The sequence below is a fragment of the Oreochromis aureus genome, linkage group 15, assembly GCF_013358895.1.
Source record: "Oreochromis aureus strain Israel breed Guangdong linkage group 15, ZZ_aureus, whole genome shotgun sequence".
In the NCBI taxonomy this organism is placed as follows: domain Eukaryota; kingdom Metazoa; phylum Chordata; class Actinopteri; order Cichliformes; family Cichlidae; genus Oreochromis; species Oreochromis aureus.
In genome coordinates, this window is record NC_052956.1 from 39,612,771 (window position 1) to 39,901,128 (window position 288,358).

Consider the following 288,358-nt stretch of genomic DNA (forward strand, 5'->3'; position numbering starts at 1 on the left):
AATCATATGGGAACAAAATGTTCTACCGATTATAAATATTTAGAAAGTCTTTATTACTATTGATCTAACTAACAGTGAAAATTTTCGTACTGCATGCAGTGATTTGCCATACAATATTTTGGAGGTGACTCATATCTGCATTCATGTTAAATAAAAGGAGGAGTGTCAGCGCTCTGTGTGAAAGTGATACACTGATGAAGCACGGCACTGAGATGATGTTTGGTCACATCTGACGCTCCGAAACAGGTGCGTGATTCCTCTGAAACAATAACATCTTAAGGATGTTTCTGTATAACTATAGCTGTTATTTTGTGCCATATTCTCTTAGATTACAGGATATAAATAATATGTTTTTAAGTGTATGAATAAGCTGTTTAGTCATGCACAAACAGTAAGAGCTTGGTGTGCACTGCTGACAATAACATAAACTAGAATCATGTTTCTGAGTCTCACAGAAGATATTTTCCTGTTGGCTTTATTAAACAGTGATCACTGTTTGTCAACCTGAAGGGTTTTTATTGAGAATGCTCTGAATTCACTAGAAATTCCCACCCTAGGAGGATGCCAAAGTATAAATAACACATCAGCAGCTAAAGCACCATTATCAGCTGCTGTCAGAGGTGCAATAATATTGGTTTTTGCATGCATTAGCCTTAGTCAGCAGGACTGTCTGCTCAGAGATAATGAATGAAGGATACCTGTAAAGGTAAGCGGGAAGCCTAAAACAGGTCAGGCCTCTGATGACAGCCAAATATGGCTGCACTGAATAGCAGGCTCAGCAGATCTAGCACCAAGATAAGTCCTTTAAAATTAAACCAAAGGCTTTGTTTGGTCAGCCCTTCGGAAATGGCACAGGGTGGTGTTTTTCACTAGGATGATATATTCTGTGTCCCAATGCCATTTTTCATTTGTCTTATTTTTTGGTTTAAGAATCTATTTTACAAGTTTGGTAAGTTTCAGAAAAGCAGCATTAAGCCAATAAAATCCTTTTTCATCTTTATAAAAAATCTTGATATGAACATCTCAAATGGACCAGATTTTTGGTTCTAAGAGCGTTTCTGGTTTCTGCTTTTGCTCTAATAACACATCACATTTGACTGCATGCAGATAAGACCTAGAAAGGGTCTCAGGGTCATTTCTCAGCTGTAAAAGGGTAATGGGGTGTTGTTGTCAACCTGCCAGATGGGCAGGCAGCATGGACACGTTTAAGTTGGGATAAGAATGAGGTGACGTAGGATTTTCAAATTGATACTATAGGTGCATCTATATACAGGGGTACACAGTGGTGTGAAAAAGTGTTTGTCCCCTTCCCAATTTCCTAGTTTTTTGCATTTGTCACACTTACATGTTTCAGGTCATCAAACAAATTTGAATATTACACAAAGATAACACAAGTAAACACAAAATGCAGTTTTTGAATCAAGAAATGTCTTAAGTGGTACCTGTCTGACAAAGTGAAGCAGACTAAAAGGTCTCAAAAAGCAACACATCATACCACAATCTAAAGAAACTTCTGAGGAACAAAGTCACTGACATCTATCAGCCTGGAAAGGGTTACGAAGCCATTTTAAGGCTTTGGGACTCCAGTTAATCATGGTGAGAGCCATTATCCACAAATGCCGAAAACACTGAACAGGGGTGAACCTTCCCAGGAGTGACCGGCCGACCACAATTACTCCAAATTTAGTCCAGAAGGTGACTCATTCAGATGGTCACAAAAGAACCCAGAGCAACATTAAAGAACCACGGGCTTTACATGTCTTAGTTACGGTCAGAGTTTATAATTTACCAATAAACTCTGCCTGCATGGCAGAGTTCAAGGAGAAAATCACTGCTGACCAAAAAGGACATAAAGCCTCATCTCACATTTGCCAAAAAACATCTGGATGATCCCCAAAACTTTTAGGACTGACAAGACAAAAGTTGTATTTTTTGGAAGGTGTGTGGCCCATTACATCTGGCGTAAAATGAACACAACATTTCACAAAAGGAATATCATAACAACAGTCAAATATGGTGGTGGTAGTGTGATGGTCTGCAGCTGTTTTGCTGCCTCAGGACCTGGAAGACTTACTGTGCTAAATTGAACCATGATATTCTGCTGACTGTCCGGCAATTTGTTTGTGACCTCAAGCTGAAGCGCACTTGGATTCTGCAGCAGGACAATGATCCAAAACACACCAACAAGTCTACCTCTGAATGGCTTAACAAAAAAATGTATGTCACTTGTATGTGGAGTGATCTAGTCAAAGTCTTGACCTGAATCTGACTGAGATGCTGGGGCATGGCCTTGAAAATGCAGTCCATGTTTGAACTGCACTCCAGTGTTACTCAATTACAACAATGAGTTAAGCAAAGATGAGTTAGACAAAATTCCTCCATGGTGCTGTAAAAGAACCATTGCCAGGGAAACATCACACGATGTTTCAAAGCAGTGACAGCACTGCACAGGTGAAAAAAGGCACTAATATTATGTTCAACTTAAAGGACCAGTTCTAGTCAAAACACTATATACATAAGGTTATTATCTGTATCCAGTTATTTACAACTGAGATATCAGATCATGATTGTTTCTGTGTCTTTACAGTCTATTAATATGTTTTTAATGAGAAAGTAAGCTACTGTGAATTCAAGTTAAGATAACCCTGGTTTGTGCCTTTCAGTAGGTGACAGGCCACAGATAAGCACCAATTCCTCTAAAAGATACAGATCTGCAATGTTTGGAAAACCCAGAAGGTTGATATTGTTGCTGGATATCTGGATTAAGAAAAAAAAACATTCAGCTCAGAGCACAACAAAAACTATATTTGTAACCCAAAGGTGTACCTCTGCTTCAGAATCAAACCACGGATAGCAGCCTGCTGGAATCCTGGATGGGAAACACAGATGTAAGCTGAGAACTTACTAAAAGTCTTTTCACAATGGAAAAATTTCACATATGGATAATATGAATAGCTGTTGTTAGCTAGAAGCCTATGTAAGAGCACAAACTGGGAATAAACTGAGCTGCCAAATCTCACAATCTGAAGGTCTCCATTGATAAACATGACAGATGTTTTATAACAAAAGGAGGACCAAAACTGCTAAATGTAAAGAAAAAAAGACTGAAATAAGTCAAATAATAAAGAATCAAATAAACCAGAGCAATAGTGTATGCTATCTGTTTTTTTGAGTGTGTGATAAGTAAATTAATGTACAGTTCAGTAATAGAGTTTTATTTCAAAAACATTCTCCTGAAATACGTTTTTTTGGATTTGTGATTTGTCTTTAAATAAAACAAAAGAACAAACAAACAAAGAAAGAAAAGAAAACAACAAGGAAAACCTAAACATTGAGATGCTGGAGTTAAACATATTACATAAACACAGTTTTTAACTAATTATTGTTTTGGAGACAGTATATTGTAAAACACTAAAAACGTTGGGAAAACAGTATTTTCCTACCTGAGATTACATTTATCCGCATACTTAAAATCTTATTCAAAAGTCATTCTCTGCTGTACTTTTTCTTTAGTTTTTTATATTACATTTTTATCACCATTTTTGTATTATTTATACTTTAAAGTATAATTTTACAGTAAAATAAAGTAGAATAAAATGAACAAAGTAAAATAAAATAAGATTAAATAAAATTATAATCACATTGGATTTAGAAAAACAAGAAAGGACACGCTGCCAATCACGTGACGATAACACCAGTCTCCTCTGACGTTCTAAGATTAACGTTTCCGGTTTATTTTTCACAATAAAGGGCTTTTAGTTATTTTATGCATTTTGTTCGGCCCCGAAAGGTTTTATGTGGTGTAAAACAATTGAATATCAACGATGGTTTATTGAAATTATATTTTAACTTTACGTCAGAACATTGTAAAAGGACTGTTTTCTATATAAATAAAAATTCAAATAACACTTTTTTATTTTGAAAGGTTTGCTTTCCGTTTCCGGTCCAAACCGATGGAAATGTAGCTAGCTTAGCGTAGGTCTTCCCTGTCTGTTAGCACGAAGAAAGTTCAGCTGGGCGACTGAACTCGGTCGTTGGCTTCGGAAGTTTAACAGGATGGCTCCATTGAAGTTTTGTGCGAATATTTCGTGGCTGTTCACAGAGCTTCCGGACTTCAGCCAGAGAATATTAGCAGCAGCCGCGGCTGGATTTCAGGCTGTGGAGGCAGCGTGGCTGTACGATTCGGATTTACAGGAGCTTCAGAGAGTCAGAAAGGCCACAGGGGTGGAGGTCGTCCTTATCAACACCCCGCCAGGTAGACACCAGAGGGGGTCGCACCGTTGGTTTACACACAGCTGTTCATGTTAACTACCAATGCTGAAGCATGGCGTGGAGAGCAACTTACTCCCGGGTGGTTTTTCAAAGGCGTGCACAACAATATAAAAAAAACCCCACAACCCTCTTAAAACGATATATATTAATTGTTTTTCTTTTAATGACAAATATTCTTAAATAAGCCAATTTGGAATGTAAAAATACAAATTAAATCCAACACAATAAAGCCAGTGAAGCATGGTGAAACTGCCTGTGTCAGGTAGTGCTACTGCTCCAATACTACTGCTATGTTTTATAAAGCAAAAAATACTAAATTTGAGCTATTCTAATGTAACTCTGATACAATTTCAGTACAGGGTTATCGGTAATAGTGAGTACAGGACGATAGAGCTGTTATGCATTGCGTTTCTGTCACAGTTTCAGTCTGTTTGAGGATTGTTCCACACCTAGTTATCCTTGCCTTATGGCATCCATGCATCCATTCACCCTTTCATTCATCATCTTCTGCTTATCCAATTCAGGGTCACAGTTGGGCTGGAGCCTGTCCCACATGTCACTGAGCGGGAGGCAGGATGGGTTTATAGCTGTAGCTCCCAAATGGCCTGGTGAACTGTGTTAATGTTTCCTCTCATCTGATGGAGAGGTGGTTAATAAAGGGAGAAACTGATCATTTAAAAAAATACATAAAATCTGATTGAAGTGTAGACTTTAAGCTATAATTCAAGGGGTTAACAAAAGTATTGCATTTATTGTCTTCTTTCAATATGCTGGAGCAGCGGCTCTACTCCAGACATCTGAGCTCCTTACCCTTTCTCTAAGAATGAGCCCAGCCACCATACTGTCATTTCGACTGCATGTGTTTGCGACCTTTTGGTCATTACCCAAATTTCATCAGGGTTGGGACATAGATGGATTAGTATGTCTCAGTCTTTCAGCTTGGTGCGCTCGTCACCTTGACAACTCAGTACAATACCTGCAATACTGCTGATGTTGCACCAATCTGCTGGTCCAATAAGATTTCAAAATGCTTGAACTCGCTTGCTTGAGGCAGCCTCTCTTCTCCAACACAGTGGGAGAATTCCACTGTTTTTGTGGCCTCAGACTTGTAGGACTCAGACTTTGACTCCGAGGCGCTGACTCTCCTGCATGTTGTAAGGAGCTAGTTGAGGTGGCTTGGGCACTGGTTAAGATGTCTCCCAGGCACCTCCATTTGGAGGTGCTCCTGGCACTTCCAATTTTGAAGAGACCCCCAGGGTAGACCCATAACCTGCTGGAGAGATTATATTTCTCGTCTGGTCTGGGAACGCCTCAGGATCCCCCCCTGGAGGAAAAATGTGACTGGGGAGAAGGATGCATGGAATACCCTGCTGCCACAATTAGCCTGCTGTCAGAGGTATCCAAATTTGGATAAGGGGAACATAATGGACTGATGCAATTGAATTAACTTGTTTTGTTTTTTTATGCATAGTCCCATTTCAGTCAAAAGAGCTAATCTGAGATATGAACATGTGTGCATTTCAATTCTGAGTTGTCCTTTGCTGTCTCTTGAAAATCAATCATGTTTAGGACAGCATTAAATACATGCTGTAGCCTGATAACTACACATCACAGCTACAAAGACCCCAACAACTGTGAAAGGTCTGTTTGCTAGTAATATATGGTGTAAACACAGTATATTGATTAGAAGAAGGATATATTGGGTAGTAATCTGCCAGTATAGACATAGGCAGTTTTTCCTTATTTTCATGGCTCTGACAGTTTGTGAATAGACTCAATTTTGGGTTTTGAAGTCCTCATTTCTTCCCCAGTGTTTTATTAAAAGTAGCCGTCGTTCAAGATTAATTATCACTCAGACCAACAAGATCAGCTCAGTTTCACTTACGAAGGCAGAGCAATGAAGACGCATCATAAACGCTAACAATGATGTCACCCACTACAGCAGGGATTCAACACACAGAAATTAAGCTTAAGAGTGATTGTGATGTAGGAGTGTGTGTGTGTGTGTGTGTGTGTGTGTGTGTGTTGCAGGAGATATAAAGGCAGGTGATCTTGGTCTTGGAGCAGTTCCTGGGAGAGAAGCAGAGTTCAGAGAGGGACTGGATCTAAGTTTGAAGTATGCCAGAGCTTTGGACTGTAAGAGGTAACTTTAAATCCATTTATCCCTTAACCTCCAACCTGAGAAACAAAGAAATTACATATATTATTAATAAGTGTGTAGTCATACTAAAGCTTGCATTTGTCTTATGCAATGTAATAGAGCTGCAGCTGTTGATTACTTTAGTAATCAAATAATCTATCGATTATTCCATTGATTAACCCTCATAATGTCCTCCCGATTTCCATACAGCTGTTGTCCTCAGGGGTCAAAAATGTCCCCACTTCATTTGAGTGTTTTTTAAAGTATAAAGTATAAATTGTCAATCAATTCAGTGTTACATCTTAGTTTTACTTAAGACCAACACATTAACACAAAATTTACCCAACATTACACATTTTAGGGCCACCAGACCTTGTTTACAAAAAATACACCCTGTTTTTAAAGCGGAAATAAAACAAGAAAATAAAATATTTAATTGTTTAGATAATTTTGACTATCTGACTAACTACAGAGTGCTGTATGTTGAACTTTAGTGAGAAAGTTCTTTTGAAGTGTTTATAATTTTAAATGGCAGCACATAATCACACTGTTGTCCTCAGGGGTCAAAAATGTCCCCACTTCATTTGAGTGTTTTTAAAATATAAATTATAAATTGTCAATCAATTCAGTGTTACACCTTAGTTTTACTTAAGACCAACATATTAACACAAAATTTACCCAACATTTTATTTTAGGGCCACCAGACCTTGTTTACATAAAGTACACTGTGTTTTTGAGCAAAAATAAAATGAGACAATGAAATATTTAATTTTTTAGATAATTTTGACTATCTGACTAACTACAGAGTGCTGTATGTTGAACTTTAGTGAGAAAGTTTTTTTTGAAGTGTTTATAATTTTTAAATGGCAGCACATAATCACACCTGTTGTCCTCAGGGGTCAAAAATGTCCCCACTTCATTTGAGTGTTTTTAAAGTATAAATTATAAATTGTCAATCAATTCAGTGTTACACCTTAGTTTTACTTAAGACCAACACATTAACACAAAATTTACCCAACATTACACATTTAAGGGCCACCAGACCTTGTTTACATAAAGTACACTGTGTTTTTGAGCGAAAATAAAATCAGACAATGAAATATTTAATTGTTTAGATAATTTTGACTATCTGACTAACTAAAGAATGCTGTATGTTGAACTTTAGTGAAAAAATTTTTTGAACCATTTACATTTTTTAATGGCAGCACATAATCACACCTGTGGTCCTCAGGGGTCAAAAATGTCCCCACTTCATTTGAGTGTTTTTAAAATATAAAGTATACTTTGTCAATCAATTCAATGTTACGTCTTAGTTTTACTTAAGACCAACACATTAACACAAAATTTACCCAACATTTTACATTTTAGGGCCACCAGACCTTGTTTACATAAAATACACTGTGTTTTTGAGCGAAAATAAAACAAGAAAATAAAATATTTAAATGTTCAGATAATTTTGACTATCTGACTAACTACAGAGTGCTCTATGTTGAACTTTAGTGAAAAAGTTTTTTTTGAACCATTTATAATTTTTAAATGGCAGCACATAATCACACCTGTGGTCCTCAGGGGTCAAAAATGTCCCCATCTGGTTTGATTGATACTTAATTACTTTGAAGTGGATTTTTCCCCACTTTTAATTAAAACTTAATTCAAACATTCTGACACATTTTTTTATTCCATTTCAAATTTAAATCTGTTAAAAACCTCATAAAATGAATTTTTTCTTTGTTTTCGGGTAAAAATAAATCAAATCATCAGTTATTGTGATTATCGTTTCACAACCAGAGTCAGTTGCTTTAGCAGATGATCACAGACGGTATATGTCAAAGTTAATTTAGAAAGCTGTTTTAAACTACTTCAAGTTTTTACTGGCAGCAAATAATCACATCTGTTGTCCTCTGCGCTCAAAAATGACCCTGTTTGCTTTGACTGTTTATAAAGCCATAAGTATAAAATATCATCCATCTCTGTGTTTCAAGGTTTTATTCAACTTTATTCCAACTCATTACCTGACAGTTTTCTATATTTTGGCATGGTAGGAACACCAGGCATGGGTCTGAGTGAAGGCAAACTTTCATGTCCATATTTGACACAAGTGCAGGAGGAAGCTCAGGTTTATTCCTCTGCACTGGTCCCATCATGGACAGCTTTCTTTCTGCAGTTGCAGGCAAGGGTCATATACAGTAAACAAGTTGTTACAGATGATTGTTTTCTTTTGAAACCTGCAATGTTAGGGACAACTCGCGTGTCCTGACTGCAGGCCAGACGATTTGCCATCGTGACACTAGCATGTTCCATGTACAGCTGGACCTGGCATGACATACTGCCATGTTTTTATCTCATAGGTTTACTTGGGATGTTCTGTTGGAATGGACAGAGTCCTCTGAACGGGACTTGGTGCTCATACAGTCACATCAGTATCAGGATCTTACATCACAGCAGGAGAAACACCCACTTGTTCCATACACCTCAAATGGGAGCGTTGCGTTTGTGTCATGAACGACAGGGCTCGCAAAATCGCTAGCCCAACGTCGCGGAGCTAGTGTGATATCTCCAGTCGGGCGATCATATAGCCCGACGGGCGGGGCCCTGCACGATGATCATCTATTGTGTCTTTATCAAGAAATTATATCCTTTTGCGCTTCTATGATTAATCTTGTGTCACCTTTAAAACTGCTCTACCAGACTCAGGATGTCATAAACTGTCCGTAGCGACTCCACTGGATGTAGAATCAACATACCCACATAAGACTACAGCTGCATTCGATCCATTTTTTTCCCCTCTTGTTGTCCCTCCTTGTTCATCATTGAGTTGGCTGTAGAGCAGCTCATCTGCTAATTGGATGGTTGTTGGTTCAGTCTCTGTGTGCTCTAGTCTGGAGTTCTTACCAAGGTGTCCTTGGGCAAGTTACTGAACCCCAACTTGGTCTCTGATGCATCCATTGGCATGTGAACGTTAAAAGCAGAATACAAGCAGAACACTGTGTATAATGCATTCAGTGCTCGAGTAGAAAAGCCAATGAAGGAGTATGGGACCTGGCATGTGCTTGGACTGTGATAGATTATCTTTCTCTGTGGCACATGAGAGAGTCATGCATCGTCTGTCATTGGGATGTTAGAAGACCAGATCAATGTTTCCTCACATTACTGCAAATATTCCTCTGTCTCAGCTGACCTCTTTCCTGCTTGATTCTTTGTCTTCATCATAATTGAAATGGATGATGTGCAGTCCTCTGACACATCTTCTATTCCAGTTTCACATTCTGAAAACTCAAGAAACTTCAAGAAGCCCAGTCACTTTCTTTCCAAGTTCCTCAGACTACAATGCCCTGGATGCCCAAGAACCTACTTGAACATAGTTCAGATTCTTCATCACTTTTCTTCACTTCATAGCCTTCTTCCACTTCTGCAGGTGGGTGATGTGCTTTTTCAGAGAAAGGGTAGCATGTGCTCTAAATATTGACAATATTTTCTATATCTTCTAACCCTGGATCTTCCTGAACATTGATTCTTCCTCCTCATTATACTAGAGGACAATATGTGCTTTGTCCTACTGGTCATTGCTTTGCACAACATGGTAAAAAAGTATGCTCATCAAAGTATGCAAATCTCTAGTGCAATGGAGGCTTGTGAGCATACTTTCTGTGTATGTATTATTGTAGGGTCGACCTTACAATAAAGCACTTTGATGCGACTGTTGTTGTGATTTGGCGCAGTATAAATAACATTTCATTGAATATAGAGCATCATTGTGCTGCCTGTTGTTGTTGTTGTTGTGGTTGTTATGACCAGTGTTGACCCCAAACATCAGTGATCCAAGATCAAAGATGTTTGATAGCAGTATGTTGTGAAAATATGGCCTTTTGCAACACACTTTGTACTTTTTTTTGTCCACGAGGACAACAGATGTTATAAAATCGAATAAAACCCCATAAATAAATCAAATTACTTAAAACTTATTCCAATCATGCATAGTATAGTAATGAATAACTTCTGTTATTTTCAGACCATTTGATGAATAAAAACATATTTTTGATAGCAAAAGATTTCTGTAGAGGACAAAAATGACCCGTGGACAACACAAGGGTTAATCAAGTAATCAGAATAATTGCAAAAGCGAAACCAAGAAGCAGTGCAGTCTTATATGAAAGAAATTTCATATCCGCATACTCAAGGGGTTCAAAAGAGGGGCCACAGAGGGGCTCCAGCACTAAAGACAAGTCCCATACGGGACGCTGACTAGGGCTGTTCGATATAACGATATATATCGGATGACGATAGAAAAACGTCTATCGTTTCATTTTACGCTATCGTTTGTTTCGTGGTGTCGCAAAATAAACTGTTTACGGCAATATTTTTTCATTATTTTGATGGTCACTGTAGTGGCTATATTAATTTCCTAAAGTTCTCTCTTTCTCTTATATTTAATATAACCACACTACAGACGGACAAGCGCTTGTTTTTATGCGTTGTCATTAGCAACAACGACAGTAAAACCACCTCGTGTCCGCTTGTTTATTTTCCACATAAACCTTTCACAATAAAGCTCAAGATCCTGTTGAGACTTTTCAAAATAAACTGAATTACGTGAAAGATGCAGAGTATTTACGGATGAGAAGCAAAAAAAAAGAGACGCTAATCAGGTGCTGAAGCAAAAATAAACCTTAGACTCAAACAAAAAAATTTTTCGGATAGAACAGGCTAAAAATTTTCAAACCAGGCTTTTTCCCGCAGCTGTGTAATAAATACTCACAAAGAAAACGGCAGCCGTTACAACCTATGTCTAAAAATGTATCATTTCATGCATCAGTTAAAACACTCGACTCCAGGTACGCGACGCCCAGCTGGAAACACTTCACGCAAGTCGAGCTGCCCGACATTCACAGAATTTACAGAAAATGTTACATTTTTGTGATTTATATCGTTATCGGACGATAGATGTCTTAATATCGGGATATGAGATTTTGGTCATATCGCACAGCCCTAACGCTGACCCTAACCACGGGTCTCAGCCAGCGAAGCCCTTTCAAAAAAATGCATGGCAAGGGGGGGTGCACTTGATCTCAGCGTGTCTGCTGCTAAATAAACCTTAATTGTAGAAAAAAATGCATTTATCCAGAAGCTCCTGCAATTTCAATATGGATAGCTGGGATGGGAGAGTGTGCTGGTCCTGGCACCATTCCTCAAAGGCTGCCCATTTGTAAGCATATGAAGCCCAGCACTCCTGATTGTTGCTACCACGATTGGGGGCAGACCCTTAGCTGTCAAACTGAACCTGTCATCGTGGTGAACTGAGGACATGCGGTGCCGATGCGCTCTCTCTAGAACTGGAGATATCCCTCCCTGCCTGTTTATGGAAGAGACCTCTGTTGAATTGTCCATCCTGACTTGGATATTCTGGCTCCTCAGAATTGGACAAAAATGTTTGAGAGCTGAGAACTCTGCTAGTAAGTGATTGATGTGCAGCCTGTGCTGTGGTCCAGATCCCTCTCACTGATGTGCTTTCACACAGAGCTTCCCACCCCGTCAGAGAAGCATTTGTGGAAACCACCTTGTGAAACAACACTGCCAGTCGGAGAGCCCTGGTGCAGCAGCCAGGGGACGAAGAGCTAACATGCAAGCTGCAGTTACCGTCAGCATCCTCCAGCAACAGCTATGTCGCCACCTGTTCTCTTTAGCAAGTTACGAGAGCCCAGTTGTCCAGATAAGCTAAGATACGAACAGCCGTCTCTCTGAGGGGTGCTAATGCTGCCTCGGCACATTTTGCAAAAGTGCGCCCAGCAAGAGACAACCTAAATGCAGCACCAGGTTCAAAGGCTATAGGTGTGTAGCCACATGAAAATAAGCGTCTGTTAGATCAGTTGTTGCCAACCAGTCTCCTGGGCCAGCTGCATTCTTGTACATTCTTAGATATTTGTTCTCGCATGTCAAGTATGGGACAAAGCCCCCTTTTTTCCAAACAATAAAATAATGGCTTTACCAACCTTTCTCTGTCTCCGAAGCAGGGACCCATTCGTTTTGTTCTTTTTTGCAGTAATGCACTTCCTCCCTCAGTATCACTGCTTCGTCCTTGCAAACAGTGGTTGTGTACAATTCTGCAGAAACAAGGAGGCGGAGAAGGGATGCAGCCATGCCACTGAGGGAGGTGAGCACTCAGCCGGCTGACCTGTAGGCCGTTGCCCCCCCCCCCAGTGTGTTCATGGGGAAATGCATCACCTGCCTGGTCTGGCTCATTTGCTTGTAGGCTGAGGATTTGCAATTGTTTGAGAATAAGCATTTTTTATTGATTGTAACATAGGACCATGTACATTAATACAGTTTGTTGGAGACACCTTGTTGGGGCACAGCAATGAAACACAGCAGGAACACTTGATTTGGTCACCTGAAAATTCAACATACCCAAACTGGGAGTTACAACCTGAGAAATTTCCTGTGCAGGGGGTTTGTGCTTCGTAGACGGTGGTAGAAAAGTGCAGTGTCGTCTAGGGACGACAACCTAAACACAACTTAAGCGGTGCCTCTTGGACAGCAACAGAGAGGGAAAAGCAGCATTTCCCTGCCACTGGACCCATTCTCCACTCGATCCCAGAGCTAGGAGGGCTGAGGCTTCTTCCTCCCGGGTGTTGGGCGCAAAGGTGGGGCTTTGCTCAAAGCTTACTGGTGTGGAACTCGATACGGAGGCTGTGCACTCGCTGGAAGGTCACCCACAGCAGCAGTGGGCTCTGCTCTTTCGCAGGTCGGCAGAGCAGTGGCAGGACTCTGAGAGCTAGTTGTGGGCGCTGCTTCTTCCTCAGATCAAATCTAGCCTGCATTGCTTCAAGTGATCTGGGTGCGAATAACCCAGCAGCAGACACTGGTTCGTCAAATACACAGCCTTGTCCCTGTCTGGGAAATCAAAGAGTGTCAGCCACAGGTATCTGTGTGTCACTACCATCGACACCATCCCTCTGCCAAGGGAGAGTGCTGCATAGGGTGCAGCACTCCATACCACTACTGCATGGCGGGGCGCACGAAGGATCTAATCAGTGGTGACTATGACTGCCTGCAGGAACCAGCAACCCGAGCACCACCAGGGACATCGCCTGGTACGTCTGGAGCACTGTGACGAAGCGGCAGTGCCTGAGCCCGATAGATCTTGTCCAGCTGCGATTTGCTGAAGCGACACTGCTTGGACGGCAGAGTTGTGGGGTCACCGACACCATGCTTGTGAGACGGGGGCAGATAAGCAGCCAGGGACAGCTCCATAGGAGGTGGGCCAGCTAAGCCAGCCTCCTCGGCACCATTCAGGTCCAGTCGGGCACAGTGACACTGGTAGACAGTAGTTTGCTCCATGATGCGGTTAGCTCAGAGACCAAGTCTGGGAACATGGAACGCCAGTTTTTGGCCATCATGGGCTCCGGTGGGAGGATAAGAATTACGTGTTCTGAGCTGGCAGAGGAGAAGGTCAGTCCACAGGGAAAAAAAGAGACATGTCATTGTGGCCGGCCGACGCAGCAGTAGCAGCACACTGTGCAGACGACAGGCTCTCCTGCTCATCCCTCAACAAACCACACATGTCCAGCACGTCACCGTCTCCCTGGGGAGTGCCGGCCAGCTGCATGGTTCCGGCTCATCTTTGGTTAACCCATCGACATATTCCATGTGGTCAGCTCGGCTAATTTGCGGGGACATTGACCACATACTCCTGGTCTTTGGACTCAGATCAGGCCGGGGCCCAAGACTTGGATATGACAGGGTCATGCCTTGCAACATCCAAGCTGTCCATCCCAGCACCTTCTCTATAAACATCACCTGTCTGTCCATGATCGAGCGCCGGCCCTGACAACAAAACGCACAGGCTTCAGGCTCGGTTGATGCTTTCCTACCCCAGGCAGACAGGGCACGTATTGTGCTGGTCGTTGCCATGCAAAGAGAAAAAAGAGAAACCACTGGGCATAGCGAACAGAAGATTTCTGCTTTGCCATCTTCGATTTGGTGTAAAGAGGTGTTCTTGGCGAGGTGACGAGGGTAAGAACCGAGGGATGACTGTGATGACGGGTATTATGCAGGTCATCTGCCTTAAAGGCTTGGTTTCTTCAACCAGGACACACAGGCGTTGATCCCCCATACTTACATGTTGTACCGAGTGAATCGACTGAAAGGTAACACGTTTTCTTTCGCCCAACATGAGCTCACCGCCTCGGCAACGGCTCCGCCTCTTTTCTCTTCGCAGTGTGTAAACTCTGGCTTCATGTTAAACTGGACCACCATCATCACTCAGCTGCTGTTGTGTTGTCAGTATTTGTGGGCTTAATTAACTTAATTAACTTAACTAATTTAAGCTTTTATTCACTCCTAAATTGTAGGACCTGTATTGCAGGTCTGTTCTTAGTGGCTCACATTTCCAGAGCGTGGAAATGTGTGTTAAATGAAGCTTCGACGCAAAGAATTTGTGTCGAGAATTTTTTACGATGGAATTATTCAAATTACTCGATGAATGGTTGCAGCCCTACTCTGTAACTGTATATGTTACTGTGTCACTGCTGTTAGACTGTAATGCTTCTGCTGGCAGCTCGTGACATTAAAGTCACACTTCTAACAGGTCGTCTGTCATCAGTGACAGTAGTCATCGAAACCAAGGTTGGAGTTTAAATTTTAGTTTGCACTAATAATTCTGCTGTTCATAGCTTTTTTTTTTTTATAAACAATATTTTAAAATATTGTAATTCTAAATATGAGACACTATCACCCGCCCCTCCTCTCCGTGGTCAGCTGTCTCTCTGTCTTAGTGAGCTAGTGAGGTGTACTGAGTGATGCTGGTTGTTCCAGCAGTGGGTCCAGGCTCAGGACCAAAGCAGACTGCTTTACATAAATTGCTGAACTCGTTCCCATTGGACCTAAGATTTGTGTACAAGCTTGCTTTTATTTAGCTGGATCCATTTACATGGTTTAAATTGTTGTATCTATGCATTTTCTTTATAACACCTTGTGAAGCACTTTGTGTGTTTTGTTCTTGAAAAGTGCGGTATAAATAAAATTAACTTACTTACAGTTGCAAGTCAACCAGGCTCAGACATTTCTCAGGCCATTATAGTAGAGCAGCTAGAAGAAAGGCACTTCAGTAAGAGGCATGGCTGCCCACGCAAGACTCCAAACACTGTGTCTGGTGAACACCAGGCAATGTTTATGGCCTAGTAATACCACTCTGTGGAAATGTAAGTGCTCCTTCCCTTCACAAAGTAAAACATTGTGCTCTCAGCAGCTGAAACGTATTTACTTTAAAACACAAAGACTGCTTTCTCCACACAGTGTCCACTCGTTCTGCCAAATATTATAAAAAGTATAAGAAAATCAAAGGTCATTTTCATTGTGCTGGTAGTGACACAACCACAGCATTACTGGTACATGTTGTAGTTACTTTGGCAGTTTTAGCTTATACTTTTGCCACCAGGTGATGTGTTGAATTATTTGTGGATGTGTGCTGCTTTGCTAGCATTTTATTCCACAGCCCTCATTATTGACGAGTTGTTATCATCTGATTAAGTAAAGGTTACGTTGACTTGCTGCACCATCTCACCACACCAGTTGGTACTTAATGAAAGTAAAACTCCGATGATCTGATATCCTCGTGTTGGTGTTGTTCCCACGTCATCATAATAAATGTTGTTCCAGGTTCAACACTGCAAGTGACGTAATACTTTTGCAAGCCAAGCGATTCATTCATTTATGAAATTCCAGTGTTGCAAGGACGATATGTATAATGCTTACCGTTTATTAAAGAACAGTATCCTGAAGTGCAACGAATTCAAATTGCTGGATCGGCGGACAGAGGCGCTTTCTCGCAAGTTAAGTTTTTTGTTTTTTTTTTTTTTTTTTTTTACTGCGGTTTTTTCTGAAGTCACAAAAGTATGACATCACAACAGTGTGATTGGTCACTTGCAGTGTTGAACCTGGAACAACATTTCCTATGATGATGTGGGAACAACACCGACACGAGGATATCAGATCGTGCGTAAACCTCAACAATAGTTGAACTTAATTTGATATCTCTTCAGCACCGTACACAGATGTTTTGGACAAAGTCAAAACATCTGTAAACATCGGTTTGTAACTTCCTGTTGATTTCTGGTTCATTTTAGCACAAAATTTGCATTGAAGGTTTGAAGTTACTCGGAGCCTTTCAGTCACAGCTTAACCTTTGCTGGTTTTTATAACTTTTTCATAAAATGCATTTTAAATGCTGAATCGGCTCGTGCAGATTAACTGGCTGATATCTTTTGTATGTGTTATAATGAAGGTAAACACACTTTTGGCATCTGAGGCTACAGATTTACCAACATATGCTGTCTTCAGAGGCTGCAGAGACTTGGCGAACAGAAGGAGAAGCTTGTCATTCAGTGTAAAGCAGCTGTGTGCAGCAGGGACAAAGTCCACTGTGTCCTCTGTGGTTGGGACCAAAATATCACCAGGAAAAGTGAATTCAGTTCATGTAAATACGAGTGACGTCACAGCAATCAATAACTCGGCCTGTTAGCTTTGTCCCCTGATACAATCGGAGTAATTTACAGGAAATTTCAGCATAACATTTTTGATGTCCATTCTGGGGCAGGCTAAGCCTCTTAATGGTGCGAGATTTTAGAGAGGTCCGCCGAGGTTAGCTGATGCTCTGTATATGTAACTCAGAAAAGGAAGGTTTTTATTTCATGTTGCAATGCTTTCAGTTCAGTTTCCAAAGTTTTGTTTTTACTAGTTTTAGTGTTTTACATGTTTGTAATGGTGGATTTTGTGTCAGTGCTTCAGCTGCTAACTTGGAAAACATTTACTTGTAAACACAATGACAGCGTATGTTAAATGAACTATCAGTTGAATTTGTGGATCTGTGGATGAATGACTGTGGCTCCACAGGTGGGCGCTTCCTTTTTTGTTATCCAGTTAATGTCTTTACACTACAGGAGTTTCACGTTTCCACTAAAGCTTAAGTGCAGACATTGTAAGTGTGTTGATCTGGATTTAAAGCGTACATTATCCACACTGGTTTGTTCATGTAGAGAATGCTAGTTGACCTATTAAATGGCATTATGTCATTGCTTGTTAGACTGACCACAGCCAGTTAGAAACAATTCAACATGTTGCCAAATCCGAGTCATAAAACAGCCACTTGTATCCGAGCGCCCGGGCTGTTCCCTGGAACGTGCTGGAAAAGTGTCTCCAGGTTCTGCAGTTTCACTGAGCTCTGTGGAGCTTTTCAACATCTGTCGGCTCATTTTTCTGTTTTCATAACTTTGTGTTTCACTCTCACTGATGTTTTGTTTCAGAGCAGCTGGCAACATAAATTTGAAAAGCTTGTTTGTCTCTTAATTCTTGTAATTGCCGCTGTGTTATCTCATAATTTGAGCTAGTTTGATTAGATGGTTGATAAACCAAACAAATGCACCTTTTGGAGATCTTTGTGTCACTTTTGTTCTCGGATGTGTAATCCATCCCCATAAAACTGTCCTGCAGGTACAGAGTTGAACAAAACCATGTTGATTTGGCACAGTGTGTGAAAAATAAAAATCCATTTAGCTGCTGGAGTTTGAGGCTCCTGGTGTTGTTCATGCAGACTCATTGTCACGTTTCAGCAGAACGCAGGTATTGTTAATGACACTTACTTTAACCAGACAATATGTCTGCTGCGAAAAAAGGTCGATTCAGACCAATTTAGGACAAGGTCAGTTCCCTTAATATGTCTGGCACAAAGCAATCTTTATAAATGTGTTTTAAAAGCTAGAATAGGAGAGTAATAGATGTTTGTGTGTGCCAGCGTGTCATCTTTTCTACATTTCCTTTTCAGGATTCACCTGATGGCTGGGAGAGTTCCCGTGGACTCTGACAGAGCGACGGTTGCCAAGGAAATGGAGGCCGTCTTTGTGCAGAACCTAAAATATGCTGCTGATATCCTTTCAAAGGTAAGTGACCTTCTCTGTCCAACATACCACTGCTCTCACGTCAGTGCAGTTCATAAATCTTTTATAAATGCATTCCCCTTTGGGTATGAAAAAAGGATTTAACCCCTCCACTCGAGTATAGGCCAGTTTTGGAGTGCACATGATGAGCACAATGACAGTAAATATATGTTTAATTGAGTCGGTTGAGCCTACGTGGAGGTGGTTTGGTGTCCTGGCTGAGAATGAGGAGCAAAGGATCTCCATGCTAACAACTGGACCTGTTCCAGTGCTAAAAGCTGTCGTACAGAGATGAGCTAACGTGAGTGTCACTCAGTCCTCTGTAGCCGTTTGCTTCTCCACAAACTTCTGCTTGAGAGCCACGCCGGCTGCGGCATCAATCAGTGACTTTCCAATTCAGCTGGCGTCCCTGCCCCGCCTCCCAGCCCTCCACTCTCCTGTGTCAGACACAGCTGCTTTTCAGCAAAATACTCTGAAAACTGCATGTGCATCCACTTGGATGAGCCCTGACACCGACCTGCGACTCAGCTTCTGACACATTGTGCTCCAATAATGAAGCATGAAAGGGTTTGAAGCACTTCTGTATAGTTTCGAGCTGCAGTGTGGGTTGCCAGATATGAACAGAGATGGAGCTGGGTGTAATGGCCTGTGGACAATGTTTTTAGGCTATACCACAATAGACAGTTTATATCTTGATATTTCAAAATTTTCATGCTCAGTTTATCCCTTTAATACATACAGTTGCACTAGTGTGAAGCTTCGAGTAGTCAGTGCAACATAGACCTACAATAAAACATAATTTAATCCATTTTTGGGCTGGCACTGGCTTTTAACAACTGTTTGCTGAAAATAAGGCCATGATGTAAGGCTGTATACTGTATATGTGCTCATATACTATAATTTAATAGAGGCACACACTAAAACTCCAGTTTTATTATTGCTGTTTCTCTGCTGAAATCTGGATTTTAATAGTTGCAGCATTGTCTGATAAAATCAGCATACATGTAAAAGCCAACAGCTGTGATTTTATTTGTTCTTTTGGGGGGGGGGGTGTCAGCTGCTATAGTTTAGTGTAAAATGACTCAAAATTATATGTTTTTGTTCGATTGTCATTCATGTCTTTTTCAGCTGCTGTGCAGTCAGCTGAATCAGCTGCTTCTTTTCCACTCTGCCACTTACTGAGTGGAGTAAAAGCAAAAATAGAAGTGCCTCTGACAGGAAAGCAAGGGCTTATGCTCGTGGGCCGATATTTTCAGCTCTTCTGTGGACTGTATGCAGGGTTTTCCCCAAAAGTTTGGATTGCTTGGTAACTATTTTTGTCAAGAGTCACTAATTTGGACACTTGTAGTACGTTCTGGTAAGCCAGGTGTGGGATGTTAGCTGTGCGCAGCAAAGTATGAGAAGCCCAGAGTTTGAAACTGCCAACTAGTAACCTGAAGGTTGCTGGTTTGAGTCCCTGTTAAGATACAAAAATGTGTGTAATGAATGAAAAATATCACAATATCGCTCTTAGGAAGGAATCACTGGACTGATTGAACCGATCAACACCAGGATTACAGACCCCAAGTATTTTCTGGACTCTCCTCATCAGGGTAAGACCGCCCACTCTAAACACCATTGAACTGACATCAAGAAACACATTATACTTATATTTGCATATAAATGATCAAAAACGCTGACCTGACCAAAATGTGAGTTCAGCTGGAGCTTCAAATAAGAGTTGACTGGTTGATAACATCCAGGACTCAGTCCAGGTGTCACACTCATGACTTTTGACCCTCTGGATATCATGTTAGATGCGAGTGTATTACATGTCCTTCATGCAGACATGCTAACACTATTTTCCTCCAGCTTGTCTCATTTTTTTAAAGACAGTCTCCTGGTGCCTTCTGTTTTGCCGTGTCTCCCTGATTGGTCAGATCTGTTTATTCAGAGCCGAAAAATCGAGCTTGGTTAAAAAGTGAAATTACATGGCTGCATTAAAAATCAGTCCAAAAAATGTGCAGTTTTTATGCATCTGGTGTGTAGAGGCCTTCAGACTGTGTCATTAAAATTAGCCAACAGCTAAACTGGGAAACTCTAAACCTAAATGTGAGCTGGTGTGTTTATATTCATTGGTCAGTGATCCTAAATCAAACCATGAATGGCATGATGCTGTAATGATGATGTACAGCGTATCAGCTTATCTCCAGCACGTGTAAATGCTTCCTGTCTGCAGAGAATGTTTCTTTTTTTCTGTCCGCAGCATCTGCAATCCTGGAGAAGGTTGGAAAGCCAAATATGAAACTGCAGATGGTGCGTTCTTTCAAAATGTGTCTAAAGTGAAGAGAAAGAAAAAATAACTTAACAGCCGTTTCAACTGTTTCAGGACATCTTTCACTGGCAAATAATGGATGGAAACCTTACACAAAACATTCAAAAGTATATTCCTATCATTGGTGAGTATGCAAATATTCATCTAATAATACTAAAAACTCAAATCAGGCATACCAGTCGAGCCTCAAATCTAATCCTTCTGGGTTAATATCTGCAGAGGCTGCCTGTCTTTTCTTCTCTTCTTTATTAATTTCTGCCTGTCACTCACACTTCATGTCTCTTCTATTGAACTCGTGGGGATGACGGCGTGATGGCTTACGTTAGAGCCAGTAAATGGCCATAATGCACAAAAACTGGATATGCAGAGGGAACTGACTTACCCTCCTGATGATATAAATCTGCTGTGGATTGTGCTTTGCCTTTAAACAGCAGCTACAGAGGAAATGAGGTCCCATCAGGTCGTTTGCTTCATCAGCATCAGATACTGACTGTAGGCTGCCATAAATGACATTTTAAAACTTGAACCTTGTTATCTAGCAGCATGCTTTTTTTCTTTCTTAGAGGCAGACTAAAGGTATCTGTGTCTTATCACACAAGTGGCATTAAGAATGTTAATTAAAATCACCTTGTAGACCTCATAATATTGATGTGATATGGACACTGACCTCTGCCAGCTTCACTCAGAGAGGCTGCGTCTGCACTGGGCAGAAGGCAACTGGCTATTTTTGTGCTCTGTCTTTCTGTCTAGTTCAGTTCTCTTTGCAGCATTTTGGATCAACTGAAGTGTAGAAGTAACAAATGCACGGGCTGATTTTCAGCATCACTGTGACACAGGGGGTTTCTGTTTGTGGCAGCGTTGCACAGATGAAAGAAGGCAGTCCTACGAGTTTCCTTAGTGTCTGTATTGAAGGACAAAAGTACTCCCAGTTCCTCCGTGTTACTGGAGGTAATCCTATCAACAGTAGGTATCTGGTTAGGCGCTTCTGCTCTTCATGTTCCCCAACACAAATTTGGGCAGTTTCACACCTAAAATTTGTTTTTATGAACCCGTCACAAGATGATAGGTTGTCACGTTTCTCAGGTCACGTCCAGATTGCTCAGGTTCCCGGCAGAAATGAGCCCGACAGCGCCGGAGAGCTCAGTTACAGCTACCTGTTCGACACACTGGAAAACATCGGCTACCAGGGTTATATCGGGTGTGAATACAAGCCGCAAGGTGAGTGTTCATGTGATTTAAGGAATCATTATGAAAAAGATTTAGAAAACAGCCATAATTAACTCTTTTTGCACTGCAGGCTCCACAGACGAGGGTCTGGGCTGGATCAGAGAATACTGGACTCACAGAAAGTGCTGAGACGAGGTGACGGAGCATAAAGCTGTCAGTGTTGAGCCCGACAGCACTCTACCTGCAGCACCCACCTTTTCCATTTAACTTGGGCTTTGCACAGACTCCTGTGGCCTTATATTGTTTTATAAATGTGTCATCCTCTCTGAATCTGTTTCCACACTGTAGAAAGAAGTGAATACACGTTTTCCTCCTCATCATTGGCGGGTTTGTGCCAATCGTGTGGATTTGTGCTTCTTTCTTCATCAGTGCACTCACTTCATTAACAGCAGTGATTCAGGATAGCAATGTTGTTCTTTAAAATCAAGTTCAAATCGTTTTTTTCCATAAGTTTCTTCGTAGCATCAGGTGGAAGGAACGTAGGATGCAGCAGGCAGAGCCGCCCGAAGGCTAACATGATAAAATAGTGGATGATTGTGACAGGCAGGCTGTATCGACATCAAAATGTAAAAAATATATATTTAGAGTAGCAGACTGATGGAGCAAACAATTAAGAATTCATTTTTGTGAATGAAAAATTTTGAGTCCTGGTACGGCATTTTAAATATGAATAACTGCAACATAATCACAATTAATAATGAACTAATGAATGCTATATTTAAAGTTTTGGCATGTGAGAAAATGACCTTCAGGGCTGAAAAATTAAAGTGCTGAAGTGGGTTTTCTTTCTGAGACGTGTAACTGAGATATTAGAAAAATAAACTTTCCTTCGATGTAAAATATTATTTTCCGAATTTAATGAATAAACGTTCCAGTTTCCCCCAAACTGCATGAAGGTCCTCTCTTATTTACAGCTGAGAAGATAAAGTGCTCTGCTCATAGAGAGAGTCCAAATAATGAAGTGTAAACGATTTCCTGAACATTTAGCTGACAAATGTGACCATGCCAAACTCAAAGAGTTGGGACAGATTTATATATTAAAACAAATTTCTGGTACTTGCATTATGTTTATATTATATGTTTACTGCTTAATGTAACAGAACCAGATCTTTCTCTGTTTAACTGCTTTGATGCGTTGCTCATACCGAGGCTGCTGGCTTGTAGCTAGCTTTAGCTTTAGCCACTTTGCATTGTTAGCTCCTTTACAGTTTTTTTCTGATGGCTTAAGCACAGTTTTTGTAACTATTGGCTATTTTTGCAAAACTCTACACACAAATAAGAAAACTCTTCACTCAATCAGCAAAACATTGTAGTTTTCTTGTAAAAACGAATAACCTTTGCTTAACTTTCCACACCTTTGTAAAAATGGTATTTTCGTATCCGACAGTTAACACAAGCCATCATATTAATAAGCACACAATGCACCAACTACACACTGATGGTATGAATAAAAAACACACCTGGCTTTTGCTTTCTCTGTGCACAAGGTAGGCTATGTCAGTTTGAGCTCATACTTTTGTCATAGATCCGTAAGCATAGAGGGATCCAAACTTCAAGTACTGGTGTTTATTCACACACATCAAAACAAACACAAGTGTTTATTTCCAAGTATAGGATTATTTGCAATCGCCATATTGACTATATGGGTTTCTTTGTCTGCAGTGAACATGCTTCCTCTGCTCCCAGCATCTGGACGTCTAGCAATTCAGTAAAGTAACAATTTCAGTATTTTTACATCTATGGTATTGTTGTTTCTCATTAGCATGGCAGTGCTACAGATCTTAGTGCAGAGTGACTGTACTAACCGACTCTCATTTCAAAATGTCCTTATGATGCTTGCTACAGTGTAGCGGCTCGAGTTAGGCTGAACCCGTTGGCCAGCTTCCCTCAGGGTCACTCCATGGTTGATTCCATGGTCCACTATTGTAGCTCTGATGTCATCAGCAATTCTATACCTGTATTATAGTGCTTTGCTCCTGATTGCAAAGTCGAACTCAATCGGCCTATCTACTTCTCAAAAGCTTAGTCACATGTGACACCTGTATTATGTGCTGATTGCAAAGTGAACAGTTATCTAAAAAATTCACATGTGACAGTGTGCCAGACAGTTGGCAAAATAGTGTAAATAATGGCCTTAAATATGTATAGTTTTGCTAGGAGTGTGTTGATCATTTGGAAATTGAGTGTAAAGCAGTGAGTTGTGTTCACAGTTCTGCAAAAAGAGTGCTGTGCAGTGGATTGTAGCTACAGGTTTGCAAAGTGTGTGTTACAAAATGGCAAACTGAGTGCAAAGCAGTGTTTGTGCTTTTAGTTTGGCAAACTCAGTGAGTGGTTTTGCTATAAGTTTTAATAGTTTTAGAAATTGTGCTATAAGAATCACAGTTAGGGTTTAAGCATTCAGAAAAAACTGTAAAATGTGCAGCTGCAGAATTATTGTTCTGGCTTCCTTCACAGTTTATTTCGGCGAACTTCTTGTTTACATTGAAGAGATCGTAAGAGCTTGAAAAGAAAAGGCAACTGATCGTCTGCTGTGTTTGTCGTACTGTGAGGTTTAATCAGTGAACAGACTGTCAGTCTCTGGTGTTTGCTGATAACACTCCTCTCTCTAGTATAGAAACATACAAATACAATCATTCCTGTGGCTTCAGGCTGTCAGCAGTGGTGGTTGTCTCTGATCTGCAGTATGTGGATCTGACTCCACGAGTTTCATGTTTCGTGGTTTCTGCTGCACGAACACTTTCAGCTCAGAGTCCAAATTACAAACGACACCAAATCATTTTCCCTTCTGTCTTCTGGTTTGCTTCAGCGCGCAGCTCATTAGTGTTCATCTTCCTGACCCTCGTGGCCCGTAGACTTTACACTGAGATGATTTCATCCACAGCAGCTTTGGTACACTTAAGTATTTCCACACACGGAGCCACTGGACTTGCATTTTAAACTACTGGTGCACATACTGATGAACACTCACGTAAATTAATTGCACTGTTTAAAAACACATTTATCGATTATTAACACATGTTAAGAATCAATATGCCTTCAACTCTGTAATATGAGTTATTCTCCTCCTGTGCTGAGGGAGGATTCACACGGACGCATTTCAGCCTTAAAGCTTTCGCCTCTTAAATTACACGACGTATTTATGGCGACGGCGTCGTGTAGATGAACTGTGAACCTGCTGCTTTGCTTTTGTGCACTGAAAGTTGAGAAAAGGTTTTGTGTGTTTTTCATGCGTCAGCCAGTCAAATGATGCTATGACTGGCTGCTTGTGCAGTTCAGCATCAGAATGAAGGAAAAGTTGATAATTGCAGTGTGCAATCAGTTGTGTACATGAACAGAATCGTAAGAGGCAGCTACCTCGGCTCATGCCAAGTGCTAATTGAAGCTCAGCCAGGACCGTGTGAGTGATTTGTGTTGCTATGACAATTGCATCACCAGAGACACCCAACAGTCTTTATTTACTGGCATTACTATGGTGCTCTTCCTCTTCCTATACGTCAGGTGTTAGTGTGAAACAATCCATGAGCTTGTTTCTCTTTTTTCACCTTTGAGGATTTTCTGGAGATTTTTCTCTGTTGTTCTGGCGCACGAGTAGATTTGAGAGCTTGAAGAGAAGGTTCTTGAAGATGATCTGCATCTTATCCAAGCGGTTCCCATAGAGTTATTCTGTTTATCTGGACGTGTTGTTTTCAGTAGGAGAAATATTTCATCACTCATCTTCAGTCCCAGCTGACTGCAGGTTTCCCCAATCATTAAACAGTACATTTGCATACTGGTACTGTTGCATCAGGATGGGCATCCAGCATAAACTCTTGGCCAGATGAAACATGCTGGTCATTGTGCAGAGAGCAAACATCATCTTTAAAACGGTTCCACATTTCATCATCACAACCAAAAGTCTCTCTAGCTACAGCTGGATACTCTTCCACGGTTTTCAGTGGACTGGTTATTTTTTGGTTGGATGCTGGACGGTGGGGACTGAGACCAGGACTGTGCTCATAACTGTGCGTGACATTCACGGGACTGTGACCGAGGTCATTCCCAGGGCGAAACTGTTCACGAATGTCCTGAGACATCCGAGGGATAATACTTTTGAGCTTTTCTGGTTGCACTGACACAGTCGTTGATAAATGAGGTGGGTGCGAGCAGACTTTCCTCAGCGTGACTTCATCCATTTCTTGAAAATGGAAATGAAGTCAGAGGATCATCAATTTGACGCACTGGAGGAGATCAAGTATGTACTGCAGAGTCTCGAGTCCGAGAGGACACAACAGACGGTCCGGGTTTGCACAAGAAATTAATTTTTTTAAATCTAAGGTTTTTTTCCCCTTCATTGCAGCCTCTAAACAAAAACACAGATTTGTTTTTCACCACTATCAATTTGATCCAGTTCTAAAGGTTGCGGGTTCAACTGCAGCCAGAGATGCAGCCAGAGATGCAGCCAGAGATGCAGCCAGAGATGCAGCCAGAGATGCAGCCAGAGATGCAGCCAGAGATGCAGCCTCCCCTTTGGAGTTCTGTCAGGACGGCAGCCGCTGTGAAACCTGAAAGAAGCTTTTTCTATTTCATTCCAGCTGTTGCATTTTAACCCAATGATCTCTAATAGCTTAATCATCTGACAGCATTAACCAACACATCTAAAAATAACACACAGACATGAAAATGTGACATGGATGGCATGAGCGGCAAAACCATTCTGGATTCATTTAATAATGAGACCACACATCAGTACGTTTTCTAGACATGAACCAGAATTTGAATCGTTTTCACAAACTGGTAAATGGCCTGTATTTGTATAGCGCCTTACTGGTGTTGTGTTGTCACACCTGACTGACTCAAGCTGACTTTAGTTTTAGCAGCTTCATTAAATCTTTTACTTGCAGTGTTCCCAACTAGCTGGGCCTTTTTAAAATTGCAGTTATTTCCATATTTCCACTGACTGAACACCTAAATTATAATAAAAGCTCTGGTATATAACCTAACACACGGTAATAACAAAGGTTTTGTGCTTTATGCTGATGATTCTGGCATCTGCAGGTTTGAAGACACTAAAGCAGGGGTAGGCAACTCCAGGCCTCGAGGGCCGGTGTCCTGCAGGTTTTAGATCTCACCCTGGGTCAGCACACCTGAACCAAATGACCAGTTCATTTCCAGGCCTCTGGAGAACTTCAAGACATGCTGAGGAGGTCATTTAGCATTTTAAATCAGCTGTGTTGGATCAAGGACACGTCTAAAACCTGCAGGACTCCGGCCCTCGAGGCCTGGAGTTGGACGATCCTGCGCTAAAGTTTTGTCCGGAGTTTCTGTCACGACACGAAGCTGCACAGTGAAGAACAGCTCAGCACACTCTTACTCTGTAACTTGTTTATTTAACTTTACATACTGTATAAAGTGTTCTGTATATACACAATATACATGACACAGGTAGTGCAGGTTTTATCTTACAGGGCTGTCTGGTTACAGTTCACATTTTGCATGATCAATAATCCAGTGTTTAACATTCAGTTCTCTTCAGTTTGTGAACCTCCCAAAGCTCAGACCTGTTTGGTTTCCTCCAAGAACGGGTTCAACTCCAGGACCTGTGAATCTGTAACTGGGAGGAGCCACGAAGCCTTCCTGTTGTGATGTAACAGTCCAGTGAGAGGCTGGCTTCGTGCCCTATTTTTCTAAGCGGAGGTATGATTACCAGCCACACTGTTTGAGAGTACACACCACCACCCCAACATGCTTTGGAAACACTCAGCGCTGATGACATGTGGCATGCTATTATGCAAATCACCAAAGTTAATATGACCAATTTTCCTGCTTATGAAAGGCAATTTTTGTCACATTTCTCCAAACTGACTCAGGCACTTTCGCTGCATAACACCGGCAGTGTGTTTCCACACATCTCCTGACAGAACGACAACAGCGTCACTTCACAGGTTTGGGAATGAAAAAAGGGAGAAAATAATACACAGAAAGGCACTTCAGGGCAACAGATATGGCAGTGGGGTTCAAGTGGAAACAGGTTTGACGCATCTGAAAATTTGACATAAAAGCCTTCCCACTCTGCGCACCGACATCTGGGCTGTCTCTTCTTGTTTTAACACTGATGTGGCGTGAAGCTAAATACTATCAGAAGGCACAAGATCCAAGCCGACGCATTAATGAAGATGTGGAGCTTTAAATGTGTGCAGAATGCAGGTAAGTGCTGCATTATGACCAGTGAAGCATCAGTCTCAATAATGTCCCACTGAAGATGTTTCTCTCCGTACATCAATGGTGCCCTCACTGTTTCACATCCATCAGAATGTGTTAAAGAACACGGGAGCTTCTTCCAGGTCGTCAACCATCAGCCTGGCAGCAGATTGAGGAGATTGGAGCAGCTTGGAATTATGAGTCGGTAAAATCCTGGAAGTCATCACAAACCTCTGTACCACTAATTCGTCGAAGCCCGTTCTACCTTTGTGCCTTTTGAGCACCGAATGCTCTGCGTTTTTTCCTTGAGTAAGAAAACTACTGAGATTGACAGATGGCTGTGGAGCTGTAGCAGTCGTGGTGGTGAAGGTATGTCCTTACTCTCAACTATGACACTAGCTTTGGTTGGTGACCAAAAGAATCACATCACTGATGCAAGCAGCAGAGTCCTTACGCCTGTGATGACGTGGTTCAGGCCGTCTGCTCTTAGGTGATGTTTTCTGGGCAACCAGGAGGAGACCCCGTGGCAGACCCAGCACACAGCGGAGCTGTTTGGGAACGTCTCATTATCCTCACTTCCTGGAAGAACTGGAGGCAGCAAGGGATCCTCAGTTTGTGGTGCCATGCTTACTAGTAGCAGTACATTTTGGGGGAGGTGGAAATACGTGAAACTGGTTCTGGATTTGGCACTATGTTGGTGGAGGTTAAAGGTTAAAGATATGAGCCCTGAAAAGCTGCAGCTCATCTCACCCACTCAGATCAGACTGCCAAAAGTATTTGGACAGAGTAGGACTCAGTAAGACGTTTCATATATGCTACATATTAAATTAGCCGGTCAAGCACTGCAAATGACTGCAAGTTCCTCAAGGAACTGGTTAATGAACAGCCAGTGATGCTGCTCAGCGTCTGCGAATTTGGCCAAATCTTTACCCTCGGCCCATTTTTAAATTTGGATGAGAATTTTAGAGATGTTGGTGACGTATCTCCCACCTGCTACAATCAAAGGTCTAAAACATCACTTTTTAAACATTATTTTGTATGTTTTGATTTAAAGGGATTGTTCCACATAGCCTGCAGTTCTCTTTATCAATCTGAATTATTGGGATGTTGATCGCCCGTCTGACTCTTGAGAATAATGGTAAGAAAGGTGCTTTCGTTGTGGCGTGGTCACGGTGCTGTTTGAAGGCTGTAACTGTCACGTAGAACCTGATGACAAAGTGCTGCGAGGGAACACGTTGTAGTGTCTGCTCAACTTTATGATCCTTAACATTTAAAACTGCTTCTTAAATGCACACGAGTCCAGTATGTTGCTGTTCCCAGTCAGTGAGCTCATCATTACATAGAAAGGTTTCCTTCTGCTGTCGTTTCCATGTTTCTTGTGTTCAGCACGGACACGAGTCGGGTTTGAGTGCTATAGCAGTCCGGTCCACAGATTGTAGCACGCGGTGTTAATTACAGACTCCAGGTGATGATACATGGACACGAGCTGAGGAGGAGGGCTGCTGCCGGCCTGCGGCTGCAATGGCAGCGGCTCCCGAAACACAACCTTTAAACTCTGTGGGAGGAAGATGAAACCTGAGAACTTTGCATGACTTTATTATAAGAAAAAATAAGTCAGACGTGTATAAGAACTCACAGTTTTTCCAGCTTGGTTGTCCAGAAATACCAGAACGAAGCAGTCTGTAAACTTTTGGTTCAGAACAGCCTGAAGCAAGTAGAAAGACATGAGTGGACGTTAGCTGGAAGGAGCTGAACAGGTGTGTGCAACACAAATGTCACCGATTTTAAAGTCCGTCTCCACAGATACAGAAGAAATATGTGTTACTGCAGTTCATGTGTTCAGCTGAAGCTCTCGGTGCTCCATCTCCTCGCCTGTACAATCACTCGACGTCTCTTTTATGCTCTGACACGAGTCTGAACGGTGCAACATGAGTGAGATTAATCAGTGTGTTGCATTACGTGTTGCCAGTGTTTCTAGGTGAACCGAGTCTGCTAAACGATCCAATCTGTGTCCACAGATTGTAAAACAATCCTGAACATTAAAGGGAACGCCTTCATTTTGTTGTTAGCTGGTAACGTCTTGCTGCCGTTTGTGAAGCCACAGCGGAGATAAACTGATGGATACAGTGTCCACAGGGGTTTGCCACTTTGAACTCTCTAATAAATATAACATTTAAAATAAAAAGCCTTTTCTCACCAGATACTGGATGCCGTTGTCGTCGAAGTGTCTGCAGCTCTGAGGGAAGCGACTGAGCAGGACTTTGATGAGACTCTGGTACCAGGCTGGACCCATGGTCAGGAAACAGTCCTGCAGCAACACATTCACACTACAGTTACAACACTGTTCATCAGAAACTTTCATTGGGTTTCACCTGCACATTAAAGTCAAATATTCAAGCTGCAGATGTATTATTTAAAAGCTCCTCCTCCTATTTAACTAACAAAATCCCCTCCTGATGTATTCCCACCTGTTTTCATGTTTCCAGAAGAACATTTAGCTCCCCACTCACACCTCCTGCTAACATGTAATCTGTATGTGTGAGCTGATGTTTGATCTGCAGGTCATTTGCACCTGGCTGAGATCACAGTGAGAGCCTGATCACCTCCAAATGTTCCTCATAATGTGGGAGCATAGCTGTGTGTTTCAAATGACAGGGCGTCGAGCTGCTGGCGATTCATTTGTGTAGAGTTGTGGTTCTTAGTAATCAAGGTGTTTTTTGATTGCTGATGTTTGATAGTCAGGGTCATATTTTAATCTTGATTTTAAGGCTAAAATTAGAGTCTCACCAGCTGCGGGTCGATTTCCCCCACTGACCGGCTCTGCACGGCCTCCAGCAGCTCCTCCAGCTCACTGAATGACAACTTGGCCAGCTTCAGTTTATCCAGGGCCACATGCTCGCCATGGAACAGCCTCCTCCACAGGTTGTCCCTGCGGCAGTGACCCATGGCCTGCTCCACGCTGATCTGGATCTGTCTGCGGGCAGACGCCACCTCGTTGTTGAGAAGAGGGAACAGTGGGGAGGCGTAGAGGAGCCCCTGAGCCTCTGGTCCACCGCCTGTCAGAGGGTAAAACTCGTTGCCATCACTCGGAGCCAAGGGTGCTGAGGCTTCAGACGAACCCTCCTCCCAGAGGTCCTGCTCTGAACCACGTGACCCAGAAGCCTCTGCTCGATCCTGGGAGAGCCGTCCCCCCAGCTCTCCGGGATCACGGTGGATCTGAGGAAGCTTCTTAAAGCGGCGCATGTCTGCAGTGAGGCGGGGGAATAGCTCCCGCTGACTGGTCATGATCACGTAGAAGCGTAGCCTATGAAAAGGGGGCGGGATGAACAGAAACTCAGCAAAAAAAAGTCTTTTAAATTGTACCTTTAGACAGTTTATCAAGTGCCTTCAGTGATGTACTGGTAACACATTTGTTTGGCAAGTGAAACGTCCACCAGGCCTCTTTAGGTTGTGTCAGGACATGTCAGATAAACAATGAAAAATCAAACATGGTGTCAGCCCAGATATGAGTAACTGATACAACCTCTGTAAAACAGTCTCACCAGTGACTGCTATACATCCTTACCTGAGCAGATGCCTCTCCCCGTCGGACTGCTCCTCAAACGGAGCAGCGTTGTGACACACCACCAGGGAAACGTCAAAGTCATCGTGGTGGGGCAGACCGTCCAGATCCTTGTAAGAGCCCGAACTAAAGCAGGAGAAGCCAACAAAGGTAAAGTTAAGCAGCAAACATGAGGAGAGAAGGTTTATTGTGAGGTTAAAGCTGTTTCTCCACCTGTTCCACAGAGCCACCAGGGCATACTCGTGAAGGTCAGGCATCGCCTTCTTGTTGTCAGTGGCCACCGCAGCCTTCGACATGCGGAGCGGCTTCATGCCATACGTGCTGGCGTGGTCGGTGATGTAGTTGTAGAGCTGGTGAGCCGTTATCATCCCCGTGGAGATGGAGAAGCTCCCTGATTTACACAAGGATCACAGACGCTCAGAAAGACAAACACAGTTGTTCCTGTCCACACAGAGCCTGAGAAGCTCTGATGGAAAAACAAGGCAAATATCCGTCATCTCCAGAACGACTGAGAGAGAGCGCTCCTGCTGACGCCCAAACGGAGGTGGGACACAGAGCTTACAGAGGAATTGAAGCCGCCCGGGAACTGAACTCGTCCTTGCTTCAGTGAAACAATTTCAAATATTTACTCTGAATATAATTTCATTTGGTTCGTTTGGTTTGCACTGAGCACCAGAGGGAGCTGGAGAAGATGCTCAACATGAACACAAATTCACCTCAGTAGACTTCCACTACTCGTGCTAGGAAAAAAAAAGTTCATTAACCATCTCTGTGGATGATTCAGATTTACCTGCAAGGTGGGAGTTTGTTTAAACCAAAAGGTCTCGGTGCACTTATTGTTTTCTGCACGTCTGCATAGTTTAAGCTTAGACAGCAGAGTTGCTTTGTTTTTTTAAAATGACCACAACATACATAAACACTGTGCTGTGAGTATCTTCAGTGAAGTCACAGCACAAAGGGACATTTTCAGATGCAAGTCTTTGTTAAATGAAGCTGGTGGAAAGACTTCATCTCATGACAGCGTATCAGGGACCATTAGGTAAAAGGGGGAAACGTTGAAAGCCAGAGGGAAAAAATACAAATTAAAGTTATAACCTTGCACTTTTTAAGGTTGGATAAACCTAATCGCACCATAAAAATGGGGACTGTGAGGAGGTGCAGCTATATGGTGGATATTACTGCATCCTTAGTTTGTATTTCCCATCCAAACCAGTGTGTGTTTGCTTTTTGTGTGGGACCTGACCCGTTCCACAGTCGGACACGTCCAAATGCTTCTGATCACATGATGATTTTTGTGCCTAGTTTTCATTTATTTGTCAGTTTGTTTTTTTCTGGTCTTTGTTTTTGGTGAATTCTAGTTTTAAATTGTTCCCTTCAGTAAATGCTCTGTACACCGTTCACTGTGTCTTTTATTTACTTTCACTGTAAGTCCTGGCGGCTGCTGTCAATTTTGAAAAGCTATAAATCGTGGCAGAATTAAAAAAACATGATCAAGTGAATATCATTATCATCACATGGGATTCGGATGTAGTCAGCAACACCGCCCATTTCATGGTGCAACACCAGAATCACCTTGAAAGACGTGGTTGCGGCCGAACTTGGGGATGTCCGGGTGATGGGAGATGAAGTCGTCCAGGAAGTCAGTGAGCTGGTAGCCTTGCCGTAGCGTCATGTGGCAGCCGACCAGGTACTGGTGAACCACTCGCAGGTGGAAGTCGTAGCTGAAGGAGTGAACGTGCATGGTGTCCCTCACTTTATCACACTCCTCAGTGAAGAGCATGGAGAGCTGCAACAGAAGGTGGGGAGACGGTCATCACCAGCACAGCGTGACTCGCTGACACAGACGGGAAAAAGAAGGCGCACCAAGACGATGCAGGAGGTACTCTAACTCCAAACTCACGTCAGTCTGAATACCTCTGGAAAACTGATCTGGCAGACAGCACTAACTCTGAACGTCTATCTGTGCGATCATCCATGTATGAAACTGTTTTGCATTTGAAGGGAAGGACCTGCTGTTCCAGCCACTCCAACAGAGACTGCTTTGTACAGCACACCTTAAGGCCCTGCTGCACTGTGACTCCCATTGCTCCTTAGTGAGAAGCTTTTGTAAGCAACTTTGATATCAATCAGATTCATAATAATATCCTTTTTAATTAAATCCAGCTTCAAAAGGGAGCTGACAAAAGCAATAATTGCAAATGCAAATGGCTGCAGTGAGAGGCTGTGCTGTGCAGTTAATTACAGCACAATAAGAGTTTACAAGGAGCTGTAATTGCTACTCCTGCTTTTACTTTGATCTGGACCATTTGCCTGGAACGTGCACAAAAGAAGCTTCATTATATCAAAGAGCCAAGAAAAGACTGCACAGCGTTCTGTAGCTCCAGACTTTCCTCTCGTCGCTGTCTGGAACCTTTTCCTGCCTCGACACTTGTCCAGAAACTGGCAAAAGGGCAGAAGACTTTCATCAGCACCCTCACCGCAGAGATAAGAATGAGGAAGAATATTCTTTTGCACACAGGAATGAAAAGATGAATATTAACTTTTCTCTCCCCAGCGGTGTTCCTGCAGTCTGGCAGACAAATTAAGTGTGACCTCCTGGCCTGTTATCTATGGAGCCCGGAAGCCAATGGGACTGCACGGCTCTCTTCAGTTCAGAGGTAGTATAGTTCCTGTGTGTGTCCTCCTTGCTATCACGCTAACATTTATTATTTCCTAACCTGTAATCCCAAATGGTTCATGTTCTAGTTAATTAAACACTCCGTGTAACTTTGACAAGAACAAATTGCCAGTTTGAGTCGTGGGGCTGCAGCTCGTCTCCTGTCAGCGGCACTCGGTGGAAGTGAAATTAATGACAGCGGCTGCATTGACGGGAGAAGCTGTAATCACCGAGGTCATACAAGAAGAAGAAAAAGAAGAGAATACAAAGCAAGCTGATTGAAAGAAAGACAAGCGGAGTCACGAGAGGAGAGCTTTCAGACTGTGACATCCATCGATACGTCCTGTGAGGCTCTGCATTTTCACTCCTGGAAAAAAAGACAGAGTACTCACATTTTTGTAGTAGTACTATCACAATGCAGTGATCTGAAACCCAACAGGAGTAACAACAGTTATCCAACTGTGATGTGTGTATTACAACTGCAAACATGCACTCACAGCCACTTTACCAGCTACACCCTTCACCTTCAGCACTGCCTTAGTGCTTTGTGGCACAGATTCAACAAGGTGCTGGCACCATTCCTCATGGTTCACATGATAGTGTCAAACACATGCTGTAGATTTGAAGTGAGTCTCCTGTTACACCACATCCTGAAGGTGCTGTGTGGGATCAGCACTTTGAACCTTTGATTACAGCAGAATCCTTTTCATGTTCAAGAAACCAGTTTCAGATCCTTTGAGTTTCCTGACATGGCGTGTTCTCCAGCTGGAAGACGGGTACATGGTGGATTCATCAGAGCAGATAATCTTCCAGACTGTCCAGTATCGGCGAGGCTGTGGAAACTGTAAGCCTTGGTTTCCTGGTTTTAACTGGACGCAGCAGCACTCAGCGTGGTCTTCTGCTGCTGTAGAGCTTCTGACTCGAGGTTAGATGTTTTCAGGGATGCTGTTCTGCATACACTGGTTGTAATGAGCAGTTGACCGAGTTATTGTTGGCTTCCTATCAGCCAGAAGCAGCTTGGCCAATCTCCTCTGACCACTGGCACCTACTGGACCGTTCTCTGTAAGCCCTACAGGTGTCTGTGGTGAAGAATCGCACATTCATGGTCACCTAAATAACATTTGCTGCTGCTCGGATTGAACTTCAGGTCTTCTTGACTATGCCTACATGTCTACATGCAGTTGCTGCCATGTGATTGGCTCATTAGATATTTGCAGTGTTGGTGTCTCTAATAAAGTGGCTGGTGAGTGTATAATTCTCTGCCTATACATGTATTTAGTACCTGATTTTCTTAACAGTAAAATGATGTAGTGCTATTTAACCATGAGGATATGTTAGTGTGAGTGTTGCAGTACGTTTGCTTTCTCTGGCTGCTTGGTCAGGTCTAGGCACAGAATAATTACATACATCACTAATAATTATCAAATACTCAAACTTAAGACTGCCACATCTAAAAAATCTTCGGCTCACGGTAACCTAATAATCACAAACTGGAGACCACACAAGCTTGTAAAGCTTCTCCTTTTTTGTGCGCTTTCAGTGATTTATTGTCATCTTTTGACCTTTTTCTTCTATATTTTTTTTTAATGATTATTTTAAAATCTAGACATTTAAACAAACTCCTTGTGGCCCCACCCTCACAGCCTGCACTTTGCCACCTACCATTATACTGTTAAATAACACTTACATTTAGCTTTACATTACAAAGAAAATATATCAAAACAGTCAGAAAATATTAGAAGAAAAATTGATGAAATGACTCAGTGATGGCATGTTTCAGTTGTAGACTGTAGCTACCATCACGCTGTGGCCCAATAACTGAGCCTTGGGGAACAACATATACTTACTCAGATATACAGTTATTAATACCAAGTGGTCACTAACAATTTAAAAGGATTTAAATGAATTAATAGTTCTGTATAAATTCTGTATAATAGAAATTATACAGAATTTTCCAGTATCATTGTCTGTAGCAGCGGAGCAGCAGAAGCAGCAGTTTACATTCTGTGTAATTCAAAGACTGAACCTTCACACCTGAACACAGGCCCTAGCTGCAAACACCACCTGGCTGCTAAAGAAGAAGAGGAAGAAGAGGAAGAAGAGGAAGAAGAGAAAAAGGGCAAAAGAATAAAAAAAATTAGCTCCAACACCCAAAACACCCAAACCAACAACCACAGAGAAGACAGCCTGTTGAAAACAGAAAAGGAAAAGAAAATCATAGAGGTGCTTGGCTCTGACCTGATCCTCAACAAAATCAGGTATAACTGCATCATTTTTATTGCATAACTTAAGTCTGAGTCCCTGCCTTAAGCTAAAGATGCGTTTTTACAGTCAAGCCGTAAGTTGCAGCAACAGCAGCTCCCACAGTGCACTTGATTTAACATGAAACCCAATCATTCCCACAGAGACAGACAGGTAAACTTGAAAGGAAAGAGACCAGGACTGATGAGAGCAAGCATAGAGTGGCGAAGAGGGGTGGAGCCTGATTGTAGTGAGACACCCCTCCCTTGAGAATGGCTGGGACATACCGCACAGTCAGATACTGGTGTGGCATCTGGAAACGGCTTGCAACGAGGTTTGGTGAGGAGGCTGCCCTGATGGAGAGATGACATGAGGTGGGACTAGGCAGACACAGAGACACACAGACAGATGGATGGAAAGGAAGACTGAAGATGTACTAAGAGATCAAATAAAACCATTTCACACTGCAAATATCCACATTACATACACACTTTACAACTGTGGACTTTTCCCAAGGTGCTGTAGAATGGATGTTTATTATTTTTAGTGTGACACTAACCAGCTAAACATAGCTTCACTTAACAGTAACAGGCATCTTGGTTAGTAGGCAACTACTTGTGGATAACCCGACTTCAGTAAAGCATCATAAGACTGATATATCCATCGACCAGCCCCAACATTAAAACCACCACCCTGTGGTTAAGCTGCATTGGAACAGGGACGTTCAGTGAGAGGATCAGGCTCCTTCCCACAGATGCACCGTCAGACTGGGATAGGAGTGTTAGGAGGCCAGCTCAATGATTGGGCTCATTGTTGTGTACTTCAAGCTGTTCCTGATAATAATCACATGATATGTGGTTTTAATGTTGGGGCTGATCCATATCTATTAGCAAACTTTACGCTTCATTCGTTAAGTTGGCGTCACTTCCCTAACAAGCTGTCTGCTATGGCTACGATTCCCTTATTTCTCAGTATTTACCAGAACACTGTCAAAGCAGTAACCCATTAACTTTAATGCACGCTGCTGTAAACCCAAAATACTAATGCAACACTTCTAATTTGTGTTTATTTATAAATACATTTTATACTGACAGCACTAACAAGTGCTAACGAATGAATTACCACAGTCCTGAACACCGTCTGAAACTTTGCATGTGTGCTGGCTAATTAAATTCACTGAGTGATCAGAGGAACACGAGAAAGAATATTTGAACAAATTAAAGTAGAAAAAAATCTGCATCTTAATATGGAAAAGATTCCACAGTATTTTCACATTTAGGTTATCATGTTAGGAAAAACATGGAAGTGTTACTATTAAAGGGGAATTAGTTATTGTCTGTATGCAGCCTATTGTGATGGCTTATTGAAACACTGCTCCAGATGGTTTTTTTCACCTCTTAGATCTGAATAAAAAGACTGAAACTATTTACTCTGATATTCTTGTCTCAGGCACAGATCAAGCCCACTTTCCAATCAAATCCTTTTGCTTATGAGGGGCATCCAATGAGGAGAAAGACGGCTTAAAAGGGAGGTTTTTTCAGACGGATGATGAACTGAGGGGTTGCACTGATATTATTGATATTAACAAGGATTGTTTTGCAAACAGTGCAAAGCTACTGTAACAGAGCCAAAGGACAAAGGCATGAACTGGAGATCAATGGGTCCCCTTTAATGTTCCAAATGGTCAGCATGAACAGAGTTCTCATTCTTTTATATCTGTGTGTTTCCTTTCTCACATGTCAACAAGTCTCCTGTTTAAAGTGTTTCAGCAACATCGTCATTTAAATGCAAATTATTTTCTAAATTGTTTAAAATTAGCTGTTAATTAAGAAGTAATTCATTGCTTTTGTGGTGTATAATGTTTGTGCCAATGTGAAGAGCCACTTCAGAAAGCGCTCTCACCTGTAAATACTAACTGCAATTATAACTCCCTCTCTAACACAGGGAATCAATCTCTGGGTTTTACAGAGAGAATTCATTTTAAACATAAAACACATTGTTTACGCTTAATTTACTCAATGTCAAGCTTTTTTTGAGGATTTATGGACATCTTTAATTCACAATAGCTGCAGCGAATGCAGCCTTTCTTCCTTTCTCAACACTTAAACCCTTTTGCCTCCCCACTGTGCTTAGAGGCACAGGCTCTTTCATCACAGTCAACCTCTCACATCACTTTGTAGACATCCTGACAACACCACCGGGAGGGAAACAAACAGCATGACATCTTTCAAAACATCTTTCTCTGCCTTCGTCACATCAAAGTGCACCGACCCCCAAATCTGAAAATGGATCAGTCACAAGTGGGAGAGATGTTCACCTAATATAGAAGCAGAACAAGGACCGAAGCCGCTGGCACTCGGGATAAGAGCTGAATCTTCAAGGTCTGAAATTCTTCAAAAATCCACAAACAGATGTGAAAAAGTGCACCTCTGCTCATGCACAGAACAAACAATCACAGCTTTATGCACAAGGGAACACGCATAAAGTTGTACTTTGGCTGACACTACTGTGAGCCATCCTAAAGTAGAAATGTCATTTATACAAGATAGAGGACATTTCATTTAAGAAAAACCCTTCTTCCTAGTCTATATAAAGAAAAGTCAGACAAAGTTTAATGGCAATTAGCTTATGTTGTCTTTTTTTTTTTACTGGATATTGCTGAGTCATTGTAACTTGACTTTAAAATTCATGCCTAACCTACGAGGCAGATTAATGCAGGGTCTTATTCTTCCTTCATATTTACACTTCCTGTTACTCGATATAAAAACTGATGGTCCTGTTTCAGTTTTTTATGGTTTGATTAATGAACTCCCCCAGAAGTGTTATTGTGGGATTTTCATTCATATATTTATTTTTTTAATCTCTGGTTGCCATTGGTTACCTTTTCTTCGTGCTTCCTGTTCATGGCTCCTTGACAGTTACCTTTCCACTCAGACCATTTCTGATCATGTAGTCTTGAATCCTCCATTTATCTAATTTCCTCAGTGTTTTTAAGGACACACTGCACACCATGCCAGACACAGTGCTTAACAAAGGTATCAGACCAGCACCCAGTGTGAGGTTTATGCCGCAGCTGCTCTGAAACAGCAGTACTGGTCATTAAAATCCTCTTTTATATATTTCTGTAATGGTTAGTCCACCAGTATGTGCACGTCTTTCATCTAAATGATGTTTCATGTTAGAATATAGTTACTGTTATTATCCATTAACTTTTCAGATGTATTTTTTACCAAAAAGCAGAAGAAAAAAAAAGTGAAGTATATTATTATCTTTATAAGATGCCAAATTACAGATAATGACTTAATTAACCCTTTCATGCATAGTGGTGCCTACAGTGGACACAGCTATTCAGAGGCTGTTTCCTGTGTTGGTGGTAAACTTGCACATAAAGCAGTATATTGCACACTGATGTGTCGCCCCATACACACCAGTGAGAGTGAACATGTAAAAGACTTTGAAAAGCTCATGTTTAAAAAAATGAAGTTCAAAGATCTTTTTTTCGTGCCTAACGATGAATAAAAATCCAGATTGAGGTCGTCATAATTCATGCATGAAAGGGTTAAATAACCATAAAGAAGCCCAGTGTGCCAGTTGCTATCTGCCTTAAAAAATAATAACATCATTTTTTCGTTTCAAACTTTGACAGTTTTCTAAAATATCTGTGTTTTTGATTTTATCACAGTGTTTATTATTGTGTAATAAATTCATTCATTCATTCATATACAGCTAACAGCTCTTTGGAAATCCATTTTTGGAACAAAACCCACATATTTCACAGATTCAGCTAAAAAAATGGAAACAACTGTTTTGTTTCTATGACAGGCTGCAGAAACACAGCTGTACAAATGTGACACAAACAACGCTGATTCATCCTTTGACTTTAGTAACTTCTGTATGCTTGAATGATTTATAGTGAAGTGTTAACTGGCCAAAAACTAAAAGATGTTCCTCTGACACTGGTCCAGTACAAGAACTAATGATGAGAGCATCAAATGGCTGTTTAATCGTCCTTTTGTTTCTAAAACTTGGAAAAGGTTCCAAAGTACTTTTGTTGTTACTTTGACTCTGGTTTCTTCTGGCTACAGGAGTGTTGTAAGCATATTATTTTATGCATCAGACAATAATACATTTGATAAATAATGAATCTTTAAATGAAGCCATGTGGTGCATGCTCTAACAGACGAGGTGAAATGAGATGGAAAGTGCAACATGGCTGATAGGCAACAGAAAGTTTCTGAGTTTAGGACTCCACAGGTTTCATTTTTGTCAAGTAAAATACTGTCAGGGGACCGAGCTGCAGGCTAAAGCCACAAAGTCTCAGCAACAGTCCACCAGTGTTGAATTTTACATAAAATATTTGGCGTCCAGATTGATGGCAGCAACTGTTACTCGTGCATGATCGGAGGAGACCTCCTCCCTTCAGCTAAACACCGGGTCTGAAACTGGAGGCAAATTTAAATATTCACCTGAAAAACAACATGAGGCCAAATAAAAATCAGCTGACTTTTCGCAGAACTAAACAGCTCTGCAAAAAGCTGAATTAACACCCATTTAGATTGAAATGGGCTTTTAAAACGTTCCACTTTACTTTGTCACTAAAAGCAGGCAGCTTTGCATGTGTGCCTGTTATAAAAGACTTTTTCTCCTTGCAGTAATACATGGGTTGGGATGCACAGCATGAAACAGTACAGAGCAGTAGACCCAATGAAGTCTGAAAAGTGACACAGTGTGAATAACAGCCTGGATGGTGAAAGTACTGGAGCAAAGTTATTTTCTTTCCAGATGAACAGTCACTGCTGGACAGCATCAGGATTTCATCTTCACAGACAGTTTGAACTCAAAACAGAAAAATATATACACCTATGTCTGGAATGGATGGAAACAACAAACAAATGTTAGCTTTTATGTGGAGATCAAGAAAACGCGAATATATTTTTAAAAATCCATTTGTGATTGAATCTATTTCCATAATTCCTGAACCTGCTTTTCGTGCCATTCTGTCAGCTTCATATTCATAAATATAACACATTTAAAATGAAGTTAAGACTAAAACTCGGGGTGAGACTTGTAAGACATGAATGCTGTTATTAGGTCTGATTCTTTAGCGATTGCCTCGCTATTTCCAGATTCTTGTTTCATTATCTGAGTCTCAGCAGAAAGAAAAAAAAGCCTTTATTGTTGCTGCTCCTCTGACACCAGTTTGATGCCATTTTATGCAAATATCAGAAAATAACATGCCAGCATTGATAAAAGGAGTTGATAAGCTTGGAGGTACACGAGTTTGCAGACCTGGAACATTTGGAGCAGGTTCTTGTTTCCTCCCTCTATGACTGAGAAGTTCTTAGTTTAGTTTCACAATCTAGTGTTTCCGAGCCTAAAGGCAGGTTAGGTGAGAAGTGAGTCCAAGAACATGTTTCTCATTTCATTTTTCCCCAAAATCACGGCTCTGCTCCACGATACTGGCCCTGCAGGTGAGACTGAGGTATCTGGGGTTTAACAATGTCCTGTGACAGTGTGAATGTGAGCTCCAGCACACACAGCAGCATAAATGCAGGACAGCGGCACCATTTTTGTTCAACACTACAAACACAAATTTGTCCACTTAATTAACATTAAAGTTGAGAGACTGCTGATTACACAGGAAATAGTGGGACTTCCACAGAGAGTCTAAAACAGCCAGACCGATTGGTCAGAAGTGCTCGACAGGATGATCTCGAACAGAAACCAGCAAATTTAAATTCAGTGAGAGTTTTGATTGGATAGGATCACTTCCAGAACCAGCTGATGCCCTTGCTACTGTACTGTGTTTTGAATAAATGTCACTTTCACTGACCTGATGCTCTTTTTATTGACATTCAACTTTGGTTGTTGTGTCCACACATCCTCTGGAGGAAGCTCACGTGTCATGCTTTTTCACATAATCGTATTATTTTGCTCGTGGCCGTAAGCAAAGGTGTGAAGTTGAGTGCCATACAAACTCTCACCATACCACAGGGGTATGGTGCTACTCTACTCTACTCTACTCTACTCTACTCTACTCTACTCTACTCTACTCTACTCTACTCTACTCTACTCTACTCTACTCTACTCTGTGAAGACCTTGAAATACTATATCTCCTTCACTAGGCACAGCAGCCTTCCCGGCCCTGAGTGGGCACTCTACCTGCTTCCAGCTGATGGCTGAATGATGCAGCGGTCCTACACCCAGCCTACAGACAGCCTTGAAGATTACGGCCTACATGTTGTAGCTGTTTACTGTCACCAAGAGAAACGTGCCCCCTGCAGTCTCCCATGTGTGCTGCTGTAGTTTTGGGTTTTTTGCACTGCTCCACTGTCGCTCATTTTTTTGTTCCAGCACATTCTCCATGAAACCAGCATTGAATCTACACATATCATCATCCACATCAGGCTACTTACTGTTGGGTCACTGGAAGACTGCAAGCTAGCATGCTTGTATTTGTTGCTTACCCCATTGATTAAGCTCTGCATATGCAAATACCCACTCAAACTGCCACAAATCCTGTACCATAAAAACACACTAAGAACCAAGTCTGAGGACTTGAAAGTGCTAAATCTCAAATCCTAGATCCTTCCACTTAAGAGGTCAATGAAACCAAGATAAGCAGGTCATCTGCTAAAAGCTAAGATAGATAGATGCTCTTCAACCTTGAACTTCTGAATGCTACGAAGAGAACAGCTTTGGGTCCATCGAGGAGTGTTTGGATAGCTGTAGCCTGTTTGATCACTGCAGTGTCTCATAGATGGTTATGGCAGGCACTGTTAAGTTGCACCACCTTATGATGACAAATTTACCCTAGCTGGACCTGACATGACCAGTAGATGCAAAAAACAACAGTGGAGGTTATTCTGTCTTAGCCAGAGGATTATTTTAAAATCTGTATCTGCTTCTTATTTATTAATAACTGTGTTTCTGCTCACGGTGGATAGACAAAGAAAAGGGTGGAAATTACATCGAAAGACAAGTAAAGAAATGGGAGAGAACACATTGTAAACCAGACTAACTGAACAGCTGTTATTGACCATAGCAATGAACACATGGCTCTTAAACTGCAGCCATATAAAAAACTTCACAGAGCAATAATAATATTCAACTGTAGCACGAACAGAAGAGGCAAAATAAAACTAAACTACAGTAAAGACAAGCTAGCATAAAAAAAACTGTGTGGTTCATCTCTTCACATCACACAGCAAATACCATAGCAAGCTTCTGTCAGGGACTAGCTTTATTTAAATGATTATTTTATCTTATCTTTTATTTTGCTTTACTGCTAACAGCTGGGAAGATCTAATCAGAGTGATAAAATCAACATGTCTGCTCACCTGAGGCACTAATGGTGTTTTTTAAACACCAGAAACCCTGAAGGAAACACTCAGACTACAGGAATTTATTCACCATTTATACTGAAAGAGTTTAGATGTATCTTGTTTTAAAAAAAATCTACATTTTGAAGGTAAACAGAGTTTTAAAAACTGCTTTAATTTCCAGTATATCAGTTCCTACAAAAACTGATTTAAAAATATAAATTTGACCTGGCCAAAATCTCGTATAAGAGCCTCAGCAGACCAGTGATCAGCCCAGGATGAAGCCCAAACCTTCACTGGCGTCACAGAGTACCTGAACTTACATGATAGACACAGATCGGCACTCCTGCCCTCCCACTGTGGTCATTTGTGTTCTGGGTTGTGTTTCCTTTTCTGTCTTTTATGTTCTTGTTCAGGACACAGAGCTCAGTGTTGTGTGTCCACACAGCAGTGCAGATCAGTGTCAAGCATTTACCTGCGAGTTGACGGTCTGGCCCATGGGAATACGGGAACACTCCAGTGCATACTGCTTCACACAAAAGTAACAGCCCTGGTGGAACGACACAAAAGACACAAGCCTACTCAAAAACAGAGTTTTACTTAATAAAATAATCCATAAGACTGCTCACTGCATACTGGGAGTAGAGTCAATGTGCTGTTTTTCAGGAGAGCTGAAGGCTTGTAAAAAATAAAAAAATCTATCCTCACCATCACAACAAACAATATGTCGAAAGGTCAAAATGTTTCACTTCTAACTAAGGATGAGGAAACAGCAAAAACAAACACATAATGCCAGGATATCAGACCACACACACAGCATGGGGTCAAATACACAGCACTGTCACAACAACACTAATTGCACATTACTCCCACTCTCATTAACAGGTTTTGGCAAACACTGGCTTATTTCACTTGTCTCAGACCAGCTGTGTTATGTCTCATATGTTAAGTCTCAGAAACTACACAGTAAACAAAAAGGTTGCCATTACAATCTGCGAAGAAGACCTTAGATAGTTGAACACGACTGAAGGCCTAAAGAAAGATGCTGAGTGGAAAGTGTGGGAAACATGAGTTACTCAGTTTGACCCACGATGCAGGCTGACACTGATTCACTCTGAGTGTTTGCAGTGGGAGCACTGCTGACACTCAGATACTGACCACAGCTGAGCACTGACCATTAGATTTGTCCACTGTTTAAAAAAAGCTCATCTTCAGGTACAAATGCTTTACTAGGAATGCTCGAGAGCACTCTGGCAGCACAGCGTTTCATCGAGACACTTTGGATCCCATGATACAGAATATCCAGAGAAGTAGTGTAATGCAAGTACCTGACACCAACTGCCTGCTGTTTAACTGGTCGACCCACTGCAAACAACATGTTCCTCCAAGCATTAGTTTCCTATCACTCTTGTAATAGTTTGGGCTTTAAGCAGGCCGGTACTGTTGAGAGCTACCAGTAGGATGCGGCTGTTGGTCAGTGCAGTGTGTCGCGCTCTCCTTCGCAGTAATTTGACAGCAAGGTGAAAAGTGACACCAAGCTCAGCGTTTTTATCTGAAGTTGAACACTTTTCAACTTGCTCAGCACCTCTTCTCTTCTCACTGCTGCCTTTTTTAGCATCTTGCAACACTGCAGCTGAGGGAACAAACACGACTAGAAACAAAGTGTTAGAAATGCTGAGAATGGCGTTCAGTCGCTCTGCTCCTTTAATCCAACTATGAACCGATTTCTCCAGGATCAGCGGAATAACTGCGGTGAACTTTGGAAACGATCCCCATGATCCATCATCCCTTTAAATATTTAACATTTAACCATCACATTAGATTTTTCATCATTATCTAAATATTCTGCTTTCATACAACGCCTGTGTCAAAGAACTGAAAGAATCATCCTACTATGATGTTAGCAAATATAGTGTATTAGTGAGGACAGTGCTTCTCACCTGGAAAGCCAGTTCCATCAACACGATGCCTCCTGGCAGCGCCCTCTGCAGGTGATACGCGGTGGTACCAGACGCTGCAGCCTGAAGGTCACATCAGTCACAGAACAGTTTGTAATTGTAACATTTTTTCATTATTTAATGTCTACATTAAGATTTTAAATGCACACCACCTTTATGAGTAGTATAGTACTACTACAGCACCCTCATCAATACTAATCTAATAATGTATATATTCTTTATTGTAACAAAATACTGTTTCTAAAGCAACGACAGTACAGTCGCACAAACTGTTGTTCCTGCTGTGTGGACTGAATGCTGTGCAGGTTTGGAAAGGAAAGGACTGGTATAAAAGTGAGGACTGTCATCTCAGCCTAATGGGATTTAGGTCTTATTTATGCACATATGCGCCACTGTGGTGTGGCCCTCCATGCTGTGCAGAGGCTTTCATGGTCTCTGAAACACCAGGGAGCATACAAACAAAGCATTGAGTGGAGGGGGGGCAGCACCAAACGTAGCTGTGCTACAGAGCTCCTCGACCCTGACGAACATTATTATTGTGTTTATGGCTTTTAAGCGAGCGGCCGCTCTTGCTTCCTGCAGGTTTGAAGCCATCTGCTCGTCTCTCCGGTGTTTCACAGAAGGCTCATCCAAACTTGTACAGATGTCCACGAGGTTCATGCTGCGCCAGTGGAGCCAACGTGCTTGTTGCAAGAAGCATGCGATGTCACAGTAGGCACGCCTTCACTTGCTTTTGACGTAAGACAAGCATTGTGTTTTTGTTTAATAAAACACACCAGTGTGGGATTAGATCATCATACAGGCAGAAGTTCCTGCTGTAGATTAGCTCAGACATGCCAGATTACACGCTAAAGCATGCCAACTTTCATGACCTGACGCTGTGATATCACTCAGAAGGAGACATTTAAAGGTCTTAATTTCTAATCTAAAAGCAAAGTTTTCTTTTAGCATCTCTGTAAATCTCCAGACATGGAGGGAGGCAACGTCGGTCATTTACCGACTCATTTACATACGAGTCAATAAATATGCAAGAGTCCAAAGCTCTGTGATGTGTCGGACAGCATCAAGGCACAAATTTTAAACTTCTGACTGATGCAGTGAGCGATGGTCAGGCTGATGTTTTCACAGACGAGTGTGGCTGCAAAGCCAACAAACGACGCAGGTCACATTTCTTCAGAGGCCCATTTATTAACAAGGCTTTCTACCTGCAGCATGTGTCCAGTGCATAAGTGCAATTCAGACCTCAGCTTCGTACGAGACAGATGATCAGGCACGCGGCTTATATTTATATTGTAAAGTCTGTCACTGTGAATCTTTTTCCTTAGCTGGCTGTAGTTTTCATGTTCAAACAGCAATGACATAAAAGGTGACATCATTAACAGCTGGGACAGAACGGGATCCGGATTTTCCTCCTACTGTCGCAGGACCACAAGTGATGAAACTGAATTTTGTGATTTCGCTATTCTTCTCACTGTATCCTGTTTCAGGATGCAGCACCTTTGTACAGGTGTGTGAGCATGTTAGTAAAAGAGGCGCTTTATGTCACTTTTGGCACACGTCCTCTCACCCAGCAGGTAAACGTTATGTTTGCCCAATAAGACGTGACTGTGTCTGAGTAGGTGCAGCTGCTGGTGCTTGAAGAGTGTGATTAATTACAATAAATACACACAATGAAAGTTTCCTACTTTAAAACCACAGAATCAGACTGATGTTCCTGTTTATCCGACATTCATATTTGTTAGGTGCTGAAGTTGTGCCACAGAGGAACTTTTTACACGCCATAACTTATTAAAGTTAGCAGCAATGAAAAGGTTACCACTGCCTGAATAACAAACAAAACAGTTTCTTGACCCCCCTGAAGCAGCGCTGCAGTCTTTTTCCATTATTGCATCATTACACACATTTTTAACACCGTCTTTGGGAACTCATAACTGTTTTTTAAAAATACAGAAAATTGTAAAACGTCTCATTGTGCATGAGGTCTGACCACAAAAACTAACTCTTCCTCAGTAAGTTTCCTCACCACAGCTCAAACCGTGACTGTGGCAGCTCTTCAGTCAAATCTGATATAAAAAAAAAAATGCTTTAAGAGTTTAAATCAGACGTAGCAGAAAATACACGTCTCTGGAGATGCTGGAGACTTTGGTTTGTTTTAATGAGACATTAGAAATTCATGGGCCCATTTCCCATAGCACAGCCTGACTTTATCCCCAAGTTTTGTGTTTGGAGAATAAAAGAGCATTTTGGAGGTGAACACTAACCTTAGGGCTGTCCTCGCTCTTCTGCTTCACATAAGAAAAAGACATCCTGCCTTCTGATGACATGGAGTTCAACATGGCAGCACGAGCACGGGCGATGCTGCAGGACATGGGGGTGGGGGTGGGGGTGGAGTGGGGGACAGGGGTCAGTAAAGATCTGGTTAAACTAAAAACCCAACAAAGGCTTCTAGAGTGCCAGCAGCAAATATCCAAGCAGTAAGACACAATTCAGTGCGAGTCACACACAGACTGAGAAAGTGACAGCAGGCAGGACGCTCAGGCTTCTTCCCTCAGTACATCAGACACGAGGCAGCACTGATGGAGGTCAAAGGTCAGAGGAGAATCAAAACATATGAGATTAGATGACTAATAGACAAATATGACACACGACTGAGTGCGAGAGAAAACTAGAGGACGGGTGGATGAAAATAAATGATTCCTGATTTTCTTACATTTTACACACTAAAGGGAGACAAACACCCGTTTACTAATCACATAGTTGATGAAACTTGTTTTTTCTTATCTATTAAACATAAATATATACTTACACATGAGAGAAAACATTTATTTTAACTGCTACCATTAGACATGCCCCAGTTTAAATGGGGGCATTAAAGAGATAAGCAGCCCAGATTCAATGTAAAGTTCTGATTAAGACGTCTGAACTGATCCAGGGTGATAAACAGCTGCTGAAAGGGTTGTTGAGGGTCATTAGAAGGTTGGAAACAACAGTTGAAAAGCACACATTCACATTCAACACACCTGCGAGCTGGAGACTGAGGCCGGACCTGCACCAAAATGAAGCCCATGCTCTGCAGGTATTGGACATACTGCTGAAGGAAGGTGCTGGAAATTTCAAGCAGCCAGGGTTCTTCCTTCAGTCGGCCGGGCAGCATGTCAGCCGAGTCTGTGCTGTAGCTCCGGTCCCGACCTGATGCCGTGGAATCACTGGAGCGATGCCTTTTCTGACACACACAATTTCAGAAGAATTTATAGCACATCGCCTGAATACATACCAAAGAAATGACAGTAACCATGTTTGAATACAAAACTCTAAAAGATGACTGAAAATCACAATTTTCATTTGGAGCCTCATGAAAAAAAGCAGCCATACGTCTTAGCCTGCTGTGGAAGAATAATCCAGATCAATCCACCATTAATGGAAAAAAGCATTTGAACTTTGATGAAGGCCTTTTTGAAAAGACCGACATGTGCAGAGTTGGAACACATGGCAGAAGGACAGGCTTCACAGGGGGCTGCTGTCAGCTCTGACAGCAAGCAGGACCACAGCACTGAGGCTCAGATGTGGAGATGCATGTCACAAGTCACAAAAGCAAACTCATCCACATCGAAACAATCTTTCTGGAGCCTGTTGACCACAAAAAAGGTGCTCCATACATACAATATGTTACTGTACTGAAACTGACCAAAGTTACTCAGATTGTGATATTTTTCAGATGAAAGAAGCTGAAATCCTACAAAACTTCCTCCTGACGTTTGAAAAGAATTTCCAGGGAATAAATTTATGACACTAACTTAAAACCCGCTGGAGTGCTGTGTGAAATCTAAATACAAACAGGATGCAATTCAATTCATCCATCCATCCATCCTCATCCGCTTTATCCGAAGTCGGGTCGCGGGGGCAGCAGCCTAAGCAGAGAAGCCCAGACCTCCCTCTCCCCAGCCACCTCCTCCAGCTCATCCGGGGGAACACCAAGGCGTTCCCAGGCCAGCCGAGAGATATAATCTCTCCAGCGTCCTGGGTCTGCCCTGGGCCTCCTCCCGGTGGGACATGCCCGAACACCTCACCCAGGAGGCGCCCAGGGGCATCCTTGTCAGATGCCCGAACCACCTCAACTGGCTCCTTTCGATGTGGAGGAGCAGCGGCTCTACTCTGAGCCCCTCCCGGATGGCCGAACTTCTCACCCTATCTCTAAGGGAGAGGCCAGCCACCCTTCGGAGGAAGCTCATTTCTGCCGCTTGTATCCGCGATCTCGTTCTTTTCGGTCACTACCCACAGCTCGTGGCCATAGGTGAGGGTCGGGACGTAGATCGACCGGTAAATTGAGAGCTTCGCTTACACTCAGCTCCCTCTTCACCACGACGGACCGGTGCAGCGTCCGCATCACTGCAGCCGCAGCACCAATCCGCCTGTCGATCTCCGGCTCCCTTCTCCCATCACTCGCGAACAAGACCCCGAGATACTTGAACTCCTCCACTTGGGGCAGGAACTCATCCCCGACCCGGAGTGGGCACTCCACCCTTTTCCGGCTGAGAACCATGGCCTCAGATTTGGAGGTGCTGATCCTCATTCCTGCTGCTTCACACTCGGCTGCGAACCGTTCCAGTGCGAGCTGGAGGCCCCCACCGATGAAGCCATCAGAACCACATCATCCGCAAAAAGCAGAGATGAGATTCTGAGGCCACCAAGTGGAAGCCCTCCGCCACTTGGCTGCGCCTAGAAATCCTGTCCATAAAAATTATGAACAGAATCGGTGATAAAGGGCAGCCCTGGCGGAGCCCATCACCCACCGGAAACAAGTCCGACTTATTGCCGGCAATGCGAACCAAACTCTTACAACGGTTGTATAGGGATCGAATGGCCCGTAGCAGTGGGCCAGACACCCCATACTCCCCGCAACACCTCCCACAGGACACCCGAGGGACACGGTCGAATGCCTTCTCCAAGTCCACAAAACACATGTAGACTGGTTGGGCAAACTCCCATGCACCCTCAAGTATCCTCGAGAGGATAAAGAGCTGGTCCAGTGTTCCGCGACCAGGACGAAAACCGCATTGTTCCTCCTGTATCCGAGGTTCGACTAACGGACGAACTCTCCTTTCCAGCACCCTGGCATAGACTTTCCCAGGGAGGCTGAGGAGTGTGATCCCCCTGTAGTTGGAACACACCCTCCGGTCTCCGGTCTCCGCAATTCAATTCAATTCAATTCAATTTTATTTATATAGCGCCAAATCACAACAAAAGTCGCCTCAAGGCGCTTTATATTGTACAGTAGATCGCACAATAATAAATACAGAGAAAAACCCAACAATCATATGACCCCCTGTGAGCAAGCACTTTGGCGACAGTGGGAAGGAAAAACTCCCTTTTAACAGGAAGAAACCTCCGGCAGAACCAGGCTCAGGGAGGGGCGGGGCCATCTGCTGCGACCGGTTGGGGTGAGAGAAGGAAGACAGGATAAAGACAGTAATGACTTACTCAAACCAATACTTCTTTCACAACATAACATAGAAAACATATCAAATGTTGCGACATTTTACTCTTTCATGAAAAACGATTTCTCATTTTGCAGTACCGCTGAGGTCATGTTGAGGAAGTCATGACCTCAGCATGCTCATCTGTCAGGATGACAACAATACGAGGCTGATGGGGTAAACCAACCGGAGGAACGTTTTGCAGGTAATTAGGTTAATTTTAAGCAGGTGAGTAAGATGTAGAGAGGCACAGAAGATGGGCCAAAGGTGATCTTCGACTAAGCAAAAGCTCATTTAAAATGAACTGAAGCAAAAATGGAAAACTGTTTTGTGATCAGATGAAGCAAAATTTGAAATTCTTGTTCCTCTGGACTAACGAGGAGACAGATCATCTGGTTAGTTATCAGTGATCAGTTCAGAAGCCTGCTGAAACTGGCAGCTTGCACTTCTGCAAAGGCACCATCAATGCTGAAAAGTATTGATGGCCTTAGAGCAACACATGCGCCCAAGCAAACACTTAGTATGCTGAAGTGAAGTGTCTGCAGACCTTTCATCAACTGAAAACATTTGGTGGATAATGAAACAGGATGTCCAACAAAGTAGGACTGCTCAGCAGCTAGTACACTATATCGAACAAAAATAAGACTACATACAAGAACACTGCACAGTGTCATATGCAGATGATACTGTTGGTTTTTAAAGGAAATCTATTCGTGCACTTTGGGGCCAGACTGAGATATTTTGGGAAACATCAGGCTCTGAATAAATTCATCTAAAACCTTCATTGTGCTGTTAAAAGTTTTTAAATACTTACAATTAACTAACTTCATCAGTCACCATCTATTCCCTCTTTGACCATAATAGAAAAACTACTCTTCTGGAAAGGGGCTGATATCTAAACTATATCACTCATTAGCAGACGAGTCCTCTGAGTCTTCTGTACAAAGACTGGAGACGACTTACATGACAATATTCCCAGGAAGAGAGGAGGAAGGCATCCAAGGTTCAAAAACACATTTAACGCCTGTTTTAGACTATTGCAAAAATAATTGGTTGACATGAACCTATGGAGTTTAATAAATACAAAAGAGCTTCGTTTATGCATTAAAGGTGGAAATAATTGGCAGTGTGTTCGAATAAATGCATTCTGGGAAGAAGTACGAGTTTGCATTCAGGACCTCGTCTCAGTAAAAATATCTTCTGGCCCTTAAAAGTTTATATCCAACTAAATGACAAATGACTAATAGGACTAATATAAAAGCATGTTTTCCTCCTTAGCTACCACGAAAGGGTTAACCGCTCACTCTTTTAGAGTATTCGGAGCCTTTTCATAGGTTATATAGAAAGAACAAATTGGATCTCAATGTTGGAGATACTTGACGATATGAATAGCGTTTTGTGATATCCAAATGATGCTCTCAAATGTCTTAAGTAACTGTGCACAATAAACGGATTAAATGGAGAATTGCCCATCCTCAGTCAGCCCTTTCCTTGTTTCTACAGATGTATAATGTTGTGCGTAGGGAAAGTAAGAAAAAGGACCAACATAAACGACAGCATTCGTTTCCAAAAGTCCAGCAACTGGTCTCCTCAGCTCCAAGTCTATTTATGGACTGTTGGTAAAAGAAGAGATGATGCTACACAGTTTAAACGTCGCCCTGCTCCAATTTTTTAAACGTTTTTCTTGCCATCAAATTGAAAATGACCCACTGTTTAGGACCAAAATGATACATTTTCTCAGTATAAATATTTGATATGTTTTCTGTGTCGTCGTTAAAGCAAATCCTTTGATATTTGTATATTATAATTTGTAAAAGAACATTTCAAATCAAATTCAGCATGAATGTAAAACAGAGGTATCCTAACCAGGAGTCACTGTGTTTACCATGGAATAAGAGAGGAACATTAAACACAGGATCAGATATTAAAGACTGTATTTTACATTATATTTGGTCTTTATACGAATGAATTCTCTAAAGTGAAATCTCCCAGTAACTTTCCCTTTAGTTGGATGGAAAACAAACCTTTTCTAGAGGCTGAATAATCTGCTCCTCTTGGATCTGCTTGCGGAAGACGGGGTCAAAGAGCAGAGGGGTGGCACAGTAGTGGACCAGTCGGGATGACTGCTTCAGAGTCTCCAAATCTGTCCCCTGCAGAGACAACCAAGGTAACTCTTACTGAAATGGTAAAAGTATGAAACTGCAAGTGGGATGACAGTGATATAAAAGACCACAGCAACATCAAAGATTACACCAGACTGAACTTTTAGTACAGGAGATCAGCATTCAAATTCCAGCCGACAGGTAATTTAGCTTGTTTATTGGAGGGAAAATGCTAAAAGCCACAGGAAACTGCTCCTGACAGACTCAGGCCAGGCTGAAGACCTCCTGCTGGATGTGCTTGAGTAAGAGTACCATGTGGGTGACTGCTGAAATATCAAATTTGTAAATTTAATGCCACCATGTAACCTCTCTTGAGATGTCACTGTGTCAGATAGAAACCTTTTTAATTAGCTCGGATATTCCCCACTTTGAAACAGGGCGATACAAAATGATTTCCCCGAGGAGTGAGCTGTAATTGAAGCTCCTCAAAGACATAAAGCAGTGAGACGCACTGTTCCCTCAGGTTTAGTCACGTGCAATTAGCTTTATCTGAGATTATGCTGCTTGCACAGTGGAAGCATTTACTGGTCAAATCCAATTTGTTGTTTATGTTTTTAATATCCAACATCATTATGAAATTAAAGGTATGTTTTGTAATTACCCTGTATGAACTTTAACTAAAACTATCACCACCAGGGGGCAGGCTTTTGACAAAGTATGACAATATGTGTGCTGCTATTCTTTTAACTTATCGTATTTCTTTTGTTTTGCATTGCTCACACTCCACAGGCTCCATTATAAGTACAACTGTCTGCCTAATAACTTGCCTGGAAACCTAAAGGTTACATTTACTTACGTTGACCCTGCTGAGCCGCTGCTTTCAGGAAGCGTGGGAATTCTTTCAATTGAGCAACTGGTTCAGGAGTTATGGGAATTACAGATGTTTAAAAAAAACACTGCAAGTGCCTGTCTGACTCCAGTGACCGGCTCTAAAGGGTTAAACCGTTTTGAAGCAACAGTGTTGAAAATACTTACTGAAATGGGCATGTTGGACTGTGCTGACCTCTGCTGCCAGGTCACAAACAGGTTCTCTATCTTCATCTGCTTCTCTAATTCTGTTAGAATAAAAACAAAGCCATTAATTTTTCAAACTGACATCATGTTTAATGTACAAGTCAAACTATTCACCTCTCCGCTCAGCAGCTTTGATCTCCAAGAGCTGGCTGCCATGTCGAGCCACCACATCTCCGTCCATCAAAGGTCGAATGGTGCAGACGTCCCTCAGAGCTTCATCAAAGGGAAGCAACTCAGAGGGAAAGTGGAGGGGAGCAAGAATTCGACCAGAGTTTCCCAGTCTGCCCTGCTCTTTACTGGGCAGAGGAGGGACTGCGCTCCGCAGCAATGCATCAGGCTCCATGGAGGGACCGAGGAATGGGTTGGGATCCTGATCAAGATAGAGAAGAAGTCAAATACCTCCACAATTAATAACACCATCACCTCACTTATCACCTAAATACCTCCTGAGTAACCTCAGAAAACCACTCTTATTACATAGTTGTCGAGTGAATCGCAATTTCCTGTCTGGGCAGGCAGGCTATCACCTGGCTACTGTTAGCAAATGCTAGCTGATATCTGAGCCAAACACAACACAGCAGCTTTTAAAGTCGCCACTGAAATACTGTCTGAAGTCACAGGTTGGGGTTTCCTTATGAGAAGCTTGTGTTGGAGGACTTATGTGGTGGTGACTGGTGGGTGCCATTACCAGACAGTGTTGCTCAGAGTAGTAGAGAGGTCTGGACCCAAGTCCTTCACAAAGAAGTCATTTCACAAGCAGCAAGAGGGAACTCGATAATCTGGAAAGGTCTTGTTTTTAAATGGTACATTAAAGCTCATTTTAAAAGCATTTAATACATGAAATTTTTACTTAGTCTGTGTTAATCAGGCGATTAATTACGCCTTAAACTGAGGATGCTCGAGCCATGGATACAACAGTCTCCATGTTGCGTCAGTGTGAGAATGACCACAGACAGGAAGTGGCACATCAGAAACACAGCAGTGGACACATTTGCATTTTTCTAATCACATTACGCAGCGATGTGCTACAGTCACCGCGCTGTATATTAGTTTTGTCTGTTCTTCTTTTTTTGCTGTTGACAGGAACTTTTGGGTGAGTTTGCTCAGCGGAGCAGCTCAGGGCCCAGATGCCCCTCGTGTGGCAGTGCTGGCTGCACCATGCCCACAGGCTGGGGGGTCAAACCGTGCACTGGTGCTCCCTCTGCTTCTCATCAGGACCTTGACAGATGAAGTTCTGTTCAGGCAAATTTTCTGCTGCTCTGACTCTGCCTTCTGTCCGCACTCATTAGTAATGCCGTGATGAAGAGCGAGGCCATCGGAGGGAAAGGAAAAGTTTGCTTCTTTCTATTCTTTGAGCTTGTTTTGTTATTGGCCACAGGGAGAAGACTGAAAGGGCATTTGGTGTCATTCTCGGTTGCAAAACGGGGGTCTAATAAGTCCCTTCTTCAGTCTGTTTTGCTCACACTGTGCATGACATTTTGCTGGATTTTACTGAACTTTTATTCAAACTAAAACAGCATTACATGATTTATTTAAACAGCACCATGGTCAGCTTGACATGGTGGGGGAAGGGTGGCACTCTGTATACTACTCCATACTAAGCTGGCCAACGGGCTAAGTACTGTATGCTAATTATCCAGCCAGTTATCTCTTGATCATACTTGAGCCAGAAGAGCAGAACATACACAGTCCAGTCACCAAAGACCCCGCCCCTTATTGGGGTCTACAGATGCATGTTACTCCAGGAGTTTTCCTTTAATCCACTGATCACAAAACACTTGATCCCCACTGTACCTGGGCCTTTCTCGGCTAGTCTGCGTGGACAGCGGTTTGGCTCCGATTAATACTCTTCCTCACATTTATCCCCACCAGCAGAGGGCCTGTTCACAGAGGTGTTTGTTTTTACAACTACGGTTTACAGATGTCCCCTAAACGAGTCACACAATTCAAAAGCTCTTGTTTTGAAAAGTAGACAGTCTGAATGTGCCGACTAAAAACATGGCTGTGCAACATGAGGTGGCAGCTTTCTATATAATCACTGCTTCAGATAATATGAGCAGGTTTCTGAATTCATTTGTCACGAGGTTTTGTTTAGACCAGCGGTCCCCAACCCCCGGGTCGTGGACCGGTCCCTGAGTCATTTGGTACCGGCCGTGAGAGTTGAGGCTCGGGTGTGAAGTTTATGGTTTTTATCATTAACTCGGTTTCCCTGGGTCTTTCCCTTGTTGTAGTTGTGTGTCTTATTTTGAAAGAAATATTTACACGTTACCATAGCGACCAGAGAGCATTAAGGGGCAGAGAGGAGGATGTTGCTCTCAATGTTGTTGGTGCATTTCAAGAGGACGCTGCTAATAAAGTTACACAATTACACAGTGAATTCATGTTTATTGTTATATTTACAGAATACCACCAATTTTATTTTGTTGTGTTTATCCGCCCGACCTTAAAGGCCGCTCCGTGATTGTCTGACATTAAACCAGTTGGGGACGGCTGGATTAGACCATATTTAAATAAAAATTTTTGACTGTTCCTCATTTTTCATGTCTTTTCAAATGCCTTTTTCATTTTTATATAGCAGTCTTGCACATCTTTCATGTTCCTGAAGTCTGCTCCATAAACAAACTAAACTTGACAAACTGCAGTGTCCTCATATCACAGATTACATATCCCCAAATCAATGTTCTATCTACGCTCATGCTGCAATATGCAAGTTAGTTTCAACTGATTTTTGAAAACCTCGACTTCCTAATGATTAGGAGAAACCTGTGGCTTGATGGCTTTATAATTTGTCACTTGTATTTTAGCAGCAGTCGCTGATGCCGTTACTCTGGTTTCTCTGCCTACATTTTCCCAGATGTTCCATCACAGAAGCCTTTTTAGCCCAATTCTCCAGCCATCTGTAGTATACCATCACATATGACACCCCCTTCATCCCACCAGGAAAAACAAGATTGTAAAATCAATCAGTAGCTGTAGAAGTGGAGCCTTTTTGCACCGCTGTCCTCAGAGCAGCAAGGCTGATATGACAGCTGATGTGTGATGTGAGAGTGGGAGGGAAGATGAGATGTAAAAAATGCTTTGCAAACAGTTATTTAACAGGCGGCACAGCAGACTATAGAAACCTACAATCCAAAGCCCTCTATGTGAGAGATGATCATAAATAATCGAGGAGGATAAATGGAAACTGACAGAGGCTAAATTGCACTGAGGTGGTTAAGTCTTCCATTTTGGAAAACAAGGCCGCTGATGTGACAGGGTTATATTTCCAGGATATGATCCGGACAACATAAGAAGACAGCAAATAGAGAAGGGTAATAATCAAGAAGAATAAAAATGCTTAGTCGTGTGGCTGAAAAATCTTGTTTTGGTTTCTGCTGCCAACACCATCAACTGCATATTGATCCAAAACTCCATATTTAATAAAGGGTGTCCAGCAGTTTTTGCTGAGACACTCAAAACAAAAACAAAGCTGAATGGAGCCACAGCGAGCTTTGATGAAGCTGCAAGTGGCATAAATATGGAAGAGGATTCAGCGACAGGCTTTGCCTGCCAATATTTATGCAGGATGTCAATCGGAAATCTTTTTGGACTGAACTGAAAATTTATCAGTTTGCACACTGCAGCATCTCCCAAATATTGAATATTTTACAAGAGATAAGTGTTGTAGGGCCTAGTCGTTGCAGACCAATGTAAGGTAATATACACCTCGTGTCTGAAAAGCCAAGCTTTACAGCGATCATACAGAAAATGTAGCAGCAGGAGGACAAACTGCAACTGATCCAAAAGCAGGAAATGCTCGTTTAAAAATGACACTGACAGAATAATCAAATCCCAAACCTCTCGGCTAATAACGTACATGCTAAGAGGTGGTTATACTCCCACGACTACGACTGTCATAGCCTAACATTAGCATTTTATGTGCTTACTGTAAAAATGATAAATGATGCTTATTTACTGTAATAAGCCACGACTCGATTTTCAAATTCCATCAGCTTTTTGTAAGAGGAACCACAGAGATGCTAACTTCCTGGTTAGCTGAAGAAAAAAGGTCAGCCCTGCAGCTCTCTATACAACTATTGTATCATAGTACAAGATGAAAACACATTACTGTACCTGCCTTACTGTGACACATCGTCACGGAAACTCATAAATAGCACGAGAACCACTAACAGGCTGGTAGAGGATCAAGTAATGACATCACCATCCATGTGTGAGTCACACAAATTCCTCCTCGGGATACAACAGCTGCATGAAGTCTGCTCCGGGAGCTGCTGCCTTCTGTGGCAGTGTGAGTGCAGATGCTACCCTCCCAGGCTGATTCCACCTGAACTAGCATCCTGTTCTCCTCACCAGCTCCCACCAGATGCAGCCGAGCAGCAGAAACAGAAGGTGCAGCCACGCTTTTTAGGGGCAAGTCTGAGGTGTTTCAGCACACTAAAATCAAGAGGTCTAAGGGGGAGCCTGAAAATGCTGCCAAGGTTTTTCTGACGTCAGTTTTTATATTGCTGTTATAAAAAGAAAGAAAGGCTGTGATTAATACTCCCAGAACAATCGTTGTGGCAGGGCCATGTCTGACATGTTAAGCAGCGTTAATCTTCCTGGTTTTATATGAAAAACACCCCTGTGCAGATCATATTCCACAGTTGCACACAATAACTGAGCGGCACAGGCCCATCTGTCATTTGAGAACTCCGTTAACACACCATGTCATCACAGGAAGCACGCGGTGACTGCCACAGCGCTGATGCCACATAACAACCTTTTGCAGTGAGTTTGACGCTGGTCATTTGCTGCCACCATATGTGAACAAATGAGGGCTGATAGCTGCCTCCTTTCTTTCTCTAATGCAGGACCAGCACAGCGCTGAGTGTGAGAGCTGCTGGTGACTCAGCAGGTGCTGAAATACCATGAATAAAAAATACGCCCTGGGTTCCAAATCAAATACTCAAATACTACTTTCAGTTCATACTGCAGCTTCTCTTATGAAGTCAGGATTACTGGAGTTGGAACTGATTCCTTTGTCAGAACACTTTCACTGCCTTGCATATATGTAGAGTCAACCTTCATTCGTGGGCATGACTACATGACTGCCAAATCTGATTACCTGATTACTTACAAGACGACAACTTGCTCATAACTTAAACAATAAGACAGTAACGCTATCTTGTTTTTTTAAAACGTGTATCCAGCAACCAGTTAAGGCCATCTTTGAGGTACAGTTTCTCTACTAAGTGATGCTTCACTGCTTAAATCCTCTGTGTGCTCTCTCTGACTTTCACTTTGTGTACAGACATCACAAAACGTCCCTCACAAATAACTAACAATTAAGCGATCCCATGATGCTTTTCTTCCTGTACTGCAGTTGGCCTGCTTACAATACACCACATTACAAACTGTGTCAGAGTGTTTTTACCTGCTTGGAGTCTATTTCATGGATGGGTGCATCGGAAAAGCAGTAGTGATGGAAGAGACCCATCTTCTGGTTGAACAGGCAGTGGACAACATGAGCCCTCGCATTCTGCCACTTCACCAGACGCACCAGCTCGCGATTCAGAGAGGCGCCCAAATCCACGGACCAGTTGTAGCTGTACAGCGTCACCTGAAGAACAAATGGTGAAGTATCACAATTATGTTTTAAAACAGCACACTTGTACTTAGAAACATAATTCCAAAGCTTAATCATGAAGCACAATTAGGATACGTCTGCTACTTTTTTGACTTCGATATCTAAAAAGATATCAGAGATATTTAGATATCAGAAATAAACAGCTGAACGCTGAATTTCCAAGAGGTATAAAATCTAGAGGAGTAAAAAACGATCTTCGGGCTAATAACTTGGCTACCATGTGTGTTTATATGTCACCATTCCTAACATTTTCATTACTGTAGGCAGTTTATACACATGCACTGTCAGAGGTAAACAAGACCATCTTTATATGGTAAAGCACCCACTGACAAAAATCCATCTAAGGACAGGTTCATGTATTTCAAACCCATTACAAACAGGACCCTTTGGGATCTTGCTCTGTGCCCGGCCTGAGGGATATTCACAATACAGAGGCCTCCTTATCCCAAATCACCTTTTTGTCCAGGATGCTGATAAAGAGGAACCTCTGGCGAGGAGCCATTCCCAGCCCAGCCTGGCTCGGACTGATCGAATCGCTCTGCTCCAGAGCATCGAAGCGCTGGAAGCCTTTATGAGCTGGACAGAAAAGACAGAAACTCAGTGAAACGCCAAAGCAATATGAGTCAAGGCTGCCCAGCATGCTGTGTTATGTCCTTTAACAAAGAGTCCCAACTGACTCTAATGACACTCTCTCTGTACTGAACTGTCAGATGAACACGACTGCACTGTGACTGAGATTTTAAATACAAATGCACTGGGCAGCTGCTTCGCAGGTTTTTCACTTCCTCATGTTTTGAGGTTTCTGAGGTTTGACTGACGAGAGTGGAAGCTTTACTGTAATGCTGCTTCTGAAATCACAGCGTTTGACGGACCACAAAAAAAAGTGTTGGCTTGATTAGTAGGAATGAAGAAAGATGGAAAGTGGTTATTTTTAAAAACGATTTAGAGCCTGTTTGCAAGCAGGGGTCGTGATGTCCCCGCAGAAAGGAAGGAGAGAATGATGAAGTAATATCATTACCACAGAAAGGTCAAATAGCATTTCAGCTTCAAGATGATTTAAGGTCTGCTTAAACTCTAAACAAAAACTTATTCGTGCTGCAGCCTTATAAAAGCTTCTGAGTGCAAACACTACTCGTACGCTATTCTCTCAATGTGTGCGTTTTATCCTCCTCGTCAGTGTCAGACACAAAGTCACTGGGCTGTGTTTTTACTTAACTTTGGTTTGTGGCTTAAATGCTTTCAGAGGTTTACTTATTTATTTGTTACCTCAAAGTATAAGTGAGTCAAGCTCGTAATTCAGTTTCAGCTTCAAAGTTTCCAACTCTAATTTGGGACGGCACAATCAGCTGATCCTCTCATAACTGCAGGTGTTATTACTACACCTGGGAGCTATATTATATGAACACCTAAGCATTAGGCCGTATGTGCCTCTGCCACTGTGTGGTCGAGCTGGTGGACTTCATAAAGACGTCCACTCAGCAATAATGTCACTTAGAGTTGTAGTGGAGTATCTGGGAGGGAAGACGTTTGACACATTGACTTGTTGCAATGGTGCCATCTTATTACAGAGTCATACCTCAGAATCACCCACTCCCACAAAAACCAGCCTGAATGGCTGTGCTGTATAATTTTATTCAGCTGTGGCACAAGCTGAATAAAATAAAATAAAAGTGTGGTCCAACACGTGCTGCATGTAGTGTAATAAGAACCGGACATGGGTTCCAGTCCAGGGGGAACTCCTCTAACTGCAAAAATAAGTCTGATCGTAAAGACGTCAAGAATAAAAGTACTTTTGGGTATTTTCTAAATTATGATCGAGCTGTTAGCCAATGAGCAGTGAGTATCCCTCGGCTTTCACATTGCTTAGCTCGAGGATGAACAAGAAGACGTCACATGAATAGATCCATGTTTTATATACAGTCCACATTAAAAACCCAAGTTAATGCAACTTCAGTTGTGTTTGTTATATTTATATAAAATAATAAATTTATGTAAATTTCATAAATCCAAATAATTTTTAAGACCTGTTAAAATGAATTTAAGACATTTTAATGCCTTAAATTCAGATCATTGGATTTAAAAAGATTGCAGGTCTTAAAGAACCAGTAAAAATTCAGTTTAACTGAAGAGGCGAACACACTAACATGTTTTTATCAAACTGATTCACTAAAACTTTCATGTCTTATGTTTAATGGCTAATGTCAACATGTAAAGTATTCTGCACTGTCTCGTTGTTTGAAAGCTCGTTGGTTTTACATATATTTCAGCTGGACTGTTGATAATATAGCAAAAACAAACAAACAAACAAACAAACAAACAATATATTGACAAAACGCAGCCATTAAAAAAAAAGTCCCATTAGCATGAAAGTTGTTGGTAAGCTGAGGAGCAAACTTACGTGTGAACCTATTTAGCACTGGGCTGTTTTCCTCATCTGAACTGTCTTCTGTGGGTAAACAGAGGCGGTACAAACAGCAAGGCAGCGTGGACAGTGAAACACAGCTCGACACAAACCGATGAAAGCAAAGAAAATAAGACAGGTATGTTAGAGAGCTGCGAGCATGGACAGAAACACAGACTCAAAGAGCAGCAGCAGCAGCAGCAGCGAGGACAGAGCATGTTCAAAGCTTCAACATGAAACACACGGAGCGTCTCCTCCACACTCATGATGTTAAAACAAGTGTTAGCAACATGCTGCAGACAGGTCTACGCCAGTCCTTCCAGCTAATATACAGAAAACTTTTACCTTAAGAATATTCTCAGTACACTAGCAGTGTGTTATTAGGTCTGGGACACAAAAGCAACAGAAATGAGGCCGAACTTTATTTTACATTAAATGAGAAGAAAACTAGAAACAGAAGATCTGCATGAGACTTCACTCACTGGACACCTTTCTTTTAAAGTACTCATATATTGTGCTGTAAGATATAAACTATACTACATGTAGACATTAATATATCAAATTAAACTGTATTTGTGTTTTATAGCCATTATTTTTGGTTGCTTACTTTATTATATGCAAATTATAGTTTTATTCTTTTGATTGTTTTGTCTTTTCAGTTTTTGGTAATTATTTACTATAGTTTATAATGTATCAGCATTTTATTCAACTATATGATGTTTAATCAACTTTTTCCAGGATTGAAGATTTTTTAAAGGTTTGTTTTTTGTTTGTTTGTTTAATTTTGTTGTGTTTCCATCATCCATCCAGCCTCTGCTGCCTATAGTGGAGATGTTTGACCATAATGTTCGGTGCAAACCAAACACAGCACACCGTACAGCTTTCATTTAATGAGTCAACCATAAACTCCTTCGATATGGGAGGGAGTCCAACCTAACACCTCACCCAGCAGGCATAAAGATCAGATGCCTAAACAACCTCAGTTGGCTCGATATCAAACAGCTGCTTTTCTCTACCCGATGGCCAAGTTACTCACCCCATCTCTAAGGGTGAGGCGGGGCGATGCCCTCACAGACACCCTTCATTTCCACTACTTGTATTTTCTATGGTGGTCTCACCCATGAGTGAGGGTAGGACTGTGGACAGACCAGGAAACTGAGCTCACTGATTTCACACTCAGCTCTTTCTCACCAGGATGGACTGTCTGACTATACCTTTGTCTCCCACTCCACTCATGAACAAGGCCTTAACATGAACTCATCCACTAGAGACAACAATTCCTCCCCAACTCGGAGCGCACGCTCCTTCCTGTTCCACCTTAGAACCACAACACTGGACTTTTAATTCTCATTGATTTTTCAATCATTCAAACTGCAGTGACACACTCTTAGTGTACTTATATTTAAAATGTCATTTTATTCCACTTTTTGTTTTGTTTCAATTTGCTTTGTGTCATTATCGGCTCTTCAGTCATCTGTGAAGCACTTTGAACTGCACTTACTTGCATGAGACGAACTACAGACTGAACTTTGATTGATTACAATAATGAGAAAACACAAAAGAACATCAGATGTTTATTGGACTTTTATTTGACATGGTTTTACTTTATTATGGGGTCATTTGTTGCTCATTAGAAGCAACAAATGACTCGAGTCAAAGCACATTATAGGCTCACAGAACCAGCAACAACACATTATATGGACTTGATTTTATGTGATGTTTTTTCTGTTTCTCATTGTCTTTATTTGCCTGTTTATTGTTTTTCAATTATTGTTGATCATTTCTCATTAACTGCTTTTATTCTGTTATTGACATGTATACTGTGTTTTGCATTGTGCAGTCTTGTAGCTCTTTCTCACTGTTACCTTCATCTTGTGTTGTTTGGCTTTGATTCTGCGATCTGCTCATCTGTCAAAGCACTTTGTAAACTGACTGTTTGCTAACTAAGCAGGAAGGAGATGAAGTCATTAACATTTATTCTAAAAATTCTGTTACTTTGTATTTGTAGATGATAAAATATAAAACTAACAATGTGTCATTTTAATATATCGTGATCCAATAATATAATGTGTACACGATTCTGCAGCAGGCTGATGAAGCAGTCACTGTCGCTTCACTATCGATACTGGGTTTAAATCTTGTGGCCAGCTGGGGTCAGTCTGAGTTTGCCTGTTCTCCGTGTGCCTGTGCGGGCTCTCTCCGGGTCCAAAGACACGCATGTTAGGTTAGCTGGTGATTCTAAATTGTTGTAGGTGTGAATGAATGTGTGAACGTCTCTCTATGCAAGTATGGCGACCAGGTCAGCTGGGACAGGCTTTGGAAAATGGATGGATGACACCAATATACTCGAACTTCCAAAACAGCTGTTCAATGCAAAACACGAACTCTTACAGAAAGACTCATCACTTACTACATCTGTATCAGGGCTGCACAAATCTATGAACGGCATTTATTTCTAATCAAATATTCTGATTTCCTGTTATTGATGAATTGGAGAAATAGAAACAAGCATAACAGGTTGTTTAAAACACAATGGAGTTGAGGTACTGATGCATAGCCTGTGCAGTACAGAGGGTAAGGTAGTAATTACCAGTATTACAGCGGTTACCTTGCTCTGTGCTGTAGTGCCACTGATGGAAGTTGCGGCCGATGAGAATGAAGCTCCTCACAGCATCTGGTGGTTGGCTGAGGTTCTGAGCAAGAGGGAGCGGCACAAAATGGTCTCCAGATGTGGGGCAGCTGCAAAAAGTATAATACAGTTGCAATATTATAGTGCTGAAAGACTTTAATGGCAGTGTGCAGTCAGAGGGCACCACCAGGCAACCACTTAAGTGGACTTATTACAATTTTCTTTATTGTGTATCGTAAATATGTTTCCAAAAATATGGTAGGGGTTCTTAGACAATGCCTTTCTACTCTACCTGAGCACTCAAAGTGCTTTATACAACATGTCTTAATGATTCATAGAAGCACTTTTTTCTAGGCTTAAGTCCATTGGATGTGTTTCAGTGGATGAAGCTGGGAGAAACCTGGGGTCAGTATCTTGTGCACAGATATTTGGCAAGTAGACTGGAGCAGCCAGGCATCGAGTCACCAACCTTCTGATTAGTATATGACCTGCTCGGCCTCCTGAGCTACAGCCTGCCCGGTCAGTGTATGTACAAGTGTTTCTGTGTGACCCAAAGCTGCAGCTGTTTGCTCAAAATCCTCAGTTTAAGATTTTTTTTTCCACTTTTGAAACGTCACCAACACGACCTGCTCTTCAAACCTTTAGTTTGTGAGGGGCAACCAATCACAATAAACGCTGCTGTAAAGCGAGAGAAATAAAAGAACAAACCAAAAACAGTGCCTAACTTCACATCTATAAGGTAAAACTGTGTGTCTATAGTCGTGTTCATTGATTATATGTCTGAAATGCCTGAAATGTCAAAACGAGCACTGATTTTCGAGTGCAATCAAAAGAGTTACTTGGTATCTGTCTGGCAACAATCAGGAACAAAAAGTTGTCTGGCTCCAGAGAGCGCAGGCTTCTTATTCACAGTGTTTCCTAATGAGCAGGCTGCTAAGAAGTCTGTGAGGACAATGTGGTCGCTTTCAGGGGGTCTGCACTGCAAGAGATGAACGCAAGTTGCAGTTTGAGTCAAAATGATTGGAAGCATGAGATGGCTGAAAGTAGCTGGAATGCCATTTGATAAGTAAGTTCAGAAAGCAGTTGGAACATCAGCTGCAGAGTGAGAGATGGAAGTGAATGAAAGCTGTTGAAATGTCATTTGCATTGGAAGCAACAATCGACATTTGAGCTGAAGCTGAAGAGCCTCAGCTGAGGTGTTTTTGAATGTCAGAGCAGCAACAACAGCTTTTACGCACCTCTGCAAAAAAATAAAACCTGGGAACTATGCAACATCACAACTCAGTGTCACTTTTTTATTACTCTCAACAATAGAAAGGTAGGAGTGATGATCAATTAAGAAAAACTTGATGTTAAAACTCACCTCGTCTTTCGAAATGTCTTCACTGTTGTATCGGCGGCCAGCGAGCTGACCAAACTGACAATCTCTGCCAAGATGGAGGGCAGCAGGAAGTGTGAAGCAGTTTTAGTTGTACACTGCTGAATGGAGGGGCAACCTGAGAGTAACACAGAGTGTGAGAGCTCACAGAATATAAACCCCCAACTTCTCAAATAAGTTTTCAGATTCTGGACGAACACAGAGATAAAACTTACCAAGTTTGGCCATGAAAGTTATCCATGGCTGGCAGATATCTTGGTAAATGGGGTGCAGAGTGCCCACATCTCCCTCCTCAAACTGAGACAGCTGCCTCCTGCACAGCCACAACCCCCCCCCCCACATCATTAAACCACATTTTTATAGGACTCACAGCAGAGAGACAACCTGTTTTGGTGGTTTAAAGGCTTGTTGCCTGCCATCACTGATGCAGTGGTCAGGTAAGATTTCTGCTTTCTCAGCTCCATATTTACGACAGAAATGACAATACTACAATAGATGGCACTGCTGTAAAGAGCTTTTCACTGAATTAAAAATATTTAATCTTTAAATATGAAATGGACAGTACTGGCACTGTGACTCCACCCACTGGTCAGTGAACTCCAAGCATCACGCTATCTTAGCCTTTTCATAAACCAGGCATCGTGATCGTGTTGGAAGACTGACTGTGAAAACATAATTCTTTGTTTTTACATTGATCAGGTCCCAATCAGCTAAACAGCACAGAGAAATTAAAAATGCATGCCATGAAGGAGTTCGGGTCTTAGGAGGTTACATTTGACACCAAAGACTGTGACCATCTTCTAAACCATACCGGAATAATTTAGGCTCTTCATGCTTTCCTCTTTATATAAAGTTTTAATGCACACGCTTTAGACAAGCGGCTCTCAAAGCATTAATGTCCAAGTATCAACCCAAGGGGCCAACACATGACTGAGACCCACACAGGAAAAATGCTGCATATATAATGTGTCATGTAGCTTTCATTACTAATAATAATTGGTCTTTTCCTGCTATATCACACTATTACATAAAGTAGAAGAAGGAACTGCACAGCAGTAGCCTACGCTGTGTCAGTATTATCTCCAAGGACTGCATAAGGGTTAAACTTTTTATGATTTCTATCTTACTGATGCAGTTAGTGTTCAGTAGTAATAAGTGAAAGTGGTTTCATGAGTCCCACCTCTGGGTCTGCTCTAGCTCCACAGCCACCGTCTTGTCCTGGCTCCACTGCTGCTTTACGTTCTCCGTCTTGTGTCTGCGGCGCGCCGCTCGGCCCTCCTCTCCTTTCTCCTGCACAATGTCGTCTGTCGTCTTGGGGCTCCCGAGCTCAGCCGAGTCTGGCTTACTCTGATGGAGGGAAAGAAGCATGCTTACTTTCATACGTCTCTGTGATGACTTCAGATTGTTTAACACATCTGATCTGTCCCAACTAGGCGAACAGTCGATAAGTACGGGGCAAAGTACAAAAAAAAGTAAAGATTGTATTTTAAAGGATTAAAAAATGCTGACGTAGACAGCCAGTGACTGACCAGTATGTCCCAGAAGCTGCGGCGAGTGCTTTTGCCAGTAGGCGTGGTGGACTCGGGTGTGCTACTTCCTGTCATGGGGGCGCCTCCTACAGCTTGGATTAAGCTGATCGGAGATGGACTGGTTTTAAAAACCCTTGAGCCGCTGCGCTGCCTGGGGCTGTCCTTCACTTCTTTCACCTCAGGCAAAGGAATCAGCAGTCCTGAAGGACATTTCACAATCACACTTCAATTAAAGTCTTACACTTTTCCCAAGGCTGGCTGTGGTGAGATCCACCACACTGTTCTGTTTTCTGCCACTGGGTGTCACGAACGCCCGCATCCAAATATCCCACACGCTTGTAAATTATTTATTTACTCTGTTAGGCAAATAAGCCTGATAAAGGTATATAGCAACTGTGATGTGAGTGAGTTCATGACCAATTACATGAGAGTCAAACATAACATGGGAGGGAGCTTTACTACATTCAAACAGGAAAAGAAAATCAGTCTGTCGTATCAACATGTTAAAATTTTACCTTTCCATAAAAGCCCTGCAGCACCAGTTTCAGTATGTGCTGCTGCTTCTCCTCCATGTCATCCTCTGATGTTGGGTTAACCAAAAACAGTGATTAAATGCCTGTGGGTTATCTGAAAAATTCCAAAGTGTGGGCTAATTTGGAGTCCTTTGTGACCCATCTGTCTAAGTCTGCTTGTGCTGATATTATCAGCTCAGTAGAGGATAACTTGCCAATTTTCTCTCATCACCATCATTAAACCTCTGATCTGTGTCATGATATCAGTGTGGAAGGCCACAAACAGATGAAGCAGCATGAATATTGGATTAATCCGGCCAAATGGGCCATTATGCAGCAGCAGGTAAACCATCTCACTGAATATGTACAAAGGCCAACAGTACACTCCATGTTGGTAATAGTTACAGAAATACAGCAAACCGAATTCTTCGCCTCGCTCAGAGGATGGCACTGATAACGTAGGCTCAGCTAAATTTGTGGTTTTGTAGTTAAAAGGTTAGCAGGAAGTCCCTTTGATACCACAAAGCAGTCCTGGAGGGACAGTTGCATCCATCTTTGAGACCTACTCAAGCACCATTTGGGTTGTGTAATGCATCCGCTGAATTGTACCAGCTCAAGATTAAAGCATTAAAATAAAAAACTGAAAAAACAAATGATGGAAAAAAAACCATGACATAGTCCCCTACTACTCCGAAAGAGACTCGTGTTTAGGAACAGGACCGTCTGCGGGTCAGGAAACCACAAATATAGACTGAACCTACACCTGGCTGTAGCACATCTGTCACCATCTTACAATGCTGTGACTGCAGCCAGTCCCCAACTCTCTGTGAACGCTACTCATGGCCACTGATCAATGCTCATGACAATTTAATGATAATGAAACTGACCTCACGACCTGCGACTTTCAGTCATTGTGCAAATGTAATGTTTACACGTTTGTGGAAACCTGCAGTCAGCTGAGACTGAAGGATGAGTGAGAACGCTCCATCCAGATGAACAGAATCAACCTTTTGGTACATCTGCTTGTAGTTTTGAAACAACTCAATATTTTTAGTCTTGCAGTGAAAGTTTGTTATTTGATTTGCCAAAAACAAACATTTTAAAAACATGAAACTGCTGCTGACTACAGCTTTTATGTATCACTGTGTACCAAATAGAAAAAGGCCATCACACGGCAACAATGTGTCAAAATCATTTTAGAAAAATAAACGTCTTTGGCTGTTTTGGCTACATTTGCATATTTGAAGTAAACAGTGACAGTTTCAGCCCCATTATCAAACTTTTAGGAGCCAGTTGTCTCTCTCGTTCCTCTTTGACAAAATCGAACAGAAGCCATTACATCAGTGTTTTTGTTGACACAGTGTCAGAAGTGTGGTGAATTATATTACACTGTAAAGCATTGTTTTTATTGGACTGCTTGGTACAATCTGATTGCAAATAGGTGCAGACACAAAGGCACAGCATACAGATGCAGTAACGAGCTCACCTTTTGCCTCTTCTTTCTGAGCTTTCGTTGCCGGGCAGAGGACCCCAACACAGAGAGGGTTTGGCAATACTCTCAGCTCCATGACAACGTCACACAGAGCATGGCGCAGTGCCCCCTGCAGTTTGTCACTCAGCTGTAAGGGGCTAATGTTGCCTTGTTCCCAGATGTCGAAGCGGACATACAGCTGCGGCTCTGTTAGAAGCAAAACAGACGATTAAGTGAAAAAAGCAATAAAAAGGAACACCTTGTTGACTCACACCACAACACCCACATCCCACAGAGCCAGAAAGATATCTGAAATCAATCTGTCATATTCTGTTGAGCATAACATCTCATCCCATTTCCTTTTACAATTTTTGGATTGGATGGATGGATGGATGGATGGATGGATGGATGGATGGATGGATGGATGGATGGATGGATGGATGGATGGATGGATGGATGGATGGATGGATGGATGGATGGATGGATGGATGGATGGATGGATGGATGGATGGATGGATGGATGGATGGATGGATGGATGGATGGATGCTTACAGCAATAAGTAAAGTGGTGCTTGGCTTGTGGTGAATGGCAAAACTGAAATATCATTATTTTCCCTTTAAGGACCACAGCCTCATGTCAGCATTTAACGCTGTCATCAGCGGGCGTTGTGTTAAAAGTATGTAAAACAACTGATAATGAGGCTACTCTTGGTGCTTGTGCTGTGTGTCCTTTAGCTTAACCCCTGTATAAAAGGTGGCTGTACCCACTGTGATATCGCCCACAGGGTTTGCAAAGCCTAAAACTGAGCTCTTTCACTGGCTTGGCCTCATGTCACCCATGCATGAAAAGCACAGGGCAGGTCTGACTGTGACACTGAGGGACACTGCACACTCAAACCAAAGCATCAACCACAGGAAAGGCCTGCCATAAATCACACCTTTCCTTCTAAAGGTTAATGAGGACCAATATTTTTTTAATAAATATAAACATTTTTTTTGAATAGATCCTAAAATAATCAGGAAAGTATTTACTGAGGTCGAGTTAGCAATAAGGTTGTTTTTTGTTACATTTCTAATCATGTGCAGTCAGACTTTTTATCCCCCAATTCTGCACTGGCTTCAACCTCCAGACTCAGCAGCTGTAGGATGTAAATGGTAAATGGACTGGTTCTTATACAGCACTTTCTACTCTATTGAAGCCCTCAAAGCACTCTATACATCATTCACCCATTCACATCCATTTATTCAAGCACTAAGTGCTTTCCATCTAACATTCACACACATTCATACTCTGATATCAAAGAGCATTTTGGGGTTATTGTTAGTAAACTGTAAATTTATTACAGCCAGGGATCGAACATCAACCTTTGAATGAGTGGATGACCTGCTCTACCTCATGCTGCACAGAAATCATTATGTACAACAAACATCTTTGTTGTTAAGTGAAATCAAATGTTAAGGCCAATAAGAAGGAAGCACTGCAGACACCGACTGTCCCATCATCAGTGATCACCTGTGATGTGGACAAATACCAGTATGGGTCAAACATCCTAAACTTTGAGTTTTCCTCCAGCACACAGTTTTGGGGTTAGTCTCATAATGATTACCAAAAATAACAAAAAGAAAACATTTTAGTCACTATCCAGATATCTAAATACTTCATTTACATGTGCATGCTACTTACTTATATGGATAGACTTCAGTTTGAATGATAACACCATTCACCTCCTGCATCTCATGCATAAGGTGTTTACTGGAGTGACAAAACTGTAAAGCCTGTTTAGATGTTTTCCTCCATGCGGTACCACAACTTAGACACTAAGTCCCTCGTCTCAGTAATTTCCACGAAGCTTCTGTCATTTTAAATCTTAGGGGTTCCAGTGTGCCTACACTGAAAGGGTTGCTCCTTATGATCCAGGTAGAGATAAAAGAACCAACACTTAAGTTTTCAGAAGTAATCAGCACACGTTTCTTAGAGATGTGGTCTTAATATCAGGTCAGCTGTCGCACCATGTCAGACTTGGATAAGGGCCATTAATCATCTGCACCATGGTGTCATTTCTCTCACAAGGATCATGATTAAACCGACTGTGATATATCGATGTTAAAAACAGCTCATGGTAGCGCACAGTTTAAATTACATTGCATTAGCGATTAGCTAACATATCCCTCTCTGTCACTCCTACACATCTATTCAACCTAATTGCAGAAGGTGATGAAGAATAAAAAGCACCTGCTCAGAGGGATGATGGACAGTTATATTCAGATGCTTGTTAGGTACACATCATATGAACCCTGTGCCCTCTGTTCTGCTGCTTCACACACTCATACTTCATATTTCATGCAGAATTTACTGAACATGTCATCAAACAATATAAAAACCATGTAATGTGAGGGTTATACTACACAGTTAACTAGTTAAACCTACAGCACTGACGATGACTATTTTTAATGCCTAAAACCAAACAGCTTGATTGTTATTTTCCCCATATTTCACCAGAGTGTGACTAACACTTTATATAATAACAAGCCCCAAATATGAGATTTCGTTTTGATTTATGGCCGTGTGCTGCAGTGTCACATTGACAAATTTAGCTTCCAGGAACAGAAATGGCTCCATAATAGAGTCGTATTCATTAACCGGGGAGATTTACTTGTTCCGTTTTAGGGGCATTTCATATTTGGACACTAAATTTAACGGCTGGACTGTTAACCCCAGCACAGCTTGATGTTTATGTATGCAATTAATCCATTTTAAAATTAGTGGCGTTTACACAATGAAATGCCTCCTGGGACGCGCTGTAACCTTGTTACATAAACAAATCCAGCAGTGAGACGATTCTCAAGAGGGTAAAGAATAATGTGAAAACCAATGAGCCCAGTCTCTGCTGCAAACATTAGTTTGGCATTGTAAAAGTGAGCTGCACTGATTTTCACATGCTAAATTCAAGTCGTGCTTAATCTACGAAGACTATGAAAACATCTGGAGACCAGGTCATTATCCCAGTTTGGGCTTGGACATCTGGATCCCATTGCTACCTAATATTAAATATGCTGTGGAGCAGATGAAGAGAAAGATCACTCAGTGCCACATCTTCTGTCTCAAGGTGTAAAGCAAAGTGGAGCTCACATGTGCACCAACATAAACTCAGCACACCTGTAAGAGAGTTCTGCATTGCTACAAACTTCTCATTACCTCCTTTAATAATGTCAGACTGACCAGGCCACCAAAACGTACCCCTGAAAGAGGCCTCCAGTCTACATCTTCCACATCAAAGTGGCTCCCTGTCAATATCGAGCTTCACTTCCCTTCACCTGAGATACAAATTTGTTTACAGTCTGCAGCTCTAATTGGCTGCTGGGTTATCAATAAAATATCGGCAAAGTTCAGATAACAGAGACGCTTATTAAACTGTAGCAACACAAAGGCCTGTGATCACCACTCACTGTGTGTGGACAGTTTCTGTAAAGACACGGTTCGGGTTTACCAGAAAGGCAGCTTTACAATGTGGAGATGGACGTTTTTAGAACTGCAGCAAATGAAAAATAAAAGTGCAGATATGACCGTGACAGCTGCATCAGCTGTTTACAGGCTGCAAATCTGCAGCTTGTGAGTCGTCACACACATGCGTGGCTGCAGGTTAGATTCAACAGACAATTTACATCACTGAAAGTTTCAAAAAGGAGCAAAGTAACTGAATATTTATACATTTCTTTTTTCTCTGTCCTCGGGGTATTTCACTCTGTGGTCAATTTAAGCTTTTATAGGAGCAATAAAATTCATTTCTGAGGAACACAAGCAGGCATTTTTTCATTTTCATTGTAAATCAGTTCGTCTTCCTCAGAGGCCCAAACCAGCACTGTGTTGTTGATGAATTCTTGTTTCCAGCATCTCTTCAATAAAGCTTATTTATGGACCCACCGAGCACCAAACACCACTCAGAGCTGTTTCCTGCTGCCTGAATCTTGTTGACCTGTCATCAACATTGCTGCTAATACTTTTATTAAAATGGCAAATTCTTTCATTCTGATAAACATTTGTTTCCTTTGTTCTCCTGTGGCTAAAATATCGATACAACATTTACAAACGACTGTGATTTCTTTTTAATTACCTGAGCCGCTAATGATGGACTCCACTTTGACGACAGCGGTCAGCTCATTAAAGTGATCTGGGTGAAGGGGGACGGTGCAGTTCTCGGACCTCTGCAGGGCGGCACAGTCCTGAGCTGGAACTTGAAGGGGCCGACCGTGGGCATCGACAAAGGAGAGGGCGATGCAGGCGATACCTGAAACAGCAGGGAACGTGTTCAAACGACCATCTTCAAATAAGATAACCTTTATTAGTCCCACACGTGGGAAATTTGTTTTGTCACAGCAGGAAAATCAGCAAAGTCTGGGTCGCTCAGTTTTCAATTCATACAGTCTCCTCATTTCATGTTTATTTGAAATTTCCCAGCAACTTTTCAGGCAAACACTTCTGCCTGATTATTGATCATCTAATACTTCCTGACGCATCACAGTTCTGCACAAGCTTCATCAGAAGTATAGCTGCAGTAGACCTCCACATGATCCTGCATGTTATACTAGTATCAAAGAAAGCTCCTGAGCTAACACACAGCTACATAACCACCATGTATACTTTAGAAATTCATCAAAATACTGAGACAGAGTGAGCTGAACTCATACAAGCTGATAATCCCTGAGAAATACTGTAAAGCTTAAGGAACGATGTGAATGACTGAGCTCCCCGAGTGAGGGCATCCACGGCTCCGTTTTTCCTACCATGGTGTTCGCTACACTAGCAAATGAAAACTTACACAGTCACATGTAGTAGTTCTTATTACAAGGTAGTAAGAAAACAAACTCACATGTGTATTATTAGATAAAGCAGGTTTCAGTGTTAGTGGTGTATGTTGGACCCTACTGCTCACCTGATCCACCAATAAATGATTTTGATCACCATCACATCTCACTGAGTACAACACGAGGTTCAAAGTCAACAAAGACGATAACAAAGCTCACGCTACTAAACTAAGACGGCAACAACTGAAACCCTCAGTTGGAGATTCACAGTGATAGCTCGTCTGCTACCTACACTGCTACGCAAGTTCCTTTAAACTGCAAGCTACTTTGCAGCCCTACCTCCACCCTCCTCTATGATGTGCATGCCTTATTTAATATCATGTCTGCTGCCACCTGTGCCCACTCTGTTCTGTACTGGGAGATACTGGACCCTGCTCAGAGAAATGGGAAAATCCCCATGGGCGAGATGATTTTCATTTTTTAAACAGTTTAAATTGTTAATTTTACTACTTATCAAAGTGAATCTGCATCTCATATTTGACTATTTATTGCAATGTGCATGCAGCCAAGCATGCTGCATTAGCCAGTTACTGATATAGGCTTCCTGTAACTGGTGGTGATGGTGAGCAAACGACCAGATCAAGCTGGGAGGCCTGTGTGTCTAATGGGCAGACACACAGAGTGACTTCAGGCTCCCATCATTCTGAGGGTACATGGCCATCCTCTGTATATAAACACTGACACTGGTTGGTGAGGTTGACACAAAAAATACAAAATAAAAACAAAATCATAAAATGCTCCCCAGAGACAAAAGTAATTTAATGATTTGCAAATCCCATAAATCCATATTTCAATCATAGTAGAACACAGAAAACATTTAGATATTTAAACTGAATTTGTTTTCTTTTAATTTAACAGCAGAAGTTCACCAGTGTGCAAAAAAACTGCAAAAGGTTGTGCAACAAATTTAGAATAAAATTTTTCAAAAAAGTAAAAAATAAAAATGGGCTGTATCGTGCAATAACGAAGCTAAATGTGAACACGAGGCAGAAATACCAAAGCTGATCCAAAAGATAGACTGAGGCAAAGTGGAAAAATGCTGTGTGGTCAAACAAATCCAAATATGAAATTCTTTATGGACAACATGCACACTGGATCCTCTGGCCTAAAGAGGAGAAAGACCACTGGGCGTGTTATCAGCGCTCAGAGCAAAGCCTGCTCCTGGTGGTACGGGAGCGCATCAGTGCTCAGGGATCTAAGGCACCATTAAAGGGGAAAGTTATAAACTGTGTTTAGAGCAGCATACGCTCCCTTCCATATGACAGCATGGCTTCATAATACAAAAGTCTGAACTGGCCTGCAGTGAAATTAAATGAAAAGCGCGACAAACACCCAGGACTGTTGAGCATCTAGAATCCTCCATCAGACAAGAATAGGACAACATTCCTCCCACAAATCCAGCAACCAGCGTCCTCAGTTCCCAGACATTTATGGGAACTATACATGTATTTCACTAAAACGGTCATGAATGATGAATAGTTAAAAAAAAAAAAAACAAAGCTGGGAAGCTTAATAGTGGTAAGCATGACCCTCGCACAACTTTTCCCTTTCTCAACATTTTAAAATGTTTTTTTTGTTCTGTTGTGGAAAAAAATGGTTCATGAAATTTGCAAATCGTTTTATTTCTGTTTACATTTTACACAGTGTCATACTTAAAGTGTATGTTCTTATATTTCAGGTTCATTTAATTGTGGTAGTGTTGGATTCTTACAGAAGAGATCCTGGGATCACCGCATTTCATGCACCCTGGAAGTCCATGCCAAATCTTAAGCCAACTAAAAGATGGATGCAGCTAATAATAATAATAATAACAATAACAACAACAACAACAACAATGTATATGCTGATGGAAGCCTAAAACAGGCAGAACACAGCGTTAGGGCACTACAAAGAAAGAGCATGGGGAAATAAAAGGCCACGAGCAGCAGCAGCAGCAGCAGCGCAGGCTTCAGTCGACACAACCAGCAGGAGTTTGTAAAACAGGCAGGTACCTTTAAACTGAGAAGGTGGGAAGAGATGCTGAACCAGCTCCAACATGGTACCTGGGTCAACATTAAAAAGACCCAGAGAACAGAGAGTATTAGGGATGCAAAACCAATATCGTTTTATTTTTATCCAATTTAACACCAGGAAACTCCAAGAGGGGGTGGCAGTTGTTGGGCACCATGTCCCCACACTAATAAACCCGACCCACTAGCGGGATTTTGCTTGCAGTATTATTTGCAAGCTAAACATGATTAGCCAGCTAGCTGCAACTTCACTGTCTACTGATGTTTAGGTGATAAACTAATTTATACATAGCCAGATCAGCCCAGGGACTCATCCAGCCTTATTGGCAGTTTCTTGCTTCATGAGACAGTTTTGCTGTGTTTGTAGGCACAGCAGCATTAGCCAACATTAGCTTAAAGAAAGAGGGTTGTGAGTCAGATTTGATCCACCAAACCAATGAGCCTGCCATGAAACGAGTCCCATGCTTATGTTGACTGGTGCTTAATGCCCAACACAGCAGCTAGCTGGCTAACCATAGCTTGCTTATGTCATTACCAATAAAACTCAAAAGGTTCTGGCGTTGTTTTGTTGTGTTTATGTGAAGTTTGTGTTAGTTACTGCATTTCTAAGCTACCATTAACTAATGTTGCTTACTCCTGATGCCGGGAGCAAAAGAGAGTCTTGGGTGCTTAAACAGAGGGGAACTACATGTTTTTAGGTTCATGAAGATGCTTCTCAACCAACAGGCTTCTGCAGTTATAAATCCCCTAGTGGGGGCTGGTCCCTTGTAAGAGGTCCGGATGTTTGTACACCTACTGTTAATAATATACATAGTCACATGAGCCAAGGTCTGATAAAAGATGTGGGTCATGAGCATCACTGGGGCCAAAGTGTGAAGACGTCACCCCATTCCACCCTCATGTGAGCTGTCGAGGTCAACTGAGGCAAGGTGTGAGAGTGGGGGGTTTAAAAAGGATCTCGAGACTGAATTGTAGGTGCCTCATAGCTGACAGCTGAACTGAATAAGCCTCTTGGATGAGAGGCGGAAGCTTTTCACAAACCTAGTGAAGTCCAGCTGCCGTCTTTGTAAGCACTTAAGAGGACTGAGAACCGACAAAGACACGAGCAAAGGAGAGGCACTCGGGAGTGGGAATGGTGTGGATTTGAGAAAATCCAAGAGCTTCTCTTGGAGGCAACCAACAGAGTCATTTGTGGGTATAGTTTAGTTTTTAAAGTATTGACACATGCACCCGTTTAAACTGCAATTAAAAATAAATAAATATAAGAAGCAGTTTTATGTAATGCATTTTTCAAGCCCTGGATCCACTGACAGGGTGTTGTTCAGTATGACCTCTCATAGACATTTGAACTTCAATGGTAATTTCATTTACATAGCACATTTCATTACATGTAAACTCAATGTGTTTAACACATATGAAAAAAAACCATTAGAGACCTGTGCAGGCTTTTACTGCATTGAGGACGTGACAACAGCACCAATGAAGTCAAAGCCTGTGTGAATAAAAAGGCTTTCAGTTTGTTTGTAACTGACCTCAGGTCAGCAGGCAGCTTGTTTCAAAGCACAGCACCACACTCAGCACACTTACACGTGAGTTATACTGCGTCAGATCTACGTCGTAAATTACACCCCAACCCAAACCCTATTTAACCCTATGCTGCAACCTTCTACATCAGCTGTCCCCAACCTTTTCTGCACCACGGACGGTTTAATGTCAGACAGTATTTTCACAGACCGGCCTTTAAGGTGTGGCGGACAAATACAACAAAATAAAATAATACGACCGAGACAAAAACTGTGGTGTTTTGTAAATATAATAATAAACGTGAATTCACTGTGTAATTGTGTAACTTTATTAGCAGCGTCCTCCTGAAATGCACCAACAACATTGAGAGTAACATCCTCCTCTCTGCCCCTTAATGCTCTCTGGTCGCTATGGTAACACGTAAATATTTCTTTCAAAATAAGACACACAACTACAACACAGGAAAAGACCCAGGGAAACCGAGTTAACGATAAAACCCTGAAAACCATAAACGTCACACCTGAGCCTCAACTCTCGCGACCCGGTACCAAACGACTCACGGCCCGGTACCGGTCCGTGGCCCAGGGGTTGGGGACCGCTGTTCTACGTAACCTGACGTGCACTTCCCAAGAAATGTAACTACAAATCAGGTCGATGCATTCCACGATGTCTTGAAGTTAGTAAGTTAGTAGATTTATTCCCTCATTTTTCACAGAAGTCTACATGAAGCTTCAGTTCTGATTCTGGGAACAAAAAAAAAAAAAAAAAAAAAAAGGATAACACTCTTATCTTATATTAAAAATAAAAGTCTTTATAAGATCCTTGCTAACATAATTTTATATGTTTCTTAATAAGGTATTATTGTTGATTTAGAAGCAGTATAAAGGCAGAGTTAGTTGTTAAACATAATAAATAAATAATAAAGTATCATCTCTATTAAAGCATAAGAATCTATTTAGATTCTTAATATGTCTATAACGTGTAATAAACCCTTGTGTGATAATCTAAAATCTGATGCCACACTTGCATATTATTAACAGCTAATATGTGTTAATAAGCGCATTATAAGGATGTTATCTATTAACAAGTGTTGATAAGGTCAGTGACTTTTTACTAAGTGCAAATAAAATCTGAAGGTACAACAGGAGCTGTTACCTCACAGCTAGTTTGGAAGCTGATCCTAATTTAGTCAGCTGGGATTCAGACGATAAACGACTGAGCAGCAAAGAGTCATTAGAGAACATTTCATTAATTAGCAGTCAGGCAACACAGGTGAGAGTCAGGGTAGCTCTCAGTTTTAGAGCTGTCTGACACTCGGGGAGTTATTTCACACTCTGAGTGGGGGATTGGATATCATCATATAACTTGAGGACCTTGTTCCACAGCTGCTAAAACTAATGACATTCAGTCAGAGCTTTCCTGCATAGCAATTAAAAAGTAGTTAGACGGCAAGTGGAATGAATGTAGGAGCGAGGGACAAACTCTTCACATCAGCCTTGATGTTTCGATTCGACGGGCGCGCAGAGGTCAGTTTTAAAGAGAGACTCGAGGAGGCCATCTCCAGAGCTCCCACTGCACTGCAGCAGCGCTGTGTTTGATGTTCGCTGGAAAGTTACTTGGTACCAAAACAAACAAACAAAAACTTGGCATGTGTTATTTTTAAAGAAGCTGATATAACAGGGGGAGTTGTTGCTGATCCTTTTATTTTAGGAAGGTTTGACACTGAGCCAATATTTGGTGCAGAACTCTACAAAACCAAAAACTATACCTGATGTAAATTTGGCCACTTTCCCCTTCAAGGCTGTCTCCTTGCCCACCTCTGGGCCACTTCCAGCACAGCTAATACTTTTACATCAGTCCACAAAAGTCCTCGTGCAGACAGCAAACATCAACCTGTCTTCATATTAGGATCATCACCTGTGAGTCTGCTGCCTGCAAGCCCAGAGGCAGCACTGTGAATCTGTGCACCAGGATCAGACTGCCAGCTTCTCTGGTAGCATCCTGGAGCTTCTGCAGGAGAGCATTCAGCCCAAAGGACCCTGGACTGTGCAGCATCTTTATGCATGTGCTCATAGCACATTATAACAGCATTAACAGTAATCTTCACACTGCCTGTCTACTCTCCAGATCAGTCTCCCTGCAACTTCAGCTCGCTCCTCAAAATGAAATTCAAGATCGAGTGCTGCAGTTTGGTCACACAAGTATGAGAGAGCAACAACTGCAAAGGTTCAAAATGGGATTTCCAGGAAGTGATCCAAAAGGAGTGCTTGAAATAGTCCAGAGGTGAACAAGGAATAAAAATGTACGGCAAGCATTGCCTGTGCTCGTTATTGGTGAAGTCTGAGATGGTTTAAAACCAAAGTCCCAAAGCACATGCAGGGCTCGCAAAATCGCTAGCCCGACGTCCCGGGGCTAGCGATTTTTCCAGTCGGGCTACCAAAGTCTATCTCAGCCCTGCCCGTCGGGCTATCATAGGAAGGAAAAATATGTGTCAATGCTTTTGCATTCTTTCGCAAATGTAGCTGAGTAATTATGTCATTGGCATCGGTGAGCCACTGTCATTATGTGACATATTGAAATCGCGTTTGAATTTGCGCTTGTTTTTTGCTTTCACTTTGCGATCGCGCAAACTGTGTATAGAGAGCGGCAGCACTGATTGGTGAGTGACGATTAATTGTGCACCAATTCCTCTGACATCGTCTTATCACTCATTAGCTTACTATTCAAACATGACAAGTGAAATCTCCCACAGCAAGCTTAAACATGTGAGAGGTTGATTGGGCAGAGAATCGCTGACCGTTATGTGAGTGCGTGTGCAAAAGCAGCAGGATATATATTTTAGTTCTGCTGAGCCAAATAAGACAGGTCAGGGTGAAGAAGTGACAGCCAAAGAAAAGCCGACCACAAAACGGAAAAGTTATGACAAATCAGACTATGAGGCAAAAAGAAAGCTCAGCTTTATGGTTTCATGGACAAAAGAATTTCTGTGGCTGGAATATGACGAGCTAAATAACCAGGGCTGCACATAAGTGGTCCGCAGGTGCGCATTTGATGTCAAAATAAAAACGCAGCGCACCAGATAAGAAGTTGCAACAGGCGTTTGAGTACATAAGATTTTCTGGAGGAGGACAGACATTTGTTTAGAACTCTTAAAGATGTCGAAGAAGCTCCTTTAAGCAATTACTTTGGTGTTCCTCCACCTCCAAAGAAATGTCAGAAGGAGTCCGAACCACAAAAGAAGCGCGTATTCTCGGAAAAGTGGTTGCAGGAGGTGAGCTGGCTTCAAACAAATGATGAACGCACAGAGATGTGGTGCAGAATGTGCCGTGAAAATCCCACTCTAGCGGACAAAAACAGTGCCTTTTATATGTACGCAAACACGCGCTGCAACTTCTTATCTGGTGCGCGTCTTTTATTTTGACAGCAAATGCGCACCTGTGGACCACTTATGTGCACCCCTGTAAATAACATAATGTTCTGCCGGGTGTGTTGTTGCTTTTCCCTCGATTTCTGAGTCGACAAGCGCCTTTGTTACTGGGACCAGTAATTTTAAGAAAGACCCCCATTAGAACCCATGAGAAATGCAAGAAATGCATTATTGCTCAGTCTGCAAACAACATACCAAAAATAAACCTGAAAAATCTGTTTAGAACAGCGTACTATGTTGCAAAGAGTGAACTACCACTGGCAAAATTTAGCAGTCTTTGCAAACTTCAAAAAGCAAATGGCCTCGATCTTGGTTCCACTTACCTCTTACCTGTGACTTCAGTGGAAATTTCAGATTCAGGATCTGACACAGACTGATTCATGTTGTACACAGTTCTTACAAGTTCATAGAAATTTCTGTTCAATTAGAACCAAGTATTTGAGTTGATGGTTGTAATTTTTATACAATGTTGTAATTTGGGTTTCAACAATTTTTTGATTAATGTTTTGTGTTACAATATTATACTTTAATGTATAATATTGTAACGGAAACAAAACAAGAAACAAAACATCAATCAAAAAATTGCTCTTTTTTATTCGAGCTACTTAAATTTATTTTGGGCTACCACAAACTGAAGAGTCCCTGCCCGAAGGGCTACCAGGGATTTTGAAATTTTGCGAGCCCTGACATGAAACAGCCTTACCACGTGCTAAATGGCTGGCAGAGATTAAAAAACAAATACAATTAAGTAAATTTCACTTGATGTGCTTTTGCTTTTTAATACTTGCAACAAAAGTCTGATTACATACAATATCTTTGTTATTGGTTAATATAGGAACTCTGGCCTGCACACTGATTCTACAAATGAAAATGAAGCACTGTAATTAAAAGCCAAATGTTAAGTTATAATGACAATGCCAGGGAATGTGTCACAGAAACAGTAATTATAAATAAGCGCTTCAATTCAGTAAACTCATCATTTACATTGATAATTAGCTGCCCTTTGGTTGGAGCTGCTGAAGGATAGCAGAGTTATACATTCGCTTGCTCGCAGTGAACTAGCTAACCTTTCAGTTACAAAGCAGCAGCACTCCCCTTTAACTGACTTCAAATGCCAGTAGATGACATTAGCATATTGATAAACAAGAAAGTATTGCAATATGAAATGGAACTGATCAGTTCTGCAGGAGAAAGGCATGAAGGGAAAACTTTGCAGAACTTCAGCTCGATTTGAATAAAGGAGCAGAGCTAAATGAGGCACCGTTAACATGAAGAAACCAATTTCTACACAAGTGTGAAATTACATTCATGAGTGAATAAACCACACTGTACAAGCTGTTAGCTCAAGGCAGCCGGCTGTTAAATAGCACTTGTTTGTGCAGCTCACAACAATCCACATAACGAACAGGACAGCTGAGAAGCTTCCCTGCAACAGGCAGGTCACCGAAAGAGCAAATTAGGTTCCCATCTTAATGCAAAACACGCACACATGCACACACACACACACACACACACACACGTTTCAGGTGCACGTTAAGGAGGAGGAAAGGAGAGCCACCTCAGGAAAATAAATGTGCTGATTCTCATCATAGAAATTAAGAGTGTGTGTGCAGCAAAGGGAGGAAGACTGTGATGGTCTCTGTTATGCCAGACAGGGAGATGAAAATGCCTCCTGAATTTAATGTGGGAGTTATAAATAGGAAAAAAAACAGAGACTGTCAGCAGATTTGATGATATCACACTGACTCCAAATCAGCAGCTTAACAAAGGAAACGGAGCCAAAAGCTGAGGTTACAGCAAAGTTTCCAAGTCATTATTTGTTCACAGTAAACAAGGAGAACTTGTCAGCGCTGTAAAGCAGTTTATGAAAATGTATCAGACTCCAAGAGGTTTAAAGAGGCTGGTCTTTATTTTCTCTCACATATATGGTCACATTAGTGGATGCCCACTTAAGGCATGGATAAGGTTTCAAATAATGAGGACTGAAAAGTCACCCTGTGAGCCAAAGCTCAGCCTTCAAATTGTTTTCAACACTTTTTAGTTTCATACTGCTTTTTCTACTCTGAGCGGCCATAAGTGCAAATATCCAACATGCAGTCATCTCAGGTAGGAAGCTCCGGCTGTGTACCCGCCCACCTGCAGTGCAAGGACAGCCAATCAGAAGAAAAGGTGGACGGCACCAAGGCCCACTGAATGTTTCAGTTAGACACAAAACCTTTTTTACTTTAGTAGACGAAACCAACTATAACCTTTGTGTCACAGGTTCTACCAAAACCTGTATGAGGACAGAGACATGGTCCCAATATGAATGTACAGATGTATCATGCTATGCCAAAGGTGACTGCTCTGCTCTTAAAGAGCCGCCATGTGCTTCAAAAATGTTGAACTGAGAAACGTATCAGCCCACAGTTGAGGTTCAAGCAGGTTTCACCTTCATCATAGGTGTATTTATTCATGATTAAAGCTGCTTTTCTTAGCTTAACAATTTTATTCAGCGCGCTGGGAGAAGCTACATGTCTGAACTTTAATGGGGCCATAATGTTGTGTGATTTGGGAACCGGTGAGTAAGAATCATTTGCAGAGAATAAAGGTTTTTAAACCTTATTTTGAGGCAAAGCGGAAACATTTCTGAAGCAGGTTTTTTGTTTTAGAATATTTGTCTCCGTGACAAATGAACCTGAAGTTATGCTTCTCTTATTCTTTTGGACAGGCTCAGTCTCACATCACCTGACCCGAGTGCCGAGACTGACTCCCAGAAGGATTTTGGCTACCAGGAATGAACATTAGCAGTGCTCATGAAGTAACACAGTAAGTATACAGATTCCAGGTACTTACAGGGTTTGCTAGCAGGTACAACCAGCACCACAGCAGGAATAACCTACATGCAGACTCCTACATCACTATCAGAGAGACAGGCTATGTGGCAAACCGCCTCCATAAGATACACTGCCGGCTCTGGTCATGTGTCAAAGATGGATTTTCCTGAACACAGTAGTGCAGTCCACCTGGATAAGTTTGGGCTATCGGGAAGCATTCACAGGTGACAGGTTTGAGGGACCGTTACTGTGGACTGTCTTTGTAAGATTACCATCCCCCCCAAACACACAGGGTAACTGAGGCCTGGTGGCATTGACATGCTGGGCTGGGAGAATGTGATTACCTTTGCCTCCCGTCCCCTGGCCTCCGGGCTTATTGTAGAGGTAGATATCACCGTCAGCCATGTCACTGCTCAAATGAAAGTAGTGCTGCAGACAGAACAGGAGAGCAAATCAGTCTCTGGAAGCTCAAACCACACAAGTCAGCATTTATTTCATACACCACAATGAGACTTGTCAAAATGATTTTAGTGTCTGCCTCAGTTGTGCAGAGCCAGGAGCCTCCCATATCTAGGATTTATTCATTTTTAATCCCGATCACTTTAAACAGTGCTGTTTGTAGCGCACTCGCATGTCAACCTGTCATCTATCAATGCAGGCAGGCGTTTCTCAGTTTGCAGGGAGCACTGACTTATTTTTTACAAGTCAACAAATCATTCAAAGTATTTGGAGGACACAAAAAAGTCAGACTTGCTGTTTACTCAGGTGTTTAATTAATCATTCTCACCACTGAGCAAGCAGCAGTAGTTTCTTGGATTATGTGGAAGTTAAAAGTCAGAAATGATCTCATGGTGAGTGATTAGAGAGCTGCTGAATGATACGCCACTGATTTTGCTGAGTTTTCTCTTTTCTTTCAAAAATAAAATCTTGTAAATTAAACACACAGTCTGGAGATAAGACCTGAACAGGTACACACTACAGAAGGCTGGTGACACTGAGCTTCAGATGTTCAGGTAACCTGCTTCTTATTCTCACTGAGAGGCAGCTGGTATACTGCAGTGGACACTTGTATATCATGCAGTGTGTGCTGCATTTTACTTTGCACCTCGTGTATTTTATCTGTTGTGAGCCTGTTTAGCTGCTTTCTTGGGCACGTGTGTCTTATGAAATACATTTTTAATCTCAGTGGGACTTACCAGTAAAATAAAGGTCAATCTGCTCAAACGGAACAATCTTAGTAGACTTGCTAAGATATATTTATATGACCCTTTTATTTATTTTAACAAAGCAGTTTTCTTACACTAGTATGTCTGGTGGTCCCTTCCTGTTCTTCATGTCTATAGTTCACATGTTAAACCCTCCTCGAGGTCCACAGGGATAAACCGCAGAGCTGTTCAGGCGATCTCCAGAATTTCAAATCTGACTCTAGTTCCTGACAGTTACTTCAAGTTTTCTGTGTTGCCTCCAAATTCCAATGCAATTCAATGCAATTTTATTTATATAGCGCCAAATCACAACAAAAGTCGCCTCAAGGCGCTTTATATTGTACAGTAGATAGCACAATAATAAATACAGAGAAAAACCCAACAATCATATGATTGTTGGGATGTTCAATTCCAGTGAACCATCTTTAACCTACACATCAGCAATGTGTAGTGCTGCTTTATGGCAAACATGTCCCTTTGAATTGTCTGAGAACTAAGACTGTTTGCTGTGGGGGGTAACTGGACTGACTCCACTGTGCTTTAGCATTCAAGTAGTTTATTCATCTGTAACTTAATACCAAATATTAACAATAATAATCTATTTTATATACAGCCTATAATATAATAATGTTCAATAAGCCTAAACAACAAATAAACAGAGTTACAAACAAGCAGACAAAGTGAAAGATAAAGTAACTGTCCGCTGAACATCACAACAAGCTTTCTGATCTGACTGCTGCTGTTTTTTTTCACACCATCAGACCTTATTGTAACAATGTCACAGTGTTCCCTGAACTCAGCATTTCATTCGGGGTGTATGCAGTTATTGAAAGTGACAGAACTGCCAAGAGCCAGAACTACAAAGACGATCACTTCCACAGCAGACACTTTGACGTGTCAGAGGACTCGTGTTTTAATGAAGGCTGAATTCCACTTAAAGGATGTTCTGTTTTTGTGCATACTGGTTCAGTGTCATGGCTTACATAGAAATGTAATGAAATGTAGCCATCATTAAAGGTCTTTTGTAACTACTCTCCACCACAGGGTGGCGTTTTATCACAAAGTGTCACCGTGGTTGCCAATTAAGCAAGAAAACCTTTGGAATCAGGCGGTTCGAACTGAGGCCTCAAACAAACGTGTTTCATCATTTCTTTATAAACAAACGTGATTTCTTTCTGCTCATTCACATGACCAACGCCATCCTGACTCCAGGTACTTATTAAAGATTTAAAGACGAATATTAAACTGAACACATAAGGGGAAATGTTAGCTTGTACCTTGAAGTGATGTGCTGTATTCATGTCCGTGTACTTGGGCACGTGCAGGAAGATGAGGAGGTTCTGTTTGAGGTAGTGAGCCACAGCGGACAGCCAGGGGAGGCAGTACTGGGGGAGGCTGAAGGTCATCACCTCAGTGGCTGGAGATCCTGACGGCTGGATGAACTGACCAGACAACATTCGGTGAAGGCTTTTATCTGAAGCAATTTTCAGTAGTCTGAGTGCAAACAAGTGCTTTCTGCATTCCCCAGGGAGGATACAACCCAAACGCAGTACACAGTTTACTCATTTCACTATACAAGTCCAGGCACACAGAACTACAGAAGAACACCACACACACAGAAACACAAAATCAATTTTCCCCTAAAAAGTGAAAAGCATAACAATGTACCTCCACATCAGCTGGCGTCAGCTTGCAGTTCCTGACAAGCATAACAGTGATGATGTCCAAGGTGGTTTCATCCAGGCGCTTACGCAGGACCTTCACCAGCTCGTCTGTGATCTCTGGACCTGAACAAACGGTGATAAAAGAGCCCCGTGTCACCCTCACACACCTCTTCTGCCAGTGCGTTAGAAACGGGACGGAAAGTTAGCGATTAAAGTCTTCAGAGGATCGAGTGCATGAGGCAAACCGTTCCCCTGTGACAGAATCAAGTAATCCAAAGGTTCTGCTTACAAAGGGACCGTCCAAGTGCTTTAAGACTGTCCTTGTCGTGAGAAGTTTAGAAACTTTCAAGGTGTTCGAGATGTTTAGAAACTCTCCAGCTACGTGATATTGATCTCTAATTACATGCTAACGTCATGTCTATAGCCTGATGTTTTTGTGTTCTCTCCACCATCCTGTGATGGAAGCACATGGCTGCACCGCCCTACACTAACACTGTATAAAGCAAGGATAAAGCACCTTCATTTCATCTGGCTGTATAATAAAAAATGAAAAAAAGAAAAAAACAAGGAAAAAAAATATCAGTCTTTACTTAAAGATGCTAAGATGGGCCCGTTGCTGATGTTAGAGCGAGGCGCCTTGGATCGATGGGGAGTGGACTGCCTGTGGTACCAAGGGCAAAGCCAAAGTATGGGGAAGCAGCTTTCAGATATAATGCAGCATAAAAAACATGATAGTTTCAGGAATGTCTCAACAAACGAATTTTTTTACTCCAGACAGAAACATTTTTATTCTTGAAATGCTTAGCAGAAGCACCCAAGGGAACCTCGTCTTTGCTTTTCAAAGACATATTTATACTTTCCCAAAGTGAATGTTGATATTGAACATGGCCTCGGTTTCAAATAACGAGGTTGGGTTATCTACAATCAGTTCCTGTGAACTCAAAGCTCAAGCTTTTGGCTAAACACTCAGATTTCTTCTACTTTTGGCTCTGTATGATGTCACAGAGAGGGGACATTCCTAATATGGTCATCTCAGGCGTACAGCTTAAACACACGTCAACCTCAATATTGGAAACTATTACCATTATACTACTGTGGCTCTCTATATGAAAAAAACTATGTAAAAGAATAATGTTGGGTCTGCTTTAATAAAGCAGCTCTTCTGCTGACAAAAGCAAACTAATCACACAAACACTTGGAGGAGACTTTAATACAGCCATCCAGTGATACTGCAGAATAAAGATAATTTCAGACTATGATGAGTGGAAGAAGCAGAGGAGGATTTTAATGAGTTACGCTTTGAGAAACCATGAAGTGAGGCCAGCGTGTCTGCCTGAGACAGCTCCAGATTCCCAGTGCAACAGCCCCATCAACATGTCCGCGGGAGGAACAGCACCGGTCAGCAGAAACTCTTCACACCTAAACGTGTCAGCTTTTTATTTTTAACATGAGTTAGCTGAAGGAAGAAGTGTTTAAAATATACACACACATATACTTAGGTTGATTATTCCCAGTGTGATGAAACTAAGGTGCACACAGTAGTAGGGTTTGTGTTGTGTGCAGTGCTGTCTTACATTTATGTCAGGAAAAACATCTCTCTCTCTAAATTGAGTCCAATTTGGGAGTCACACCCCTCCACTACAGAACCCTTGTTCCCCAAAAGATGTGTGAACAAGGTAGTTGACAATTGCCTTCTCTGTCAGTGCCCCAAGTCACACTCAGTGAGAGAAGAGGAGCAGTGAAGGGTGTTAGCGAAACTGTGTGCAGCTCTGGCAGGTTTCCACCTCCTCATCACTGTGTGCGCAGCGGAGCAGCATCAGCCAGCGGCTTGTTGCACTGAGGGGCGCCACACAGTGCTACAGGCCTTCATTTATGTTTACTGGGAAATGGACTTGTTCTTATATAGCACTTTTCTACCTGAGCACTCAAAGAGCTTTATAACGCTACGCAGCACTAAAAAGCCTCCTCAGAAACTGAGAACTGCTTTGTGCAAACTCTGCACCTGATAATGGTCACAGATAACAACGCATTACATTTTAGGCTGCAGGAAACATAAATACATTCGACCCAACTATCCTTAAGAAATCAAAGTTCATCACATGTATGTCAAAGCACTTTATTAACACCAGGATAACCTAATTACCTGCTGCAGGTTAAGTTGATGCTGCATTGCTGCCATTAATTAATAGCTATTAATTTTCAAAATTGCTTATCTTATGTTAACAATATAGTGGAATAAAAACATATATATTTAGAAATACCATTACGAATCCGTCCTTATGTGCTGCTTAAAGACGAGGAGGTTCGACCTGAACCCACATGTCAAAGTGTCTTTTGGGTGTTTTGGCAAGACACTAAACCCCAAATTGCTCCTGATGCAACCACCAGAGTGTGATGGGTGTGTGCATGCATCAGGTAAAAAGCACTTAAAGTGGACAAAATAAAGCACTGTGTGTGTGTGTGTGTGTGTGTGTGTGTGTGTGTGTGTGTGTGTGTGTGTGTGTGTGTGGGTGTGTGTGTCTTGTTGTAAGGAAGTGCTTTCAGTTCTCAGCAAAGATGAAAAATGTAAGAAAATATAAACACCGCCCATTTACCATTTCACGAGTCTGGATGCAGCATCTGTGTATACAGTGTGAGAAGCAGCAAGCTGCAACCTTCTGAACACGTCAGGCTTTGATTCACCAATTTGTAATTTAATTGGTGTAAAAGCTGAATTGGCATGGTTTGACAGCAGCTGCTTTGATTCTGTGGTTTGCCTTTTCCCCTCATTCTTTTCAAGTAATGGTTATTTAAAGTTTGTCCCACTAAAACCAATGCACAGTTGCGATCACCATCATGAGGTGATTTTGTTCCTGTCTCCTATTCACCTATCAGCAGTGCTTTTGTCTATAAGACAAACATGAAGATGGTGCAGATTAAACCGCTGCCTTTTAATGACATTATTCTACAGGAGGTACTGTGCTGGGCTTTCTTCTTCACAAATATTAAAATGAAATGTTTGACAATGAACCACATTTTGCAGGCTGCAGCAAAGGATACTATAACTACTGCAGTAACATTTAGAATAGTCAGGGACACTTTAAACAATATGCATTCTGCATCATATGGATGATTTCTGCTTTTTTATGCATTAAAAACCATCAGTGAAAACTACTTTAGATTTTCAATGAGCATTTTCTCTGTCCGGTGGAAATCTGATCATTTTAGTCCAATCTAGCACATGACTGACTTTATCTCTCACCTGACAAATGTGAAAATCTCAGATACTGACAGTGACATCACTCCCAAATTGGCTTCATTCCAGTAGCCAAATCAGAAAATCAAAGAAAAACTGAATTTGTAGAGCAATTTGTGCATTACTATCAATACAGCACAATACTTTCTGTTTTCCTTACTATAAAACACCAGCCTGTTATGTGAATAACTGTACAGAAAATAATTCTGACTTCATTTGGAGCACACTATTACAACTTTAAAATGATTCTCAAGCCCTGATGTTTCCCAGTTCTCACCTGCACTCCCCACTCCATGCACCAGCAGCAGGATGTGCTTATCTACTTGTCCAACTGGCCGAGAGCCCTCCAAAGAAGACCTGGAGCCCTGAAAGACACATCAAAGATTTGGCAACAGTACTCTGATTCAAACCTCAATGCAGATTACACCGGTATCCTTTAATTTGTGTGTGACAGTGCATCTCTGTGGGAGGTATATGTACATGGACTTGGCATCAAATGTGCTCATGCCTCCTGCCAATGTACCAAAACCCTCCCCCGTGCTTAATCTGGCTGGTAAACAGTGTGCATGTTCATATTTTGATAGACATCTGTTTTCTCTCTCTGCATGTGCTAACAAATATTCAGTCCTTCATACTTCACTTCACGTTGTCCTTTCTGCCCGTTCCATGTGCACAGGATCCTCTGGAAATATGCTGAGAGGAAGATGAGATTTACTTCTGCTGCTTAATGTAAGTGCTTTCCAAAACTGTCCATCAGCCTTTCCGTGAGCGAATCTGAGGGAATGCAGCTGAAAACGTCTTCCTTTCCTGCCTTATCGACTGCACCCAGTGACTGACAGGCTCAGGTATAATCTCCCTTTCAGAACATCAGATAAGGTGCACAGAACCACCGGACCTGGAATTAGAGTCACTGAACTAAAACTTCCCTGAATTCTCTGACCTTTGACTACAGGCAACTTCCAGAAGACTTAAAATCCCTGTTTTATTAATCCAGTTAAGCAACACGACCTGCATTTACACACTGTTGTTTATTATCGGGAGGAAGTCCTTGAAGCGTTTCACAGAAGAGTGGGAAATTAATGGAAGATACTGGTCTCCAGTGCTACCCTTCAGCCTCCCAGTAGATATAACTATGGTATCAATTTCAAAATCTTTTCTCACCTTCTTCTCAACTTATTGCATTCATAAGATTTTGAGAAAGCTCGACCTCTGACCACTGAGATTCAAACTCATCTGGGATTTTTAGTAAACGCACTTATGGTCCAGCTTTAGTGGTCTGACAAGTGAAACTTTTACTCTAAGAGTAGTTTTTAGTCTAAGAGTAGGCTTAATCTGGCCCTCGAGGCCTGGAGTTGGACACCCCTGACTTAATCCATGTGTGGGAAACTAAGCCTGTGACCCTCAGAGAGAACAAATTTCAGCAAGATCATCTTAATGGCATAACTGCTGTTACAACACAAGTCCACTAACCAACCAACAGAAACACATCATAAAATGACAAGTTGATAAAATTAAAGTAATCGTACTACAGATAAACTGTGAAAAATGAAAGAGTTGGGATTCTCAGAAAATCAAGCTGAACCGTCTCATATGTTTGATCCGTCCCAGCCTTCAGCGCCTGCCTGACACATACTCTACCTCTCTCCTTCTGCAGCTCAGGTTCATGCCTGTGGGCAGGTTTGGCACACCTGTGCTTTACCACCTCATCACCCTGCAGTATTTAAGGACCAGCTCATCCACCCACTCTGCCAGAACGTTACAGTCGTCAAAGCAATTTAGGCTCAAATTATGCTCCCAGTCAATTATCTGAGATTGTCCTTGTTAAGTAAATTTCCCCCCGTGTGCCCGCCAGCAAACTGTCAGCCTCATTTCTGGATCCTTGCCTCTCTTGATACTTACCTGTCTGCCCACTCTCCACCCATGCTTGCACCTCTCAAACCGACTAAGACTCTGAACAAAAACCTTATCATCATCTTTGATTAAATACACACAAAAACCATTTCAGAATGTAGACGTTTGTATGGAAGCTGCATTTAACTTTGCCTATCCTGGTTTACATCATCACACAGTCCCCACATCTTAAAGTGACGTCCCACAGTGAAATGATCTGTTCTTGGTTGCAGTCAATGAATAGACTTGGTCACTTACTACAGAGTCCTCGGACATCGAAGGCTCTTGACTCCTGGCGAGCCCAATGCAGCGAGGCGTGTGGAGGTTCCCGTCCATGTCGGAGTACTTCCCTGTTAGTGACGTTTCACAGAGTCTGGAAAGAGAACACGAGGAGGTGCTTCTGTAAGTTGATGTCTTTCTGGATGAGCTGGTAATAATCATGTATTTAAGAAGAGAGAACCATCTCTGCCCGCACATCTGCCATTACGACAAATGTCACACAATTTGTTGCTGCTTCTCAGTCTATCTGAAAATCACTCTCACTGATGTTAAAGAAATGCTGGATATCTGAAACACATTGGAGGTAAATTACAATACTTATTCAGAAAAATAAGTCTCTGGGCTCGTTTTCTGCTTTGCCTGTGCAGAGAAACGTCGATCTGCTGCCACTTTAACTGTAGATAAACTGCTCCAATCACTCACGCTCCGATCAATACGTACGTTTGAATCCTCATCAAAAATTCATGTCCGAGCAAAGATGCTGCTGAGGTGTAACATAACATACGTCTGGTTTTTATCGTCACTACATCACCTCATTAATGTATATAAATACACACATTCGCACACAGACTGATTTATATGAAACTCTGTATTCTGTGGTTTGTTTCCTGTTTTATTCTCAAAGAAGGAATTTTCACACTTTTCCTGCAGAAGAACACAGAATGAAACAGCTGATACGATCATATCAGGCCCTGCAGGCCTTTCATTCATGTCAGTCATTGTTGCACAAGGACAGGACGCACCACGTGTGTGCAGCAGAATCCAGAGATGTCCTGATAGCTGAATCATTGTGACTGTCTCAGCTATTTTACCGGTGACCACACCCTTCAACTTAAACTCAAAGACCCTCTGTCGCAGGTCCGTCCTAAGGAGAGCGACTGTTGAGGATGTGCGACTTAAATAAACAAAGAAACCAAATAGAAAAGATTAAATGCTAATGTTGGGATGACACACTGATAAGGAGACGGTTTGTAAAGACCTATGACTGTATGTCCGCCCTTATATACAATCGTTTGATGAGACTGTCAGGCCCGATTTATAAAGTTTGACAACGGTTCTTATGCAAATAAAATGTTTTCTTTTCCAAATACATAAAAAACCCCACATTTTAATCAGGGTTCGTACGCTTTTTTCAGGGTCAAATTCAAGCACTTTTTAAGCACTTTCAAGGTCCCTTTTTAAGCTTTTCCAGCACACAGTTGCAGCAACTGTGACGTTCACTAGTAGAACTGACACACAAAACAAAACGACTACACTACACACTAACTACACAAGACAACGCACTAACTTGAGACTCCAAACATGATAAACGTCACAAATCTCTCACGTATCAAAACTCTCTCTCTCTTTTTCGCTCACTCGCTCTCCCTCTCTTCCCAACAACCAAATACCACATGTTGCCGTATCATTTTTTGATTGGTCGACATGGTACATTTTTCCACCAATAGGGAAGGAGCGTTTTTTCTTTTTTCACTCACAAGCAAAGCGTGTTTGCTAGCGCTCTCCTTAGAAAACGCCGTTTTTACCGTTTCTTCCCGGAGGAAACGCCACTGTTTTATTCAGAAACCCCCCAAAAACATCGGTTTTACGTGACCTATCAACACAATTTAAAAACTGGTATATAGTTTGAAGTCCGCACGTTAGACCCAAGTTGAAATGGAGACTCTGGGTCCGTCGACCCCAGAGGGTTAATCAGAAAGCCTTAAGTTAGCTAGTTATGTACCGGGCTAATGTTTAAAGCTTTCACTTGAGTAAATTAACTCATATTACTGCTAAGTAATGTTAGCTAAGTTCACAGCATATTCCCGTAATAGCGCTGCCATACTGCATCACACTCAGTGCATTTCAATCATTTCTCCAGTGAGTTTGATAGCTAGCAAAATAATAATCATAATTAAAAAAAAGCATGCATGTAACGTTCGGCGTACTGGAAAATTATTTACTAGCACTCACCTATCATGCGACTGGAGAAGCATAAACTCCGCCATTGTTGTTTTCCATCAAACACTCATTAAAACAGCAACCTACAGGTATGTTAGCGCACTCGTCCCCGACTGTCCGAGGGAGGGGCGGGGTCACATATTGAAACAGACGCAAGGCAGCCCAGGCGGGAAATTTTGCTTTTGCGTCTCATTTTATTTCTCTATCTGATAAGAAAACAATTCAATCAGATAGCTATTTATTGTGAATGAAATACAGTTACATTTTCAAGCACTTTTAAGCACCACATCTGAAATTCAAGCACTTTTCAAACCTTGAAAAGACGACATTAGAATTCAAGCATTTTCAAGGATTTCAAGCACCCGTACGAACCCTGTTTAATGCCATGCACTCCACCATATGAATCAAACAAACATGCACACAAAGTGTTGTGTTTAACTACAGCAAATCTTTACTTAAACACAACACAGTAACTGACTGACTGTGTTTTACTGTGAAGTGAACGGGGAACTGCGTCAGCAAGCATGAGAGGAAATGCTGGCTCCAATCTCACAGAGCAAACTACGATTTGGAAGCTGCACCATCTGGCACAAACATCACAAAATTGTTTCCTTGCAAAGTCCTGTTTGACAGCAGTTCAATTACCAGGAAGTCGGATTTCTCCTCTATCACACTGTTGTTGTAAGAACATTTGTGGGTGGATTTTTGCCTCCAGCAAACAAGATGGAAAAAATCTCCCCAAATCTCAGAGTCAAGGAGAGCCGTGTCACAACAATCTTCACAAAGCTCTCGCAATATGGAGGAAAGTTTATACTGGGAACTTATACTGGGAAGTTTATACTGGAGTATCAGGGGGCGAAATGCTGGAAAATACTTTGGGGGCAAAACTGAAGCCCACTGGAGAAGAAAAGAAGTGAAGTAACAGAGAGTCAAAGTCAAACCTGAGGTAGAAGACTGATTTAGTGGTACGCTCCTGGTAGACAAACATGTTCTTCCTGTTGACCACGCAGAACGCATTCAACACAGAGCGCAGGGCCTGGATCGCTGCGGCAGGAAGACAGAAACATGTTTACAGAACAAATCCACTGATTTAGGAACTTTGCTTGATTCAAAAAAACTCTAATTCACAAGCACTTATTTCTAACTTCAGCTCTCTGTATCGAAGATTAGCCCAGGCCTCGGTATCATACTGGAATTGAAAAAGTTGGATCGAGTTAGCCATGAAAAAGAGCCCACATGTTTACATGAAGTTCCCAGTTAAAGCTAATTAAAATGCATGGATTCACAGCTACGGGTGAACATTTAATACAAAACAGAATTATAAATCCTTTTTAAATCCTGCACAGCGATTCCTTGGAGTAAGTAAGAAGAGATTTATAATAGACTGAACTGAAATGACTACATATGTTTAAAGCCGAGCAGGTTCCTCTCACCTCTGGCCACTCCCATGTTGGGTCCCATCTTGAGTCGGGGGTGAATGTGGATGATTGTGCGCCACACCACATCGCAGGCAAAGTGCCCTGGGATAAACTGCATGGTAGCAGCCAGATAATCTCTGGCCTGGTAGCTCTCCTCTGTGCTGTAATCTGTGTGGTTAGAGAAACACCAATATTTACAACTTTATTTGCAACTGCAAACATAACAGAAGATTTCTTATATATCTAAAAACCTTTGTCAGGAATCGCAGCGTTAATGTAAAGCACTGTAAAACTACCTGCATCTTATCTCACTCACCATCAGAGGTGTTGAGCCTCTGCCTGCAGTGAGGCTCACTCTTCCAGATGTCTTCCTCACTCTCAGCCACCAGCAGCTTGTTACAAAGATGGCTGTCGTGCAGGTCCTGGAGCAGCATACGCTACAAAAACACAGAGTGTGCAAACAGAAAATGCAAGTTTCAATTCTCTTAAATGTCTGAAAATTATACAGCAATTAATATAAACGTTGATGAGTTTATAGATTGGGACCGAGTGCGCGGCGCCCGCTCTCACCCAAAGCACGCCAGCTGTGGGGAAGTACATTTAACTGAGTTTGGTATTTCAATCAATCAAAACAATGGTCCGAGTACAGGACGCGCTTCAGGCTGCAGAAATAATTAGCAGGTATTGACAGTTTCTAGACATGGACAGAACAGATTATGATAAAAAAAATCTTTGCAAGACAAACTCAGTTATTATGTCTATGAAACAACAAAATTCCTTCCATCTTTTGAGTTTCTGAAACAATGAAAGAGCTTCATGACGCAGTGCTGTAGTAACTACCTGATTCACAATTCTGCACATGTCTCCGATCTTCCTGACCACCATTTGGTGCAGCTGTAAGTATTCAGGCAACTCCTGCTCTTCCTCTTTCTTCTCCAGCTCCTCAGTGCCGACCTCTTTTCCCTCACTGAAGCACCTGTAACGATAAAACACATCCAAACGATGAAGAGCCGTGATCAAAGTTATGAAAGTAAGCTCAGAGTCAGAAAAACTAAAATGCTCTTGTTTTTAGTGATCTGCTTCTAATGTCAGCAACGAAAAACTTTTGACTAAAAGAAAAATAAAAAAATAAGAAAGAGTCAAAGGAAAACAACATTTGTATTTGTTACTCTTTCCCTCATAAAGACGACACTTGACGACCTCCCATTAACGGTGAGTTTGACTCCATCGTATATATCAGTCGACCGTTGGAACATTTTCCGTGTTTTTCCAAGGGTACATCCATCGACCGGCACCACCCTCAAACTTCTGATCCAAACTCAGTCAGTTTTTTTGATATGACAGAAACCGCTCAGTTCACAAAGAGCCACAAAGGTGACCAAAGAGCTTATAACTGGGAACATCCAGAAACAACGTTGTACCTGACAACATGATCCACAAACACACTGTTAAACAATAATAACTTAAAATAACTGGAAGTAAATTTATTAGCACAGATGTTTTATGGATGTCAAATCCTTTCATGGTCACAAAGCACAAACTAGAAGTTAAAGCAACAGCATGCAATAATAAGGTATGTAGTAAACTGTTTCAATTAAGAATAACTGGTTACCAGTCTGGACTTAGTCTGGAAGAGAAGTCACAGAAAGTCAGAGCAAAGCTAGTCACAGAATTCATGTTTATAAATACATGAAAAATATTGCATGAGTTTAATATCTCCGGTTCTTAGAGAGGTTTGAAGCAAATCTTTGAGAAATTATTACCATTAAAAAAGAAAAATGAGAAACTTGTGAAGTGAAAATTGTGTTGCAAATGAATAATGCATTTAATATCTGAGTACACAAATGTGAAAAAAGAGAAATGCAATCTGACTAATCAACGTCTTCCTCTCTAAACAGTTCTGATTTTTAATGTCTGTAAGAATAAAAACGGATCCTTGAACCAGGGGCTTCTTTGAAAACATGTTACAGTTGTTTCAATTAAAAACTGTATAGTTGTTTTGTCTGTGCTTCACACCATTTTTAGGTCACTTGTTACTAAATGAATGAAAAATGGGAATCACTGTAAATGACCTGGAGTGGGAGTAGACCGTCACTCTGTCCTGGTGGATCTTAACAATGAGCCAGAAGTCTGGCATAAGCCGGGACTGGCACTCCTGTTCGTCCAGGGTGGGGCTCTCACACTCAGAGTCGCTGCTGCCACCATCATAACCTGTGAATACAGCACTGTGTCATTATTCAACATCTTTCCACCATTTTTCTGAAGACACATTGACATGAATTGTCTATAACATAAGAATTAAGACTCTGTAAAGCAGACATTACACTGTGCTTTGAGCGTGCCTGATTTCAGACTGCAGGTGTTTATATGACTCTCCCCAGCATGCCACAGGGAGCTCTCACACAGCTTTGTGCAGCACTTACCCTGCATGTCTGAGTCCAGGCTGCCTTGGCTGGAGACGACACTCTGGACTCGACTCGGCCTGAGTTTGCCGCCACCTGAGGAAAGAAAAGAAGAAGTCATAGAGCAGAGCGTCTCTGTTCTACGCAGATTACACTACAGTGCTGAAACCCCGAACAGCGCAGCACGCTGAGAGAATCTGAGTGGTTACAATTTCTTCAAATTTTACTTACTTTCACACGGACTTTATGTTTTTAATACTTGTATTTATTAAGCTCTATTATGAATTATATTTATCTTTTTATATTAAGTTTCTTTTTTACTGACAAACTTTTGAAATGAATAAAGTACAAATGTAAGGTATTTAATCATCACTGGACATGATGATGATACACGTGCAACAACACAGTGAAACAAGCAAACCTAAGCAGGTATGAATGTGAAACTCACTGTGAGAGGCCGACTGCACGGACTCAGCCAGGCTGACACTCGATGGTGTCTTTGGGGGTGAGCTGGACTCTGTGCAGCTCTCTGCCTGGAGCTGGGGGGTACTGGGCTGACCTCTGTCCCCAACCATGCTAACAGAGTCATCCGCTTCAGGCTTCAAGGCTCTAACTGATTCACCAGCGTCCGTAGTCGTGTCACTGAGAGCATCAGCAGCAACACTGACTGGCTTCTTGTCCTCACTCTGCACAGAGTTCAACTAATTAGAGTCAATTTGTCTGATAAGCTCCTGCAGATAAACTCTACTAACTACAAGTCCTAAAATTTAACGTGATTTATTTCTGATCATGGATATATGCTGATGTCAGACAGCTTATAAAAACAAACTGAATCCACAGCTGGACAGATAAAGGCTGATATCATGTATTTTCCCTCCTCTGCACATCACAGTGATTGATGTATCTAACCTCACTGTCGGCCTGAGCTTCTGCTTCACTCTCGAGTGTCGTGGTCTCCACCTGAGCTGCAGCACTGCAGGATATGGTGGTGGTGGTGGCGGCAGGGTGCAGTGGGGGGGATGCAGTGCTCTCAGACAGCCTCTTGGTCTCTCGGATCCTCTGTGGGTGCAGTCTGCTCAGGGACATATAGTAGAAGCCGGCCTGTTCTCCATTTAACACATAGCCAGAGAAAGACATCCTACGAAACTCCTGCAAGATAAACAAACGTTTTCCTGTTTTATATTCGTACGTGCATTTATACAGAGATAACATAACTCTGTGCATGGCTGTGAATCAGCCTATATGCACATATGCAAGAACAAAATTAAAGATTCATTAATTAGCTCCTATTATGTTCTCATTCAAATATTTGCAGACATGTTTTTGGGCTGTAGAAAATTCCTTGAGAAACATTTTTGTCAAATGTGTTTTGTTCTTCTTGCCTCTTTGAATTTTTCCAGGGACAGTTCAGGCCCAAAGACAAACTGAAGCGGGACTTCCTCGCAGTGACAGTGCGGTCGACCGCTGGAGCGTAAAACGTGCTCCGCCACTTTCTGCAGCGTGGCCGGGCCGATGACCCGAGAGTGACGCAGAGCAGAGACGATCTCGTCCTCCAGCAGCCAGCGGATCTGAATCACACGGAGAGAAACCAAGATAAGAGCAGCACTGCTACTGTGTGTGTGTGTGTGTGTGTGTGTGTGTGTGTGTGTGTGTGTGTGTGTGTGTGTGTGTGTGTGTGTGTGTGTGTGTGTGTGTGTGTGTGTGTACAGTAACAGCAGAAAGCACAGATATCTGTTCAGTGAATTTTTCAGAGAAGACAAAAAGATTATTAGAAAGTGCTCTTGTGACTGGACAGCCCGGCTTGAGAAACGCTGCACGTTTCAGTAATGTGGAAAAGCTGCCCACCTGTAACGTGTGTGAGGACTCACCTCGTCCATTGTGGCCAGGATTGCCAACTTGTGGGGAAGTGGGAGTTTGGATAAGGGGTCACCAGAGATGCCGTTGACACTTCCTCCCCTCAGACTGTCCAGCACGGCCATCAGCTCCTCATCAGAGCGATAGGAGGAGGGCTGCCCTGGTGAACGATTCACACTGCTCTCTGAGGTGTACCTACACACAGAGAGATGTGACGTGAACATCATGGCATCCACACTCAGACTAACTCAAAGACGCAGTGCTTGCATGTTGTATGGGTCTCCTGCCAACAGCTTCACTCTGGTGCTGCTACTAATCATCACTTCCAATCCCGTCACTTTAACCTAAAATAAGCAATAACTGCTAAACATGAACACAAAAATTACACTTTATTATTTTTGTCAGATTGGTTTTTAGTTTATACCATGATGGAAACAATAATCACTTGGTAGAAGATTAGCAGCCTTTCAATGAAAAATGACTAAAATAAGATATTTTCTGTGGATAAAATAATTAATTCAGAGTAACAGTTGTGAAAATAATCAGGAAAAAAAATGAAATATTAAATAAAACGGGAGAAGAAAGGAAACCGCACCTGTTTAATTATAGTAAAATAAATCGAGTGATATTTCACATCTGCTGGTGTAGTCTTCAGTGAAATACAGACGCAGCCAAAACTGTTGGTTTGCTTTTCTATTTGTTGGAGTCCATCTTCCAACTGACAGTTCAGCCTTTTCCATAATTGTTCAGTGAGATCCAGACTCATGCTGCAGTGTTTTCTTAGATGTGCATTATGGGAGATTATATACAGGCAGATAGAGCTCCAGGATCCTGAGTGGGGTGTGTCTTAAAATGAAGCTCCACCTCTATCTCACAGAGCTGTTTTTTTACTTTCAAAGCTTGTGACTTGCTAAAATACTTTCACTTAGTTTCATCTGTGTGACATTTATTCATCTCTTCATCTGGCTGCAGACTATTCCAGCTGTCACAGGTTGAGAGATGGTGTACACCTTGGACAGGTCACCAGTCTTGTTGCAGAGCTAATGAGCATTAGGACTGGTAACATAAACATGACAAACTGTGGTCCAGTTTGTCATGTTTCTCTTTCAAAGGTGTTCCTGGTTCATCTCTGCTGGAGCCACTTTAATTCAGAGAGCAGTGCAGGGTGCAGAAAGATGTGGTCAAATCCAGGGAAGTGAGTAAAATCCTGCCCAAAGAGGCATCAATAACTCTTTAAAGGCCATTTCAGAAATTCACTGCAGAATAAGCAGTGTCACCGGTTTCTTTGTTTATTTCTGCTCTATGTTATCACTTTAAAATCCTACCAACGATCCTCGTACACAGAACTTTACAACAAAGGATCTTTACTGCAATCCGATCAGGAAATTTAAAATTGAGATTTAAAAAGCTTGGAAAATCTGACTTTGCACACGACCTGTTATGATGGAAGTCGGCCATGGCTTCGATCTCCAGAGGCAGCGTCAGAACAAAAATATCCAGCGTGACTGAGAGTTCGTTCAGATCTACAGACTGCACCGCCTCAGCATTCTCCAGGCAGGAAATGACCTCACCTGCAAACACAAGTATGAAATAAGCTCGAGAACAAAATCAGCAGTGTGAAGAAGCAACGCTTTAAAGTGTCCAAAGTGGTGATTTATAGAAGGAAAACAGTAACACGGCTTTAGATTTGCTTCCTTGCACAGAAAGAAGCCACTTAGGTGGAAACCAGTCAGCTGTACTCACCCAGGCACGTGGGCAGTGTCTGTATGGGCATGGAGCCATGGCAGCTCTTCATGTTGACAGAGCAGGTAATATGAACAAACAGTGGTGGCATGTCCAGCTGTGGGGCCTCATTCTCCAGCAGGGACTCTCCCTCCAGGATGCTGAATGAGTCCTGGTCCTGGTTCACAGTGTTGGAGTCAGACAGGGACTGGTCCTCACCCTCTCCATGGGAGCTGTTGCCTGGGTGCTCCTCATACTCCACCACCAGATCTGTGTCACTCTCCGTCATTATGCAGGAGGCCGGCACGTTTTCTGCAAGTGTAGCAAGAGAACTTTAAAGTAGTCCTAAGAATCATAAAATCTCTGCAAAATCTTTTTGTTTCACTTCTTTGGTTAAATCAGGTTTTAGGAAAGGTTTTATTTTACTTTCAGACTTATCAGACTTTTTAATGACCCACAGGGACCACGTGTATCCTGCCTGTTACGCATTCTCCACAGACCACACGCTCACATCAACTAAGCTGAATCTTCTCCTGCTGTGCACTGCATGGACTGCATTGGGGGTTCCAGGAAATCAAGGACTCCACATGAATGTCTGGAATTCCTGAAGGTTACTCACTGAGTTATAATAACTTACATATGTATTTGTGTCCGTGTCTAACAATAAAGGGATATAATAGTATATGAATACATACACGAGTATCTCACACCTGAAAAAGAGGTGATGCGTCTCGTGCTTCTAAAACATGACACAGAAGTCGCTGAAATAACGACGTATAAGGCTGATTAAAAACCAACTGATAAACCACTAAAACAAAACTCCTGGAAATCAAACTTGAAATGAGCCGTACTAAAATGATCAGTTAGACTAGGCTCGGCCTGAGAGTCTTCCTCATCTTCACCCTGCTTTGAGTTAAAGAGGCAAACTTCTCCTACACCTTTCTCCCAGACACTGAAGATAAGCAATATTACAACTTATGCTTAATGACGTACACTCTGAAACATGAAATATTTGTTACTGCTGTATGTGTGTGACCACAGTGCTGACAGGAGACTAACAACAAACCTAAACTAAAGGAAAACTTTTCAGAATGGCCTTTACCGTCTTCAGTGGCGGGCTCAGCTTCTGACAGCAGCTCTTCACTCAGCCGTCTTTTCATCTCGCCGTCCTCCGACTCCTGTGAAGGAAAATCACAGCAGCAAGGTTCATGCTCAGATATCACTCATCTCTCTCTTTGGGTTGCTTCTCCACATTTTCAAAGAAAAATAAACCGTTTTTTATTTTTTTCCCCAACATCCGATTTGTCCAAATCCTTAAAAATAAATGATATTCATCCCTCTTTATAACATCTAACATGCTATGTGACGCATGATAATGTAGCAAACTTATAGCAAACTCACCTCTTTCTTGGATGAAGGTGGAGAGTAGAAGAAGTAGTGTTTATTGGAGGGAACACTTTTGAAATACTGAGAAAGGATCTCCATGAATTTATCCTGACAAAAAATAGTTTAAAATTGAAATGATACTCATTTAAAGCTGTTAGCTTTCTGGTACAAGAATTCACAAACAAAAATCAGCTTTAAGGGAACACACTGAAGAGTATGGGATTACCCTTCAGACACTACCTGTATTATTTTGTGCAGATCTGGATACACTTCACAGGTGGGTTGTGTCTGAAGCAGCGTCAGAGGGAATTCTGGTATCTTTCCTTTCTTGGACTCTTCCTTGATCGGTGGAGATGTAGGAGCAGAGGAATCAGGAATTCCTCTGGATTCAGCCTCACTGGTGTCCTCCACTTCAGTACTGTAGCCAGAAATATCACACAATTAATAACTGTGTCAGTTAACATGAATCTTATTGCAGATTGACCTTAAAACAGTCATTATAAAAGTGCTATGGAAGGAAAAAAGCCAGCACACTGACAGTAAACTTATGAACTGGAACATGTTACCAGATTTGATTCATCAAAGGACAATTAGCAACACTGTGTGGTGGTTTGTTGCTTTGAATGATGACTGGTATCTGTGACTGCTTTACATAAAGTGAAACATGCATTTATCACTTCTTGCCAACATCAGAGCTCACTTCTCAAACAGCTCTGATATCACAGAGGTCTCAGAGCACCACATTATTCCAACAGAGCACCTCACTCTGCCAGCACAGGCTCACCTGTGGCAGACTGCATTTAGGAAACAGACACCATCTATACTTTTGACATTACAAACATTTTCATAAAGCTACATTAAATAACACTAAAATTTTGCTTAGTTGCACCAAAGTTTATGTTTTGTGCCGTTTGCTGTTTTCGTTCTCACACTTCAGTCACATGGTGGCAAAAGGCTCAGAGTCTGGTTCTGTCAGAGATCTCATCCTGTTAAACGGGAGTTCTTCCTCCCCACGTTCGCCAAGTGCTTGCTTATAGGGGCTGGTCTGGTTGTTGAGGTCTTCTCTCTAATTTTATAGTTTTTACTGTAGTTTACCAAGTCTTTCCCTTGCAATGTAAAGCACAGTGAGAAGACGGGTGCTTAGAAGTGTGAAAAAAAATTGAATTCTGAGTTAAAGCCTCTTTTTTTAAAGAAAAGTGCAGAATAAATAAAGTTTTTTAAAATAAACAAATCAAAGTATGTTTAAGTCACACCAACATCAGCACATGTGAAGAAAAACCTGACGTAGGCCTCTGTGGATGTGAATTCACCAACTCAAACAGCACCATCTGGTGGACAGTTTAAATCATTACTAATAACTAGACTTTATATCCAGATTGATTGCATACATGCCATTAGCCCCAGATAGATGGACAGAAACGTGGGTTACTCCCTATACTGAGATGTTTTATGTAAACCAAAGTATAAGAAGGTGATAAGCTATAACTTTTAAATGCCGATTATGTTAAATAGAAACAACTTATTTCTCAAAAACTGGCATTTAATCTGATTCTGATGATTGGCTTCACCTGCATGAAGAGGCCACTTTATCATCGAGTTGCTGCCCCTCAGCTTCACCAATGATGAACGTGGCAGGGCTCCTTGAAGGTTTCAGAGGCCCTCCTCCCCATCCTGGAGTCTTGCCGTGTTCCCTGAAGACCCTGATGTGTCCACATAGCGTCTGCAGGAAGGAGGTGATGTCGATCTCCTGCAGCGATTCTTCACAGTAGTCCATCGCCATCAGGATGTCCTGGGAGCTGATGTTGTAGGACTGCTGCAGGCTGCGGTATACCCCTGACAAGAACACGGAACCGTGACCAAACAATGCTCAGACGAGTTTCAGTCACAGTCACTGTGAACACCTGTGACACGACGTATTAGTGCGGAAGCACTTTTTGTTAGATAGATAGATCCTTTCTCATTTTTGTGTGTGTGTGTGTGTTTTGATGGGGTAAGGATTTTTCTTTTTGTTTTTTGACTACTCAATTAAGCATCTGTGTTGGCGGACGCAGATCACCTTTGACGTAGCTCTGGTAGTAATGCTCCTGCAGCATGCTGCAGTAGTTGGCCAGCTCCTTGTGTTTGTGAGGCTGAGACAGGAGGTCGGTCCAAGGAGACGGACTGCTGCGATCCTGAGATAGAGACCTGCTGAGGAACAACAGCGCAGCAAAGACACTGAGAAGAAGTAAACCTGGTCTGACACAATGATGAAGGATCAGTTGAACCCACAAGGATAGATTATGGTAGTACACAAAACCTTAATTTCACACATGTAAACAACAGAGCTGGTTCAAATACAGACAATTCCATTCCACCTAGTTTTGCATAAGCACTTACATTTAAGCATGAACCCATATGTACACTACAGTACAGGCCCAGTCACAAAGGCCGAGAGACCAGTCGATGAAACCCTCACAAGCCAAAATCCTTCTGACCTCCAGCAACTGCTAAACGACTGACGTGTATTTCCTGAAGCAAATCATCTAAATTTGAATGTTTCCATGTTAACCAGTGGTTGTTGACTCGTCTCTATGCCTGTGTGACTGGGACTGGGGCTTAAGCATCATCGAAGGAGCCAACAAGCCTGTGAGGGACAGCTGAAGCTCCACAGCAAGCATCTGAAGCGCTGAATTAGGGGAGGAGCAAACATGATTTATCAGGACAAAGGCGAGTCTGATCATTTAACAATATTTGTATTTTTAACTTAAGTGTATATGTATGGCGTATGTAAGTGTATGTAAATTATTTGTGTGTGTTTATAGGTTTGTACTTTAAACTTAAATTAGGACACAAAAATCTAAACAACAGTCTTACTGAATTCAGTGTTGAACATTGAGCCGTGACACCCAGAGGTCTCCTCCACACATCAGATTTTAGTTAAGCACAGGAAGTCTTTTATCGTTTCCCATTTAACCCATTCTAAGTATTAGGATAAACTCCAGACTCCAGTATGTTTCTGTTTATTAACATCAGCATAACTTTACATGTTTACATGTATGTCATGGCCCCCTGGTGTCAGTTTAATCATCACGAGTCAACAAGATGCTCTGTGTCTGCATTCCCTCTGCATCAGGGGTTCACAAACTGTGGTACACGTACCACTGGTGGTACTTGGGCTCCATCTAGTGGTACGCGGGAAGTCTCCAGATTAAATAATATAGCATGTTCTGATTGAGGGAAGTCTGAATCATTCAAACGTACAGCTCTGCTATCACTTCCAACATAAATGAAGACAGAAAACTAAACAGCAGTGACGTTTGTAGGGTTACTGAAGTTGGGCTAGCTGCTATATAATGATGTGCTACGTGATTGCTAGCTACACAGCTATGTTAGCATAGCATAAACACAGTGAAGCTGGAGGATGAACGCTAACTCTTTTCCACTCGATAAAAGTTAACGTGAGGGTTCCCGATGGTTAGGGACAAATGCAATCGCATGGCAGGATGCTGTAAACGGACCAAACTTCAGTCAGGAGAACAACTGAGATAATCCATCCACAATACCAGGTTAGTCATTAATATACTGCTGCATGGGCTGGGCTGTAGTTACAGCGTAAGGGTTTAAACACTGAGCTTTAAAATGAACAGTGGCAATAAAAACCCAGAGAGGCCGACAGTGATCACTGACTGTTTTAGGGGCTTGTTGAGATTAAACAGAACAAGATACAAAACATTAAAACAAGTTAAAAACACAACAGCCTTATTAAACATGGAGTAGTTTGTTCATACTCATCACTTAAAGACCGGATATCACACCTGCTGTGAATGTTTTAATGCAGTACAGTTGTTGTTATTATCACGTGTCACATCCTGTTTATGACAGTTAAATAACATTCATATAAGAAATAAAATCGTCTGTGTAAACTGTATGTGGTGCTGTGCTGAGTCTGGCTGGAAATATCACTACAATCACAATGTTATCAGCGATTCTGAGGTGTACCAATAAATACTGCCAAGCTATTTTAAACAGTTTTGGTCAGCTTCAAGCATGCAGTGAGTGTGTTTCACCCAGAAAAACTGAACTATTGCAGTACTCAGTCACACCGGCACAAATAATTTAAACAGAAAGTTTGATCTGTCTACATCATCTCTTTGAATTAAAACTATAGTTCATATGTAATCTTTGGTTCATCACCAGTGAGGCTGGTTGTCCAAATAAAACAAATTAAAAAGCTGAAGCGCTGAGACGAACAGCAGACAAAACTGCAGACTCTGTATCAGTGTTAATGCATACAAATACAGGAAGTCCTGCATCCCACTGAGTCTTTCACATTTCATGTTCTTGGATAAAAAGCTTGTATATAAAACATGGATGTAGATCCCAGGTTTAAAAATCAGTCCAAAACTGGAAGTGTCTTAAACCTGTATTCCTTGTCCTATCCCACAGGAAGTGGCTTGGAAAAGTAAGTGTGACTGGCCCTTTTTATGTCTTATTCAGCAGGATACGATAGCAGGCATGAAGGCAAAGCCACAGTTTTAAGAGACTTCCACAATGGCTTCAGACCTGGAAGTTACATCCAAACATTTGAACTCAGAGCTCCAAATAAGCACATGACAGTGACAGAAGAAGAAATGTGACCCTTTGATCAGTGTCTGTGTCAGTGTGCCCCAGGGTGGCTGTGGCTACAATGTAGCTTGCCATCACCAGTGTGTGAATGTGTGTGTGAATGGGTGGATGACTGGATATGTAAAGCGCTTTGGGGTCCTTAGGGACTGTTAAAGCGCTATATAAATACAGGCCATTTACCATTTACCATTTCTCTGTTGTATGCAGCAACAGGAGGAAGCACAGACAGGCCCGGGGAGGGAAGATGCTTTTACGAGCCTACAGCTTTAGAAAAGCCACACTGTCCCGCTCTACAGAAGACAAGCTAAGTTGTCAGAAGTGTCCAGTGAAAGCTGAGCAGCCCCTCAGCAGACAGAGAAGGAGAGCAGACAGACAGACAGTGTGCTACCTGAACTTCATCTGCTGATACATCTCCCAGGACTCTGCATCTTGAGCTCTATTCTCACCCGTGAAGACAACCAGAGACACACATGTTAACATCTCCACTGCAACTTTCAGGACAATCCAAGGCTCACAGTGTGTCACACAATGATGACAAAGCCTAATTACAACGCGGCTCTTTGTCTAGTATTTCTTCTAAGACTGGGTTAGAGGATACATATTCAGTATTTGGTGACTGTTTTTGTGTTCAGGGTGATAATAATGTCATTATTATTAAAGGGGAACGTTAGCCAAAGTTACAAAAAGACCCAAATAAATACAATGATTAAATAATTCTATATGATCTTCTTATCATTTTATATTAAATTGTAACTGAAAACACAACTGAAAAAACCTCCTTGTCTTTCAATATTACAATGCTTGCCTGTTTTTTTTTTTTATCCATCTCCTAAGAAAGGAGCTCAGTACCTGAAGAAGACGTCCCTGGGTTGGCGGCTGGAGTTTGGGTGAACCAGCTGCTCTTTCAGATTCTCCAGTGAACAGTTGTACACGTAAACTGGACACTTTAGCTGGCTGCTGTCACCAGTGCTCTGCTGGGAAAGCTGTCTGCTGAGGCTGATATGGAAGTCTGACTTCTGTGGCTCAGAGAAGTGGACTCCCTCTCTTTCTCCAACATCTGGAAACATCAGAAAAGAGAAAATCTTTGTGCAAAATGTTTGAACAATTAAAATCCTGCAGACGTGTGGTTTTAGGCTCACCTGAGCCTGGCATCCAACTCTCCATCTCTGACCCTCTGCTGTCCCAGCTGTTCTGCTCCAGGGTCTGGGAGTCAGAAGCTCCAGTCTGGCCTTCAGATGGAGATGAGAGCACAGGGGACCTGGCAGTGCTGGAGCTCGGTCGCCGATTAGAGCGCAGGCTGAGTCCAGACTCGGACCCCTCAAGGCCACCGGTGGATCCAGACAAGGAGTCAGCCTGAGATTTGTTGCTGGGAGTCAAAGTGTCGTCCTCCTGTGTGCTCACATTACTCCGAGGCTCATTCTCTCCTGAAGCCATCAACATCAGAACATCTGCAACACAACAAACATCATGAGAGCGTGCAAGAACCACCAGAACCAGAGCCAACAAACTGCAGACGTACCTGTGAAGGTAGCAGGAAGGAACGTGAGGATTAGATGCTGGGAGCTTATGCATTTGGCATAACATCTCCACTGTGGTGCAGAGCAGCTGCTCTCCAACAACAAGGGCTCTTCATCCACAAGGTCTGCATTACTGAAACTCTGCCAAACATAAACGACATTGTCACAAATACAGCAAAGAACAATGAAGGACCTGAAACAGCTCCCACTGCAGATTTCCAGTGTAGAAGTACTTTAATTGTAGTTATGGCCTCATTAGCTGAAACAGTCAGACAGCTCAAAAGGACTAAATCTATCCCATGTTTTACTTTAGTACTTTAATCTTCAGAAACAGCAGAATTACACAAAGAGTATCAGTATATGTGGTAATCGAGCCTAAAGGCATCAACGGCTCTAAAGAGTAAAACATTTTCAAACAGATCATCATAGCTGTAGTTTTATTTCTTTACCATGAAAACAAGAAACAATAATGATAAATGAGTCAACATAAATAGGACAGCTAACACACTTAAGAGTGACACATAAATGTGTTTCAGGTTTTGTTTTGTGCAAATGTTGGAGATTACCTGTAAGGTGCTGGATGACCCCATCACCTCTTTGCTGCTGCCGGCGGTGTAGAACGATGTCATCGTGTCCTGTTTCTCTGGAGGCTTGACGCACTCCTCTAAAAAAAACAGAGACACTGATAAAACGGAGAGCACAAAAACTCATACTTTGTTATTCTCCTATCATTATTTTTCCAATTATAATGGGATCATCTACTTCCAGGGGACACTCTGGAAATAAAGCTTCCACAAACTCACCCTGGCTAGATTCACCTCCACTTGCACACAGACAGACTTGTACAGACCTTTAATAACCGGCAGGGAGAAAGGAGCGACGTGGCCGTCTCGTTCCCGCTCCAAGATGTGATGCATGAAGGCGACGTGGTCCCCGTCAGCTAACGGGATCTCTCTGTCACTCAGCTCGTTCTCCAGGCTGGTGTGGAAGAGGCTGAGCAGGAGCTCATTGGGCAGGCAGGGGGAGCTGTTCATCTGCTCCTCATTCCCCATCGCTGAGCACAAACAAGGAAACGTGCACATCAGAATATTCCCAGGTCAATCCTTATGTTTTTTTATTTCATTATAATTTTAAAGAGTATAGATGCATGTTGTAGGACACAGATGGACGTGAGATGCATGAAAATCACCGAGCCCTCATATACAGTATGCTACTTTGTATTCCGCAGGTTGAAGTAAAATGTGCTGTACATACCTGTGCTGAATGTGACGAAAAAGAGTTCAACCTGCTGGCATTTTGGGAGCAGCTTAATGAGGTCAAACTGGAAAGGAACCATGTGGATGCTCTCCTCAGAGACCAGATGTTCTCCTGCATACACACATAATGGAAAATCATCCATCATCACATTTTCAAACAAGCAAAAACCGGAGAATTTCATCTGCTGAGCCATCAAGGCTTTTAGTGTATTCAGCTTTAGTTTAATGTTTGACTAAAATTAGCTCAATAAACATCCAACAATGGCAGACTGAGTGGTAACAACTCAGCATTTAAAACTGCAACACAACAGCAGCACGATTCTTGCAGTCATTTTTGGGATGTGTCGATATATTTTGCTAACGCTGATTAAAAGCCAAGTTTGTTACCTTGTGTATCCTTGAGTCCAGCTGGCAGTGAGCAGACCTGATCCTTATTCTGACACAGCTGGCTCAGATATTCAAAGGTCATCATGGTGGACATGCAGGCCAAGTCCCTCGGGAAGATCTGCAACACAACAGGGACACGTAAACCAACCCTGTTGCTTTTAATGAGAAACGCTACATACGGACACAAACTGAGCTCTAGTTTGAGGAGCAGCTTGTATAAGCCAGCTTTTCGTACTGCTTGAGGGATCTCCTGGTACTTAAGGCTCTGAAAGTAGCGGTGCTGATCCGCGCAGTTCACCGTGCCGCACTGCGGTTCCACCCAGCATTCGGTCACGAGGTTCAGCTCTGTGTCCAGGTCGACCGCCTCCACCTCGGTGTCATTGTCATCGTCGGTGGAAAAGCTAGAACTCCACGAAAGACAAAACAAAATGATGAAAACTGAACAGTTCCAGGTGAACTGAACCTGTACAAACATTTTTAACTTAGAAAGGTGTTAAAGGGTTTCGTGTTGGATTAACAGTTTACTTTGCAAACATCGACACAGTATCAGTGTATCTCAGATTAAATGCTGTTAATAAGCCAGACAACAACACACCGCTCGCAAAATACAAACACCTCAGTCACAAAGTTTCTTCCTCATCAGAGAGCTATCGATACGACATGCTGACTAGCGGTTTACATGAATTCCACTGTTCCTGATTTCTGTTGCTTATTTGTGTTTAATAAACAGGTGAACTAAACGTAGACTTTTCCCAAGAGATCACTTTAAGAGATTTGATCACGCCGAACTCAAACCAAGTGCCAATACATTCCTGTTGCTTTTAATAAAAACTCCCATCCTAACAGTGTATCCTGTTCTAAACTACGGTTACTGCCAGGCTTACCTGTCCTTAGTTGAGGTAGAGTGAGGGGGAAATAGGATATACTGAACAATACAAGAGTGACTTTCTCTGTCCACGTCTCCTGACATTCCCTGAAGACACAAATAAAACTCAGTTGAACCAAATCAGGATCACAGAGAAACAGTTTGGGAGAGCGGTTTGTCCTGCTGTTGTTTACCTTCATTGGCAGCTCGATCACCATGTTTATAATGCCCTCACCACTGGCAGCAAAGTTGAAGCCTTCTGACAGGCGAATCCTGCAGACATCAGGACAATTTTTAAGGTTTTGCATCTCAAAGAGAAGAAATTTGTAAAGTGAGACATGGCACTTAAAGAATCCAGAATTTAGATCAGAATCAAAATCATCTTTATTTGTCCCAGTTTGATTTATGGGAGAACTGCATAACCACAGAGTAGATACCATCAAAATCACGGTGAAAAACTGCTGCTCAAATGCGTATAGTTTTTCCTCATTCATATTTGTAGCTGTGAGCGTCTTATTTTTAAAGAGATCCCATTTGACAGTTTGAACTTACTCCGAGAGCATGGACAGGATATGGGCAACAGCCTGCATGGCTACAGCCGGTCCCTGGCTGCTCTGCACGGCCCACACCCAACGCTGGTGCAGGAAGTAACGTGACAGAGAGGCCAGCGTCGAGGAGGCTGTGCGATTCGCTGCCAAACTGAGGGGTGCAGTGGTGTTGGAGGGCAGTGGGAAGTTCTCCATGTTGAAGATGAAGGGAGTCCTGAAGTCTAGAGGAAGCTTGTCATACCTGCACAGGATCAGCAGTTAGTCTGCATTCAGCCTTGGTACTGTTGGTAGCAACAGCAAACTGTGTAACCAGTACTTTTAAGTGGTTATGCATTTATTTATTTATTATTAGATTACATGACCTTCTTCTGATGGCCTACTATGATATGGACCGACCTGATAAGCAGCTTTTCCAGAGGCTTACTGACCACCACCACACAGGGTCTGTCAGAGAGCGCAGGCTTGGGAGCAGGGATGGAGGGAGACTTGGAGGGAGATGGGTGGCCAACAGCCTTCCTCTTGGTTTTGGGTGTTGCCTCTTTGTTCTGAACACGATGAGGGAAGCGAAGCTTGAGGATCTGCTCTCGCAGCTCATCCACAATCTGATTTTAGAAAGCAAAGCACAACACAAGTCTCACAGAGAGTTACAAGTGGGGCTTGAAAGCAGTTTGTTCCCTGAGCATACGCATGTCCGATAACATCTTTCATGTTTTTACTAAACTCCCCATAAAAGAAATGGAGAACCAAATTTTGTAAAAACATTGCCGAAAAAACATAATACTGTGATCTACTAACATATATGGATCATAACAGTACCACTGATATTGTATTGGCCCCATGTTTTTTTGATTGAGTACCTTGTTCCTAATATGGGCCGGTGTACCGATGGGGAAACCCAGACGCAGGACCATGCAGGGGGTCTTTGAGATGACACGCACCAAGTAGAAGGAGGTGGGAGGCTGATCAGAAGAGCTGCTGAGTCATCAGAAAAAACAGAGTGTTGAGGCAGAAGTAGCGTGTGAAATCTTAAACATCATCAGCCAACGGCACCTGTCGTCTCACCTGTATATGAGTTTTACATATGAGTAACCCTCCACCAGCACGAAGCTGCTGCAGTCCCTCAGCAGTGACGTGAGGGCCGAGTGGGAGATGCGACACTGAATGGTGCTGTAGCGCCCGTTGTTTCCAGCTGTGTGCAGATGTTTGGGGACAGGCCTGCAAAGGTCAAAGTATTGTGGTAACAATGAAAGACTGGCAAAGCAAAATAAACAGACATAAACAAATACGGCTGATAAAAAGAATAAAATAATTTTTTTTTAGCTGCATTATTCTTACATATCATGCTCAAGGATGATGACAATGCGATGCATGTGTAGCCATCTCTGCCAGAAGTTGGCATCCATGGAGAGGATGGGCTTCCAGTATGATGCAAACTGGGACTGAGAGGAATCTTTCGATCCACTGTGCTGCAGAGACAAGACCTGGAGGAGGAGCAGAGACACCACAGCGTTAAGTGACAAACAACAGAAACAGAGCTGGTCCACACACACACACACACACACACACACACACACACACACACACACACACACACACACACACACACACACACACACACACACACACACACACACACACACACACACACACACACACACACACACACACACACACACACACACACACACACACACACACACACACACACACACACACACACACACACACACCAATTTGTAAATATTTATGTCCATTTTTGGTGTCATGCTTCATAAATCTGCAGGGATTGAGGAGCATTCGGGATCATAGTTTTCCATGAAAAAAAATGCAACTATGCATAAGCAACACTTTGTGATAGACACACAGGAAGTTAGCTGATGTTTGACTGGAGTCAGAGTTTCCACCTGTTCTAAAAATAATGACATGCATTTCTGATATAAACGCTGAGCCAAAGTTGAGAAATTCCACCAACTTCCATCATGTAAAACCTTGTAACGTTCAGTTTTTAAACCTTGCACCAACACAGATCATTAGAGTTAGTAAGTTCCCAACATAGTGGTGAAGTATAACAACAGGAAGGCTGACCGGAGTGGTGGAGCCAGGCGGGATGTAGAACAGGGGAACTCCATTTTTGGTGCTCTCAGGAATCATGTAGTTCTCAGGCATTGAGTTAAATGACTGCAGGTGCACCAACATCTGATCAGTTTGGTTGATGCTGGAAAGGACAAACAGCACATGGATTTTCATATCAGTACGTCTATATGATGGTGGGATTGCACAGAATCTCTAACTGGAAACCAGATTCCAGTCCTCATGTCGTACCTCTGCAGTGTGTTCCAGAAGCGTCGGATGACAGAGGTGCGGTACTGGCTGGTGATGGGTTTCCTTTGGGTGCAGCTGATGTCATGCAAGATGTCGTAGCTCCCCTCCATCGTCACCTCCACTCTGGTGGTTCTCTTGGAGGGGTCCAGAGGCCAGGAGGCAGCCGCGAGATACTCAATGTGCATGTTGTGTTTCCATAAGAGCACGAGCTTCACCTCCAGCTGAGTCCCACCTAATGTCACCAGCAGCTTCAGTCTCAACACAAACATTCACAGTTTTGACTTAATCTGAGATGTTAGTGAAGACACAGCTGTTTACCTTTAGTAAGGCTGATGTCTGTGATGGTGTAGCCCTCTCTCAGCCTCACAGACACCACGCTGATTAGATGAGCATGGACTTCTTTCTCTGTGTGCTTCTTCCTCCTCATGACCAGAGCAGGGTTCCCGCTGGCCGACACCAGGTGCTCATTGAACAGCTTGTGCTGGGAAACTACAAAACAGAAGCAGTTAGTTTCATGATGATTATAACCATCACAATCATCTTCATCACTAACAAAGAGATTATGGCCTACAAATGCTAATAAGCTGACAATAAAGAGCAAGAGGACTAGCCATTAAACGCAGCAGTGTTTGAACCTCTCGGACACTTTTATAATTCTATATATTTCTATATTTCTTCATATGACCTGAAATATAACCGGTTTTCCATATAATGTAGCTAAAGTGATCCCAGGTAAATAATTGATAAAAATATATGGAATTAAGAGAATTCAATATATCTTCTGTTTATGATACTTAGTTTAAGTTTAAGATAATAAACTTTAGTATAATTAATTAAGATGAATATTATAACTCAGCAGCTGCTTTTTTGTAAAAACTGACAGTAAGATGTAAAAAAGGATGGGATTCAGCCTTCATGTAAACCAGAGTGCTGTGCTGTGAGGCCTGATGGAGGAACGCTCATATATTCATTAAGATTAATGAATTAATGAATAATATTCATTCATTATTCACTCATTCATTAAGACTGAGGATTCAAAAAAACGTTAACAATAAAAAACACAGCATTTGTGTTTCAAAACAAAGAATAAATATTTAGATTCTGCACTTTGTCAGTGCTAGTGTGAGTTGCATCCTTGCTCACATCACACTCAGCAGGCTGATTCAGCTGGACTCTGATAAGTGACTTTGCCTCTTAGATTAAAAAAACTAGCATAAGACTTGCACATAGCTGTCTCACCACAGAAATACTCTGAGTTCATGGACTCGGGGCTCTTGAGGAAGGAGTATGTTAAAAATGCTTTGTGGTAGGCATTCATCTCCTCGCTGTTTAGGTCCACTTCAGGACAGCTGGGCAGGTAGGAGCCAAAAGTGGCTAATGAGATGAACTTCATCAGCTCGACGTTGGGGATATAGCCAAAGCTGCAGTCGTAGGAGTACGCCCCGCCAACCTGTAAATGCAAAAACAGAACAGCTGGAGAATCCCCTAAATATCTTTAAATAATAATTATCACTTCCATTGTGGGAAACGTTTGTTGTGACCCCTTATATAACAGTTCTTGCACGCAAAAATGAAATGTAATTTTATATTCAGAATATAAAGTTAGATTCTTGTCTTTACTTGTACAAAGGAGCAGGAGATGGTTCCACTCCTGAGCTGGTTCAGCAGGGTTTCACACATGGCGACATCAGGAACACTCGTAACCCCGTCCGTGATGATAATGATACCTTTGACAGAAAGACAAGTAAACAAAGGAGTCGGTGTTCCAAGTCAAAGCTTTTTCTTCTTTGTGAAGCACCAACTTTATATCCATCGCTACAGGATCGTCGCATTAATTACTGCCATGTGGTACAAAACCATTCATTAAAAGAAGCTTATGTGCGTTTTATGTAACTGCATTTACTCGTTCATTAATTAAACTTAATGTGTAAAAAAAAATAAAATGCATGCAGAGTTTCAACCTCTCTATTTTTATTTCTCTCATAAGCACACCTGTCATTTTACAGAAGAGAAACTGAGTGCATCAGTGATTTAAACTGTCTGAAAGCGTGCGCTCTTCCTCTATCAGTGTCATAAACTCTATAAAAAAAACAACAGTTTCCTGGCTTGCAGAATAAAGGAGGCCATGACAAATAAAGTCCCAAATTTCTGTGACTTCAGTGGTTCACATCAGATCAATAAGTTGATCCATACAGCAGAAAAACAACATCCAAGTAACATCTGATGGAGTGCTGTGCTTTCAGATGTTAACTGTTATTTCTGAGGAAACAATCATCCAGGTAAGTAAATCCCAGAAGGTTGATTCTGTTCATCTGGACGTGGCGTTTCTTCACTCATCCAGGTGACTTCTTCAGTCTCAGCTGACGGCAGGTTTCAATCTTATAAACAGTACATTTGCATAATGACTGAAACCAGCCCACTGAAGGAACAATGGGCTGGGAGGTCAGTCCTTCATCATGATTATGCAAATTCTCATGACCATTGATCAGTGGCCATGAGTCCCATTCACAGAGAGTTGGGGAATGGCTGCAATCACAGCATTGTAAGATGGTGACAGATGTACCCTTAGGCCCCCTCCTCCATTCAGAGATGGTCTTTCCCTTTTCATGTAAATATGCTGTTTATAAGGTTGGAAACCTGCAGTCAGCTGAGATGGAAGAAGTCACTTGGATGAGTGACGAAACGTTTCTCCCACTGAAAACATCCAGATGAACACAATCAACCTTTTGGGCTCTGAGGAAACAGTTTTTATGATCTATGAATGTCAGTGAAAAATCGTCTGTATCAAAAACAGATTTGTTTTTAGAAGAGACGTTTCTTTTAAATAAGGCATTTTAACTAAAGACAACCCCCTAAATAACACCATGGGTACTTGAAGTGTAACTTCACCAACCTGCACTGGAGTTGGGAGGCAGCAGCTGAAGGGCCAGGATGCCCTGGCGTACCATGCTGACCAGCCCCATTTCAGCTGACACCATGGAAACACTTTGCTTCCTGTGGGGGTGCTCGTCCAGGCTGCTGCTCTGGTCACTTGAGCTCTGTGACGGCTCCACGCACTAAATAGCAAAGGAAATATAAATGTGTTAGGACACATTTAATGTACAACATAGAAGGCCGGATTTAATGCCACACTCATTCTTTATAAAGCAACATTAAACTGTGACATGCTTTGATGCAGAAATTCTGCTTAAAGGTACTTGTTGTAAAGAAAACGTTTAAACCTTTCAAATATACCTAAAGCTACATTTATGTTCAAAATGCATTGTGTGGAGGAGCTTTTAGTTCACTTTGCTGAGGGCAGTTACAACATGTGCTTTTCGTAGGTGGACAAGGAAACGGTAACCATCTTATCTTAGTGACCCACTGAATGCAGTGCAAAGTCTGTCTCTGTTTGTTTTCTAGCAAATAACAGTGAATAATGTCAGCAGGGAATTTTGTGTTTGTTAACATATCAGGATATCAGCTACTCGCTCCCAGTCAGGCGTGTGCGGTGATGTGAGGCGATAGCTTCATTTCACTGACCTGCACAATCAGTCGACCCACAAGAAGACTCAGACATAGTTGTTCTTTGACAGAAGTGGGACAGATGTTTCTCTTAAAAACAATGACCTGCTACAAACAGGGGTCACGAATCACGCAGGCGTAGCAAACCTGCTGCAGTTAAATGGTAAATGGCCTGTATTTGTATAGCGCTTTACTAGTCCCTAAGGACCCCAAAGCGCTTTACACATCCAGTCACACACACATTCACACACTGGTGATGGCAAGCTACAAGAAGCCATAGCCACCCTGGGGCGCACTGACAGAGGCGAGGCCGCCGAACACTGGCGCCACCGGGCCCTCTGACCACCACCAGTAGGCAACGGGTGAAGTGTCTTGCCCAAGGACACAACGACCAAGATTGTCCAAGCCGGGGCTCGAACCTTCCGATTACAAGGCGAACTCCCAACTTTTTGAGCCACGATCAGTTGGCTAAAGTATCACACCCATGCTGTTTTTGGTAACCATGGATACAACAGGTGCTTGTGGTTGAAAGCCAATCGTGGAGAGTGTGTTCGGGGTCAAACTGAAGAGCGACGCTAATTCCAGTCTGATACAGTTGGAGGGCATTTTGGATGTTATGTTTAGAAAATGTTGTTTTCTTTTGGCTTGTAAGTAACAGCTGAGTTTTACAGGGTGCTGGTGAGAGTGTTTTTACACTTGCAGTGTTTCTCTAATAGTTACAGCATTCCTGCTAGCACAGTGTCATTTCTGCTGGTGTGCACTTGCCTGTTCGTGCTGCTGATGTAGGACTTCTGCGATGCTACTCTCCAACGCTCTGAGCTGCTGGTAGATGTGATGCAAGAACTCATCCAGGTCTGTTTTATCAAGCTGACATCCTTGGACCAAAACCTGCAGGGAATAAAAGATTAAGGACTGTCGGAGAACTGCACAAACATCTACAGCAGCTTAACATCTCCCACAGAAACTAACCCAACATGTGCTTTGGTGGCTGAAATGTAAAGCCAAATATAGTAAAGAGAGAGATTAAAGTAAGCATGAAGCACTCCACACCAGTGTGGGTTGGGCAATAAACACGTGCTGAAGAGAGAAACTCTGCTTTTCTTGGCGTTAAGTTAAAAATTACTTTCATTACCTGATGTGAAGTGAGGCCAATGATGGAGGAATATGCAAGGATGGTGATGAAGATCTTAGGCTTGAAAAATCGATCTGTTCCAGGGACTTTGAATGGTTGAACCAGACCAGCCAGACACCTTGACAAGGCGTGGAAGACCTCATCAAAGATCATCTCACCTGTGCTGTCATCCTGCAGGACAGAAAACAATAATCTGGAATATTGTACACCGGAGGCAGGACTCAGGTGTGAACTATGTCTATGACATTCAGACCTGCCCCAGTTTAGGCAGAGGATTTATATTGAATTGAATACATTTTCTTTACATGCATCAATGGAGTCACTGTGAGAGTGTAAGTCTATGTCATGCTCCTGTCTTAAAAAAAACATCTAAACTTTAATTAAAGTCCATTATTAGTGGAGCTGATTCAATCAGTCGCGCTCTGTCCACAGAACCTCTGCTGTGCAGACTGAAGAACCAGATGGATTTTCACCACAGACTGAGAATAACAGTTTTAACATTAACATCAGGGACCAGGCTGATGTTGAAGTTCAGGATGAGGCTTTGCAGGAAGGCCTTATCTTAACTGTTTTTTTAAAGGCAACATGTGAGTGACATCACTGTGATGTCACTCACTTGTTAGGTGAAATTCTGCTGTGAAGACTCGAGCTGAACATTTGTGTTGGCACTACTTTAGAAAACTGCTGACACTGATGTAACTGTGAAACCAAGAAACATGGCACTCATACAACAATGACTTCAGTCACAAGCCACGCCCACACTAAAGCAAACCCTCCTTTATTCAGCTTTTAGAAGATCCATCCATCTGCTTACTCACTCACTTGCTTATCCAGTTGAGAGTAGTGGATGTTGGAGACTATCCTAGCTGTCATGAGAGGCAGAGTACACCCTGGACAGGTTGCCAGTCTGTCGCAGGGCTAACATATAGAGACAGACCACCATTCACACCATTTAATTTAACCCTGTGCATGTCTTTGGACTGTTGGATGAAGCCACAATACCCAAAGAGAACGCACACGGCCCTGGAAGCTTCTTCTAGCTGCTCTCTCAATCAGCAGGGTTCACCACAGCAGACAGGTCTGCAACTTTGATTTGACAAACTGTTACACTGGATGCCAACATTGAAACAGGGACCTTTTTGCACATTAGGTGAATTTAGAAACTACATAAACTTATGAAAAATCTTATTGATGTTGTACTTTAAAGGAATTTGTACTTTTTGCAACCCGAGGTTCCAATTTGAAGTCATGCAGGTTTAAGGCACTTAAAAATAAGTCCTTATTTTATATTTTACACATATTTAACCATATAAGGTTATACCTTATCTAAAACAAGTTCAGAAATGACTATCTGTAAGTAACTGCTTAACAGTTTTCCAAATATGGCCTTCATGCTAACAAAGAGGCAATAAGGAAAGTCCATCTGTTGTCCATATCTTACCAGAAAGAGACGTGCTGAGAGAAGTGAACCTGAAACCTCTGAACTGCATTAAGTCCTTCTCGTATGTAATGACATGGTTCAACAGTGCAGCGTGTGGATTTACAGAATACTCGGTGCTGTTTCATATAAACAGGCTCAAATGTGAAGACTGAGGAGCACATTCAGCAGCACAACAACAGTCTCAGTCAGGCTTCTGTGCTTTCAGACTTTAATTGTATCCTTGTGATTGCACTTGGTAAGAGTTCATTGGATCACCATGCAGTGCTGCTTCACATGTTTGGATGGCCATGCATTCAGTTTTCTATGAGATGTTTCAGTATGGAGTAGCAACATCCCACTGAGCAACAGCTCGAGCACGATTCAGATTCAACCAACTAAAAGTGAAAAATCTTAACGAGGTCAGAGCGGCAAATGATTGGGCAGCTCAGAAGGCAGAGCGGGTCATCTAGTCTGCAGTATCCTTGAGCAACATACTGAACCCTGGGTTGTCCCCAGTGTTAAATAAAGAGGCAGCTGGAGTAAGAAAAAGCACTTTAAGTGATCAAATATTTACCATTTGCAAAATTCATTCACAAAATATGAATATTCTTTGCTATTATAACAGCGTATGAATAAATTAAAAGCCTTCTTGACTACAAATGGAAACACACTGAGACACTAAGGAGCCATGAAAGAGAAGTGATGTACTTGATATAAGACAAGTAGACAAATGGATTGTCCACTATGAATAATTTACACAGCAAATAATCATAACAAACTTAAATATTACATCTATTCTTGCACTAAGCACTTTTTAATATTGTTTGAAGTCGTTCAGGAGACCGTGCATTTAAGACTTACCACAATCCCTGTGGAAGGACTGAGGTCCAGCTCGATGATGAAGCGGTACCTTCGGGCCAGGAAGGTGGCCCGGGTGGAAGGCATCAGTATGCATGGGTGTGAAGTTGGGGAGATATCTGGTTGCCATCCTTTAGGTAAGATGCTAAGCAGGTCCAGTTCATTTTCAGAGTGCAGCTATAACAGGAAGTGGGAGTAAATATGATTTGCAGTAGCTTTTAGTGACCAATCAGAACAGCAGATACAATGTTAAAAAAAGCTCTCTGTGACACATTTTCCAGCCTCAGCAAATGCCTCCTAAAGCTTAACAGAGCAAGAACCATTTCCCATAACTCCACACATCAAGTATTTTTCCTTTAACTTGTCACATCTCCATCAATAGACCAGAATGTTTTAGCTCTACAGTGCAGCCACCATCTAATCATTGGTGGCATATGCAGGAATAAGAATAGAAGGGAGCCAATCTTAATGCCACTTTTTGATCTTGGTGCTGCTGCAGAACAGGAAAGTAACTCACCACTTCAGGCTTTGAAGCCGGACAGATGATTTGGTTAAGTTTACTAAGAAACCACGCCAGTCGCACATTCCTAGAGATCCGGTAGTCCTCCTTCATGAGCAGGTAGATGTGGTCAGCCTCCTCCACCTTAACAACCACATGCACAATGCATAAATGTGGGATGTTCACACATCTGTATGAGCGAGAGAGGGTTTGAGGATGCCCAACCCCACTGGATGGCAGCATTATTCAGGCAAGACCATAGTTTCTAATATAAGCATCTATCCATGTAGAACAGATCTATGTGATCTATTCTATTTAAACTAGCAAGAGAGGCTATAAATGTAATTTGAAAGTATTTACCAATATCACAGTTCAGGAGAGCAGTAGGGTCACAACTTTCACAACATGTTTCAGAGGTCACAGAATAACAGATTTCAAATCGAAACTAAAAACTCACCTTTTCAGTTTTAGCTTTAATCGTTAACAGGTGTCATTCTGTAAAGAGTACTGACTCTTGTTTTTAATTATTAATAACTATATTTTAATTTTGCATTTAATTTGATATGTCATTTTTTCTAATTGCTTTATTGACTGTTGTGCATCATTTTCATCAGTTTTGTTGGGCTTGAATGTTCTGTAAAATCTGTAGTATTATCATTTAAATAATGAAATTAAGAGATTCACCAAGTCTGAAATCAATACCTTTGTTTAAAACACCCATCTGACTGATACCAATTTTTGTACTGATGTTCTTATGTTCTGTTTCAGGTTTTTATTTCACCACAATTCAACATTTTGCCAATGCAAAACTGATGTAACAGTTAAACATTGGTCAGAGTAAATGTGTCTCTTTTTTGCTGACTGGCAATCAGCAATCAGCAAGGTCCATATCAGAGAATAACAATGTTAGCCTATATATTTATGCATCCATCCATTCGCTTCCGCTTATCCTTTTCAGGGTCGCGGGGGGCGCTGGAGCCTATCCCAGCTGTCACAGGGTGAGTGGCGGGGTACACCCTGGACAGGTCGCCAGTCTGTCGCATCATTTATGCATCATTACACATAATTATAGATTACAACACTCAGCAGTATATTGATTAAAATTAGCTATAGCTTCCACATTACTGATATACAAATAAAATAAGAAGTAATTATAATTCAACAACATCCTCTTCAGTCACACCAGGCCTCTGCATATCCTCCTTCACTACGTCAGTGAATCATCTCTGTGGTTTTCCTCCTGCCCGGCAGCTCCATCTTCAACATCCCTCATTACGTACTCTCCCTCTTCTGCACCATCTCAGCTTTGCCTCATTAACTTTGTGTCCAAACCACTCAGCAGCGCTGTCCCTGTGGCCATTCTGGTCACTCCCAACAAAAGTCTTAGCATCTTCAGCCCTGCCACCTCCAGGTCGGCCTCATGTCTTTCTGTCAGTGCTATGCATACCAGCAGGTCTAACTAACAGATTATGAATCTTCCCTTTATCTCTTGCTGCTATCCATCTGTCAAAAATCACCCGTGACACTCGTCTCCACCCACTGCACTCTGCCTGCACTCTCTTCTCCACCTTTCCTCCTGCAGAGTCCAACAGTAAAAATGTACAGCTTGCCTTAAAGTAACATTTCATAGTCAATCTTTCTTTTAGCTAGCTGGTATTTTGAGATACTGGACTTTCATGTTCAAATTTCACTTCATAAAACTGCATTTGTATTTATTGGAAATACATAATGTGGGCTAAATATTTTTAAAAGCTATGTTTACTAACGAACAAACGCAGACGGTTAAACCTTTGGGCTATTTTAAAGCTGAAGCAAAGTTTTATTTGGATCTGTAATCTGCAGTCACGCATCGCCGAGTTGCTAACAGGCCAGAAAATTCAGCAAAATTAACTTAAACCTTCTGACTAATGTGACTCGTGTTTACTTCCAGTTTCCCAGTTGCTGCTAGCTTCCTGTAGTCGTGTAGCTCTGCAGCTATCACAAGTTTCTCATCGTCTGCAGACGTCACGTAACAGCTCTGCTCTCTGTTGTGGATTACTTAAATTCATGCTTCACTTTAAACGGCACTTTAACGACTTCTGGGTGTTAAGAGCACGAATTTAAAATGTGCCATTTTTTTACTGACCAATGCTACCCTGACTGTTACCTCATTGTCCGGTCTCTCTGCCATGCCGTGTTTAGCATAAGAGCTGCAGGGATGTCGGCGAGGCTCGGCCGACGGATGTCCACTCTGTGTTGTGCAAAGTGGTCTTTATTAGTACTTGTTTATCATCTGTCTTCTCTTCTGATCAGGTGCTCGTAGAGCGGTATCAGCGTCGACATGTTCTTCTTCGTCTTCTTGTTTTCACGCAGTTGACGTCCAAACTCTGCGGTCTTACCGCCACCTGCTGGGCTGTAACGGGACCTACAGGCGGCCGCGTCGAAACGACAATGTCGATGCTGATATTGGTATCGGATCAATAATAGAAAGAGTGATAGGATTTACACTTTGTTTCTAAATATTTACGTGTGTTAAATGAATTGTTATTTGGAAATTAAAAAAATATACATCAAACATGCACTATGAAATATGAACTTTTTTTTAACTCTCAGGTCTATGCTGTTTGTAGCCTGTAGCACATTTATATGACAGAAGCTGACACAAAGTCCTTTAAAGACAGGCACATTTACATTGCAGGTCTCCATAAAAGTTTCAAAATACATAAAAAGCTCACAAACTGTTCTCCACAACACAAGCTGCCTTTATAAGTTCAAAGTATCAGTATCTGTACTGGTATCAGCAATACTGGCCCTGTTTTTACTTGGTATCGGAGTGATACTAAGTAAAATTTGCAGTATGGCACAGCACTAATGGGGCACAAACTTTATAAACGAGGACTATCTCCAACAATAACATCATTCTTAGATTTTCTCTGACACAGCTTTGCATTACAGAATTGATTTTCGTGATTTTAATAAAGAAATTATAGTGGAACTGTTACTGCTGTGGCATGTTCTTTATGAATAATTGGAGGTAGATAAGATGGCTATGGAAGCTGAATTAAAAAAGCAGTTGATACTTATATGCAAAAAAGTTTTTGAAAGAGTTTTTCAAATGTGAAGAGAGAAGCAGACTGTTGGTGCTTATTGTGTCTGTTGTATATCGTGTCTGTCAAAAAAAATGATGGATTGAATACAAATTTTCTGCTTCTCCCACTCTTTGAGGGTTTTTTTCCACTTTAGCTGTGAACATTGAACATTATCCCAGATCCCATAGGGCAAGTGGCCGAATACACCCTGGATAGGCTGCCAGTCTGTCACAGAGCTAAACCATAGAGTCACTGTGATGGCACTCAGGTGAGGTCCTGTTGTGAAGACTCAGAGTTTTTGTTGCTACTTCTGTGACACAAACACTGACATAATAAGTTGATGAAATTGTGACACCAAGAAACACTGGACACTCATACAACAGCAACTACGGTCCCAAGGCAGCCCTACCCTACATCATACCCTGCTTTATTAAACATTTTGATTTTAAATTGGGCTATCTTTCTGTCCATCCACTTTCTTCCACTTATCCAGTTCAGGGTAGCTGGTGGGCTGAAGGGTAACAAGATATCATAGAGTGAGAGAGAAGGTAAACCCTGGAAAGGCTGCCATCTGTCATGACTCTAAAACATAGAGATATACTACCATTCAAGCCTATGGTCAATTAAGAATCACCAAGTTGACCTAACCCCACACATATCTTTGGGAGGAACTGAAAAACCCAACGAGGACCTAGGAAAATATGTGGAAAACATGCAAACTCCATGTGTTGTGCAACAAACAATATTTCTATAGTGAAATGTGAGTAACTGGTTAAATGCAAAAGTTAGGGATTTTCTTTTTTTGAACATACAGTGGGAATTTTGATTTGCAGCAGTCAAATCACTGAAATATATGTTAACCTAAAAAGTTGAATTATATTCTGCTGAATTTGGTGTCGAGGAGAGAGCATATTTCCACCGCCTAATCCCCCTAAAGTGAAAGAAGATTCAAAAGAAGCAGTAAAATGAGATTTACACAACTGAATTCTTAACATCGTGGTTTAATTTGGATGTGAATACGTGTGTCCTCTGTGAGAATGACAACGACAATTGTTTTTACACTTTTTCTGAAGAATGGGTGCAGCTGGATTGCCACCTTTGACGGTAAAAATATTCAACACTGCGGAATTATGCAAAACACCCACTTCTGTCTTTATTATTCTTCCCGTTTTACTTAGACAGCGCTCTGAATACATTCAAATAAATAAATAAATATGTTGCAGTTTTGCCTATCAAATAAAGTTCAGGGCAAAGCTTCCCCATGTAAAAGGTCTGAGTCGCGAGATGACTACGTCATTCAACACGCGACGACGAGCTGGCTTCTCCATGCTGTTTATCTAGAGTCCAGCGTGTGTGTTTTTCGTCTTTAGTCATGGAGAAAAAAGCCTCAAATCCGGGTGGGAAAAAACCGAAACCCCAAAAGATGAAAGCCAGCGCCGACCCCGTCAGAAACTTCGAGAAATGGAAGAAAAAGTACAACCGGACCAAAGCACGAGTGAAGCAAGAGAGGGCGCAGAAGAAGAAGCCCGAGTGGCAGGTAGAACGAGAGTACATCGATAAGCTGGTGAGCAGGTATGGAGACATCAACCTCAAGGAGGTTGTCAAGTTCTCAGACTTCCCCATTTCTAAGAAGACCTTGCTGGGCCTGCAGGATGCTCAGTATCGGCAGCCTACGGAGATCCAGCGGCAGACCATCGGCTTCGCTCTGCAGGGGAAAGATGTTCTCGGTGCGGCTAAAACTGGCTCCGGTAAGACTTTAGCCTTTCTCATACCGGTCCTGGAGTGTCTCTACCGCCACCAGTGGAGCTCCATGGACGGCCTCGGTGCTCTCATCATCTCTCCCACCAGAGAGCTCGCCTACCAGACCTTTGAAGTCCTGCGCAAGGTGGGCAGGAACCACGAGTTCTCTGCAGGGCTCATCATCGGCGGAAAAGACATGAAAAGCGAGTGTGAGAGGATTCACCGTACCAACATTGTCATCTGCACCCCGGGCCGACTCCTCCAGCACATGGATGAAACTGCCACCTTCCACGCCTCCGACCTCCACATGCTGGTCCTGGATGAGGCAGACCGCATTCTGGACATGGGCTTTGCAGATACGCTCAATGCCATCGTGGAGAATCTCCCCAAGTCCCGGCAGACTCTGCTGTTTTCTGCCACGCAAACCAAATCAGTCAAAGACCTGGCCCGGCTCAGTCTCAAAGATCCGGAGTATGTGTGGGTGCATGAAAAAGCCAAGTTCAGCACGCCAGCCACGCTGGAGCAGAACTACATCGTGTGTGAGCTCCACCAGAAGGTCAACATGCTCTACTCGTTCATTAGGAGCCACCTAAAGAAGAAGATCATAGTCTTCTTCGCCTGCTGCAAGGAGGTGCAGTACCTGTTCCGAGCTTTCTGCCGTCTCCGGCCCGGCATGCCCATCCTGGCTCTGCATGGAAAACAGCAGCAAATGAAGAGGGTGGAGGTCTACAACGACTTCCTCAAGAAGCAAAACGCTGTGCTTTTTGCCACCGACATAGCTGCCAGAGGCCTGGACTTCCCTGCCGTCCACTGGGTGCTGCAGTTTGACTGTCCAGAGGACGCCGACACATACATCCACAGGGTGGGCCGGACAGCCAGGTACAAGGAGGGTGGAGAGGCCCTGCTGCTGCTGCTGCCCTCGGAGGAGAAAGGCATGGTAAAGCAGCTGGAGGAGAAGAAAGTTCCCATCAACAAGATACAAGTGAGACATCATCTACCTATTACACCCCAATACACACACACACTGTTCAGTCGGTTCATGTAAAATAGTCATCTTTGAGGTGATTTAAAAAAAATAATTGTTTGATGTTTTTACTCCATTTAGAAGGAAATATTTACAACGCTCGGTACAATACTTTTGCATTACTCCCCAGTAATTACAAGTTAGTATAACACTTTTAATATGACACATATCTGCTGTCCTAACAAGGTGTGCACATGTCAAATAACTTTTTGATACTTTTCAAGTATTACTACAAATCTGACAGAAAAGTTGGGTGAAAAGACTCAGTGGTGATGACAGCAACTCAAATTTAGATATAATATGATTATGCTATACCCAACACTGCTGATACAGCTTAATGTGGTAGTTATATTTCAAATATTGCAAAATAATAAACAAAAACCTTTATGTCCACACATCTCTGCCCTCAAATCATCATCCCAGAGCTGTACTAGTCTTAAAAACCTTCTCAGAATATATTTATTACAGTTCATTTATTTAATATATATTATATTTATAATTGTGGTTTCAAACAGACAGATTTAAGTGTAGTCACAAAACATTACATAACGTCTGATTAACTTAATTGTTTGGCTAATTCCAGGTGAACCCAGACAAACTGCAGAGCGTGCAGCAGAAGCTGGAGGCCTTCCTCGCTCAGGAGAAGGAGCAGAAGGAGCGAGCTCAGAGGTGTTTCGTTTCCTACCTGCGCTCGGTGTATCTCATGAAGAACAAGGAGGTGTTTGATGCCTTTAAGATCAAGCTTCCTGAGTACGCTTTGTCCCTCGGCCTCGCCGTGGCCCCAAGGGTTCGATTCCTAAGTAAAGCTCAGGCACAGAAAGTTGAAAAAGAAGTGGAGGAAGAGGAGTCTGAGGAGGAAGAAGAAGAGCTGAGGAAGTTTAAGGCCCAACTGAAAGGAGAGGTTTCTCGTGAGGAGCAGCAAAACTCAGAGTCAGATGTGTCCAGTGAGGATGAGGACAGTGGTGATGAAGGAGGTTTGGATACGTCCAAGACATTAACCGTGAGTGCAGGTGACAACGAGGACGAGGATGATGACGATGACGATCTACGAGACTTGGACCTGCTGACAGTCAAAAGAAAGGATGTCTTTAATCTGACTGAGGATCAGCAGAGTCCAGAAGATCCTGAAAATGACCCGAAAAAGAAAACTGAGAAAGAGACAAAGTACAAAGAAGCTAAAAAGATCCTCAAGAGAAAATTTCAGGTAAACACCAAAGTGACTTTCAATGAAGAAGGTGAGGCTGTGCAGCTTTGGCCACCAGTCCAGCGAGCAGTGACTGCTGAGGATGAGGGGGAGGAAGAAGAGGAGGAGGAGGAGGTTTCAGGAATCGATGTGGAAAAGGCTCGGGAGAGGCTGAAGCGGGAAGATCAAGAGTTTGATAAGCAGGAGTACAGCCGCAAGGTGAAAGCCAAACACCGAGAGAAGAGGCTGAAGGAGAGGGCTGCTAGGAAGGAGGCAAGCAAGCGGGACCAGAACAAATCAGACGAGGAGGACGAGGTGGTGGCGTACCTGGCCAATGACAGCGAAGACGAGTTTGACCCCAGTACCCTACCAGATCCCGACAAAGTGCACTCGTCGTCTTCTTTGTCGTCAGAGGATGAGGAGGATGAGATGGAAATGGGGTCGTCTAAACGGCAGCACAGCAGTGAAGAAGAAGAAGAGGAGGACAGCGAAGAGGAGGATGAGAAGCATACAGCAGGAAAGAGGAGGAAAGTGAGCGATGAAGATGATGATGAGCACACAGCTCTGAACACTGGTCTCTCTTTGGCAGAGGATGAGGAGTTAGTCTTACAGTTGTTGGGTGGGCGAAGGTAGAGGTGAGCCAAAGAGAAAAGAGTTATTAAATCAGTTCTAATGATAGATGAGAAGTACTCAAGCTTGATGAAGCCAGGTTCAATCTAACCAGCGTTTTACTCTGCAATGCAAAAATGTGCAGGTTACTGTTCAGTCCAGAGGTTTAGGATCATAAACTGACATCAGACTTTATCAGGACTGATCAAGTGAAAGAAACACACCGCTAAATGTTGCCCCGTCCTGATTGGCTCACACAACAAGAGTCGCAGCAAAAAGACGAGTCAAATATGCTTCTAGATTGAAAATGGCACAAATCAGTCATATTAGAGCACTATGGCAAAATTAATAAAACCTTACTTTGAGGCAGAAGTCGTGACCCAGTTATTCAAAAAACAAAAAAGGAAGAAAATGGCGGGATGCCATTAATGTGCAACTTTCCCTGTAAAACACAGTAAATTCCAATTTGTAATGCAGACTTTGAGTGCTTTAAACACGAGCTCAGGGTCAGTCGGTCACAATAAAGCTTGAGACAGCAAACATTACCGAAGGTCCTGCAGAGGAACAATGAGTGCATCTTTATTTTACATGTATTATGTTTAAACTGTTGTGGATTTGAAATCAGTTGTTCTCCTTCTCCCCAAGTGGCTAAATTAGCCATTACTGTCTACTGAAGTTAAAACTAGGTAATTGTGTTATTGCACTCATAGTGGGATAAAACAGTTTCTGGAAGGTAGTCGGCAACTTTTCAACTGGAAACCAAACAGGAAGTTGTTTTCTGGTGGCACTGATGTGGAAAATATGCCCACATTTAGTATCTGAAGGGTGATCATTTTTAATCACTGTCCACTATTAAATGTAAACAGGTTAGCGCCACGATGCCAGAACTGCTGATGAGGACAAGCGGTACCTCACTGGCATGCATGGAGAACTGTGTTTCTCCAAAAGGACTAAACAGCTTAGTTAATACACCGATGTTTCCATGTGACTCTCCGGCTCACCCCTGGAATCGTGGCCTCTTCTTCCCCATGCTCCCTCGAACCCTCTGCCTTCACGTCAGAGGGACTGAACTTATTTAATGAGCCATGAATATAATTTCATGTCTGAAAGTCACAACTTTGACTTGTCTGATTATTGAGTTATGCTATTAAAATATTTGTAATCATTGAAGTTTTCTTGTCATTGGTTTGAACTTTAAGGACTTCCTGAACAGTGCTTTCATTTGCAGGGTAAATTTCCAGGAATTTCAAGTAAATTCTAGTGACCGGGATTGATTAAGCTGCTCTAAAGTCAGCTGAAGTGCTTCTCTTGGGTTAGGGTCTCCTGATTGCTCCCCAGGTGTGTGCCTGTTTTTTCACAAACATGTACTTCTGTGAAAAATTAAGCACTTACTGTCAGAATTGATTTACATTGAGATTTCTCACTTATTTTGCTCCACAGATGCAAAGCTACACCCTGCGTGTCAAACATGTGTCCAGCAGGTGGCGCTAAGTGACTAATTTGCTATCCCAGTAGCTGCTCGTCTCGGTGAATGGCAGCTCCTTGGTTATGCGTGTGTTAGGGCTATTATGTGTTGTGAATTAGGGCCGGGTGATGCAGAGCAAGAACAAAAGACACTTAATTGGAAAAGTGCAAATGTAGATTTAAAACAAATTAGCTTTGTTCCACTACATTTTCCCGTACAAAGCAATTAATGCGATAGACTCAAAAATCCTTTCAGATTCTTATTCAAATATGAAGCAATCGTCATTTTATTTTATATGTCAACGTGCAATAACTTGGTATGACTGCTCGAAAATAACATCTGAATTTCTACATGTTTAAACACTTTTTAAAATAGACAATGTATGTATTTACTCATATGTACTCATTATGGAGAATCATATATGTCATATTCAATCATAATTACTGAGTCTTTAATGTTGCAGCTGGGGGTGATTTTAATTATATTTATGATGCTTAACCTATATTTTAATAGTCTGAGTGATTAATGTTAATGCTTACAGAGTAATGTTTAAGTGACAGTTTACGGATGGTGAACGGACAGAGGAGGAATGTTGGAAATAAAACCTTAATCAGAACTGTTAACCACTTACAATTATTTATCTTATAAAACTAAATGTTTTTAGTTTACTGTGAGTGGATGTTTATTTAGACGTTAACAATATTCACCTTTTTCTAGTTGTCTTCTCGTTACGATGTGTAAAAGTAAGAGGAGCTTAATGACCTGCTAAAGAGCTCCTGGAGCAAACCAAAGGGAAAGTTTAGGGACATATAATCAAGGTTTTGTGACCCCCAGTCTTGGGCCTTTCCAAACACTCACCTGAGGACAAAACGAAGCCAGCTGCTTTCAGACGGGTTGGTATGTGTTGAAGTTTCTGAACAAATTAGTGGATTAATTTTGTTTCTTTGTTTGAACCTGAAACTACCACCTGTGAAAATGACAATCCATATTCTCACCCAGTGACATCAGTGAGTTACTACAACCATACATAACATCTAGATCTCTGAGGTCTGCTGAATCCATTTCAGTTTTATTCAAATACTGCCAAATCACATCTTTAGTTGCATTGATGCACTTTATACTGTAAGGGTAAAGGTAGCTTCCAGAGAAGATTCAGTGGGTTTATGAAGTAATACTTTAAAATCATATTTTGGGGGTAAAATTTAGAAGATCGGCCTGTTACCTCTTTCTCTTATGGAGAAGGAGGGCAAGTGCTCTAAATACTGCACGGCCACTAAATCTGCATATAACAGAAACCAAGGAAAAGTACAAGAAGTTCTCTTTAATCAACCTTAGCCAACAGCTACACATACAACACACCAAAGAGTACATTTATTTTACCTTTCAAGTGAAATTCAGAATAGATCGATAATAAATAACTGTGATTTATAAATAAAGTTCAGACTGGGTCATCTTAGCTGCAGCCCGTGGATGTCACATCGTTCTCGTAGCTCCCACAGGTGAGCTCGTGCTCAGTTTACGTCACGGGTGTCCAACTCCAGTCCTCAGAGCTGCTGTCCTGCAGCTTTTAGATGCATCCTTACTCCAACACAGCATTAATCAAATGGTTAGTTTACCTCTTTAGCATGAAACCAAGTTTGGCAACAGCCTGGTAAGAAGCCATTCATTTGATTCAGGTGTGTCGGAACAAGGATGCATCTAGAAGCTGCAGGACACTCGAGAAATGGAATTGGACACTTTGGTTTATGTGATGATGTGACTGAACCTCGGTGTGTGGGAGATTTAGCACACAGGTAACAGTTTTTGGTAAAGTATTTAGTCATGCCTGTGACTTGGATAGGGAAACATGTAGGACCAAATACCCCCCCCCCCCCCCCTAAAACCTTTAGCATAGCTAACCTGTGTGCGAGTCTGGCAGGAAAACGGGGTTTTCACTCGGAAGCTCCGACTGTAAATACGCTCCTGATGCGCCTCGAGTAGGAGGGGTGACTTTTCTCACACATTCATTTTAAAAATGAAACTTTAATACAAGTAGCTGTCTTAAATTTATCATAGCTGAAAATGATAAAATCGTCTTGTAATTATTAGCATCTAAATTTTGCCACAGCCGCCATTTTCACCGGTTGACTCCCAGTTTCGCTTGATTGGATTCAGAAAGCTTTCACCAAAACTGGCCAAATTATCTTGAATTCAGGCCTAAGGAGTTTTAATTTTCCGAAGCATACATGGGTCAGATCCAGCTGAAATAGAAATCCACAGAAATGTCTTAAAACCTGGCATAAACGAGTACTTTTGCACTTCCGGTGTCCTCCTTTTAGTGTTAATTGTTTTTTCGAGTGGGGGTTTTGATTGGCTGTCTCAGATAAGATCTGTGGTTAACACGAGCCTTGGACAGTTTCATATTTGTTTGCAAATACATAAAACTTTAGCTACTCCATGTGGAGAGAAGGTGTTTGCGAACAGGTTGAGATATTAGACACACTTTGGCATGATGAAGGTGACACTCAGTCTAGCAAACCATGATGTTTTTGAAAAGCAGTAAACTCCTTTGTTGTATTTAACGATGTTTTTGCTTTGAAGCTGAACCCTTCCTTCATTCAGCTGCAGTTATGGCCACAAATAACGTGGTTACTGAAGCTAACAAGTTGGAACTCCAGGCAGCAACCGGGGTTGGAGACTCTTCTGTTCAAGTCAGGATACTACAAGTCGCTGCCAAACATGGTCCTGTCACTGCTGTTCAGCCTCCACCCACTGCTGCAAGCATCTCACAGAGTGACTGTGTCTCAGCCCCACCTAAAGTCATCCCCAGTGGGCAGCCTACACCGTCTGCAGTGACAGTGTCAGGGCCTCGCACCTCACCTCCTTCTGTTATGGTGGTTGCAAATGCAGGAGGAGTGAGTGCAGGTAACCAACAGATAACTAAACAGCCTCAGAACCAGGTGGCCTCCGTGAAACAGGTTACGACCACAGGAAGGACGGTGTTGATAACTGTTCCCAGATCAGCAACTGCACAACCAGTCACTCCTCGACTGCCACAGGCGGCCACCTCACATCTCCCAGCCAATATCCAGATACCTCCAGGTGAGCTGCACAACCCACTCACTGCAGTCTACACAGTAATCCCATTACAGACCCTCTTTTATTATATTCCAAAACCTTGTTTGACATGTGCTGTCTATGATTTGCTATTAAACACTTTAGTTAGAAGTGTCACCTGCAAGGATAATTCATCAGTTTATTGTAGTAGTAAGTGTTTGGGCTACATTTATGGCAGGTATGATGCTGATCCGCAGTGACAGTGGGCAGCTGATGCTAGTGTCTCAGCAGGCCTTGGCTCAGGCTCAGCAGGGACAAAGACTTATCTGTGGTCAACCCACCAGGATACTTGCACCGCAGGTGGGTGACTGTGCGCTGCTGCTTTTCTATTTTATATAATAATGACAGATGTGTTATTGATATTGTGATGTCAGCTGCATGTCTGCTATTCAGGTGTCTGCAGGAGCTGAAAGTAAAAGGAATGAGAATGTAACAGTGATCAAGATGATGCCTAGTTCCAGTTTTCAGCAAGCAGCACCAGTCCAGAAGACTGCTGTGGTAAAATTACAGGAGTTTGTTTGCAGCTTACAGTCACTGACAGCATGTTATGCAGTGTATAACTGTGTGCACCTCTGCCAGTTAAAATTAGTTTTTTCTTTTAGGTATTATACAAAGAACATAAATCTATGCAATAATTACACGACTGATGGACGCATTTGTTTTCATTTGAAGTATAAAAAATGTAATTTGGTGACGGTGCTTGAACTTCGTGTTAATAACAATACTTATCTTTAATCAATAATGAAAACAGAATAATGATGGGAAGTTCTAGTTTGACAGGATCCCTGTTGGCGATAGCAAAGCAGCAACGTTTTGTGGCTCCACCATTGAAATAATAAAATTACACATTTAAAAAAAAAAAAAAATCTTACTAACGCACACAGACTTGAAACCAATTCATTCTTTTCTGTGATTAAACTCCCTCACAAAAATATATTGTTATAATAGTTTGTAATAATACAGGCTTCTTTATGTTATGTAGCACTCCAACAAATCCTATTCATTCCTTCCTTATTGCTCTGGTTAATATAACGTAACCTCCTGTAGCCTGTGTGGTAGAATAATCGCGTCTCTTTAAAGTTAAAAATTTTTATATAATCTAAGTAGAATCAGTATTACTGTAAAATTTCTCATAAATAGAAGTGAAGAATAAAGTGATCTACATGTAAGTTAGCCAGCATCCGTGACGAGGTGTGATACATGTAGCTCTACTCGATGCTTTTTTTAAGTTAGTCATTTGTGCCACTGCACCAGCAGTAAGGATGCGATCATATCAAAGTCCAGCTTATCCACCTAATTGATCTTTGTGCCAGTTCTTATGTTGACAACTATACATTTTATTGTTTTAATTGTATCTTTGTCATGTTATAACTTTGTCGAAATGATTAACTGTAAAAGGTTAAACTGGGATTGCTTTGATGGGCTTGGCCAGTAAGTCACAGTTAATGGAAAGGATTAAACAGAGTTGTTTGAATTCAATATAATGCTATGTGACTGTTAATTTATAGCTAATTTAGCTCTTGAACCATGGCTGCGCCTCTAGACTTCATTCACTTTTGATACTTGTAAAATTTTACAACTGCAGAAACGAGCTGCACATCTGGTCCTGAAAGCATTTATGTATTCAGGAGCATTGTTAATTATGACTGCATGCGGATTATTCCAGTTCTAAATAATAAAAACAGTGCTGGAAAGTTGAGTACATATGTTTGACATGGCACTAGTTGAGTAAAAGCCGAGCTCACCAATGAAACATAAAAAAATAAGAAGCAACAAACACCAGAGAGGCTCCTGCTGCTGTGATGTTGGTGCTCATCTTTGCTGTTCCTGGTTTTAGTTTTTGGTGACTTTGTGTTCAGGTCATTGGTGTTGCCTCCAAACCAGCTCTAGTCCAGACCGTGAACGTTGTGTCTGAGCGAGGCAGCCATGCTGGCACTCAGGCAGCAGGCGTGGAAGTTAAAAAGGAATCAGCACCCACGTTTAGCAAGGTGAGTCCGACCAGGCCCAGCTCCCACCTGCACCCTCAGTTTGACTCGGCTCAGCAAGAAACGATAAAATGAGTTTTTATTTATTTATTTATTTATTTTTACTGATACTGTTTATAAAATCCAAGTATGGATTTATTGTATTGTCAAAGAGGAAATCTTCTCGCACAATTCCCAGTTCAGACTAATCTTTGTTTATCTTATACTGGTGTAGCCACTTAGTTCTTCCTCTTTAAACCAGCTTTGTTCTGACTGGCTCTCCCTGACAGAGTCTGTTTGAGGTAGGATGGCAGGGCAGTGCTTACAGATGTCTATGAGAAATCCATATGAGGCATTTCCTCTCAGAAAAACACAACAAAAAGCAGTCAGAGTTTTTAGAGTAGTCTGATAACAGTGGATAGATGAAATGTGACTACTAAATATTTCACCAACAGGAGACGCTGGAAAGTGTGAAGAAGTGCAAGAACTTCTTGGTAACGCTGATCAAGCTGGCCTCCAGTGACTCCAGATCTGTGAACATGGCTAACAATGTCCAAGGACTGGTCAGGAGTCTGCTGGTACATCTCTGGAAGACACTTTATTTCTCTTGAGTTAATAAGTTGTTGTATTCTTGTTGTTCTTGTGCTGCACATTTGTAGTTTTAAATATGTCTATTAATGTCTATCATGAAGTCCATTATTAAATTACCAGCTTATTTAATTCATTTATTGATGTATTTTTATTTTTTAAACCTGCAGGAAGGAAAACTGGAAGCAGAAGCGTTTACAGAGCAGCTCTATGACACGTTGAAGTCGACTCCACAACCCTGCTTGGTGCCTTTTCTCAAGGTATTGAGAAGTAAAACATGTTGCTTCTCAATACCTTGAGTCTCCAGATGTCTGTAACTGATTTAAAAATAAACTTTTTTGCATTTGTGTAGGATGCGTTACACTTTGCTGAAAGGATATGAATCATACTGGTCATAGCTGTTACATATTTAGCTGATGACATTTCTGTTTCTACTGGTCTTTTTCCTCATTGCTATCAGAAAAGTCTTCCTGCGGTGCGTTGCCTCACTGCAGACCCCCAGTTATTCATCCAAAAAGCTTCAGCTTCCACACGCCCCCCCACAACAACGTCTTCCAGCATAAAGCAGTCCAACACTGAGATAGGAAAAACCCTCCAGAACAGGCAGCAGGTAACCAGATGCAATATTTTATGGGGGTGGGTGGGGGGAGGGGGGTGAATTTGACATTAATTGTACCATAAACCATATCTGATCTGTGGTGATCTCATTCATGGATGTTGACGTGATTAAAGGCGTGGCTGAGCGGCACGGTTGTATTGGTACTTTGTTCTGATTTGCAACATCCATGGAGGTTCACAGTTTAACAAAAAAAGAAATTGTGTTTTAAATGCATTAAAAATATGGACTTGATTTTGGTCGTCTTCTGTTTGCAGGACGGTATGAAATTTATTGACAAAGTAAAAGTATTTCTTGTTAGGAACATCCTCATGTTACATTAAGCATCCCACAGCTTTTCACTTTGCTGTAAAAGTGGATTAACATTAATGAGATTATTGCTGTGTGTGTGTGTGTGTGTGTGTGTGTGTGTGTGTGTGTGTGTGTGTGTACGTGTGTGTACATGTTCTCCAATTACTTGATTACACTGAAGAACTTAACATGATGCAACCTGAAGTAAGACATTTGAAATTATAGTAAATACTAAGAGCCTTTTTTATTGTATTAATACAAATGTGTATGAGATATTTAGATGGCATAGAAACTTACAGCTGGAGTCATTTTTATAATGATTATAGTGTTTGATTTAGGATGAAATGATGACTAATGATTACCTTTTTTAAAATGCAGGTTTTCCAGACTCGAGGAGTGGCTCTGAGACCTGGCCTAACAACATTAATCCAGCCCAGAAGTTGCATATCTAAGAAACCCACCAGCAGGCACATAGTGGGATACTCAGGAAAAACCTTCTCAGGTAAACTTTGTTAAAATTTAGATTTGGAGCCTGAATCTTGGAGTCAAGTTAAGGCGAGCTTTAACACAGAACTGACCAGTCAACTCATTTTTGTTCCTCTAGTTATTGTTTATTTCATTGTGAGGGTGGTTGATTCAAAGTTGTTGTTTTGTGTTTGTTTAAATAATTGTACACACAGTCTGGATGCTTCAGTGTGTCCTCGCACTGTTTCAGGAGACCTAAATGTGTGTTTTAGGCTTTAGAAATTTAAAGGTGTAGTGTAATTACATGTACAGATCATATGACACCGAGACTCTTGCACGACCCTGGCATGCTACTCTCACTCTTTTTGCATTTTGCTGTTTTATAGGTTTTTCAGTGAAGCAGCCCTTCGCTCGTGAGCCACCTAATTCTACCAAATTTGCATTCAAAGACAGTTCAGGATCTTACAAGTAAGATGTAAAGTTCACACATTTGAGACTTTAATAGGAATTTTGTGGTGGTTAGAATAAGTGCACTGTGGGGTGGACTATGGCAGTCATGAAACAAAGTGTATGAAAAACAGCCCAGCTGTTTATTTTCTCCTTCAGAGTGGAGCTGTGCTGGTTCACACAGCTCGTCCCCTTCATATGTACAATCTGCCATCACACAGAGGGGGTGTTTTCATCTGTGGCAGGTGGCTGTGTAACATCTTAGAGTTACAGTTACCTAATGTTGCATGTTGATAGAATATTAAACAGTAGTTTAACTGCAGCAGCTACATTTAATCACAAACATCCTCAGCACAAACGTGTGTTGTGTCCCAGAGAAGATGATGATATTAATGATGTCACCTCCATGGCTGGAGTCAACCTGAGAGAGGAGAACGCACAGATCTTGACCAGCACGGTTGGCGCTGTGGTGCAGTCGTGTCAGGATCAGCTGTTCCTGTCGACTCAGCCGGTGCTCAGCAGAATCCTTCACACAGGTACAGGATCCACACTGAGACACAAGCTTTTATTATCTCGTGTTTATTACAGACACCGTCTCAGACAAGTCTTTATGAGACTTCCAGGATGTGATGTCATATTGTCGTGTGCCCTCTGTTAGGACAGGCTCTGGGAGTAACTGATGTTGGTCCAGAGGTGGTTGCTTTGGTTTCTCATGCTACTCAGGAGTTTCTTCGTGGGCTGTTGGAGAAACTCACTGTAATGGCAGAGCACCGCAAGACAACCCTGAAGGTACAGATGTAAAACAGAGGCATGAATAACTTAAGATCCAAGGATTAACACTACGAGGTGTTAATACGTGCAGCAGCCACTCAGCTGAAAAAGCCCAGCTGAGCGCGCTAAGGAGCTAATGTTCATCTGATTTACTGTGGCATTCCTGGTGCTTGGCACTTTTTAAGATATTGTTAACAAGATATTATGTTGAAGCATTATCATATACTTTATATGGAGACATGGCTTTCAAAGAATCCTAAACCTGTGGCAAACTGATACAACATGTGGTCCCTTTGTGTTAAACTTGTCTTTCAACAGCAGAACTCGTGGCACACCCAAGTCGGTGATGTTCGTTCTCAGCTTCGCTTCCTCGAGGCAATTGAGACCTTGCAGAAGAAGAAGAGAGATGAGGAGGAGAGGGAGAGAGTGCTGCGTTTTGCCAGAGTAGGTGAAGCCAGAATAAAACTGTTGGTTACATTTTTATCTAGGTTTGAAATGCTATTAAAAAAAACTCTACCATGATTAATGTTTTTAGATTAAATGTATCTCTACTCAGAATATTTTGTTTGTGCATTAAATCCTGGATTACATGTCTGGTTGTGATCACAGAGTCGCTCACACACTGAAGATCCAGAGTATCAGCAGCTCAAGCAAAAAGCCAAAGAGGTGTGTATGTGTTTCCTTCTCTAAAATCTCTACAGGAGTCATTTTTGGGTCTCAGGCTGCCCCTGTTTACGTTGGTGTTTGTGAGCACTCTGTTTACTAGAATCTGCTCTGAGAAACAGAAACAGTTGTTCTGACTACAGGTTGTAACTGTGAAGGAAGAACATGCATGTATATAACAGATGAACATTGCCACTATAAGTCCAAATTTAAAGGCTTGATTGTTTTTTTTTTTTTTAGCCAAACGTTACAACTTTTCAGATAAAAGTCAACTTAAAATGATCAGAAAGTTGTCAGGTAACACTGCTGCGCTTGGTTAGTACACATCATCCACAGACTGTCTGTTTGTGTAGCGCTTTGACTTCACAGAGGGAGGGATTGTAAACCTTAACTCAACAATGCTACATGTGGGCTGAATACAGATCAGCTGAAAGGGAATGACGGGCAAAGTAACACGAATAAGAGTGGCCAAGATGACCTGTTGTTCCTTAGATTTTTAACAGTGGCCATCCCACAGAAGTGCATTATCACTGAGATAAAGTCTAGAAGACTCGAGCAGCCACGTGTCAGTCGAAGTAGCCGCACCTCTAATAATAACTCTGAAGCCTTGATCAAATTTAGTCCGTTCAGTTTGTAGTGAAGGAGAGATGCAGCTCAGAATCATTCACGTACCAGGCTGCTGGAAATCTGGGTCATTGGGGGAATGGCAGTTTGTATTTTGGCGCTGGCTTCATTTTTCAGCGTCAGAAAGTCAAACTCTTGAAGTCCCTGCTACTTTTCATGCTAATTGTTCATTTAATGATACGATGGTGTGTGTAATGTTTCTCGCTGGCAGGAGACGGAGTAGTGTGAGGAAGATGAAAGGCAGCGGTAGCACTGCGGCTATTTAAGGAGGCGGAAATGCCACACATGGCGTGTTTAGCTGTAGCTGAGTAGCTCGCAGCCATCACGCCCCCAGAGGCTTCTCCACAGCAACACAGTCTGTTCATTTACATGCCCTACCTCTCCCACCCCCACACACACTCAACCTCTGCACTGCACACAAGCTAGCACTTTGCCAAGTCTGTACCTACACACAAGTGCTAGAGTCTGAGTAGGTACAGACTGAAAGGATTCCCACTGGTGACTATCGTGCGTTTAGTGACGCGCACTTAACAAACTTGGTGTGGATTTGATTAATAAATGTTTGTCATATATTTACGTTTGAAATGCTCTGAGAGTCAACAGCAGACACAGCTGAGAGATCATTTCAGTGATTTGAACTAACATGAGTTAGTAGATGTGCGACCTAGAGGACAGTGATTAGCTACAGCTGCCTCATTATGCCTCTGACTGGAAACCCTGGCTTACACGATGCATATATAACTCAGCTTTTGTGGATGTAAATTTTTTTTAAAACGCAAACAAACAATAGTGTGCCCTTACATTAGGATCAGGAAAATCCATGACATAAACTGAACGTGTGTGCACATATGCATACAGAAAATTTGTGTGAAAACATAAGTAAAAAATGACACAACTGTTTACAAATTCATTGTCTTCTCTTTTCAGTTGCAACAAATAGAGGAAGCTCAGCTGCAGCAGAGAGAGGCCAACCTCGCTGCTCTGGCTGCCATTGGCCCGCGCAGGAAGAGACCCCTGGATCAGACCGACAGCCCGGTGGGTGCACAAAGTTTTCTTTTCTCTTTTGTGGTCTGAATCGATCACTTCAGAAACATCTTTTCTCATTTGATATCTGTGAATGTTTAACCTGCTTCTGTAAAACTGCTGCCTTCCTCATCTGATGAAGACACAGGAAATCTAGACCCTGCTGCAGTTAGCCTGTATAAGACTGTTAGTTTAGCTCATTGAGTCTTTAATTCTTTGTGTGTTTAAATCTCAGCGCTTCAGGCTGTAGGTTTATAGATGGGGACGCTCTGTTAGCTGCACACTCTCACACTGCCTTTGAACTCCATTACCCAGAGGAAAGACTGCATGCCGCCTCTGTTTCCTCTCGCTGCTGCAGGCCTTCCTTCACGTCTGTACAGACTTTACCTCAGCTAGTTCAGCAAACATTGACAGGAAGCATGGAGTAGTGATGGCGAGAGCTCCATCTTTGCACAGATGTTCTTTTTCAATATCAAGCATGTGTTAGTGCTCAGATCACACATCAGTTATGTCATTCAGTAACCAGAAGAACCATTTTCCCCTTCATTTTAAAATATTTTAGACACTGTTTGAAATTATACTGATTTAAGGACTAGTGTAGTTTGTTACAAAGGCAAAACAACACATTAGGTTCCTAACAGGAAAGAAACTCTGAAGATCTGCTTGCTAAATGCTGTTACAGTTCAGCAACAAAGGTTCATCTGAGGCTGTATTTACCAAATTTTAAAAGCTGCCACGAGATTATTTTTATTATGTCATGATAATTAAAACCATAAAACTGAAAGAGGGAGATGTCCTCTCCATACTCTTGCTGGTTGATGGATCATCACCTCTGGACTGCTTTGTTTTAACAGATCAGATTAAATTAAATCTGTAGCAGCCAAGCGAGCATTTCACTGAAGAGCAGGAGTGTTTTCAATACAAATCCTACCATGTTTATGTCGGTCAGAAGACAACCAGCAGCTTCATGCAGGGAGGGTAACATAGAAACTGTGTCTGTGTGTGTCAGGTGTGTGTGCTGCCCAGACCAGGTGTTCACAGAGTGACCCGGGTGATCCTGAAGGATCTGCTGGTGTGTATGGAGGAGGAACCCTTTCTGCGTCACTCTCTCACCCTCTATAAAGCCATGCTTTGATCAGCTTCATGTTGTCTTCCTGCAGTTGATCTAAAATAATTTGTCCACATTTTGTGATATTCTGTGTTTTGGTTTTTGTCATGACTGAGTTCAGCTGCGTTTTCATAGCAGTCAGTTTTGGTTTTGCTGGCGACTGTTCTGTTGGAAAAAACAATGTGAATGTGAGCACAGCTGTTTATTGCTGTGTGTTCTGTGAACTGTGTGGAAAAAGTAAAGTGACTGTGATTTTCTGCTGGATTATTGGGTTTTTTCCACCATTAAAAATATGTTGAAATTGCACATCTCACTGTGTCTTTGTTTCTTACCTACAGCTGCAGATTCTTTCCTCTACGACAGAAGGCTGTACTGCAAATGAAGTTTTGTTGCTTAACCAGGAAACTTCAGTTTTACCTCTGAGTTTTTAGGGCCATGAAGGTGTTTCACTGTTCAAAAAACATAAATCGCAGCCTCTAAATCGGTTCTCTAGAAAGTGAGTCTCAGGTTGACTCTGGACCCCAGAGTCAGTAGCTTGAAGCGGCCCAACTAAATATTTACTTGCACTTATTAAGGAAAGAAATTAAGATAAGGACATTCTTTACTTGCAGCAAAGAAGGGAAATAAAGCAAGTTGTGAGAACATGATATGATTTTTCTCATAGTGTGTAAAATATACGATCTACTGTCAGGATACCTGCCCATGAACTTGGCTAAACTGGGAAACCCTGAGTTTACCTGAGTAGCAGCTGTGTGACTGCTTGATTACCCATGTGAGGGTAAGTGTAGTAAGACTTGATTTGTAATATGGGCTGTTGGCATGATGCTGTCAGTCTGATAGCTCAGTGCTATAAGTAATTAAGCACAGCATGCTGAGCCAAAGTAGTTGAACTCTGTGATGCGGTGCAGTTCTGGCCTGTCGCTTGCATCCACACCAACAGCCAGGGAAGAATCTTAAATAAGCTTAGCAAGATGTTTTCAGATAGTATGAAGAAACAGCAGCCTGCCGGAAACGCCCACAAACCTGAGATTTCTAGTCTTACAAACTTCAGAAACTTAAGTCAAATGCCAAAAATCTGAGCTTTCTTGGAAAATAATTTCTGACTTCCTGCTATTTACTCTCTCCTAATGACTTTATATGCTCAGTCACTGAATACAAGTTTATGTAGAATCGAATCTCCATTAGACTCAGAAACATTAGCTAGTGACTTGTCAATATTTAACTGCAGCCTCCGCAGTAAGTCAACAAAAGACTATAAAAGATGAATTTTACCACGCGAGCGTCACCTACTGGCTCGCAAAGTTCTGTTTTTGAAACTTCAAGCCGAGCTCTTTGACCGTTGCCGTCTCCATTATGACGCTAACGAGACCATAACTGAGAAAGTGAACAAAGTGGTGTAATAAATAGGTCTTTAAAATTTCAAAGACGGAGACCATAAACTCAGTCACAAAAGCAGTGACGGATTAATGGATCAAGCAGCAACGTGCTGCTGATCCCAGCACTTAAACCATCCTGCTGTTTGTTACACTGTAGAGTCCAGTTCATTGCCTTCAGGTGTTTGTACATGTTGAGCACAGAGGAACACTATGCGAAGTAGAAATGTGAAAATGTTCTTTGGTTCACGTAAACCTGGACTCACATCTGACCATCAGCAGCCTAACAGGGTTTTCTTTGCTCCTTTTCCTTGTTGAGGTCGATTCTTTTATAGTTTTCCTTCTGACACTTCTTACTCCATTTCAGTTCTATGGTGCTACTAATAAGAAAATGTAGGATTATAAACATGTCTGAAAATGAAGAATGACACACATTTAAATCCCACTGCTTTGTTTTTATAGTTCTGTTTCGACTTTTTCTCTCAGTAATATTAGTTGAAGGCCATCAAACTCTACGTGCCCATGACCACAGCTCCAGTCTAAGTGACAGATCAACACTGCAGTCGATTATGGAGACACTGTGATTATAGCTGTGGACAAATGTTTAAGGATGTCATTTACACTCACATGCAGTGTTGGGTTCAGTTAACTCTGGTTTAGCTGAACTTGAACCTAAACATCCCAACATCAGACACTGTTACAGTTAAAAGCACAGCAGGTAACAGAGTAACATGTATCTGTGGTAATGTGGCAAATGTCTTTTATTGAATCAGCTCCTCTCAAGCATTTTGTGGTTTCTTACATAATTGTTGTAATTGTTTGACGTAAAGCCTCTGTGTACTGCAGCGTCATCATGAAAGTGACAAAAAGCAGCATCAAGCCAGTTTTCCTAATAATTTTACATGATTAGTTCAGCATTTTGAAAAATGTGCTCCTTTGTTTTCTTGTTGTGATCTGATTGATGGCTACTCGTGTTGGTTAACCGCATCTCCACAGTGGTGGGCGGTTTTCTGTTCAACATTTGTTCCGTTTTTTACATGAATATGAGGTCGATCTGTCCTCTTAATGTCAGACAAGCACATTTTCCAAATGGCTGAACTGTCCAAAGTGCACAATGCCACTTACAAATGAAGAATCAAAGTTTTACCTTTTCAAAATAAAATTCATGAATTAAAATTCAAAATAAAATTTGTGCATTTAGCCTTTTAAAGAGCCTCAGTTCTTCATTCATAAAATTATCTTACAGTAATTATGCAGAACAAAAGATGACATATGAATATACCATGTGGGATTGATTCCTTGTCCCTCAAAACACGTTTGAAAAACCAAATACAAAATACATTCATTTCTCTTTTTTTTTTGTAGAGTCTTGTAAGTTCTCAAAGAATGAGGAGAAAAATTGTGCTTCTACAGTAAAAATGTTGCATGCCATAAATAAAATTAAGGCTTAAAAAAATAACTGAAAAGCTCGGTTTGTTACATGTTTCTTTTTTTTTTTTTTTACCAAAAATAAACCTGTCACGCTTGCATCAGGTAAAAGTAACTGATGGTCTTCGCAAGTATTAAAGATCAATGTAAAGGTTCATGCAGGCAAGGCTTCATATTTACACACTGTATGTTCAATGCAACTGTGGATAAGTTGAAAGCACAGAAACCAGCATCGCCTGTGGAAAACGGTTTCTGATGATCTGTGGGCCACTGACTCACATCTGAAATGCAAATGTTTGTGTACAGATTTGATGTGATGCCTCATGATTAGATATGTGTGCATTAAAGGAGAAAATGAGCATTGGTTAGCTCTCAGACATGTAACACACGTGTGAGTGTAGAACTACAGACAGGAAGACCTGGGGCTGTCACTGCTGCCAAAGGTGCATTTACAAAGCAGAGTTACGGATCTGAATACCTTTAAAGACGAGATTCTAGTTTTTGATTTCCAACAAATCTAAACAAAATCTCTTACATGTTTTTATCTCATCACAAGAAGTTATTAAAAAATGTATCTTTTGAAAAATCTTTATTTACAGTAATGGCTGGATTTGCCAAACTGTTTATACTCTGGTAGTGTGACATAGACTATCTCTAACTTTAAAGTTAATATGGACAATTTTGGGAATCACAGGAAGGAAAAAATATAGAATCTTGCATCAATGTGATGAAATAAATTGGCGAAAGGATGGCTGTGTTGTCTTTTAATTCAGGTACTACGTTACGTTTCGTATTTGAGGATTAGACCACATTTCGCACGTCCTTTGGGGTCACTCACTTTTTTGCTGCAGAGTGAGAGAGTCTGTGTCATGTGACAAATTCTGTCCACGTACTTGCACAGAACAGATGTGCACTCAGGTCTTCTGGATTTAATGCAGGAGTTCCTGTTTTATTGCTTTGAGGATCAGGGGGCGTCTGCCTTGGATCTCCCTTCGCAGAACGTATTCACTAAACAGGGAGGAATCCACTCCGCCGCCACACGACCCTGTGATGAAGAAACCTTTTTGCTGTAGTCGTTCCAGCACCTGTAGTCAGACATAAACCAAATAACAGCAACACAAGAATGAGAACAAAACATTTAGACGTAATCTCTAATGTCTCGCTGGAGTCGGGAATACTGAAGAAAGGTGGGACTTGTTCAGCATTTGATGCCGCTTCCACCTGGGTGTTCGCCACACCTCAAGAGTTGAACCTGCGAAGTGCATGCATTAAAAACTGCACTAATTTTCATCATCATGCATACCAATAACTTTATCACACCTTTACCAAATACTCCCTGGTATCAATACTACACTTACGCACTAGAGCACATAATAACCACCCCCACTATATAATGGCATTTAAACAGTTTAGAAATAGACTCTGAAATTAAAGCCTCTGCAATAAAGTATGGTTTAAGAAGCAGTGTAAGCTGCCTTCAACTCATCTGACCTGATTTCCCTGGGCAGTTTGTTAGATATTGTACATATAGTCAGTATTTAATCAAAGTATCAAGTCTCTGTGGAAAAGTAGGTAAAAAGGGATAAACAGCCCACTGGAGTATAGATGCTTGCTGCCACTGAAAGATGCATTCCTGTGGAGGAAACTTTTTCTGTGGGCTGGGGTGAAGTCCAGCTATTAATTAGTGCGTCAACCCTAATTATGATAATCACAGTAATTTACTATAGATATCAGAACACACTAGTAGTATTAACAGCACAGCTCTACAGGGGTTTAAATAATATCTAATAAACTCAGATTAGTTCATGTAAATGGGGAGTCTCCTTCACACACTAAGGTTAATTATGGAGTTCCACAGGGCTCTGTGCTGGAGCCACTATTCTTTACACAATGGTAAATCCAGAATTGAATTTAAAATCCTTCTTTCCTGTAGTACCAACTCCCAGTTTGGATTTACTCTCTATACATTTATGACCAACACTGCATTTAATTATTAGTTGTTTTTAAAGTCTGGCTCTCTTCAATACACTCAACCAGTTTCTGGAGATGGCCGCCCCTCCCTCAGCGTGGCTGTTCCAGAGAACTTCATCCTTCCCACTGTCCCAAAGCGCTTGCTCATACGGGGTCATCCAATTGTTAGGGTTTTTGCTCTATTATTGTTAGGCCTTTACCATAGTACCATAGTACCTCAATCCAACTGTTTTTAGGTCAGTCATGATGGCTAACTATACTTTATAAACCTCCCATGAAAAACGTATTTTCTGTCCTCTGTTTTTGTTCTTTTCCCCCCTGACTTGTTATGAAATGGTCAAATCATTGCATTTTGTTTAGAAAGAGTATTTGACAAAAAACTGATGTTTTTGTGTACAGTAAGTATGACTATCAAAGGAAAGCAAGCAGCCAAATTTGTGTGTCTTTCTGATTTACGGTTATTCTCTGCACTTCTTTTGTGTTTATGTTTAAATGTGTTGCTAACAATATGTAAGCCAGAGGCCCCAGGACCCAGGGTCACTCTCCATCTTGTCTCAGAAAAACCCATCAGCCTATCTGGCCTGAAACACAAATACTTCAGAAGGAGTCCATTAGTTCGCCTCTCTGAGCCTTTCCTCCTGAGGTGAACATGGTGACATTATCTCAGTCTGCCCTCTGGAGGCTTCTGCTCTGTGCTGCTGGTCTGTCTTACTGAGATCTCCCCCAGGAGACAAAGGCAGACAGAACTTCATGTGATGAAATGTGTCACCCGCCTCAACACAGCGCTGTTACAAACCGACTGTCAGCATTCACAGAGTATGCTAACATCACATAAAAACACATCTCCCATCAGGCTTTGATGGATGGTGGAAGGGTGGCACCTGCCAAAGACGGAGCTGACAGATAACAGGCGATGGCACATTTTAGAGTCCTAGATATCATCTTGACTCCTTTAGTTAAACTGCAGCTTGAGACTTTGCATTGAACACAGCTATCGGTCACAGTGGTGCTGTTTAGCTTGACTCTCTCACACTGGGTGGCTGGACGGTGAACTTCTAAATTCCAGGTCCCATGTAACATGTCCATCTTTATGAAGGATGGACATGTTCAGAAGCAACGCCCCAGACGCTGTGGTGTATAAACAACCTATGACAGGATGAATATAAGCTTTCATGTTCACGTCAATGACCCTTCCATCTGACATTGCAGCAGAAATCAAGGCTCATCAGAGCAGGCGATGATTTTTCAGTCTTCTATTGTCTAAATTAGGTGAGCTGTGCCACCAGTTTCCTGTTTTTAGCTGACAGTAGCAGCTGTGGGCTCTTGCTCCTGTAGCCCATCTGCTTCGAGGTCTGACATGTTGTGCATTTAGAAATACTCTCCTGCATACTTTGGTTGTAACAAGCTGTTATTTGAGTCCCTGTTTTCTTCCTGTCAGCTGCGGTCATTCTCGTCAAACCTCTGGCATTAACAAGGCATTTTGGCTCAAAGAACTGGACTGACTTTTCCAACCGTTCCATGTAAACCATGGTTGGAAAATCGCAGTAGATAAGCAGTTTCTGGAACACTCTGAGCAGCCCGTCTGCCACCAACAACCACGCCACGTTCTGACACTCTGTGAACTCCTGCAGGCTGTCTTGACTGTGTCTACATACCTAAATGCTTTGAGTTGATGTGATTTTCTGATTAGAGGTTTGTATTAACAAGCAGGTGAACCCAACAAAGTGGCTACATGTGTATTTCAATATAGCTGTCCTTTTTAAAAGCACTTAATGGTCTCACTCCAGCATCTGACGTGTTGAGAGAATATAAACCAGTGTGGCTCAGAGGATGTTATGTACCTGAACTGAGGTGAGGTGACAGTAGCCGTTGAGCGGGAAGCGGAGCACGTGTGTGGGGTCCTGGTTCCAGCTGGCGTTCATAGAACTGTAGACGATATCAGTCACCTCAGGGAAAATCTCCTCCATCAATGCCCGGGAGGCACTCACACTGATCCTCTCACCGAGCTCCGGCGTCACGTGGACCACAACACACTCACAGTCTCGAGAAACGTCCCGGCGCTCTTGCTCAGCCCTCCAGCGCTCCAGCTCGGTCTTTAGAGGTGCCAGCTGGAAGAAAGTAGCCTCTTCGTAGAGCAGGGAGTACTCCTGCAAACACACAGCAGAAACAAGAAAGCACGCTCAGAAGCATAAGTGCAGTCTTATACAGGCCAAAAGAACACACACAGTGCACACAAATATGCACACATGCAGATGAGTACACAACACCCACCCCAAAAAATGCAAAAAACTCCACATTTTCTTGCCAAAAACAAAGTTTAATAAATGCATTAACACATATAAAAGGCTCGTTCAGTACTTCAGTACTAATGGTGTACTAAAACCTTGGTAGCAGCTGCTCTGCTGCTAACACACTAATGGAAAGGTTTTAGTCGAGTTCCTCTCAGAGGAAGGAAGACGCTCATTTTCATTTATTCTTTAAACAAATCACATACAAAACCTTCTGATTCATTTGAAAGCTCCTACAAGCCAATGAAAAAGTTTACACACACTGGCTGCAGGCAGTTTTCTGTTTGGGTTGTCATAATTGTGATGAAGAATTAATGAAGAGAATGAATGTGTCTTTGGCTCTGACTTGCTACCTCATTCTCGCCTGAAGTCACACAATGTTGATAACAGGTAATTTCCCTGATGCAAATATTAAGCCACTGTTACTATAAATCCTTTTGTTTCCATGCATTAATCAGTTTTGGGTTATTTTGCTGCCATAACATGTTGCCTTCCAAGAGTAATGGAACAACTGCCAAAAATACTCATTTATTTACACTTTTTTATTTGTTATGGCTCTATGTTTGAGAGAATATGACAGAAAATACAGAAAAGGACAATAGAGTCACTCAAAGAAGTCTCAGGTACTGTGTGTCACGAGACTATGACAGGGGTTAAAGTCTTTCTTTTGACATTTGTTTTCCTGCTTTACGTCACGCAGCAGCGGTGAACTGTGGAAGTACCTGATCAGGCACTCACTTTGAAGTCATCAGGCAGGAGGAGCTTGGAGGTTCGCAGGAAGTTGAGTATGTAGCGGAACATGTCCCCATCCCGATCGATGAAGTAGTGCTGCTTCAGACTGTCCAACACGATGGGCTCTGTGCCGTCGAACAGACGCCCGATTCTGCCCCAAAGAGAAGGACACAGGTTTCTACACTCAGCGTCTATGGGTAAACTAAAATGTACATGTTGCAGCTAAATCATTTCCTAGCTCACTGAATGGTAAATGCTAAGCTAATTTTAAAAACTAGGTTCAAAGATGATCAGGTTTATTGTAACAGTGTACAGTGATAGAGATTATGAGGCTTATTTTAATCAAATCTTTCCTGTTTGACGAGCTGAGATATCTGGATTCCCACATTTTCATTCATTTGTGGACAGCCGACCACCTTTTTCCCAAGAAGCAGGAAGTATATTACCTCTGCCTCTTAAACTATTCACAGATTTAAACTTTCTGAACAGATAACTGAAAAGCAAACTCTTTCTATATTTTGCTATGCAGAGAACCCAGTAACACCAACTTAATATACTAAAATTCGGTTTCCTGAATCATAGGGAAAAATAATCAATTTGCATTTAAATTTGATAATTCAAGAATAATCAGTAATGTTGAACTAATTTGTTGATTAAGAGCTTTTGATATTGAGGTGTTGAGGTGGATTACAGTGTTAGGTTTACTCATACGTCCACCAGCCATTCTGTGTATTTTAATGGGGGGAATGCATTTTAAAAACTTGGATGTGTGCCTCACCTTGACTCGGGGTACCTGGTGAGTGTGGGCAGGCTGCTGGTGTACATGTGTCCTCCTACATCAATGTGGACTGGTGCGTTGGTTTTGGTGAGCTGAGCTGGTGCCGGGATTCCCGTGGTGCACAGGGGAGACATTGGAGACCAAGAAGCCAGCTTCTGACTCGACATGCTGCTGCAGCTGCCGCTGCGACGTCTGTCCTGGGACACAAATACACGCTGTAGTGATGAAGGTGCCAGTATATGAAAACAAGATAAAATATAACCATGAATATCTCCACATCCATGGACATAGGTTATCTTTAAAGTTAATACATTGGAACATAATTATCACCAAGTCATGGAACTGCTGTGTGTGTTTTTAAACAACAATTTAACACAGTCGGGATCACAATACATTTGGTGATGCATGTAGCAGAAGGCAGCTATTTCTCCTCAGAGCTGGGAGAGACCAAAAAGCACAGACACAAGTATGTATGCACTGTCCATCTATCCATCCATTCGCTTCCCCTTATCCTTTTCAGGGTCGCGGGGGGCGCTGGATCCCAGCTGTCATGGGGTGAGAGGCGGGGTACGCCCTGGACAGGTCGCCAGTCTGTCGCAGGGCCAACACACAGGGACAGACAACCATTCGCACTCACATTCACTCACACATTTACACCTAGTGGCAATTTGGATTATCCAATTAACCTATCCCCTCAAACTGCATGTCTTTGGACGGTGGGAGGAAGCCGGAGTACCTGGAGAGAACCCACGCAAACACGGGGAGAACATGCAAACTCCACACAGAAAGACCCCGGCCTGATGGTGGAATTGAACTCAGGACCTTCTTGCTGTGCGGCAACAGAGCTAACCACCGTGCCACCGTGCTGCCACTGAATTTCCATTAATCAATGACTTATATTGCAAAGTTCAACATACTGGGTATCTCTCCAAAAGTTGAATCTGTTCATCTGGACGTAGCGTTTTGTGGGAGAAACGTTTCGTCACTCATCCAAGTGACTTCTTCAGTCTCAGCTGACTGCAGGTTTCCCCAAACCTTATAAACAGTACATTTGCATAATGACTGAAACCAGCCCACTGAAGGAACAATGGGCTGTGAGGTCAGTTCCTTAATCATAATTATGCAAATTCCCATGACCATTGATCAACAATCACTGACCAAAACCCACTGACCAAAGAACACTGATCAATGGCCATGAGTACCATTCACAGAGAGTTGGGGAATGGCTGCAATCACAGCATTGTAAGATGGTGACAGATGTACCCTTAGGCCCCCTCCTCGATTCAGAGATGGTCTTTCCCTTTTCACGTAAATGGCCTCCTTGACTCCGCCCTCAAACCAGCGTTCTTCCCTGTCCAGGATGTGTACATCCTCATCGTTGAAAGAGTGTCCACTGGCCTGTAGGTGTAAATAAACTGCAGAGTCCTGGCCTGATGAGGTTGCTCTTCTGTGTTGTGCCATCCACTTCGCTAGAGGTTGTTTGGTTTCCCCGATGTATAAATCTCTGTGAATGGTACCCATGGCCATTGATCAGTGTTCTTTGATCAGTGGGTTTTGGTCAGTGATTGTTGATCAATGGTCATGAGAATTTGCATAATTATGATTAAGGAACTGACCTCCCAGCCCATTGTTCCTTCAGTGGGCTGGTTTCAGTCATTATGCAAATGTACTGTTTATAAGGTTTGGGGAAACCTGCAGTCAGTTGAGACTGAAGAAGTCACCTGGATGAGTGACGAAACGTTTCTCCCACAAAACGCTACGTCCAGATGAACAGATTCAACTTTTGGAGATTTACTTTCCTGGATGATTGAGAATGCATCAAGACGTTTTAACCATACTGGGGATCTCATTTCTTTCTGGTGTCCTTTGCCCCAACACGAACAATCACACTACACACTGCAGTATCACTATCATTCTCATTGCCTTTGAAGACAGAGACCGGGTCTGTCACCACTCGCAGTCAGTTGCAATCTTCAGAAGGAATTTGGGTGTCAACACAGCAACAAGACAGCAACAAGTCGGCCTGCTATCAGTTTGGATAAATCAAATTGTTGGAGAGGCAGGGAAATCTAGCAAAGAGGGGAGATTTGTCCCCTTCAGCACACTCATTTTCATCGCCACCCACGAGTTTTGCATTAAGAGTAAATGTGACTGATTGCAACATGTTGGCAATCTGTGTTTATAAATTATGCAGCAATTATTTCCAAATCTCTCTCTGCAGACTGAGCTGGACCAGCTGGAGACGGGTATCTTCCAACAAGGCGAACTGCACAATCACCTCTGCAACCCTAAGTGCAGCACCTGCAACCTTAATGTGAACAGCTGGTCGCTGCAGTTACTTGCAATTGGTTGCCATCCTGATTTGGACCATCTTCACATGAGCAACATGTGAAGATGGTGATCAGTTTTATAAGTCAGAGAGACATATTTTACAAATGAAGAACAAACTGTAATAACATCTTCTATAATAGAAATATTATAGGTATTTTTGCATTGGTGTTAAACTATTTGTAAAGATGAATTCAAACCGGTAAGCAGCCAGCGAGTGAAGCGCTCACAGCATGTCAGGAGGGAGTCTAAGAAACTTTGATACAGGTTAAACTAGAGAAATCTCTGCGTGTTGTCATGTTCTTCTCCTTGATGTGAAGTTATGCTCCATAATAAATGCATCTATCTGCAGCTCCTGAAGGATGTTTTGTGCTTGAAGCTAAACTGGGTTTCACCGATGTTTGTATAAAAACCTGCAAGCAGGCTGGTAAACCTGATCTGAACAGTTTTACAGAAGAGCTGATTACTTAGAACAGTTCCTGCCAGGCAGGCTTGGGACTGTCAGGTAAAGCCAGGAGCCTGACAGGAAGCAAAGAAACACAAGGACATCCTGTCAGCCTCACAGATACGGAGCTATTCCTGATTGCCTTGTAGGCTACGTTATAGTGCCAGGTGTCTGGCACAAAACAAATCATTAAGCTCTGAAAGAAACAATTGGCAGCCTGGTAGGAGGCCAGTGCCTGACAGGCTGGGAACACACGTCCTCTGGGCTTTCACTCTGCTCCTCTAGACTGATCCACCGTTTCCTTTAATTCTGTTCCAACTGCTCTTTTCAAACCTGTTCTGCTCTAAATGACTGTGTTCATGTCAGTTCAACTACACTGAACACTAAATAAATGTGAATCGTCTGCAGTGAGGATATGCCCTGAGCACTTGCTGTTACTGGCTACATAAGCTGTAGCACTGTGTCAGTTTATATATTATGATAATATGGAACAATTCTATAATAAGGGCAACAGATGAATATGTAAGGGATTAGCTTACTAAGTAATCAACAACCAGTACTGCTAAAGAAAAAAGCAGCGCCAGAGTGTAAGCAGCAGTTTAAGCAGAGATAAGCAGACCTTCCTGCCAGTGCTTCCAGCTCTCTGAAGGGGACACTGAGGTGTTTCCAAGCCAGACAGTAGAAAAACTCTTCTCTGGCCTGTTCTGGGTCTTTCCCAGGGTCTCCTTACAGAAGAACATACGGGAAATACCTCATCTAGATGGCATCCAAGAGGCATCTCAGTCAAATCCCCAAACCACCTCAGCTGGTAGTTTTTAATGTGGAGGACGAGTCTCTCTACTCTGAGCTGCCCCTGAACGACCGGCCATTAAAGGTGAGCCCAAAGATCATTTTGGGGAAGCTCATCATATCTTGTGGCCATAGATGAGGGTAGGATTTCTGCTGTGACTCTGAACTTTCACATTCCTGGCTCATCTCCCTTGCCTTAATTTTTCAACCTCACAGAGTGTAAACAGTTCAACTGTCTTATTCATCATTTTAACATTTTGTTTAATGCTTTGCTTGTATGTAAATGTACATCAAATTACATATGAATAACTATCAGAGTAAGCACCAAAAAGGCCAAACAAACAGACAGCTGAGACACGGCACTCACACGATGTATAGCAAGTACAGATTATCACATCTATACAATCCTTGTGTGTGTGTGTGTGTGTGTGTGTGTGTGTGTGTGTGTGTGTGTGTGTGTGTGTGTGTGTGTGTGTGTGTGTGTGTGTGTGTGTGCGTGTTGTGACTGCCGAACAAGCAGTCTGCACCCTGCAGCTATGGCACCAATGCATGGTGGATAAATTCATCAGCAGGTATAGTTACCCTTGGCAACAGAGGGACACTCCCAAAGACAAATCACTGCTTCTCCTCACATGATTGGCCCACATGGACAACACAGTTTCCTACAGGGTGAGATTCTGTAATTCTGTATTATGTTTACATCAGAGCAACTTATGTAACAAAAATATAAAAATATACAATCAGATCTTTTTTTACCCGCTTACTACTGATTTAAAAACAAACAAATACATGTACATATTTCTGTGCAGCCCTCAGTGATAAACATTTGTGACTACAAAGTAATTATTTTCCCTCGTTCCAAGCACTAGAGCTGCTGTTGTGGAAATGGTTTTATATGTTTGTAATCCAGAATAAAGGGTGCACAAACTCTGGTATAGTCCTTTAAGCTTAGCGTACTTTAATATTCTACTTTCATTATTTCACTGAAAAACTGAGCACAATTGTAATGTTTTGGTATCCAATTACAACCTAGATCTGAAGAACTGAAGGCTTAATTAGGCTTCCAGATTAGTGTTTGTAGGTCTTTATGTGCATCGATTTTCACACTACGTGGCACAACTGAAGTAAACTACATGATTACAGATATTTTATGTCATGTTCAAGATGTTCAAGAAACACGTGAAAATAGCACAGAAGTGATGAACTGCTTTGTAAATGAAGGGTGTAATGGTTAGGCATCTGTATTTATTTCTTTTTTTAAAAGTTTGCAACATCTTTATTTATTTATGTATTTATTAGGCTGATCTGATCCCAAATGTCCCTGCAACAAGGAGCCAATCACCCTGATACTGATCTACTTCTTAAAGACATAACGTCGTAATTGCCAGTGAAGAGAAATAAAGTCAGAGTGCTTACTAAAGTAGCTTACTCAAATACAGTTTTGAGGCAGGTGTGCTTTTCCTGAGCGTCTGTTGATTTTAATTTGACTTTAACCCACTAATAAAGCAGTTAAAATAAAGTTGTTCATAGATTACAGCCCAGCCTAAACACCAACTAGTTTAATATTTTATTGCGCTCTTACTAAAGGACAGGCTACCTCCTCCTAAAGATGGGCGTCACATCGGTACCGACTGACTGGCTGTCGGGTTTAACACGGGAGGCTTGAAGCTCCAACACATGAAAACGGATCGACATGTTCCGGGTTACCTCTGTGGGCACAGGGGACCGGGCACCGGACTGTGCGAGACGGGACTCCGTGGCTGTGGCAGGCACCGACTCTCTCTCATTCGGCTCCACGGGCGACTCGGCGCGCTTCCCGGGGCGCACACAGCGCTTCTTGGCAGAGGGAGCTCCCGGGTCGTCCTCGTTGCTCTCCCTCCTCGCTGCTGCTGCTGATGTAGGCGATGTGTTCAACGTCTCTGCTTCTGTGCTTTGCTGCTGATTCAGATCCGCAGCTTCGCTGACCCGGCGCAGGTACGGGATCACGAGCTGGAGGTGGGACTGCGCGTGACCATTGACCGTTTCCGAGGTAACGTAAAGCGTCGTCGAGGGCTTGAAGCCCGCGGCCCCCACGATGCTGTTGAGGGTTGCTATGGAGACGGCACCGATGCAGTGGTTGGTGTAGGTTTTCGAGAGCTTGGCAGCGCGCGACAACATCTGCATTCTCGTGCCCAACAGGTTCTTCCCGATGGCTTTGTTCTCGTACCACGTCACGTCGCTCGCGCAGCAGTGGTCCCGGGGCCGCTGGAAGAACGCCCTGCACAGCGGGTTCCGTTTGGACACGTACCGGACGAAGCTGGCGTACGGACACTGCTCCGTGCCTGTCTCGTACATGCGCGGCAGCGTGTCCTCGTCTGTGTCCGGGCGCTTCTTGGTCCAGGCGGCGGAGCGGGACTTGTGATATGGTCCGAGAGCTTTAAAATACACAAACTTTCTTCCGTCCTCGTCCACGGCCAGACCGAACGAGTCCTCCTCCAGCTCCCGCTGGTTCTCTCTTCCCCTGGTGCAGAAATACATACAGGTCTCAAACCAGACTTTGTTCAGAAGCCCAAACGGGGTGTCGGTGTTGAACACAGAGGACTCGTACAGTTTCCGTAGGTCCGAGCGCGTGATGGCTTGTTTCTGCACCACCGGACCGGCACCCTGCTCCTCCAGCCTCCGTATGACCGCGGCCAGGGTCAGGTTAGCGCTGCGCAGCTCTGGGTCCTTGGTGAGGTCCAAGGTGCGGCAGTAGGGCGGTTCGTTCAGGTAGCGATTGAGAGAGCTCCGGATGCTGATGAGGGAGGACTTGCTGTACAGCTGTCCACTTTTGGAGCGCGCCTCGGCGTAAAAGGAGCGCAGCACAGCGCAGAGCGCATCCTTGTCCAGAGTTTCAAAGTCTGGACTTTGGGCTTTCTCGCTGAGGTACTCCCTGAAGATCCTCACGGCGTACCTGGTGGCCAGGCGGGTGTTCTCGCTCAGCTTGTTTCGGTCTGACCGCTGAAGTTCTCCCTCCGGGTGAGACTCGTGCCCGGAGGGGATGCTGCCGCCGAGTGGGTCCGCCTCCCCCTCCTCCTCCTCCCTTCGGTCCATACTCCGCATAACGACCGCTTGTGTCTGCGCGGCGGAACCGCTGGAGTCCAGCACTGTGCTCCCTGACTCCCACTCCACTCCATCTCTGTCGGACTCCTCGTCCTCCTCCTCCCCGGTGATCTGGACCTCCTGGATCTCATCTTCATCTTCATCTTCCTCCTCCTCCTCATCCCTGCTCCTCTCGGGGCAGCTCATCTGCTCCTGCTCCGTGTCTCCGCTGCCAGGCATTCTCGCCATATTGCGGTCTGTGAAGCAGTCCTCCGGCAGCGCGCATGCGCTATATTGGACCGCAGCGCTGAAAGCCTTTTGTGTTTAAGTGACCTTCAGCCGTGCACGCGTTTTTTAAGGTACTGGGAGCGAGCGCAGCGGGAGGGTAAATTTGGAGGCGCGCTCCCTGCCAAAAAGGCTGCAGTATTGGACTGAATATTGGACCAGCAGCACGAGCACTGATGAGGAAAATGGCAAGACTGCAGTAGTGCCACCGCCAGTATCCAATACTGTTTTACTTTAGAAGCTGTTTGATACTTAACAGGAAAATTACCGGAAGGCAGCCAAGAATGAAAGAAAAGCAACAATAAATATCACGCAGCTTGTTTTAGTTGCGTACACGCGTGGATAGCTTAGGTGCTCGTGTCTTTGCTGCACCAGTCACAGTTGGTGCCTTATAAAAAGACCTAAAGTAAGGTCATGATACAAGCACGTGAAACAAGCAAAAATGCACATAATGTAGACCAGTTTATACGGTTAAAACCCCCCAGAACTGGAGTTCATTGAAAATTCAATGTCATTTATATATTTTGTTTATTGTTGGAATGTAAAGAACATCAAGGTATATCTGTGACATGAAAGGTCAGAGCTCATCTTTCTTGCTTTGGACCATCTATGCATGCAACATTAAGGCAGGGAGGGGGCGATGCACCCAGATGGGTGTCAAAATATTCAATCAGAAGTCACAATTTAGAAAACATTTTTCAGGCACGTGACTCACGTGAGAACTGGGAAAAGTGGACATCAGAACCGCAGTAGTTGGAAAAGCCCATGTTTTTATTATTTTTAATTTAGGGAACTTGCACCCCTAAAGTTTATCATTCAACTACAGAAGCCTTGCATTGTAATATAATGGGGTTGCCTTCACCTAACAAGCTTATCATTTCAACTGCTGAAAAATAAAATTACTGTTACTGGGATTATAATAAAGTGGCATTAACATAAGGGGTAGGAAGCAGTACAGACAGGAGAAAGGAGCAGCAAATCTATGAGTCCTTGGGCATTTCTTGGATATGAGCACCGAGAGTTTTGTGCTTTTTTTGCATGAACAACATTGGTATTTGTTGAGGGACATTAGGATCTAAAAGAGAAGCACCTGGACCTTTGGGCCTTTCATTCATATCATTATCTTCATATCATTACAGGCTGTGTTGCTGCTACTGTTAAACTGTCAGTCATGAAGTGTTCATATTTTAAAGCGATGTTTATTGAACACAGACTGAAAGAAAGTCCTGTTTGTGAAACCTCAAGGTGAGCTTTGAAACTCTGGACATATGCTTCAGGAAACTGAGGGACACTGTGTGCTCAGTGTGGTAGCGACTTATCAAACGTGTATAGAATTGAAAAAATAAACATGTATTCAAAAACCTGAAAATATTGAAGCCATAAACTCATCAGGAAAGTGTTTATTGAGGTCAGAAATGAAGTGAGCAGTAGGATCATTTTCTCATAGACTTTTATACAATTTGACTCCTTTTCTTTATTAAATAAGAGTTACCCCCTCCTGCTCGCAGAAGAATTGATGCACTGCATGCATGTACAACTCTACAACATATGGTCTTTTAATGTGATGGTGGCCTGTTTGTCAATTTCAGCAAATCATCTGACCCAGGTGCTGAGGTGACCTAACCAACAGCTTTAGTGCCTAAACCAAAACAGAGACTGGAAATAAAGGTAAAATATAAAAATACAAGTAGCAGTCCTTGAAATCTGTCTTCTGGGTAAAAGTGATGGTTTTTCACTGTCTATGTGTAAATGGAGACTTTTAAATGATTTATTGTTGCAACATGTTAACGTACATTTTATAAATTAAGCCACTAAGTGCATTAAATGTCAGTACCAAGAGCCAGAGGTAACTTCCACCAACCTAAAAGGAAGTATTATACTGAATTAATGCATTTGCACTTTAAAATGTCCCACTTATCATTATAAACCTTTTACACTGACCCAAAAGGATTTTGGTGAAATTGCTTTAGTTTGCAGTCATAGTTAACCCGACCACACACCTACCGCTGCTCTGCTTCTTCATTTGCATTTTTTCTGGGCTCGTTGATGGAAGAAGGCAGCATTGATCTTTTTGTCTCAGACACCCTTTCTGATGCACAGTTATGTTAGCAGTTATTTTAGCAGCTTCTTAATATAGCATCCCATCATGCTCTATGCCTGCTCCGAGCTAAGAGCACTGGTTCCTCCCCTGGGCAAACATGACCTTGATATACAGTCTACACCCCGTGTACTGCTCTCATTACTGTTGGGATTACATCAAATTATTATCTCATATTAAACTACACAGCTTGCTGCTCCGGTGACAGAAACAGTGGTGGTGATCAAAAAATATTCTTTAGAGTGTTATCAAAAAAACAAAACTTTGAATTTATTCAAATTCCCATGAAAATGTGTCAAACAATACTACAAAACACCACTGCACATCGACCGCGCAAATAAAGAGGTTCATTTTTAATCAACAAATCATTTTGTGAAGCAGTCCACTCACTGTGAACTCCAGACATTAACACTTAATCATTAACAAGATTACCATCCCACAAACCACACAAGTCACACACGCTACCGTTGAAATAACTGTTTTCCCTACAACTACTCACAACAGTCTTTGAAATGAAGAGACAGCTCATTTAGCAGGACAGATGATGTTGTCTCTGACTGATTGGCAAGTGGTTGCTGGCTGTCACCAGGTGATATCAGTTGCAAAGAGGCTGATGCAGTTTGCTGAGGTTTCCTGTTATTTGCATGAAAGACTCCAACTTGTCTGAAAACACTTGCCATTTGCTCTTCAATCGGTAATGAAACTCGAGAAAGTGTGACATAAACCGCAAACTGAGAACTAAGTAAATGTGCTGTATCACAGTAACCATTACTTTAAGGCCAAACACTCTGTGGTTCTGGTTTGGGTCCTACTCCATGGGCATCTTCCATGCAAACTACTAGTAAATACAAAAACCTGCTAATGATCTGATCAGTTACTGTACAATATAAAGCGCCTTGAGGCAACTTTTGTTGTGATTTGGTGCTATATAAATAAAATTGAATTGAATTGAATTCCAAAGAGATTTCGAGTCCAGCGCTTTATATTCATCTTTGCAACCAGTTTCAAGCTAGCAACTGCAATCTCCAGCAACCACTCTCCATTTGCAGAATACACACTTTTCCCCACAGTCAGGTGGTCACTGATCAGCCTCTAGGTTTGTTTCATTTGGGGTTTAGCAACTGATGTCCCAGCTAATGCTAGAAACCGTTTAGGAACCGGTCTCTAGGCCTGAATAACAGGTTCCCTAATTGTCAGCCTTGTAAATTTAGCAGTTAGCATTCTTGCATTTGGTCATGGATTGTGTATAAATAATAATGACACTCTTTGAGATTCAGAAACCACATTTTGGTCACTATTATTATTATTATTATTATTATTATTATTATTATTATTTTTAGTGAAGTGCTAATGCTACTAATGCTAGCTAGTTATAAACTATACACAAACTCTTTCTTGTCTGTTAATTGATAATTATTGCTAATGAGATACTTATTGTTATTAAGTAACAAATTAAAAGAACAAACAAAAAAGCAGATATATTAGATTCTTATTATATATATTATACAAGTTAAATTGAGTAAATATAAGATGTGTTCTTTAAATGATGATTTCATGTATTAAGAGAAGAAAGCTAACGAAACTTACATGAGTAAAACAGTAGATGCCCTCTCTTGTTAACTCAACTGTGATCACATTTTCTTGGAAAGTCAAGTTTAATTTCAGTAGCCACACCCGGGCCTGATGACTGCCAGACCCCTTACTGTCTGTCAGACAAAGTGAAGAAGGCTAAAAGATTTAAAAAACCAACACATCTCACCAGGATCCAAAGAAACTCAAGGAACGATGAGATATCAATGAGATATTTCGGTCTGGAGAGGATTGCAATCAGAATGAGGCATCAACAACTCATCCAGGAAGTGACAAAAAGAAGCCAGAAATGATCTAATGAGCTGCAGCCCTCACTTTCTTCAGTTATGGTCAGTGTTCATGATTCAACAATAAGAAAGTCAATCAGCATCCACTAAAGCGTTCCGAGGAGAAAACCCTGCTGGACACAAAGAACACAGAGGCTCGTCTCACAAATGCAAAAAACAACATCTTGACGATCCCCAAGACTTTTGGGGACTAATGAGACAACAGCAACAAGTTTACATCTGGCATAAAATTAGAGCAGCATTTCATTAACAGAACATCATACCAACAGTGAGACATGTTGGTAGTGTGATGGCCTGTTTTACTTCTTCAGGACCTGAACGATTTGCCATAATTGATGGAACGACGAAATCTCCTCTGTACCAGAAAATCCTGAAGGAGAATATTCAGCTGTTAGTATTCAACTGGGTGAACCGACGCTCACGTGCACTTGAGTTATGCAGCACGGCCATTTCCTAAAACATACCAGCAAGTCCTCCTCTGATTGGCTCACCAAGCAAACTTAAGGTTTTGGGGTGGCCTAGTCAAGTCCCCTCTGGACTCAAATCCAATTTAGATGATTTAGCATGACCTTCAACTTGAAAACCTGCAGAATCTGCTGAATTAAAACAATTCTGCAAAGGAGGTCTGGACCAAAATTCCTCCACAGTGATGTGAAAGACTCATTGGCAGTTAATGCAGTTCTTGCCATCAAAGGTGACTCAACCAGTTATTGGGTTTAGGGGCAATTCCTTTTTCATATAGGGACATGTGGGTTTTAATAGATTTCATTTAAAAACAACATCAGGTTATCTTGTTTAATATTAAAATTAGTTTGATTACCTGAAACATGTCAGTGTGACAAATATTCAAAAGGGGGAAATACTTTTTCACAGCACTTTAAAACACCTCAATTTATTATTGTGACAAATAATTAAATTTTGATTAAATATTGCAAGAAATATCGCAAAGTTCTTTATTGTTTTACTTAGCATATTTTGCATAATTCAGTAATTTTATTATAGTAGGGACAAAAAGTCATGTAACAGCTGCGAGTGGAGGGGATTGGTGTGTTTTACATCTCTGTGCCCAGGGGCCCACTGTCTCATTATCTCGCCCTGTGTTAAAGCAGTTGGATATAAAACAGATGCTTAATTCCAAGATGTAGACGGGTGGGGGCTTCATGTAGCAATAGAAATGTCTGTTGTAAACATGGTTGTGTAAATGCAGCAATAAACGCGCCTGTCCATGCACACCACAGTGAAACGACTGCATGCCAGCGTCGCTGCAAAGCAGAAATAATTTCACCTGTTTTATCCATTATGTGATATATAGGCAATGTTTTTAAACAGCTCTAAAGAAGCGTCAGCCTCTACTGCTGCGGCAGTGGCATTTGTCAGTGTGTTTGTGCTCTGGGGCATGTCACCAGGAAGCCGGAGACACTTCACAGGCATGAGGCGCCCCCGCATTTTAATTCTTGTTAGGCAAGCCCGCTTTAGACCTTGCTACTCAATTAGCAATTAGCCAGCCTTTTACGTGGAGACCTTTGCTGTGGTGTGTGATTCTGGCCTGATTTGTATGCAGTTTGTGCAGACGCTGATAAGAGCACCCGCAGTACATGTGCAGGGTTTTTTTTTTTTTAATTTCATTTTGTGATGATTTGCATGCCAGGACTGCTGCAGGGAGAGGGGAAATAACATGGCCCGTCTTCAAAGGGAGATCTGTGCACCAAGCACAGCAAAATGTGTAGGACTGCGCTTTTTTGTGCAGGCAGGTAATTTGCTCCCTGACTAATCTGCAGAGATAGGGAGAAGTTCAGAAAAAGCACTTACACAAAGAGCAAGCTTTAGCTCCGAGGCTTGTCAGACACCTGAAGAAATTAACACCGAGGTGTAATAGCTGGAACAGACAAGCATCAGCACAAACCTCCGAGGTAATGAGAGGATGTGTGTGAACATGTCTGCTTTTACCAGTATACACACACAGCCAAGTGCATTGATGTGTATATATGAGAGTGCATATGTATCCGGCGATAATTAATTTGTGGTGCGATACGAGACATAAGACTGTTTCTGTGTGCTTGTGCTGGATGAGGAAGGCAGAGTGTAGGTGGAGGTTGGATGAAGCTAAAACTGAAGTATAAACTGCACTACAACTTTTTTATTTTTATTTCTTTATTCATTTTATATATTTCTACAATAGTCAGGTGGTTCAGTTTAAGTCTAGGTGTCCCTCTGGTCAGTGAATGGTCAAAATGTGTTACTAACTAGCAACTGCATAACAACGCTTCTGACCTTTTTAATGTTCAAATCTTGTATATCTTATGAATATTTTTTTGTAAATTCCTGTTAGAACATTAGAAAAAGGTTTAAAACTTTTAAAAATCAACTAAAACCTATAAGCAGAAAGTAAAGAAACTGTTACTTATTATGTTTATGTTCAAAACCATGTCAGTGTTGTTTTAAAGAGATATTAACTGAAGAGGGATGTAACACCATTTTATACCACAAGTTTATGGAGCGTGAAAATGTGAACCAGACAAATCATCAAGAACATATTTACACTGCTCTTATTTGCAGTGGCAGTTTGGAAAATGTCCATTTGGGTCAAATGATCCGGGACCATGTCAGAGAAAAGCAAAGGCTCTTTAAAAAAGTCACAAGTCGAGCAACACAACTGTGATTATGTCACAGACTGCCATGAGAGTGCACGAAGCCAAAATTGATTTCTTCAAAAATGTTTTCAACAAAATAATATAAATTGATGTAAAATTGAACTGAAGGCATGGATGTGAGTCTGTCACTTCTGAGGATTAGTCTGTAACCAGTGCTTCAAGCTTCAAGCTGATGGTGGTTAGCAGTGCTGCTAACCACACAGTGCTGCCTCACAGCAAGAAGGTCCTGAGTTCAATTCCACCATCAGGCCGGGGTCTTTCTCTGTGGAGTTTGCATGTTCTCCCCGTGCTTGTGTGAGTTCTCCCCGGGTACTCCGGCTTCCGTCCAAAGACATGCAGTTAGTGTCGATAGGTTAATTGGAAATGCTAAATTGCCCATAGGTGTGAATGGTTGTCTGTGTCCATGTGTTAGCCCAAGTCCAAGGGTGGACCCGCCTCTCGCCCTATGGGCTCCAGCGCCCCTGAAAAGGATGGATGGACAGTGCTTCAAGATGTCTCATGTTTCAGCTCTCAAAGAGACATCAAAGTTAAAAAGAACAACATGTTGGCTTTTAAGAAGTTTTAACAGCTCCTCAGACTGATGTGTAAAAAGTAATTCCATAAATTAAATGAGTGACTTGAATTTGTATCAGCGACAGAACTCAGCCTCTCATTCAATTACAGACAGCAAGGCTGGCAGTGATATTTCAAACTGCGTCCGTGTTCTTTGTGCTGTGAATAGCTCCAGGTTTGTGCATCTATAAGCATGTACTGTATCGGCATGCAGAGCAAGCTCATGCTTTGTCTTAAATGAATGTCTGATATATTATTAATAACCTGACAAACTACTGAGTGGCCTGAGGCAGCACATCCAAATATAAGCTGAGCCAAACAGAAAACCCACAGACACTGAAGGGGGGGGGGTAAAGTAGTGCATGCATGTGTGTGTTTTTATTACACATTTGTCCCTGTAGAATAGTACAAACTTGGTGATACTAACCCATCATCTAATGATTCAACATCTTGAGTTAAACATTAGCTTTTGCACAAGAATTTGTCTAAAGCAGTGAAATGACCTTGAAATATCTGAGTCTTGATGGGAGCTGGACAAACAGACCAGTTTGAAGTGAGGGCCACAGTTTCAGTTACCGCAGCTGTGCGCAGAGACTTGCTTCACTGAAACACAACATAAGTGAAAGAAAAAAACATGCAGGGTCATAGAAATGTGTAAAAAATAAACAGCCGTATTGTTTAAGCATTCACACGTTTGCCTTCACATGCATATGAACCTGAGTGACATCCCATTCTTAATACATAGTGTTGACCCAGCATTTGCAGCTATCACAGCTCCAACTCTTCTAGAAAGAGCGCTCCACGTGCTTTAGGAGAGTGTTTATGGGCCCAGCTCCTAACAACCATAATCCTCCTTCCACTGGACATGTACCGTTCTCCCGGCAATCGCCAAACCAAGATTCATCTATTGGATTGCCAAAAACCTTCGAGAGGGTGTCCGTGATCCATAACTCCAGAGAACACCTCTCTGCTGCTTTAATGTCCAGTAGCAGTCTGCTTTACATCAGTGCATCTTATGCTTGGCATTGCACTTGTTGATGGAAGGCTTGGATGCAGCTGCCATGGATCCCATCCCATGAATCTCACTGTTCTTCAGCTAATCTGAAGGCCACATTAAGTTTGGACGTCTGCTGCGATTGACTCTGCAGAAACTTGGTGACCTTTGTGACCATGCGCCACAGAGCGGGTCAGCGGATGCTTTGATTTTATATGCCTACCTCCTGAGTTCCTGTCATTCCCAGTCGCTTCCACTTTGTAATAATATCACTAATAGCTGACTGTTGCTACCGAGGAAATGTCACGATTAGACTTGCGCAAGTCCTGGAATCCTGTCACGGTGTTATGCTGGAATTAACTGAGCTCCCGAGAGCGATTTGTTCTTTCACAAATGTTTATAGAAGCCGTCTGCGTGCCTGCAGGCCCCGTAAGTGCTTGGAACACCTGAATTTGATGATTTGGATGGCTGACTGAATAGTTTTGGCAAGATAGTGAAGATAAATGTCGTCCTGAGGAACGGAGGTTTGTTTTAAGTTCTCTCTTTTTGCATGAGTTGCAGTGTTTTATAAGTTTTAATCTTTTAATTATGTTCTTAAGTCTGTTTTTAGTTCTTATAGTTTTTTGCATGCATTTATTGTGAAACCTGTGTAATGTGAAGCAAGGGAGCGTTTGTCCTCTGCTAGACGAACAAATGTTAACGACTGCTGTCAAACGAAGAACAGCGGTGGGCAGAGTTGAGGCCTCTGAAGTGCAGGATTGAAGAGGACGTGTGGGGACGCTGGCTGTTTTAGTATTTTACTAACTTTATTGGACTTTTAGTGTTTTTAACAATTTGTGCAGATTCTGGCTACTCGCTGAATTTTATTTTTATATTGTTATATTTTAATTCTTGTTGCCCCCTGGCCAGGACTGTTTTTATTGTAAATAAATTATATTTAGCTTTTCAATTTTTTGCTCTCCTACCTTGGCTCCACACTGCTCTCCCCCCACCTAGAAGGGCTTTTCTCTTCCAAACGGACCGACCACATAAAATTAAAGTCAGCCTTCACTGGGTGCCATAAATGTTCCTGAGCCTCAGCTCCTCGCTCCTTCACAGCCTTACTGTCATGAACCGTTGTGAGGCATCAAGTCAGGACCCAAATGCAGGACTCCGAGACAAGGGAATTACCTTCAGACATCTTTATTGCTGCACTTAGAAACTCAAAGTAAATACAGAAAAACAATGCAAAAACTCTAACAAGGAAGAAACCAGGAACTGGGAGCTGGAAAACAAAAGCAAACGAGGTACAAATACACAACGAGCAGATGGAGACTGAGGACTAAAGTACACACAGGACATGGAGAGAAAGGGCGACAGGGGAAGTAAAAGTAAACACACTGTACACATGAAAAGAGACTGTCAAAATAAAACAGGAAGTATGCTAAAAAGGGCGAGATGAAGACTAAGCGACACAAGCTTGACACTGGGACGGGGGAGAAACAGACTGACTGGGGAACATCAAGCACAGAGACAAGAGACAAAACAAACATGAAGATAAGACAAATAAACATGGACTGTGGATCACAGAGATGATAACGTGATAACAGAAACCTAAAGACTAAATGACAAAACTAAGAAGAAGACCTGAGATCACCAATATAAATATAAAGGGATCACACAGCTACAATAACCAGAACAGAAACGTAACCTCAGAATATTAAACTGGAAACAAAAGTCCAAACACATAAACTCTGGATCACAGACCAGGACCATCACACTTACACAGGTTTGGGCCTGTTTCCTATCTGATGTCCTCCTCGTCAGTCACAGAGGATGGCTGCCCCGAGTTATTCATTTGGTTATTTCTCTATTTTATTTACCTGACTGCTTTGTTATGTAGCAGCACCATATAAATAAAATTTAAAACTGTATCCGGTCACGACTGAGTCCACAAGAAAAACAAAATCACAAGTCAGTGGATTGTGTCACAAAGGTCAGAGCTCATCTTTTAAAATAGTTTCAGCTGGAGAGTCAAAGACACCCTTTAACACACGGTTTTCATTCGTGGCTACACATCAGCAACAGCACAGATGTTTCAATCACATGTGATGTGTTTTGTTAATGTGGGCAGTCTCTTGATAAGGTAGCAGCAGTTTGGTGCTTTATTTGTGAGGTGACTCAAAACTCTGCACCTCTCTTCTGCTTAGTGCAGTTTTAATGAGACCGTTTTATTCATTCTCCCCAATTAATTAAAATGAAGCGACAAGGATTTAATTTTTTACACAAATAGCCGTGAGAGAGTCTTTCTCTCTCTCTCTCTCTCACACACACACACACACACACACACACACACACACACACACACACACACACACACACACACACACACACAGAGTTATTCAGAACAGAGAGAGCTGGTTTAGTCAGGCTGTAGGGACATCTAGTGTTCGACAGGAGCGCCTACAGCCGTGTGGATTTCCTTCACTACATTTTATACGTCCCTCATTTTTATGAATAATCACTTTTATCATTATTAATCTGAGAACATCCTGTAGGGAGAGCTAGATTTTACATTAGCTAATTTATAAGTACATTTTTAGTAAAGTTATGCAGAATCACAGTTTTCTGTTTCTTTTTTTCTCGATTTTTTCCTTTTTTATAACTACAAAACTTTTACTTTTTAACTTAACCCTTTAAATCCTGAACCATTAAATAATTGCCAGAAAATTAAATTTTGTTGTTAATAGATTGTTTATTAAAGCCTCTGACAAAATATGTATATTTAAAAGTTAAGTTCCATATATGATTTTTAATTTACATCATATGTGCTACATCTGGCATTTTATTTGCAATTTATTGCTTAAAAATGTATTTATTGCAATTTATTTTAGTTTTTCAGGGGTTAAAAAGTCACATTGATGATGTAGAAGTATCAAAAGCCTACAAAAATCATGTATCAAATATGGTACATGAGGTTTCACAGGGTTAATTTTTACTTTAGGACACTTGCCAGGACTAATCCCTTTGTTTGAGCAACTAATGAAAATGCAAACGCATACCAAACACACCAAAAGTAGAAGAAAAATGCTTCAAAACATCACAACAAGTAAGCAAGGAAACAAACAAAGCTCATAAAACCCAACAAAAATGATTTAGTGGAGACAATAAGGTGATTTAACAGCAGCAGCAAATAACACCAAACAGATACATACAGTGTTACAGTAACAGTTGTTGTGATTGAGCATAAATGAAATTGAATTCATTTGAATCATGTGGTACTGAGTAATCCCACACAGACACGTTTATTTATAGCAAACAAACATATTCAAGTTCAAGTTCAAGTTCAAATTTTGCAGGTTGCCCTGCAGTGGAATGAACCCGCCCCCGATCTTACATACACAACACAGACATCACATGGGGATACAAGTCGGAGAACGGTTACATTAGAAAACCAGTGAAATGCACACTACAGTGGGAAAGTACAAGAGGAAAAAAAGAGACCTCTACTCATGCTGGGCTCCTGTGGGAGGACAGCATGAGAACAGGAAACAAAAAAACTCCTCTGCACAGAAAGCACATAAATGTCCACAGTACAACATTTTGGAGCACGTGACCAGCAACAGGGTTGGGTGGGGGGTGAGGAGTAATCCTAGGCAAACACAGCAGCCATCCTGCCACTGCGCCGTCTCTCCAGCGCGGGCCCAGACCCGCCGTGTTCTCCAGGAGGGAACAAGCATCGAAGGCGTTGGAAGGGGAGGGGGGGATGAGTGAGTGCTTATCAGTGTAAGTGTATGTATGTGTGTGTCCAGAGTTCAGCTGAGACAGTGTCCTTTGCCAGGCTAAGTAAACAGTCCGCCAGCCAACCCAGGTGGCCTTGCATGGAATGGGAAGAACAGTCTAAACACAGTCAATCATTTCAAAGTAACCATAACATATAAATAGAACAATACAGGCATAAATGTGATTTTTGTGAGGTCTGATTTAATGTCCAGACAAAGAGTTTTATAGAGCAGATAAGCTTTTAAATGTTTTACAGATGTCTTATCATTTCAGGCAGCAATTAAGAATTTGATAGCAGCTGCTTTGCCATGCTTTGTTAACCCGAGACACAGCTAACAGCGGAACTGACAGCTCTGTGCTATATTTAAAGATTTAAAAAAGCCAGTATTCATCCATCTGTGTGAAGCAGAGGGTTGGGTGCGTAGTGATAAAGTCATGTAGTACATTTTCATAAATAAGCCTAAAATAAAAACCAGTGGTGCCGCTGTAGGTGCAGTTTACACTAAACTGGACCTCGGTGCCTCGTTGTGTATCTGAGAACGGTTTTAATGTCTAAAATGTAACTTTTAACTATGCAATCTACTCATGTACACACTGAGTTTGACTTTTTACTTTTCCTGGTAAGTCGCCTCATTGTGAACAGCACAGTGAAGTGTAGTTCAATGAGGAGAGATCATTAGAAGGACTTGAACTTGATTTATTGATGTATAGAATTCAATTTGAGGTATTTGGTGGTTAGAGCCCAGAATCCCAGCAGTGACAGGGATAAGGGCAGGACCCGCCCCCCCTTCTTCCCAGGATGTCGGTTGCACAGAGGCGACTGAGTGGGAGAATGACAGATGCACACTGAGATTTTAAAGTACGCAGAGTGAAGGCTGATGTGCCTAAAGAAGGTCAGCAGAAAGCTGATTGGACTAGTCACAATCGTCTTGACAGCGTGGGAACGTGGAAGTGATGCAAAGCTTAGATTAGCTGCCAACACCTGGGAAACAGACGAGTGTTGAACTTCCGCATAAGCTTCATTATGTTTATAAAAGCAGCCTGGACATGATGGATCATTTGTTTCGAAACGCCTGATTCCAAAATCCTGCAGCTGGTTTCTTTTAAAAATAACACAGATTTGTTTTTGATGTGATTGACAACATTTTGTTCTTTGAAGCTAAACACACAGTTTCAGGATTGATTCCATCACTTGGTAGCACAAGTCAGTTTGATCAGGTAATGATAAGAATAACAAATACTTTATTTAGCCTTTTTTTGGCAAAGAATTTTAAAATATTTAAATATATGGATTCCAATATCATAAATTTTTATTATAAATTATTTTTAGGTGCACGTTGTCTAAATTTACAAGCCGATCCTGACCACATGGTGATATTTCATATTAGACAGTTTTTTATTGTGCAATATTTATCAGCAATACATGAGTAAAAACACATCCAACAAATATTTATTTACACTTCATAGCCTGGAGCAGGGATGTCCAACTCCAGGCCTCGAGGGCCGGTGTCCTGCAGGTTTTAGATCTCACCCTGGGTCAACACACCTGAATCACATGATTAGTTCATTACCAGGCCTCTGGAGAACTGCAAGACATATTGAGGAGGTCATTTAGCCATTTGAATCAGCTGTGATGGATCAAGGACACATCTAAAACCTGCAGGTCACCGACCTCGAGGCCTGGAGTTGGACAATCCTGGTCGAGAGAATGAAACTTGTAAAGCCGCACAGCAGTGCTTGCTGCTGTTGTTACCAACAGAGGGCAACAGTACACCTGTTTGCTTTGAAAGCTGTGGCGATCACACCACATTGTCAGTACAGCAGTGACGAGGTGACCATCTTTCAGGAGAACATTTTGCATGTCGGTATTATATTCATACATTAAAGAACTTTCTGTGCTGAACTGTTCTTCGGAGATTTATTGCAAAATTGTTAAGAAGTACAATCTTTTTAAACTTGCTTCCCTCCCATCAGCACAGCTGAGAACACCAACAGCTCAGACTGATACATTTTTAAAGCCAAACTTAATCTGTTTCAAGCCTCAAGGCCAAACTTTACACATCGCAGTTTTTCATTGATCCAGCAGTTTGGTGTTCTGCTCTGTAATGAGTGTTACAGTCTCACAGGGCCATAACAGGCTTTAGTGCTATATTAACTCTGAGAGTAACACTTTATTTTTTCAGTTTCTTATAGTTGAAATGAGGCCACCATGCAGTCCAGTCAACTGGTGACCAGTGCTGTTTAGTAAATCCAGCTTATGTTCCAGACTTGAAGAAATGTAAAAACAGACCAGTCACATGGGAAAATTAACCACACCACTGCAATTATAACACATTTAACTCCTCTAAACCCAACACAGACAGTCTCTAAGAGGATGTTTAATAGATTATTACACTATAGGTACAGTGTGGATGTTTCAGTATCATGAGCAGCTCCTGCAAATTCAGCCCAAATCGACAAAACCAAGACTGCAGACATTAGACTCCAAGGCAAAAAATAAGATTTTAGAGCAAATCTAGAGTTTACCAGCAACGACTATGGCTTACCACAGCGAGTACTAACAGGGACAAGAAACAGAGACCACATTACCCCCATAACAGCTTCACATCATCAGTTCTCATCATTAGAAGGTCTTGAAGTTAGTTAAATACAACCTCAGGTAAACGCAAAACACATGACATGTTACACTCTGTCATTATTTTTTTAAAACTACACATTAATTGTGTAGTTTTATTATCAAGTGGGACCACCTGTGTAAAAGCAGAAGTTCTGGTTGTTTGCTGCTCTGGAGAATTCAATTCAATTCAATTCAACTTTATTTATACAGCGCCAAATCACAACAAAAGTCGCCTCAAGGTGCTTTATATTGTACAGATCGCACAATAATACATACAGAGAAAAACCCAACAATCATATGACCCCCTGTGAGCAAGCACTTTGGAGACAGTGGGAAGGAAAAACTCCCTTTTAACAGGAAGAAACCTGCGGCAGAACCAGGCTCAGGGAGGGGCGGGGCCATCTGCTGTGATTGGTTGGGGTGAGAGAAGGATTCAGTTGTGTGTGTTATCTTAGAGAAGCCATTGCTCCTTCCTATCAGTCGGGGAAAGGTTATATGGCCTTTCCCAAGTAATTTGAAATCCATCATCTTATAGTGAGAAAGACTGTACGTTAGAGGAAAATATTCGAGACGGCTGTGAATCTTCTCAGGGGTGGACTTTCCAGAAAATTCATCCCAAGTTCAGACTGCACCATTCTTGGGGAAATTTCCAAAATTTTAAAAAACAAGACAACAACAAAAAAACAGTGAAATGTTGCAAAACAGAGAACGACTCTTCTCTCTAAAAACATGGCAGCACAGTAAAAGTTTGCAAAATTGCATCTGAGCAAACTACAACTGTCAAACTGCAATGTGAGACCAGTCGTTTGTCCATAACACAGAGAACGTGTTTAGTGACTCAAACACTTCATATGAACTGTGAACCACGGCCGTGGTGGGACGAATGAATAGTTACAAATACATAAATGAATGAGCCAAAATTCCTCCACAACAATGTAAGAAGAGTCTTACAGAAAACTTAAACTTATTGCTGTTGAAGGTGTTTCTAAAAGCCACTGAATCAGGAGCTGTGCTGGTTTTCTTACACTCTGCACTTTGACTTAGTTTTTGTAAAATAAATAAAGACGTGACACAATGTAACATTTGCTGTCTTTGAACTGAGGTTGTGTTTAAGTCATTTTAAGGTCTGCTGAGGAACAGATGATTAAATAAAACATTTCTTGAATTGACAGAGGTGTACTTTTTTAACCATCATCTGTCGTCCTCGATCTTATACTAAAAAGCACTGGGCTCACATCTTGTACCTCCCATTCCATGAAGTGCATGTGAACCTTTCCCTTCTGGGAGTTTTCATCATGTTTGTGAAGAAGCGGTTGAAACAATATATCGAGTTCCAATTTTGGACAGTTTTCATGGTTTTGATTGTAATAAAAACTCACCATGAAACACTTTTACGTCCACTTCGATATGAAGCATAAAGTTAGCAGCAGCAGCCTCGTGAGCAGTCTCTGCTGTGCCCCCAGCTGAACTGAAGCCAGCTTGTGTACAGTGGGATTAATAAGAATTGGAGCTTTACATATTTTTGTTGGATAAACTATGAGGCACATTTCCTTCTGCGGTGCTTCACCTCTGCTGCTGAGCACTGTTTCCCTTTTTCAAAGGGGGTCAAATGTCCAAATCTGTTTTATGTGGTATGCAGTGTTTTTGTCTTTAGCGGTGAAAAATCGATGAGGCTCCACAGGCTGTCGTCTTTCTTTTTTGTTGAACTTGATGCTACTTTAAAGAAGACTGCAACCCCCTGATGTTGTGAGCACAACAGAAAGATCAGTGAATAAATTAAGATGGCCTCTTGAGGTTATGAAAACTTAATGTTGTACCCTAACAAGTATTGTTAGCTGCTTACATCATAAAACACTGGAGTGGGCGTGCTGTGAGCGCTGACTTTTAAGCGTCTCAGTGTTTTCTGGCAGAAAGTCAGCATAAATGACATTCAGACTGAAGACGAGAGAGAATCAGAGAGAGTGTTCGGTTTGCAGGGAGCTCAGCATCCATATTACCCGCAGTGTTACTGAGGGTGGAACAAGGTTACTTCATGGTTGCTGTTTGTCTTTCACGTCCTCAGTTTTCCTGCGTTGGAATACTGCCACACACTCTACCCTCGGTTTTCCTCAGATGTGACACTTCCCCGGAAAAAGAAAAACTCAAAATACATATGACATGAGCACAAATGCGCTTTCAGCAGTTTCTTTTTATTTACAGTATTTTTTGAAAACCTTGGAGCCTTTACTTAAAACTAGCCAACGCAAGGGTTTTGGTTGCCAAAACAAGAAGCCCCCCCGCTACAACCACGACTGTTTTAATGCGCCCGTCTACAGGAGCAGACGAGAGCAGACAGCTCAGCAGCATTTGGGGCATTGCTGCTTTCTTTTCTTTCTCACACAGAGGACAGCACCTCCCCAGACACCTCCCTCTCCCTCCCTTCAGCTCTTTCTACATCCATGACAGTGAACAGAGGCTCCTGGGCCGTGGCTGAATCCTGTCGTTGTTTAGCAGCAGTGAAGGGCGTCTTCACGAAAGTCTCGGAGAAACGTTTCTTCACCTCTGGGTCGGGGCAGAACAGGTATTCATAAAGAGCTGCAGCCAGAGTGCCACCCATTGACGGACCCACCCAGTACACCTGGCACACAGGCACATAGGAAACACACAGAACACACAGGTGATCCTGAGGATGCTCAAACTAAGGTCTACGCTTTCATTTCAAAAGAGCTCGGGAACTTTCAAAACAAACCAAAACAACAAATTCAAATTAAAGTAACAAATTTACATGAGAAACTTGTTTTAGTAAAGGAAGGATATTTCCAATTTTCAAGGTAAAGTTTGAAAGGAATTCACATGTTTTAACTCCTGAAGTGCTAGGGTTAGGGACACATCTCTGCTTGGTTATCAGGTGCTGGACTGGCAGGCAGTGTTTATAGTGATAAATTATAAATTCAAACTAATGAAAAGCTATGGCATAAATAAAACACTTCAAATATCAATTTACTTACAATGTTATATGTAAGAAATGGCCTTAAGGGATAAAATATGAGGATAAAAAGACATTTAAAGGCTGTAGTTGTTAAAGTAGAGCTAGAATTCATAACTTCTCATTGAAGTTTTTTCTGCCGCCTGGCTGATGTATCCTGCAGCGCTGTGACACAGAAATATAATGATCAATCAATAATTAATCCAGCCCAGATCCTGTTTTTCACGTAGGTGGAAACAGATCAAATAAACCACTTAAGAGAAATTTCAACTTCACAATGAACTCGTTCCCAAACTTCTGGTTTAGGAGCTCCGAGCAAACATGTACAGACTGTCTGCAGCGTCTGCCTCCAGGGCTGAACTCAACATTCTCACATTATGTCCTATTATGTGTTACACTGTGAATTTTGGGATGAGCCTCACTGTTCCTGCATGCCAGCGTGGCATTGTGGTGCAGTGGGGAGCATGGCTACGTCTCACTACGAAAACCCCATGTCCGATTTCTTCTGGTCAGAAGTTTGCAAAGATATTGGATATTAAAGAAGAAAATTCTGAAATTCAGATCAGTTCAATTGCATTTATATAACATCAAATCACAAAAACAAGGTGCTTTATATTGTAAGGGAAGGACCCCACAATAATATGGACAAACCCCCCCAAATCAAACAACCCCTGTGAGCAGGCACTCGGTGACGGTGGGAAGGAAAAGCTCGTTTCTAACAGGAAGCAACGTCTCAGGGATGTGCAGCCATCTGCTACAGCCAGCTGGAGACAAGGAAATTTACACATAAAGGCAAAACAAGGTTTTAAACTTTTACTTTTAAACCAAGTCTAAGTGTTGCTTAAACATCTGGCAAAATAATCTTTTCAATATGTTTCAGTGGGTAGAATATGATTGGGTTATTCACCGGTTCGTTCAGTATTTTATGACTTTTATGGCTGTTTTATTTTGTTTATTTTTATTTCCTTCTTTGGTTTCTTAATTTAAAAAATTCCTCGTTTTAAAGTGTGGAGGAGACATGACTCATCCATACCAAAAGGTACACCTATGTTTGCTCGAAGCACAGTCACTGAACTGTCTAAAGTTACAAAGTTAAAACTAAAACAGCAGTGACATCCAATTCAGCGAGTGCCATGTTCACGATGCCAGCCCCACAGCAGCAGGTACACAGGTAAAAGTGCGAAGGCAGAGGAAATGAAAGAGACAGAGAAAGTGTCTCCCTGTGAAACGAGACAGTGCTGTGTGAAAATGATGAGAAGCAGAAAGAATATCAAAGCTGTACAAAGGAGAGAGACTACAACAATCTCCAAGATCAAAATCTAAACAAGAAATGACTTCAAAGCTGAAAGAACACACAAAGACCCCGAATACTAACGAGGCATCGGGATGGCTGCAGAGATTCATTTCAAAGTTTCTGTGCTTATTGTTGAAAAGAGCTCAGAGAGAATTATTCTTTGTTGTTGGAGAAAAACTTTCCAAACAAAAAGCTGACATTGGCCACATTGGTACAAAATTCCCCATCACATCCAAAAATGATTGAAATCATCAGACTAACAGAATCAGCTGCAAGATGAGTTTGATATCAATCTGACGCACAGATGACAAATCATCACCTCTGATGTACGAAGCGAACCCAACAGACCCAAAAGCTCCTTGTCTTTCTTCACTTATCCAAACATAATCAATCAGGTTCAGCAGTGACACAAAGGCAGTTATCACCTCGATCAGCTGAAGGTCTCTCAGTTTGAATGTGTCGAAGTAAAAGAGGCGGCCTTCAAAGCATGTGAGCGATCACACACATGCACAGGTCTGCTGCTAGAACAGGGCCATGTTTTACAAACCCAGCAGAGGTTAAACACACAGGACAAGCTTAAAGGGAAGCAGCTTCAGAGCCTTCTGTCAGCTGTAACCTCGGTGCCGTTAAACCGTCTAAGAATGATTAAAGAACAGGAACCAAGAAAAACACAACATGTTATAACTCAAGTATATAAAGATGCAAACTGTAACAGGTAAACATAATCATTTATTTGTATCTGTATGAAGATGTCTCTAGTTTAGCTGTTTTTTCAGTTGCTATGAGGACTTCCTGTAAACAGCACTAATCAATGCAACTGTGTTTCCCTCTCTGGTTAATACATGTGTTATTTATCATGACTGGTGAACTGGACCATGACCTTAGCTAAATGTTAGCTGTGTCTTGCTGCTGTGTGCTGCCTTGCAGTTAGTGTCAAACAGCACGCCTGCTGCTGGAAACGATGCTATAAAAACAAAGCATTGTGGACCAGACTCTTAGTTAATGATCTGAAACTCCCTACATAGCTCCATAAAGCTGAGGGCAACTGCACATTCTTATTGAATTTATGGCTATAACCATTTCCACACATTAACTGTGTACGTATAATTTCTGAAAAATGTTGGGAAAAATGATTTGGGACTTTCAAAATGGTTGGGTCAAAAGGTGCACCCATTCTATAGCAACCAACCAGAATCCAAAACTCTGCATTAATCATGAATATTAATCAAAATGTTGTTACCCAGTGGTTTTCCCAGGACCATGTGACCATTGCTGGGCCGAAGGACCGAGCTGGGTTCATACTGGCTCCAGTGTAGGGAATCTGAGGGAACAGCAACAACCAAGCTATGAACCTCACAAACAAAACTGTAGCAACAAGCCTTAAACGTTTGAGTTAAAGACAGCTGGGCTTCTTTTTAGGAGCCTGAAGATGTTTCAGCTCTCACAGGGACTGGTTAAATACCTCCATCAGTTTTTAGAACAGGAGAAGCTTCTTGGATAAGCAGTGAAACGTTTTCATGAGCCTAAGAAGAAGGCCAGCTGCTTTCAATTCAAGCACTGATGACTACTGTGAGCTGGAGGACTGACCTGTCTCTTAAACTGATGAAAGACATGATCTAACATCTTTTTCACATCTGGCTCCATCCTGTTTTCCTGACTTTGTGAAAACACTCAGTAACCATTCAGTCGTCTAAGCAACTGACTGAGGGAAATAAGCTCAGAGATATCCATGTGCTTCACTGGAGTCTTTTACTGGAGCTAAATTATATACATCAATAATGTAAATGTAATGTAAATCCTATATCTACAATATAAATAATTAAAGGCTGGAGTAACAGCTGGCTTTTGTGGCTTCATCACAGCTACAGTCATGTGAAAGACTAAACTGGACCTTCCTGTTTATGGTGTTGGTTCCTTTTTGAATATTTTTGATTCTGCTTAAGAATTTTTACATAACACATATGAATTCACACAGCATGTATGCTTCAGGTTTTCATCAAACCAAAGGGTTATGTTGAGGTGCCGTACCCACTCCGTGGATCTTCCCAGTAGACAGAGAGAGTAGAAAATAACAGACAATGTTCTGACTAAAGTGTGCTGTTGTGTAACTGAGTTTTGAAAAGTAATCTTAAACATGTGCCACGTCACAGTAGTGCTAATAATAAGCTGTTCATGATTACAATGACAACTGAATTTCTCTCACGATGAATCAGTGCAGCGTGTTCAAAGAGCCTCAGTCAGTGCAGGAACCAAGTTATCAGTTATGACGTGGACGGTAACAACTAGACAGGTGTCTGGGTACTTACAGCAAACAGATGACCAACACAAACAGAAAGGCCAATAGCCAAAGCAGATGAACCTTTAAGATCTTTACGTTTGTGGTCACAGGTGGCAAAGATGGTGAAGATCAGCTGAAAGGTGATGAAGAGTTCTACAACCAGGGCGGTACCCACAGAGATACTTTCATTCACCTGTGTGAGTAAAAAACACTCAGGTGAGCATATAGTTAGATTAATATATTCACAGGCAAAAGGTCAGTAGTGAAGAATAAAACTGTCCCACACAGTCACACATTTAAAGACACACACGCCATCCTGCTCTTACTTCAGTGACTCCCATCCCACCCCTAACAGAGGCTGGGGTGATCCCGTACAGTACGGCCGCCCCAACTATGGCTCCCACACACTGGGCCAGGAGATAGAAGACTGCTTTAGCCAGGCTCAGCTTCCTGGTCACAACCATGGCTACTGTGACCGCTGGATTGATATGAGCCCCACTAATGTGGCCGAAGCACTGCACCATGGTGGCAATAGTCAGGCCAAAGCAGAGAGAGATGAGCACGAGGTCGGGGGGGTGGGGATCCTCCTTAACAGTGCCCCAGTTGATGGTTGAACCGAGGCCAAGCAGGACAAAGATCAGCATGGCAGAGAACTCAGCCGTCACACAGCGCCAGAACTCCTTAGTCCAGATGCCCTTAAAGGCAGTCATAGCTTTGTCTTGAGTGAAGCACGATGGAGGCCAGAACTGAGAGGGTGGTGTACAGGGAAAGCAACACCTCCTGGAAGAGAGCGTAGAGAGAGGAAACATGCTGTGAGAGGGGGTTGTGGCCTTTTAATGGGGCGATAACACACGGACAACATGTTGGTTTTAAAATGGTGTGTGCAGGTCATCTGGGTTTGAAAAGAGCGCAGAGAGAGAGTAGAACGGGCCGGCCACCTCATTTGTTAGTTTTGAGCTTCAGTGGTTCTGTGCTTGCACTGTGGATGAAATCTTTCTGGGTTCTGCACCATGCCCTTAGCTTTAATTTGCTTTGTAAACTGTGTGTTGTGCAGCAGAGTAGAAGAAGGTGGATTTAATTTGACTAAAAGAAATTAAATTCACTTTCTTCTACACAACATTCAGCTGAAACAGATGAAGAAAAACACAATCCTGGGTGTCCCTGACAGGAAAGCACACTTTCTTATTCACTGCAGATTAAACAAGTACACGGTATTCAGGCTGAGGTGGTCTGACAATTACTTTTTCATTTCCTTATATTGTATCAATGAAATCTACAAGGATGGAAAAGGCTATATTATATTATATCATATCACTTTTCTTCTCATATCATATTAAGGCTGCATTCTGAACTGTTAACCTGCTTAATCAAGATTTAAATCATCAAGCATGGCTCGAAAAGTATGTGGATGTTCTAGTTTCTGAAAGTGTGACGTTTGTAGTGTATGTCCAAAAAAACCCAACCAAACAAATAAATGACAAATCCCTCCCCTGGGTAATGTTGTAAGGGGACCAGGTGCATATTAATAATAACAATATGAATAATATTTACAAAACAACTTAATATGAACTAGATCTTGACTCGTGGCCTCATCATGAGATGTTGCTTCCAGGTAGCTAATAAGGCATATCCCACTTAATAGGCTTTATCAACTTCCTGTGCTTTAATGGTGCATACCAGACTAACAAACTAATGTTTTTTGTAATTAGTTGCAGTGAGAAAATTACACAGTGGGCTTTGAGCTTACAGAGCCCTTCAGGGCGTGAACCAGTGTGGAGAATTGCCCACTCTGCACAGTTGGTCGTCCGCCCTCATTTCTATTTTGAGCACAAATGCCTTTTAAATTGCTATGTGAGCTTTCGGATTGATTGCATTTGTAATTGACCACACAAGGATGCTGTATACAAAAATTTATTTACTACCATATTTGTGCTTAATTACATTATGATAAATGATCAAAAACTGCAAATTAATGCATACAAATTGTAACGGTGGGACAAATGATGGGTCAGTGACTCTTCTGGAGGGTTAATCCAACCCTGAAGATAATTAAAAAAGATAAAAACCATGGGGAGCGATCCAAAGATCCACTGTCTCATTAGCTACTCTAATTGGTTTCAACCACGATTTTCATGAATTTATTTTAATGAACTACATACTTTGACATTAAATCAATCTTTGCTACAGACGATGACTGAAATCTAGCTCTTTGGTAATAAATGTCTAACACATGGCTTAAGCATTAATAACACCTGACAGAGCCACAGTCTTTCACCAAGACCCTCAGACTCATTTGTTTGTAGATCACAGTGGTTTCTTTGTCTGTTTGATCTGTCTGGGAACAATGTGATACCATCCGATCCAAGAATTTCACACAGTGCAATAATTGTGTGGGCCTCTTTTTGATTTTGTAGTGTGTGCACAAAAACAATGCTGCTGTCACACATTTGAAGGCTTATATGGAATCCAAGTACAGAAAACATTTTATATGTTATGTACTGTTGTGTTGAGCTATATATGGTAAAGTTACCCTACAACATAAAGTGTAAATTGACATCAGAGTTTATTTAAAATCAGAGGTTCTATTTTATTTACTGGACATGGTATGTTTTAAAAAGATATATCTTAGATGCAGTGTAAGGAGGAGCGCTGAAGGCAAAACGTTCAGTGCCCAGCTATGTTCCAGCCCTCACTGTGTCCCAGCCCTCACTGTGGTTATGAGTTCTGGGTGCAAAATGAACAAGACTGCAGATACAAACCATAAACAGAGTTTCACTGTCAAATCCACTAAAGAGTTGATGTTGACAAATCCAATGGATAATCCTTTTTTGTCTGCTAATATTAAACATATCTTCTGCATAATATAATCTAAAAGTAAACCTGAAACCCATAAAATTACCAGGAACGTGTTTAGGTCACGGGGCAAGAAACATGAGCCCCATAAAACTGGACTTCTATTTGGAATCACTGAGGACGCCCCCTGCTGGCCATTCAAAAGCACGTTGCCTCACAGTAAGAAGGTCCTGAGTTGGAGTCCTGGCTGTGGAGTTTGCGGGTACTCACACTAATATGTAAATGTGATCCAAATAAATTCTTAATTTCTCAAGTTAGAAAACATTTGATTTTTAGCACTATTAAACTTTTAATGTGACCTATAGGAGCACAGTTTTTATTCGCCAGATTCCCTATTTATTTATTTGGAGATGGAACAAAGAGGCAAACACTTAGGACCGATTAAATGATTATGATGTAGGTGTTTGCCTTTATGTGTATAAGTTTGTCATTGTTGCTCCTTCATTATTTATACAATGTAAACAGAAGAGAAGAAACATGAATTTATGTCATTTTTTCCTAGCAGGAATAATTGAATATCCAGTAGAACGAATTTATATTAAAAAAATATCAAAACAAAAGCATTAAAATAAGCATGTAAACTAATGGGATTACAACCAATAGTATTATTACCATTAATGGCCATTAATATGAATATATATTTTAAAACAACCTTGTTGAAAGTATCAAATTGATATTTTTCAGCAATATAACAGTTTGCTCTATAATCAGTTCTGAAAGCTAAAACCAACCGTGTTGGCCCAAACAAAACGTTTCCTACCGTGTTGTTGCAGCTCCAGTGAGTCTTTACTCACCTCAGGCGCTCCAGAGCCCCGCCGCTCTCCGTCATGACTCCACCAGCCCGAATGGGTGTTTCTGGCTTTTATAGCGGGGCTCTGTGCGTGAAAGCACAGTTTGCCTGTTAGTGATTAGGGTCTAGCTTGGCCTGGTCTGACCTCGATGGGCAGAAATGGCAGAAAAATGAAATGACTGTGGAGTGAGCAGGGGCGTTTCCAACATTTTTCTGTGGGGTGGCACAGAAGGGGTACAGAGAAGGGCTGGACTCTCACTCATGCAGAGTTATTACATGTTCAAGAGTCTAAGGTAAAATTCACAGTCCTACAGAAAATAAAATAAAATACAAGTTATTCTGGAAATGACATAAGGAAATGAATTTAGTTACATTGCCCTGTACTGGTCCTATACATGGTCTTGTACTACTGAGGTTGACACCTGTATGATTTCTGTTGTGAACTGACACTTTATAAATAAAACTGAACTGTACTGAACAATTAATGCGAGTTTTATACTGCATAACGAGCAGAAAAGATCAGAAAGAGCATGCAATTCCAGCCCAGACTTACAGTTTTATATTCTCAAAGGCATCAGTCCTAAAAGGCCGACCAAAAAACACTGACATGAAACAATGAGAATGATCCACTGAGACTTAAACATTTCATGATGAAGAATATTCTAGCAGCTAACAGTGCAGGCAGATTGAAGGCAGAGCTTGGAGATGGTAAACAGCAATTCATAGCTCATATATTTTTCATTTAGGAAATATGGCTAAGGTCAGATATATTTTATTCATACTTCTGAGTCATCCCTTATTACTCATCATGCGCTCTCTTAGCACCCAAATTTTGATATTGTGATTTCAAATCCTAAATAAAAACTCAACAAAACAAAACTTCTGTACAGACTCCCAGCTTTTCTAAGCTGATATTTTGCACAGTTATCAGTAGATTTCTGCTAAACACAACAGATTGCATGGCAGCAAGTCTGCTCTGCATGTTGTCAGTATTATTATCTGTGAGAGAAACCCCCTTCCGTCATTGCTACTGGATAAATACTGACACACTGCTGAAACACAAAGCTGCTACTGTTTATGCTTCTTCAAGCAAGCTGACAGAGCAGCCCTCCTTTTCCTCATCACACACAAACAAACAGCCATGTTATCTCTTATATAAGTATTACACAAGATCAGTCATATATACAATAGAGGCACAATGTGTAAAACAAAACACACACACACACAAATCTCGCTAAAGGGCCACAGTCCAAAACTTAAAAGAGGGTTATGTAACGTGGTTATTAGCAGAAAAGAGAAAAGAGTATCATCTGTTTCTGTTTGCTGTTGCAGCCGGATGCTGGCACTGTTACAGAGTTACTAATCCTCTGAGATAACAGCATCTGGCCTAAACCCAATCAGTGTTGGTCAAGTTACTTGAAAAAAGTAATTAGCAACTAATTACTGATTACTTCTCCAAAAAAGTTATCCCGTTACTTTACGGATTACTTGCTTTCAAAAGTAATTAGTTACTTAGTTACTTTTTGAAAACATGATACACAACCTGAATACGTAATAAAGCAACAGACCTTTCAGCCCAGTTCTATTTTTTCTGCATCATATAACATTGAATCAAATGGGAAAGTCTCTTTTTAAAAATTGTTTCATGAGTTATAATGTTTTAACTTTATGCACATTGCATCAAGCAAAAATTACATAATATTCAACAGTCTTTGACATGAAGAAATTATTTACCATTTAAACCTATGTTCTGCATATTCCAGCATATAAAATAAAATAATGTTTTGTGTTTACACTCTTTCAAATAGATGCAAGTAAAACACAGCAGAAAATAAATGAAATCAAAGATTCAGCAGCTCTTTTCGCTGTAGACAGAAGTTTTCTTCCCACGCAGAGTGAACAGCGGACGCTGATGTTTCTGTCACTTTTTACAGAAAAAAACTCAAAGTAATGTGATTACTTCCACGCTTTAAACGCTGCATGGTCGCACTCTCTCCTGCACTCCATATTATCCATTGTTGATCTGCACACGTCTGTTGCTGCCACGGACGCTGGACACGCTTACATCATTGTCATGAGACACTCTCACAAACAAAAGCATGATGGTTTAGTAACGCAGTAACGCAGCGTGCTTACGAGAAAGTAACAGTAATCTAATTACTTCTTTTGCAATAGTAATCCCTTACATTACTTGTTACCTGAAAAAAGTAATCAGATTACGCGTTACTGCCCATCTCTGGGCACAATAATGAATACATTTGGATGTTTGGCTCATTGCTGGTGTAACGTGCTCACTCAGCAGGTGGTTACAGCTGCAGCAGCATTTTCTTCTATATTGGAAGCTGAAGTTTACAAACACTTTGCTCAAACACTCCGTCACCTTTTGTCCAATACACAAGTCGAGGCCGTGTCTCCCTCCTGTGTGCAGTTTCCTCGTTTCCCTCTGTGCTTCCTTTGCTCGTGATTGGTCCGTCTGTGTTACCTGCGTGTGGTTCTCCCTGCATGTCATCCTGTGGATTAAGGTTTCAGGTGTGTTTTGCTAGTTTAGGTTTCCTTTAGTTTCTGTCTTTGCCTTCCTCACTTCTGTTTGTTGTTTCACCGTTGGAAAATAAAGCTCGCTCTCATCCAAGCCAGCGTTGGCGTTCGGGTCCTTCTCTCACACACTCCACACGTCTGCTGCTGCAGCCGTTGCAGTGTGTCTTTTAACTGCTACTGTCAAACACAAGCACTGTTTCCCGATCCTGGCCTCCCATGAATGCATTCCCATTTCTTATATTTTAAGATTTCACTATAGATTTTTTAAAACCTTTCATGGATCAGCACCACCATACAAATCTGAGCTGCAGATTCCAAATATTTTCCATCAAGGTGGCTGACGTCCTGGACTAGCTGCTCCAGGCACTCCCAAAAACCTGCCTGAAAACTCGGAGCAATCAAGCTTTCTCTGTTAGTTCTCTCAAACTGTGCAATGATCGCCCATGGCCACTTTGTTACCTGTTTGAGGGCGGTGTGTTCTTATCTTTATCTTTTATTGTTTTTATTGTTTTACTGATTTTGTTGTGTCATGTTTGGGTGTCTTGTACAGCACGTTTCTCAAACTCTTAGCTTTAAAAATGCTCAATAAGTAAAACTGGATTGGGTTGGATTGAGAATCTATTCTACAAGCTGCATTTATATGCAGGTAATCTTTAACAGCTAACATGTTAACCATTTAGATTCCTCCACTACTTCCTTGCAAAGGCTACAGTGTAGCCTTTGCTACAGTACATAAGTAGACCAAATGTATTTATTCATAATTTTAAAGGTAGTTTTACCACCTGAGTAAAATCTTTACATGACTCTTTTACTTTACAATCAGAGTTTTAAAATGATCACTTGAGCACATTAATGCTATAATCACTTGTTTTCCCTCAGTCTTTAGAACCTGTTTGCTTCCACTGATTCTCTTCCAGATCCTGTTGCCTCCAGCTGTTTATTTTCCTTTTTCATTCACATCTGTGGTCCCTTAAAACTGTTTGCCCTCGTTACCTAAAAGAAACACAAAACAGGATAACTGGTGACTCTAAATTTAATATCAAAGCATAACAAAAACTAGTTGTGTGTCTCTCTATGACTTGTGACCTTTACAATGTGTACCTGTTATCCTCTTAGTCTGTTTCTTATTTTCATTCCTATTTGAATTCCTCTCTGTGCTTCTTGACAGACACCAGGATTTCCTTCTGTCTGGCATGAATGCAAACTGCATTTTATCCGACCAACATCTGGCTGATGTGTGTCACTTTTCTTGTCTCAGATAAGTGAAATGCACGGTCCTTATCTAATGGCGATGGTCTCAAAGCAATGTGGTTTGCTTCACTTTTAGATTTGAAACAATTTCTTTATGAGCACATTTGTTTTGCACCAAGATGCACTCGGTCAGTGTGATATATTGCAGAGGTGATATAAGGTAGACCCCTATTATTGTAGGGTCTACCTTACAATACAAAGCACCTTGAGGCGACTGTTGTTGTGATTTGGAGCTGTATAAATAAACTTGAATTGAATTGAATTGAATATACACACCTACAGGTGGAGATCAGCGGAGCAGCATATACTGCAATATTCAAACAAATTTGCTAAAAGGAAAGCACACGCTGGTATGCAGGGATCCAAACAATGGTAAATAATGCTGAGAGTAAATCCAAATGTTATGTGTTGACAGGAAGACTTCATGGGGCAGGTGAAGGTCAAAGCACTGATTTGGCCCAGTCTGCTTTAACACAGGGCACACACATGCTGCTTAAATCAGAGCAAGCTTTCTCAACTAAAGTTTGCATGCTGCTGTGTAGCTGCTGTGCATGCTACTGGGCAATGCTGAATGTCTGCAGTACACATGTTGGAAAATAACAGAGAATATGACAGACTGTTTTTATTTTTTAACAGAATACCACATGTGCACGTCCAGTCCTGTGGGATCATACAACTGCTCTTTTTGTCCTCTGATTGTTCTGACTTTATTATTTTAACCTTAGAGATAGACGTGCACATGAGCTGTTGCTTTAGGATCTACAACCTGAAACTAATTGGGAAGTGGCTTAAAACCACATGATTTTTAATGATCAGCAAGTCAAAACTTCTGTGTTGGTTATAAAGAAATCTGTGGAAAAATTAGCGTTTGCAATCTTGGCCTTTCACTCGTCAATCTACTAGAGATGGACCGATCCGATATTACGTATCGGTATCCGTCCGATACTGACCTAAATTACTGGATCGGATATCAGCGAAAAATAAAAAATGTAATCCGATCCATTAAATATAAAAAAAGCACCTCACAAAACTTGCGACACGGCGTAACTCGGCTCATAACCGTAGCACGTCGGAGCAGTATGCATCACGTGATAGAGCGGCTGTGTGTATTTGTAGCCTCGCTACCAAACCAGCATTTCATCTCCGAGGAAGTTATCCCAGAGAGAAGTAAAGCAAGTGTGTAAGTTCATCTCTGAATGTTTGTAAAGCGTTCCCATGTTAAGCTTAACAACCGATATATGGAGCGACTGACTCTCTCTCTCCCTCACCTTCCTGCTGCTACTTCAATCGTGAAACTGCTTAATGATCAGCTGATCGGCTTTTCTGTCGCGAGTCCGTCTCTCTTCTTTGTTTTTGGTCCACTTTGCACCAGAAAGAGGAAACCAGCGGCTGAACAACAGCAGCACGTTTAAGCTTGATAAGCTGTTGTTAGAATGTATTTAATATTACTTTCTACACCAGGATCCTTTTCACGTAGCTGACGGCTGGTAACTGTGCAGGGGCGGATCTAGCAAAGTGTAGCCAGGGGGCCGATAGGGCATGAACAGGGAAAAGGGGCACAAAGACACATACTTTTCTTTCTTATTCTCATTTAAAATGTCTAGCTTTTAATAAATAATTATCTGAATCTTACACCCAAAGTTTTAATCTGATGTAAAATGTATAGAAGTCCATTACTGCATATAGTAACTGTTAAGTCTAATATACCCTAGTAAGCTATAGTACTTTTTCCTTTGGGAAGGTACCATCTGTGAATTCTGCAATTCTGTTGAAGAAAGAAGTTGAATCTATTTAATTATTCTTGAAAAATAATTTGTTTCTGTGCATTTTTTTCACCCTGCATCAAATTAAAGTTGATTACATCGATTAAGCATCATGAGGTGGAGGGTGGGGGTGGTTCCCTTTTTTTTTTTTTTGCTGGGAGTTTGCAACCCTATTAGTTAGGTTGCTTAATATTTCTGCTAAGTACTCTTTAAAATACCAGAATAGGGAGGATGGAATAGGTTTAAGTTAGGTTTTAAGTTAGGTAAGGTTTATTAGATTGATCAGTGTTGCTGAACTATGAAATATTTTGGGTGCAGCGTATTTTTTACATACAGGTATAACAGAATAGCTTTAGTGTTGTTGTTTATTTAAACTTGAGTATGAACTTATACAAAATGCAGCAAGATATTAAAAAAAACAGTTTTATTGATTAAAAAACACACTATATCGGATTCATATCGGTATCGGCAGATATCCAAATTTATGATATCGGTATCGGTATCGGACATAAAAAAGTGGTATCGTGCCATCTCTACAATCTACATTTGTCCACAGGTCCTTTGGGTAGTTCTGTTTTCTCTGTCTATATCTACATCCATAAAGGTGTCATCTGCTTTTTGGGTGTCATCTCAGGCTAGCTCAGTGGTTCCCAAAGTGGGGGGTGTGCCCTCTAGGGTGCAGAGCCTTTGCAGGGGTGGCACGGTATGAATAAAAAACAGAACGCTTGGACACTGCTAGCATAATGGACAGGTTTGGACCCACACAAGCACAAAGCAGAAGATGAAGCATCGCCAGATATGGTTCCAAACCAACTTCCTTCCAAGCCAAAGACTAGAACATATTATGAAGTATATCTTACCTTTGGCTTCACCTGCACAATGGTGGTGCCAAGGTAGGTGTCCTGCACACGCTGGGCTTTAAAAATCACAGACAAACAGCATCCCACAGTTGTTTATGTTTTTAAACCCATTTTGCAGAGAGAGGCATTTTTTGAAAAATGTATTGATAGCAATGATGAATATTATTACACAGTAAAACAAACAAACAAACAGACAAACAAACAACAAAAAAACCTCAAACTATACGTAAAATAATTGATGGTTTGTTTAGTGGTTTATTTATTGCAGTTTACTTTTATTTGTTTACAAAAGGTTTGAGGTGTGAAATAAACGGCAATGGAGTGTGTGTGTGTGGTTGGAAGGTGTGTTTGTGCAAACAAATAAAAAACAGTTTGTGAACCACTGGACTAGCCAGTGCATTAACTGATGATTTTATTGTGTTGTTCCCTCAATCAAATATTGGAACATACATTAAAGAATTAATAAAATGCAAAAGCTGAGGCTTCAAAATAGCCTCAAGCCGCCGTGTTTTGTTAAGATTTTTCACATCAACCTATAATATAGTTTTAAATACAGGACCCATCTCTTACAATGGCCTCATCCTTTATAATAAAAGCTCTATCAAACTGAAGCTCTGCCTTGACCCAAAGAAACTTGAGCGGACTGTGAGGCACATTTCATTTTCTTCTGTTTATGATCTGTTTCACTCCTACAGCTCAAACTGAAGTTCACGAAGCCTTCAGTAGAGGGCAGTAGAACACTAAAGAAAGCACATAAATACAATAGCGAGGGCTTGGTATTATGTTCTCTCCCCTTACATTGTGTCTCACTTAGTTTCAAACTCAGCAATGGTAATTACTATCTCCTTCCTTATCAGTGATTTTCTGGAGGAAAAAAATCTTTTTCACTGTGCTGAGGCAATTATTTCTCTGTGTCTCCCTCACACACTTCAAGTGTCTCTTTCTCTCTCTCTCACACACACATGCACACTGATTCTTGTCAGCTTCATGAACCATGGGGGTTTCTGTTCTTGTCCCTGATTGGCTGATTGATTCTGACATTTCCACAGCCTGATCATTTCCTCCTCTCCTGAATATGAATGTGTGCTTATGTCTCCTTGGGAATATGGGTTTTTCTCAGTGTGTGCTTGTGTGTGTCTGTGTGTACATGCATGCATGTGAGCACATGCACACAGATATACGTTAGAATTAGAAGCTTATAAAAGATTGAAAATACACATACAATGATTTCTTTTTGTGCAAACAGAATAAATATAATCATAGAACCACGGAAATTACACTATTTAGTTCTGTTATGGTAACAGATGTTTGATGATGGTCTTTGGTTCCTAAGAAATACATTTAAATAAAATCGCACATGTTCGAGGACTTGAAGGCTGTCGATCATGACTAATATCAGTCCTTTTAAACTCTGAGGTTTTACAGTTACACTTTGACTTCATAAGGTGCAATATTACACACAACAGGTATAATTATATTTTGCTTTCTTACCAGTAGTGGGACTTGGTAATAAAGAGATTACAGGGTCATTAAAATGAGAGTTAACTCCTTTAAAGCATGGATGGCAACTGACTGAGGCTTGAGGGATCTCGTTGTTTGTTTTGTGACCTGGCCTCCAAATTCCCAAGATCTCAGTGCAATTGCTGGAAGTGAACTCTTGCAAGTCATTCACAGAACCTCAACCGTGCAAACCACGACAACCCAAAGCGTTCACTCCAGGCACTGATGTGTTTAAGGGGCAGGAAGAGAATAGCAGCCATGTGACAATCAGACACCATGAAATTTCAGATCAATTCAGCCACTTGTTGAAATAACTTTGAGACTAGTGATCGAAGCTACTACCAGTGGGATCAGTCAATACAACTGGTGACTGAATGGCTTACCACCAATGACTGACTGGCTGGGCTGATGTGCTTTACAACTGTGTGACACCTCCAGGGGTCAAAGGTCCATTTCTCCATCAGGTAGGTGGTTTTCATGCTACCTCATCTGCTACCCATGGATACCATTTTAAAGATGGGGCTGTCTATGGTATGGTTTAAAAGTGAATAACATGAGATGCAGATAAGTCTGGATATACTGTATACAGGGTGGGCCATTTATATGGATACACCGTAATAACATGGGAATGGTTGGTGATATTAAAGTCCTGTTTGTGGCACATTAGTATATGTGAGGGGGCAAACTCCTCAAGATGGGTGCTGACCATGGTGGCCATTTAGAAGTCGGCCATCTTGGATACAACTTTTGTTTTTTCAATAGGAAGAGGGCCATGTGACACATCAAACTTATTGGTAATGTCACAAGAAAAACAATGGTGTGCTTGGTTTCAACATAACTTTATTCTTTCATGAGTTATTTACAAGTTTCTCTTTGTTCACAGCCATTGACATGTCGAAGAGGTTAACACGTGAGGAGCGGATTGAAATTGTGTTGATATCTGGTGAACGCAGTAACCGGGTCATCGCAGCAGATTTCAATGCAAGACACCCTACGAGACCACCCATCTCCCATGCTACAGTTAGCAATCTGCTTGCTAAGTTTCGTGAAACTGGTTCAGTGTTGGATTTGCCAAAATGTGGACGCAAGAAAACTGTCACTAATGGAGAAACATCAGCGGCTGTCCTAGCTTCATTCAGCAAGAGCCCACAGCGTAGCACTCACCGCATGTCACTGGAGAGTGGCGTTAGTCGAACATCCCTTCGGCGGATATTAGCTACTCACAAATGGCACCCTTACAAACTCCAGCTACTGCAGCATCTCAACGAGGATGACCCAGATCGGCGCACAGAATTTGCAGAATGGGCAAAACAAAAACTGGAACAGGACCCTCAGTTCACGCAGAAGATTTTGTTCAGTGATGAGGCAAACTTTTATGTGAATGGTGAAGTTAACAAACAAAACCACCGCTATTGGTCTGACACTAACCCACATTGGATGGATCCCTCCAAGACTGTTGGAACAACAAAAGTGATGGTTTGGTGTGGTATATGGGGCACAACGATAGTGGGTCCATTCTTCATCAATGGAAACCTCAAGGCCACTGGATATTTGAAATTGCTACATGATGATGTGTTTCCCTCTTTATGCACTGAAGCTGGCACGTTCCCTGAGTTTTTCTAACAAGATGGTGCACCACCACATTGTGGGTGCCAGGTCCGAGCATTCCTAGATGAACAGTTTCCTGGAAAGTGGATTGGTCGTCGTGGGCCAGTTGAATGGCCCCCAAGGTCTCCGATCTGACCCCTTAGACTTTTATCTTTGGGGTCATCTGAAGGCAATTGTCTATGGTGTGAAGATACGAGATGTGCAGCACCTGAAACTACGGATACTGGATGCCTGTGCTGGCATTTCTCCTGCGGTGTTGCTATCAGTGTGTGAAGAGTGGGAGAAGAGGGTTGCATTGACAATCCAACACAATGGGCAGCACATTGGACACATTTTATAAGTGGTCAGAAACTTGTAAATAACTCATGAAAGAATAAAGTTACATTGAAACCAAGCACACCATTGTTTTTCTTGTGACATTACCAATAAGTTTGATGTGTCACATGGCCCTCTTCCTATTGAAAAAACAAAAGTTGTATCCAAGATGGCCGACTTCTAAATGGCCACCATGGTCACCACCCATCTTGAGGAGTTTGCCCCCTCACATATACTAATGTGCCACAAACAGGACTTTAATATCTCCAACCATTCCCATGTTATTACGGTGTATCCATAAATGGACCACCCTGTAGATCTACAAAGCAGGGAAACTCCAGGAGCTGAAACAGAAAGAGGCTTAGTTACATTTAGACGAAATACTGTCAACTTCCAAACTTACACTTGTTATTCTGAATGAATAGGTGAATACATACATAATACACAATATACCTGAATGATATGAACATGGACTATCCAGAGCGGCACTCTGATTTCATAGGTAGTTTAATGTGTCCACAGGTCACCATGCTTTATTTGAGACAACCTGCCAAAATTCATGCACTACACAAATTGATGTGCAGTGAGCATCATTTCATCTGCTAAAATCAAATTCAGTTTGAGATCAGGGATATATAACATATAACATCAGGTACAATCAAGTCCCTTAAACTTTTAAATGCAAAAGAAATTTTTTCAGTTAGTCAAAATAGGAGCAAAGGATTGGTACGGATTCACAAAAATACATGTAAATTCTAAATAGATTCATGCTGTCATTTTGTTTAATTGCTGTTTATTTAGATGACGAACCCAAGGAAGTCTGGATACGTCTAGAAGAGAGGGCAGTGCACTTTTCTAACCAGATAGCTTAACACAATCACGGAGAGTAAAAGGACACCTCAGGAATTAGGAAGAAGTGCACTGGTACCGAATGTAAAGAACAAGGGGGATGTGCGGAGCCACAGGGGAAGACGTTCATTAGTCATACCATGAAGCTATTGGAAACAGTCGCTGAAGGTCGGGTAAGAAGATTGGCGACTCTCAAATCTACAGGATAGAAAAGAAACAAAGGACTTGGACTGCGTCTTTGTGATTTTAGAAGAAACACATGACAAGTTTCCCAGAAAGTAACTGTGATTCTGTATGAGAAAGTCAGGAGTGTGAGGCTCATGCAGAAGATGTATGACGTCACTGATACATCTTCTGACAGATGAGGCAGGGGTCTCTGTGGATGATGATGTTCAGAGACAACATTGTGATCTGTAGTGAGAGTGAAGAGCAGGTGGAAATAAGCTCTGGAGAGAAGAGGAAGATGGCAGAGAGACCAGCTGTGATCTATATTTTGGAGATGGCTGCATTAACAAAACCACAGGAGATTTGCATCTGGAGTCACCAGGATGAACAAGATTAGAAATGAGTACATTAGAGAGCAGCTTGGAGACAAAGTCAGAGAGTCAAGGCTGAAATGGTTTAGACATGTCCACAGGAGGGATAGTTGATATACTACACATAGGGTCTTAAATATGGAGCTGCTGGACAGGAAGACAAGAGGAAGACCACAGAGAAGACTCATGGATGTAGTGAAAGATGGTTTGTGTGATTGCAGAGCATGCTAGGGACAGGGTGTGAGGGAAGCAGATGATCTGCTAGTTCTGTTTATCAGCAAATATTTCTAAACCCTGCAAAGGTCACTGTGGTGTTTGGTTTGGGCATGCAGAAACCTCTATAATAAATATATATTTGTTACAAAGAAGCCATTAAATACTCCTCACAGTTGCAGGTATTAAACACTTTCTATGTGTTTACTTTTTCATGTTCCTCCATGGCAGCAAGGACCTTTGCAGAACTGCATATTTGTATGGATCAGACAGGTTTCCCTAATTTGTAAGGCTGAGCTTGTACTGTTCATCTGTCTTGTGCTGACAAAATGAAAATGATTACAGCAGGAGTCTGGGCGATCTGTGAGTTTCCCCTTAGTTAGCAATCAATAGATGGAAGTTTTGCACTCAGATACATGGCTGCTGTTTTAAAACTGCTTTCTGTTCGTCATCATCAGACATCAAACTGATCTATACCTTCTATAGAACGCTGAAAGTTTTTGCAGTGCCATGTTGACTGCTGCATGTTTCACTGCATGATTTGCTGAACTGTTGAACCGTTCAATAATCAGTTCTTGCTTTAAACACTGATTTAACTGTTTCACAGACACTAAGCAAGAAACCAGACTGGCACTCTGTGCAGTATTAGCTGTAACACTCCCAGAAGACTGTGACGGAGCACACCGATCGAAGCCAGAAAGGACTCTGAGCAGCCAAAGAACCGAATGAAGGCTGAAATAATTCACTTAAATAAATATTTAGAAGTTTTCAATCAGGCTGAGAATCTGAAAAATAAAATAAGAAAGATGGAAATCTTGTCGATATAGAAAAACACATGATAAATATTATAACGTTAAATATTGGTCACATTTTACAAGGTTGCTAAAAATGAATAGTAACAACACTTTTTTTAGTCTAAACATACACATTCATATGTTGCCTGTTGTGTACAGTGTTTTTAATATGAATTTACATTGCCTGTAATAATTGTGGATTTAACTGAAATATTAATTTTAGAGTGAAGACAATAATAATCTTCAGCTTCTGGTTTCACAGCTGTACGCGAGGACCACAGGCTGTTTGTATGCTGTGGTGCTTGATTACATTGACATGTGATGACAGACGCATGAAACCAAGCTGGGCACTATCTACCTTTCTTACATGTAAAATATAATAACCAATGAAAACTATCATTTGGTAAAAACTAAACTGACATTGCATTCATGCAACTGACACTTTAATCCAAAATGATTTGTATTTTTTTATTCACACACACAGTTTAGGTGTTTTGTATCATAGAACAGGCTTAGGACTCAGTCAGCGACGTTTGGTTGACCAAGTCATGAGATATACATAAGTCTGTCTGGCACTATTGCATTTAATGGTTTTTCTTTAATTTCATGACTATTTATCTTTGCAGATTCTAAATGAGGGCATCAAAACTATGAATGAACACATTACGTAATAAACACAAAAGTGTGAAATAACTCAAAACATGTTTTATATTTTAGATTCTTCCAAATATCCACCTTTTGCTGTGATTCCTGCTTTGCACACTCTTGGCGTTCTCTCCATGAGCTTCATGAGGTCGTCACATGTGGAAGGAGTTCCCAGAGATGCTGAGCACTCTTTGGTCCTTTTGCCTTCACTTCAGTGTGCCTTCAGTTTTGAATAAACACCCAACAGTGTCACCAGCAAGTGAAGCTGACTGAGAGAAGGCCGAGGGTTTGCAGCGCTCTCAACAAAGCAAAGGGCTGCTACTTCCAGGAATGTGAAATATTAGTGCTGTCAGCGTTAATTGTGTTAATGCGGTGTTAACGCGCTTCCACGCTATTACGCGGCCATCATGATTAACGCGATTAACATTTTTAACGCACTCGATCAACCTGCAGAGCAGAACAGACAAACTTTGGACAAACTGCCCAAAATGTGTTGACAGAGACATTTCGGGGATTTTGAGTCAGTCTGCGCTCCAGATGCGTTAATTGTTAATCACGTTAGTTGTGATGACAGCATTAACGCATTTAAGCCGCGTTAACGCCGAGTAACCCCATACATGGGCCAATCTGCGTTAACTCGGTAACCTTTCGTTTAACACATTAACCCGGATCACTTGTGTTAACGCGATTAATGCTGACAGCACCATAAAATATAAGACATATTTAGTTATTTATCAATATTTTATTTGCTTCCATATTTGCCGTTTCATATATTTGCTGTCTTCAGTGTGTATCTGCAATGTAGAAAGTAATATAAATACCATTCAATGAGAAGTTGTGTCCAAACCTTTGACTTGTGGTGTATATATTATTATACCTGTGCATACTGAATAAGTTTACTTGGAAGGAACCTAACAACATTTTCAGATTGGTAGATGTAATATAAAAGAAAACGTGCTTCATGTTCCTCTTTTCAAATAGCCGAGTCACATCTGACTCACCACAGTTAATCCCTTCTTTTAGATTTCACTGTAAATCACATAACCTACTACACAGTTATTGGGTCCGACTATTAAACAAAGCAAATACAAACAGAAAGATAGATAAAAAAAAACATCTACAGTTTAGAAACTCAGACAGTAAATGACATATGAGAAAATTCACAAGGTTCAAGCCCTTATTCATTTGCACATAGACGATTTGAATGTCGGCGGTGGAGGATTTGTTGTAGATCTCTAGTCAGCTTTATGAAAATGTCAGGTGTCTGGAGCAAACAAATGGAATGTCAGGTGTCTGTTTGACTGGCATCGGCCCATAAAACATAAACTCAACCTTCAGCTTGTTTTGCTGCATAAATGATAAAAGGACAGTCTGCTCCTTGCTGTGTATATTTTTCATATTCTCTGCTCAGATCACCTTTAAAGTGCAGGCAGGGACAAATCAAAAGGTGCAGCAGCTTGACAGAAACTTTCCAAAATATTTAGAGGAACTGACAGCAATAAAATTGCTCTCAAAACAGAAAATGGAAAAACACATTAATATTTTATCAAAGATCATTATTAGGCCACAGCACTGAATGGCTACGGTTCAGCTATGTGCAAACACCATTAACTTTGAAAGAGAAGTATGCAAATGCTGTGTCCTTTTATTATATTCAGACATTAAGTGCTTGACTTTGTCTTCTCTGTAATCACTTAAATTACCTCCAAACACAAAGAAACAGCTTTTCAGTGAGTGCCCTCATGAGTTACTGCCAAGTGGCCTCCTCAAGTATTACAGTGCACACCACAGCATCCCTAAAATACTCAAAAGTGCTCAGAACAGAACATTGAGCGCAAGTCTTGGATCCAGCCTTGATCCCTGTGTGAGCAAGTATCAGTTTATGCACCAGAACAATCCTGATCCACAGCGCTTTCCATAACCACTGTCCACAGTAAACTGAACATGTAGGATGTCAGAGCTGGCAATTGGTCAAAACTGCTGGCTCGGCGACGACGTCCTGTTAGTGCAGCCATGATACAGGAGTCATAGCAATTTTGATGGGACTCACTACCAACTTGGATGGCTGGATGCTTCATCAGGACAGCAGTCAGGGCAAGTACAAAAACCTACAGTTCATCTGGTCACCACTTGAGCCTACGTCAAAAGTAAAAAAAAAACCCATAAACCCAGATGTTCAAATGTAAAAAAGTTCCATAAAAACCGTGCTTACAGAATCTGTCTGTGAAGGTTCTCAGTCATCCAGGTCATTGTAGTCTAAGGAGCTTGGAACGAAAAGCGTCTGGACTTTCTAAGTTTCCTTGAAGATGTTTCACCTCTAGTCTGAGAAGCTTCTTCAGTTCTAGGGTCACATGGTGGAGAGTCCCATGTTTAAGTCCTATGGCAGTGTCCCCCCGAGAGTGACAAAGGAGTGAAAGAAACCATTTATGTCCACTGACATAGATGGCTGAACAGAGGCGGTGGCCTACGACACCAACTGTCTGCCATCTATAATCCAGTTATGAGATCCCTTCCCAGACGCCTTAACGCCCACTCACATCCTGGGCCATCTGACCTCAGTAAGTCACATGATAGGGTGGGGCTAGGTTTCACAATGAGCTCACCCGAAACCCTGGCTGATTGTGACCTACACCCGTTTTCACACCTTGGCTCATGTGATTAGGTAGAGGATCATTAGGGGGTCCTTTGTCCCTCTCAGGGGGGGAAAACTCCCACTGGGTTTAAATCTGGGACTCTCCACCAACTGACCCTACACTGTAACAAAAGTCAGTAAAATATACAGCAAAACACCGTCAAATTCCAACGGTAATGGAGCGTAAAACCAAAAACTTCCTTTTACTGTATTAAATAGATTGAATAACCGTTAATTGTGAGACTGGATAAAACTTTGTTTTTTACTGTAATAAAATGTTGAAATTATAAATATTGTCTGTGAAAACAAATAAATATGCATACATTTTACAATTAAATATTGTAATGTTGAAAATGTCTGAAAACTTAGATTTTACGGTATTATTTGAGTAAAACTACATCTTTTGGGGTTGTGCACATTGGAATTCACAGTATAAAGCTGTAGATTTTTAAGCAAACAAAACATTCATTTTTACAGAAGCAAGATGTTAAAAAATAGGGTCCACCGTAATAATACAACCAGTAAATACCATTAAAAAAAAAAAAAGCAAATATCAGCAGTGAAAGACAATAAAATTGATAGTATTTTTTTTTATTTTAAAATTCAGATACTGATATACAGATTAAAAGTTAGGCCTGCAGTATATCATTGTTAACCTTCTGATAAAAAAAATCAACAGCAAAAGAAGATGTTAAAAATAAAGTTCATGGTTGTGAATAAAATTGATTTCAATAATCTTTTTTAATTATTATTTTAAAACAACTTTATGTTGTTGTGTTTCACGCCATATTATCAGACCACCTTAAGTGGGTCCGCCTTAAATTTTGAGTTTGTGTGATCGCTGTTGATTGGTAGCTAAACTGCTGGTAAACTGTGTACAGACGTTTTACGTTCGAATTGCAGAGAAAAAAAAATTCTGGTAGCAACATTGTGCAGTATGAGCGAACCATTTCACCAAAAAAGGGGAAGCAAGGCAAGACGTGGCTGCAGCGGTCTGCAGACGTGACTTCTGATCAAATTCGAATCTCCTCCTAAAGAAACAAAGAGCGACATTACATTGCGGGATGACGTCACCTGAAAATGACCAATAGCGCGGCGCGCTGCTGAGCTGTGTGCCAACCGCTCTTTTTTTTCATGCAGGAGACTCAAGTTGGCTTCGCTAACGGACACAGTTTTGAACTCGTATATTAGCGCCATTTATTGCTGCTTGGACCACAGCATCTTGAATTTGTAGACATCCTGGCAGCTTACAATTAGTTCGAGGTGAGGTGAGTACATGCAACTTCAAGTTATCTCTGTTATAAAAATCCACCAGCCCAGCGTTTATAGATAAATTTAGCAGTTCGTTTTTTATGAGTGAGGTTGTGAATTTAGTTAGCATTTGTGAGTTGAGTTAGCATTAGTGTCACGAGGGAAGCATTGCTCTGGATTAGTTTCTGTGTTTGGCGTGCTTAATTCGCTAGGGAAGAATTACCAAAATACATGGAGTTATGTTAACCTGTAATTTCCTTGGTAAGGTAGTTCAGTCATCAAGGGGCTACGTGATTTTTTTTGGTCAAAACCCATCATGTCTCAAGCTAGTACTCTACCAGGATGCCTTTGAAGTCGTTAACCCTTTAGGCTCTGCAAGGACAAAACACAAGGTATTATTTGTATATGCATCAGTGGCAAACTTGCCACTTCATGTACGCTCAGACACAGATCACATGTCTCTTGTCTTACTGTGCAGGAGAAAGATTTTAAAGAGTTTGGTCATGCTAATGTGTTCTCTGAATTACTGGCAGACTTGAAAGAATTGGAGGACAGTGGGATTGTTGCATCAGATGAAACTAGAGTCAAAGGAACTTTGTTTTGCATTGCTGGTGATAATCTGGGTTCTCACTGTATTGGTGGCTTCACTGAAAACTTTAGTTCTTCAAAGTACTTCTGCAGGTACTGCCTGATAACGAAATCTGAATTTCAGGGTGCTGACCCAAATCTGTGTGGACCAGAACGTACCAAAGAGAACTACAACTCTGCTGTTGATCGCCTCCAGATTGACAATACACCAGACGTCGAAGGAGTGAAGTTCAGGTCAGTGTTCAATTCACTGAAATACTTCAACGTTTGTATGCCAGGCTTGCCACCATGTCTAGGTCATGATATCTTTGAGGGAGTAAACAGATTCAAGAAGATATTTTACACATTTCTTTGTTGTCTGTCTCTAAATCTTATTTTGTCTTTATTATGATTAAAAGGTTTGTTTTGTTCCTGCCCTTTTCAGACACTGAATTTGAGCAGAAACCATAAGGATACTCAAAGGACCTGTGACTCTCAGGAAATGGTGAGATTTCAGGTCATAATCTTTTTTCTTTTTTTTTTTCCATTAAATTCATTTTCCTTTTTCCCTTTACAATATTGCTGTTTTGTTTTGTAAACAGCATCAAATGAGAGGGACAGATGAAACAGTTTCAAGACAATGGCAGGAAAAACATGCTGAAGATTGAAACAAACCTTGGCTGGAAATATTTGGTATGTGTTTTACCGTAAATCAAATTGTTGAAAAACATTCAGCTACACTGCAACACAGGAAACTTGATTTGCACTTATTTTGTTACTTTAATTTCTTGTCTCATTATTTTTGTCAGTTATTATTGTTTATGGTGTATGCCCTTCTTGTTTTCTTTCTGAATGCAGAAGGTATCTAGCCAGTCCACAATGAAAGCTTCGTTGCACCCCATGAGTCTTCTGGCAGAAATGATGGCGCCTGTATTCTTTGGTTTTCCCTAAACATCACACCCTGCCTGTTTATACGAGGCTCTTCAATTAAGTCTGCACCCAAAGATTCAATAAGAGGTAAGCAGTGGTATTATTCAAGTTTTGCTAAAGAAAGATGGACAGGAGACACTAATCTTAATCAGCCGAGCTCAGGTTCATGTCCAGGTGAGCAGTTTCATACGCTATAAAATGTAGATTGAATGATAGGTCTCATCACCATGCATTCAGCCATTAACTTCAAGTTCTATGATAAATCAATAGAAAACTTAAATACGTTTTCCAACAAATTATGATTGTGATTAGGGCTGCGTTGTCTATGTATCACTTTTACATAAGTAGATTTAAAGGATAACTATTGCCAAAACGCAACCTGGGCTGTTTTTTTTTTTTTTTACTGTATCGATTTTGATGCGCTCAAATTTATGCACCGCCCCTAGTATTCCCATTCACTGGCTATTGACCACAAAACAAAATCACGGTCAATCTCAAAAACGGCTTGTTTGTCGTAATTATGCTTTTAGATATATGTTTGTCTCGTTTACAGTAAAAAAAAAAAAAACAGCCCAGGTTGCATTTTGACAATAGCTATCCTTTAAGAACTGTATATTTTACACTTAAGAAATCATTTATCATTAGATCTGTTTTTGGCAGCACGTTTTGTTCATTTCTGTGCATTTTGCTCAAGCACTGATCAAACTTTGTCCATTTTTGCTGCAGAGGGATCCTGCCAGTCCAAAGTGAACTCCTGATGGACATTGAAGTACTCCTGCAGAGCTTGTATCTTCGACACCATGCGCATTAGAAACTCCACTGAGTCCTTTCCTTCACCAAGGCAGGACCCAGTGACTCATTACTGTTGATAGGTCAGGGGCAGGTAATATTTTGTTTCATGTTTATTCATTCCTCCATGGATTACCAGCCATATATATGGACACATGCTGTATTCTCAAGATCTATGCTGTTTTGTAGGAATAGAGAAAATGATATGTTTAGTCTGTTTTCAAATAGTATGTCAAATTTTCTCATTGTTTATCAGTAATATTCACTACCTTGGCTATATATGAGCATCTTTAGGTTTTTCTATATTTAGCGGTTGCAAATGTAAAATGTACGGTAAACCATTTATGTTCCTCATATTGTACTGTATTTTTAGCGGTAAAATACCGGCAGCTGTGGTAGCCAGGAATTTACCGTAAAATGTATCTGGTCAAAATAAAATGCTGTAATTTGTTATACAATTTCACTGTGTTTTTTACTGTCAAAGGTTTTAATAAGGTTTAACATATTTCTGTTATTTTTACAGTTATTTACAATAATAGGGTCTATCCTATTACTGTTAAATTAACAACAAATTACTGTAAATATTATTATATCATAACCTTTTTTTTACTGCAAATATCCGTAAAAGCTATGGAAAGTTGCATTTTTACATTAAATTGCTGTATAATTGACAAATATATTTGTTTTTTTCTATCATGATTTTGGTAAAATAATACGTTGTCTACCTTAAAATTTAGGGTTACAAAACCAGTATACCGTATTGTCTTTTACAGATTCCACATTTTTTTCACGGTATATTCCTGGCTACCACAGCTGCCGGTATTTTACCGTAAATTTGACAGTTTTTTTTTTACAGTGTAGAACTGAAGAAGCTTCTCGGATGAGAGGTGAAACGTCTTCAACCAACTTAAAGGAGTCCAGACGCTTTTCTTTCTAAGCTCCTTAGACCATGCTTACAGAACAGCTTCTATTCCTCTATGGATAGTCTCACTCTTCATAACGCTTCATTTTTTAGAACATTTGGATACTGCACACATTTAAAGTTACAGGCAAGGCTGCTTTGATTGACAAATGCTATGACAGAGCTGCCAGCTGCCTGCTAGTCTTCACATCCTTTAATATGAGTCAGTGAAGTGGACTTCTCAGCTATGTTCAGTTACCTGCTGTGTGAACACAACATCCATGATTTTTGTGTTTCAGTTTCACTTGAAATTCTACCATTTCATTAGTTCTTTTACTTACCAGTAATTAGAAGGTATCTGTCTACATTGCTGCCATGCAGTCTATGGTTGCAGCTTGCTTACCAGTCTTTCTAGTGTCAACTTAGTGATTTACCCTTTCATCTAAATATTCTCAGTCACGGCTCAGAAAAACCAACATGGTGGCACCCAAAATGTAAATATAGACTCCTGAAATAAACGAATAAAGCCAAGTCCACGCCAACGTTTAAATCCAGTGGGTGCCTGTAAGTGTCAATTTTCATCATGTACAGTTAATGTTGTTAACGGGTAAACGTCACACTTCTCCTAACCCTAATAACGAGGCATTGGTGCCTAAATGTAACAAAGACAATTTTGACCCATAAGAGTGAATAAAAGCTGAAACTAAATGCAAAACACAAAAGCTGCCATATGGGACACAACCTGCTGTTGACAAACTTATGATTCATGCCACCATCTCTGCTTTGTTGGTTTGTTAAATCTGTTTTCAAAATTGACATTTATGCAGAGTTCTTCTGTGTATCCTGTTCATTCAGTTAATTAGGACCTTCATTGTGGATTCAACAAATTCAAAGGACTGACAGACTGGTTTAAACAACTCATGAAGGGAGGAATTGAATACAAAACACAATTATTTGTGGCTCTGGGACTAAATCTGTGCACCTGAAGGCCAAATATTTTTTCTTTCTGGCAAAACTTTTTTTTTTAAAATTTTTTTAGCAAAGCTAAAATGAGATGTGCATAATTTTAATTTTTCAATGGCTTCCATCAGCAAAAGTAATTCCAGCAATCATGTTTTACAGCATCCCTGTGAATGAAAAATAAATGTAACTTGGCTGTGGCAAGCGCTGATTTCTCAGTTATGCTGCTGCACTCTGAAGGCTGCATGTTCGTGCGTTTGTCCATCAACATACCTCTCATGTTGTTCACATGTTGCTAATGACATTAAATGTTCATAGCAGTTAATCACAAGTTCTGCCCACCGTGCTAAAACCTCACAGTAATCACTGGTATCTGAAAACACATTTACACAGCAGAATGTGACCGGGGGAAAAACACGAGCAGCTGTGGTGACAAATTTGAATCAAGACAAAGAAGAAATCTCGGCAAAGATAAGAAAGCAAGAAATCACTTTCTTAATAATAATAATAATCACCTTTTTGTGTGTCTTCACAAAGGTTTAGCTAATCAAAGGGCTTGATTATGTCCTGTCTGATCATCTGATCTTGTTTATTCTCAGCCGTGTTTCCAGTCTGGGAACTCATTGGCTAATAATCTGATGATTTCATCTCTTGGGGCAACCATAGACTTTATATTAAATAGAATAGAATAGAATTCAACTTTATTGTCATTGCACATGTCAACGAAATGCAGTTTGCATCCATCCAGAAGTGCTTTAGCCGTGATATAGATATATTACAATATATATTAGCAATAATATAGATATGTAAGTATGTTACAGAAATGGGTCTATTATGGTATGTTATAATGTACACGGTATGAAGTATGTTATGAATATTCTATAACTATAAGTATGTACAGGCTGTAGTGAGTACAAGCTATGTACAGGCTATGAACAGGATATAAATATGAAAAACTATACAGAAACACAAATGTGAACTATGCAAGTTACAAACAGTTGTAGGATTAAAAATTATTGTATGTACAGAATGATTATTTACACAGAACTATACAGTAGTGCAGTTAAGATAAGTGAGATATGTGGATCATTTCTACAGAGGCTGTATAAAGTGCTAGTGGTTGTGAGTGGTGGTTCAGTCCATGTTATTATTGTGTGTTTGATGGTGCAGTTGTCCATTGTGTGTGTGTGTGTAGGTGGTTGTGGGTGTGTGTATGTTCAGTCCATGAGTTTAACGTGGGTCAGATGTCAGGAGGCAGAGTTCAGGAGTCTGACAGCTGTGGGGAAGAAGCTGTTCTGGTACCTGGTGGTCTTAGTCCGGAGGCTCCTGTAGCGCCTCCCAGAGGGCAGGAGGGTGAAGAGTCCATGTGATGGGTGACTGGGGTCTCTGATGATTTTCCCAGCCCTTTTCAGACACCGCTTCCTGTAGATGTCCTTTATGGCAGGAAGTGGTGCTCCGGCGATGCGCTGGATATACATACATAAACATTCTTTCTTTTGGACTCAAACAGGGCAAACACGGTCATATTTTTCAAAATCAACACCGTATTGTATTCAGTTAGTCTTGAAACTAGTGATTGAGACCAGAAACATCACAGCTGTTCTCTGAAGTTGCAGACAAACAAGCAGATGAGTTGTTTTTGCAAAGACTTGTGTATAACCAGACTTTCTGCAATCACAGAGTTGTGCACCTCGTTTAAGGTACTGCTGCATACTCTGCACATTTCACACTGTGTCCAAAGCTATGTCGGTTGTTCATATACATTTTACAGACCCCGATTTATACATTTTTTGGAAAATTTGATGATTGGCAGCTAATGGATATTCAACACAAGACTTCCTGTTCCTCCTGCCAGTCTTTTTTCAGATAAACACTAAAAGCTAATACAAAGCTGTCACATGTTTAATTTTGTTTTAAGTTTACCTTTTCGGCAAATTCAGTTTTTTTTTTTTTTTAAATGAACGCTCTCCACATTTGCTGTTTTGTACAGTTTTTTTTTTTTTTTTTTACCAAAAATCTTCTGCATATTCATATGCATATATAAAAACTGATGTGTTTCTACATTTGTTATTGTTTTTGGTTTGTTACATTTTCCCTACAGCTAATTGTAACATAATACTTATTTTCTTTTCCTGTGTTTGTGCTTTTGGAAATGGGAAATACAACCATCTATGTATCTATGGCAGATAGATAAGAGCTGGTATTGTTCAGGAGCACGTTCTCAGCCCTTTGAGCTTCACTGTTCCCCTGACAATACTTTGCCGACATACCTCAAATCTTTAATATTCACCAGCTCATCAAAGAGCTGTTTATAAAATCAGTTAGCCCTGCAGGCCCTGGCCTCGGGCTGGAGGAGACTTTCCAGCACTTCATACGCACATTTAATGCCATACATCTTAAAAACTGCGGCGGGATTTCAACTCTCCAAACTCAGCCTTCGAGTCATAAAGAGGTAAAAAAAAAAAGACCTATGAAAAAAGGATTGTGAGAATTAAAATCCCAGGGCTCGATACCATAACAACACTCTCTGAATGATGGCTGTGCTCACAGAAAATGCATGTGATCTTTCTGTCATGTGGTTTATGCTGCTATGCATTTCTTGCCTTCCCTCACTGTCTCTGTTTGTTCTTGTAAAAATGTCACTGTGCTCTTCAACAGCAGCTAAAGTCAGTGATGTGATCCTGTGATATGCAAAAAAAGAGTGAATACCATCAAACAGGCAGCAGTATGCAAAGGGCTCACGGAGCCTCAGCCCAAGCAGATATCGCACTGCCAAAGCAGGTAACCACAACTCATAGACAACAACATCTGTTCAAGCTGCTCGACTACTGAGACAGATCGATTTCACGGTGGATATGGACTGTTGCTTTTGGCTACGCTGGCATTTAATTTAAACACATTACCTGCCATTACCATAGAATGTAGTGTTCAAAGGCTGTGGTTATTTTCCCTACTTCTGTGAGATCAGGCTCCTGGTGTTCTTGTACATCTTTAGGCCTAAATGTAAAACTACAAAACTGAACTAAAGTGTTGCTGGTCCACTTTGTTTGCATTAACAGCGACATATATGAGCTGCAGATGACGCTTTAGCCAAAAGATGGTGGAGCATTGGCTCAACCTCAAGCCTTGAGTGAGGGATTAGTGCAGACACAACAATGACAAGTATTTGTCATATTTTCTTATATTTTCTGAAGTTACACTCAGTGTTGGGAAGGTTACTTTTAAAATGTATTCCACTACAGATTACTACGGTGGCCCTGAAGTGCAAACCACAAAAACAAATCACAAAACGCACAACAAATTGAAAAGCGCAAAAACAAATTGAAAAGCGCAAAAACAAATTGAAAAGTGCAAAAACAAATTCACTTAACGCAAAAACAAATTGAAAAGCGCAAAAACAAATCACAAAACGCACAACAAATTGAAAAGCACAACAACAAATCACTTAACGCAAAAACAAATTGAAAAGCGCAAAAACAAATTGAAAAGCGCAAAAACAAATTCACTTAACGCAAAAACAAATTGAAAAGCGCAAAAACAAATCACAAAACGCACAACAAATTGAAAAGCGCAAAAACAAATTGCAAAGCGCAAAAACAAATTGAAAAGCGCAAAAACAAATTCACTTAACGCAAAAACAAATTGAAAAGCGCAAAAACAAATTCACTTAACATAAAAACAAATTCACTTAACGCAAAAACAAATTGAAAAGCGCAAAACAAATTGAAAAGCGCAAAACAAAAACCAAACCGGAAGAGGTAGGTACCAATGCTGCAACAACAGGCATCACTGATTGGATGATGGATCCGTAGCCTTTTGAACCGGAAGTTGTTCTGTTCGGAAGTTTGGTGACTGCTCTACCAACTTTTTTCCACAACTTGGACAAAACATGTTGGCTGTATCCCAAGTCAGGGTCTGCAGCCTTAAAGGCTGCATTTTAAGGCCGACACGTCACAGCGGCGCGCCAAGGCTGTCCCAATTCAAAGGCTGCTCAAATGCGGCCCTCAAATTCGACCTTCATTTCCCTGAATTTTAAGGCTGTGGCGGTGTAGACTTCGTGGCCCAACATATCCCACAATTTATAGCGCGGCAGTCACTGTGGATAATTTTGCTGCAGACGGCAGAAGCGTAGCGGCGAAGAGTAAACTGTTAAACGTAAGTACTGAATATGATGTCACTTTTTATGTGCAAATGTTTAATGATGAGGAACATTAAAACATTACTGTTGGCCACATGTCGGCAAAGTTATTTGCCATTAGCGATGTTTGTACTTTCAGCGTTTACTTTGTTTTAAAGCATTTAAAATATAATAATACAATAGTTGACCTTAATCTTACAGAGAATGTGATGATTTTATGGATAATTAAAGTCAGTCATATATCTACAAACACAACAAGCTGAAAGCAGGGTTCGTACGGGTGCTTGAAATCCTTGAAAATGCTTGAATTTTAATGTTGTCTTTTCAAGGTTGGGAAAATGCTTGAATTTCAGATGTGGTGCTTGAAAGTGCTTGAAAATGTAACTGTATTTCATTCACCACAAATAACTATCTGATTAAATAGTTTTCTTATCAGATAGAGAAATAAAATGAGTCGCAAAATGTAAAAGCAAAATTTCCTGCCTGGGCTTCCTTGCGTCTGTTTCAACGTGTGTCCCCCCCTCCCTCGGCCAGTCGGGGATGAGTGCGCTAACATACCTGTAGGTTGCTGTTTAAATGAGTGTATGATGGAAAACGACAGTGGCGGAGTTTGCGCTCTCCAGTCGCATGATAGGTGAGTGCTAGTAAATAATTTTCCAGCACGCGTATGCGTTACGCATGCAATTTTAAAAATTATGATTATTATTTTGCTAGCTATCAAACTCGCTGGAGAAATGATTGAAATGCACTGAGTGTGATGCAGTATGGCAGCGCTATTACGGAATATGCTGTGAACTTAGCTAACATTACTTAGCAGTGATATGAGTTAATTTACTCAAGTGAAAGCTTTAAACATTAGCCCGATACATAATTAGCCAACTTAAGGCTTTCTGATTAACCCTCTGGGGTCGACCCAGAGTCTCCATTTCAACTTGGGTCGAACGTGCGGACTTCAAGCTATATACCAGTGTTTAAACTGTGTTGATAGGCCACGTAAAACCGGTGTTTTTGTTTTAATAAAACAGTGGCGTTTACTCCGGAAGAAACGGTAAAACGGCGTTTTCTATGGAGAGCGCTAGCAAAGACGCTTTGCTTGTGAGTGAAAAAAAGAAAAGAAAAACACTCCTTCCTATTGGTGGAAAAATGTACCATGTCGACCAATCAAAAATGATATGGCAACATGTGCAATTTGGTCGTTTGGGAAGAGGGGAAGTTTTAGGAGTGACCGCGAAAGAGAGAGAGCGAGTGAGCGAAAGACAGAGAGAGAGTTTTGATACGTGAGAGATTTGTGACGTTTGCCGTGTTTGGAGTCTCAAGTTAGTGCGTTGTCTTGTGTAGTTAGTGTGTAGTTTTTGTTTTGTGTGTCAGTTCTACTAGTGAATGTCACAGTTGCTGCAAAAAGCCACCAAAGGCAGATTGCAGTGTAAACGCTGAGTGACACACCTGCCGTCAAACCTGCAGGTTTATCCCTGTGCTGTTCTCATCTGTGTTATAGTGGACACAAACTATTTTTGGAGTTGCATAAATAATTTGTGTGCCTTATTTGATGCAGCACACCTGATTGTTCTGTAAATAGTTTTGAATGGTTATATAAAAACTTCTGAGCCTTGGCTGCATTTTTAGGTAAATAGTACTATATAACTTTGTTGTTTGCAAAACTTGTTCATATTTTTAAAAATGTCCAATTTCTATTTGCATTTCAAGTTATGAAAATGATTCCTTAAACATGCTTGTGGTTTTACAGTCAAAATATCACTTTCTACTTGTATTTTAAATTTTGTCTGAATTTAGATAAATTGTGCTGACACATTATGTCAAAATGAGATAATAACAGATTGGCAAGATAAACAGTTTTTAATGGTGAAATATAGAGGCCAAATCAAAAGTAGGTAAAACGCCAATTATATCCTGGACCCCAGAGGGTTAACGGCTAAAAGCAAAGTTGTTACCAAGTACTGTTTATATTTGTGTGTATTGCTGCAGCTTTTTTTGCGTATTAATTTGGTGCCTTTGGGTGAAATAATGGTAATATGAGGGATCCATATGGTCACAAAGAATAGCCACTTGTTTCTGTGCTACCAAGGTTCCCGGCTTTCATTCAAAATGTGTTTATCGCCACCTACACATTAAACTACTTAAACAGTCAGTGCTGTTCTCCATGCCTGCCTGACTTGATGTTATTAGCACAAACACTTTAAAGGTGATCATTTAGGACTTCAGGAATAATACAGACAGCAATGTAGTTAGCAATAAAACAGTTTTGTTGGGAAATAACTTAAAAAACAAACAAACATCTGTCTCCTATTTTTTTTTTTGTCACACAGGAAAGAAGCATCAATATCTAGACTTATTTCTTTATTTTTCGTTTTTCTTTTTTCAACAGGAGAAGAATATCTCTAACAAGTTGATTTGTTCACATTTGCACATCTTAATTTTTAAGTGAAATGTGCATTTTGAGTTTATACACTAAGTATATAAGGTGACCGTTCCTTTTGCAGTATTTTTGTGTGTGTGCGTTTTTCTATGTCCTAACAAAAGGGGAGCTAAGGTGTTTTTTCACATGGTCTTACTGAGGTGATGCAAATTGAAACATGCATTCTCTTTTTTTTTTTCTTTTTTTTTGGCGGGGCAGTGCGGCGGGGGGGTACTGGAAAAGCTTAAAAACGGATCTTGAAAGTGCTTAAAAAGTGCTTGAATTTGACCCTGAAAAAAGCGTACGAACCCTGTGAAAGTCAGTGATGCTGCTCGGTTTGCAGTCCTGAATATCACGGCACAAGCAGGATTCACTGCACTGTTAATGTTAGCTATGTTATATTGCTGCCTCTGTTCGGTGGTGTCGAGCCAAACGGACTTTAACGTGTGTTTGAACGAGCTGACGGTTCACTCGTTAAGCTGAAAGAAAGATGCTTTAATCACAGGAGTCACACATGTGTCCACTGGACCATCTGGGAACTCTTCTTGTTTAGCACTCGTAATAACACAAACACTAAATCCTCCTTCTCTTGTGCTGTTTTGTAGCAGTGTATACTAGAGATGGACCGATCCGATATTACGTATCGGTATCGGTCCGATACTGACCTAAATTACTGGATCGGATATCGGCGAGAAATAAAAAATGTAATCCGATCCATTAAATATCAAAAAAACACCTCACAAAACTTGCGACACGGCGTAACTCGGCTCATAACCGTAGCACGTAGGAGCAGTGTGCTCACGTGATAGAGCGGCTGTGTGTATTTGTAGCCTGCTACCAAACCAGCATTTCATCTCCGAGGAAGTTATCCCAGAGAGAAGTAAAGCAAGTGTGTAAGTTCATCTCTGAATGTTTGTAAAGCGTTCCCATGTTAAGCTTAACAGCCGATATATGGAGCGACTGCCTCTCTCTCTCCCTCACCTTCCTGCGGCTACTTCAATCGTGAAACTGCTTAACGATCAGCTGATCGGCTTTTCTGTCGCGAGTCCGTCTCTCTTCTTTGTTTTTGGTCCACTTTGCACCAGAAAGAGGAAACCAGCGGCTGAACAACAGCAGCACGTTTAAGCTTGATAAGCTGTTGTTAGAATTTATTTAATATTACTTTCTACACCAGGATCCTTTTCTCACGTAGCTGACGGCTGGTAACTGTGCAGGGGCGGATCTAGCAAAGTGTAGCCAGGGGGCCGATAGGGCATGAACAGGGAAAAGGGGGCACAAAGACATACTTTTCTTTCTTATTCTCATTTAAAATGTCTAGCTTTTAATAAATAATTATCTGAATCTTACACCCAAAGTTTTAATCTGATTTAAAATGTATAGAAGTCCATTACTGTATATAGTAACTGTTAAGTCTAATATACCCTAGTAAGCTATAGTACTTTTTTTCTTTGAGAAGGTACCATCTGTGAATTCTGCAATTCTGTTGAAGAAAGATGTTGAATCTATTTAATTATTCTTGAAAAATAATTTATTTCTGTGCATTTTTTTTTTCACCCTGCATCAAATTAAAGTTGATTACATCGATTAAGCATCATGAGGTGGAGGGTGGGGGTGGTTCCCCTTTTTTTTGCTGGGAGTTTGCAACCCTATTAGTTAGGTTGCTTAATATTTCTGCTAAGTACTCTTTAAAATACCAGAATAGGGAGGATTAAGTTTATTAGATTGATCAGTGTTCCTGAACTATGAAATATTTTGGGTGCAGTGTATTTTTTTACATACAGGTATAACAGAATAGCTTTAGTGTTGTTGTTTATTTAAACTTGAGTATGAACTTATACAAAATGCAGCAAGATATTAAAAAACAGTTTTATTGATTAAAAACACACTATATCGGATTCATATCGGTATCGGCAGATATCCAAATTTATGATATCGGTATCGGTATCGGACATAAAAAAGTGGTATCGTGCCATCTCTAGTGTATACACCTGAGACTGTCACCTGTCTGTCTGTCCTGCACTCTCTCTCTGTTTCTTTCTCTCTGATTGTGGAATAAAAGTATGAACATGTATTTATAAGTTACACTTGTGTTTGAATCCTGCAGCTTATCACACATTTGATTTCCATGTGTGACAACTGCAAGTGTCCAGAGTGAGGACAGACTGAGGGACCCACTGCTGCACATCATCTGTGAGGCTTTGCACCCCTGATGATCCACCAGGACAAACTCAGCAGTGTGTGAGGAAGAGGAGGAGGAAGAGCCAGCAGCAGCTGACAGATGTGGAGAATAGACATACTGTTCCTGTTTGTGAAGGACTGCTAGAAACATTTAAAATAACTAATTATCTGTCCTGAATCATTATTAGGTAATGTTCAGATAATTTGATCATTCCAGTGTTTTCAGTGTGGGAGAAAGTACTCAGGGCCTTCAAGTTACACACTATGAAAGGCAGCAACAAGTTTAATATTCAGAAACCTAAAGTATGTATCAGCAGCAGAATGGAGCTAAAAATAAATGTTTGTTTCAGTTCTATGAAGCTTTGAGTATTTTGGATTAGTAGCACTGCTGTGTTTGTTGCATCATATTGCTGTAATTGTTTATATGCTTTATATATTCTGAGGTAAGTTGATCTATAGTGTTACATCATATTCTATAAGGATGTTATGTGTTTGTATACTTTCTGCCCAGTTTGACCCATTTAGCAGAAGTCAGCCTGTTTAAGGCTCTGATATCTATTCTGTATGACTTAAAGCAGTTATGACATGGTCTGATTTTCTCACCCAATAAAGGGATATTTAATGTATCAGTCTACTCTTCATTCTATCAGACACAGTTATCACAGCTCGTACATTTTCTATTTACACATATATGTAAGCATTGAGCCAAATTTAGTAATGCCAACATATTACACGGACAATATTTGTCTCTTATATATAATACATCTACATATACACTGTCAAAGATACTTGAGTGTCTTTGAGTGAAGATTTAAGGTGATAGGACATATAAATAACTGCAACTTGAATCTTTACTGAAGCTCAGTATTTGACACAGAGTTCACTCACATGAATTTCACTCACATGTGCTGTACCAGTGTACCTGCACATGTGATGTGACAATAGAAGTGATTTGATTTGAGAGTTCAAACTCACTGCTGTAATAACTTATGATTAATATAATAACTATAATATTGGCCATATCATATTTACACTGACTTTAGTCTCATGAACAACATTAGCTAATTGTTATTTACTAGCTAATCTTAAATGACTGTTCAGTACAGATATGAAGGCCAGCAATCATATTTTACAGTCCTGTGGTCTCAGCCTCAGATACGTATTAAATCACACAAAGCTCGCGTAGAAACAAACACACGAACAAAATATGTTCTCCTTCATTTCCGTCAAAGCTGTATGAAACGTTTCCAGCGGTTGGTGTTATGGTTGCTAGGCAACCTGGGCAGCGCGACGGAGGCTAGACCGTCCCATTTCACAAGCCTCGCACTTCCGGCCTTAGCGGTCTTTGAGTACGCGGCCCTTGAGGATCGTTGAGGCTGCGTACTTAAAGGCTGCAGACCCTGAATTGGGATACAGCCGTTGACTGCTCTTTTTCTCATAACCACGTTCGGCAGAACAACTTCCGGTTCAAAAGGCTACGGATCCATCATCCAATCAGTGATGCCTGTTGTTGCAGCATTGGTACCTACCTCTTCCGGTTTGGTTTTTGTTTTGCGCTTTTCAAATTTGTTTTTGCGTTAAGTGAATTTGTTTTTGCGTTAAGTGAATTTGTTTTTGCGCTTTTCAATTTGTTTTTGCGTTAAGTGAATTTGTTTTTTGCGTTAGTGAATTTGTTTTTGCGCTTTTCAATTTGTTTTGCGCTTTTCAATTTGTTTTTTGCGTTAAGTGAATTTGTTTTTGCGCTTTTCAATTTGTTTTTGCGCTTTTCAATTTGTTGTGCGTTTTGTGATTTGTTTTTGTGGTTTGCACTTCAGGGCCACCGTAGATTACAGATTACATGCCCTAAAATGTATTTTGTAACGTATTCTGTTACGTTACTCAATGAGAGTAACGTAATCTGAATACTTTGGATTACTTCATATGTTATCATGCTTTTTACAACTACATGAATGTACTATTGCTGTGTGATTTATGACTATTACTGAAGGTTACTCACCACACCAATGCCAACTAGACTTTTTAAATCTTAATATAAATGAGTAACAGTAGGTGGACATTAGGTAAGGCTGCACTTTTTGCAGCGATCTCATATAGAAAACTATTCCGTGCGTATATAAAACAGGTCCGCGGCTCCGAACCGTAGTAAAGGGACCTCTGGCTAATACGTTGGGTTCCGTGTCGGGCTCATAGCCGAAAACTAGCTTTACTTTGTTGTCTGGGTCAACTTTGCTAGCGAGAGACAGAGAGAGGCGTTGAAAGGCTGCTCCAACAGAACTTATTGTTTGGGAGGAAAACACGAACAGTGTGCAGTCGAGTCTTAACAGCTTACTTACTGTGGGCTCGTCAGGCACTCTTCTTGGCTGCAGTGGTTATTATTATATTTACATGCCTCCAGCTCCCGTTTCTGCTCGGTGACAACTCGTACTTTTCCTTTTTCTCCCTCCCTCGCTCTTAATGTGTGTTTTGTTTGGGTTTCCACCGGCGTGGAAACCCAAAAATAGAGAGAGCACAGCCTAACATATGAAACAGGAAAAGACCGCCGTGTAATCCATTTATTTCAACAAAGTAACTGTATTCTGAATACCACCTTTTTAAACGGTAACTGTAACGGAATACAGTTACTCATATTTGGTATTTTAAATATGTAACGCCGGTACATGTACTCCATTACTCCCCAACACTGGGTACAGACAAGGTTATCTGACTTCCAATTGCAAACACAGGATTTCTTCCTGCTGGCCATTACAAAGGATGTAGATTTGAGGCATATTTGTCACTTTTCAGACCGAGAACGTATTCCCAACTTTTCTAGGAATTATGATGAACATCACTGCCGAAACTGAACAGATACCTGCCACCTTTAGTTAAAAAAAGGGGCATGGGAATAAAGAAAATGATTCATGAGTTACAGACCATAGATCCCCCTGTATGTCAGCTGTTTAACAATGAGATATATGAACAAAATAGGGAAGTTTACATGGTATGTATGAGACATCATAGGGCTGGAGTTCATTGAGAAGTCGACCTGTGTAGAACAATTGGATCAGCTTCATTCTACCTTCCTCTGCGGCCGTCCTCTCATTGTACTGCAAATCACACGCACACACATGCAGCTGTCTAAACAAACTTATGTTATTGATTAATACCAGGCCTGTGGTTTTGCAAAGGAGCCGTACACTTACCTGAAGGTTTGTTAGCAAAACCAATTAGCTCTATTTTAAGTACAAGGAAACACGGTCAATTTAAATCCAAAGCATTGGCTCTGTTATTTCTGAGATCCCCAGTTTAAAAGAGCAAAGAGGTAATGACTGCTGGAGTCCTTTGGGGGAAAGGCTCCGCTCAGTTGTGTCTGAAAATGATGTTGGGAACTACGTCAGGACTAAAGCCACCAATTCCCAGAACACAGGACTGGTTTTGTGATTGCCTTGGAAGGAAATCCCAAAGCAATTAACTTTTTTATGATGACTGACATATTAGGGGAGAGGTGAGAGATAAGGTGTGGGGGTTACAAACAGACAAAGAGAGGGAGAAACATACAGGAGGCGGTGTTGGGGAGTAACGGAATACATGTACCGCCGTTACGTATTTAGAATACAAAATATGAGTAACTGTATTCCGTTACAGTTACCGTTTAAAAAGGTGGTATTCAGAATACAGTTACTTTGTTGAAATAAATGGATTACACGGCGGTACTTTCCTGTTTCATATTGTCGCGGGTCAGGATTATTTGGGTTAGTTTGACAGCTATGTTCTGTTGTTCCAGGCAGCAGCGTTACGGTTGCCATGGTTACAGGGTGACGCGCTCTCTCTGCGTGTTTCCTGGGTGAGAGAGCGCTTTTTTTGTTGTTGTTGTTGTGCTAAGCTAAAGGCAGAATGCTACAGGCATGGCCCTAAAGAATGTAGCCTCATGGGCAGTGTAGTCCGTGCTGCAGGGAGAATGGACTACCATACACGTTATGTGTCTGTGAGCGAGGGAGGGAGGGAAAGGAAAAGTCCGAGCTGTCACGGAGCAAAAACGGGAGCTGGAAGCATGTAAATATAATAATAACCACTGCAGCCAAGAAGAGTGCCTGACGAGCCCATTTGTAAGTAAATGGTAAATGGCCTGTATTTATATAGCACTTTACTAGTCCCTAAGGACCCCAAAGCGCTTTACATATCCAGACATCCACCCATTCACACACACATTCACACACTGGTGATGGCAAGCTACATAGTAGCCACAGCCGGACGATCTGATTTCCTCGTGTTGGCGTTGTTCCCACATCATCATAATAAATGTTGTTCCAGGTTCAACATTGCAAGTGACCAATCACCTTCTTGTGACGTCATACTTTTGCGACTTATAATATAAAACAAACAGGGGCTAAAAGAGGCTAAACTTTCATATGGTATGTCTCTGGCAACATTAACACGATGTCCCAGGGACAACATTTACACGATGTCCCAGGGACAACATTTACACGATGTCCCAGGGACAACTTTAACACGATGGCCCAGGGACAACATTTACACGATGGCCCAGGACAAATTTGTAAATTTCTGGATTACTGTTAATCTCCATAGAATCAAGAACTCATGTCCAGTTTCACAGCTATGGACCAGTTAATTATGTTTCCAGGTGATAGTTTGATTCATAGATTCAGCACACAACCATTAGTCTAGGCCTTTTAGTTCAAATTCTCTTCACTTATGTTTGTAAAATGATCAGGGAAGCTACTGCAATTTTGCCTGACATTGTTATGACAGCTATATTCACCTGTACATTTATTATATATCATAATATATTGACGGAGAGCTATATTCACCTGTACTTTCATAATAAATCATAATACATTGACACGCAATTCTCTGTCTGGAGAACACTGGTTCGCAAGTAGCCTATCACTAGCAAACAAACAGCTATCCATTTCAAGGAAAACATATGTATTATGCTTACCGTTTATTAAAGAAAAGTATCTTGAGAGGAATTGAAATTGTTGGATCGGCGGACAAAAGGCGGTTTCAAGAACATTTGTTTTTTAAGGCGGGTATTTTTCAAGTCGCAAAAGTATGACGTCACAAGAAGGTGATTGGTTACTTGTAATGTGGACCCTGGAACAACATTAATTATGATGATGTGGGAACAACGCCAACACGAGGATATCAGATCATCCAGTCACAGCCACCCTGGGGCGCACTGACAGAGGCGAGGCTGCCAAACACTGGTGCCACCGGGCCCTCTGACCACCACCAGTAGGCAACGGGTGAAGTGTCTTGCCCAAGGACACAACAACCGAGACTGTCCAAGCTGGGGCTCGAACCGGCAACCTTCCGATTATAAGGCGAACTCCCAACTCTTGAGCCACGATCGCCCCACAGTAAGTAAGCTGTGGGCGAAGCTAGTAAGCTATTAAGTAAGCTATTAAGACTCAATTGTACACTGTGTTCGTGTTTTCCTCCGGAAAAATAAGTTCCGTTGGAGCGGCCTTTCAACGCCTCTCTCTGTCTCTGGCAAGCAAAGTTGACCCAGACAACAAAGTAAAGCTATTTTTCGGCTACCAGCCCGACACGGAACCCACTGTATTAGCCCGAGGTCCCTTTACTACTGTTCGGAGCCGCGGACCTTCAGTAACAGTAATAAATCACAGCAATAGTACATTCACGTAGTTGTAAACAGCATGATAATATATTAAGTAATCCAAAGTATTCAGAATACGTTACTCTCATTGAGTAACGTAACGGAATACGTTACAGAATACATTTTGGGCCATGTATTCAGTATTCTGTAATGGAATACATTTTAAAAGTAACCTTCCCAACACTGACAGGAGGCATACGTCTTTTCCACTCCGCAGACCTGAAGACTCTTTGTTTCTATAAATGTGTATTTGTATGAAGATGCCTCTTGGTCTATAAAGCCTGCTGTTATTTCCAAGGGTCAAAGATAAATATTGATAAACTGACTTTAGTCCACATCTCCATCTTCAGTCTGTTCATTAGCATCATGCTAATGCATGCTGTCATCAGTGTCTTGCACTCTGCAGCTCCCTGCCCTTACATATCTTGCTCTCTGTCTTTTCTACAGTTTTGAGACTTTTTATAAATTCTAGTAAATATGGGCAAATACTTGCAATAACAATCAGAAGAATTACAAAGAGAAAAGATCAAATTTCCAAGTTCTCACATGTTTTTCTACTACGTTAAACATTACCGCAACTGGTTTTATGTTCTTAAAAAGGTTAATACAATATATTGATTTATTATATGTTTTATAATGTGTAACAGTTTGTCTTGTGACAACAATGATGTCATTTTCCCAGCCTGACAGCAAACTGCCATTTTTACATCCCTGAGGCATCAGTTAGTCAAAGCCGCTGGCACAGCTCATTTACCCATAAGGTGTGCTTTGGCATTTGACACATGACCCACTGGATCGTGACATTATGGAGAGCGATCTGACCCTCCCAACTCAAAATATGTCAGTGAGGACTTCTGTTGTGTAGCATGCTTTAACCCAAACCACAATCCGTTCCTGAGGGTCTACTGGACCACAAACCTGCGACTTATGCTTCCATCACCCCTGTAACACACTAATGCAGGCTATGTGGGTTCATGGCCAGCGAGTTAAGGCACCAGTGCTACAGGCCACTGTGAAAACAAAAAACAATGACCATGGTCTTTAAATCATGTGATGATTGCAATCTCTCCTGAGCCATTACAGTTCTTTGTTCTTAAATCTAAAGAGAGAGACAGAGATGCAGCAAACATAATGTGAAGTATTCATTCAGGAAATGAAGATCCTGCTGAATCTCACTGAAATGATTTTCTTCTACAGTCCCCGACAGTCAAATATAAAACAAAGATAAGCGTGAAGTGGCAGCCACGAAGCCCATTATCTGCCCATATTAAGGTAAGATTATTGGTCCTCCCACGGACTCGGCTCTGCTGATCAATACTATTGCCTGGGGAAGCAGCATTTAGTAAAAAGTCATGGAAATGGCCTTTGAGCTTATTGGCTGTGAACAGTACTCAGTTATACAGATAACTGACATTCTGCCATTGTTCAGAGAGCACACTGTGTGCAATCTTTATGCTGCGTGATTTATTGTTGGAAATGAACAGTTTTCCATGATAAAATGGCTAACTTAACAGCATTAAAAAGCATATTTACAGCCTGGTATAAAAACTGTTTCTTGGCTCCATGGACAGCTTCCGCCTTCGGAACAACTGTGTGGTGGGTGGATTTTTGGAAAAGGCAAAAAGTTAGGAGTCTGGTTGTCTGGTAGGCTTCACCTCTGCTAATTGAAGGCACTGAACTGGACCTCCCAACTGTGCTTTTGGTTTTTGTGCATTTATCTGATAAATAATATGGCTAGCTATGAGCTAGAGACCATCAAGGAAATTCATCCTCCAATCTTGGTGAGTGAAATAAATATATTTTATTTGTATGCATTTTTATACATGAAACCAGTACAATTATAAATCCAGTTTGCAAATCCAGCTTGGTAGCATTAGCGGAGTACTCCATCCTCTCACAAAAACAGCTGTGTGCTGCCCCCGAAGGTCCAGACCTTCTTGTACTTTGGTGGTCAGAAAAATGTTGCTCTTTCTGAAGATCTTCAAAAGTTTTTATGTGAATATTTGAGGCTGTGTTAAAGAATAAAGTTGATCAGTATTGTGCTCTGTTTTTGCCTTATATACTGTATATTCGTGTACGCTTGCACGTGTTGTTTCAATAAATTACTGCACCTACTCTTTCCCAATTTTCCCAGAAAAATATAAAGAAGAGGTTGTTTGAGATTTTTGCACGATGCTGTGGTAATATTTTTAAGGCTCAGTGCAATAATTTTCTGTTCCAATTGTGATAAGGTTAAAAAATTCTGGCCTGCCAAAAATTCCACATATTTTCATGTATCCTGCTGGGTGGAAGCTGGCATGGCAGTGTGCTTTGAATTCAGCATAACCCAAGGTACCTAACATCCACCATTGTGTACAACGTAGATATGGCCACAAGTGTGTGTGCATTGGACACCATTAAAATCCCCTGGTTGATATTTTGTTAGGTCGTCTTCATGCTGTCACACAGCTCTGACCCAGAAGGAAATCGATCTGAGATTTTTGGAGGTGTCCTGTGGTTTCGACAGGAGATCCTTTGGGTTCTGTGGGTTTGTGAGATGTGGTTGTTTGGACTCCAACCCCACAAACGCCTTTGGCTATTTGTTTTCTTCATCAAGCTGTTCCTGAGCAAGTTTTGTATTGTGTGGTTGCATATCATCATGCTAGTAGGGGCAGCTGTTGGTGAATACCGTGGCAAACAAAGGTGTGCTTGCTTGAAATCAAAGCACCATATACATCAATGCCAGGACTCAACGATTTTAACAGGATGATCAATCAGTCGTTTCATTGGCTGATTGCTGTGTATAGACAGCTGAAATAAACAGGACACACTGTTGACAAACACATTTAGGACAGATAATTTTATATAGCGGCTCCTGCACAAAACAGAATCTGTAATCTACAACAGCCTGCTTCACAACGGGATGCACAGCTCCTTTTGATAATACTGGCACACTGTGGAGAGCCCCAGTCAGTGAATCCACACTTCAGGCAGATAAAACAAGTTGCAGCACATTTCAAATGTGCAACGTGATATCCCAAAATAGCCAGTGCTCGTCCCTGCAGTCACTCAGCACACATGACAATGAAACTTTGCTATAGGGTCTCCTTAGTGTCTATATTTTACTTTAGTTCCACTGAACAGTGTAACTATACATGGAGCACTTAGATTTAACACTATTCAGGCTGTTGCAGTTTGTCAGTGTCTATTGTTACTTCTGTCTGGTCAGATATTGGATGCACTAAAGGTCATCTGTGAGAATCACAGCAGTTTAAGCAGCTTAATGTAGCTGTAGATGTATATTGATACCATGTATTGATAATATATTGATAACCATGTTTGTAGCACCTGTAACCCTATTTATAGACGGCAAATTTGTTGATTAAATCACACAACAAACACCTTACAAACTGATGACAATCAGAGGACAGACTGGAGAGAGGCAGGCAGCAGCTAACACTTCCTGCTTGGAATGAAAAATCACAGATCACTTTTTGGTATTGCAGTAGAAGTACTGCATAGTTCACATACACTAAGGCGTAGTGCTTAAATGGACAAACAGAATATTTCTTCAGCTTCTGCAAAGTGTTATTATTGACATCAGCAAATAAAATCCAGACGCTGTATCTGACTATATGAGTGTGTCAAGATGAGGGCTCAAAGACAGTTACAGGATGTAGAAGCAGAATGAACTAATGAAGCTGATAGAAACCAGATAAAAACAAAACCCCAAAACTGATTGGGAACAGGTGGAACCACAATGGAAAGGAGGGTAAAGGACAAAGACAGGAAGCAAACACACAATATGACACATGAAAAAACAAACAAACAAAAAAACCTGTTGAAATAAGTCATTAACATAACCATAGACAAATAACTCAAGCAATCATAAAGACAGACGGGAGGAAGTAAGTGAGTCAGAAACGTCTTTACTGTCATCCAAGTTACACCCTGGCTGTAATAAACTGAGGTAATGTTTGTTGGTGGTTCAGGCTAACCCTAATAGCAGCTCAGTGTCCTTCATTAGTCATACTGTGAGAGAAGAGGAAGGGCTCATTTGCTGCAATGTCGTATTTACCAAAATGGTTAAAAGGGAAAGGGGATCTCAAATTATAACCATCTACTCAAAAACTATTTCTAGATGCAAAGCAGTGTAATTGTGTGATAATGTGCTTAAAATCCAGTGACCAACAATGGAGCTTTTAACATTTCAGTTTTAACTGTGATTTAGTGCTGATGAAATGCAATTATTGTACCCCAATTATGTCTGTGTAATAGCAAACAGAGAAGGACAGCGTTACTGTCGATGCTACGATTGGTAACCCACCAATTTCCCCTGTGGTGTTGAGCATGTAGAGCATGTGTGAACATGGAAACTGGTTTACAGAGACTCTGGTAAGGTGTACTATAACCACCATGCACACCATTTACATGCTTCTCCTCTTTTATCTGGTAAAGAGCTTTGCTTAATGGTAATTGCTGCTGGTCAGCGCTTGCAGTTGCTAATTAACATTAATTTGATCAGTAGAAAAATAAACTGCTCTCGGCAGCCATTTATGCGATCGTTTCTGGTCACAGCAAACTCACAGACGTCTTTGGTTGACTTTCTTTCCCGTCGCTTTGAGGAGTCACATTGTAAAAAATCCAAAAATTTAAAAAATCTGATCAGTTTGAGTCAGAATTCGTCTGTATGGCACAAACACAAATATAAGCCGGGTAAGATTTAACATCTACAATTTTCAGTGTGTCAAATCCCCAGATGGATTCTACTCTAGTAAGAGGGAATATTCAAGTATGGAGAGGAATAAAAAAGGTGAGTAGCACAACCCTAAAATATTCACTTCTTACTCTTAAAAAGTGAGAAGTGAATATTAAAGATGGAAGTATCCACTATAACATCAGCCACTGATATGTCATTGTATCTGCTGCCATCTTTATCCTTCTTTCTCTTTGGGAACCAGAACTGACCATAACTGGATGAGAAGCTGGAGCGCTAAGAAGCTAATGCTGGCAAACATAAGCCTTGATTCTTCTCTGCTGTGGACAGAGACAGCTGTGCAGTCACTCCTCTTACACTTCTTTGAATTCTGCCACCTGGGCAAATGTGCAGCTGGTCCATTTTAAATTCTCCACGGAGGAGTCTGCATGGTCAAAAAAATGTACTGACCTTTGTGCTCACTATCGGATGGACTCACAGATGAATACAGCATTGTGAAGACCTTAACTAAGTAGCTCGACTTTATGGGTATGTCAGACAGACACCTGCAAATTTACTCCTAAATTAATAGCATTATTAAAAAACACATATAGTAACATTCAAATAAAATACTACAAAAAAAAAAGAAAAAAAAAAGCTTTGCTCCAAAAGGAATGAAGCACACATGGCTGCTAGGCCCACCAAAAAGCTGCGGACGGAGGCTTTATGCTTAAGGTTTAAATAAAAATATTGCTACTTCCTCCAAAATGTTTCCAACGTGGAAAATTTGACAAAGAGAACTTTAATAATATTGCTTGCTGTGTGGTACAGACTAGAAGAGGTTTTGTTAACGTTAATAAAATCTGTTATTTATAGCAAGATTGTTACTGTGCAACCCAGTTCTCCACCTCAGCTACGGTAACTTGTTAAACACGGCTTCTGCTAGGTTTCAGTACCAGCTGCTCGGCCTGTGTCACATGACCTGCTGTCAGCAGGTATGTTCACAGTTTGGTTCTGAGGCAGCTGATAAATTGTTTCCATTCCAGCTTGAAGACGTCCTGGGGTTTTGATGCTGTGTTGAGTTAATTGGCTGATTATTCCCATACCACTGGTAATTAGTATTTCAGCATAATGTAATTGATCCAGTGTGGGAGTTTTCTGAGCAGGATGTGAGTGATTTGCAGTCAGCTTTTGATTTCAGGTCTTTTAACCCCCTACAGCTTATCTCCCAGGAGAGAAACATTACTGACATTTCCTCTGTTTTAATTACTCCATTAGAAGTTAGCAGTGAGGGCCAAACTTCTCCTTCAGATTCTTCTTAAGGACAAATAGCGCTCATTCTATTATGACGTATGTAATTCATTTACAGACACTTTACATTGTGACGGTATGAGATCGCTCTCCATGCACAAGGAGAGACCATTAACATCGCTCTCAGAAGACAAAGAAGACAAAGTACGCCTGCTCAGTGTCAATAACATCCAGGTAGGAGTTGAGGGGATAGTATTACACTGGTGTAAGAAGCTTCTGCTTCAGTCTTATTAAACTGCATGCATGGACCTGGGCTTTTTACCACAGATAATGACGCCACTGTGATCAACTCTTAATATAGATATTACTGTAGGATGCAAGTCTAATTGCAACTCATACTGTATGAGTAACTGTATATACAAAAAAGCATAGCCACTGTGATGTCATCGATTGGTTGTGGACTAAGAAACTGTTCATTAGAAACAGATTAATAAAAAACACAAAAACTGAAGCAGGCAGACTTTTTGGATGCGGTGTTCACGCAGAAATATTTGTCCATTTATATTTGACATGCTACTAACTTGGCAAGATTGGATTCAGTGGTATGGGTTTAAATCTGAAATGATAAGCCTGTTCAGTATATGAGTGGTAATACTTCATAAACTTTGTTAAATGGTGTCATTGGAAGAAGCTGAATTCTGGTCATTATCTCCAACACTGAGATTTAATGGTAGAGTTGGTAGGTGTCATGACTGGATGTCACAGAGCATTGCCCATGTGTTTGGTTTCAGAGCCATTTTTCATGATTTGCTAAGCAACATTTAAAGGATTGGCAGCAATCAGCGGCAGGTAAATGTTGCTCAGCTGCCACTGCCGCTGGAATTAAAACAGACCTTTAGTCAGCTTTGCTACTATGGAACAAATGTTTAACCTTCACCTCCTTTCATATTTATTCCAGACTTTTCCAAACATGTTTCATATTATCAGTCGATGATATGTCACATATCACTTTTCCGTGTTTGACTACCAAAGCCCTGCAGGAAGAATCAAATAGTCCTTTAACTTGTGAATTCCCCATCGAACTGTAAACATATCTATGTGTCTCTGGACACAGACCTGATGATGGATAAAACTTGACTTTAGGGCAGTTTTGCCTCGAGTGGCTGCTAAAGAAAAATAACAAATATGGCTCAATACAAATAGCTTCTAGTCAAATAGAGCAAACGCTGGAAACATGATTCCATTTTAGATGAACAAAGAGATCATGTTCTCTGGTTAAAGAGACACTACTTTACACTTTCATAACTATAGTTCTGTAAAACCTTCCAAAATTTCCACATGAATAAATTACTGCTCAGTGTAATGAATGTAGAAACTCCACTAGATGCACCTGAAGGACAAAATGTGTGTATTGTCATAGTCCATCACTGGGTTTTTGTGTATTCTCCTGAGTCTCCTGGTTTCCTGCTCTTCGGCCATCTCATGTTGCTCATCAGCCTCATCAATAACCAGCACTTAAGGACCAGCCCCAGCACCCAGTCTGTGGCAGATTGTCTGCATCTCCAGAGTGGTCATAAAGCTCCTTTATGACTCTCCTATGTCCCTGTAAACTCGCCTAATGTCCTTGTTTTCCTGCTTTCCAGTGCACTTCACTTCTCTGATCCACTTACCTGTCTCTGAACTGGTCTGTTCCACTTGGAGTTCTTTACTGGAATACTCACTGCATCAATTCAGCTGCCTGCCCACCCTCCAACGACCTCAGCTGGTGCCACAGAGCAAACCAGTGGCTTCCATCAAAGTGTCCTAGTGCTAGTCTCAAAACATTCGTTGGAACATCTCTGGTAGCTTCGCCCAGGTAGGTTAGTCCAGATGATGTTAACTGACTCTTCTGGACTAACCTACCTCCCCTGCCTCTTCTCTCTCCCAGTAACCTGATCAATCTCCTTGTTGCCATTGTCTCCTGTGGAAGTTTTCCTCAAAGTCAACAAGTCTGTGAAACTGTGAAACTGTCTGCCTTGCCTTAGAGTCGATTATCACCACGTCAGCCTTTGACATGTATATAGAAAAAGTAGTTTTACAGTCTTAATGAGATACATTTATTTACTTTCATGAACTTTTATAAAAAGCCTTGACTGTGGAGGTGTCTCAGTGTCACACTCGATATTCTTTAGAAAGTCAAACATCACCATGTGTGGAACATCACATGTTTTTCACACATCAGTGTTGTTTTTTCTTTCCTATATCACACCAACAGCGTACAGCCATCTGACCTCAATGTGTTGTGAATGAAACCTGCAGCGCCTAAAGGCAGCTTTAGACTTTATTGCCACTGAACTATTGACCCGGCTGTTTGAGCTTTTTCCCTGTTTCCTTATTAACATATACATTCCTGTTTAAGTCTCACCAATAAACACATCCAACACAAGGACACAACACCTGAACTGACTGAAGGATGCAACCTTCTCCTCTCCATCTGAAGGATCTGTAGGAAGAAAACAGATCAATGTGCTCGCTAACCTCCATTACTTTAACTGCAAAAAGACAGCAACTTCTCCGACCTGCGCCATGCTTTCCACCCAGGGTGTATTTTTGTTGTCTTCCATACATTTGACCTTCTGACTCTGTGGATGTTTTTTTTTCTTAAAGCGGTTTCTCTGCTAACTCTAGTGCTGAAAACTCGAGTTAGCAAAGAATTTCTGAATAGGGCAAACGATAAACTGTGCATATAAAAGATGAACAACCAGCATGTTGATAACTGCTGGATTTTGGCCCCACGTATTGAAGCTTTAACATTTGTAAGTTGGCAGCTGCCATGTCAGGATTTTTGGATCCAAAAGAGAGAATAAGTAAAAGCCTAATAAAATACTAGATTTTTACTCTAGTGAAACCTGAAGGACACACTTCTTGAACACACTGTTCCTTATAGCAAACCACATTATTTATCAGATATCCCCCCAAAATGGTGCAAAAGGAACAAACCCTGCAAATGCAAAATCTAACAAAGCTCCCAGGTGGAAGCACCTCAAACCCAAATTCGTTCTAATGGCCAGTAGAGGGCGCATCATCTGGTAGCAAAAGCAAAAACCTCATCCTCGAAACAATGATAAAACATGGTATGCATTAAGACATTACTAACTTGTGATTGACAAGTCTTTACTGCATGATTAGATCTGCTGTGAAACCTGGACTTTGCAAACAAATAGTTGACATTATGCTGTCAGTCTTCTACAGTGCAGTCTATGGATTACAGCTGTTTAACAGTTCTTTCCACTACATAACCAACATGGACCAATATGAAGTTTTACTGTGTGTTTGTTACTGGGGCTAAACTTTGGGACTGTTGTCCTGATAAAATTAGATACTGATGGTTGATCTTTTAATGATTTTGTATTTAAATCTGAGTTTACTGATTATTTATTGATTTAACATCTTCTATTTGATTGTTGTATCACTGGTAGGTGTTATACAAGCTTTAGCTTCAGCCCACATTGTTTAAGTTTCTTATTTGATTTCTTGTGATGACTAAAGATAAACTGCTACGACTACTACACAGTGACCATTGTAGCGTGTGCAGGTTCCTACTTGACCATTATGAGCCTGGGTCCTTCATATAGCTGTACTTTGAAGCACAGGCTCAATGCTCAAAATGAATGGAAAGCATGAGAGTCAGTGATTACTTTCTTTTAAAAAATGTGTTTTACAGGTTTGGAATACCTCATACTCTCATCTATTAGATAAGATTATCATTGGGGAAATAATGAATTGTGCAGTACATGTGTGGAAATTCTGCATAACTTAAATCACAGAGATTGTTTCAGAAATGGAGGCTTTAGTCTCCATGGTTCTTTTATTTTGAAGTTGGCCTGATTGGCTTTCCCTTTCCTGTGCCTGACTTCCTGTTCTTATTGTGTCCTCTGTACAGCTTGAAATGGCATCACAAAAACACAGGCCTGGCTCTGTTTTACCTCCAGTGGAAACTGGAGCCAGAACGGAGTTGTAGTAACAACTGACTCTTATTGTCCCTTACAGATGCTAATGCAGATTACTCTATCAGTTACAACAAGGCAATTTGATAAGACACAGCACTAGTAACAGTTTAAACTTGGCTAGTTACTTGTTATGACGTCCCCATTCATTTTATTTATGGTATGCACTCGCCTTTGTCCTAACTTTTTGATGTATTTTATATTGAACATGTATTTGAGCTCCTGAAGTTTGTGTAAAACCCTGGAAATGCAACTATTTCAAATCACCGGTCTGAATCTGACTTCACTGTTTAAGCAGAAGACAGCAGACGGATGGAAGGATTGATTTAATCGAGTTTTTACTATGTCACACACACATTTTATGAAGCTGTGTATCCTGTTAAACTATCATAGAAAAAACACATCATCACTTTGACAAATACAAGCAGCCAGCAGTGCACGTAATTAGTCCAGAGGCAGAATGTTATCTTGTTTCTGCTGGAGCAGCCAACACTATCTGTTTTATTTCATTTGTTTTTGTCTAATGTAATTTTGTGATTTTTTTGCCGTATCTTATTCTATTTTGATTCTTTTTATACATTTAAATTGTTCCCATTGTTCTGTTTTCTTTTTTCCTCAGACATCGGCCCACACAATGCCAGATGTTCCTGTAATCTGTTTTATCTGACAGACGTGGAGCTGCACGCTGTGGAACACGTACACGCTTCTTATTCTGATACATTTTTCTTTATAGTGTCACCCAGAACTTTTTCTGTGCACAGTACCTGCAAAGTATTTCTTGCAAACAATTTGCAGATATTCCTGAAGTCAGACTTAGTAACCTAAATTTAATTTAGTTGGCTGTCCAGAGGTAACATTAAAGCAATTTGCGGGACTCTTACACCCAATTTCTAAACGTCTGAGTCAAATATGGCAGGGCCATGCTTTCTCCCAATACCCGTGTATAGTAATGGTGTCTGTACGTGACAGTTCATTTGTGTTAATGGAGAGAAAATGAGAACACCTGTATAAATACCTACATTTTGCACTTGTATGAATGCTCTGGCAGGGCAATCTCGGTGGCAGTGGGTATGACAGCCGGCTATTTGGATCCTGCCTCTACTGCTTTTCTTCTGTCAGCCTCCGACGTCTCCAAGTTCCCCTCAAAAAGCCCCGAGCCTCTTCTGGAGGAGCTGAACCTGGAAACAGTCTCTGCCCTTCACGCTCCACTAGTTAACGCCTGACATTTCTGTGGTAAAAAAGCTTTTCGGGAGCATTGATCTGAGGGAAAGGCTTGGTGGTTGAGAAAAGAGGAAAATCGATGAGCTCTACAGAGACGAGGGGCAGGTACATATGTATGCCAGAGCTTCCCCACAACAAAAGGCCAGTGTAGGAAAAGAGAGCTCAGTGACTCCCAATCAGCTGAAAATCGCACACTGCAGGCTGCGTCAGCAGCTCCCACTGAGAGTAAATTGTCTGTGCTGCTATTTCTGTGGGATATCTGCACTGTTAGTAATACTCAGGTGCACCGTCTCGTCCTGCATCTCTGTCTCGCACACACATGCTTACACACTGACAGATAAGATGCATTTCTTCACTTGAGGCAGTTCCTTTCATCTGCAATGGTTAATTAATCTAATTTAAAAGGAGTGCTGAGAAGGATGTAGGCACATTTTCTCTAGTTTGGTTCTTTAAATACAAGCTCTGTCCTCAGTAACGCTCAGGTTATTAACTGATAAATGAGCTGGTTCTCGGTTCAGCTTCTGATTTTCTGGTTTCAGCTACATCATGTGGATTATTCTACGCTCTTGTTAACCTTCCAATTCCTTATTCCACATCTCTCATTAAACCGTTTTGTTTTGTTCATGCATCAACATTGAATTCACAGCAGCTTTGTCATTTTCAACCTTTAATTTTTACACAGAAGCTTTAGTTCTTATGGTAGTCTTGGAATAATAAGTGCATAATCAGTTTCTAAAGCTCGAATTTTCTTGGGTGACAGTTGCACGTATTATTTCCCTACAAATTAAATCGGTGTTAAAGAAGCCAAGGTATTTTTTCTTTTACTCCAAATATGATTTGACCCCTCGTTACAGAGATAGTTCTGATATACTGAGAAATTATTGAGAGGTTTCGGACCAGTTTCATGTTCAGTTTCTGAGGTAAATATCAAGCTGCAGCCGTTTGCTAATATTGAAAACAAGAACAAACAAAGTTAGTTACAGACAAAATACAAAACAAATTATTATTATTATTTAAATTTCTGTTCTTTATGCAGGGAGATTTTAGACAACTTTGATCCTCAGAAGATTACTTTTTGTTTTTTTTACTCCAGATTTATTGTTGACTCTTTATACTAATTTCAGCATATTTAATGAGACAATATCTCGTGTCCAAGACATCTCAGAAAACTTAAAATATAAAAGGTAAATGTTTTAATGTAGGTGATGAACCTGTGCTTGTTTCTGTCCCCTTATCAATATTTGATGTGTTCTTAATTTCAGTTTGAAAAAACCCATCATAGCTAATGCCAGACTGAAATTTGAATACTTTTATTGAACTGAATTCATCATTAGTAAATCACTGATTTAAATATGTATTCTCTTACTACAAACATTTATACACCTGAAAGAGAAGTTATACCTGCAAACACAGAAAACTTGTGAAACAAAGACGTTCTGTGTTTTCTTTGCTTGAGAAATCAAAGTGTTTCTCATACTGCGCTGGCCCTGGCCAGCAGTTTTCTCAGGTTCACACCAAACTGGAAACAAAATGCTGTCAGAGTATTGTTTTCTTACAGGCATACCAGGGTGAGGTGAAAGTGTTGTACAGGTGCTACAGTTCAGTAGTCTGTGAAAGACTTCAATGAAATCCCTGCAGCACTTGAGAAAAGAGTGGGTCTGTTTCTTTTCTGCAGTCCAGTGTGTTCTCGGGGATTTTGTTACTTTCACAGTTGTTGGAGGATTTGCACTACTACAGTATGATGTCATACTTTTAGAATAGAATAGAATAGAATAGAATAGCTTTTTTATTGTCACTGTTACAAGAACAGTGAAAGGCAGTTTGGCATCTCTCCATGTGTGTGGAGTACACAATAGCGTAAGTATTTACACAATAACAGACAAATTTACATTTACACAAGAAAGATATGTACAAGTTATACATACACCTGCAAACATACACGCACATACATACATATATGTATATATACATATTTGCATCCGTACATACACACACATATTTCCACATACACGCTTACGTCTATACGTACACATACATGCCATCTAACTAGCAGGTGCACTGAGAGGTGCAGTGTGATCAGTGATATTGCACATTGAGTGGGGGGGTGCTGTTTGAACAATACTAAATACAGTTATAATAAATACAGTTTAAAGAGGTAGGGGTGTTGGTTGCATTGAAGTATAAACAGAAATACGATTTATAAATAAGGTGTAATGTCCATGAGTGTTGGCAGTGCAGTTATCCTCCAATCAGGGTGGAGGTAGGGCATGTTTGACAGCCTGTGGGTAAAAACTTCTGTTGAGTCTGTTTGTCTTCGACCTGATGGACCTGTAGCGTTTACCAGAGGGAAGGGGGGAAAAAAGTGAGTGTCCAGGGTGCGAGGGGTCTTTGATGGTGATGCTGGCTTTCTGCTGAAGTCTGCCAGTATAGATGTCTCTGAGGGGGGTTAGTGAAGTGCCGATTGCCCGCTCTGCTGCCCTCACCACCCGCTGCAGTTTCCTCTTGTCCTCCGCAGTGCAGCAGTTGAACCAGAGTGTGCAGCAGTAAGTCAGAAGGCTCTCAATGGTGGAGCGGTAGAAGTTTACTAGCAGTCTCTGGGGTAATTGGGCCTGACGTAGTTTCCTGAGGAAGTACAGCCTTTGTTGTGCTTTCCCTACCTGGTGGGAGATGTTTGTGGACCAGGTAAGGTCGGCCGAGATGTGGACTCCGAGGAACTTAAAGCTTTCTACCTTTTCTACCTCCTCCCCATCAATGTAGAGGGTAGAGTGCTCAGATCGCTTTGTTCTTCTGAAGTCGATTACCATCTCCTTGGTCTTGGCTGTGTTCAGATGCAGGTTGTTGTCGTCACACCATTGCTTCAGATGCTGAACCTCCTCTCTGTACGCTGAATCATTGTTGTTGTCCATCAGTCCTATGATGGTGGTGTCATCAGCAAATTTTATAATGGTGTTACTGGTGTGGATTGGTGAACAGAAAAGTGAGTATAAGAGGGGGACTGAGGACACACCCCTGTGGGACACCCACATTCAGAATGAGGGTGGAGGAGGTGTGCTCTCCCATTCTTACGTTCTGGGGTCTGTTGCTCAGGAAGTCCAGTGTCCAGCTGCACAGTGAGCTGCTGAGTCCTAAGTTGCTTAGTTTATTAACCAGTTTGTGGGGTTGAACTGTATTGAAGGCAGAGCTGAAGTCCACAAACAGCATTCTCACATAGGTGTTACTACAGTCCAGGTGTGTGAGGGCTGTGTGAAGAGCTGTTATTATGGCATCCTCTGTCGACCTGTTTGCCCTGTATGCAAACTGGTGTGGATCGAGGTTTGCAGGGATGGCAGCTTTAATGTGGGACATGATGAGCTGTTCGAAACATTTGGCAATTATGGGTGTTAAAGCAACTGGACGATAGTCATTCAAGCAGCTCACTGTGTTCTTCTTGGGCACTGGAACGATGGTGGCTGACTTAAGGCAGGATGGTACTACAGACTGTAGCAGTGAGAGGTTGAAGATGGTGGTGAAAACCTCTGCTAGTTGGTCTGCACATGCTTTAAGCACTCCACCGGCTACACCGTCAGGACCAGCTGCTTTCCTCGCGTTGACTCTGCGCAGTGTGGCTCTGACCTGGTGCTGCTCCAGCTGGATGGGAGTGTCGTCCCTCTCTGTAACGGCAGGATGGGTGATGGTGTCCCTGTTTTCTTGGTCAAAGCGGGCGAAGAAATGGTTTAGTGTGTCAGGCAAGGATTATTATAAAATGTTTTAATAATTAATATTAATGATTATTTTTGATATAGACTGATGCATTGGATTAAAACCACTTGTCATTTAGGTCCATGCCATTCCACCACTATAGATTTGGATACTTGATCTCTGTTTGAGTCCTGTGTTGTTTGGCACTGAGATGGAAGCATTAAAGCCGTTGGGTCTTATGGTAAATGGTAAATGTCCTGTATTTATATAGCGCTTTAATAGTCCCTAAGGACCCCAAAGCGCTTTACATATCCAGTCATCCACCCATTCATACACACATTCACACACTGGTGATGGCAAGCTACATTGTAGCCACAGCCACCCTGGGGCGCACTGACAGAGGCGAGGCTGCCGGACACTGGCGCCACCGGGCCCTCTGACCACCACCAGTAGGCAACGGGTGAAGTGTCTTGCCCAAGGACACAACGACCGAGACTGTCCGAGCCGGGGCTCGAACTGGCAACCTTCCGATTACAAGGCGAACTCCCAACTCTTGAGCCACGATCACCCAGCGTTACAGCGTTCTGCTGCATCCTGCAGATGGATGATGGATTGTTTGGTAGCAGTTCAATGTCTTGAACTACATGGGGAAAACTTAAGGTTTCACCTCTCGTTTTGTTTCACCTCTTCTTCAGAACTGAAGAAGCTTCTCGGTTGAGAGGTGAACGTTTTCAAGCCACTTAAAGAAGTCCAGCCGCTTTTTTCCTCAAGCTCCTTAGACTACGATGCCCTGGATGACTGAGAACCTTCACAGACATTACTTTAACAAAGAGTGAGACATTCATTTAAAGGCTGGTTAGCAATAAGCAAAACCAAATTGCAAAAGAGAACTAAGACTTAGCCATGGTTGACAAACTGTCCCATTTTAGCCGGAACAGCCTGTATAATGAGCAAAAATTGGTTTGTCCCTGATTCTACCTTAAGTGTCTCGTATATTGACCGTAGCCTGCAGTGTCACAAAGAGTGCATATTTACACTATGTCCAGCTGGTTGTGCATTGTGCTTCCAGAGTTTCCCTTATTTGAAAGTTAAAAAGTTGGCAACCATAGACGAAGCTAAATAATAAACTAGACTGGGAACTAAAAGTAAACACTGAGAACGTGGAACGCGGGATATGAAACTGGAACTTGAACTGTACCTGCAGATATATTTATATATTTTATTTCTGTATATAATGTGTACATTACCTCTTAAACTTAGTTTTATCTTTATCTCATTCTCCTATCCAAAGAATGTTGAATGTAAAAACCTACAGCTGCAAAGGACCGCACATCAGAACAAGACAAACTATGGGAACAAAGGGACACATAGAAGGAAACATGGATACAGATAACGGAAATGAGACATGGAGGGAGAGAAAGAGAGACATGACCGACTGGAGAGAACATACATGAATGCACATGGCACACAGGGAAGGGAACATGGAAGGAAACACAGGGAAGGGAACATGGAAGGAAACACAGGGAAGGGAACATGGAGGGAAACACAGGGAAGGGAACATGGAAGGAAACACAGGAAAGGGAACATGGAAGGAAACACAGGGAGGGGAACATGGAAGGAAACACAGGAAAGGGAACTGTCACGGTTTGTGGAGACAGACCGTGCGGAGATGTGTGTGGTGGACCCAGGTGCGAACACAAATGAGGATACGGGAGTGAGCTTAAACAAAAGCGAGCCTTTTATTGTGGCTGATGATCATGAATAAAATAAACAAGAACGAGGGCAGCACACGAGCAATAACTAAACAGAAACCTAACTGGGAATAAACTATGAAAGCTAACTATGGCAATGGCTGTGACTCTGACTATGGCGAGGAAAACAGACGACCTGACGACAAACAAAGGAAGACTGAGGACTTAAATACACACATGAGGTGATCAGGGGAAGTGGAGACACATGAGAACACAGCTGACTAGAATGAAACATAATGACAATACAGGGGAGAGTAACACTAACTACAATGAACAAAGAACACCAGACTCTTCCAAAATAAAACAGGAAACACGGAGACAAAGACATGGAGATAAAACATGACATGAACTTAACATAACTGCATAGACATGAAACATGACACGTAGACACAGAAACCAGGGAGACTGAGTACAGGGGAAGATGGCAGAAATAACTACATGAACTTGACAACATAAGACACACAGACATAAAACACATGAAGGGCAAGGGAGACTTAACACAAGGGTAATATAATAACAAATGAGCTAGAATAACTTAACCTAAACAAACAATAAACACCAAAATAAACCAAAACTCAAACACTGGGTTGCACGACCCAGGACCATGACAGGAACATGGAAGGAAACACAGGGAGGGAACATGGGAACAGAAAAGGGAGACGAAACACAACGACACGACTAAGACACACAGAGGAAGCGATATGCACAGAAATGTAAACACAGACGACGAGACAGATTCTCACAGGAGACACGAAGACAAAGGCTCAAAAAAAGAGCCTATCAGACAAGAGAACATGAACCAGAAATGACCAGATTACAAATTACAGACTTTGTGACGTGAAAAGGAACAAACTCAATGCAAAATATAGAAAACTCAATCATTAGAACTCAGGAATCGCAAAAAAGCAACAAACTCAAAGAGCTGGGTCCAATGACCCAGAGCCATGACATTAAGGTGTATGAATTAACCAGTTATTGTTTTGTGGTGGCCTATATTAGATTATTATTATACATCACATGATCCTAAATCAGTGTTCATTATGTCAGGGCCATCTTTGTATTCTCAAAGCAAGAAGGTCGGGGGTTCAAATGCAGGCTGGCCTTTCTGGTTTGATATTGCATGTTTTCCTCTAGCTTGTGTCGATTCTCTCTGGGATCGCTCACAACTCAAAAACATTGCCATAGGTAACCTATCCAATGACCTCTGCTCTAAGCTCCTTGTGACCTTGAAATGGATCTGTTTAAGAAAATGGATTGATGAACTTTCTTCATCATCAGCTTCTTGCAAAACCAACAACCATAAAACTAACAGCAGTATAATACAATAGTCTAGGGGTGTGATTCTCGCTTAGGGTGCGAGAGGCCCTGTGTTGATATCTCGGGTGAGCCCTTGCTTTAGTGATGGCCCTATCATCAGAAGGTTGGGGGTTCAAATCCACTGAATGGCTACCCTGAGGTGCCCCTGAGCAAGGTACTGTCCCTACACACTGCTCCCCGGGTGCTGGATTGGTGGCTGCCCACTTCTTCACTGGGTGAATGGGTTAAATGCAGAGAGGAATTTCCCCACAGGGATCAATGAAGTATATATCATACTGAAGATTTCTGCGTTGTGTTTTGAAAGGGAGGCAGAATCTAGTTTCAGCCAAACTGAGAGAAAAAGTTTGTTTGCAGTCTCCAGGGCAAAGCTAAGTTCCTGTTACAGATGTGCGAGAAGTACATGCATAGAATTTATTCTTTCACTCTCATACATGTGTTAAAGAAAGAAATACAAGTATTGATACTACGACTGTAAAATCTATGCTATAAAAAACGACCGTCTTATTAGAATCGGGACTGTGGTACATCGCAGAAAGTATGGAATCAATGGAGTTGCGTCATATCCATCAGAAGTGAACCACATCTTGGTTTTAATAAATGAACAAACCAGCAGTCAATGCAGCAGCCATTGATTTCTTTTCCTGTTTGAAATGATTGTTGTTTCGAACATTAATTTAAAAAAACAAAACAAGTGTGTGCGCGTGTGTGTCTGTGTGTGTGTGTGTGTGTGTGTGTGCGAGCACGTGTGTGTGTGTGTGTGTGTGTGTGCGAGCACGTGTGTGTGTGTGTGTTTGTGTGTGCGCGCGTGTGTGTGTGTGTGTGTGTGTGTGTGTGTGTGTGTGTGTGTGTGTGTGTGTGTGTGTGTGTGTGCGCGCGTGTGTGTGTGTGTGTGTGTCTGTGTGTGTGTGTGTGTGCTAGTAAAGAAAGCAGAGCAGAGCACTAATAACAGGGAATATAATTATTGGAAGCAGGCCTGATAAGGACGAGGTGAAGCCTTTCGTTGCAGACTTGCTGGTGGGACTGAATAATAAATGAAAAGCAGAGATGAAAGCGACCGTAGGTCACCCCCTGCATGCTGACACCCTCCCAGCATCCTCCGAGTAGAACAAGTACATTCTGGGGGAATAAACAGGTTATTTAAAGATAAACAAATATGGACGCTTCCCCCAGGAGAGCATGAAATTGCGTGATGTGGTATAGGAGCAGGAGAGAGCGAGAGAGAGAGAGAGTACAAGGGTGAGGAGCAGGATGATAGAAAAAAATTTTTATGCAAAATTTATTCTCAACAAGTGAAAGACAAAGAGTATTTGGACCGTCTCCATTAACAATGGAACAACAGATTCATTTACTGTCTAAGGTACCTATTTTTACCAGAACGGTATGCGCCTGTTCGTCTTCAGGAATTGATCATCATCAATCACAATGAAGGCAAAGGCTCTCCAGAGACTCCAGCAGCGTTCCAGAACTCCCAGAGGAGCAGTCTAAATTTTAGAAATTGTACTTTCATCTGTATATTCAATATGGAGGCAAAGGAAGCAAAAACAAAATGTCAAGAACTGCAGTTTCTCAAGTGGCCATTAGGGGCTGTCTGTAAAAACGAGTCAATACCGATGGACATGTTGCTTATTCTTGTCTCTCGTTTCATTTCAATTATTAAGATTAAAAGTGTGCATTATTGGGAGCATAGCTGTTAAGATGTGGATCCTGATAATTCAAATCACTGAGCTTGAGCTCTGAGATGGCTCTGATGCCCAGCTCATGACAAAAGAGGGATGTGTGTGTCAGTCCCAACTTAACCAGTGAGTGAAAGTGAAACACAAGCACAGACAAAATGCATCAGAAAGGTTTGAACAGCATATGAACCACTATTTCCTGGTTGATAATCCTGAACCACAGTCACCCCTTATAATGTTTTAGGACTGCAAGACCATTATCTAACAATGCCAAGAGGAACACATGCAGTGCATCAAGGCCTCCAAAGGACACGTTGTGTGCAAAGGTAGCGAGGAGGAGGAGCATTCTCAGGGTGTATCAATGCCTTCCAGACCATGTTTAATGTAACTGTTTGAAATACCATGAACATTAGCAGCAACATGACTGTCTTTGAAAGAATAGGTCAGGGGTTTGAATCCCGGCTGGGCATGCTTCCAGCAAGAATCACCAGGCTGGGTGCCCCATGCTACCCAAACCTGCAAATAACTAAATAACCACTTTAGATGTCCACAAATTTAACAAGGTTCACATTAGGTGTTGAGGAATGAGGACATACTGATGAGAAGTGACGTGCTGGAACAAGGCTGAGCCAATGAGAAGAGTTATATGTTTGCTATATCACAATGTGTTTTTATCCACCCTGTTTCTGACATTTGGACAGTGGATTTGAAGTTCGTCCTTTCAGCAGGTGACTCACTGAGCATGTGTGTGTGTTGCACTACAGATGTGCAGACAAACATAACCTTAAGTATAAAGTCCAAGGACTTTACTGTCAAATCCAGAATCTGGAGACAGGAGGAGACTGGCATCTTTCAGTTTATCCTCAGGGATTTAAAGAACTCCAACTACCCTCCAGAGAATGAGAACAGCCGTCTCTCTCTCATTTACTTTTCTTTTCCCGCTGAGGCAGAATGACGGCGATGGCTACAGAGCCAAACAGCAACAGCACGAGAGCCTTCTCACAGTGACTGCCATCTCTCCTGTAACAACCGTCAGACTTTTAACAACACTGTGGGATACTGAGAGCACCCATGAACCCCCTCGGGGCGTCGTCTATTCTTGCCCATATGCTTTTAAAAGCCACAAGCACACCTCAACCAAATGTGGCATTTTCACGGCTGTTAATCACTTGTCTTCCCTGCATGTCTTTCAGTGTAATTACCTTGCAACCCGATCTCTCTCCAGTGAGGTGTGCAATTTTCTTCAAGTCTTAGCAACAGTAAAACAACATATGCAGGAGAGTTATCTGTGGAGAAGAATATTGGGTTTCTAGGTACCCAAAGAGCTTGGCTTTCAAAAAAGGTGCCATCAGAAGGCACCCATAAATCCCATAATCACAAGCAACCTTAAATATTGAGAACTTTTCTACTTTCATGTTTCTTAAGATCGTAGGACTGTTGTCTTGAAGTTAATTACAAACCAAGATAGATGTATTTCCTCACTTAGATGAGAGGAATACTCATTATTGGTTTATGGTAACACTGGTAAAAAACAGAGAAATACATTGTGTATAGCATCCTGTCCAATCTGAAACTGAACTACAGATAGTGATGTCAGCAGCGTGCATTGTTATAAAAAGCAAATAATGTGTTACATTTCTTAATGATACTAACAGCTTTTTGAGGTGTGAAAAACAACTCTATACCGCCTCATTCTTACACACATGGTGTCAAAAACTGTTGTTTTGGTCAAACCAGTGGTTATCCTGCAAGCATGGTTTAACTTGCTGACAGAGGACCAGTGATAAAACTGGTTTCGTCAGATTTCAGCTGCAGAAAGTTCTGTGACATCCACTCTCTCACATCCAGTAGGCAACTCTGCAGAGTGTCCAGGTCTGAAGAGGTTTTGACAGAGATATAATGATGTGTCATTGGTGTAACAATGAAATGAGATGCCAGGGTGACAACTAATGTAACGTAATGGTAGCTTATATACTCAGAACAGAACTGGTCCAAGAGGTGATGCTCAAGGACCAAATCAGGGACTCCAGGATTGATCACGGATGTCATGGCTCCATCACTGTAGTCAATCAGACCTCGTATTTATGCTGTAGTTGCTTGGAGGGTTTTGGTGCTTGACTGTGGCACGGTCAGTGAACAATCTCTTCTTCACGATATCTCCTCGGGCATGTCTACATGGACTCCAGACCAGCTTATGTTCAGAAATCGCTCCGTGGACGTCTTTTACTAACAACTTACACTCTACACTTTGTGATTTCACCACAAACCTCAAAGTAGTTATGCAAAAAGCAAAAATCAACTTTTGTGTCTACATGACATTAATACTGTGTGAAGGATTGCTGCTGGTGATGAGAGCTGGGTCTCATTCTTTGAGAGAGGTTCAAGAGCCCGCGCCTGAAAGCAGCGACCGTGCTCTCCTTTTTCTAACATTCAAGGAGTCCTGAACTGTGAACTGATCCCTCAGGTTAAAACTGTCAACAAGAAAAGAAAAGTGCTGCTTGGCTGTGGGACGTGGTTTATCATCATTTAAACTTAAACCGTAATATCTTTGTTCTTTCTTAAATGTTGGTATATACCTTTTGACTAAAGTAAACCAAATTATACCTTTTAAACATTTGCATTGATATTTTCTTGCAAACTGGAGATCTACTCTGGGAGGAAACCTGGTGTGCATTTTTGTGATTCAAAAATATCCAGTGCTGCTGATTTTAATTTGTTTTTCGGGCAGGAGGCAGAGATTGGCGATATCAGCCTCGTTCCTCTCTGACATTTTCTCTGCATGTGTTGATGGGTCTGACAGGCAGCTGAGGAGGAAAGGAGATGCACATGCGCAGTGGAGATTCCATCTTAGATAAGCAAATGTATAACAACCATCACCTGAAACTGGCAGCACACAACCCTGCTGCTCACACATAGCCTGGCCTTTATGTCCCGTATTAACAACACTCACAGTTGTGCTCTGAACCTTTGGGAAAAATGAACCTTAATGAAACTAATGTAAAAACATCAGGCCTGAGTAAGAGTATGGGTAAATCTTTAAGGGCAGGAAAAACAAAGCATACAGAGGGAAACTTCCAATCTGCAATAATCTGCCTTTGTTAAAGCACTTTTGGCCCCGTTCAGCCTCAAGAGAAACAAATCTGTTTTTGAATCCTAAATAGTCTGCGAGCACATATAGCAAATGTAGACTCATAGGTTAGTGAGGGATCAATAGCAATCAAATCTTTATTCAGTCCAATATGGGAGGGTGGCTATAATGGTCTTTTAAAAGTTTCTGATTCTGGAATGAAAGCTCTATCAAATTTATTTCTCTAGTCTCAAATACAAATCTCTGATAAAATGATACTCCCAGCAAAGCTGCCTACAGTGCCTGCAAGAAAGAAGTCTATCGCTATTGCTATCTATTGCTGCCAGCTCATGATTCAAGTCTTATGATTAAGATTCAACTTGTGGGAAATATGCAGAAAAACACACGCCAAAGTTCAGATCGTGATTCAGCTTTAGCATATACCTGAGGTCTACTCCAGGTAGAGACGGATGTAGAGACAAAGGAGTGTTGGAGGGGCCATTTCCCTTTTGGCTAAATCCATTAAGATAACTGGGAAAATGAGTTTATGTCAGCTGGGCTTGGTTTTGTGTTTTTCCCTTTATTTGGAGACAATATACCAAAGTCCCATTTTTAATCCAAATGTAAGTATTTAAGAACTCCACAGACTTCCACATTGATGGGAGAGACATGCACACAGAAATGTTTGTTTGGCTATCATTGTGAGGACATTCACTGACATCAGTCTCTGTCAGTCTGATGCTCTAAAGCTGGTTTTGATAAAGAAAGCTGGAAAAATATGTCCACTATAAATATCTTTTTCTCTGATTATTTCATTTTTGTGTTTGGTTTCGTTAACTTGACTTTAATCACTCTGCACATGTTTTTATCAGTGAGTGCATTCTGTCACCTTTACAAACAGTAACTTTATGATTCCTGCTTTTGATGCATTTAGGGAACATCTGTAAATTATAGCCACGAATAATAACACAGGCTCTTCACTGGTGGGATTAAATGAATGTGGAATGACTGAGGCATGAATGTTTCAGCGTTGATAAGTTCACCTGAGGGCCTAGAAAGGAAACACAGACGCTCGCAAGAATGGATGCATGTCTCTCTCTCTCTCTCTTTCAGACACACACACACACACACACACACACACACACACACACACACACACACACACACACACACACACACACACACACACACACACACACACACACAGAGGTTGACTCATTGATTCACTAGACGGTGTGTGTTATGCGGAGTGTGACCTTTGCGAGTGTTCCCACTGATGGAATGAAAGGTACTGAAACACCCACAGCGCAGTAGGACCCCTCAGGAGAAATGTCAGTAATTAGCACTCGGTGCAGCTAACAGGCCAGATAGCTCCACAGACTAAAGAGAGAAGAGTGAGGGGAACAGGTGACTTATTCTACAAAGTACATGGTGTCACATATCAGGATTAAAGAAGTCTATTAGAGTCTGATATTTCAGAATTAAATCTGGAGGGTGTCATCGTACACCAGTGTACTCTGTCTCTGCTCTAAATCTTACAGTGACATATAATAATTGCACATTGCAGTGCTTCTTATCACTTTTTTTTTCTCCATGGCAACTGTCAGTCCATGCAGCTATTGTCCAGACATAATAAGGTAAGGGCCCAAAAATATCCAGAATCTGAAGTGGGAGCTTGAATGTACTCGGTGTAAGTCTACTTTACCCTTCAGTATGAGGCTTCTTTTATGGAAAGCTGAGATATGAACATCTTTAAAACATGTTCCTAAAGTGTAAGTCAACCCTTTGAGAAGACATATCGCTGCATCCCTTGGGGAGTCTTGTCAGGGATGGTTTGGGAGTGTGGGATATTTCAGGCCCAGTGTTATAGCCTATTCTGTCCATGTACGACTATAGTGAGCGCTTGGTTTTTGCCCACAATAAATGAGACCCATTGGGTGTTGGACCCTGCTAGAACTGTCCTGACAGAGATCCTGTTTATAATCTTCATGGACAGAATTTCTAGGTGTAGCCAAAAGGCAGCAAATTTCTAGTTTGGACGATATGACACTCAAATCTCTACCCATGATTCTCAGCTGGACAACGCTGTAGTGCACGGTCCAGTTTGGGGAGGAGTCAGCAGTGATGTGGATCCTGTACTGATGAGATCCTAGGCTGTCAGTTTACTGGAACTATATTCCTGCCTTCAAGATGTTGGTTGTGACCAAGAATAAAATAATAATGTTAAAAACACTGAAGCTGTTTCAGATGATATACCTGTGTAGGTGTGGGTAAGTCTAGGCGAGACGCAGTGAATGTTTTCACCCAGACTGTTTAACACAATCTTGGAGAATGAGAGGATGCCGGAGGCATATAGGAGTTTACTGGTACCAGTTTCCAAGAACAAAGGTGATGTGCAAGCTGTAACTACAGAGGGATAAAGCTGATGAACCATGAAGCTATGGGAAAAGAGTTGTTGACGCAAGGTTAAGAAAAGAGAAGATGGTAGTGTGACTTCATGGTAAAAAAGAGCACTAAGAGCAGGAAGAGAAGAGGAAGGCCGAAGAGAACATTCATGGATGTAGTGAAGGAGGATATGCAGAGGGTTGGTGTGACAGAGGAGGGTACGGTGGGGCAGGAAGCAGCTGAAAAAGCAGAAGAAAGAAACAGATTAGTCTTTGTGTACAGTCTATGGTTATGTGGCCTGAGTACTGAGTAATTCATTGTGAGAGTTTTTCCTTCGCACTGTCACCAAAGTGCTTACTCATAGGGGGTTAACTGATTGTTGGGGTTTCTCCGTATTATTTTAGTGTCTTTACCTTACAATAGAAGGTGCCTTGAACAACTGCTATATAAATAATAATAATAATGATATATTTAATACATTGAATTAAACTGAATTGTATTCCCATGCTCTCAGCTGTAATATGAGTCTCTGGTTCCTTTGTCTCCCCTGTTTCTCCCCCTTCGTTAGTTTACATGTTCATACTTTTCAAGCTTTTCTACCTAATGATTTATGTCCATGTACACAAAGTCTCTCATAATAAGACTGTAGTTTGAATCCCACATGGAACTTGTGATTTCTACACTCAAGTTATACTGTGAAAAAAAGAAGAAAGATCAGCTTCTTGGTTAAAGTACAGCAGTTGACACTTTTTTAACGCTCTATTTTCTCAGTTGTGTGTTTATTATTACTATTTCATGCGTTTTCCATGACACCGGACTAACTCATTATTTCAGTCCTTCAGTTAATTACTTCCACTTATTCTCAAAATGTTCATATGTGGCAAACAATAAATTACCCCCTTTATTGGTAAACCAGTGTTCTCACTCTGGTTTCTGTACCAGCCTTTGTAGATTTATTCTGGCTGCTTACGCCTTCTCTACACGCTGTAACTACTTCAACCACAAATAAAAATCGTAATTGAGACACAGATAGACCTTCGATGTAACTAAAGCTGCTGTGCTGCTGCCCCTCTGCAGCACTTTGGTCAGATTATTTAAAAGAAGATGCTCTGTGCAGCTGTTGCTCTGGTAACCTGGTGATTTGGATGAAAATACTAAGAAAAGGATTTGGGGAAATGGACAGCCCTGATGGATTTGTGATGAGTGGAGAAAGGCAGTAAATTGTTCTGTTACTTTCCAGACAGAGTGATTGTGCAAAAGACGAGTGTGTGTGAACCATTTCTCCTGTACATTTCCAATGCTGCGTTTTTAAAATAATAAACTATGCTATTAAGACCAGGGTGAGTGTTTTTTTTAAACCACATCAGTGGATGTATTTTATCCTTATTGGAAGCAGGAGTGGACAAGTGAGAGGGAGGGAGTATTAAACAAATGACAGACCAAACAAACCTCAGTTTGGCTTTTTGTTATATAACAGCTCTAGTAACCATCACACATTCAGCAGATCACGCTTTCAACTGACACATCTGTCAAATAATAATGGATTGCATTTATATAGCACTTTACAATTCCACTATTCATTCACTCTCACACACTGGTGGAGACAAGCTACAGTTGTAGCCACAGCTGCCCTGGGGCAGACTGACAGAAGCGAGGCTGCCATATCGCACCATCACCAGTAGGGTAAAGTGTCTTGCCCAAGGACACAGCGACCAGGACAGAGAAAGCAGGGGGATCGAACCAGCAACCTTCCGATTACAGATGAGCTTCCCAATCCCCTGAGCCACGGTCGCCCCGGTGGCATTCATTCATCTGGATCTGGAAGAAAAATGATGACAAAATGACAACAATAATATTACAGTATGCCATTTTAAGGATTCTCTTGTTTTATTATTACATGGGAGAGCTGGTTTAATTATTACAATAACCCTATAAAGTGTAATGAAAAATAAATAAATAAATGAGTAAGCTTTTGCCAAGATTCATTTCAGTCCAACAGGCCATGTGCAGTTAATTCATCTCCATAGAATTTCCTTGTCCAAATTCTCAACTTCATCAATGAAAATTAACTGTTTTACAAAGAAAATGTATAAAAAATGATTTTGGACTCTTATAGCTAGCTGGACAGTAGGTGAATTTATTGTTTAGGTCTCACCCAGCTGGATTTTGTTCTGGCTTACACTCAGAGAGAGAAAACTTTGGCTGACAGATGTTCTAAAACAAGCAGCTACTGTGTAGCCAGATAGCATTTGCTAGTCTACTCATTCTCGACTCCATCACTAAAACATTTTTAGTGGCAATGAGTAACTTACTCAACAAATAACACAGTCTGTATGTTACAGCCTGTCCGAGAGATTTGTGCCCAAGTGTTGGTAATTGAAACTGTAGAATTTTATTAGTCTGGTTACTCAGCACTAATTAGCAGCTGTATATGTTTTTAGTCAAGCTCGCAACTGTTGGCATGACTCAGCATTCCACTCTCTTTCCTAAATTCAGTCAGTTTTCACTATAGGAAATCTACTGTACATGGCAGTGGATATAAGGAGTCCAGAGTATTTAGTAAACTCTTGGAAACTCTGTCCATCTGTTATATGTAGTAAAGGATTTCACCATCATCAATTAAAATCCTCAAATCAACGCTTTTGAAATGAATTCACAAATTAGCAGCAGCTCTAATATTATGCATGTACTCACATAATCATGTTTTCAATAAAGTCAAGTTGATGATGTTTAAGTCCACTAATCATATATTCTATAATCATAAATTGTTCTGTGATGCCTTTTCTTCAATTCTGCCTCCAAACACATGTAAAATGATAACATGTACATCACAGTGTTGCTTGTTGACTCCATTTCAGCATTCATACGATGACCCAGGAAACAGATTGGCAAACTTGGCACTCTGGCCTTGAGTGCCACACTCTGCAGTTGGATTTTGGACTTCCACATAAACAGAACTCAGACAGTTTGGATTTGCTAATCACACCTCCTCCGCTCAACACCAAAGCCCCCCAGGGTTGTGTGCTTAGCTTACTCCTGTTGGAGATGCACACCGGTGGCTGTATTCCCAAACATGGAGAAAACTCTGTTTTGAAGTTTGGAGACTGTTAATGGTCAGACAACATATAATGATGAGAGTGCAGATTGGAAGGCAACTGACAGTGCTGAAAGTCCACAGAAAACACAGGAGACGAGGTCCATAGAAAACAACCTGCTGCTCAGTGTCAACAAAACTAAGAAGCTAATTTTTGGGTTTCTGGAAAGAGGCTCTGAGATGATGGTGGAGTAGGTGAACTGCTGCAGGTCCTTAGGACTGTTAGGGGACGAGCATGGCCCAGGACAAGAAGGCTCTGCAGGAGGTGTTAAACTGCCCAGAACATCACGCCTTTATCACATCAGAGATAATGGTGAGATGTCTATGCAGTATTCTAAATGACAATACCCACCCCAGGCCCACCCCAGGCACTGCCCTCTGGCATCCATACAGAAGTATCTGATGCCACACCACTAGACTTCAGGCTTCATTTTCTTTCCTCAGGCTGAAAGTACTGCTCTCCATGCTCTATTACGAACAACAGCTTTTCCCCCCTTATTATTTATGCACACGTTGATCATTTTGGGAGGCTTTTGTTAGTTGCAAGACGCTCTGTCTCTGCTTTGTCTTGATGCATGCTGAATCATCCAGGTAAGACATCCAGAAAGGTTCTTTACTTTTTAGGTACAAAAAGTACTCATAGCCATTGATCAGTCATTCAGCTGAGTCTAAAGAAGTGACTTGGATGAAAACGCTGCGTCCAAAACAGAATCCACTTTTGGGATCTCTGTTTTGGTTTGCAGCCATGTGAAATGGTTTCATGGTCACTATACTCAAAACCGAGCTCACATTCCCTTTCAGTGGGCGACTGCAGCAGCATGAATTGTGCTCCACAATAATAGGAAGAGCAGACATCAAAGGATAAAAACCATGGGTGTGGATGCATGGCTGGGCCTTTCTGTGTGCAGTTTGCATGTTCTCCCTGTGCCTGCACAGGTTTAATCCAGCTACGTAGGCTTCCTCTCACAGTCCAGAGACATGCATGTTAGCTTATTATGATTCTGAATTGGTTGCAGAGAATGTGACCATGAAAGTTTGTTTCTATGTGTTGACCCTGTGACTGATTGGCAGTCTGTCCATAGTGGACTTTGCCTCTTGCCCTATGTCAGCTCCAAGGCTCCACAACCCTGGATTCCTAAATGGAAAAGCATTTAATAAAACGAATGAATGGAATCTGCCAAATCAAGCGTTATCTTTGGAATTGTATTTTTTAACTCCAGATTAAACTGGAAACCTATACAAGCTATGTTGTTGCACTGACACAGGGCAGTATCTGGGAATGAGAACAGACTGTTACTGACTACAGTGGTGGTGAAGCCAGTAATTCCCATGATGCCACGGTGTTTCACATCATCAAACTATGTCTTTGGTTACTGATGTAAACGGAGACACCCCCAGCGGCTGAAACTACATTCTGTGTTTAAATGAAAAAAAGTGTTTCATTATGAACTCTTTAGATGTGTTGACGTTTGAAGTCTGTGCCAGCTGAATTTCAGAGTGAACTAAAAGGAAGTGAGACGTTGCCAATTGGAGGAACACATTTAAAAATTACAGGTCCACATGGAAGATTTTTAGTTGGCAGCAATATTTTATCCACACAGGATTTACTCAGTGGATCGGCTCATTCTGCAAACCTAGTGGCGTGGTCCTTTAAGGATATACGCTTAGTATCCGGTTGATAAGTCATTATAAAACGATCATAGTCACCACCATTCCAGTTTTCTATTCAAGTTCCACATCTTTGAATAAGACTTTTTTTTCAGTGCCAAATTTATAGCTTTGCTTCACATACAGTAAGCAGAACAGCAGTTTTGCCTTTGAAGCGTGAATGCAAATTGAGAGTCAGAAATAATCAAGGCTGTCTTGGCAGCTTCCTATAAGCCAGCCCTGCTCTCCTTTCCTCTCTCTCCCTCTCCCCTCACTCTTGGTCCCCATGTCTCGGGGACAGATGGTGAGTGTCAGCAGCATGCCAGTCCCCATATCTCACTACCGGGAAAGAGATGGTTTTGCACGATGACTGGGTGTGTCTTTTTAATCCAATGAAGGAAAGGAAGGGCGAGGAAGTGCAGAGAGAAATTGCATGGAGTGGGCAGAAAGAAAAAGAGAGACATGTTTAATGCAATAAAAGAGGAAGGAAGAGAAATGCATAGAGAGGGAAGTAAAACAGACAGGGAGAAAGGGGGAAAGGGATGAGAGAGAATCAGATAGGAGGAGGGAGAGTCAAGCAGGGACGGATGAGACGATGGGAGAATGGTACAGCAGGGAAAGTGACAAGGGAGGGAGAGATAAAATAAAATCGCATGAAGGGAGGAAAGAGGATGAGAGGACGAGGAATAGATGAGAGTCGGAGGGGGGCAGGAGGTAAGGAGGGATTTTCTTAGTCTTTCAAGTCGGCCTCATCTGGCATATTCAGTGAGGCTGATTGGTCCGGTTGCTATGGTGATGTAGTGGGCTTGGGAAGAGAGAAGGAGGGAGACTTTTGAGATTTGATACCCTTCAATAAAACATGTCTCTTAAAAGAAACTCTACACACACACACATGCTGTGAAAAACACATTCACTGTATTCACTGCGCCAAAAAAATATCCACACACACACACACACACACACACACACACACACACACACACACACACATGAATGCAGCAGCATAGAGCAGATCAGTAGATTCTTGATAAATTCTTGGCTGGTTTGTGGAAACAGTTGTGCAGATTTCGTGCTATGAACGTTACATTGCTGGCTCTGCTGATTATTGACTTTTTTCATTTACAGGGTCTCAAATCATGCCATTCAGTCAAAGCCGCAGTCTCACAGACATGCACGAGGTGTCCTTATGCACTGGTGCCATGATACATTGTTCCAGTGCCAGTAGTGACGTACCAGTGGCTTTGACAGAAGGGCTCATCTCATCACTTATGGAGTCTTTTAATAGAATGGAGTTACAGTTTAGCACAATTTTTAACCCTTCATGTTTTTAATGAATGGATATTTAAACCCAAACCAAAATCATATTCTAACTGTACATATTACCACCATAATATCTGTGCTGGTGTCAATGTGGAGTCGCTTCTGATTTAGTTCCTTTTGAGAAGCAGATCAAATTTCCACAGGCTTCAGAATTAAACATTACATAGCATTACCAGCAGAAGTTGGTTCCAGTTGCACAACAGCTTTATCAGTTTTAGCCTGGGTTGTGTTTAAGGCCAGGATGAGTCTACATGTTAAGCAACTGCCTGAACATGCAAGACATCATGCTGTGAGACTTAATAAAGATGGGAGAGTGCACAGGAGGTAACATGATGCGCCAGATGGTTTGTTAGACAGAACCATCAGAGTCCTTATTTGGAACTGTTTGGAAAAGGGCACACAGATTTAAAAAAAAAATTGGCAGATGATTTGTCTGTAACTGTCTGTGACAGGCTGACTTACACCTAAAACATGCCTGTAGCTGCCAGTACATCCCTGGGGGAGTTTGGCCCAAAAAACTGTGGTTTAGCCACAAGTGCATAGCTTGAAGCCTGGCAAGATGGATTCTCACTTGTCTTCTGAATCCAACTAGAATCCAGCTGCTCAAATTCTGACTGAAAGAAGACTCACAGTTTGAGGAAGCTGTGTGAAGAGAAACATCCTAACATGACTATAATGTCAACATTTTACAACAATTCTTACAGAAGAAACAAAGTAATGTTATGACCTGATCACTCTTGCCCCTTGATTGGAATTTAAAGTATTTTATACAGTTAAATGGAGCAGAAAATAAAAAATAAATAAATAGAGCAACAAAAACCCTCCAGTAAAGTGAAGAAAAGCATAATCTGTGAAGAATGCGAGAACATTCCTCCAAAGAGCTGACAGACTAGCATCATCCCAGGAGGATCCACATTTGTATGCATTTTGCATTATGAGCTCCACAGTGACAGCCAAGAGCTCCACTCACTCCAATGGCAACTACAATCCTCAGGAGGGAAGCAGGAAATAGGACTTTTCTACTCCAGCTCATACATTATTGACACATGCAGAATTCAGAGCACATTTAGCAGAGCACCGTCTATCTTATGATGTAAAATGTAGGCTATAGTAATGCATACTCTAAATTATAATGTGATCCCCATAAAATATTCACAATGAACCCTCTGCTCCTTGGGCCTGGTACCATGAAAGTGCATACAAGCTTCCTTTACATGGTTCTGCTACTCAGCCCCGCCCATATCTAAAAGCCATACTTGATTTACATGTTGCCAGCCTCTTCAAGGCTCTCTCCTCGTGCACCGCTGTGCCGCATCCAGTTGTCCTGCTAGAAGTTCTTTTCTGAACAGTTTGCTCCATACTCTGTCCTAAACTAACAGTTTTGCATGTTATGTACTGCAGTGAAATGACAGACAATTTAAAAGAAGTAACTATGTTGTATGTCTAAAGCAGCATACGCGTTTACACAGTATCATTGTGTGATTAGCCAACATGTGTACAGTGGGTGAAGAAGTCTTTGCCCTGTTTTTTCTTGTGTGTTTGTCACACTTAAATGTTTATGATAAATTTAAATATCAGACAAAGATAACACAAGTAAACAAAAAAATCCCCAAAAGCAGACTCAGTTCATCTGGATGTTTTCAGTGGGAGAAACGTTTGGTCACTAATCCAAGTGACTTCTTCAGTTTCCCCAACCTCATAAACAGAACCGTCCAGATGAACAGAATCAACTTCTTTGGGTATGTGAGAGAGACACTGGGATCTTGCAAGAAAATGTAGTTGTTTTAGATCTACAGAAAGAAAAGTCCTGTTACACTAAAGATTTTTGTGATTCAGTGTAACATGTTACAGCAAATAGCAGCTCAATCATACTTTTAATACTTTTGAAAATTTGGAATATTTCTGCTAATTCGTTACCTGCAAGTGGCACTGACTTGTTGCAACATAAAAATCAGTTTTTTGATAAAATGTATGACAATGAAAGCAAAACTTCAAAAAAAACCAACCCAACCATATTTCAGATGTTGTAGCTCGACCACACGTCTACAGGTCACTGTCATATTCTAGCTTCACATTCTGGACTCTTAGAGGTCCTCTCATTGGGCTGCTGTGTCTTTGTTTTGGTCTCTCTTTCCTTGTTGCCATGGTAAGTGCTGCTCTATCCCACTCATGTCTGCATCATGACCCAAGGACTGTATATTTGATGAATCAGGCAGCTCATTTTGGAATTTGGTCATTTTGCTTGAAACCTGCTTGTGAATTCTTACGATGAAGCAGTGAGAGAGAGCTCTCCAGGTCAGATGCAGCTTTATCTTCATACCAGCACAACCATTTGACCAAGCATTGTCAGATCACTGCAGCTGGACTTAAACGTCCAAGATTAGCTGGACTTGGTTGAGTTTCCCTACATGATGAAATGTCTGCATTGGAAGGAGGAGAGAAACCATTCTGTACTTCTTGGCAAACGGTGACTCACGGTGCATCAGGAGACACATCACAGTCTGTATCAGACCAACAGAGGGAGGGCTTCAGCACAGAGGAAGCTTTAAATGAAGAATGATGAGCTTGATATATTATTCAGTGTTCCTCCTTAACTGGGTATCACATCATTCTTATACATCACTGCAATCAAATTTGCTTCAAACAGGTGGTAGGACGGTGTGTATTGTGAGAATCGTACATGACAGCACCAGTGTGTGAAGAACAGGGGGAAGCTATGATTATAGAGAATTCATGCATTGGAAGTAAGTTGAAGTAAGTTGTTCCAGAGGCTCTCCTTCTTTCCGCACGACCCACTGGAAAGCAGCACTCAGACATTTTAGTCAATAGCACTTTGACTTTCCTGACACAGTACAGTGCTGCATTGTCCACAGAGGAAAATTGCAAAAGCTTTACAATAGACTTTCTTTGAGAAGAAAAAAGCAGACAAGACGGATGTATTTTTTGACAAGTGTAGTGTTGTTCGGTCTTTTTTTCTCTCTCATTCTTTCTTCTTTCTGCCTCAGCTTCCACGTCCATTGTGATAAGAACAGAGACAGCCTCCCAGCATTTCACCACACTTTATTCTCCCCAATAACACACTGAAATAGTTCCATATACAGACAGACATACAGATGCATCGCTAAAGATGCAAAATAAATAGTGAATTTAATCTATACATAAACAGTCAGAGCCATGCAAATGTGACGAAGTGGCACAAACACACATCGCATATTCTCACACACACACGAACACACAACATCCATCTGAATGATGAGAATAACAAGTCAGATAAATCCATGCTTGCTCACATGCACACACTCGCAGACACACACACACACCTGCTCAGGGGAGATAAGTGCTGAAGCTGTGAACAGAGCCAGAGTCTTCTGAGCCTGTAAAGTGGAAAGCAGCAGTGCTGCTTCCCTCACAGCCTGACTGCTCACAGCTACACTGCTGTGAGCTCCATCCACCCATCCATTCACACAACTGGCCCACATTTCCCTGCAAATTGCAGAACAGCAGAATAAAAAGATCTCCATCATGCAAACTCTGAGGTTGGCTCAAAAATGGCAACAAAACTTTCTGCCTAATGGAAAATGACTTAACAAGAGAACTCACGGAGAATAAAAACTGCTCTACTGTCCACGTTTAGGTGAACTTTATTTAATCTGTTAAATCTCTGTCTCACAAAAAACTGTCCAGAAATATAGGATTTTATTTGAGTCTATAAAAATGCTGTTGTTTGGATAAAACAGTCGCATAGCTTCCACGTTCACCCTGCTGGCCGGCAGTGCCTTAGGCAGTAGTATTTAACCTTGATCATGACTGCTGTGGTTTATGATCTGCATATTTAATTTGGTATTGATTTAACGGTGCTTGCCCTTTCTGACCCAGCCCATTTATTTGTTCTGCTTACCAGAAACGACAGTTCTGGGAGTGGCCGCAAGATGTTGGATCAGAATGCAAGTGAAGGACTTTAGACTCACACCATCAAATGTCTACTTTAGACATACTTACAACCTGGTACAACAGAAAAAGAATAATAGGCCTCTCTGGATCATTTTCCCTTTATTTTCTTTCGGTAACACATCCAAATAAACACTGTGTTCACTTTGATTCACACATGTGCCGACACAGACAGTTGTAGTGTTTATCTATCTACCACCTGTCTATCAGCTTTCACCTGTGACTAAGGGCGTAATTCCCCAGTAACTTAATAACAGTTTAATTACACTTACATACAAATACTTAAAGGCAGGTACACTACAAAACTAGGAGATAATTATACTCCAAGTAAATTTAGGTAATGTATACAGAATTTTAAATGCAGTATAAGTACTATTAAGAACTATAATCTCCTGGTAATTTAATGGAAAAACAAACAACATCATGAGTATGTCTGTACCTTTTGGGGCACAGGTCACGTTATGTTAGATATTATTTATGATAATATTATATGATAAATAAACAAGTTATACTAACTGTAACTCTTCTGGACAACTTTTGCATTTTTTGAAGAGTTTATTAAAGCCTGTTTTCATTTTTCTGGCTCTCCTTTTTTATAGAAAACGCTGGAGACAAAGCTAAACTCCTAAAAACTCCGTGATAACTGGTCAGTGACAAATGGATTTAGTTTTACATCCAGATAAAGCTGTTTTGTAATCAGACCCTCACACAATTCTTTTTGTGCCTCTGAGTTATGTTGTTTTGTTAATCAAGCAGATTTAGTAAGTGAACTGGCGGTAAGAAAACAAATACATAGACAGATTTATTCCTTCAGATCTGACTGTGCTTGACAGAAACTGGCAGGAAGAATATGCCCAGTACAAAGGTCGCAGCTTCCAGTTGAAGCAAGCTGCTATAACTCAGAGCTAAAGAGGCTTTTACAAAATACTGAATTAAAGGTATGAAAGCCTAGTTCATGATTGGGGGATAGAGCGGAGAGGGATTTGATGATATACTGACGAACCTGAAGGGAGTGAGGCAAAGCTGGTGATTTACTGGTCAGTTTATAATGTTCCCTCAATGTCAGGAGCTGTGGGAGTGATGGAAGTTACAAAAGCCAAGAAAATGTCTCAACGCAAAAACACTAAATGTCCTGAGCAAATGCATTTAGATATAAAACTGTTAATATTTTATTTTACAATGATTTCATTGAACTATGCAGTCGTATAGTGTAATCTGCAACTCAAATAAATACATGCAGTAAATGCAATTCAATGCATTATTTATTGCACAGTGAGAAATCATCCCCCAAAGTCTCTGCAGCTTCACCTTTCTCAGAAACAACAAATACTGCTCTTTCTGTTCCCACTCTCGCCCACTCTCTGCCTGCCTGCTTCACTAAAAGGATCGCACAGAGGAAGAATTACTCCATTACTTTTAAAGATCCATCATTTTTTCAGCATTAATGAGCCCAGTTTTGGATTCTAACGCTTCCACAGTGCCATCATATATTTTTGAATTCTATTATTAAAAAGGAATATTCTTGTTATTTCCAGAGCATACCTCAATTTCCATTTCAACATCCACTCTGAAAAGGATGAAAATGATGACAATTACTTTGACCATTACTTACCTTTACTGCTACATTATTTCTCTGGAAGTATAGTGCTTTGCCACAGTATGAAGCATTTGTTCTCTCTGTTCAGCCTCAGTTCTCCACAGCGAGGAGGAGTGTGGTACTGCTCACTCACACCTGACCAGAGGCACACATGTGCATTTGTCAGCCTTTTTATATTTTTTCTTTCATCATCGTGTAAGTGCATGCGCATGCACGCGATCCTTCAAACACATGACAAAGGAAAGTGAGCATGTGGATGAATAATTCAGCTCGGTTGGTTGGTGGCTCTTTCTCCTGCATTAGAAGATAATTTCCTGTTCATCTCTTCATTCAAAAGCACGTCTGATTCTAGTTACATCTACAGCTCTATAACATTCACAGATATCCGTACAGAGACTTGGGACATTTGGGGTTCAGTAAATGTAACAATTGGAAAATATTCCCAAATTTTAATGTGTAATGTTTTGTTACAGCAATAAATAAATAAAAGAAGAAACTAATAATCATCCAGCTGTGTTATACTGGTTATGGTGGGAATGTTTAGAAACTGCACAACGTTTGTGAAACTTTAAACTTGGAAACTTTAAAGTGATGATGAATGAAGTGACCAGACGTCCAGGCGCTTTCTGGCCAACCTCCTCAGACTACCTGATGAGAACGTATACAGACAACCGCTAGCAATATGAAGTGGGTCGTTACACTTGTCTCTACCAACAAGAATGAAACATATTATGACAGGTGGTAAACACATTAGAGGGTTACCGAAGCAATGGGACTTTGCAAGGTCTGCTAGCAGCCCACAGTCAGCTCCAACGCAGTGGGCACCACAAACAGCTACAGTAACTAGCAAACACGTTACAGGGATATCTGTAATTATTATTTTGATCCTTCAATTTTAATTAATATGTGTTAAACTGAGGTATTGTTAATCAGCAGGGTAGATAGCTTACATACTGTTTTCTTTTACAGAGGTTTCAAAAACTAGTTTAATCTTCAGCTGGTGGTTGGCCTTCTATGCCTCCTCTGATTGGGCGCAATCTGTGAAGAGCGTCATTTGATGAAATTCCCACTGGCTACACTGGAATCCCTGAACATTTTCTCACTGGCCCAAGGCATCATGGTCTTTGTTATGATCCATGTTTTCTGTTAGAATAGTTATTTTTCTTCTTTGGTCTTTTGAAACTGTTTGCCCTTATTCTGGGTGCCTCTTTCAGTTTACTTCCTGTTTTATTTTGAAGGTTAGCCGCTTTCTGTGTTTTTATTTTGCTACTTTCTTCCTCACTGTTAGTATTATCTGTTTCCCTGGTGTGTTTGTGTCGCCTGTGAGTTTTCTATAAGTCTTTTGCTGTTGTTGTACCAAATCATGCTTTTACATTGCATACCAAAGTATGCTATATATAAAAAAATGATTTGTGTAAATTTATTGTAATTAAACATGAATTCTGTACCAAATTTCAACACAGTCCATCTACTAGTTCGATGCGAGGAGCATCTCTGACCCAACAGTGATGCAACGTGTGTTGTGTCAGACTCTCAGTCCACATTTCAGCCCATAAGCATACAAAAACTTTACAGAAAACTTGTGTGTGACATAAAGCTAAAGAGTGGACCTGCAGGGTTCATGATTGGGGTTTGAACCTTGTTGTACTAAAACATCATCCATTCTGTTTGCAACACGAGGGCAGACAGTGAAAAGTATGAATGATTCAACAAAGTCTTGTTGACAGCTCTTGGAGGGAGCTGCTGCTCTGATATTTTCTATGTTTGCTGCACCTCACCTTCACAGGCTCACACTGAGATCCAGTTTAACCCCACGGCCCTCTCACTGGGAAAGTGCTTCACTATTTATACTCCAGCTGAATAATTCACAGTTAAGACTGGATGAAGCTGTGCTGCAGAAGGCGGGTGTCACTGAGGTTGAGGTAATTGAAGCTAAATCCTTGATACAAGTTAAACTGTTTTTTGCTTGGTTCACTCAGACTTGATGGGCAACATCCAAGAGGAGCCTACAGTATCAGCCTGCATCTGTAATACACGTGTACATCTTTAATACATGCATGTTTAAACACACATGATACGTGTTTAAATACACGTGATAAAAGACAAAAAATATGTAAGAAAGAGAAAAAATACTTCAGAATATCAACTAAGGCCAAACTGTTTAATTGAAAATGTATCCCTATCTGCAGCTGCTGGTAAAGCTGATGACTTATTATTCCACCCCACAGCTCCAGAGCCCTAAAGAATAATTTAGAGGTGAGCTGAATGACTGTCAGGCACAGTGACTTTGGCACTGAGGCACAAGGTGCTTAAATCTGCCATCCAAGGGGTGCACCTCATTTTTCTTTATATATCCTCTTGTCTCTCTCCCTTGCATCTGGTCCTTGCATGTTGTGTAACTCTGGTTTATTATCACTCTCAAACTGGTGTCACTTTTATAGTTTTTTTTCTTTAGTGATGTTTTACTTACAGAATTGCTCTAATCTGTGAGCAGAATTTATCACACTCCAGACAAAGTGTAAATTGCCACTGAGATTGGCTAAAGCTGAACCTTTTCTTCAAGTTAAGTCTTTAAAATGTTCTTTCTCCTTCTAAACATAATAAACTATAAATGTAAAAGGTTTGATTATAGCTTGTGGGTCTGAAAAGTGGAACCTGTGCTGGCACCATCCTTAATCGCGAGCAGAGGCTGAGTCATCTGACGTTTCTCATTATCACGTAACGCCAATTTTGTACTTTCATACTTGTTTATTTTCTTCACTCAGTTTGGGAGACCACAGCAACATTTTTAACATTAGTTTTAATTCAGTATAATCTGTTACAAGTATGAGACATTTATTTATCAGGGAATAAAGATGAGGAAAAGATTTTCAAAACATACTGACAGCGCTGCAGTAAGACATTAGAAATTCAGTTCAATTCAATTCAATTTTATTTATATAGCGCCAAATCTCAACAGCAGTCACCTCAAGGCGCTTTATATTGTACAGTACATACAGAGAAAAACCCAACAATCATATGACTCCCTATGAGCAAGCACTTTGGCGACAGTGGGAAGGAAAAACTCCCTTTTAACAGGAAGAAACCTCTGGCAGAACCAGGCTCAGGGAGGGGCGGGGCCATCTGCTGCGACCGGTTGGGGTGAGAGAAGGAAGACAGGATAAAGACATGCTGTGGAAGAGAGACAGAGATTAATAACAGATATGATTCGATGCAGAGAGGTCTATTAACACATAGTGAGTGAGAAAGGTGACTGGAAAGGAAAAACTCAATGCATCATGGGAATCCCCGGCAGCTCACGTCTATTGCAGCATAACTAAGGGAGGATTCAGGGTCACCTGGTCCAGCCCTAACTATATGCTTTAGCAAAAGGAAAGTTTGAAGCCTAATCTTGAAAGTAGAGATAGTGTCTGTCTCCCGAATCCAAACTGGAAGCTGGTTCCACAGAAGAGGGGCCTGAAAACTGAAGGCTCTGCCTCCCATTCTACTTTTAAATACTCTAGGAACAACAAGTAGGCCTGCAGAGCGAGAGCGAAGTGCTCTAATGGGGTGATATGGTACTACAAGGTCATTAAGATAAGATGGGGCCTGATTATTTAAGACCTTGTATGTGAGGAGCAGGATTTTGAATTCAATTCTGGATTTAACAGGAAGCCAATGAAGGGAAGCCAAAACAGGAGAAATCTGCTCTCTCTTTCTAGTCCCTGTCAGGACTCTTGCTGCAGCATTTTGGATTAACTGAAGGCTTTTCAGCGAGTTTTTAGGACATCCTGATAATAAAGAATTACAGTAGTCCAGCCTGGAAGTAATAAATGCATGAACTAGTTTTTCAGCATCACTCTGAGACAGGATATTTCTAATTTTAGAGATGTTGCACAAATGGAAGAAAGCAGTCTTACATATTTGTTTAATATGTGCATTGAAGGACATGTCCTGGTCAAAAATGACTCCAAGGTTCCTCACAGTGTTACTGGAGGCCAAGGTAATGCCATCCAGAGTAAGAATCTGCTTAGATACCATATTTCTAAGATTTTCAGGGCCGAGTACAATAACCTCAGTTTGATCTGAATTAAGAAGCAGAAAGTTAGCGGCCATCCAGGTCTTTATGTCTTTAAGACATTCCTGCAGTTTAACTAATTGGTGTGTGTTACCTGGCTTCATGGATAGATAGAGCTGCGTGTCATCTGCATAGCAGTGAAAATTTATGCTATGTCTTCTAATGATGCTGCCTAGGGGAAGCATGTATAATGTAAATAGAATTGGTCCTAGCACTGAACCCTGTGGAACACCATAACGAGTCAAATTAATCAGTTATGGAGGTTAACTTCAGTCTCAGCCACACTGATTCATCCAAAACTAATAAAACAAACAAAACCCCAAACATTACCTGGCAGATTGAACATAAGCAGATTATATCGCATGTTTAAGCTCGAATGAGAAAAGAAGGCCAGTGATTGGCTTTTGAAAACAGATGCAGCTGATAGCTGTCATGTGTCATCTCCACCCACTTCATGCTGGATAAAATGGATGGAGCAAGAAGACATTAGGCGTTTGGATCATACTTGACTTTATGTGTAATCTGAATTAGAGCCATATTCATGTACACAAAAGAATACATTCAGTGTTAAAATGTATTAAAGAGTATGTGAAAGTAATATTTTAGTAAATGATGTGTTAATGACCTCGAGTGCTGGTCACAGGTTTGACTAAACACAAAAACAAAACAAAAACTAAACAAAAACAAAAACACGACTTTTGATTGGATGTATTTCTACTTCAGCCGCTGGGATGGGTTACCCATCATCACCTTATCTGTGATTAAAACCCAGCAGCAGCTTTGAATAAACAGTAATAGTATCAGTGAGAGAGCTTTAACATCTGTAAGGTTAATCTCATTTTGAATCCCACTGGTGGAGTTTTTATTTTGTACTGAACTAAATGCATCGTTATTTTGGCATCTGAGCTCCAACTGAAGAAGCTGGAATTTGACACATTGGAATTTTCATAGCAGTTCAACAGGTGAGAGCAAAGCTGTAGGTTTAGACGTACGAGGAAGCAGCTGTTATTCGCCCTCTTTTCCATCTGTAATGTTTGAAAATAGAAACAAGCAGAGCATACGAGAGGTGTTTTATAGTGACTGTGGGTTAAAGTCAGATAAAATGAATAATTGTCATGGTCCTGGGTCATTTGAGCGTTTTGAGTATTCCTGAGTTTTTCTCATTTTGTACTATGATCCATATATAAGTTCTCTTTGCTAGTCTTAACTTTATTTCCACAGTCCCTGGTTATTGTGTTTTGAGTTTCTTATGGTCCCGGTTTAGTTCCTTGATTATTTAGTAATTTCCCCTTGTGTCGCTGCTCTCTGTGCGTCTGTGTTTATGTGTTTGTGTGAGTTCTCGTGCCTTGTTTCCCCTCCTTGTGGTTTATTCCATGTTTCCCATCATGCCCCCTTCGCTCCCTCTCGTCTGCCTGTCCTCCACTTCTGTGTCATGTTCCCCAGTTTCCTGTTTTATTGTGAAGGTCTCGTGTTTCCATGTTCAGCGTGTCTTGTTTTGCTTCCCCTGTGGCGTCACGTTAACTTGTGTCAGTCGTGTTCCCCGTGTGTCCTCACTTCCCTCGTTATCCTTCTGCGTATTATGTCAGCGTCTCCTGTGTCACGATCTCCCTCATTATGTGCGTTTCCTGTGTCCTTCCCCATGTGTGTAGTGCTCCCAGTATAGTTTGTGTTATTTTCCCAGTTTTGGCTTTTTCCGTTCTCAGCAATAAAGCTGTATTTTGAGCTCACGTTTCACCAAAGTGAGTTTGTGTTTGGGTCCTATCCTGCCTGCACACAGCTGTTTGAGACAATAATAAACATAAAAAATCCAATAAAACCTTGAATATTTCTTCATTTGATCGGTTTTGCAGAAATGAGCATTAAAACTAAAGACTACGTTCACATGAAAGCACAGTTTTGTGCACACAAATTGAGCCATTTTATTAGCAACAAAAACGTACTTTGGAATTATTTATGCTGACATTTATCCCCTTTTTCCAAGTGAAAGAGGAATCTGCAAGGTTTTTCATTTAATAATGCAGAGTATGAGGAGAATGAGTTGTAACATTAAAAATATAACAGGTCTCTGTCAGTATTAAAAAAGAGACACTTTCACCCATTTGTAATTTTATTGCTTTTCTCCTTTCTTCTGTTGTTTATGGCTCTATTTATTTTAGCTTCTTGCAGACAGAATAACAAATTAAAGAGGAGAAATCAATAAAAATGAAATCTAGAAATGAAACAGAAAAAGCAAACATAGAGGAGGAATAACTTACTGCACTCTCCCTCATTACAAAGAACAAGGTGCTTTAAAAGAGAGACAGACAGAGGTGTTTGTTATCCACCCTCTGCTGCTGCATCGTCCTCAGCCTGGCTGCAGCACCCAGTCACACAGACGGCTGAGACACATAATGCACAAAGCTCAGTGAAGCTTCCTTTCCACTAGATAAATATGGACATGTGTCTCTGAGTCCTGTAGAATAGCTGCTGTGGATAAATGCATTGGATTTGCTTGAGAAAGCGAACCAAACAAGCTGCCTGTCTGCACTAATAAACATTTCTCAATGAATTTTTGAGTTGATGAGACAGAGAATGAAATGACTGTGAATGTTATTTTTGTGCATTTGAAAAGCTCATTTCATTATATTTTGTTTTTCTAAGTCATGTTTGTGGCGATGGGATCTGAGCCGTTTTCATCGCTCATATACGATCGCAAGAAAAGTCCTCACACGTCTCCATACAGTCCTAAAAACTAAGTACACCCTTGTTTCTTCAACAGGAATTGAGAGCAATCTTCCAGCAGGAGCAAATTCAGCCCAAGTTCAGACCCATGTTATGAACATGCTGTATGAGTAATGTGAACTATGGAAATGAGAATGAGACAGTTTGCTGAAAGTAGCTCCTACAAAGGGTCCGAGCATATTCTGTTTCTATCAAGATAACAAACAAGATAAAGATCAGATTTCGACAGAGCTGAGAGGATCTTTGAACCAGCCTTTACAGTAGGGCTGCCACGATTAGTCGACTAGTCACGATTATGTCGACTATCAAAATCGTCGACGACTGATTTAATAGTCGACGCGTCGTTTGAAGCTTTGTAAGATCACAAAAGACGCAGGAATAAGTAGTAGGATTTAAAAGTGTAATAACGGACTGAAACAGAAGATGGCAGCAGTGCATGTAAAGGATGCCAGCTGCCGTTAAACCCCGAAGAAGAAGAAGCTGTGTCCCAGAATTCATAGTGCGGCCCAGCGCAGTTGTCAACAATGGCGGCAGCTAGTTAGTTTTAATATTACTCTTATTATTCTTTCTGGGTCACAAAATAAACGTTTAACATATTTTCAAGCTGCAAGTTTTACGTCCAATCGATGCATGATCTGATTAGTCGACTAATCGCAAAAATAATCGGTGACTAGTCGACTATCAAAATAATCGTTTGTGGCAGCCCTACTTTACAGTCAAATATGATTGAGCACATTTCACTCAGTTGCACTGGAAGGTCACAGATATCATAATACAACCTGGGGCTAAAACCACCCACCAACTCTGACCTGGACTTCATATGAACCCAGCTCGTGAAGCTGGTGGTTAAACAGCATTAAAACCACTGTAATTTCAAAACTTTTTGTTTAACCATCAAAGGATGTAGTTGTAAAGCAGACAACACAGTAATGAACAGAGCTGACATTGTTATTGACTTTGTTTCACATGTTTTTGTTGTGTGCAGGGCACCGAAGAGGCCAAGAGCAGCTGAGCCCACCACAGACGTTAGTAACACAGCTTTTTGCTGCTTCACTTTCTTCCATCGTCTGTGTTGTTCTCAGCCTTTATTTGTTCTGGAGCTGTTAAATTTTCACTCCCTCTCATATCTTTATACGACAGCTGGATAAATGGATGGCAATGTAGCTCGTTTTAACAAATGTACTGGCACAAAATATTGCATAGAAAATTGTATTTTGACACTTAAATGACATTTAAATGAGTAGTGATCACATGATGTTTTTGCAGTACCTTTGTGAAGTTGCTCTAGCTTTTATTTCACCTAAAAAATATATCAAGTATCAAAACGAAGGCCTTCAATAAATCTCTACTTAGCTGTAGCTGCTGTTGGCACAGAGTGGCTGCACATATCTAAAGCACCTGCAATGTTAAAGAGGGCAGCTAACACAAGATCACACCAAAGACAAAAGCTGAAGCAGAACATTTAGATCGAGGTGGGAGTTGAAAACATCTTTATGTCGTCTAAATATAGACCAGTATGATTATTTGCCCTAAACAATTTCCACTTTCAGAGAACATCATTTATGTTGTCACTGTGTGTTTGAAAGCCAAACCCACGAGAGATGCTGAATCGTGGACGAGGAGTGATGGCGTACGTGTTTGACTGTGGAACCCTGTGAAGCTCCCAGTGCTGTCTTTGTGCTGATGTTAATGCCGGAGGGTGGGACTAAACATAATACCAACATACATAATCAGAGATAATTCAATAATCTTTATTTTTCAGCAGAATAGCTGATCTGTCACGTTCAAGCCAATGCAGCGGGCTCAGCCTGACATTCAGCAGGAGTTTCACACTTTTCCTGTTCTGGAACTAATTTTCTTTGATGTGTATGAAAATAATTTGCTCTGCTTTTTGTAATGAGCCAACTAAATGGAACAACTGATGTATTATCATCTAATACAGTTCATACAGACAGATAAAAAAAAGATTTATTACTTTGTTTTTACATAAGGACACATTTGGTTTAATTGTCTCATCCTGGCTGTCGCATTCTTAAACACACAGTTGTTTCCTGGTTGGTACTCATCTCGTTGAACCGATTATGGACTACTGGTTGTGGACTATAATTAAAGGCTATATTAGACTTTCATTTTTTATTAAATCAATTCATTTCAATAAATTATAAATGTCTTGCCTCTTGATGTGATTCTCATTTCCCCGTGTGGCTCTTAGTTAAACTGAGTGTGACACCCCTGATGTAGTCTTCTGTGTTTCTGCCAGGTTGAATTACTCTGATCCTGCCACTTTTCAGGAACCGCTGTGCATGCACACACACGCACACGCACACACAGTGAAGTTTATTATTTAAGAATCATAGTGTTCAGCCATCTAACACGGACTCAGGTGACATCATTCCTTCTGACACTGACTTTTTTTTACCCTCACACATTTTATTTAAACAAACATGACCTTCATCTATTTGCATCAGCATCACTTAGAAGCGTAATACCTGATATTGCTTTATAAATAAATGAATATACAAACAATGCAGGCCTTGTGGACTTCTTGACAGCACTGGTTAAACTGTGTATTGTAAGACAAGTCTGCACTGGGATTTTTGTGCCACACATACTTTATTATTTCATGTATGACTGCATGGAAAGTTCTACTTGTCAAAATAGTAAACAAACAAACAAACAAACATCCATCCATCCATCCATCCATCCATCCATCCATCCATCCATCCAGTGGGGGCAGGACTCAAAGCAGAGATGCCAACACTCTGTCCCTGGCTCTGGCCTTGAACTCTCAGGGGAAATACTGAGACATTCCCAAGCTGGGCACCACATATAATCCCTCCAGCACCTCCGAGGCACCTCACAGACGAGGTGTCCTGGAACCACTTCAGTTGGCTTTCAAAGACAAGGAGCAACACTTCTACTTGGTGACAGGGTGATTAAACCACCCATTTGGGATAAACTCTGAGGTCACTGCAGACACTGTGCCAATCCATCTGTCAGTCTCTGCACTTTTCCTCCACACAAAATCCCACGATATTTCAACTCTTCTGTGGAGGCAGCACCTCAACCTCAGCCCAGGGTAAGCACTCCTCAATTTTGAAGCTTCCAGCCATTTAAAAAAACTGTAGATCCAGCTCAGGCAAGATATGTGAAACCCCGGAGCCTATCCCAGCTGTCATAGGACAAAAGTCTGGGTACAGTGGGCCATGGACAGGCCACTAGTGTACCGCAGTGAGGTTGTCTGACGAGTTATATGTTAGCAGAGTTTATTGCAAAGAATAAAATGCAAGTGCTATGCCAGGTGCCTTAAACTGGACAATGCAATCACAGGATCTGCTGAATGACAGATCTTATCAAAGACATAAATGTAGGTGTGCATTGTCATTTTTTGAGTTGGCCTGTGTGTGTCTTCCACAAGAATGTTTGAAAACTAGTCCGTTAGATTCCTATGAAACACTGAAACAGCACTGCAGATGGACAGATGTTGTTCCCACAGTAAAATTATTATCGAGCTACTGATTGTTATAATTGTTCAAACTCTTCCCTGTGAGACTGTCCCAAAGTTTTGTTAATGTTATATTCTTAGTACTGGCAAAACTGAAGTTTCTGAAGTTTTTATTTTATGAGTTTATGATTATGTTTCTCAATATATGAAACTTCTTTTTGACCAAAATTCAGTTGAAGGCAATAAATACCCCTGTGAACCTGTGATTTATGCATTCATGCATTTGTTTTATCAGTGCCCAGTACAATCCTAATTATATTTGCGGCTCATCCTGAAAGTTGTTTCCGGTTTGTATCCTGCTCTATGGAGTTCTGCACATGGCAATCATGACACAAACATGCTGAAATATTTTTAGATTCCAACCATGACACCACTAAAACCTGCTTTGAAAAAGAAAAAGTTAATACCAGTTGAAAAATCTAGATTAGAGTTGTAGCAGGTTTGCCACAGGGTTTATGAAGCTGCAGCGTACTCAGACCTAAACATACAAATGGAGCAGGTTTATTAAGAACTTTTGAAACATCTGAACTTTCGCCTTCTCCAACACCTGTCAGCGCTGTCAGACGTTGAGTTTGACAGGAAGTCAAGACGAGTCAGGAAGAGATGAGAGGCAAGAGGAGAAGCAGAGCCTGCATGGCGTGAATAGAAAACTGGCAGACACTTCCTCCTGACAGGGGAGGACGACAGCTGTACCACAATGAGGCAGCTTTCTATAGGACCTGTGTTATTCACAGCTTAAGTCTGCTGTTAGGCTGCATGCCTGCTGCGTTGCCTATGGAAAAGACTCCATGAACACTGCTCTGAGTGTCCCTCCTTATAATGGCACGCTTGCAATTGCCATAATTATGACAGAATCTTGGCTGGATTGTGGTTCAGTGGATAGCGCTGCCATATTACAGCAGGACTGTTAAAACCTGATGGTTGGCTGCGGCCTTTCTATGTGAAGTCTGCATGTACCTCGTTTCTTCTTTTTTCCAGTTTAATCCACTCCTACATTTGTAGTGAGCATGCATGGTTCAGGCTTTCTTCATTAGACCTGTGATGGACTGACAACCTTTACCCATCCTCCTATCCAGAGGTAGCCAGGACCGGCTACAGCCCCATGTGACCCAAAGGGGAAAGGATAAAACAGACAATGTAAAATTAATTATTACTATTATTTATTTAATTCTGTTTTTATTTTTTTTTTTAATTTATTTGTTTGGGGTGGGGGTGATGGGAGCACTGATTTTGCATCTATATGACTTCAATTGTTAGGTTAAGGCTGTGTGCAGGCAGGAAAAGGACCCAAAGTGCAGACTCCAGAGACAAACATAAACTCAAACAGCTTTAATGCTGAACTCAAACAGAACAAAAGTAAGAATCCAACTAACTTACACGGGCAGACAAAACACACAGCTAGATAAGGGTAGATCACGACAATGACAAACTGAAACACAGGGCTTAAATACATAGAGGGAGCAATCAGGGAATGGGCAACAGGAGGGAAACACAGCTGGGGCAAATCAGGACTAACGAGACAAGGAAAGCAAAACCAGATACACTAACATGAAACACGGACTTTCAAAGTAAAACAGGAAACATGACACAGAGACGCGAACTTAACAAGGGGATACAGCCGACAGGGGAGACAGAGCAACTATAGAACACAGAGACATAAACCATAAGACAGACCTCTAAGAAACCCAAAGACTAGAAATGATAAATAATATAATAAACTCAAAAGCCCTGGGTCAACGACCCAGGCATCCTAACAGTACCCCCCCCCTAAAGGGCTGGCTCCCAGACAGCCCAAACCGAAACACCAAAACAAAAAAAAAAAAACCCAACCAGGGTGGGCGACGGGGGAACCGGACGGAGGGACCGAAACAAAAACACAAGGAGCCAGAAACCAAAACACAGGGAACAAAGTCCAAAACAGAACAAAACAACAGCACGGAGGCCCAGGAACAGTCCAAAAGAAAAACAAAAGGGCCCACGAAAGGCGCAGAGGCCCAGGCAACAGCCTCGAAAAGGTTCAGGGGGCCGGCCCGGAGGTCGACGGCCCAAGAGTCCAGAAAAAAAGTTCAGGAGGCCGGCCGTGCGAAAAGCAACGGCGGCGAGGCAAGCGAAGGAGGGCCGGAGGCCGATGGCCCAAGAGCCCAGAAAACAGGTCAGGGGGCCGGCCGGGCGGGAGGCACCGGCGGCGACGGAGCAGGTCAGGAGGCCGGCCGGGCGGGAGGCACCGGCGGCGACGCAGTTCAGGGGGCCGTCCACGACGGTGATGACAGTCCGCCATCAGCCTGGAAAGTGGCCGGACAGGACGAGCAGGCCGGACAGGACGAGCAGGACCAGACGGCATGGAGACCTCAGGCGCAGACGAAGCTGGACGGAGGGAGGCAGGACCAGGCGACACTGAAGGCGAAGACACGGAGGCCAGACCAGGCAAAACAGAGGCTGAAGCCGGACCAGGCGAAGCCGAAGACTCGGAGGCTGGACCAGACGAGGGTGAAGACTCGGAGGCTGGACCAGACGAGGGTGAAGACTCGGAGGCTGGACCAGACGAGGGTGACGCTGCAGGTGACGCTGAAGCTGGACCAGACGAAGGCGGAGCTGAAGCCGTAGCTGGACCAGGCGAGGACGAAGCCGTAGCCGTAGCTGGACCAGGCGAGGACGAAGCTGCAGGCGACGGCGTGGGAGCCGCAGGTGGTGGCACTGCAGGCGACGGCGTGGGAGCCGCAGGTGGTGGCGATGAAGGCTGGACGGGCCCCTCGGACCCTCCAGCGGAGACGAACAAAGGCTGGAGCGGGTCTCCAGAACCCCCAGTGGGAACAGAAGGCTGGACGGGCCCCTCGGACCCTCCAGCGGAGGCAGAAGGCTGGACGGGCCCCTCGGACCCTCCAGCGGAGGCAGACGAAGGCTGGGACGGGCCCCTCGGACCTCCAGCGGAGGCAGCGGCTGGACGGGCCTCGGACCCTCCAGCGGAGGCAGACGAAGGCTGGACGGGCCTCGGACCTCCAGCGGAGGCAGACGAAGGCTGGGACGGGCCTCGGACCCTCCAGCGGAGGCAGACGAAGGCTGGGACGGCCCCTCGGACCCTCCAGCGGAGGCAGACGAAGGCTGGACGGGCCTCGGACCCTCCAGCGGAGGCAGGCGAAGGCTGGACGGGCCCCTCGGACCCTCCAGCGGAGGCAGAAGGCTGGAAGGCTGGACGGGCCTCGGACCCTCCAGCGGAGGCAGACGAGGCTGGAAGGCTGGACGGGCCCCTCGGACCCTCCAGCGGAGGCAGACGAAGGCTGGAAGGCTGGACGGGCCCCTCGGACCCTCCAGCGGAGGCAGACGAAGGCTGGAAGGCTGGACGGGCCCCTCGGACCCTCCAGGCGAGGCAGGTGGTAACTGAGCAGGCGACTGAGCTGAGATGTGAGCTAATGTTCGAGCTATGGATAGAAGCTTAAGTTCTATTGACTGTTGTAACGATGGTAGTAATGGTGGGTTAGGTGGTGGATTAGCAGTAAGCTGAGCTAGTTCCCCTGAGCCTCCGGAACCTGAAGAAAACCACTGGACGGGCTCACCTGAGCCTCCAGCGAGGTCAGAAACAGGTGCAGGTACCTGCCGGATACTGGCCTCTCCCACCCGAGGAGAAGGTACGGGTGCCGCGACAGGCACCGGAGCAGGGACCAGCTGGACCTCAGCCTCCCTCACCTGAAGCACTGAAACAGGTGCAGGGGAATGCTGGGCCCGAGCCGCCCTGGGAGCAGGAACACAACTGGGCGAAAGAGCAGGGTCAGAAAACACAGAATCCTCTAAAATGTTTTTTAGCTTCCTACCACCACCATGTCTAATAGTCTTAACAGTCTCAGTTTTAGCAGTGGTCATATGATTGTCTTTTTCCAGGTCAGAGGAACGAAAGCAGTCTTTATAACTCACCATTGGGAGTTGTTCCACAGAGAAAGAGTGGTGACGGTGTGAGTGCCGCCTCCTCCGGGAAGTGGGAGGTGGCAAACTGGGCTGCAAATCCTCCAACGGACCGGGCTGCGATGAGGAATCTGAGAGTTTATGAAGCTCAGAACGCTGCAGACCCAAAAACAGAGCGAAGGACTGCAGCGGAGTGAGTCTAGCGTCCGGCGTCACATAATCCTTCTTTCTTCGCTGCTTAACCCTCTTGTTGGACTGGAAATCCGGGGGTGGAGGCGGAGGTGTAGCGACCGGAGAGAATGAGCACGTGCTCAATCTGATCCTCCGAGGCATAGGTGCCGGCTCGGCCGTAGCCATGGCGGTTTGGAGGCTGCGGGGCCCTCCGAAAGCCAAACGAGACCCATAGAAGGGTGACTGGAGCTCCTGGGCATGCTTAGCCTCCTGCCTCATGCTCTCCTTGAGGAAGGCAGAAACTGCGGGTCGCCGATACCATACGGAGTCTGCTGGGTCCATGTTCGGGTCGCGATCTTCTGTTAGGTTAAGGCTGTGTGCAGGCAGGAAAAGGACCCAAAGTGCAGACTCCAGAGACAAACATAAACTCAAACAGCTTTAATGCTGAACTCAAACAGAACAAAAGTAAGAATCCAACTAACTTACACGGGCAGACAAAACACACAGCTAGATAAGGGTAGATCACGACAATGACAAACTGAAACACAGGGCTCAAATACATAGAGGGAGCAATCAGGGAATGGGCAACAGGAGGGAAACACAGCTGGGGCAAATCAGGACTAACGAGACAAGGAAAGCAAAACCAGATACACTAACATGAAACACGGACTTTCAAAGTAAAACAGGAAACATGACACAGAGACGCGAACTTAACAAGGGGATACAGCCGACAGGGGAGACAGAGCAACTATAGAACACAGAGACATAAACCATAAGACAGACCTCTAAGAAACCCAAAGACTAGAAATGATAAATAATATAATAAACTCAAAAGCCCTGGGTCAACGACCCAGGCATCCTAACATCAATAACCAGATTTACATGTAAAACACAACTGAACATAAAAACAGGAAGGACTGTTTGCTGGTTGCTCCTCTTCCTCTGAGCCAAGGCCATCAACATCTTGCTAAAAAGACTTGAGGGACTTTGATGTGTTAGCACTTCCAGGTTTAACAGTTCATAACAGTTCCCATCTTCTGTGGCAAGGCCAAACAATATTATTTTTAAACATTAGGAAGGTTCAAACAGCATCTCTGTCCAGCAGATAAATAAATGATGTGTCGGTGAAGAGTTTCACAGCGCTGTCAAACCTCAGGTCCCTGCATTCAGTCTCTCCCTGTTTTGCTTCTCCTTTGAAAGCTTTGTTGTTGTTAAAATCTTTTTACTTTACTCTTGTTTTCCTCGATATTCTCTTTATCGCTCTACACATTTATCTGTATTTTCTGAAATGCTGGGACTTGAGCTGGAGTAGCTGTGGCTCAGGAGGTATATCAGGTCATCTACTAAATCGAAGGCTGATTTTTTTTAATCCAGTCCACATGCCGACGTGTCCTTGAGCAACATATTAGTGTTGCTGATGCATCCATTGAAGGGTGTGTGTGTGACAATAAGAAAGTGCGTAAAGACACAGAGTGTATGAATGTGTGGCTTGTAGTAAAAAGTACACTAGAAACCATTAATTCCAGTATGTTTGCCAGTATAACAGTAAATCAGTCATTTCAGTGAATAAACCAAATGAATTGTGCACAGCCATGTCACTGATGAATGGGACATTTTTCTTTTTACCTTGAAAGTGCCTTCTTGCACAACTGCTCATCATGGGATGGATGTGGGTCCAACAAGCATCACAAATTTAAATCTCAACCATTTGTAGCTCCCAGCACTGCCTGCTGGGACAGCTCAGCATCAGAGCAAGAACTGCCCGAAAACACACAAACGTTAAACTACAAGAGACATAAGCAGCGTGCACCGAGCATGTTCGAGTGTGTGTTTGTGTTGCTGTTTGCATTCTGACATCACTACCTTTGGCTAAAGCAGACGCATCAGAAGCTGCAGCTGCTGCAGACGAATCTGTTATGGAATCTATAATCCTATTTGGCTGAGAAAAAAGAAAAAAACATCAGTTGATTAAACTATACTGTATAATCCTATTTTGCAGAGAAAAAAGAGAAAAAGGCACGAGTTCAGTATGCTCTATAAGCAGGAGACAAATGAGAGGGGCTGAAGAAAGAACAAAAGAAACGAGGACAGAAGAAGCGAGGGAGAAAAAGTGTAATAAAACAATAAAACTTGGGACAGCCTGTGCAAACACTATCTTAATGTGCTACTAAATGTTGTTTGAGTTTCTTATTCTGAGTCTGATAGATGAGTTGCTTCAACATATAGTTGTAGGAAAAAGTTTGGAGCTCTGTTTGTTTCTGCACAACTGCGACATCCAGTTTCCACATGGGTTTTAAAACTGACAAAGGATTAGGCATACACTCGGAAGCTAAATTAGGATGAGTTGTTTTTACTAGAATGTGATCAGTGAGGCGACATCAAGTGTGCATCTTATTTTTATTAACATGACAGGAACCTCTCATATTCAGAGGATGTGAATGTTGGCCAGAACAAATGAGGCTCCTGAGAAAAACAGACAAAGCAAAGTTAATGCTGATCAGGCAGAAACAAAGGTTTCAGATTAGCAAAACGAGGAATGCAGTAACCTGGAGACACAGAGGGGCCCAGGGCAACGTCCAGGCAGCTGAAGGCCTCTGTCACATGGACTACTCCAATAAGAACACTGAACAACCACAGGCTGTATAAAAGACAGTATTACATTCCCTGGAAAGGTCCAGGCGATCGGGAAAGTAACAAAAAGTGTCTGTGTTAAAGGTTTTTATTAATATTTGTACTAGTTATTTAAACTAAAAGAGACTGACAAACTGCTATTACCAGTAAAAGAAAGGAAACAACAAAACAGCAGAAAAGTAAATCAAAAGGCTAAATCATCAAAACACACTCCTTTCCAAAGAGCAGGCGTAAGCAGCGCCCACACACAGCATCCAAAATGCTCTCTGGCACTAGAGCTCCCCGTCCTCCAGCCTTAAATACGTTGAGTAGAGTCAGCTGTATGGAAAGAGTCGCACCTACGACAGGAGAGATGCCTGACACAGGAGAGCACAGCAGGCCCTGCGAAGGCCACAACAGCCGGACACAAATACACTGTGAGACTTTCTGAAGTCCTGTTGCTGAAGCTTCAGGCTGAGTCCTGCCATCACATATCACCAAAAAAAAAAAACCCAACCAAAATAATAAAAAAAATAAAAAATCTGAAGTGTTGAGGAAGAGTGGGTCTGCACAGGGTCTGCACTGCTGAGAGCAGACAGGGAGAAATGTTTTCATTGTGTACTAATAGCTGTGAAGGAATGTGACTAAAAGCTTGAAAACTGGAATGCTCACCGTGAAATGGAAAACAAGACGTATGCAGGTGTTTGCGTCTTACATCCCTCCCTCCAAGGCTCTGAGTGTTATTTCAGAGCACGACTACACGGGGCACAGCTCGAAACACTTCAGACTGAGTGAAGAGCAAGAGGGTTGTGCTGCTCTGTGCAGTGTAACTGTGTCTAAAACACACTACATAGGCATGACCCTTCAGTATACTGGTAACCAAGCAGCTCTTGGTGGGAAAAACTAAGTGAAAGGGAAACAAATCAGTGAGTGAAGCAAAAATAAAATTCAAATCAAAACCCCCCAAACTGGACATAGCTGCACTCTCCTGCAGTCCTCTTACTTTTAATTGACTCCAGTATCACCCTTTAGCTTAGGTCAGGCCTCGGCGCTGAATATTGACACAGCCAAAGGAAAACTGATGCTTATCTCTGCACTGTATGAAACAGCTACATTCACAAAGACTGTCCCCGTCTCCATCAGCCAGAATGGAAATACAGAGACCATGTCACCTTTTCACTTTCAGTTTCCACTAGAATATAAATTTACTCTAGTTGTCATATTTTAATAAAATTGTGCTTTTTAATTCTAGTATATGTAAATTTTAAAAGCCAAAGTCTGTCATATTAACATTTATATTCAAATACTTCTGATTTCATTTGTTTATTTTCATATTTGCTACCAAATTAAAGGGGAAAGAACATCCTTTTCCATTAATTATATCTGGGTGCTTTTTATGATTGATTAAATGTGACTTGAATTGTCTTTATTAGTTAATTTTGGATTTCCCCACCAAACGTTGCCATAAAAATAATATAACAAGTGAAGCAGAAGCACAACATTGCATGTTTTTGTAATTACAGAAAAACAACAAAAATAATATTACACATATTGCAAACATTACTTATTAAAATCTGTACCCACAACTTTTAACTGCCCTTCAGCTACACACACACACACACACACACAAGCACAGATAATGAGCTGTGATTGGTCCACTCAGTGACTATATACCTGCAATTAGTGTCACAGTGTTCAGCCTCCAGCCTCTCCGGAGTCCAAAAGCTAAAAACCCTGTCAACCTTCTTCATTAGCCTAGAGAATAGGCTTCACTTCTTCCTCTCTCCCAAGCACACACACACACACACACGAGTGTGCCCATACAGAATTTCTAAATGTCAGGGCTGTGGTCCAGGCAGACGTTGGGCTCTCCTCCTGCTGACAGAGGCAGCAGCAGCAGACTGTGGGGAGACGGCTGCTGGATCCACCATTGTCTCGTGTAATTAAATTGACAGAACCATAACCTCCTGTGGCAAAGTTCACGGAGCTGACGTCCCGCTGAGCCTACAGTCAGACTCTAATGTTAAAATGTCTGTATGAAAGGGAGAGGGATGATGTTCACATCACACCGGAATAAAACACTCCTTTTAGATTCTCAAATGAAGCCGAGCGTAAAGGAACACAGGAGTCAACCTGCCATGTGTCTCCCTTCATCTTTCAGGAACTGTAGAGCTTTAAAATGCTTCTTTAAGGGTGTTCACACTGTGCTCGCTGCAGAGCCACTCTCAGCTGCTTCAGGCACTTCTTATGAGAGGAAATGATCTTATCTGAGCAGAGCGAGTCTACCTTTTCTAATAAAAACCCTCCTGCAATTATGTTTCATCTGGCTTTTAAAAAAAATTATGGCATACATTATAGTACAGATAATCAATATGACACTGACTAGCATTGAACTACAAGATTTATAATTACTCAATCAAGTCACACACAGAAGGGCCAGACAGATAAAAGCAAAGACTTTTGGTACACGGGCAAATAATAGAGTTCCTTCATTTTAGTCAGTCTCGAATCATCTCAGGGTAAGTTGCATCAGCAGAGTTAATATCTTACAACATCTCAGCATGCTGTCGTCCAGGGGCTTCCTGTACTGCAGTTCTGGTGTTACAGAGATAACGCACTGTGTCTTTTGCTGTCTGCATCATGCCAAACCAACCACATCAAGACACTAAGCGATGGCTGTTAACCATGGTTCATTTTCTAGTTAGGCTCCAAAAAGCAGTTTTGTAAGCTGAGGAAAAGATAACGATTTTTAAAAAATGTCCCTTCAGCAGAGACATAAGGAAGAGACGTGGCCTAAAAACAACCCAATGATGTGAAGCCATGGAAAAATACATAAATCTGCCAATCATCTTGTTGAGTTGATGCATACCACACACCAAAGAGTACTTTCTCTTTTTATTTTTCATTTTGACGTGCTGTTTTCACAGAGTGAATTTAGAACATCATAGCATTTATTCATAGGTTGAGGGGAAATGTTGGTTATGTCAGCACTCTCAGGTGAAATGAAGCTGCATTGTGTAACTCCATGCATGCACTGCATTAGTACTTTCAAGGAGAAAAGCTTTTTAAACCTTTTTTGTCAAAGTCATAAAACTTTTTTTACTCTGGGTTTTATAAATGCAGTTATGACCCACTGACTGCTGAAATCAAGGCTTCAAAATAATTTCCTCAAGGCATTTCCACAATGGTCGCTGAGTGGCAAGACGTGCCTCCTTGACTTTGTCTTTACAGCATTTACTCTGTCTGCTGAAAAAATGATTTTTATACGTGTGATGAGTTGGGATTAAAAGAGCTGTCTCACTTCGGGTTGTGTAAATGGGCAACGATGAGGTAATCTGTAACAGTCAGATCAGCAATAGCTGGTCAATCAAGGCAGTTCTCAGATGAATGTCATCAAATATTATATGATTATTATCACATTTGTATTAAATCGAGTCTGTCCAGCTGGTTGTTTGGAACTGAGTGTCCACAAGTTACAAGTTTGTTCTGGGTTAAAACATAATTAGCGATGAAAGTTATCAGTAATTATTGTATACTAAATCATTCATCACTGTATGATGAACAAGGCCCACATGTTGGTACAGCCAGTGTTCCTTGTTTTTGCTTGGCCCACAGAGTCTGCACCATGAAACGGGAATAATGTTCTCTCAGTGAGCACATGTTTAACCTCCTTCCTGACCTGCTTCAGTGACAATAGACAGTCTCACATTGGGAGGATAGAAGTTTGCACAACTCTAGCCTGGTGTGTCATGGCACCCATGTCAAAGGATAGCTTCTGTCCATCTGTGAGACAAGAGCAGCTTTGACAAAACTCTTCATGAAGACAGACTGGCTACAGAATCCTATTGATTCCTTTGAATAAGCACTCGGTAACATTGGGGAGGTGAAACAACTGCCTTTATCAGGGGGAAAGCTGCAGCTTCCAGCAGAAGCAGACTGAGGGAGGTCTCACTTTATTACGTACTGATGATTAATGATCTTTTCCTTGTACGTGGTCGTCTTAATACTTCAATAGATGTAACTCAGTGTTTGACATTTATGTCACAAAATTGCAGCCAAATGATAGATTGTATAGGTTTGCACACAAATGATGTTAAAGCAGCTCAAATATTTCCTAAACCTGCAGATTTTAGTGCTCAATTAAATAAGTAAAAAACAAAACATACAAACTCAAACCCAAGTCTAAAAAGCAAGAAAGGCTCTGAAAACAAAGAAATTAAAATGTTTTTGGCTTCCATGAGCAAAAATGTCACCTAAGGAGAACTTGACTAAGTCAAGAAGAAGTCCTGAAGAGCAAGAAAGGTTTCAGATAAAACAGCATAACTGTACATTTGATGAAAAGAACTGAGCATTGTGTTAAAAGCATGGCTGAAATTTGTGTCACATTGAGTGAGACAGAAATCATGGCACATACAGAGGACAGATCGTCTGGATCACCTGCATGTAGACTTCATCCGGTGAGTCAAGAACGTGTAAATCAATTTTTCTGGCTTTTAAAGCATTTACACTAAGTAAAGACAAACTGTATTATTTCTATTATATTTTCTATTTAGATTCATATCTATTATTTTGCATCCTGGTGCAAGATTTTGCACATCTAAAGGGCAAAGCAGGAGATGTTCGTGTTGGTGTCAGTCACTGACGGAGCGCACAGGTTGGGTTCCACATAGAACTCATGTCTTTTGTAACGCTCTGCTAATTAAACTACCTGTTTAGGTTTAGAAAAGCATTGTGGTTTGGGTAAAGATATAATGGTTGCCACTGTTTTCAAAGGCATGAAATACACTTCCTGTTGAAATATATTCAAAATTCTAATGATTGTAATGAAAAAATTGGACAATTTGTCTCCGTGTTCAGAAGCAAACAGATTGCTTTGTTAGAACTCTTTCATGTTTTGCTATGAGACTGTCATTTCGATCATTTCAGTTCAAAAATGATGTAATTGGTCCGGGAAGCCCAAGGATATACATTGTGGGTGTACTCAGTAGATTTGGACTGTAGTTAATGATAAGTAGTATGATTATTTATAAAGTGCTTTTTGAAAAGCGCCCACATACTGAGCCAATAAAGACACACTGTAAAATCACAATAACATGGGAATAATAAAATGCTATACTACATTAATACTAAAAATGAACAAGTCACAGTAATTGCAGATATTAAGAACACCACATGTATTATACATGAGCGATCACGTGAACTGATGTTACAGAGCCGAGCTGCCTGTATAGGAGAGGCATGATCAACCTCAGCTGCTGACAATACGTTCAAAGAAAGTCTTGGCTTCAGCTGTTGTGAAGGATGCAGTACTTTACCTTGTTAATACAGTATTCTAAAATATATGAGCCAGTACAATGACGCAAAAATGTGTGTGTGATCCTCAAGCTTCGGTCCTCTACCAGATCTCTAGGAGTTCTGACTGTTCTGCACAATATCTCAGCTGTTCCCAGGACTACACTCTCCTGCACAGAGACTTTGTTGTTGTGCCTAGCATCTGCTGGATTTGCTGCTGTACACTATCTCAGCAATTTGGTTATGTGTCACATAGTCTCTGGGGCATCTCTGCACAGTCTGCAACGCTGTTGGATCTGATAGATTCCTGCCTCCATGCTCCATGTTTCATTCTGGATTGCCACTCCGAAACTAACATTCCAGGATCCAAGTGTGGGGAATTGAGTTATAGGCTTTCTTGTAGTTAATCCAGACGGTGTACAGGTTGGTCAGTCTGGTCCTACAGTGACTGCTCTACCAGGAGCTGGTGTTTGGCCCATTCCTTTCTGGGTCCTGCTCATGTATCGACCCATGTGCCTGTTCATCTTCGCTGCTATGATACCTGACAGGAGCCTCCATGTGGTCAGCCATTTTTATTATAGGCTGGTAGATGGATGGGGCCTGTCCGTTCTAGGGATCCTTGGGGATCAGGACCGTCTGGCCTTCCTTAAGCCACTCTGGGTGAATCTTGGTCATTAGCAGCTGGTTTGTTTGTGCTGCCAGGTGTACATGGAGGGCAGTTAGCTTCTTTAGCCACTAGGTGTGAATCATGTCACGGCCTGGTGCTGTCCAATTGTTCATGCTGCAGACTCTTTCTTGGGCGTCTGCTACTCTAATGCTTACTGAATCCTGTTCAGGAAGCTTGCTGTGGTGTGCTCTTAGATCCACTACCTAGTGAGAAATGCCATTAAAGACTGCAGCCTTCTCCCATATGCTCTTCCAGTATTCCTTCTTCTCGAGCCTTGCTGTGGCTGTTTTCATATTGTTCTCCTTCCACTGAGAGTACACCTTCGATGGTTGAATGGAGTACAGCTGGTTTATTCTCTCTAACACCTCATCAAGCAGCTAGCCAAGGCTGTGAGTCTTGGCTTTGCGGTTTCCAAGACCTCGGACATGGACAGCTTCCTGCACTTCCCAGGCATCCCTTTCTTCATTACATCTTTCTGCAACTCTGATAGTTGCCTAACCTTCCTCCATGCTGGCTTGATCTTGGCCCCTAGTCTCCCTCTCCATGGAGGGTATGCTCCTTCTTGCTGTTCACCTCAAAGCCAAGCATCTTAACAGTCACTGCTGCCATGATGTAGATCAGCTGGTTGGTTTCAGTGTTGGTCTCAGTACGGATTGTCTGTAATGCTGCATTCACATTTTCTAGTAGACTTTCACAGGATACTTCACATAGTCTTTGTATTTGGCCACAAAGGCACTGCAGAGATTAGCCCTCCTCCTGCTTTCCATGATGGGTCTTTTTTGAAGATGCAGTTTTTAAAAAATAACATTGCTGTACAGTATTTGCCAAAATCCTGATTGTAACAGAAAAAAGAAACAAATGTTAAACTTATATGTTTACAAGCATTTGCAAAGCTCTAGTCTGCTTAGAGAGCTGACAGCTACACAGCAAAGACTCCCTTCATGTGAGACCAAAGATTCTGGGAGATGAAACTGTGGGCAGAGAGCGTGACACATCTGAAGTAATCCAAGGAAACATCTCGAGTCAGAGATCAGACTCAAGTACTACAGATTATGTCTTGTTTTTTGATGTACCTATATACTGTATAGATGTTTCTTTTTTATCTTAAAATAAACCATTTCAACCATAAAGCCTTATAGTAGATATAAAAAGTTTGTTTTTCTCTTTACAATAAAGGATATTAGTCTATCAGGAATAAAGCAAAAGCTCCAGGATGAACGCTTCAGAAATGTGCTCTTGAAGGACAGTGTCAAAGTAGAAACCTTAAAGTGGCTTTCAGTTAATTATGAATCTGAAGTTAGATAACTGACAGCCTTGTCTGGCTCTGTAAACCACACAAAGCCTGTCTGTTTTCATTTCCAGAGTGTTTTTGGTTAAAACTACTGTCATCTCATAGATATGCACAAAGTTGTACCAGTACACACCAGTTGTCACAACAGCAGGACTGGTTTGTCATTCCCAACTCCAAAGATGTGAGACCAGCAATAGGTGGCAGTAAATAGGAGGCATCTGGGTAAATTCATAGGAAAATTACCAAAACAACCAAACCCTGGATGTCCATAAACACCCAGTCGAGAATTTCAAAGCGATGTGCAACAAGTGAATAACTTCCAGTATGGACACAGCTTAAAACTTAATTTTCAATAAACAGTGCATCTGTATAATGAATTGAAATGAGAAAAGGTTGCCCACAATACAAGAGACATGCAATATTTCATTGTGCAGTTAGGGAAGTCAGTTTGGGTTCGATACTCGGAGCTGGATAAGTCTTCTGTAGTCAGAGGTTTGTTGGTTACAGTTTCCACCCCTTCGTGTTCTGTACATCCTGTCTCGCCTTCATCCTGTTGGTAGGCATTCCTGTTATCTTATTTCCTTTTTTATTTCATTTCACTAGCTGGGCCCACGTCCTCATTTTGAGTTGGTCAGCGTTTTAGTAGGTAAAGGTGAATGCTTTGACATGAATTGAGCTGCGGTTTGGGGAAGGCCTCGAAGGGGACTGGCGACGGCTCCCGGGCCTGGCAGATCCCCGTGCACTAAATAGGAGTGAAGAAGTTGAAGAATGAAGAATAAGGAGGGAGGGAGGGTGGGGCACGTAAACGAGAATGAATAGATTGCAGAACTGGGGGAACCTATATAGATGAGAGCCGGAAGGAGCGTGTTTGGAGACGTGGTCCTGCTCCTGAAATTCAGATACATAATCTCCAAAAAATGAGAAATCTACTGGTTCTTGTATAGCGCTTGTCTACTCTGAGTACTCAATGCAACTTATACAACACTCAGAGTGCTTTATACAACAGCATCTCTGTGTCTAATGTGTTTAGCATTCATTTACTTTCTCCTGTCTTGTATCACCAAATGTTTGCACCTGTGTTCACCTTCCCAGCATGCCTCTGTGTGTGTTTATCCCCTCAGTTTGTTTCTGTTTGTTGTTTCGTCATACTGTTTGTTTCCTGTTGTCTGCTGTTCTCACAGCCTCTTTAGTATTTTGAATGTCGTTTGCTTCCCCTTAGTTCGCTTTTTGTATGTTCTGTTGTTTTGCATTATCCACCGTTTAAATAAAGGTGTGCAGTCAGACAGTCTGGTGTGTCTGCACTTGGGTCCTCATTCACACGTCATGACATTATACACTGCATCATCAATGTCAGCCTGTGCTGGCTTTTTTAAAGGACTGCTTTAAGGACACATATATTACTAGAGCCTGACTGATATAAGACCTTTAGGACCGATGCTAGTATTTGGTCATTTCAGAATCAGATATTTCAGTCCATCGGCCAACATATACATATATTTGTGTGTATAAATAGGTTTTTTCTGGATAAGCAGATTGTGTTTGTGGCATTTGAAACATGCCAGCAGAGAAGATGCTGGTGGTCAAACTATGCAATGTCATTCTTCATAACACAGTTGAAGGGTGTTTCTCCCATCTCTTCCTTTTTAATTTTAATTTATTGGCATGTATATGCTGATAGCAATAGATTAAAAAAAATGTAATATTGGCAGGTAATATCGGTTTACCAATAAGAAAGACAGACTAATGGATAGAATTTTAATTGGAAAAAACCCTGCACTAGCCAAACTAATTTGGTTCATTTATTTAAACACTGAGCAAGCAGGTAGGAGAACAGTTGAGCTTTGATAGACTCACTGAATGATGGTTCTATATATTGCAACATCAAAGTTATTCTTCAGCCTGTGCTAAAAGTCAAGCTATTCAAACAAGAACCATGCAAAAATATGTAAGCTGTGAAATGTAAAAGATTTCTGTATTTAGATGCCATAGACTCATCACCACATCGATCATTTAGCCGTCCTTATGGTTTGTGTATGTGTGTGTTTCTGTGTAAGAAAGTGGTATGATAATAATGTTACTGTTATCTTCGGTTCAGTAGTTCCAATAAAGCCCCACAGCCCTCTTGTGTAACTCATGAAAAGAAATGCAAAGCTGTCCCTAGATTGCCCCTTCTCTCCCATCCTTCCTGTCACTCTCTGCTGTACTCTATGCAAAACAGATTATGATGCTGCACTGCTTCGAAGACAGTGGTGCCGTGTCCAAACAAATCCTCCAAGAGTCAGAAAAAGCTAAATCCCAGAGCCAAGTGGAGCCAGCAGGCTGTCAGTCAGTCAGAGCAGATGATGGAGGCGTCCGTCCAATTTCCATCCAGATTGTGTTCCTGTTCATCAGAAAATCACCACATTCTGACTCACCACTCTCAGACTGTGACTACAGATATTCTTCACCACATCTCATTTGTTTCCCTGTAGCAGCTATTTCTTACCAGCTCTCACTTCTGGACACTTCTTAGGAAAACGACTTTTTGTGGTTGTTTTCTTTCCTTTGCTTGCTTTAAAAATAATTTGCTACGAGCCTGTGAACACTTGAGCCATGTCTTCATCCTCTTGGTGGACTAGATTACTAAAAATCTTTCTTAATGGATCCTGTCAGGTGTTTATTTGTCCTCTGATGTCACCATTATTTCAAATTATAAACAAATATTACATTTCCTGGTATTATTAGTTGCTGTTTTGCTTCCATGTTCCTCTTTTTGTTCCCCTCTCTGCAGCGTTTTGTCTGTTTATTATTTTCTCAGGGTTTTATTTTGAAAATTTCAGTGTTTTTACTTCACTTGTTCCTTGTCCTTCTCCGCCCTTGTTAATATCTTATTGAGTATCCCACAGAATAGTCGTACAGGCTGAAAACTAGAATAAGTGTGAAATATTCAATTCAATTCAATTCATATACAGACAGATGACCTCAGCAATGACCTCAAGAGACTTTACATTGTAAGGTAGAGACCGTACATTGATAAAGAGAAAACAATCAGACAACACACTTTGAAGAAGCACTTGGTGACAGTGGAAAGGAAAAACTCCCGTTTGACATAAAGAAACATTTGTTGTAAGTGGTCAGAGGCAGCCACCTGGGGCAGTGGGAGTGATGGGACGAAGAAAGGACAAACACTAATAATTCAATGCAGAGCAGTGTGAAGCACATAGTGAGTGAAAATATTTGCTCGGGAACATGAAAACAAGTACAGGATGTTGACCCAGCCTTTGAAATTTAAACCACAAGTAATAAACCCAGTGCTAAAATGTGATTTGATTTTTTTTTGAATCAGCTCAAACATAGCGCTTTAAAGGTACCTGCAGACAACGGGGTGTTACTGAGACGAGTGTGAAAACAAAACAAAAACAAAGAGCTTCCAAAATGCATAAAATAAAGAAACTCAATCAATAAAAACGACACTAAGAAGGCCTTGAGGACAGTCGGCTCGATTTAAAAGAGATGGAATGTTATTTAGGCCTCAATCAAAATGCAATTGGCCCAACATGAATTCCCGTTTGGTTCTAATTCCCTCATTCATCCTGACTTTATGTTTTTGTTAGCTATTTTCCTAGAAGGGAGAGAAAAGTATTGAATCAACCAGCTGTGAGAGTTATATCTGTCCTAGTAATAGAATTTTCTGTAAACTCAAAAGTTCCTCAAGGCCTTGCCATGAAGACTTTGCAGTGATCAATGAAATGTGATGGTTTCTGTGCTGATTGGTTGGCAGCTTCTCCAGCCAGCAAACAGCCATCAATGGGCTCAGCATCAGGTCTTATTCTGTCTTCAATGTGAGTCATCTTTCAGAAAGACCCAGACAAAGAAAGAACTCCCTCGCACCAATTAATGAGCAGCTGCTGTCCAAAAGACGAGCGGTACATTTTTCCCAGCAGTCTGCTTTAGAAAAGACACTTTTCTCCAGTAACAATGACATGTCACAGCTGACAGAGTCAACTTGGATCCTTTTGGGTTTTGACATGCTGACCTGCAGCAATACAGCACAATGACCCAGCAATCCAACTGCTGAATTATTCTCTAAGGAGCACGAGTGTTCAGATGGGATTTCGTGTCTCTCTGCACTGCAGTTAAGATGTGGTTTAGTGAAAAAGAAATAATAATTGGACACAGTTTGACTGCCCACTGAAGTACTGCCTGTCACAAATCAACTGATAGGCTAAACAACCCAGGGTTTGCATGGATTGGTAGAGGAGGCCATGTAAATAGGACTTGTGTCATTCTAAGCGAATCTCTTCCAGATGACTAAATCCATAATGGGATGGAGATGATCCTTCTTACGAATAATGAAAATGGGGAAGAACAAGTCAATCACATTCAGCAGCAGCTACAAAAGACTGCTGCCTTGACAAATGCACAGCACAGAATTACTGCAGTGTGCATTCACCCTTTGTCTCTGCTCAGATTCCCTCCCACACCTGAGCTATTACACTGCATGGTATCAAATAATAGGGAATTTAATGTAAGGATGAAACATGCTAAATGTTACATCGATTCATTATATTACAATAGGCTCAGTCATTTAAATCTGCATTCAGTGCACTTTCATAGTCGTATTTATCTCACATTTTTCATACGTGGAAAGCTTTACTTTGCTGTGCACATTTATTTGAAATAGAGCGTGCTCGTATTCACGTACAGTACAGTTTAATTCTTATGTGTCTTGTGAATGCATAACTCCTCTGATGCTGTGTGCCTGAGAACTCACGTGTGCTTCAAACTGTTGTTCTTAAGGTATGTGTGTAACCAAGTGTGAAATTGGCTTCCATAGAGTTTAAATGGTTCTTATGTAGTTCGAGTCTATTTTTTAAGTTGGAAAAAATGAACTCAAAGCATGAAAAAGGTGCACGCTGGAGGCCATGAAGCAATCACAGAGCTTCAGCTCATAGATAGAGATGACTGAGGAAACAATGAGCTTCTTTTTTCCTGTTTTTAATGTATGTAATGAAACTTCTTTAGGAATTTCCAGTTGTTGATAAGTATATATGCTGAGCAGGTGAAAATAAATTCCTGGTGGAGCAGCGGTTCTTTAAAGTGAAACATTTCTATTTAAATGTATTAACATTCTATCATTCTTAGAAGTGGCAATAGATGTGGATGAATCTGATTATCAGAGAGCAACTTTACATATTAGGAAATCCTTTTTCCTCAATCATTCTAATCCTCTGGAATAATTTAGTGTCTGTGTGTATGTGTCTGCATTTGTGCATGACAGAGAGGTTTTGTCTACTGGAATTTCGGCCAGCAGAGCTCTTTGAGCCAATTACAGGCAGAGGTGCTGCTAATTGCTGCTTCATAGGAGCTGTGTGGGAGTGAGGTGATATGGTGGCAGGCAGAGAGAAAAAGAAGTCAGATAGTTAGCCAAGTATGAATTAGCGCTGGCTCCAGATGAGTTTAGCATTTTTTTCATCAAAGTTTTTAGCTGCTGCAAACTTTTTGAGGACAGGAAATGGGATGAAGGAGAGAAAGCCAGCGCAAGTCTTTAAAATCATTAACGGGCCAAGTGACTGTGAGAATCTTCTTTCTTAATTATCCACTAAGACAGCCTTGTGTTTTTTGGCCGCTGATGAGATGCAAAGCCCTTGTGTTGGAAGTCAGAGCTGAGCTGCAAGAGAGTAGATTAGTTTATCCCTTTTTTAGACTTTATCAAGTTCATTCAGGTGCATCTGATCTGTGATTCTTTCAGCTTTGCCGGGGACACTTCAAGCCATATATGATCTGTTTTCCTCATATTATGATGTTTGAAAGCACACCAATTAGTAAGAAGTACAATGATACGCACAAGGCAAGCAGAATAAACGTGTGAATTAGAATAGCTGCCACTCTGTAAAAGATTAGAGCTGAGAGTGTGCAGAATAAAGGTTCATAATTGTGGGACAAAGGCTCAATTTTTGTCATTTTAACTGTGTACATGACCACAGAGGATTTTAAATCAAACAATTAATATCTAATTGAAATGCAGGCTCTTTAATTTAAGGATGTTTTAAAAAAAAGTTTTTGCATAAACTGTTAGGGATTGAAGTCTAAATTGAAAACTGACAAACACGGACAGGTGAGGCCTCATCCTGTGTTATTTCATGACAAAAGTAAGAGATATAATCTGAATTTGATTTCAAATTCCAAACGAAGACATCATCCTGGGCTGGGAAATGAAAATAAAAAATTCACAGCGAGGACTCTGTGGGAAGACAAAAGATATTTTTCACTGACCAAGTCAGTCACCTGATCTCCACCGAACAAAACATGCTTTTACTGAAGGCAGGGAGACAACCCTTGTCAGGTTTTGTGTGGAGGCGAGGAAGAAGGAACCCAAACGCAGGACTCGCAGGTAGGTGAAGACTGGTGGTTTATTATAAGGAGTGGATGAACAGAACGACAACATAACATCACACGGACATCAATGACACGACAAAGAACTGGTGAAACCGAGGAGCTTAAATACACAGGTTGAATGATGACAATGATTGGAAACGGGTGAGTACAGGGCTGAACATAATCTGACTAATGACACAAGCTGACATGGGAAAAACAGGAAGTGAGAACATTAATGTGGCAAACTAAACTGAACATGAACAGAACTGAATCACAGGGTCAGCGACCCAGGAACCCTGACAACCCTTAGTCTTTGTGGTTTTCCCCATTTATCCTTCACTCCTCAGATCTGCACCTATGCTTATAATTTTGTTAAACAGTATTTTATCTTCATATTTAGAATCAGTCTATGATTCACTTGAAACCATCTTAAAATGATTGCGAGTGTAGTTTGAGCAACCCACAGTTGTGCTGCGATGAAATACAGTACGGTAAATATGATCAATGATACATTATGTTAATTGTAACATAATGTATCAAATCTGTTTTTGGTTTTTCCGCATAAATCACAGGCTGTGCCAGGAACCATGATCTCTAACTGTGAAACTGTTTGAATTTGTAACAGTAGTGATCTCAAGCCAGCAATATGTTTTTTACAATACTTATCAAGACATTAAGTTTGGTTAAGAAATAATTTATTCTTCTTTGGTAGGTACTTTAAAGTAATTTGATGCTTGCATGGGTGCACAAATATGTAAATGAGTGATTTCTCCTTTCTCCTGGATAAAAGAGACCGATGGAAATTCAGTGTATTATTATTCTGGTTTCCAGTTCAAATTGCTGATTTGTTTTTGTATTTTAACTAAAATGGGACCGTATTCAAAGACCTGTGATCTAACAGTTATTATTTTTGTCTGAATAAGAGTTATTATTGAAACTGTTAAAGTAATAAACAGAGCTTTTTCCACCAGTAAAATCCAACGACGGATTAACTGTCATGAAAGTGAGGAAGGCAACACTGAGAACATGTGTTAACAGTCTCATAGCTATAGTTTATTGAATAACCAGTCACAGTTGTTGTGACCGGCCTCAGAGTCAGGTACAGGTACATTTTTATTTGCTGAGGTTTGAGCTGATGAAAAAACGGACAGTTGAACACTTGTGTGGACTAAACCACCGGATCTCAACCTTTTGAAAAGGTCAGGAAACAGGTACTGGTAATCTGAACTCATGGCAAAGCATAAAATACAAAACACAGTCTGTTTGTTCACCTATTCAGTCTTTTTTTTGGTTAGCATTAGCTTTAAAGCTTTCAATAGCAAACTTCCTTTGTGCCTGTAGCATGTCTGCATTATTACTTTAACAACTGTTCAAATAAAGTAATAATCATTATTAGACAGAGCTCCAACTGAAGATTAATTGCTATGAAAGTGAGGGTGAACTATGGCAATGCTGTGATAGTTGTCTAGATTCATCAGGGGAGACGCATCACCCTGGCAACCAAGAAAACAACTTTAAAAAGTGGTTACATTCTTTTGTTAGTGATGCAATTAAAATAATGCTATGGAAATATGAAATCAGTTTGATGCAGGACTCAAACTGTGGTCTGTGGCTTGAGTGGTAAAGTTATTCCAACTACTGGCAGTTTCCTTTTTTCGCCCTTGGAAATTCTCTCTTTTTCATATAGGCTTGTCAAAATAGGGACCAATGTTGAACTATTACACAAAACTAAGAGGATGAATCTGTTCTCAGAAACATGAATTAAAGGATTAAATATAACTATTTCACAAATTGCCCTTTTGATAAAAGTGGACTTAATTATGAGGTGAAAATACTGGTTGGCTTATAGACCCCAGTAAAGTTTAGTTTAACTGTAAAGTTCATATCAGCAGCTCGTAGAGAGACGAGACACACAGCTGTAGTTTTAATTGGCTCAACCTTTTCTGTCTTGTTATTGCCAGCTTTGTACATACCACTGCTACCAGCACAAATGGCACCAGGCTATTTAGACTTTTCTTCAAAAACCTTTAGTCTTTGTGAAATTCACAGACCATCACCCACACTGAGAATAAAGTAGGGACTTTATTAAATAGCAGGTATTACAAACTATAACATATAATCAGTGAAACTGACTGTGATTGACTGGATATATGTGACACCCATCTGATTTTTTTGAGCTCTGAGGAGCGAGTGGCTTATTTGACTGAGAAGCAGCTCATGTGCAAACTGCTCATCCAAGTCCCAAAATCATGCTATACTTCTATTTTACTCTTATTTAATACAGCATAGTGCTTATTTTATCAATTATGGTTATCATAAGAGTTAAAAACTGCAATTTAATCCATTAATTTATCACAAAATTATTTTTCACAGCTCGAAAGTGAAGTGAGCATTAGGATCATTTTCCCCACAGTCTTTACTACATCGTTTTTGCAATCAGA

The 288,358-nt window shown here is 41.5% G+C and overlaps 6 protein-coding genes and 1 long non-coding RNA gene across 16 annotated transcripts; 4 read left to right on the forward strand and 3 right to left on the reverse strand.

Annotated features, from left to right (window-relative positions):
• The first annotated feature begins 3,945 nt into the window (after positions 1–3,945).
• Positions 3,946–22,766, forward strand: hyi (hydroxypyruvate isomerase). Its single transcript, XM_031756228.2, has 8 exons — positions 3,946–4,255; positions 6,304–6,415; positions 18,228–18,342; positions 19,853–19,931; positions 20,585–20,634; positions 20,708–20,777; positions 21,737–21,871; positions 21,951–22,766. Exons 1-8 carry the CDS (start codon positions 4,057–4,059, stop codon positions 22,007–22,009), a joined length of 819 nt encoding a protein of 272 aa, XP_031612088.2. The 5' UTR covers positions 3,946–4,056; the 3' UTR covers positions 22,010–22,766.
• Positions 22,767–27,226: 4,460 nt separating this feature from the next.
• szt2 (SZT2 subunit of KICSTOR complex) lies at positions 27,227–124,885 on the reverse strand. Of its 9 annotated transcripts, none has more exons than XM_039599360.1 (74): positions 124,688–124,885; positions 122,560–122,685; positions 122,046–122,219; positions 119,765–119,935; positions 119,398–119,520; positions 118,022–118,184; positions 116,749–116,855; positions 116,368–116,578; positions 115,447–115,617; positions 115,129–115,360; positions 114,892–115,021; positions 114,142–114,287; positions 113,869–114,021; positions 113,664–113,778; positions 113,203–113,408; positions 112,811–113,047; positions 112,453–112,531; positions 112,278–112,366; positions 111,629–111,800; positions 111,394–111,511; positions 111,005–111,118; positions 110,601–110,804; positions 110,317–110,414; positions 109,753–109,891; positions 109,373–109,681; positions 109,083–109,290; positions 108,622–108,669; positions 105,685–105,815; positions 105,197–105,461; positions 103,869–104,046; positions 103,644–103,736; positions 103,345–103,420; positions 102,264–102,554; positions 101,956–102,091; positions 100,535–100,715; positions 100,049–100,234; positions 99,576–99,815; positions 99,115–99,352; positions 98,688–98,762; positions 98,337–98,475; positions 97,105–97,240; positions 96,581–96,701; positions 96,280–96,432; positions 95,788–95,890; positions 92,885–92,999; positions 91,014–91,101; positions 87,506–87,624; positions 87,115–87,279; positions 84,977–85,061; positions 74,106–74,279; positions 70,009–70,200; positions 68,011–68,210; positions 67,662–67,828; positions 66,697–66,794; positions 66,467–66,599; positions 65,083–65,213; positions 62,472–62,519; positions 60,528–60,649; positions 59,861–60,046; positions 54,562–54,817; positions 54,409–54,488; positions 53,296–53,421; positions 48,818–49,020; positions 48,059–48,155; positions 45,780–45,860; positions 44,315–44,389; positions 36,804–36,869; positions 33,192–33,405; positions 31,833–32,010; positions 31,623–31,745; positions 30,845–31,361; positions 30,255–30,365; positions 29,694–29,762; positions 27,227–29,612 (listed from the first exon to the last, which is right to left on the reverse strand). In XM_039599360.1, the coding sequence occupies exons 1-74, from the start codon at positions 124,709–124,711 to the stop codon at positions 29,469–29,471; spliced, it is 11,172 nt and encodes a 3,723-aa protein (XP_039455294.1). In that variant the 5' UTR covers positions 124,712–124,885; the 3' UTR covers positions 27,227–29,468. The 9 variants fall into 9 exon arrangements, with proteins under 9 accessions (XP_039455294.1, XP_039455295.1, XP_039455293.1 ...); XM_039599361.1 differs by having other exon boundaries at positions 111,629–111,794; positions 113,664–113,781; XM_039599359.1 differs by having other exon boundaries at positions 105,685–105,812; positions 113,664–113,781.
• Positions 124,886–126,880: 1,995 nt separating this feature from the next.
• Positions 126,881–131,335, forward strand: ddx10 (DEAD (Asp-Glu-Ala-Asp) box polypeptide 10). The gene is made up of 2 exons (XM_039599159.1): positions 126,881–128,331; positions 128,957–131,335. The coding sequence occupies exons 1-2, from the start codon at positions 126,982–126,984 to the stop codon at positions 130,187–130,189; spliced, it is 2,583 nt and encodes an 860-aa protein (XP_039455093.1). The 5' UTR covers positions 126,881–126,981; the 3' UTR covers positions 130,190–131,335.
• Positions 131,336–133,067: 1,732 nt separating this feature from the next.
• taf4b (TAF4B RNA polymerase II, TATA box binding protein (TBP)-associated factor) lies at positions 133,068–143,592 on the forward strand. The gene is made up of 16 exons (XM_039599160.1): positions 133,068–133,129; positions 134,232–134,711; positions 134,905–135,026; positions 135,120–135,224; positions 136,586–136,714; positions 137,146–137,268; positions 137,449–137,538; positions 137,739–137,888; positions 138,564–138,687; positions 139,037–139,118; positions 139,473–139,633; positions 139,756–139,886; positions 140,187–140,312; positions 140,478–140,534; positions 142,083–142,190; positions 143,188–143,592. The coding sequence occupies exons 2-16, from the start codon at positions 134,240–134,242 to the stop codon at positions 143,311–143,313; spliced, it is 2,106 nt and encodes a 701-aa protein (XP_039455094.1). The 5' UTR covers positions 133,068–133,129; positions 134,232–134,239; the 3' UTR covers positions 143,314–143,592.
• Positions 143,593–146,723: 3,131 nt separating this feature from the next.
• Positions 146,724–157,289, reverse strand: LOC116333051 (BTB/POZ domain-containing protein KCTD1-like). Its single transcript, XM_039599268.1, has 5 exons — positions 157,126–157,289; positions 151,857–152,048; positions 151,085–151,229; positions 149,900–150,205; positions 146,724–147,172 (listed from the first exon to the last, which is right to left on the reverse strand). Exons 1-5 carry the CDS (start codon positions 157,203–157,205, stop codon positions 147,017–147,019), a joined length of 879 nt encoding a protein of 292 aa, XP_039455202.1. The 5' UTR covers positions 157,206–157,289; the 3' UTR covers positions 146,724–147,016.
• An 18,195-nt stretch (positions 157,290–175,484) lies between these two features.
• Positions 175,485–180,625, reverse strand: LOC116333079 (aquaporin-4-like). Its single transcript, XM_031756223.2, has 4 exons — positions 180,178–180,625; positions 179,880–180,044; positions 178,814–178,894; positions 175,485–175,931 (listed from the first exon to the last, which is right to left on the reverse strand). The coding sequence occupies exons 1-4, from the start codon at positions 180,559–180,561 to the stop codon at positions 175,689–175,691; spliced, it is 873 nt and encodes a 290-aa protein (XP_031612083.1). The 5' UTR covers positions 180,562–180,625; the 3' UTR covers positions 175,485–175,688.
• A 19,594-nt stretch (positions 180,626–200,219) lies between these two features.
• On the forward strand, positions 200,220–202,117 carry LOC120433113. Of its 2 annotated transcripts, none has more exons than XR_005608325.1 (5): positions 200,220–200,258; positions 200,959–201,068; positions 201,259–201,318; positions 201,416–201,506; positions 201,672–202,117. It is a non-coding gene; the product is annotated as an uncharacterized LOC120433113 (long non-coding RNA). The 2 variants fall into 2 exon arrangements; XR_005608324.1 differs by having other exon boundaries at positions 200,220–200,263; positions 201,672–202,116.
• The last annotated feature ends 86,241 nt before the right edge of the window (positions 202,118–288,358 follow it).

Excerpts from the sequence above, each read along its gene's own strand:
- szt2 (XM_039599358.1), bottom strand. The coding sequence starts at position 124,711 with ATGGCAGAGAGACCGGACAATGAG. Across the intron at positions 103,737-103,868 it reads ATCTGCACAAAATAATACAG|GATAAATTCATGGAGATCCT; the intron begins GTAGTGTCTGAA and ends ATTTTTTGTCAG. Across the intron at positions 98,476-98,687 it reads CCTGGACTCAGACATGCAGG|GTTATGATGGTGGCAGCAGC; the intron begins GTAAGTGCTGCA and ends CTGTATTCACAG.
- taf4b (XM_039599160.1), top strand. The coding sequence starts at position 134,240 with ATGGCCACAAATAACGTGGTTACTGAAGCTAACAAGTTGGAACTCCAG. Across the intron at positions 137,269-137,448 it reads GACTGGTCAGGAGTCTGCTG|GAAGGAAAACTGGAAGCAGA; the intron begins GTACATCTCTGG and ends TTAAACCTGCAG. Across the intron at positions 137,889-138,563 it reads CCCTCCAGAACAGGCAGCAG|GTTTTCCAGACTCGAGGAGT; the intron begins GTAACCAGATGC and ends TTTAAAATGCAG.
- LOC116333079 (XM_031756223.2), bottom strand. The coding sequence starts at position 180,561 with ATGACTGCCTTTAAGGGCATCTGGACTAAGGAGTTCTGGCGCTGTGTG. Across the intron at positions 180,045-180,177 it reads GTGGGATGGGAGTCACTGAA|GTGAATGAAAGTATCTCTGT; the intron begins GTAAGAGCAGGA and ends TTACTCACACAG. Across the intron at positions 178,895-179,879 it reads GTGTTGGTCATCTGTTTGCT|ATTCCCTACACTGGAGCCAG; the intron begins GTAAGTACCCAG and ends CTGTTCCCTCAG.
- hyi (XM_031756228.2), top strand. The coding sequence starts at position 4,057 with ATGGCTCCATTGAAGTTTTGTGCGAATATTTCGTGGCTGTTCACAGAG. Across the intron at positions 18,343-19,852 it reads CTGCTGATATCCTTTCAAAG|GAAGGAATCACTGGACTGAT; the intron begins GTAAGTGACCTT and ends TATCGCTCTTAG. Across the intron at positions 19,932-20,584 it reads TCTGGACTCTCCTCATCAGG|CATCTGCAATCCTGGAGAAG; the intron begins GTAAGACCGCCC and ends TTCTGTCCGCAG.
- LOC116333051 (XM_039599268.1), bottom strand. The coding sequence starts at position 157,205 with ATGAGAGAGAGTCGGTGCCTGCCACAGCCACGGAGTCCCGTCTCGCAC. Across the intron at positions 152,049-157,125 it reads GGTCCCCTGTGCCCACAGAG|ACGTCGCAGCGGCAGCTGCA; the intron begins GTAACCCGGAAC and ends GTCCCAGGACAG. Across the intron at positions 150,206-151,084 it reads TCCTGCCTGATGACTTCAAA|GAGTACTCCCTGCTCTACGA; the intron begins GTGAGTGCCTGA and ends GTGTGTTTGCAG.
- ddx10 (XM_039599159.1), top strand. The coding sequence starts at position 126,982 with ATGGAGAAAAAAGCCTCAAATCCGGGTGGGAAAAAACCGAAACCCCAA. Across the intron at positions 128,332-128,956 it reads TTCCCATCAACAAGATACAA|GTGAACCCAGACAAACTGCA; the intron begins GTGAGACATCAT and ends GGCTAATTCCAG.